Source organism: Mobula hypostoma, chromosome 1 (assembly GCF_963921235.1).
Source record: "Mobula hypostoma chromosome 1, sMobHyp1.1, whole genome shotgun sequence".
NCBI lineage: Eukaryota > Metazoa > Chordata > Chondrichthyes > Myliobatiformes > Myliobatidae > Mobula > Mobula hypostoma.
In genome coordinates, this window is record NC_086097.1 from 184,338,777 (window position 1) to 184,627,134 (window position 288,358).

Below are 288,358 nucleotides of genomic sequence, written 5' to 3' on the forward strand. Positions count from 1 at the left end.
TCAATCATGCCTCAACCTCGCTCCAACCATTTCTCCTCGAACATACCTCAACCTCACTCCAACTTTGCATTGCACCCACGTGCCTTGACCCTCGATTCAGCCTTGCTTTCGGTCGCCTCTTAATTCTTTGTGGTGATCGTTTGCCATGATTTTACACAGAAAAAGTGTTATTAATAAAGTATTGACTTGTATTTCTTGCTTTATGTTGTTGCCCATCTTCAGTAGCACTATCTTAAATGGGGCTGAATCCTGTATAAAGATTTCTAGCACTGCTTACATGTGCAATGTTCATGACAGAGCAATGGATGTCATGGTGATATCAAGTAATTCTGTGAGTGTATATACCGTGGATGATGGCATATGAATGCATTGTATTATATTTTTGTATAATTTATGAGTAACATATCTTTTGAATAAATAATCTGATCTCATGTCAAATTCATGTCATGAATTTGATCCAATGTTATGAAATTCCAGAAATAGTTGAAAAATTGGTTTTCATATCCTGTAGACATACACTTTCTTTAGTTAAATATTTATTGATGCTGCAAAGGTGGATGGTATTTTGAGAGGCAAAAAAATCCTGCCCTGAACTTCAGTTTTACTGTGACTAATATCTCATTAATAAAGGATTATTTTTGCCTTTTTCGCAAAAAATTACAGGGCTTCTGGCATAAGAAAATTAGTGTTAAGAAAAGCATTGCATTATTAGCAGGAGTTGATCAGCAAGAAGGTAATTAATGAGGTTCAGATATTGAGTAACTTGCTCCCTGTTGGGAAAGTTCCCACATTGATCATATGGCTTATAGCCTGAAGAGTGGTTTCTTTGTTTCTCTGTGATTCATTGTGGGTGCTATTGCCCCTTTGTGTTTCATTCTGTTGGTTAGAAAGGTCTAAGAAGGTCAAATCTGCTATAATCTTGCTCTGCTCTCTGGAGGATTTTAAAGTGAGTTTGAGAACAGAGAAGTGATGTATTTATAGAATACTTGCAATCTAAAGTTTGTGCCCTTTGATGTGGTAAAGTATAGATAATATACAAATTAGTCAGGAACTAGTGGAGTATGTTTTAATTTTGATTGAAAACATTCAAATAAACATCACTAATTTTTGTAGGATTAGAGCATAGTGATTTATTTGGTCATTTTTGTAACCTTCAGTTTAAGCTTATGTTTTGCATCATAATTTGCCAAGAACAAGTGGTTAATGGCATAGCAAGGACAGGTGATATTAAGGCTATAGTTAAGTCAAGCTGATAATTTGCTCTTTCTCCTGTTTGCACCACGATTACCTGTCATTCCTTTTTTTTCTTCTTTTATTTGTCTCGTTTTGTTTGCTGGACATGTCCCTGTAGGGCAGACTTCATAACATTTGTAACATACAGCACAGACAAAGGAGGTTACCTGCCCCCTTAATGACTACATTATTTCACGCTTTCAGAGAAATTCCCTTTGTTCCACCAGCTTCCTCTCACACCTTCACTGTCAAATCAGAGCTGCATACTGATTAACTTCATGCTCCGGCACTCCCGCATTCTTCCAGCAAGCGCTGTGTGTTCACCAATATGGAAATAATACAATATGAGGTCAGAGGTTTGACCTCAGGCTTTTGGAGCGCTCAAGGTACCTTAAAAAAGTTGTGCTACTGAGTCTAATTTTCAATTGTACACTTTAAACTTGTAAATGATTGGACTGAGGCTAAACAAGGCATTTGTCAAACAGTACTTGGAGAATTGTGAACAGTTTTGCGATCCCTATCTAAGAAAGGGTTTGCTGGCATTGGAAAGGGGGCAGAGGAGGTTCACAGGAATAATCCCAGATATTAGATGGTTGATGTATGAGGAGTGTTCCGTGGCTCTGGCCTGTATTTACTGGAGTTTAGAAGAAAGAGGGAAGTCCCATTGAAACAAATCGAATACTGAAAGGTCTGGATAGAGTGGATGTGGAGAAGCTGTTTTCTATAGTGGGGAGTCTAGGGCCAGAGGACACAACCTCAGAATAAGGGAAGTTTCTTTAGAGTTGAGAAGAAGTTTCCTTAGCCAGAGGGTGCTGAATCTATAGGACTCATTGGCGTAGCTAAAGACCATAAGACCATAAGATGTAGGAGCAGAGTTAGGCCATTCAGCCCATCAAGTCTGTTCTGCCATTCCATCATTGGCTGATCCTGGATCCCACTCAAATCCATACACCTGCCATCTTACCATATCCTTTGATGCCCTCACCGATCAGGAAACAATCAACTTTTGCCTTAAATATACATACGGACTTGACCTCCATCAGAGTCTGGCAGGGCATTCCACAGATTTACTATTCCTTGGCTAAAAAAATTCCATCTTACCTCAGTTCCAAAGGGTCAACCCTCAATTCTGAGCCTGTGCCCTCTAGTTCTGGATAATCTCACCATATGAAACATCCTCTCCACATCCGCCCTATCTAGTGTTTTCAAGATTCAGGAGGTTTCAATGAGATACCCAATATTCTTCTAAATTCCAGTGAGTACAGGCCCAAAGCTGCCAAAGGCTCCTCACATGTTAACCCCTTCGTTCCCGGAATCATCCTCATCGACCTACTCAGGACTCTCGCCAACAACAACACATCCTTTATGAGATATGAGGTCCAAAACCGTTGACAATACTCCAGGTGCGGCCTAATTAGTGTCTTATAAAGGCTCAACATTATCTCCTTGCTTTTATACTCTATTCCCCTTGAAATAAATGCCAACATTGTATTTGCCTTCTTTACCACAGACTCAACCTGTAAATTAACCTTCTGGGTATCTTGAACGAGGACTCCTAAGACCCTCTGTACCTCTGATGTTTGAATCTTCTCCCCATTTAGATAACGGTCCACACTATTGCTCCTTTTACCAAAATGCATCATCATACATTTCCCAACACTGTATTCCACCTGCCACCTTTTTGCCCATTCTTCCAATTTGTCTAAGTCCTGCTGCAATCGCATTACTTCCTCAGCACTACCTACCCCTCCACCTATCTATGTATTATCCACAAACTTTGTCACAAAGCCATCAATTCCATTATCCAAATCATTTACAAACAACGTGAAAAGTAGAAGTCCTAATACTGACCCCTGAGGAACACCACTATTCACCAGCAGCCAACCAGAAAAGGGCCCTTTTATTCCCACTCTCTGCCTTCTGCCTGTCAGCCATTCCACTATCCATGCCAGTATCTTTCCTGTAATGGCATAGGATTTTATCAGCTAAGTAGCCTCATACATGGCAGCTTAGCTGTGGAGGCCAAGTCATTGGGTATATTTAAAGTGGAGGTTGATAGGTTTTTGATTAGTAAGGGTGTCAAAAGTTAAGGGGAGAAGGCAGGAGAATAAGGTTGAAAGGGAAAGTAAATCAGCCATGATGGAATGATGGAATGGCAGAGCAGACGATGGACAGAATGGCCTAGTTCTACTCCTATGTCATATGGTCATAAAACAGGTGGAAATGGTCTGCTTCCTGGTTTTATTGCCTCTGGAGGGGGTTGTGGGGTTGTGGGGGGAAAACATGACAACACCTTAGTCTCTGGATGTTTTAAAGTGCCCTGAACATTTGGAAGCAAGCATAGACATGAAGGCTCATTTCCAGTCAATATTTCCTAGTTTATGAAGCAAACTTAAATGTCTCTCATTTAGGGACTTTGAGGAACCTATTAAGGCTGCTTTAAATAATTAATAAAATATAAATAATTTTAAATACTTTAGAAAATAAAGATAATTACAAGAAGAATATGTTTAAAATGTTAAAAGAAAATAATTTTAAAATAATGAACAGCCTATCTTTTTCTATCTACTTTTCAGAGCAGAATTCATTTTTGAAGTGAATAGGAATTCTATTCCAAGAAAAGATTTGGCTGGAGAGAGTCAATGTGGTAAATTCCTCAGTAATAATGCTGATCAGAATCTGACATTAAATTTCATGTGGAGTCTACTGATGAAGCTGAAGGATAGCTACAGTAATATCTCTGACTCAGCATATGAATTTTCATATGCCCAGGGGTATAATATGCTGTAGAGAGTGTTTGACTCAGCCCAATACACTGAGAATATCCCTCCACACAAGGAGTACTGCCTCAAAAGAAGGCAATGTCCGTTATCAAAGTTCCTCACCATTTGGGCCATGTACCTTCTCACAACTACTAGTGGGCATGAGGTACAGAAACATGAAGTCTCACACCATCAGGTTCAAGAAGCATTCCTCCTATGTGTGGCAATATTTCATCTGTGAATCCGTCTGGGTTGACTATTATATCTGGTGCTTCCAGCCTGGCCTCCTCTACATTGGTTGGACACGCACAGATTGGTGGACTGATTTGCTGAGCACCTTCGCTCTGTCCGCCGCAGAAAGGAGGGTCTCCTGGTGGCTACCCATTTCCCATTCCCATATCTTTGTGTGACAATGGCTGCATCTGCTGTGTCAATGATGCCAAACTGGAGGTTGGAGAAGTACCCATCATATTCTGTCTGCCAACGCACATCAAAGTTGCTGGTGAACGCAGCAGACCAGGCAGCATCTCTAGGAAGAGGTACAGTCGACGTTTCGGGCTGAGACCCTTCGTCAGGACTAACTGAAGGAAGAGCTAGTAAGAGATTTGAAAGTGGGAGCGGGAGGGGGAGATCTGAAATGATAGGAGAAGACAGGAGGGGGAGGGATGGAGCCAAGAGTTGGACAGGTGATTGGCAAAAGGGATATGAGAGGATCATGGGACAGGAGGCCCAGGGAGAAAGAAAAGGGGGAGGGGGGAAGCCCAGAGGATGGGCAAGGGGTATAGTGAGAGGGACAGAGGGAGAAAAAGGAGAGAGAGAGAAAGAATGTGTGTATATAAATAAATAATGGATGGGGTATGAGGGGGAGGTGGAGCATCAGCAGAAGTTAGAGAAGTCAATGTTCATGCCATCAGGTTGGAGGCTACCCAGACGGAATATAAGGTGTTGTTCCTCCAACCTGAGTGTGGCTTCATCTTTACAGTAGAGGAGGCCGTGGATAGACATATCAGAATGGGAATGGGATGTGGAATTAAAATTTGTGGCCATTGGGAGATTCTGCTTTCTCTGGCGGACAGAGCGTAGGTGTTCAGCGAAATGATGTCCCAGTTTGCATCGGGTCTCACCAATATATAGAAGTCTGCACCGGGAGCACCGGATGCAGTATATCACCTCAGCGGACTCACAGGTGAAGTGTCGCCTCACCTGGAAGAACTGTCTGGGTCCCTGAATGGTTGTGAGGGAGGAAGTTTAAGGACATGTGTAGCACTTGTTCCGCTTAGAAGGATAAGTGCCAGGAGGGAGATTGGTGGGGAGGGATGTGGGGGGAACGAATGGACAAGGGAGTCGCGTAGGGAGTGATTCCAGTGGAAAACGGGGGGGGGGGGGGAGGGAAAGATGTGCTTAGTGGTGGATCCCATTGGAGGTGGCGGAAGTTACGGAGATTTATATGTTGGACCCAGAGGCTGGTGGGGTGGTAGGTGAGGATAAGGGGAACCCTATTCCTAGTGGGTGACGGGAGAATGGAGTGAGAGCAGATGTGCGTGAAATGGGGGAGATGCGTTTGAGAGCAGAGTTGCTGGTGGAGGAAGGGAAGCCCCTTTCTTTAAAAAAGGAGGACATCTCCCTCGTCCTAGAATGAAAAGCCTCATCCTGAGAGCAGATGCGGCGGAGATGGAGGAATTGCGAGATGGAGATGGCATTGTTGACAGGGTGAGAAGAGGATTAGTCCAGATAGCTGTGAAAGTCAGTAGGCTTATAGTAGACATCAGTAGATAAGCTGTCTCCAGAGACAGAGACAGAAAGATCTAGAAAGGGGAGGGAGGTGTCAGAATTAGACCAGGTAAACTTGAGGGCAGGGTGAAAGTTGGAGGCAAAGTTAGTGAAGTGAACGATCTCAGCATGCGTGCAGGAAGCAGCACCAATGCAGTCATCGATGTAGCGAAGGAAAAGTGAGGGACAGATACCAGAATAGGTTAGGAACATAGATTGTTCCACAAAGCCAACAAAAAGGCAGGCATAGTTGGGACCCATACAGGTGCCCATGGTCACACCTTTGGTTTGGAGGAAGTGGGAGGAGCCAAAGGAGAAATTATTAAGAGTAAGGACTAATTCCGCTAGACAGAGCAGAGTGGTGGTAGAGGGGAACTGATTAGGTCTGGAATCCAAAAAGAAGTGGAGAGCTTTGGGACCTTCCTGATGGGGGATGGAAGTATATAGGGACTGGACATCCATGGTGAAAATAAAGCAGTGAGGGCCAGGGAACTTAAAATCATCGAAAAGTTTCAGAGCGTGAGAAGTGTCACGAACATGGGTAGGAAGGGATTAAACAAGGGGGGATAAAACAGTGTCGAGGTATGCAGAAATGAGTTCGGTGGGGCAGGAGCAATCTGAGACAATGGGTCTTTTCAGTGGGGCAGGAGCAAGTATTCTGTCTGGACAGCCTCAAAACTGATGGCACGTACACCAATTGTTCTAAATTCTGGCAATTTCTACGTATTCCATTCCTCATTCTGGTTACCCTCTCACCCCCTCTCTTTCCCTCACCTACCCATCTTCTACCTCCAGTTCCCCTTCTCCTTCCCTCTCTTAATGGTCCACTATCCTCTCTTATTCCATTCCTTCTTCTTCAGCCTTGTTCCTCTTCCACCTATCCACCCCCAGCTTTGTACTTTTCCAACCTTCCATCTCCCCACCATCTTCCATCCTTAGTCTCCCCATTACTTGCCAGCTTGTATTCTTCCCCCTTCTCCCACCAGCGTATTCTGGCTTCTGTCCCTTTCTTTTCCAATCTTGATGGCTTGGCTCAAAATGCCGACCAATTATTCCCCTCCATAGATGCTGCTTTATATGTATTCCTCCAGTATTTTGTGTTTGTTGCTCAAGAACAGCTACTTTCCTTCAACCATTCACTTTTTGAACTAATCAGCATAATCTTAATCACTACCTCCATATTGTAACACCATATGACCATTTTGATCATTTGGCTCGCCAATGGATTTTTTTTTGTTTTGATTGTGTTCTTAAAGTGCATATAATTTTTATCTTTCTGTTTTTTTTTCTTATGGATGCTGTCTATCTGATGTTATGTGCCTGTGCTGCTGCAGCAAATAAGATTATTATTGCAGCTATGCACCTGCAGAAGCCCAGGTCTCCATTCTTTGAAGAAACTGACCGGTGTTGTTGTGTGAATAAGGTCACTGGAGAAAAGTTTTAGCAGTTATGACGCAGCTTTTCTATTCACCAAAGCAAGATACAGCAAGCATCAACACACACAAAATGCTGGGGTAACTCAGCAGGCCAAGAAAAAGAGTACAGTTGACGTTTTGGGGCAAGGCCCTTCATTTGTGTGTGTTGCTTAGACCTCCAGCATCTGCAGATTTTCTTGTCCTTCTACAGCAGGCATCATATGGAGACGTTTCGGTGGAGAGGTTTGGCTGGTCCAACAAGGGGCTTGATAGTTTATGTGCTAAACATCGAAGGAAAATTCCGTATTTACAATGTATCTACAATGCTTTCCTTGAGACTGCACACAAACTTCACAACTCCCAATTCGCAACCACTCCACAGACATCTAAATGAATTTTAATCAGTGGTGTCTGGTCTGTCATTCAAGGCTTTTAGGAAACGTGTTTTCTGAGTTGCATTTTAAATTAAATCTACGCTTTATATTCCGATTTGAAGATTGGTGGCTGAAGTCATTTGCTAAATGTAAGTGTGCTAACCCAAAAACTGACCTAACACCAGCTCTTTCCTTTGGAACATTTGATCACAATGTAAATCACAAAATGGGCATTTCAATCTCTGGGGGCCAGTTGAACTTATTTAACCTGATCTCACATCAGCATGGACCTCTGAGAGATTCAGTTAACTTTCTTGATGCCATTCAAAACTGGCTCTGAACTAAAATTGTTTTGTACTCAAGGAGCAATTCCTTTTTAGCAAAACTCCTTAAAATCTGACTGTGTTTTAAGTTTTGAGAGACTCCTGGATGGCTACATGGAGCTTAGAAAAATAGAGGGCTATGGGTAAAGCCTAGGTAGTTCTAAGGTAGGGCCATGTTCGGCACAGATTCTGTGTTTCGTCAGAAATTATAAATAACACAAATTAGATATAGAATTTTCATAGGACCAAGAAAAGTAACTAATGTTATAGAAACATAGAAACATTGAAAACTTACAGCACAATACAGGCCCTTCGGCCCACAAATCTGTGCCGAACATGACCCTACCTTAGAACTACCTGGGCTTTACCCATAGCCCTCTATTTTTCTAAGCTCCATGTAGCCATCCAGGAGTCTCTCAAAAGACTCTATCGTTTCCACCTCCACCATTCTACACACTCACCACTCTGCGTAAAAAACTTACCCCTGACATCTCCTCTGCACCTACTTCCAAGCACCTTAAAACTATGCCCTCTCGAGCTAGACATTTCAGCTCTGGGGAAAAGCCTCTGACTATCCACACAATCAATGCCTCTCATTATCTTATGCACCTCTGTCAGGTCACCTCTCATCCTCCGTTGTTATGGAAGAGGAAAAAAATGAGGAAGTGTATATAGGTTCAAAATTGAAAAAAAGTGAAAAAAAATAGACACTACAAGAACAAAACTGAAGAAAAATGGAACAAGAAATAAAAAGGTACCAGAAAAATGAAAGGGAAATAAAATAAACCAAATTTGTTTTCTGCCCTTCAGGAGCACAAGATATATCAACTGTACTAATTTAATCACTCCAAACTCTGAGACATTGGAGTCTGCAACGCATGTGAACAATGCTATGGTAAATCTGGTAATAAAACTTTTAACATGAGATAGCTGGTAAAAATATGGCAACATTATGCAATGGAGTATCTACTCAATGTACTTACACATGCTATGTTTTTAAGGATGTTCAACTCCCTCGCAAGTTGTTCACTTGCCATTCTAAATAACTATCCTGTCTACCTAGATACATGTTTAAATGCACACTGAAAATTACAAATCTCTAATATGTTTGTTCCTAAAAATATGGTGCCATATGTTCAATTTCATTGGAAAATAAATATTTGAAAATGAGGAATTTATGGCATGGCCAGTGAAGTTCACAAAATTCATTCCAGATTATCCATGTATATAACACTGTAATATATGGAGTACTCCAGGAATTCGCAATGGCATCTACTAATGTGTAAAATGAATAGTTGAACACCATTTCTTCAGCTGGAAAGTGGAAACAAGGTATTTTCGTTGACAACATGTAATAGGTCATTGTGGCACATGTGAGGCTTGCTACGTTGTCACCCTGATTGTTGTAGGTCTGGAGGATTTCAAAGAGACAGAAAAATGCAAGAGTAATGAAGGGAATTGAAAATGAGCACACTAATTTTAGAATCAAATAATTGCTTAACTGGGATCCTATTTATGCCAATGAATACAAAGAAACTGAATGATACGATCTATGACAAATGTGGGAAGGTTTCAGTGTCTTCATTTATAAAAAGTAGAAGATCTTAAAATGACACATTGGTTTATGCATGACATCCATAGAGATCATTTAATTTCAACAGTGGATTGAGATAGTATGAGGGAAGGCAGTACCAGAATTCAGAATGAAGTATTACAGTTACAGAGAGAGTGTAGAGCAGGCAAATAATCAGGTGTAAGGACATAACAAGGATGATTGTGAGGTCAAGAGCATATCTACATACTAGAAGATGGTACAATACTCTTATAACAATGGGATAGAAGTTGTCCTTGAGGCTGATGGTATCCTGACTGGTTGTATCATGGTCTGCATAGAAATGCAGACAACAGTGGACTCTGCCCAGTATATCCCTTCCACCATCAATAGCATCTACAGGCGATGCTACCTCAAGAAGGCAACATCATCATGAAAGATCTCCATCTTTTTGCACCTACCACTAGCAGGAGATCCAGAAGCCCAAAGTTCCACACCGCAAGTTCAAGAATAGCTATTTCTTTTCAACCATGTGGTTCTTGAACCAACCGTTAATACCCTAAACCCTACTACAATATAGCAACACTGACTTACTGAACTCTTTGCACTAAAATGGACTTCAGTGGCTTTTAATTTTTTGGTTTTAATTGTCTTTTTTCTTGTAAAAGTTGTTTATGATATATGTGTAATTTATTTTTCACTTGTGAATGCTACCTATGTAATTTTATGTGCCTCTGATGCTGCTGCAGGTAAGTTTTCATTGCATCTGTACCTGTGCATATGGCAATATGCTCAACGTTGACTTTGATTTTTCTGTCCGATGAGAGGAAGGAGAAGAAAGAATGCCTGTGGTGGGCATTCTTCGATTATGTTGACTGCTTTACCAAGCCAGCAAAAATAGGGTCCATGGAGAGGAGGATCATTTTCATGATGTGCTGAGCTGTGCCTACGACTCTCTGCAACGTAGAGATAAAATGGACTGTCATAGTCTTTTCACCAGAGATGAGGAGTCCACAACTAAAGGGCACAGATGCAAGATAAGAGGGGAGAGATCTGAAAAAAAGACCTGAGAGGTAACTTCTTTACATAGAGGGTAAAGTCTTAGTCATCCATTTATGCATGGAACAAGTCATTGCATTTCAAGGTGTTGTTATCATGAGACAGTTGGGTGATAACGAATATGATAGCACTACATTTGTGAAAGTGTTAATAGCTGATTCTTTAGTCATGGCAGAATAGACAAGAATTAAACCGTGCTGGTGCTGTCCCTCCCAAATGAATGAAGGAAGAGAGATATCATTCTATCAAAGACTGCAAGCAGATTGGGAAGTATTAGGTTACCTTAGTTGCACTTAAAGCTATCTAATACTGTGGAAGAGTAGAAATCTAATTATTGTGATTTAGATTTTTTTCAAATGTTGGAATGGAGTTAATGATCTAAGTAATGAAGTACTATTTCCTCTAATTTGAGAATTGTGGTGAAGGTAAATGATTTAAAATGATTGCAGTGAGATATGGAAAACTTTCTGATGGGAAAAATTATTTGAGCTTGTGATGTTTTCGCTGGTAAACATTAAACAGAAAACTTTAAGTATGAAGTTGAACAGTAGAAAGAAATGTAGCTTGTTTTGTGCATTGCATAGACAGAGTAGGTAGAAAGGTCTGCTCAGCCTTCTGGCGGACATCTAATTCTAATTTTGTTTCAAAGTTGATCGTGTTTTGTAATAAGTCTTGTAATATGTTTAGTACCAGGAACTAAGCAAACAAATATTGGTTTGGCCTTCCCTGGAGCTTCTTTTGCCTGACTGGTTATCTCAATAGTCTTATGGAAAGAAGCAGTTGAATGAAATGTTTAACAGTGAGTCATGTCTTATTTTAACTAGATTAAGGCTGTCTGCATTCATTATATTTTTTCTCTTCAAAGTTCACTGTGGAATTTATGGTTCATTCTACATAGTTGGGAAAGATTACCATAGCCGAAGAGGCTTTAAAATATTTCATTCCTTTCTCAAGTGCCTATGTGCCTTTCTTTGATAATCTGTTTGCTGTTACAGATTTTGATGTTGTACTTTTGGTATGGCATCTGTCTTGAATTAGAACAGGAGCCATTTTATCCATCTACAGTTTGTCAAGTTAAAATGTTTTCTTCTGATTGCTGAAGTCGTTCCAACTCTGAAGTATAAGACAGAGCACAGAACTTGTCACGAACTGGTACGAGGATTTAAGTACATTCTTGCAATATGATTCACTGTCTGGCTCCAGCCTGACCATACGTCTTCCTGCTGCTCATTTTAACCTTACAGAAGATTGCCTCGCTTGATGATTTCTGCAAAATTGGCCAAGGAGAAGCAAATCTGAAAAATTCATCCTTTCATCTGTGTTTTGCTCTCTTTAGTTATTTCACTTTAACCAAAGAAATAATCAGAGATACTTGGAAAATAGGAGAGTCAAATACTGATGAATAATGATTGATTTTAGAAAGATTAAGGTAATTTAAAATGTATTTTACACATGGGATTCAGTGTGATTTTAAAAGTTGCACTTGGGACAGTAAAGAATTTTGAGAAGTTATATTAGCATTTCCATAGCTTTCAATTCCCTGATCTTTCAAAACTGCATCTACTTCTTTCTAAATGGCTCCAGTACTCTATCCTCCCAAACGTTCCATGGTTGAGAGTTCCAGTAGTTCATCACTCTCTGTTAGAAGAAATAGTTATGCACTTCAGCTCTAAAATGAGCTCTCCTTACCTCATCTTGTAATTAAGTCATTTTGCTTGAGACTCTGTACACCTTAGCATCTACTTTGTCATGTCCCCTTAGGGTTATTATATCTTTCAAAAAGATTGATCCCATTCTCCACCGCTGGAATATCAAACATTGCTCTATCATTAACACAGTGGCTGTACTGATGCCAAGATGGCAGGGGCTTATTCAGGATATTTGCTGACAACAATCAATGCTTGAAATAACATTTCACCAGAGAAACAGATTTCAGCAATAGGGGTTTGACAAATTTTATTGAATTTTTTGATGAGGTTACTAAGAAAGTTGACGAGGGTAAAGCGGTGGATGTTGTCTATATGGACTTCAGTAAGGCCTTTGACAATGTTCCACACGGAAGGTTAGTTAGGAAGGTTCAATCGTTAGGTATTAATATCGAAGTAGTAAAATGGATTCAGCAGTGGCTGGATGGGAGACGCCAGAGAGTAGTGGTGGATAACTGTGTGTCAGATTGGAGGACGGTGTGTAGTGGTGTGCCTCAGGGATCTGTACTGGGTCCAATGTTGTTTGTCATATATATTAATGATCTGGATGATGGGGTGGTAAATTGGATTAGTAAGTATGCAGATGATACTAAGATAGGTGGAGTTGTGGATAATGAAGTAGGTTTTCAAAGCTTGCAGAGAGATTTAGGCCAGTTAGAAGAGTGGGCTGAAAGATGGCAGATGGAGTTTAATGCTGAAAAATGTGAGGTGCTACATTTTGGTAGGGCTAATCAAAATTGGACATACATGGTAAATAGTAGAGCACTGAAGAATGCTGTAGAACAGAGCGATCTAGGAATAATGGTGCATAGTTCCCTGAAGGTGGAATCTCATGTGGATAGGATGGTGAAGAAAGCTTTTGGTATGCTGGCCTTTATAAATCACAGCATTGAGTATAGGAGTTGGGATGTGATGTTGAAATTGTATAAGCATTGGTAAGGCCAAATTTGAAGTTTTGTGTACAGTTCTGGTCACCGAATTATAGGAAAGATGTCAATAAAATTGAGAGAGTACAGAGGAGGTTTACTAAAATGTTGCCTGGGTTTCACCTCCTAAGTTACAGAGAAAGGTTGAACAAGTTAGGTCTTTATTCTTTGGAGCGTAGAAGGTTGAGGGGGACTTGATAGAGGCGTGTTTAAAATTATGAGGGAGATAGATAGAGTTGATGTGGATAGGCTTTTTCCATTGAGAGTGGGGTAGATTCAAACAAGAGGACTTGAGTTGAGAGTTAAAGGGCAAAAGTTTAGGGTTAACGTGAGGGGGAACTTCTTTACTCAGAGAGTGGTGGCTGTGTGGAACGAGCTTCCAGCAGAAGTGGTTGAGGATTGTTCGATGTTGTCACTTAAAGTTAAATTGGATAGTTATATGGACAGGAAAGGAATGGAGGGTTATGGGCTGAGTGCAGGTCGGTGGGACTAGGTGAGAGTAAGAGTTCAGCACAGACTAGAAGGGCTGAGATGGCCGGTTTCCGTGCTGTAATTGTTATATGGTTCGATGGTTATGGGTTTGACGTACAGGTACATGCTTCTTTGGTACATAGGTCCACAATAGACAATACACCAGTTACATGCTATTTTACTTGTCTAGAAGTAGTTGTAAGTCTAGAATCTTATGTTATTGAGGAATCTGTGAGCTGAGAGAATTGTATTGATCAAATATCAGAATCAGAATCAGGTTTATTATCACTGGCATGTGATGTGAAATTTGTTAACTTAGCAGCAGCAGTTCAATGCAATACATAATCTAGCACAGAGAGAAAGAAAATAATAATAAATAAAATAAAATATAATAATAAATAAACAAGTAAATGTATCTATATTGAATAGATTTAAAAGAATGTGCAAAAACAGAAATACTGTATATTAAAAAAAGTGAAGGAGTGTCCAAAGTTTGAATGTTCAATTAGGAATCGGATGGCAGAAGGGAAGAAGCTGTTCCTGAATCGCTGAGTGTGCCTTCAGGCTTCTGTACCTCTTACCTACAGTGAGAAAAGGGCATGCCCTGGGTGCTGGTGGTCTGTAATAATGGACGCTGCCTTTCTGAGACACCACTCCCTAAAGATGTCCTGGGTACTTTGTAGGTTAGTGCCCAAGATGGAGCTGACTAGATTTATAACCTTCTGCAGCTTCTTTCGGTCCTGTGCAGTAGCCCTTCCATACCAGACAGTGATGCAGCCTGTCAGAATGCTCTCCACTGTACAACTACAGAAGTTTTTCAGTGTATCTGTTGACATGCCATTGAAAATTAACGTTAGTATTTTAATAATTATGCAAAATCTCCATGCAGTACAGAGACTGTTCTGAAATACTTGGGCAGCAACAATGAAAATAATGTGGAAAGGAATAGGTTTTGAAAGACAGCAGATAATCTCACTAATGAAGGTTAACAAGTGAATTTTGAAATGAAGCCAGAAGGTTCTGAAAATACAAGCAACATGCACAAAATGCTGGAGGAACTCAGCAGGCCAGACAGCATCTATGGAAAAAAGTGCAGTCGACGTTTCGGGCCGACAGAATCATCTGCAGATTTACCCTTGTTGGTTCTGGAGATACCTAGTCTGTCGGGCAGCATCTGTGGGGAGAGGTAGAATTTTGACATTTTTCTTATCACATGGTGAGGGCTTGAAAAGGAATCCAAGAAGCAGGGAGGTTCTATTTAGCGAAATGTGTCACATATGGATTAAAGTGTCATTGGAGGTCATTAGGTAAATAACGTGAAATGAACAGGAACTGAAAGCAGTCAGAGATTCTCCAGAACAGTGTAGTTACACGATCTTGGATGTTTTTAAACCACGTATTGCTCTTGAATTCACAGCTAGCATTCACATTGCCTTTGAACATGCAATGATTGTGTCAAGTTATATTCAGTGCAGTAAATTACAGTCAATGAGGGGGAAAGAGGAACATACTCCTTCAGAGTGATATGAAGTCTTCAGTTACTAAGACGGTTATGTGGTTAAGGCATAGCCAAGTGGTTAAGAAGTTCATCTAGTGATTTGAAGGTTGCTAGTTCGAGCCTTGGCTGAGACAGCGTGTGTATCCTTGAGCAAGGCACTTAACCACACATTGCTCTGCGAAAACACCGGTGCCAAGCTGTATGGGTCCTAATGCTCTTCCCTTGGACAATGTCGGTGGCGTGGAGAGGGGAGACTTGCAGCATGGGCAGCTGCTGGTCTTCCATACAACCTTGCCCAGGCCTGCTCCCTGGAAACCTTCCAAGGCTCAAATCCATGGTCTCATGAGGCTAACGGATGCCTATTATTATTAAAATTTACTAAGATAATGAAGGACAATAGTGGTACTCCCTAGCTCTGAACAGACACGTTTTCTACATTACTTATGATATCAAAGCAATTCTTCCATCCAAGACCCCAACAAAATAAGAAGCAGAGTAAAAATAGGACATTTGACATCATAGGGCATTTGCTCTGACATTTCTGAAAATCACAGCTGATCTTCCACGTCAATGCCAGTTTTCTGCACTATTCCCATATCCCTTAGTTCCCATAATATTTATAAATCCATAATTTTTGTTTTAAATAAACTCAGTGACTGAGCCTCTTCAACCCTCAGAGTTACTGAATCCTCCTTGTGAAGAAACTTCTCATCCCAGTTGAAATGGCCTGTTCCTAATTCTGAGGTACATGAGATTGCAGATGCTATATGACCCACAGAGTTCCTCCTTACTTAAAGTGTGACTACTCATTCTAGGTTCCTCAGCAAGGAGAAACATACTCTCCAGCCAGTCAATTCACTTTATAAGTTTCAATGAGATCTCCTCCCATTCTTCTAAGGTAGAAAGTGCAGAGTCTCTGCTCAGTCTCTGTTCACATAGCAAACATTGCAATCCCTGCAACCAGTCTTTTGGAAATTTGCTGTGCTCCCTCTCAGGCAGGTGCACCTTCACTTGGCGAGGAAACCAACACTGTAAATAATACTCCAGGTCTAGTTTCACCAAGGGAGAAAATTCACCTTACTGCATATCCTTGGGAATTAAAAATCAAGAGAGTTGGATTAAAGGGCTTGAGTTAAGGGGAGCTAGGTGTGTTTTCTCTGGAGTGTGTGTGGTTAACAAGTCACATTTTAGAGGTATATAAAATTATGAGAGGGTGATGAGCCAGTGTCCGTTTTCCATGAGAACTCATAAATTAAAAACAAAAGAGCAGCTAGGGAGAGGGTAGGACCACTCAAGAACAAAGGAGGGAATTTATGTCTGGAGCCAGAGGAAGTGGGCAAGATACTAATTGAATATGTTGCATTGGTATTCACCAAGATAAAATACATGGAGGATAGCAAAGTCAAAGAGGGGAATACTGATATTGTACAACATTTTGATATCAAGAAGGAGTAAGTGTTGGGTCTTTTGAAAAATATGAAGGTGGGCCTTATGGTCCCTAACCCATGTTACCAATGGAGGTGAAAAAGGAGATTGCTAGGGCCTACACAGAGATTTTTCAATCATCTTTAGGCATAAGGGGAGGTCACAGAGGACTGGAGAATAGCTACTGTTGTTCCTTTGTTTCCAAAGAGCAATCGGAACAACTAGGAATTAATAGACTCATGAGCCATACTTAAATGGTAGGGAAATCATTGGAGAATATTCTTCGGATATGATTTACACACATCAAAAGCATAGACTTATGAAGGATGGACAGCATAGCTTTCTGAAGGGAAAGTTATGTCTTACAAAGTGGACTGATTTTTGAGAAGGTGATTTTTGATAAGGGTGGTCAAAATCAGAATCAGAATTAGAATTAGTTTTAATATCATTGGCGTAAGTCATAAAATCTGTTGTTTTATAGCAGCAATACGTTGAAATACATAATAATAAAAAATCTATAAATTACAATAAGAAATATATTTTTAAATTAAATAGTGCAAAAAGAGAGCAAAAATAAAAGAAAAAGGATATTGTTGTGAAAGCTCATTGTCCATTCAGAAATCTGATGGTGGAGGGGAAGAAGCTATTGAGTGTCTGTCTTCAGGCTCTTAATGGTAGCAACGAGTAGAGAGTATGACCTGGGTGATAGGGGTATTTTATGATGGATGCTGCCTTTCTGAGGCATCAACTTTTGAGGATGTCCTTGATGCTGGGGAGGGTAGTGCTCATGATAGAGCTGGCTGAGTTTGCAACTTTCTGCAGCTTTTTCCAGTCTTGTGCAGTCACCCGTCCATGGCAACCAGTTAGAATGTTCTCCACGGTACATCTGTAGAAGCTTGGGAAGTCTTTGGTATCATACCAAGTCCCCTCAAACTCATAATGAAATGTAGCCGCCTCTGTGCTTTCGTAGGTGATGTAGCCAACAGAGGACCTGCAAACTCTGCTAAGGCAGGTGGTACTCAGCAGTTTTGCTGTTTGAATGTTTGTGAGACGATGTTCTCTTACACCATACATCTGTGTGCTCTGAACGAATGCCTTTGAAGTTCTCATTGCCATTGTATATACTGTACCTCTTCTCCATTTTGAACAAATATAGGCTAGTGATTCAAATGAGTAGGTGCTGATTTTATGCTTTCTCAGGGAATATCTTTGAAACTTTTCCATTATTCTGGTAATCTCTTACTGCATAAGAGGTTGGAATGGATTACAGCTGTTTCAGGAACAACGTGATCACTGTGGCCTGCCATCTGTAGCCAACTATGTAATTATGGCATTAGTGCTGAGGATGTTTACTTAGGATAGGATGCCAATGATGGTTTGTTTATCCTGCCAGTGAATTTGGAGTATTTTGCAGAAATAGCATTGGTGGTATTGCTCTAGTGCTTTGTCGTCGTCGTTGTCTCATTATTGTGCAGCTCTCCACATCATTTCAAAGTGTCATGGACATGTGACCAGAAATCAACCAAACAGAATTAAGGATTTAAATTGAGACACACCAGACTGCAGATACTGGAATCGGAAGCAGCAAAAAGTCTGCTGGAGGAACTCAATGGGTTGAGCACCATTCATGGAAGGAAATGATTTGACAATGTTGTGGGCCAAAATACTGCATAGAAGACAGTTTAAAACTCAGTGTTTACTGACCTCTATTTAGGCTTTTTGCAATTGTTTTATTATGTTATGCGTTTTTTTCTTTTTCGATATGTAGTATATGAAGCAAATTAATTTTCTATTAATCTTAAATATTAATTTAGTAAGAGTCAAAGTTACAGCTGATATAATTTGGTTACCAAATTGAAATAAAGCAGGCATTTGCAGAACACAACACTAAAATGTGAAATCATGCTATTGAAACAGAATAAAATTATAATAACTGTCACTTTATACTAGATCTGTCTTCTCATTATATGAAATGCAGTGATAAAATATAGTTTCTTGATTATGTGGCATTTCAATTTTTAATAACAATCAATATGTCAAATTTGACTGATCTGTACTATTCTAATTCATGTATCCATTAATTGCAACATTGTGAAGACATGTTTGGAAAAAAGAATCATTTTCTTTCATTAATAATTATCTTAAGCTGAAATGTTTTAAGTGCATTAAGGAAATAGTATAGAATTAAGATTTTTTCAAATGTGTAGTTACTTGCATCTTAATATTTTAATATTAATTAGAACAAATGGATCTGGGAATTAATATCCATAATTCCTTAAAAGAGGCATCACAGGTAAATCGAGTTGTAAGGAGAGTTTTGGAACTTTTGACTTCAAAAATCAAAATATTGAGTACAGGAGTTGGTATGTTATGCTGAAGCTGGAGGCCAAATTTAGAGTATTGTTTGCAGTTCTGGTTATCTACTTAGAAGACAGTACTACTAAGATTGAAAGAGAAAAATTACAAGGATATTGCTGGGACTTGTGAACCAGAGCTATAGGGAAGGGTTGAATAGGTTAGTATTTTATTCCCTGGAGTGTAGGAGAATGAAGGAGATTCGATAGTGGTATACAAATTATGAGGAGTACAGATAAAGCATAAATGCAAGCAGGCTTTTTCCGCAGAGGTTAGATGAGTTAGAACTAGAGTTCATAGGTTAAGATGAAAGATGAAACGCTTAAGGGGAAACTGAGGGGAAACTTCTGCACTCAAAGGAGGGTCCAAATGTGGAATGAGCTGACAGCGGAAGTGGTGGGTGTGGGTTTGACTGCAACATTTAAGAGAGGTTTGGATAAGTACATAATTAGGAGAGGTATTGAGGTCTATGGTCCAGGTCTGGGTCAATGGGACTAGGCAGAATAACAGTTTTTGTGCAGTAGTGCTCTATGACTCTCTAATATATACTAAATCTGAAAACAAATGTATGAAAATGTTCATGCCTGGAAAATAGATTATGGTATGATGCTGTCTGTGATACACATTCAGCTTTGTTTCCCCAGATGATTTAAAACCATGTTGTTTTTCAGAGACCTTTATGTACTTGGTCTTTATAGTTTCAACAGAAAGTTATATTTTAAGTTCTCCAAGATTTGAGAACACTGGACCATGCATGCCATTTGAACTGGTTTGAAATATTTGAAATTGAGGAACATTTTCAATCTCTTCAACGGAATAAAAATGTTTTCCTCTTCTGTGTTCTGCCTGCCATTCTAATTTGAAAGCAGTCTGTGTACAATCTGCAGGACAGACAAAATGAGAGATGAGTGGGAAATCATCATGAGACCTTTGTAAGAGCCCCAGTTCATTTTAAGTCTTGGGCCTCACCCAAAGAGTGCTGAACCAAATTCCTATTGCTCAAAGCTTGCAGATACAGTTGTGTCCTTAACTGTGGTATTCTGGAGTTAGAGCTTCTAAATAAGGCTGTTTACAAACAGATGATATGTTGAGAATTAATGAAGTGTAAGAATTCCTTTTGATTTACTTGAATCTTCACAGGAAGTTTATTTTCCAAGTGTACATTGTTTCTTTATGAGCTCCTCTGTTATCTCCTGTCTGGAGCTGTTGTTGGCTTTAATCCTCTAGGCACTTCTTGATTTCTCTTTTTAAATCTGTTTTACATTATTGGGGCTTGAATTCAGCATTGTAATTTTGTTTTTTCTGTGCATGTCTGAATTCTACCAAGTTAAAGTGGCAAGATAAGGGTCCCTATAAAGAAATTAGCATCACTATTGGTTTGCAAAGTTCAAAAAACTTTGCGACAAAGTTTGAAGTAAATTTATTATTAAAATATATATGTCACCTTATACAACCCTGAGATTCATTTTCTTGCAGGCATACTCAATAAATTCATAAAAGAATAATAACCTTAATAAAATAAATGAAAGACTACACCATACTGGGTGTTCAACCAATGTGCAAAAGACAACAAACTGTGCAAATACAAAAAGAAAGAAATATTAATAATAAATGAACAAGTAACAAGTATCAAGAACATGAAATGAAGAGTCCTTGAAAATGTGTCCATAGGTTGTGGGAAGTGAAGTTGAGTGATGGGATAAGTGAAGTTGAATGAAGTTATCCTCTCTGGTTCAAGAGCCTGATGATTGAGGGGTAATAACTGTTCATGAACCCAGTGTGTGAGTCTTGACGCTCTTGTACCTGTTTTCTGATGGCAGCAGTAAGAAGCGAGCATGGCCTGGGTGGTGGGGGGTCCCTGATGATGGATGCTGCTTTCCTGCAACAACATTCCATGTAGAGGTGCTCAGTGGTGGTGGGGGGGGGGGGAGCCCTTACCCGTGATGGACTGGGCCGTATCCACTACCTTTTGTAGGATTTTCCATTCTAGAACATTGGTGCTTCCATACTAGGCTGTGATGCAAACAGTCAATATACTCTCCACCACCCATCTATATAAGTTAGTCTAAATTATAGATGTTATGCTGAAACTTTGCAAAACCCTAAGGAAATAGAGACATTGTTGTGCTTTCTTCATAAGTACACTTATGTGTTGGGCTCGAGACAGGTCCTCTGAAATGATAACATCTAGGAATTTAAAGTTTCTGACCCTCTCCATCTCAATTGCACAAGGAGTTATTTGGGCCAAGGTCTTGATGCTTACTGATTAGGTTTGAGGGGATGATAGTATTGGATGCAAACTGCAGTTGATAAAGAGCATCCTGATTTATGCAGCTTTCCTCTCCAGATGTTCTATGTCGAGTGAAGAGCCAATGAAACGCCCTTCCCTGCATTATTTAAATAGCCTTGCTGCCCCATTCACAATGCCAGAAGTAAAATTAGGGTAATACCTTCAATTACTACCATTAACACTCAACCTTCATTGTCATTTATTCAGTTTTGTGAATCTAGGCAATCCAGGCATCAAAGGCAAGGTACAAACAAGAGAAAACCTGCAGGTGCTGGAAATCTGAGCAACACACACAAATTGCTGGAGAAACTCAGCAGGCCAGGCAGCATCCTAGCCTCCAACCTAAATGTGTCCTTTTCCCGATAGTGGAGGAGGCCATGGATGGACATATCAAAATGGGAATGGGAAGTGGGATTAAAATGGGTAGCCACTGGAAGATCCTGCTTGTTCTGGCGGACAGATTGTAGATGCTTGTCGGGTCTCACTGGTATATAAGAGGCCACACTCAGAGCACTGAACACAGCAGTTGATCCCAACAGACTCACAGGTGAAGTGTTGCCTCACCTGGAATGACTGTTTGGGGCCCTGAATGGTAGTGAAGGAGGAGGTGTCGGAGCAGGTGTAGCATTTGTTCCATTTGGAAGGACAAGTGCCAGGAGGGAGATCAGAGGGGAGGGTCGAATGGACAAGAGAGCACATGCCATAGTTTCCCATCTCTGAATTCATTTATTTTTCAACTCGTGGACCATAACTGTGGTGAAATCTGAAACTGAAAGTTTCTGGAGGATCCCATACTGAGCACAAGTATGAAAATACCACTTTCAGCAACTGCTTCCATCAATCTGCAGAGGACTGACAGTAGGTATTTGAGGAAGTAACTGGATTTGGATTTGAACATTTTTGGACATTCATGGGCGACTTTCCACTTTATTGTGTTAATGCCAATGCTGTAGGTATACTTACACTGCAATCAATGCTTGAGAATGAGTCTTCAGCACCAGGTGAAGATGTTATCAGACTCATAACTCAGTCAGTATCTCATCCATTTAGCTCTGGCTGTATATCCTGGTATGAAATGAACTGACTGAAGGTTATCTTTCTTGACAGTGGGATCAAAGAAGGTAGTTTACTGAAGCGACAAACTGACTTTGTCTTACGTGCATGTCCTAAACTTTACAGATAGTGGTGGCTTTTCTGTAATCACATCATTGAAAGTATAGTTTGGGTAAGAACCAATCGTTGGAATAAAAATGGAAGGAAAAAAGTTTGTTTTGTTTTAGAAACTAATTAGCTGTCTTTACACACTTGACTAAAAATTTCGTCTGCCAGATTTGCATTTTAAGCATTTGGACAGGTCTGAATTTGATTTTCCATCTACTTAAAGTATAGTTAGTAAAATTTCATGCAGTGTGGTCCAAATTTCTTATTTATATTTCTGAAGGAGAAATCTTACTGCTAAATATTGAAAGTCATGAAAATGTCCTTGGGGATTCAGCTTAAGTGCAACTTAAAAACAGGAAATTATAGGTTTTCATCACACTTCCGGCAAAGTTATGATGGAAAACAGAATCAAAGCCATCCAAATTCCAAGCCAAGTATAATTTACTTCATCACTGTATGTGCCACAGCCACATTCTGTCTGCCATCTGTTGGCAATCTGGAATCGAGGAAGCCAGTTTGAATGGTGCCAAGTGTTGTCTGTAGTGTTAAAACAGAGATGACCTATCTTTATGGCTTGTTTTTATTTATGCTTCGTCTGGAGTTACAGTCACACTGCCATTTTTATGTTGCTATGCAGCAATGCAAAAGTAATATTTCAGTTTCTAAATAAGTACATTAAAGAGGATGGGCAAACTCATTGTCAGCCAAGCATTTCAACTGTTTGACAGTTTTGGACTCAGTTCAGGTCCCCTGATTCAGATATTCAGTGGTGTATTGGACACATGTCCAAACGTGCAGCAAAATATATTGAAACTTTAATCTATATCTTCCATCTGTGCAACAGCCATTTCAAGAAATTACAACAAAGGAACCAAGTTTGCTAATCCCAGATGAGTTTCTTAGTGAACAATAATGTCGTCAATAGGACAGTACATCACGTTACTAGCCCTTTGGCCCACGATGTTATGCCAATCTTTTAACATACTCCAAAGGCAATCTAATCCTTCCGTCCATTTTTCTTCTAATCCATGTACCTATCAAAGAGTCTCCTAAGAGTCCCTAACGTATCTGCCTTTATCACTACCCCTGGAAGCACATCCCACACATCCGCCACTCTCTGTGAAATACTTACCTCTGACATTCCCCTATACTTTTTTAAGACCACAACACATAGGAACAGAATTAGACTATTCAGCCCATCGAGTCTGCTCTGCCATTCCATCACGGCTGATCCCGGATCCCACTCAACCCCATACACCTGCCTTCTCGTCATATTCTTTGATGCCCTGACCAATCAGGAAACAATTAACTTCCACCTTAAATATAAGCAGGGGCTTGGCCTCCACCACAGTCTGTGGCAGAGCATTCCACACATTTACTACTCTCTGGCTAGAAAAATTCATCCTTACCTCTGTTCTAAAGGGTCACCACTCAATTTTGAGGCTGTGCCCTCTAGTCCTGGATACCCCCACCACAGGAAACATCCTCTCCACATCCACCCTGTTAAATCCTTTCAAATATTTGGTAAGTTTCAATGAAACTTACAGTAAATTCCAGTGTTCTCTAGAACATTCTCCCAGTCCCACTCTCCTGACTGGATGACACACATTCCTAAGCACCCCTGATCTTTAACGATAACCCAAACACTGCCAGCAGAACACACTGCTTCTACAGAAAGGCCATTACATGAAATACCTTACATTAGTAGTAAACACTTTACCAGGGCTCTCTCCCATCAAAAGTAGACAAGTCCTCTAAACCAGTAGTCCCTAAACTCCAGGCCGTGGACCGATACTGGGCCATGAAGCTTGCAGTGGTGCAGCGGTAGCCGGGAAACACCCAGCACATCTTTAAGAAAAAAGCCGAAATAAACAAGCTAATTAATTAGGTGCTGCCCGGTACTTAAATGTCGGCCCAGATCAGAGGTGACACCTAATTTCGGCTTTTTTCTTAAAGATGTGCTGGGTGCATTCTGGCTACCACTGCACCCCTGCATGCTTCGCGGATCGGTATCGGTCCGCAGCCTGGAGGTTGGGGACCACTGCCTTAGACTTCGAAATTGATCAACCCTCCCATTAATAGCACAGCTTACAAAGGAATCTTGTGATGTCAGGACCTCCAATCCATTTGTAAATGGTAGGGATATGTCTCACTCGGGGGTATAGGTGGAACACTCTGTTCCCCTGGTGTGATATAGGCCTGCCTCTCTGGGGGTTTCCTGACTCTTTGAGACCTCCTTATCCCATCATCTATTTCTTCAGTCTCAAACACTTCTTGGAATCTTTCTTGTCTACTTGGAGAGGCCTCTCCCAGTCTGATTCTCATGCCTTCTGTCAACTTATGGCTCCCTGTCACTTTGGAGCCTAGTTTGCCTACATTGTCCAACTGCAAGTCTGCCTGTCCACTGCTAGTCCTTCCTGTTACATTCACCTCAGCATGGGCTGGTTGAGGAACCTCCTCGTCAATTACTGGGGAGTTTGCATAGGGTAACATATACCACACCTCTATTTCCTCATCCTGTCATCCATACAACATTCAGAGGTGAAGTCCCCTGAAGGTTTCTCAACTGCTTCTCCTTCTGTTCTCCCCCATTGCTGTAGAGTCCTCTTACTAGGTGTAGGGTCCATGTTGAGCTCTATATCAGCACGTTCCCCTTGTCCCAGAGGTAGAATGTGGTTCTGACTGAGAATCTTGACACATCCATTCCCATCTTTTGGTTTCACCTGGAAAACTGGTACGTTCGGCATCTGACTCTCCACTATGTAAGGCATAGCCACCTAGAGGTCAGCCAACCTGTGCTTCATTGGTAGCCCCAAATTCCTTATGAAAACTCTGCCTCCAGGCATCAGTGCGGCGAAATTCTGTGTACAGTTGTAGCAGAGGACCAGATGACCAATATGCTGACTCCATTTGCTGATCTCCAGGGTTCCAAGCATGTCTAGCAAGATCTGGTTGAACCTCTCGGGCTGGGGATTACCCTGAGGGTGATAAGATGTTATCCTTGACTTCTCGCCTCCAAGCATGCTGGGTAACTCATGTGTGAGCCTACTCTCAAAATCCTGTCTCTGATCACTATGTATCATCTGAGGAGGCCATAATGAACAAAATACCTTTCCATAATACTTCGGCCATGGTGGATGTCTTCTGATCCTTTGCAGGGAAAGCTTGCTGGAATCAGACTCTATGGAAAGGAAATCCATACACACGAGATCAATTGGCCCCTCACTCTGCAAATGGGATAACGGAGCGGCTCTTACAGGCAGTGTCTTCCTCCGAATACATTGAATGCACAACTTACAGTACACTTCAACCTCAGGCTTCATTTGGGCCCAGTAGAACCAATCTCTGACCAATCCATAGATCCTGTCAAACCCCAAATGACCTGAATCACCATAAATTGACCTCAACACAATCCTTCGATACTTCTCTGGCAGAACCAACTTGGAACGGAGGCCTTTCTGGAGGAGACGTGACCTGGTATAGAACCTGGTCCCTCAACTCCAGTTTGTTCCATTCTCTCAGAAGTAGAGGTATGGCAGTGTGTTTCAGCTCTTCAGCTTGGGCCATATCCCCTTTCACAACAGCTGACCAAACGGTACCTATTCAAGGGTCACCTCGCTGAGTGGTGGTCACCTTCCCCGGACTCAATTGCTTTGTATTCAGAGCAGTCTGGTTGCAGTAAGTTTGTGGAATGGCACAGCCAGAAGCTCCCAAATGATCCAGCGCTCCATCCTGCCCAGGCCTTTCCCATGACAGAAAATTGGCACATTGCTTTAACTTCAGGGACAGAAATGCTCTCCCACTCTCTATCTATTTCCAGCCCTTCATGTGCGCATCAGGACAATGCATCAGCATCAATGTTCCTGCTCCCCAGCCTGTACTTCAGGCTGAAATCATAGGCAGACAGCATCGGCACCAAAGATGGCCTGTAGCAACTAATTTCACTGAGGTCAGGATATAAATCAATGGATTGGTGTCCATCCGCCTCTTGAACTTGGCACCACAGTTCCATCTCAGTGCCAGAAACTCCAATCTGTGAGTGGGGTAGTTTCACTTGGAGGGTGGCAGACTCCGGCTGACAAAAGCAACAGGTCTCAACCCTGTGTCCTAATCCTGATGCAGAATGCCCCCTAAGCCCTCTCAGCTGGCGTCTGTATGCAATAGATATGGCAACTGGAGGTTTGCAAAACCAACATAGGTGCTTTCGTCAGCAGCTCCATCAGCAACTGAAAAACCTCTTCACATTTCGCACCCCATCTTACTTCAAAAGGCTGTGAAGGGCCAAGATAATCTTTACCATCTTCTCCTTTTGTCCTCTTCCTGTTCTTCCCCAAGGGAGAGTAGCTGTACAAAAGCTAGTTCAAAGGGAGACTCACCTTGGAGCAGTCCTTCATGAACCCCCAATAGTACCCACAGAATTCAAGGAACGAGTGTAGAGCACTCGCATTCCTGGGCCTTGGCCATGTGGTCACCGCCTTTATCTTTGACAGATCAGTAGCAATTCTGTTCTGCGAGACTATGTGCCCTGCATAATTGATAGATGTCTTGCAGAACTGGCACTTGTCCAGTGTCAGTTTTAACCCTTCAACTTTCAGGTGGCCTTTAACACCTTCAATAGCCTCACCTCGCGCTCTTCCAGGGTGGACTCAAACACTATGAAATCGCCCAGGTACACCAGCACCTCAAGCAAGTTCATGTCCCAAGAGTTTTCTCCATAACACGCTGGAAAGTAGCCAGGGCTCCTAACATGCCCTGGAGCATCCTTTCAATCTCAAAGAATCCAAGAGGACATATGAATGCTGTCTTCTCCTTGTCAACTTCACTCATGGGTATCTGATAATAGCGACTCCTTAGGTCCAGCACACTGAACCACTTCGCTCCACTCAGGCTGGCCAGTGCGTCCTCGATCCTCAGAACAGTATATTGGTTGGGGACTGGGCAACAGTTCAGGGTCCGATAGTCAACACACATTTGTACCTTCTCATTCCTCTTCCTCACTATCACTATGAGTGATGCATTGGGACTCCTGGACTCAGTGATGATCCCAGCTTCCTTCAGCTTCTGCAGATGCTGCCAAATGTCCTCCACCTCGACGGCTGCCCGTTGCTGAGACCTTTCTCTGAAAGGGGAGTCCTCCATCACTCAGATGGTATGGCAAGCACTCTTGGAACAACCACATCAAACTCATCAGTAGAAAAGACATCTTCGAACTTCAACATTTTCTCTGTCAATCTCCTTTTCCAACCTTCAGGTATTGGACAGTTGCCAAAGTTGAATAACTTGGCTGTCAACTTTCCATTTCCAGGAGTTGATCTCTCTCTTCCTTTTCTCACAGGAACTAGACATTACAGTCACCAGAAAAAAATGTGCCATTGGCGTTCTCCGCCCGAGAGTGACCTCCCCTTCCGAGGTGTTCCTGACAATTACTGTCATCCTGTTTACCTGTACAACTGACAGTTCTGCATTTCAGGCCTCACCAATACCCTGGCAGGTAAGTATGACTCCTCTTTGTTGTCTTTCGAAGCATCCACCAGGAGGATCTCGGCATCAAACATTCTGGGAAATTTGAGGTTTCCCGCCACTCTAGCTACCTCCCCAGGTCGTAACGTGATGTGTTTAGATGTGGTGTATCACATTGTTTCTCATTTATGCTCATCATCCAGCCAAGGATGGGCATGCACTTCCTCAAAAGCACCTCTGAACACAGGGTGAATGGATAAGGTTTTTTGAAAGCTCTCTCCAACTTTCTCCTTGCAGGCTCCCACTATTCTCCTCACAATAGGAGTATTTGTTCCCACAAGAATTCAAGCTTCACCATTCTCAACTGGGTCTAGTCAAACTAACACTAATGTATCAAGGACTTCAGCTACTCCCACATCTGCATCTGAAAACTCCAGCTTCAATGACAAGTAACCATCATACCGGTAGTTATCAGTACTAAGGCCCCAGAGCTCTAGGGCACTGAGTGGCATCAATGGTAAATGTGTTAAATACAAGTTGTAGAAAGATCTGTACAGCAGAGTAACCTGAGAACCTGTGTCAAGTATGGCTTGAGTATAAATACCCTTGATTCATAGGGATACACTGGAGCTTGGTCCCACTCAGCCTCAGGAATAGGATGGGTCTTTCTGGGGTTTTCTGACTTCCCTTGCTGTTCACTTTTCGAAGGTTTTCTTGACCTTCACACTCCCCCTTGAAATGTCCCTCCTCACCACAATTGAAACAGACAATGCCAGTCGCTCCCCTTTTCAAGGGACCCTATTCAGTCGCAGCCCTCTGCCGAGTACGTCTCACCAGTGGGTTCAGCTCCTAATCGGCTTTGTTCTGCTTGAAAGCAGCATCAGCTGATATCAACCGAGATACCTTGGCTCTTCAAATCTTTCACGAAATCTTGTAAAACCCCCTCCTGTGAGATATCTGGGGTCAGCGACAAAGGGTTCCTCCAAGGACTGTGCCCTGCTGACAGAGGCCTCCCGGTCTTCCATTGTGTCAGCCTCCTCTCGTACTTCTCTGATCAACTCAAAAAACGAGGGGGGGGTGCAATTCCTACAAAACATTTGGAAGCTTAAAGCAATCATGTCACCTAACTGTGTGCCCTTTGTCACTTGGTCCATCCTTAACTGATTCACTTCAGTCGTTTGGGTGGGCCCTCTATTCCTCAAGCCATGCAGCTGTCTCTCTAGCCGAAAAATGTAGGCAGAAGGTTTTTTCCCCCTTCTCCTGGAACATGTTCCTGAACCTTGTCATAAGCTCCATTGGGCTTCCCATTGCACCAAAAACACTTTCTAGTTCTTGCATGCATCCTGCGGAAGAAGCAAAGATGTTCTCTGCCTTTAAGGACTTCACAACTTCAGCAGCCAAACCTTTCAGACTTTACCAGTTGCTGACTTTTCACATCATTAGAACACTGCCACTCATCCAGCATCTGAGAGGTCTTCTCCACCCAAGTCTCATGTTCCTCCTCCCCCTTGGGGGGGTGGGCTTCACTCCCTAGAACATCCTCAGCCTACAATAACTTTGACCCTCAGCCGGTGCACTTTGCCATTATCCACCAGGGACATAAGGGCCAATACCAACTCAGAATTTTCACCCCTCGCTGGAAGACTCATTAGACCTTCCACATCAAACCACTCCTTCCCCTTGCTCCGAAGAAACAAGGGCAACGTGTCTTAAAAGACTCTGCCCTCAGGTACAGGAAAACCCGACTTCCAACTCGGCACTCTTGCCTACGCTCCCCTCTTCTTTGAAAGTATGGACAGCCCATGGCCCTGCCTCTCCTGGGACCCCAGTGGTACCAGGCAGATCCATTCCCATTGCATCAGCCCTAGTCTGAACTAACACCATATTTTTCCTAGCCATGTGATCAAATGTCGCTCCATGATCGTAACTTTTCCTAATGCTTTAACAGTGCTTAAAACCCTCACAATAATTCATCTGGGCTGCTGATATCCACCCTGCTCAGAACATGAGCATTAGCTATGGGTAATCTCTTTGAATTGCACCAACGCTTAACCCCTGCTGCATCCATAACCATGTATCTTAATCACTTTCCCAGACAATAGTTTAACACAGGATTAATCACAAACCCACTTGATCAATTCTTAGGGCAATTACACAGAGTTTAATCCTGGGCCATAACCCCCATAATGGATAGCCCCCTTTTACTGGATGCCTTTGGAAATGCAGCTTGTTAGCCCCTTATTAACAGCCACTGAACCCTGCTGTGAGAAAACTATCTTTCTCAGGTTCCCTACATTCCCTACGTTGGTCCCACCAAAACCATGAGGTTGGAATGCTTTGCCCACCCAAACCCCGGTTTGTGGAAATGCTGCATGATTTACTGCCCCAGGCAATCGCCCGTTGTCAAGAAACAACAGATTGTACACTGCATACAATTATAAAGAAGTATATTTAAGAATGTTAACTTAAGCAAACTGTTATTAAAGGTAGGAAAGAACAGAACAAAAACGGCCCATTATATTTAAATAATTGCATGTGCATGGTGGAGCTCAAATCTTCTCAAATCGAAATCTTTGTTTTTGGTGTACACTCTGCATCAACTCCTGTTCACTGCTTCCTGGGTAAAGTTCCCCTCTTGGTCTTGACTGGATTGCGCATTCCCGCCGGATCAAATTCTATAGTCAGTTCTCTCGAGCTCCTTCTCTCTCCATCTCCCACTGAACAAAGACCTTGACCCACCTCATTGTTGGTCACAAATACTGCTCCCACAGCATTCTCTAGAACCTTCTCCCAGTTCCACTCTCCTCATTGGATGACACACATTACTAAGCATCCCTTCCTTACCTTTAACAGTAACCCCAAAACTGCCAGCAGAACACACTGCTTCTACAGAAAGACTATTGCATGAAATATCCTACAACATTAGCAGCAAACCCTCGACCAGGGTGTTACATTAGTGAGCACCTTCCAAACCCATGACTTCTACTAGATAGAAGGAACAAAGAAGGTTGAGGGGTATCAAATAACTTATATAAAATTATGAGAGGTCCAAACATGGATTGGAATGTGGAACATGCATGTCATTTAGTTGGATTGGATGGGAATTGATTTTTTTTTCAACAAATTTTGGTGTTCCGGAATTTTCTAACAGAAAAGGTGGTAGAGTCAGAAACACTCATCATATTCAGAAAGTACCTGAATGAATAAATCAATTGCCATAACCTGCAATGTTATGAAACAAGAGCTAAAAGATAGACTAACCTGGAGTCCATTTCTCCCTGGCATGAAAACTATTCGGTTTTTTTCAATATTATTTACTCTAAATGTTTCTCCACTACTAAGAACTCCATTGAGAGCCATATGGAAATAAACAAAAGGTGAGGCATTTGGCCTTCTGATAGAGGAATTAGGCTGGAGCTCTATTCTTCCCAGTGTGACGTTAAGCACAATTCATGCATGGTGGGTCAGCAGAACGGTCAGGAGAATTGAACATTGGCAATCAGGTCATATCTTTGAATAGAAACAGTTTAGTTGGCTATTTACCATGGGAATAATCAAGGACTTGAAATATCAGTTTGAAGTGAAGCTCAGTATTGTTCACTATCCTCCAATCACCACTGCAATCATTAAATGACCTGGCCTGGAGCTTCAGCTGGGATTTAGTATTCAGAATGCCACTATCTATAGCCTCATGTGAGGTGAAATTGTAGAATTAGATGGAATTTGGAATGGACAGAGAATCATTTGAAATAGAGGGACAAAGTGATGTGGTTATCTCACATGGAAAGATTGTGCAAAGTCTGCCAAATGTCATTGGAGAGATTCACATGAAAAGGATGCCAGCTGCAAAGAACTGTTTACTAATTGGACAAGATAAATCAATATACAGATATCTAAAGAAAGAATTACCATCATAAGCTGGTTGGGGCTTTTTGGATCCCACACGAATTGGGTAACAGTGTGTAGGAGGGTCTGTCAGCGCTGGGGGGGGGGGGTTCTGAATCTGAAAGTGGGAACTATCTTGTCAAATGTTACTGCAGGCCTCAGAACTTCCAGCTGGCTGCCATCTGGGGATGGAATCCAGACTCATAGACAAGAGTTACCCAGGACAAGTAAAACGGTGCTGGCTTTACTACGACATTATGGAAGTATTTATGATTATGAGGAGCACAGATATAGCGACAGTAATTGTCTTTTCCTCAGGGTATGTGTATCCAAAATAAGGGGGCATAGGTTTAGTGTGCAAGGGGTAAGATTTAAAAGGGTCATGGGGGCAACATTTTCATGCTGTGGGTGGTGAGTATATGGACAAGATGCCAGAAGGGGTTGAAAAATGTATAAACTATTTAAATAGGTATATGGAAGGGAAGAGCCTGGATGGATTTTGGCTGAATGCAAGGAATTAGGACTAGGAAGGTAGGCCCCTCTCCTACTCTGTTTCACTACGCCTCCATCACTCATCAGCAAGTCGATTACAAGACTCGATGATGTATTTTGTTATAAGTTTAACCTATGAAGAGTCTTGGGGCATTTTACTCTGTTAACTGCCTTGCATAAATGGAAATTGCTCTTTTTTCTTTTTATATGCTTTCTCACACTTAGTTTTTGACCTAAAACTTTAACTGTTTTCCCAGGTGCCACCTGAACTGCTAGGCATTTCCACCATTTTTATTTTTCAATTTGATGTGATAATTAGAATCAGAATCAGGTTTAATATCATCAGCATATGTTGTGACATTTATTGCTTTGCAGCAGCAGTGTATTGCAATGCATAAAAATTTAAAAAAAGCTATAAATTGCAATAATATATTTTAAAAAGTAAATTAGATAAGTAGTGCAAAAAGAGAACAAGAAAAAAAATACTGAGGTAGTGTACATGGGTTCATTGTACTTTCAGAAATCTGATACCGGAGGGCAAGAAGTTGTTCTAAATGCTGGGTGTGTGTCTTCAGGCTCCTATACCTCCACCTTGATGAGAAGAGGCTACGTCCTGGGTGACAGAGGTTTTGATGCTGCCTTTTGAAGAAGTCCACGATATGGGGGGGGGGGAGGGGGGCAGCTGGCTGAGTCGTAACTTCTGTAGAAATTTGCCTAGTCCTGGGTGACATACCAATTTTCCTCAAATTCCTAATGAAGTATAGCTGCTGTTGGGCCCAAGATAGATCTTCAGAGATGTTGACACCCAGGAATTAAATCTGCTCAGCCCTTCCATTGCTGATTCCTCGATAAGGACTGGTGTGTGTTCCCTTGACTTCCTCTTCTTGATCCTCAATCTATTCCTTAGTCTTACTGACATTGAGTGCAATGTTATTATTGCAACACCACTCAACTAACTGATCTATCTCACTCCTGTATGTGTTGTGTCATTGGCAAATTAATAGATGGAAATTAAGCCATACCTAGCCACACAGTCATGTGTGTAGGGAGAGTAGAGCAGTGGGCTATGCACATATTCTTAAGGTGCACCAGCGTTGATTGTCATATTTCCAATGTGCACTGATCGTGGTCACCCAATGAGGAAGTGAAGGATAAAGTTATGGGGGAGGTGGAGAGAACAAGGTTTTGGAGCTTGTTGATTCCCACTGAGGGTATGATGGTGTTGAATGCTGAGCTGTAATCAACCAACGGCAGACTGACACAGGTATTGCTATTGTCCAGGTGATCCAAGGCCAAGTGGAGAGCTGGTGAGATAGTATCCGCTGTAGACATATTCTGGCAATAGGCAAATTGCAGCAGGTCCAGATTCTTGTTCAGGCTGAAGTTGATTCTGGCCATGACCAACCTCTCAAGTAGTTCATCACAGTAGATCTGAGTGCAACTGAGTGAAAGTTATTGAAGTAGCTCACCTTGCTCATCTTGGATACTGGTATGATTATCATCTTTTGACACAGATGGGAGCCTCCAACTGTAGAACTGAGAGGTTGAAGATATTCTTGAAAACTTCCCACCAGTTCATTAGCACAAGTTTTCAGTTCCCTAACAGATACACCATCAAGGCTGAATAAGGGTTCACCCTTTTTGATGTCGGCCTCTGAGACAGAGATCACAGGTCACCAAGTGCAGCAGGGATTCTTACAGGGTGTAGTTTTATTTTCCCTTTGAAAACGTGCATAAGGTGCATTGAGCTCATCTGGGAGTGAAGCACTATTGTCATTCATGATGTTAAGTTTTGCCTTGTAGGAAGTAATGACCTGCAGACCCCGCCAGAGCAGACGTGCATCCAGTTCTCTCTCTAACTTCACTTGGATTGTTTTTTCACTCTTCAAATAGCCTTCAGTAAGTTGTACCTGAAGATATTGTATAGTTCTGGATCACCGGTCTTGGATGCCACAGATCTAGCCCTCAGCAGACTACAAATCTCTTGGTTTATCCACAGCTTTTGGTTTGGGTATGTCCGGTATGTTCTCAAAAGCACGGACTCATTCACACAGATCATAATGAAGTTGGTGACAACTGTGGCATATTCATTCAGGCCCGAAGATGAATCCTGGAATATTGTCTAGTCCACCGACTCAAAACAGTCCTGTAAGTATTCCTCCACCTCCCCTGGCCATACCTTCTTTGTCTTCACCTCTGATGCTGTAGTCTTTAGTTTCTGCCCGTAGGCTGGGAGTAGAAGAACAGTCATGTGATCAGAGTTTTGGGCTGGAATGGCAAATGTTCTTGATGAACAATTACATCAAGAACGGTATAATAGTGGTCAAGTGTGTAGGCTTCTCTGGTTTCACATGTGATACGTTGGTGGTAGTTGTTCAGAGACTTTTTCAAGCTGGCCTGGTTGAAATTCCCTGCAATGAATGGGAAGGCATCAGGGTGCACTGTTTCGTGACTGCTAATCATCCTGTTCAGCTCCTCCGGTGCCTCCCTGATATTGGCCAGAGGTGGAATATACACAGCTACTAGGATGACTTTGGAAATCTCCCTTAGCATATAACATAGACAACACGACTGCGCGGTGTTCCAGATCAAGTGAAGAGGATTGCGACAGAACTGCCACATCTGTGCACCATGATGAGCTAACCATGAAGCATACTCCAGCTCCTCTACTCACCTGCCTGAAGTTGCAGATGTGAGCCATATTTGTGTGAGGCAAAGGAAATAGCAGTCCCTGGTGTCCCTCTGGTATAGCAAAATTGCTCTGAGGTCTTCAGATTTATTTTCCAGAGACTGTACATTTGCCAGTAGGATAGTAGGAAGTGGGGTCTAAAGTTTCTGTGTTTCAATCATACCTACAGACCATCTTTCCTCACCTCTTTTTCTTAAAGGCGAATTGAACTTGTGACCTGAGTCTACCTTCCAGGATCACCAATTTTGAGGCTGGATAGATTTTTATTTCTCTTTAAACAATGTTGCTTAGTGAAATGCCCATGGTTGTAACTGTGAATTTCCGCTAAAGAAGTCCTAAATGGCAATATTTGATGATTCCCATCGAAGCTGCATGAAAAGAGTTGCCACTTACTCACACCATTTTGGTGTAACTAATGTTTTTATATATTGGGCTTGTCCCCTTTATTGACTTCAAAGTAACTGCAATCTGTGCCAATTTTATTGTAATATTGAGCAAATAAGGAGAAAGTTAAAATTAGAGGTGCATGTATAAAAGCACAGAGTTATCACTTACTTTGCTGTCAAAGGCCAATGGCCCACGGGTTCCAATCAGTGAACACTTCTCCTTATTCACTGCAATCCCTTACCTCTCACAACCTTCCTCAAGAGACATGCAGCAACCATCTGCTCTAGTTGCTGGTTACGTAGTAAGCAAGTGCCAGCTTTTCACAATGATGAGATGTTGTTCCTGAGCTTGGCATTTATTTTCTGACCCAGTTAGTTTGGGAGGGTGGCAATGGGAAAAGGCTGTTGTTGGTGAGCTTGAAAAATTTAAATTATAGATCTTCTGGTGCAGTCTGGAAGACCCATAGGCAATAGCAAAGTTTGGCATTTCTGATTTGTCTTAGGAATGGCTCCTGGGGAACTAGTTGTGAAGCAGTTTATTCATTCAGCTGCAAACTTACTTGCATTGCCAAAGCAAAATGGGTTCCAGGACTATACCGTAGGGACTGGCTGTGAAACTAAACTGTAGCAGTCCAGATCAACAGGCCACCCAGCTGCTTATATATTACAGAATCACTGGGTTTCTACAATATGTGGCTTGTTAAAAGCTAATCTCAAAATATCAAACATTGATATATGCCTATAAAAAGTTGTCTACCAAAACATTCTTATCAAGTAAGTTACTATGTTGCTACATATTTTGTTTCTAATTCTGTCATAATTAAATAAGATTACTTTTGCTGTGTTGGAGTGCAAAGGACAAGGAAAGTATTAGCTGGCTAATAGCCAGTTAACTTTCAGTGTGGGCAACCTCTCAAAAAATGTGTTACTTGTCAACAGTTATGTCAAATATTTCAGGGAGAAGAGTATTTCCTTTTTGAGATGTTAATGGATTAATTATGAATTAAAATTTTTAAAAATCACTATATCTATCTAGCTTGCTTTCTAAATCCTCATAGATCCACTATAAAATGCCACAATGGAGAAGTAAAAAGAAGAGCATCTACATGGTGGAAATATGTATCTAATGACATTCATATCTTTACCAAGCATTCTATATGTACCACATGACATGCCTTAAGTTACTGGTAAATTCAATACAAAATATGAATTCCTGTAGGAAATCTATCTATTTCACGGTTCAGTGAATCAGTGCCAGGTGCTCCTATTCATTCCCTTAGGCATTTATTTTGCAGCTTTACTACTTGTTTAGTAAAATATTGGGGAGCTGTTAAATTCCCTTCCCTTCCCTCAAACTAGATAAGCTTGGGAAAAGTCGAAGAATTAGTGCAAAAACTGAAACAAATCCATTTCAGTTTTGAAAGGATATTTGAGGGGCAGGCAACTGATGCAAGTTTCGAAAGAGAAATTGTTCATTGATCTTTTAAGGATGTTGTTTGCTTTAACTTGAGCCAAATATCTCCATCATCACATTTCTTTGTGATCCACGCACTTTGTCTCCACCATGACAGCCGTACTTCCTCTTAAGATCACCTTCTCCATATACAAACGTACATGAGAAAGTCTGCAGATGCTGGAAATCTGAAGCAACACACACAAACAGCTGGAGGAACTTAGCAGGTTAGTCAACATCTTTGGAAATGAATAGATAGGAGACATTTTGGGCTGAGACTCTTCATCAGAATTGAGATGGAAGGGGAAGATGCCAGAATAAAAAGATGGAGGGAGGAGAAGAAGGCTAGCTGGAAGGTGATAGGTGAAGCGAGGTGGTTGGGAAAGGTCAAAGGCTGGAGAAGAAGGAATCTGATAGGAGAGGAGAGTGGACCACAGGAGAAAAGGAGGGAGGAGGGGAGTCAGGAGGAAGTAATAGGCAGGTGAGAAGAAGTAAAAGGTCAGAGTGGAGAATAAAGGAAGGTGGTGGGGTGGGTGGAGGGGGAAGAATTTGTTTACCAGAAGAGGAGATCAATATTCATGCCATCAGATTGGAGGGTACCCAGACGGAATATAAGGTGTTGCTCCTAAAACCCTAAGGGTAGTTTCATCTTCGCACAAAACAAGGCCATGAACTGACATGTTCAGAACGGGAATGGGAATGGGAATGTTTGGCCAACGGGAAGTCCTGCATATGGCAGATGGAGTGGAGGTGCTCGACGAAGCGATTCTCCAATTTTAGACGGGTCTCACCAATGTAGAGGGGGGCGCATCGGGAGTACCTGACATAATAGGTGACCCCAGCAGATTTACGGGTGACGTGTTGCCTCACCTGGAAGGACTGTTTGGGGCCCTGAATGGAGGTGAGGGAAGAGGTGTATGGGCAGGTATAGCACTGAGGCTATATGATCTCCAAGTTCAGGCTGGCTAACACCAAATGTAGATAAGCCAGTTAAAACAAGCTCAGTTGCTATAAACATAGAATATAGAATAGTACAGCACGGGAACAGGCCCTTCAGCCCTCAATGTAATGCTGAATCAATTAAATTAGTAATCTAAACCAATCTCGCCTGCCTACACAATATCCATATCCTTCCATTTTCTTCACATGCGTGTGCCCATGTAAACATCCTTTAGAAGTCTCTAATGTTTCTGCCTCTACCAGCACCCCAGGCAGTGCGCTCCAAGCACGCTCCACTCACTGTGTAAAAAACTTGCTCCTTACATCTCCTTTGAAATGATCCCCTCACCCCTTAAATGCATGCTGTCTGGTAGTAGACATTTCAACCCTTTGAAAAAGGTATACTTTCTTGATATTTCAAGAAAAGCCTACTCCCCTCTCCCTACATTTGTAAATTTTGGTGCTTTGGTTTCTATAGAATTTATTCCTCTTTCAATTATTCCATTTGAGGTAGTGAATTATATTTCACTTTTATGTAAACTCACCAGTACATGGTAAAAAAAGGCTGGTAAACAAAATATTGGTCTATATAAATGATAATATCAGAGTCATTACCAGCACCTGTTATCCAGAAAAAAATGACAGCAGTATAATTCTGATTTCCTGCCTCCTCCCACACTGACCTCTCGGTACTTAGTCGCCTACAGAATTTTAATAAACCTTGTTAAATGTCTGAAGAATAGCACCCCATCTTTCAATTAATATTGTCACCATTTTCATATCATAACCATTGCTCATTTTTTTTGGATAAAGCAATAGCTGCTGCAACCTCTATTGTAACTTTATCCATCTACGGATGTGGGTTAATACTCAGCTGGGAAACTAACCTTTGATGATTGACAGAGAAATGTGATAGTACTGAAAGCTTCAGGGCTTCTTTTACAAATCTCTGAGGTGTGTAATTTAGCTTAAGTTCTGTGCTTTGTATTATTATTTTCTCTTCAAGTGCTTATTTTGACTGTTTGATTGTTTTGATTATTTAATGTTTAATGTAATTTCCTGTACAGAAGTGTAAAGGAGAATGAAATAATTGTTACTCTGGATCAGATGCAGCACAAAAAAAACATAATAAATATAAATACTTAAGATAGTTTATTTACATAGATTGATTGTATGTCCATAAAGTAATGCTAGGCACAGGAATATCTATACATAAGGTGGCAGACAGGAAATGATAAAGTCGTGGCGGTGGAGGGTGTCGAGGGGTTGGTTAGTGCATGGAGATGTGGTCTGCCTTATTACCTGAGGAAAGTGCTGTAATTGTATTTGATTCTGGTGGTCCTGATGTGGATGCAATGTAGCCTCCTCCCTGATGGGAGTAGGACTAGCAGTCCATGAGCAGGGCATGTGGGATTCTTCATGATATTACTGGCCCTTTTCTGGCACCTTTCTGTGCATATGTCCTTAATGGAGGGTAGGTTAGTGCTATTGATGTGTTGGGCGTTTTCGACTACCTGTTGTAGAGTCTTTCTGTCTGCCGCAGTGCAGTTTCAGTACAGTAGCCATGTTAGGATGCTCTATGCCGTGCATCTGTAAAATGATGTGAGTGTAGATGTGTATCGTTCAGCCCTCTTCAGCTTCCTCACAAAGCAGATGCATTAGTGAGCTTTTCTGATTGTGTGGAATGTGTTCTGAGACCATGAGAGGTTGTGTGAGATGTGCACTCCCAGAAGCTTGAAACTGCTCACTGTTTCTACTGCTGTGCCACTGATGTAACGAGGACTGAGTGGTGAGAGTTCTCCTGAAATCAATAACCATCTCCTTTGCCTTGTTGACATAACGGAGGGGTTATTTGCATGGCACCAAGCCTCGAGCTCTTCCACCTCCTCTCTGCAGGCCGTCTTATCATTGTTGGTAATGAACCCCACCACTGTCGTGCGATCAGCGAAATTGACAATGTGATTACTCAAGTATTTAGCTGTGCAGGCGTGTGTGAGCAGAGTGTACAGCTATATGCTCAGCACACAGCCTGGGAACACTCGTGCTGAGGATGTTGGGGAGGGAGGAGCGGTTGTGTATCCTGACTATCTGGGGGTCTGTTGGTTAGTAAATCCAACACCCAGTTACACAGTGGTGTATTTAGACTGAGGAACAGGGGTTTGTTCACCAAGGTCTGTGGGATAATAGTGCTGAATGCTGAACTAAAATCCTGAATCATCATTCTGACATAAATGTTCCCGTTATTAGTAGGCCTTGTTCACTTTATGCATATTTTCCATGACCATTTTTCCCATGAAACAGAATCATACGATATGTATAATAGGTTCTTAATTCATTGCTGCCCTTGTATGCTAGATGGTGTTGTCCACCCAGAGTACCTTAAGGTAAATTAATACGAATTATGTTGACATCAGAAGATACAAGTGTCTGTAATGTGAATTCAAGGCACACCAATTCACAGTTATAAGGGTATATTCTAATAATCAATACACAATGTCAAGAGGAAACTTCGCTTCTGGAGTAATTTTGATGCTATGGTGATTTGCAAAAGTTTAGTTAAGTGTATTAAAATTCTGCATTTAGGAAAATTCCAAATAATTAATTTTCCCTGGTATTATTTGTTATTATTTATGGATAAAGTTGTCTATGTCTTCTCTGGAAGATGTGTGGTGCATTGAATGTATATTAAGTGACACATTAAAAATCTCAAAATAAACCAGCTTGCCAAAATTTGCTACCAATTGACTTCCTCCAGTGTATAAACTTTGAAAAGGAAACACCTGTGTAAATTCATGCACTGTTACTCAGGGGATTTGTTTTCCTTCTCACATTCTGTAAATGTTTTCAGGATAGATGGAAAACCTGGTATAAACCTATTAATATGGATAATCACTTAAAAGAGTTTAAATATCTGCCTTTCTTTTGGTTTTAAAATATTTTTGAAAATAAAGCAGTCAAAAGTGCTTTAATTTTACAAATTTAACTTTTATGTGATTTAGCTTCAATAGAATCTACTATTTTGTAGTGTTTTTCCAAAATGGTTCACAATATCAAACCATGCACTTGCTAAATGTCAGACACTTTTCCAGATGACAATAATTAACACCTCAGGCTTTGAATGTTGGATTTGGTCTTGATGTATCCTGAATGGTAACTTTACTTCCTATAGGAAAATACCTTCCTTCCATTCTTTACAGAAATTCTTTGTAGGGTCTCCCTCAGGACTAAGGACGAACCCTTTCCTCTCCAGGTTGCACTGGTTCTGAGGTGATCAATGACGTCAATATGGGAAAAGCAGACTGTTCCATGGAAAATGCTACCAGGATGGACAGGAGTGTGGTTTATGAGTTGCTTCAATTCCTCTGATATGCTTATACCATGTTTCCATTTTCTCCCAATGCACAGACATAGAATACAGAAAAGTACAGCAAGGCTACAGGGCCACAATGTCATGGTCAATACTATGTTGAATTCTCTGTCTTCACTTATTAGATTAGATTAGATTATAAGGACACGCAGTCCTCTTTTATTGTCATTTAGTAATGCATGCATTAAGAAATGATACAATGTTCCTCCAGTATGATATCATAGAAACACAAGACAAACCAAGGCTAAAACTAACAAAAACCACATAATTATAACATATAGTTACAACAGTGCAAAGCAATACCGTAATTTGATAAAGAACAAACCACGGGCATGGTAAAAAAAAGTCTCAAAGTCTCTCAGAGTCCCAACATCTCATGCAGATGGTAGAAGGGAGAAACCCTCCCTGCCATGAACCTCCAGCGCTGCAAACTTGCCGATGCAGCACCCCGGAAGCACCCGACCACAGACGACTCTTGAGTCCATCCGAAAGCTTCGAGCCTCCGACCAGCCATCCGACATCGAGCATCCAGCACCATCTTTGCCGAGCGCTTCGACCTGGGCCCCGGCAACAGGCAACAGGCAAAGCCGAGGATTTGGGGCCTTCCCCTCAGAGATTCTCGATCCCACAGCAGCAGCGGCAGCGAAGCAGGCATTTCAGAAGTTTCTCCAGATGTTCCTCTGTGCTTCTCATGTCTGTCTCCATCAAATCAGGATTGTGCACAGCCCCTACTTACAAATACGATATCATTTCGGAGCGGCCACGCGCCCTGCGTTGCACCGCCATCTTCTCCTCCCCTCCAGAGTCCTCTTCAGTATCTTCTTGCACAATATGGTGAACATCTACTGAATGCAGTGGGGTAGCCTCCAGAGAAATGGTAGATGGGGATAAATCTGGACAAGGGTGAGGTGCCACACTTTGGGAGATTCAACATAAAGGGAAAGTGCATTTATTGGTAGGATCCTTAACAGTATTAATGAACAGCGGGATGCTGGGGTTGAGTACATAGTTCCCTAAGAAGGGCTGCTCAGGCTGACGTGGCAGAATGTTTGCCTTCATTAGGTGTGGCACAGAGTTCAAGAGCCAGGGAGTTATGTTACAGCTTTATAAAACTCTGGTTAGGCCACACTTAGACCACTGTACTTGGTTCCAGTTATCTCATTACAGGAAAGGTGTGATGGATTTGGAGAGGGTGCAGAGCAGGGTTTACCACAGGACAATATGCTGTGAGGAGAGGTTGGACAACTGCGGCTGTTTCCTCTGGAGTGGCAGAGGCTGAGGGAAGATTTGATAGAACTTTATTATAAATTGATGCAATGCCCAGATAGAACAGATAGCCAGTATACTTCACCAGGACATTCACTACTGAAGGACATGTAATAAAGGTGAGAAGGAAAAAGTGCAAAGGAAATGCATGAGGCAGGTTTTTTACACAGAGAATAATGAGAGCTGGAATGTGCTGGCTAGGGTTGTGGTTAAATATATATGCATACATATATATATATGATATATTCAATTAAATAAATAGTACAAAAAATGAAAAAATAATAGTGAGGTAGTGTTCATGGGTTCATTATCCATTCAGAAATCTGATGGTGGAGGGTAAGAAGCTGTTCCTAAAATGCCGAGTCTGTGTCTTCAGGCTCCTGTACTTCCTCCTTGATGGTAGCAATGAGAAGAAAGTATGTCCTGGGTGATTATGGTCCTTAATGATGACTAATGCTGCCTTTTCGAGGCATCACTTTTTGAAGATGTCCTCATTGCTGTTAGTGTCCATCATGGAGCTGTCTTACAACTGAATGTGCCAAAAAGAGAGGAATATGGTCAATGTGAGGAAAGAAGGACTAAATTAATTGGTTTAATTACTTCAGGACAATATCAAGGGCTGAAGGACTTGTCCTTTGCTCCATGTTCCACTGGGAGCAACTTCAAGTGTAAGATTTGCAGAAGTCAGCTGGGATGTTGCACTTCTTCAAAGAATTCTTTGAATCCTTTCTTCTATCCTCCTGGCAATCTCTTCCTGTGACAACTAGTAATAGACTATCTAGTTTGGGAGTCTTATGTCAGTTATCAACTAACATGGCCTGCCCAGTCGAACCAACAGGGATTAATTAGGGACTCAGTGCTGGGGATATTGGCCTGGGAGATGACATGATACTGGTTTATGTATCTGTTCTTTGAAGTAAATGGAGAGAATGCTGGAAACACTCTTAAATAAGATTGCTACAAAGAGAAAGAGTTAATTTTTCAGGTCTAAGATGTTTCATCAGAACCAGGAAAGTGGGAAAGGAAGTTAAAAACGCCATCCCCTTCTCGCAATTCCTCCGTCTCTGCCGCATCTGCTCTCAGGATGAGGCTTTTCATTTTAGGACGAGGGAGATGTCTTCCTTTTTTAAAGAAAGGGGCTTCCCTTCCTCCACTATCAACTCTACTCTTAAACGCATCTCCCCCATTTCACGTACATCTGCTCTCACTCCATCCTCCCACCACCCCACTAGGAATAGGGTTCCCCTGGTCCTCACCTACCACCCCACCAGCCTCCGGGTCCAACATATTATTCTCCGTAACTTCCGCCACCTCCAACGGGATCCCACCACTAAGCACATCTTTCCCTCCCCCCCCCCTGCATTTCGCAGGGATCGCTCCCTACACAACTCCCTTGTCCATTCGTCCCCCCCATCCCTCCCCACTGATCTCCCTCCTGGCACTTATCCGTGTAAGCGGAACAAGTGCTACACATGCCCTTACACTTCCTCCCTTACCACCATTCAGGGCCCCAAACAGTCCTTCCAGGTGAGGCATCACTTCACCTGTGAGTCGACTGGGGTGATATACTGCGTCCGGTGCTCCCGATGTGGCCTTTTATATATTGGTGAGATCCGACGCAGACTGGGAGACCGCTTTGCTGAACATCTACGCTCTGTCCGCCAGAGAAAGCAGGATCTCCCAGTGGCCACACATTTTAATTCCACATCCCATTCCCATTCTGACATGTCTATCCACGGCCTCCTCTACTGTAAAGATGAAGCCACACTCAGGTTGGAGGAACAACACCTTATATTCCGTCTGGGTAGCCTCCAACCTGATGGCATGAACATCGACTTCTCTAACTTCCGCTAAGGCCCCACCTCCCCCTCGTACCCCATCTGTTTCTCATTTTTATGCACACATTCTTTCTCTCACTCTCCTTTTTCTCCGTCTGTCCCTCTGAATATACCTCTTGCCCATCCTCTGGGTCACCCCCCCACCTCCTTGTCTTTCTTCCCGGACCTCCTGTCCCATGATCCTCTCGTATCCCCTTTTGCCTATCACCTGTCCAGCTCTCGGCTCTATCCCTCCCCCTCCTGTCTTCTCCTATCATTTTGCATATCCCCCTCCCCCTCCAGCTTTCAAATCCCTTACTCACTCTTCCTTCAGTTAGTCCTGACGAAGGGTCTCGGCCTGAAACGTCGACTGCGCCTCTTCCTATAGATGCTGCTTGGCCTGCTGCGTTCACCAGCAACTTTGATGTATAAAGGAAGTTAATTGTAAGTTTCAGAGAGGGTTGGTAGAGGGATGAATGGGACAGAGGGAATATATCTGGTAGGGTGGGACCAGGATCACCATCGTGATCCTGCTGCATACAGAGTTGAGGTGAATGCACATTTCTTCACACTGGCGTCATGTACATATATTGTAATGTCGCTGTTAGGATGGTTGTTCTGTTTGATATTCAGTATATTAGTAATCTGGACTTGGCAACATAGAACATGAAGTCAAGGTCTGAAGATGATGTAAGATTTGTACACAGTAAAGAGATTAACCGGCTTGAGGAGTATACTCTGGTGAAATAGGCAAGCAGATGGAGATGAAATTTAATGCCGAAAAGTATAAAATGATCCAGTTTGTCAGGAAGAATAATGAGGGAAAGTATAAACTAAAGGATACAATTTTAAAGAATGTGCAGATTGAGGGAACTGTAGGTGATACATGAAGACAGTGGGTATCGATAGCAGTTTAAAAGATGAACACATGAATGTGATGGAAAAGGAGGTATATGGACAGTGTATGGGCAGAAGGAATTAGTTTAGCTGAGCATTTGATTACTAACTTAATTAGTTTGGTGCAGGTTTGTTAGCCATAGGGGCTATTCTTGTGATGTACCACTCTGTGTTCTATGTTCTAAAGCAGTGGGTATAGATAACAGTTAAAAGATGGGCAGCATTTTGTAACGGAGCAGAGAAACAAATGCACTGGAACATTACCCTCTCTCATCTGTATACCTATCCAAACTTCTCAAATGTAACAACTGAACTGACATCCATCACTTCTGCTGGCAGCTCGTTCCACACTCACACCATCCTTTTAATTAAGTAGTTCCCCCTCACATTCTACTTAAATATTTTTTACCTTTCACCCTAAACGTATGATCTCTAGTTGTAGTCTCATCTGACTTGAGGGAAAAAGTCTATGTGCATTCCCTTCATAGTTTTGTACACCCCTATAAGATCTCCCCTCATCCTCCTGCTCTCCAAGCTATAAAGTCTTAACCTACTCAACCTGTAACTCAGATCCTCAAGTCCCAGCAATACTTGTGTTATTTTTCTTTGCATTCTTTCAAGCGTAGTGATATATTTCCTGTAGGTAGGCGACTAGAAGTGCACACAATATCTAAATTTGGCCTCACCAAAGTCTTTTGCAACTTCAACATAACACCCCAACTTCTGTATTCAATGCCCTAATTTATGAGCCAAACAGCTCTCCTTATAAGTCTATCTAGCTGTGATCTCCCTTTCAAGGAATTGTGATCTGTATTCCCAGGTCCCTTTGTGCTGCCGTGCACCCAAGTGACCTACCATTCACTGTATATGTCTTCCTCTAGTTTATCCTTCCAAAGTGCAACAGCTTACATTCATCTGCATTAAATGTTTTCACAACTTTCCTTTACAAACCTTTGGCAGTTAATAATACTTACTTCACTAAGGAGACTTACTGTCTTTCTGGAAACAACAGATTTGCATGTTAAATTAAAATAATTTAAGATTTTGAGACAGAACCTGCAAGAATGCAATTGCTGACTATTATGGTTCCCGTAACTGCCACACTCACCTGAAATTTTGTGTTTTGCTTTCAGGGATCAAGAGTCAAATGTCTGGATTTCTTTTGTGCTCTCAGAGCCCGATATATTTATTTTGTTTTCTGATTCTTAAGGGGCTGCATTAACTGAAGAGTCCATGGATGTGTGATCATTCTAAACTGTGATCATGCTGCCTGTGCCCTAACATGAACTTATTACCATCATTTTTGATAATGGGCATTGGTTTCTAGTTATAGCTTGATTACAAAATCCCAACTTTTGTTAAAATTCTGCCATCACTTTCAATCACTTCAAATTGTTGACTTCTTTCACCCTTCAAAACTATCTATAACCATCCAAATCTGACTATTGTCTATCACAACAACAGTTCTACAGAGGATGCAATCTCACTGGCTCTCCACTCAGCTTTGGATCACCTGGACAATAGCATAATCTATGCCAGGCTGCTGTTTATTGATCAGGCTGCATTCAACACAATCATACCCTCAGTACTAATCATCGAGCTCCAAAACCTAGGCCTTTGTACCTCCCTTTCCAATTGGTTCCTTGACTTCCTCATCGGAAGACCACAATCAGGACTGATTGGAGATACTATCTCCTCACTAACTGGATGCGTGCTTAGCCCACTGCTCTACTCTCTGCACCCATGACTATGTGACTAGGCACAGCTCAGATGCTATTTGTAAATTTGCCGATGACACAATTATTCTTGGCAGAAGTTCAGATGGTGATAAGGAGGCGTACAGGAGTGAGATAGATCAGCGGCTTGAGTGGTGTCACAACAATAACTTTACACTCAACATTAGTAAGACCAAGGAATTAATTGTGGATTTCAGGAAAGGGAAGTTGAGGGTACACACACCAATCCTCATTGAGGGATCAGCAGTGGAAAGGATGAGCAGTTTCAGGATCCTGGGTGTCAACATCTCTGAAGATCTATCTCGGGCCGAACATGCTGATGTGATTACAAAGAAGGCATCACAGAGGCTGTATTTCATTAGGAGTTTGAGGGGATTTGGTACGAGACTCTAGCAAATTTCTACAGATATACCATGGACAGTATTCTAACTGGTTGCATCAGCATCTGGTAATCTAGTATGGAGAGACCACTGAACATGATTAGTAAAAGCTGCAGAAAATCGTAAACTCAGCCAGCTCCTTCATGAGCACTAGCCTCCTTAGCAATGAGGACAACTTCAAAAGGAGATGCCTCGAGAGGTCGGCATCCATCATGAAGGACCCCCATCACCCAGCACACGTCCTCTTCTCGTTGTGACCATCAAAGAGGAGCTACACGAGCCTAAAGACACACACTCAACATTTTAGGAACGACTTCTTCCCCTCCGTCATCAGGTTTCTGAATTAACAGTGAACCCATGAACTCTACATCATTACTTATTTTGCTCTTTTTGTCACCACTTATTTAATTTAATTTATATATATATTTCTTATAATAATTTATAGTTTTTTTATTATGTATTGCAATGTACTGCTTCTGTAAGTAAAAACAAATTTCACAATTTATGCCAGTGATATTAAACCTGATTCTGATCTGATTCCAATCATCTCTGACTTTTGTTTGTTAGCAATTCACTGCCACATCTTTTGCTGCCTATACTGTTCAGCTGCCTAAAAATAGTCGTTAAATCTCCCATTGCCTCCCAACAACGGGCCTTGGAAACTGTTCATGTGGCTGTATTAAATTTTGTTTAAAAATCATGTCGTGATATTAAATATTTTGTATATCTTTCTTGCTGTCATTGGTTGAAGTACGATCTCAAGATTTCCAATGACTACCATGGCACTTAAATGTCTTGTTTATCTCTGAACACTTGCATCCTTGCAAGACAGTTTTATCACTGTTGTTTAGTTTTAGTCAGATATTTTATTAATTTCAAATAGATAATTTTGCATTGATCTTCTTAATACTGAGACATTGTTCTAATTTCTGGCATGCTGTATAATGAAACAATTACACATAAACATCTGTTTTCATTTAATTCTTTCCTATTTATAATATTGCACAGCTTTCTGGTAAAGTAATCAGAGATGTCTGTCAAAGTGAACAGTGCTATGGTATGTTTGGAGCTATTTTTTGTGTAGATCTGGATTTCATAACCATAAATTTATCTTTTTTTTATATACTGAGAGCACATTGTACTCTTCAAAGTTAATTTGTTCTCATTCCTGTCAAGTTCAATTCTGTTGACTGCAAATTCACACTTTATGCAACTTAAAAATAAAAACAGATTTTTAAGCTATCTATTTTTTTTAACCTGAGAGCCATTTGGAGAGATTTCACCAAATAAAATGTCTGCCCTGTAGAAATAATTCATTTGCATTTTTATTTTTTGACCTGAGAGCATTTTAAAGATATTTGACTAAATAAAATGTTTCCCCTGTAGAAATGATTCATTTCCATTTTGTCAATACTTTTGTGAAGCACAGGAATTCCTATAATTCCAGATTCTTGAACTAAATGGAAAAGAAAAGAGGAGTGTAATTTGGACTTTGTGCTTTGCTGTTGCTCAGACGAATTTTACTCTCAGTTTTCATTTCTCCTCTTCTGTCGTCATCTGATTAGTACCTGTTTAGAAAAATAAATACTGTACAAGTCGAAGTTTTGGTAACAGTAGATTTTAGAATTTCTTCCTTTCTGTTAACAATGTAACCTTTAATGGTAAGTGATTAGAAATGCTTTTTAATTCACAGTAAGTCTCCAGCTGACAGAAGATTAATTGGGTGGGGTGTTTTACATGTTGATCAAAGATTTGCTGTATCAGATAGAACAGTATGAATGTAGGTTCAGCAGATTGGTATGGAATAACTTGCTGGCAGGATGGCAATATCTGTTTCTATAAAATTTCCATGTCACTTATACATATTTATTAGGATACGGTTAACCAGGGTTTAACTGAATAGAATAACAAATAAATGGTGTAACCAAACATGCCCTGGTTAATGAACTTTGATATTGGTACTGATATTGGATTATTATTGTACTGAGAAGTATTGGAAAGCTTGTCCTACATCTTGCTCATGCAAATTATATCATTACATAGTGCATTAAGGTAGAACAAGGCTAAACAATAACCATCAGAATCAGGTTTAATACTGCTGGCATATGTTGTGAAATTTCTTGTTTTGCATCAGCAGTACATTGCAATACATAAAATTTAAAAAAAACTATAAATTACAATAAGAAGTATGTATAAAATATATTAAATAATAGTGCAACATGAGAACAAAAAAAATAGTCAGGTAGTGCACATGGGTTCATTGTCCATTCAGAAATCCGATGGTGGAGGGGAAAAGGCTGCTCCTGAAATATTGAGTGTGTGTCTTCAGGATCCTGTGCCTCCTCCTTGATGGGAGCAATGAGAAGAGGTCAGATGAGAATGTGTAAAAGCTAGAGAAAGTCACTGCAGGTAATCAATAAAGTGCAAAATCATTACAAGGTAGATTGTGAGATCAAGGTCCATTTTATCATATTACGGAACCATTTAATAGTTTTATTAATGCAGTGTTGAAGCTGTCCTTGAGTCTGGTGGTACGTGCTTTCAGGTTTTTTTTATCTTCTGCTTGATGGAAGAGGCTAGGAGAGAGAATGTTCAGGGCAGGTGGGGTCTTTGATTATGCTGGCTGCTTTACTGAGGCAGTGAGACGTGTAGACAGAGTCCATAGAGGGGAGGCTGTTTTCTGAGGTGTGCTGAGCTGTGTCCACAGCTCCCTGCAGTTTCTCTCAGTCATGTGCAGATCACTTGCCATACCATGTGTAAACCATCCAGATAGGATGTCTTTTATAATTCATCAATAAAAATTGGTAACGATTGATGGGAACGTACCAAATTTCAAAGTTTAAAGTGCATGTAATAGTCTAGTATGTGTACTGTACACAGCCTTGAGATTTATCTTCTTGCAGGCAGCCACAAAACAAAGAAACACAATAGAACCCATTAAAAACACCACACAACAAAGACAGTCAAAACACCCGATGTGTGATAAAAAGAACAAATCATCTGAGCAATAAAAAAGTAAACAAATATCACAGAACATTAACTGCAGAGTCTCCGAAAATGAGTCCACAGCCATGAAGGCATTTCAGTGCTGAGGCAAGTGCTGATAGTTGCAGGCCACAGCTGCAAAGTCAGTTCAGTGCTGAAGCAATTAATCCTTGTGGTATAGTGAGCTAAACACTGGCTTATCCTTCACCAGTTGCAGAAATAATTTAAAAAATGTACATAAAAGCACATGGAACATGAACTGCAGAGTGTCCTGAAGTTTGTTTATCCTCCTAGGGAAGTAAAGGCAAGTGAACCTGGTTAGCTGTGGCCTCTACATGATTGGATCAGGCCAGGTTTGGGACTCAGTTTTGCACTGGTACTCCTTCTCAGTACTCCACATCCTTCCTACAATGCAGCAACAAGAAATACAGGTTTCCCCCGCCATCCGAAGGTAGAGCGTTCCTATGAAACAGTTCGTAAGCCGAAATGTCGTAAAGCGAAGAAGCAATTACCATTTATTTATATGGGAAAATTTTGTGAGCGTTCGCAGACCCAAAAATAACCTACCAAATCATGCCAAATAACACATAAAACCTAAAATAACAGTGACATATAGTAAAGGCAGGAATGATATGATAAATACACAGCCTATATAAAGTAGAAATACTTCTCTACAACGATTGCCTGCACAGATCTCCGTAGCGAAAATCTCACGCAAGCGCTGTTGGCATAAACGCGCTGTCCAGTAACCTTTGAACTATGAAGCTGCCAAATCTACCAAATAACACGTAAAAATACACGGCCTATATAAAGTAGAATTAATGTATGTACAGTGTAGTATCACTTACCGGAATTGGGAAAACAGCGCCGAGCACACTGATGATGGTGTGTTAGACTGAGTCATCGCAGGCTGGGTGGTGCAGTGGCCCCCACCCTCAGGGCCGTTGACCCGATACATTGCCGTGAAGAACACAGTGGTAGCTGGGAGGCACACAGCACATCGTTAAGAAAAAAGCCGAAATAACCATGCTAATTAATTAGGTGCTGCCCGGCACGTAAATGTCGGCGCAGATCAAAGGCAATTGCCGATTGCATCACCTCTGATCTGGGCCGACATTACATGCTAGGTGGCACCTAATTAATTAGCATGTTTATTTCAGCTTTTTTCTTAAAGATGTGCTGTGTGCCTCCCGGCTACCGCTGCGTTCTTCGCGAATTGGTACAGTATCTGTCCGGGGCCCGGGTGTTGGGGAGGTAGGACATGGGGGTGTCATCTCATCGTCGATCAGGGCAGGCAGCTCATCTTCTGCTATGACTGCCTGCCTCGATGTCGAAGGTCGAGGTTCGTTGTCTGCTGTGGCTGATGTGGAAGGCTTGCTTGACTGCTGAGCCTCGCGCATTTTTCTATCATACAGTTGTTTGTAAGCACTCAAATCATCCTGCAAATATCCCCTAAACCTACGTACCCTTTCAAAATTAAAGTCGTACTTTATCATTACAGCGAAAATCTCACGCAGTTGCTTCACTTTCTGCATTCAGTTGCATTCGGTTTCGATTGTTATCCTTTCCTCTTCCAATTGCATCAGCTCTTCATCTATCAGTTCTTGGTCATGGGATGCCAAAACCTCTTCAACATCATCTTCGTCAGTTTCCACAAGCCAACCTCACTTTGTCCTTGCTTCGTTCACCACGATTGAAACGCTTAATTATGTCTAGTTTTACACTAAGTGTAACACCCTTACTCTTTCAGGCTTTTCCGACACCTTAGAACTCATCTTGCTAACAGCTGCTCAATGCAACGTGTTAAAGCAATGCCGTTCCGAATCCGGGGGAGAGCGGCTGCTCAGGCCACGCACTGCCTTTCATCGCGCACTGATTTTTTATCATGCGCTGCCTTTCTTTGTAACAGTGAAAACACCTTCTGAAAGCGAAAACAGGGTACTAATGTAGGTCTTTCGTAACAGTGAGGTTTCGTAAAGTGAACGTTCGAAAAGCGGGGGACATCTGTATACCAAATACTCCAAATGTGGCCTAAGTAAAGTTTTATACAGCTGCAACATGACTTCCTGACTTTTATACTTAATGCTCCAACTTTATTTACCTTCTTCACCTCCTTATCCAATTATGTTGCTTCTTTCAGGAAGCTATAGACTTGCACACCAAGATTCCTCTGTACATTAAAACGATCCTGCTATTTATTGTATTTGTCACTCCGCTAGTTTCTGAGCTGTCTGCAAACTTATCAGCGCATTGACATTTTAATTCATATCATTCATATACACTCAGTGGCCACTTTATTAGGTACAGTGGTACAGTCTTCTGCTGTAGTCCTTCCACTTCGAAGATTGAAGTGCTGTGCATTCATGTTTGCTCTTCAGCACACAGGTGTTGTAACTCATGACTATTTGAGTTACTGTTGTCTTCTTGCCAGCTTGAATTAGTCTGGCCATTCCCCTCTGACTTTTCTCACTAACGAGGCATTTTTGCTCACTAGACTGCCACTGACTAGATGATTTTTGCTTTTCAAATGGTAATGTCCTGGTTCATATTTTACTGTTATGCTGTGTGCATTTCATTGAATAGTTCTGTAAGAGCAGTCTGTTCTGCTGACAGCCTGTTTGGGTTATTGCTAAGGATGAGGAATGTGTGTCATCCAATCAGGATGGTAGAATTAGGGGAAGGTTTTCTTGATGAGCAACACGGAACACTGAGGTTGGTCTTGGGGTCTTTTTTTGATTTGGCAGAAGGTGAAGAGAGATGCTGGGGAGTACCGATCGACCTGGTGGGAGACCCATTTGCTCAAGATGGATTGCGAGCGAATGTTTGGAAGCTGGTGTTAGCCTTCATGCAGACCGAGGGCTCAGTGCGTAAGTGACAGAGAAGTTCAAGATGAGCTCCAATTTGTGTACATTTGACACAAGTGGGCCGTTGTCTTTTTGTTTTCTTTACTAACCCTTCAGTTAAGATACATAAACCTAATTCCTTTAATTGTATGCAGTGTACCATTTGTTGTTTTGTGGCACTGATTTGTAACAGGTAACAAATTAAACAGCATCCACACAAACCAGGGTTTGGGATGGGAGAGCTGTCCAGTCTCACAAGTTTGATGAGACTAAAGAGTGTTTTCTCTAGACTTACATAGACAAAGAAACCAAGAGGTTTCATACCATTCTCTGTAATTTTCATGGACCGTTGTGCATGAAAACTACAGGAGATCAGCAGTTTCTGAGATACTCAAACCACCTCACCTGGCACCAACAATCTGTCAAAGTAACTTGGATCATATTTCTTCCCATTCTGATATTTGGTCTGAGCAACAACTGAACCTTTTGATTAGATATTTGCTTTAACAAGCAGGTGTAGAGGCATACCTAATAAAGTGGCCACTGATTGTATATCACAGCACTGATCCCCCTCAAAACAACACTGGTTACAGGTGTCGAGTCAGATTAACAGCCCTTCTTTATTACCTTCTATTTTCTGTGGCCAAACCAATCGGGAATCCAGTCTTATGTCCATGGAGCCCATCTCTTTAACCTTCTAGACAAGTTTATCATGAGGAACTGGCTGAATGTTCCACAAAAGACAATATAAATGACAGTTGCTGGCCCATCCTTATCAATTATTTTCACCTCCTCTTCAAAAAACTCAATCAAATTCTTTAGGTAGGACCTCCCTTATACAAAATCATGCTATCTAGCCCTAATGTCTACGCTTTTCAAAATGTGAGTAAGTCCTGATCTTTGGATAAGAATTTCTGAAATGGAATAGTAAATTAACTTAAATTTCATTTAGTGTGACAGATAAACTAACTTTGTAATATTTCTGATGTGCTTTGTTGCTGTTTATTCCACTGCTTTGATTTATACCATTCAATTTTGATTTATATCTAACACAATTTGTATCTAATGTAATCACCCTGAATATAAAAATGCCATTTGAATTTTAGGCATTTTTTATTTTCTGGTTAATGTAGTATTTTCAGTGCTGACAGAGCAGATTTATAAATGCCACCATATGGCTTTGAAAACTAGTTGCACTGATGATACCCCACACATGTTGGAGATGGTATGTAGTGTTGGCACTTTCCCTCAAGTGAAGCAAGCACAGCTTTGCATACTTGGGCAGATGGTACGAGATGTGATGCCAGAATAGCAGTGAATTAAAGGTTATACCCACCAAGTTTGAAGATCTGCCAGTTTGGTTGGTATGGAAGCTTCTACCCACCTGCTTATCAGCCTTAGGACAGCTTGCATTTCTTTTTTTTTAGGTTGAGCTGAATGCTGTAGGGAATAATCATCATCTGTTAGTCAGTTTCTGATTTCAGTCTCATCAAAGATATGTTCCAGAGAAATACAGTATGGTAAAATACAGGGAAATATAATTCAAGGCTGTTTCATATGTAATTATAATTAACTATATGTCTTTTTTATTTACAGAAATAAAACACAGAACTGTGAACGTATTTAGATTCTAGAGTAGCTACTAGATTGTTGAATAAAATTTGTGAGACAAAGATCAGTTTGGGAAAATCACAGTGGAAAGATTGCAAGATTGCACAATTAGCACTATGCGGGGCTTTTGCCTTGTTACAGTTGAGTAGAAAATGTAAAAGTTTATTGGATAAATTCACATTTATTTTCTGCTTCTGCTCACAGTGAACATCAAAATTTGGATGTATGTTCATTGTACTTCAATAAATCCTATGTTCAATTCTTTTCATAAATTCTCCCAAATGTAGAGAAATGAGTATGAAAAGGAACAGCAAAGCACATGTGAATTACAATCAACAGTATTCTGAAAGAATATACCTTTGATTTGTTGTACACATAGAGTACTAGAAAACAATCTTAAGGAGTGAAGATAATGGATGCCATTAGTGCCACCAGTTGGTTTGTGTCCGGGAGCCTTTTGACAGCAGAACTATACTGTAGACATGATGAAAAGCAGCCCTGTTTATGATTTGAGTCCAGCTGCCTTATTGATGGATAGAATCCCTAACATATGGTCCAGGTGGCTTCTAGAGTTGACGCTCTGTAGTAATTTCTATTTGCACATCTTAAACCATTTATTGGATTGGAACAGAATTTTCTGACTAAGTGCGGTTTTAGACTTCACTGGCATGATTCTGCTACAAATCTAAGCTTTCCATTTCAGTTGCCTAACTTTTCCCCCTCATTTCCTTCTGTAAAATAAATTGCTTTAACAGATTGTAACTATCATTTTTTTTCATGTGGTGCACATATCTTTTTAGAATTCAATAGGTTTTGTGGAAAAACTATCTAAATATTTTAAATTTAACTAGAAGGCATTGTTCTAGCCCATAGCTGATTGGAATTGAGATATCTGCTGCCAACATACTGATGGATGATTTATGTCTGGTTGCCTTAATCATGAATTTGACCTTCAGTATTTACTCTGGATGTTCTGTGAAGTGGAACGAAGTTTTCTAATTTCTCTTTCCCCCACATACCCATAATGCTTGTGCTGCCTCAAAGTACATTTTCCAATGCTAATGTAATTCCTCTAACTTAAAATCAGATCTGAAATTCTGAATTGTAGACTCTATTTATTAGTTTATATTTATAATTTGATTTACCTCCAAAAGGATTGTCAACTTAATGCAGAAGTACTTAAGTTCTTACTGTGCATAACATTGTTTTATTGCTTCAGTTTGCTGTTTAAAATTGAATCCCAGTTAAGTTCATATGCACATGCAGTCTCGAGAGTGTCTGTAATGCATTAAAGAGCTTCTTGCATTATGCAGACTGCTCACGATTTTATATTCATATCAACTGGGTGCAGTAAAAGATTTAAAAACAAAATTAGATTCTAATGTAGTTTTGTACGTCTAATAACAAGTTTTTTTATTAGTAAAATGGTTTGTTTGATTCAAGAATAATCAGAGAGATTCTTAGTTGGGTTGTAGCTTTGACATGGAGGATATACAGATATCACAAACATACCATTGATCATATCTTCATTATCATTAGCAATAAATTGAGATAGCAATTCAGAATAGTCATTTAATAATTAATGTAACTCACTCACATGCTGAAAAATTAGGCGCTAGACATTTGCAAGTTAGCGCATAATAATACTAACAAAGCACTTTTCGAAAATTGCCATCCCGACAGATCTTATTCTTGTTGGTACTGAAGTATTAACGAGGGTGTGCCTTGATTGTTAACATCCTCTCAACAGTCCCATGTAACTTCAGACGAGGTTTACATGTTTGTAGTTCAATTAATCTGCATAGCTGTTTTTAAAAAAGTGATGTGCTGCAGGCAATATGCATAAAACAATTATAACTATTGGGAAGCAATAATGATAACAACATTGTGTAATTATTAAACACAAAATAATCTGCAGATGCTGGGGTCAAAGCAACACTCACAACACGCTGGAGGAACTCAGCAGGTCGGGCAGCATCCGTGGAAACGATGAGTCAACATTTCAGGCCGGAACCCTTCATCAGGACTATAGAGGGAAGGAGCAGAGGCCCTATAAAGAAGGTTGGGGGAGGGTGGGATGGAGAAGGCTGGTAGGTTCCAGGTGAAAAACCAGTAAGGGGAAAGATAAAGGGGTGGGGGCAGGGAAGCAGGGAGGTGATAGGCAGGAAAGGTGAAGAAGGAATAGGGGAAAACACAATGGGTAGTAGAAGGAGGCGGAATCATGAGGGAGGTGATAGGCAGCTGGAGGAGGGGGCAGAGTGACATAGGGATAGAGGAAGGGAGCGGGAGGGAATTACCGGAAGTTGGAGAATTCTATGTTCATACCAAGGGGCTGGAGACTACCTAGATGGTATATGAGGTGTTGCTCCTCCAACCTGAGTTTAGCCTCATCATGGCAGTAGAGGAGGCCATGTATGGACATATATGAATGGGAATGAGAAGCAGAGTTGAAGTGGGTGGCTACCGGGAGATCCTGTCTGTTGTGGCAGATGGAGCAGAGGTGCTTGACGAAGCGGTCCCCCAATCTGCGTTGGGTTTCACTGATGTAGAGGAGGCCACACCGGGAACACCGGATGCAATAGATGACCCCAACAGACTCACAAGTGAAGTGTTGCCTCACTTGGAAGGACTGTTTGGGGCCCTGAATGGTGGCAAGAGAGGAGGTGTAGGGACAGGTGTAGCACTTGCGTTTACAGGGATAAGTGCCAGATGGGAGATCCGTGGGGAGGGACACATGGATCAGGGAGTCACGGAGGGACCGATCCCTGCGGAAAGCAGAGAGGGGTGGAGAGGGAAAGATGTGCTTAGTGGTGGGGTCCTGTTGAAGGTGGCAGAAGTTGCGGAGGATGGTGGGGTGGTAGCGTGAGGACAAGGGGAACTCTGTCCCTGTTGTGGTGGCGGGAAGATGGGGTGAGGGCCGAAGTGCGGGAAATGGAGGAGATGCGGGTCAGGGAATCACTGATGACAGCAGAAGGGAAACCACTATCCTTAAAGAAAGAGGACAATTGATACTCACCGCATCTACTCCGAGGATGAGGTTTTCCATTCCAGGACATCTCAAATGTCCTCTTTCTTTAAGGATCCTGGTTTCCCTTCTGCTGTCATCAATGATGCCCTCACCCGCATCTCCTCCATTTGCCGCTCTTCGGTCCTCACCCCATCCTCCCGCCACCACAACAGGGACAGAGTTCCCCTTGTCCTCACCTACCACCCCACCAGACTCCGGATCCAGCACATTATCCTCTGCAACTTCCATCACCTTCAGCTGGACCCCACCACTAAGCACATCTTTCGCCCTCCACCCCTCTCGGCTTTCGGCAGGGATCGGTCCCTCCGTGACTTCCTGATCCACATGTGCCTCCTCATGGATCTCCCAACTGGCACTTATCCCTGTAAGTGCAAGTGCTACATCTGTCCCTACACCTCCTCTCTTGCCACCATTCAGGGCCCCAAACAGTCCTTCCAAGTGAGGCAATACTTCACTTGTGAGTCTGTTGGGGTCATCTATTGCATCCGGTGTTCCCGGTGCAGCCTCCTCTACATCGGTGAAACCCGACGCAGATTGGGGGACTGCTTCGTCGAGCACCTCCACTCCGTCCGCCACAACAGACAGGATCTCCCAGTAGCCACCCACTTCAACTCTGCTTCCCACTCCCATTCAGATATGTCCATACGTGGTCTCCTCTACTGCCATGATGAGGCTAAACTCAGGTTGGAGGAACTACACCTCATATACCGTCTAGGTAGTCTCCAGCCCCTTGGTATGAACATAGAATTCTCCAACTTCCGGTAATTCCCTCCCCCTCCCTTCCTCTATCCCTATGTCACTCTGCCCCCTCCCCCAGCTGCCTATCACCTCCCTCATGGTTCCGCCTCCTTCTACTACCCATTGTGTTCTCCCCTATTCTTTCTTCACCTTTCCTGCCTATCCACTCCCTGCCACCCCTCCCCCATCCCTTTATCTTTCCCCTTACTGGTTTTTCACCTGGAACCTACCAGCCTTCTCCTTCCCACTCTCCCCCAACCTTCTTTATAGGGCCTCTGCCCCTTCCCCCTGCAGTCCTGACGAAGGGTTCTGGCCCAAAACGTTGACTCATCGTTTCCACGGATGCTGCCCGAGCTGCTGAGTTCCTCCAGCGTGTTGTGAGTGTTGTATAATTATTAATAATTGCGAAACCTATTTGTTGGCATCTTGCTGAATTTGAAGAGAACTATGAAACAAGAGGTAGAAAAGAACCTTTGAAAATTTTCAAGGAGAGGCTTAGAAATACTTAAGCCTGAGTTGGCCTAATCAATAAGTCTATGCCTGCCAGCTCCAAGGTGAGCTGTTGTATTCTGATGCTCCCAAGAAGATAAATTCTAGTCTGAGGTGAACCCTCTGTAAGTATCGGATGTAATGAGGGATAGTGTTGGGGATTCATGTCTCCCACATTATGCCAGCAAGAACTGGCAGTGGATCAGAAACCCGTTCATATGAATGAAGATTTCCTGCCATGTAGAAAGAATGGAAAAATGTGGTGAGGTAATTTTGGTTATTTTTCATTTATTTTCAATATTTCTTAGTGCTTCAAAGTATGTATTAATTTTTATTTAAATTTTAAAAATTATTTAAACCCTCCAAGTTTCACCTATCAGCTCTTTGCTTCATCCCTCCCCCTCCAAGGTTCACTATCGCCTGGTGTTTCTCCCTCCCCTCACCCCACCTTTCAAATCTACTCCTCAGATTTTTTTCCAGTCCTGCCGAAGGGTTTCGGTACGAAACGTCGACTGTACTTTTTTCCATAGATATTGCCTGGCCTGCTAAGTTCCTCCAGCATTTTATGTGTGTTGCTCTATTTATATATCTCTGAAATTATTCAAATCCTGGAAAAGTTTTGAGAGCTAGTAAGGATTTGCTACTTGTAGTTCAATAGAGAATAGGTGCAGGAGTCGGCCATTCAGCCCTTCAAGCCAGCACCGCCATTCACTGTGATCATGGCTGATCATCCACGTTCAGTACCCTTTTCCTGCCTTCTCCCCATATCCCTTGACTCCACTGTCTTTAAGAGCTCTATCTATCTCTTTCTTGAAAGAATCCAGAGAATTGGCCTCCACTGCCTTCTGAGGCAGAGCATTCCACAGAATTTTTCCTCTTCACATACCTAAAGGAGCTTTTACTAATCCTCCTTTATATTCTTGGTTAGCTTACCTTCGTACCTCACCTTTTCCCCCCGTATTGCCTTTTTAGTTATCTCCTGTTGTTCCTTAAAAGTCTCGCAATCCTCTGGCTTCTCGCTCATCCTTGCTATGTTATACTTCCTCTCTTTTATTTTTATACTGTCCTTGACTTCCCTTGTCATCCATGGTCGCCCCTTACTCCCCTTAGAATCTTTCTTCCTCTTTGGAATGAACTGATCCTGCACCTTTTGTATTATTCCCAGAAATACCTGCCACTGTTGTTCCACTGTCATCCCTGCTAGGGTATCTTTCCATTTAACTTTGGCCAGCTCCTCCCTCATGAGTCCATAGTCCCCTTTGTTCAACTGTAATACTGACACTTCCGATCTTCCCTTCTCCCTCTCAAATTGTAGATTAAAACTTATCATATTTTGGTCACTACCTCCTAATGGCTCCTTTACCTCAAGTTCCCTTATCAAATCTGGCTCATCACACAACACTAAAACCAGAATTGCCTTCTCCCTGGTAGGCTCTACTACAAGCTGCTCTAAGAATCCATCTCTGAGGCATTCCACAAACTCCCTTTCTTGGGGTCCAGTACCAACTTGATTTTCGCAGTCTACCTGCATGTTGAAATCCCCCATAACAACCGTAGAATTACCTTTGTGACATGCCAATTTTAACTCTTGATTTAGCTTGCACGCTATATCCAGGCTACTGTTTGGGGGCCTGTAGATAATTCCCATCTGGGTCTTTTTGCCCTTAAAGTTTCTCAGTTCTATCCATACTGACTCTACATCTCCTGATTCTATGTCCCCCCTCGCAAGTGACTGAATTTCATTCCTCACCAACAGAGCCATCCCACCTGCTCTGACAACCTGTCTGTTCTTTTGATAGGATGTATACCGCTAAATATTCATTTTCCAGTCCTGGTCTTCTTGCAGCCATGTCTCTGTTATTCCCACAACATCATACTTGCCATTTTCCAACTGAGCCTCAAGCTCATCCACTTTATTTCTTATACTCCGTGCATTCACATATAATACTTTTAATCCTTTTAAAGTAATACTTTTACTCCCCTCACCTTTCACATCGATTCCTATTGCACTTGGCCATACTCTCCGATCCCTTCCTGAGCTTTCTGCCCCTTTAATTCTGTTGTCTTTCTTAACTTTTCTTAATCTCTCTTTCCCTTTAACTTCATTCTTATATTTCCAGTTCGTCCCCTTCCCCCTCCACTACTTAGTTTAAACACTCCCGTGTAGCAGTGGTAAACTTGCCTGCCAGAACGCTGGTCCCCCGTCTGTTAATGTGCAACCCGTCCCTTCTGTACAATTCACCCTTACCCCAAAACAGATCCCAGTGTTTCCGGCTGTTAGAGGATGTGAGATCTTTCTAGGAACACAGTCTCAATGGAATCCCACAACTTTCCATGTCTGTTCCTGCTGTACAAGGACCTCAGCTTGTTTGCCTCTCCCCTACTGAACCAAGTAAGTGTTGGGAAAGGCAAAGGCATGCATTGCGAGTATGGACCCTGAATTGAATCCAGCTTGATTTCACTCTTTACAGCAAAGGATGAGGAAAATTCACTTTACTTTTGGTTGTGCAGTTGATATTACATAAGTAGTGATTTTGGTAGTGAGTAGTGGGCCTTTACAGCCACAACAGATGCTGTTCTAACACAGACAGACCTAGACCTCTTCTAACCACAGCTAGACCTTCCAGGCGCAGATCCATGGTCACGCAAGATTAACGGATGCCACCAATTACCAATTAGTAATTTTGAACATATTATATCGGAATATTTTGAGGGAATTTCATGGTACAAAGTTCTAAAATATTCTGCTATGTATGCAGATCAGAGAAGTGCATTTGACAAAGTGTGTAGCATGTTTACTAGTTTAACTCCATGAATATTTACTGGACAGGTAATTCATAATAGTCATAAGCCAATGACTAATATGTATAGCGGATTCTCCTGAAATGGTCTTAAAGCTGAGATTCACTGCCTCTCACCAAGACACAGACCAAAAGGTGAAAACATCTATTTATTGCGGCAGTCAATCTTTCACTGAACTGCAAGCATACTATAGCATATCGCAAATTATAACCATGCAATAGGCTCAAGGGAGTAGCAATACATCAATCTTAAAGTAGTAATTTTCTTAGCATGTAGCATGGAACAAATATATGCTACCCTACTTCCCCTTTAAAAGAAAGTGAATATTGCATCTGAACATGTAAATATTTTACACTCCAAGTTTATTTACACCGAAGTATATAGTAAAGTTATATGTTCAGTTACATTCAAACATTTACATTTTTAAATCTAGTTGTGTTCAAGAACTAAAATACACAAAAGAAATCTTAAACATATTTCAGGTCCCTTGTTCTTCTGAGACCTTGTTACATCTTTCATACTTTTCATCTCTGCTTGACTCCCTGTGCCACATCATTTAACTATCTGATAGGCATTTTCCTAAATGTTCTTGTCTGTTTGAACAGTCATGTAATATCTTTACCTTCTGCTGCATTCACTGCACTCTACCTGTCTCATGCACTTCTCCTCTGCACCCTCTATATTCCACAATTTACTCATCTTTTCTGATCCTTTTCTTCCTCCATAAATTCTCCGGCCATCCATAGTGTCATACAGCATCTCTACTCTCTTTCTCTTTGATATCTTCCTCTTTTGATCTCTACCTTTGTCTATGGACCGTGAAACCAAGTTTGCTGCACCATGGCAAATGAACATGAAGTAACAAACAACGTTCAGCAAAATCTTTTACCTAAATATCACATTACTGCACGGATCCAAATCCCTCATTCTCTTAATTTGAAAATGAAAGGATTAGTTGCCATCTCAAATGTAACTGATAATAGAGCCCCCACCTCCATCTTTGATAATGAATTTCAAAGATTCACCACACTTTGAATGAAATATGTTCTCACGTCAATCCTGAAAGGCCAATTCCTTATTTTGCGACTTTGATCCTTGGTTCTAGTCACTCCACTCAGGGGAAAAATCCTTTCCTCTTATTGCCTGTCAGAATGAAATCATATTTTTCTCTTCTAAATAAAAAAAACAGTGAAGTTACTCTGCTTAATCTTTGTCTGATACCTGTAATAAACTGCAATCTATCTGATGAAGCATGATGGCCTTAGTCCAAAACAAATACATTCTTTCTTTGAGATCTATAGGGTGAGAGGACAGTGCTTGACAACAAAAGCTGCGTGTTGATATGCAAAGTGTCCCAAAAATAGCATTCAATTGACACTCATTGTATTATACAGCAAATTGAAAACAAATTGTTACCTGTAGTGTTCATTTGATGAGACCTATGAAAACAGATTTTAAAGCTATGGTGTTGCACAGTAGTCTAATTTAAAGGTAAAATTTTGCCCCTAGTGCAATAGAGTTAATAGAATATAACCCAGAGAAGCAGGATACAATACAACCGATGAATGAATATGAAAAATACTGTATTAGTATCTGGGTATCAACAAGCAAAGAAGATCATAGTGTGATACAGGGAAAACTTTCAACATTTACTTCAAAGCATAAGAAAATCTGCCAAACAGAGCTCAATAGTAAAAATATAACAAAGGCAATAAATACTTTCACTGTACCCATATTAATGCATTCTTTTAGCACAATATCTTAGTCCAAAACCGATGTGTAAAAATTACAAAGAAAAATAAGATATGAAATGACAAGTTTTAGAAAACACTTTGTATACTTGAACACACTTTGATTAACACTACCTTGGACAGAAGGAAGAAGGGGAACAACAGACATAAAAAAAATTACAAACTCAGATAAATCTTCTAAGGATATATTTTCATCAAGGAGAGCAGGATTCAGCACCCCACGTGAGCATGTGTAATTCTGATAAGAAGGACACACCACTAAATGTAAATGAAAGCACAATACAGAAAAATGAAGAAATTATCACTATAGAAGAAAAGTTATCCGATGGAAGATCATGGCCTTTCATTGAAAGCAACTCTACTTTCTGTGCAGACTAGATGTCCACAAGGAAGCATTGAACTCCTGGCTCAGAGTTAGAGACCACTGCCTAGAAACAGAGTGATTCCTTGTGGCAATACAAGACCAGGTGTTTAACATAAAAATTTATCGACAATACATAATAAAACACCAAAAAATCCAAGGCGATAAATACAGATCCTGCAAGTTATCCATCTGGGTGTTCTGCACAAAGACTCCCAAGTCCCTTGCATCTCAGATTTCTGGATTTTCTCCCCATTTGGAAAATAATCTGCACATTTATTTCTACTATCAAAGTGCATGAGCATGCATTTTCCAACATTGTATTTCATTTGTCACTTTTTTGTCTATCCTCCTAATCTGTCTAAGTCCCTCTGCAGCCTATCTGTTTCCTCAACACTACTGGCCCTTTCACCCATCTTCATATCATCTGCAAACTTGGAAACAAAACCATCTATTCCATCATCTAAATCAATTATATACAGCATAAAAAGAAGTGGTCCCAACACCTACCCCTGCGGAAAACCACTAGTCACTGGCATCCAACCAAAAAAGGATCCTTTTATTCCCACTCACTGCCTCCTACCAATCAGCCAATGCTCTAACCATGTTAGGAACTTTCCTGTAATACCAAGGGCTCTTAACTTAGTAAGCAGCCTCAAGAGGAGCACCTTGTCAAAGGCCATAAGGAAGTTCAAATATACAACATCCACTGCATCCCCTTTATCTATCCTACTTGTAATATCCTCAAAATTTTCCCACATGTTTTTAAGGTAATATTTTCCCTTAAAGAAACCATGTTGACTTTGTCCTGTCTTGTCCTGTGTCACCAAGTACTCTGTAACCGCATTGTTAACGATTGACTCCAACATCTTTCTAACCACTGAGGTCAGGCTAACAGCTTTATAATTTCCTTTATGATGACTCCCTCCTTTCTTAAAGAGTGGAGTGACATTTTCAATTTTCCAGTCCTCAATGTTTCAGTCCAGTTTTCCATGCCAGAATCCAATGATATTAGAAAGATCATTGTTAATGCCTCCACACTCTCTAATGCTACCACTGTCAGAACTGTTCATCTGGTCCGGGAAATTTAAATACTCTTAGGTATTTCAGCTTTTTGAGCACCTTTCTCCTTGCAATAGTAACTGCATTTACTTGTCTTCCTTCACACACTACAATATCTGGCGCCCTGCTTCCCCAGTGAAAACTGATATAAAATAGTCATTTAGCTCATCTTCCATCTCCTTGTTAATATTCCTCTGGCCACATTTGCTAGTGGTCCTATATCTACTATCATCTCTCTTATTTTTTACATACTTGTAAAAGCTTTTACTATTCACTTTGATATTGTTTGCTAGCTTGCTTTCATATTTCATCTTTTCCTTTCTAATGATTCTTTTAGTTGATTTCTGTTTTTAAAAGCTTCCCAGTCCTCTATCTTCCTGCTAAATTTTGCTTTGTTGTACGCTCTCTCTTTAGTTTTTACGTTAGCTTTGACTTCTCTTGTCAGCCACATTGTACTATTTTACCATTTGAGTATTTCATCTTTTTTGGAATACATCTGTCTTGTACTTGCCTCTTTTTTTCCCAAATACTCAAGCCATTGCTGCTCTGCTGTCATCCCCACCAGCAGCTCCTTCCATTTCACTTTGGCCAACTCCTCTCTCATACCACTGTATTTTCCCTTACTCCATTGAAATACTGCTACATCAGACTTTACTTTCTCCCTATCTAATTACAAGTTGAACTCAATCATATTGTGATCACTGGTTCCTAAGAGTTCTTTTACTTTAAGTTCCCTAATTGCCTCCGATTCACTACATAACACCCAATCCAGTATAATTGATCCCTTAGTAGGTTGAACGACAAACTGCTCTAAAAAGCCAATTCATAGGCATTCAACAAATTCACTCTTTTGCAATCCATTACCGACCCGATTTTGCCAATTGACCTGCATGTTAAACTCTCCAATGACTAGCATAACATTGTCCTTTTGACACGCCTTTTCTATTTCCTGTTATAATCTGTGGTCCACATCCCAGCTACTGTTTGGAAGCCTGTATATAACTGCCATCAGGGTCCTTTTCCCCTTGCAGTTTCTTAACTCAACCCACAAGGATTCAAATGTCTTCCAATCCTATGTCACATCTTTCTAACGATTTGATGCCATTCTTTACCAGCAAAGCCACAAAGCTGTTGGCATTTTAGAGTTCATTTGATAAAAATTCACCCTCTGTAAATGATAATTCCTTTACTTGATACTTGTAACTAGATGACTTAGAGGGCAGGTGTGAATGATATCATCAATCTAAGGGATTTTATAAAACATTGTAGTTCCATGACATTCTTGGATAGCACTTTGATGGAGAAATTAATGTGTGATTTAAATGCCACGAGGATACAGGTTACAGTTGCAAAAGTTTACTTTTAAGAAGTCAACAAAAATTAGATTTCCAGTAGAAATTGAACTGAAGAATACAAAGGTGTTTTGGTGGCTTAAGGTGTGAGTTTAATGACCAAGCTAAAGAGAGAACAAAAAGCAGTATCATCAATGAGTTCAACATTAATATATATTTAATCATCCAGGTGTTAAGGTATTTTCAGTGGAGTTCATGGTGTAACGCTCTGGTTCTGTTGGCTGTGTAGGTCTGTGGAAGACAATCTCCGGCCCTGCCAAACGTGTGAGATTGAGATGCGAGCCCACCCCGAAACCTCCCGTTTGTGTGGGTGTCGCGTGATTCGTTACCCTGTTACAAATCAGTACCATGAAATAACGGACAATTCACCACATACAATTAAACGATTTAGCTTTATAATTCTTAATTTGATCGCAGGGTTAGTAAAGAAAAAGCAAAAAAGAAAAAAGAGCCCATTTTAATGAAACAGTCTAATGTGAACAAGTTGGAGCTCACGGTTTCCCCTTCGCTGATCTTCTTTCGATCTCCCCGGCCTTTGTTGGATCATGGCCCCACACCGGCGTCTTCTCTCTTCATCCCCCGCTGAATGAAAGACCCAGATCACCCTGGTGTCAGACACACAGCATGAAAACACCCTCTCGTCATTGGACGACTCACATTCCAAAGCACCTGTTATCTCTAACCATAACCCAAACAGTGCTTCTACAGAAAGACCATTACATTAGCAGTGAAACCTTTCCCAGGGTGTTACAATGGCAAAATGTAAGTCCTGTGATAGCAGAAGGTAGCAGACCCAATGTCAGGGAAAAACACACATCTTCTCTTGGCCTATTTAAATAAATCCTCTGTTGCAACTGTATATGTATCTGCCACTGGTTGCTGTAGCACAGAATTGTAGGCCACTATTTGTTTGGAGGCAAAGAAATAGGTTGATTTTATATACTAGAAAGATGTTTGACTACCACCAAAATTAACAATAATGTGAAGGAATGCTTGTTGAATAGCATCTACACAACAGATGGTGACTTGGCAAAAGACTACAGTGAATTCACAACTTGTGTTAAAGTGAATGCTTAGGAAGTTGTAAAGTGTGTGATACTGCAGCAGACTAAATATCCACAGGTATAATTTCCGACAAGTGCTCCTCATGAGAAGTATAGCCTCATTAAAATGGTGGCCACTAGGAAATCTTCCCTGTTGTCGATGGAGCTCCTGGCTTCACTTATCACCTTCTTCCCCTCCCCCAACCTCCTTAATCTGGCTTCTTCCCCTTTCTTTCCCAGACCTGATGAAGGATCAGGGCCCGAAACTTTGACTCTTTATTCCACTCTATAGTTGCTGCCTGATCTGCTGAGTTCCCCAGCATTTCTCTCCAAATTATGAGGGGCATAGTTAGGGTGAATGCATGCAGTTTTTTCTCCACAGAGTTGGGAATCATGAGCTAGAAGAGAAAGGGTTAAGGTGAGAGGTTTAGTAGAAACCTGAGGGGCAACTGTTTCACCCAGAGAGTGGTATATTTGTGGAATAACTTGCCATAGGAAGTGGTGCAACATTTCAAAAGTACATGGAAATCCACGGGTCAGAAAGGAGTAGTGGAATATGGGCCAAACACAGACAAATGGGAATATTTTAGGTGGGAATAGTGGCTATCATGAGCCAGATGGGTTGAAGGGCCTGTTTCCATGCTGTATGACACTGTGACTATTATTCAGCAAAGTTTTGTTCATGTTTGTGTATATGTAAAAAGGAATAAATAGCTAGCATAAAAATAAATTGGGCTACTTTCCTTTTGGTTTGGATAATCTCAGCAGAAATGCAACTCCACAATTTAGTCAAAGATCTTTTTTTTTAACATTCCATCAGGCAGGAACACATAAAAGTTCTTTAACAGGCATCTGATAGCTCTCTTGCCCAATGCAATCAATGGTAAGTTAACAGAGCATCTATCACATTGCACACAATGAAAATGCAAGAATGAGATTGTGTGGCATCCAAGGAGAGCTGGTAAACTGGATACAGATTGGACTGAATGGTAGGAAAAGAGGGTAGTGTTTGAAGGATCTTTCTCCGAGTGCAGGTCTGTGATTCATGGTTGCTCCAGGGGTTGATGCTAGGCCTATTGTTATTTACCATTTATACTTCAATTTGGATGAGAATATAGAAGGAACAGTAAGTTAGGACTTTTACATTAAATGTACGGCCCTGGAACAATCATAGAAGAGAGGGACCTTGGACTACTGGTGCACAGTTTCAATAAAATAGAATCACAAGCAGATAGGACACTGAAGAAGGCTTTTGACATGTGCCCTTCATCAGTCAGGACATTGAGTTATCAGATTGTGAGGTTGTTTTTCAATTGTTCAAGACATTGGTGAGGAAACACTTGGAGTTCTGAGTTCATTGTTTTGGCTACCATGATCTAATTAATCTGGAAAGAATAAAAAAATTACAAGGATATTGCAGGACTTGAAGGCCTGAATAAAAGGAAAGAGTTAGACAGGCAGGGCTTTAGTCTTCAGAGCATAGGAGACTGAAGAGCGATTATTCATAGAGATATATAAAGTTATGAATGGGTTAGATACGGTGAGCAGACTTTTTTCTAGGGCTGGGAAATCAGAAGCTAGAGGGCATAGTTCTAAGGTTAGAGGTGAAAGGTTTAATAAGAACCTGAGGGGTAACATTCTTACACAAGGTGATAGATATATGGAACTAATGGCCAGCGGAAGTAATTGAGGTAGATATATTAGATACCTTTAAGAAGCATGGTGACAAGAGCAATGTGAGCCAACTTCTGGGAAATGGGATGCTTGAATGTGCATGGATAAGGATGGGCTGAAGGGCCTTTTCCCTGCTCTGCAACTTCATAGCTATGACTCTGTTACTTAACTGGCTTTGTTTATCCTCATATCTGCACTCCTTCCAACCCTTTAATGGGGCTTTGATCCAAACTAGGTCTAAACTGGCTCAAGATTAGAGAGACGATCTCCCAGGGGAAGTTCAACAAGGTCGGGTCTAATGCTGGTCCCAATATTGGGAAGAGGTGACAGAATCTTTCCACATTTAACAACACATGTGCAGATGTCCCAGGCTAGCTTCCACTGAACTGAGGAAATAACACTTGAATCCTCGGAAAGAATGATCCGAGCCACTGTATTTGGTGGCTAGGTCTCCAACATCACTGCACATGGAATAAAAGGACATCACTAACACACACAAAATGCTGGAAGAACTTAGCAGGCCAGCAGCATCTAGGGAAAAGGGTAAACAGTCGATGTTTTGGGCTGAGCTCTTTCATCAGGTCCCTTCATTATTACTAACAGAAAGATAGTGTAGCAGAATCTGGACAAATCAGTGCAGGGTGAGGGAGATGGAAGGAAGTCCGGTTGTTTAAACACTTGGAAAGAGGAAGACAAAATGATATGCCTGAGTCACAGTTTACAACAGGTACAATGAAGTCACCTGACTTTTAGAGCCAACGAACCTCCCAGAAGTTCACATGTTCAATTAGGAACCTTCGTACCACAAGCAAAAATTTAAACACAAAATCCCTGCAAACATTGGCTGTGTCATTTCTGGAGGTTGATAGAACATTGCAGTCAAGTTGTTTTCAGCAAACTTTTTCATGAAGCTTACATTTTGGATAAATTGTCATTGTGATAGCAAAATGGTGAAAATCTTAGAATTCAACAATGGGCTTATTAGATTTTTTCGAAAGATATTTTCCTCACAGGAAGCAATATGTTCAACAGGTCACATTCAGCATTTTGACTTAAAGGTAATAATAAACAAACTAACAACAACACTTTAGAGGATGAATATATATTCAATTCTTGCATAATTAGTTATTTGTTCAACTTTTCCCTTGGTATTTCTCAGTTGATTCTAATAACATTGTAATTAATCAATGTATTAAAGTAAGTACTGTCCTTTCACACTTGCCTTTGTATTATTTTTCTTTTTATGACAACTGGAAATAATCAAGTATTATCAGGTTAATTGCAGAATTAAGTTCCTTCACACAAAAATAGATAATTTTTACACAGGTGTCATGCCACCCTTCTGAATGCTTTCTTAAATTAACTGCCACAGATTTAAAACAAGTCAGGCCAAAATTATCTCATGAAAATTTCTTACCTAAAGTAGATTAAAAAGGATGTGTCGGCCTGTTGTGAATTTAAACACTAGTGTTGGAAATGACAGACCATTAAAGTTTACTAAATGCAGTATCTTAGCTCCTGCAAATTTGATCTTAATAGCTTAGCTTTATTATTCAGCTATTTCCCATATTCATTAGCACTATTTTCATATTTCTGTCTTTCAGCTCATGTCCTTCTTTATTTTCTGTTTGTTATATTGATTCAATTTTTCAATGTAATAATAACTTTCATCCACTGTACCCAAGCAAGACTACAGAGTCTCATAAAAGGTTACACATGGTCATCATGGAAATCGGGAACTTGCCAGTACCACAAGCAGCTGCCTGCAGAAATGTGATAAACAGAGACACCAAAGCACTAACCAGATAAGGGAGAAAATTTATTTCAATTCCTTTGAATGTATACCCTGTGGTGAAGGAGTAAAGTTGTGATTATCATTCTTAGTAGTCTTCCATTCTGTATTTTTAGAAGGTATTTCAGTCCTTGCTGTCATAAGCATGACACTTCCATTGAAGCATTTTAGTTTTTCAGAAAACTATAAATTGCTCATAAAATGATATTTCATGCAATAAAAATGAATAAAGGCAAAAAATTCAATTTAAGGCAGTGAAAAAAAATTCCAGTCTTTATTTGCAGATATTTGAGAATTCATTGGGAGTTGAATGTCTCAGTGGAGTTGTGATTAATTTTAACAGTTTGGGAGAATGGAATATGAGGCCTGCGGCAAAGCTTGTGCAGCCTGCTTAAGAGTTACTTCCTGGAATCCCTTTTTATTTATCTAGAGATACAGTATGGTGAGGCCCTTCCAGATCAACAAGCTCATGTTGGACTACTACTCCCTACTCTTTTCTACCCCTACTATAGATTGCTGCTCTGTAACCACCCTTTGATTCCCCTGCAAGATGCAGTAAGTTAGGGAACCATGTGGTCCAGCCGATAACTACATCTGTGGAAAGTCCACCCAGATGCAACTCCTGACAGACCAGGTCAAGGAACTGCAGGTGGAATTGAAGATGGCACTCTGGGACGATAAGGGCTTCATGGGTGACACTTTTACTGAGATGGTCACACCCAAGGTACAGGCTTCAGATAGAGAGGTAAGGGGAGGAGACAGTCAGAGCAGAGTTCAGCTGTGGCATTCCTCTCAGTAATAAGCATGCCCCTTTGCATACTGCTGAGGGCTGTGGGGGATTATCTTTCAGGGCACAGCAGCAGCAAACAGGCAGTAGCACAGGGGCCTTCACTAAGGCTCAGCAAGGAAGGATAAAGTCAAGTAGAGCAATAGTGATATTAGGTGGGGGGGTGGGGGCTGGAGATTCGGTGGCCATGATTTGTGTTGCTCCCAATGAGCTAGGGATGAGGACGTCTCAGTGTGGCTGCAGAACATTCTCAAGGGTGAAGTTGAGCAGCCAGAGGTCACGCTGTATTGACAACAATGACATTGGTAGAAAGGGGAAAGAGGCTCTGTGCGGTGAGTACAGGGAACTAGGAAAGTGGCTGAAAAGTAGGACCGGCGCATGGCACCGCGGATAATCTCTGGACTACTCCTGGTGCCATGAACTGGTCAAAGCAGGAAAAACAATACAGAACAGATGGGTGAGTGGCTAGATCATTGGAACCTCTTCCAGGCAGCAAGAGACTTTAACTAGAGGTTGCACTTTAATTAGAGGGGAATCAATATCTCAGCCCACAAGTTTGCTAGTGCTGCTCGGGAGGGTTTAAACTAACTTGGTGGGGGATAGGAACTGGAGTATCAGGTCAAAAAATGGAGGCGCTGAGAGGACGATAGATACCGTGAACAATAAGACCAGGCAGGAGCGAAGTAAAAGACACATTGACAGGGGGAGGTTGAAGTTGTATATTTTAGTGCGAGGTATATTACGAGGAAAGGTGATGAGCTTAGAGCACAGATCAGTACATGGTACATTGCAGCTGTGGCCATAACAGAGACTTGGTTGAGAAAGGGACAAGAATGCACGCTTAATGTTTCAGGGATTCAATGTTTTAGTAAAAGTGCTCTTCTCCACACCCGCTCTACAGTCTCTACATCCTTTCAATAACACAGCAACCAGAGTGGAACGTAATACTGCAAGAGCAGTCTGACTAAACTTTTCAACAGATGCAGCCTGACTTCCTCATACTTAACATTCCCACCAATGAAGGCAAGTATATAACATGCCTTATTTAGCCACCTTATCCAATTGTGTAGCCATATTGATGAACTATGGACTTGGACCACAAGATCCCTCTGAGCCTCAATGCTATTTATTAGACAATAAGATATAGGAACAGAATTAGACCATTTGGCTCTTCGAATCTGTTCTGCCATTTCATCATGGCTGATCCATTTCCCTTTCAACCCCAATCTCCTGCCTTCTCCCCATATGCTTTCATGTCCTGACTAATCAAGAATCTACCAACCTCTACCTCAGATATACTCAATGACCTGGCCTCCACAACCACTTGTGGCAATGAATTCCACAGATTTACCACTCTCTGGTTAAAGAAATCCTTCCACTTCCTCATTCTAAATTGACATCCCTCTATTCTGATGCTGTGTCCTCTAGTCTTAGACTTCTCCACCACAGGAAACACCCTCTCCACATCCACTCTATTGAGGTCATTCAACAATCAATAGGTTTCAATGAGATCCCCCTCAGTCTCTTGAATTCCAATGAGTAGAGACCAGAGCTATCAAACATTCTTTATAAGTTAAGCCTTTTAAATCTGGAATAATTTTTGTGAAACTTCTGTGAACTCTGTCCAATGTTACTACCTCCTTTCTTAGATAAGGGCCCAAAACTGCTCACAATACTCCAAGTGAGGCCTCACCAGTGCCTTATAAAGACTCAACATTACGTGCTTGCTTTGATATTCTAGTCCTCTTGAAATAAATGCTAATATTGCATTTGTCCTCCTTACCACTGACTCAATCTCTCAATCTTTAGGGAATCTTACACAAGGAACCGCAAGGAAGTCCCTTTGTACCTCAGATATTTGAATTTTCTCACCATTTAGAAAACAGCCCATGCTCTTATTTCTTCTATCAAAGTGCATGACCATACAGTTCCTGACACTGTATTCCATCTGCCACTTCTGCATAGTTTCTCCTTTCAGTTGGCTTCCTCCTCAGACTTGCCAATATTGAATTTCATCTGCTACTTTTCTGCCTATATCTGTACTATAACACACTGCATTCTTTGATAATCCTTTACACTCTCCACCACTCTATCAATCTTGGTGACATCTGCAAATTTGCACATGCAGCCATCTACATTTTCATCCAAATCATTGATATGTATCACAAGAAACAGAAGTCCTAGCTCTGATCCTTGTGGAACAGCACTGGTCACTGAACTCCAGCTTTCCACCCCTATTCCCTGTCTTCTATGGGAAAATCAGTTCTGAGTGCAAACTTGCAACTAATCCTGGAATCCTTGTATCTTGATCTTCTGAATCAACCTAGCATAAAGGACTCTATCAAATGCCTTACTGAAGTCCAGGTATGCATCCTTTCTAATCCTAACTAAATTTAGTCTTCTCCAGTCCAAAGTTCCAAAATTCACTTGTCTTTACTTTGTACTGGAATGTGCTGATCCTGAACTCTGATCATCTGGTCTCTAAGCAATTCCTACATGTCTGCCGTAGATTTGTCTGACAGCAGCTACTCTCAATCATTGGCCCTTATCTCATGTCATATCCTGTCATAATTTGCCCTCACCCATTTGTTGTGGTCACTATTCCCAAAATGTTCAACTACTATCAGGAATGTCACCTGGCCTGGCTGCTTTCCCAAAATCTGATCCAGTATGTTCTCTCCTCTATTTGGACTTTCCACATACTGTTTCAAGAACCTTTGTTAGGTGCGTTGAAGAAGTACCACACATCAAGGCATTTTGTATTAAGGCTTTTTGTACATTAAGTCTCTGCCCCCATAAATCTTGAAGCTCCAAAGATCACAACGTTCATAGAGAAGTTCATACCATCAGGTTGGAGGCTATCCAGATGGAATATAATTTGTTGCTCCTCCAACCTGAGTGTGGCCTCATTGCAGCAGTAGAGGAGGATATGGACTGACATGTCAGAATGGGAATGGGAAGTAGAATTGAAATGGGAAGCTACTTGAAGATGTCGCTTTTTCTGGGGGTTGGAGCATGGGGCTCAGTGAAGCAGTCTCCCAATCCACGTTGGGTCTCACTGATATACTGGAGGCCACATTAGGAGCACCAGATACAGTAGATGACCACAACAGACTCACAGCTGAAGTGTCGTCTCAGCTGGAAGGACTGTTTGGGGCACTGGATGTTGGTGAGAGACACTTTCCGCTTACCCCACACCTGCCCCAACACCTCCTCCCTCACACAAAAACACAACAAAATAGAAGCAGGAGTGGACAAAGTCACAGTTCAACGTTGATTACATTCCTACCCAAACTGGTCAGATTGTGCTCGGTCTCATAAAGAGTAAACTTGGAGAAAATAACCTCTGAGAAACTCATTCAATGGGAGTTCAGTGATGAGGAAACTGACCCTCTCCTTAGCCTGCTGAGACTTTATGCCCAAGAGAACCTTCCTTCTTTCTGGTGGGCTCCCTTGTACTTGGGCAGCTTCTGCTTCAGTACAGAAGACAAAACAAATGGCCTTCTTAAATATACATTCAAAAATTTGATTATGCATAAGATTTTGCAAGAGGAAATTGTCAATGGGCAAAACTCTTCTATATACAGGAGAGAATTTGTATGTATGCATGAGCATGTGTTCAGATGCACATATGCACAGACATATTTGTGTGTGTGTGTATGTGTGTGTGTGTGTGTGTGTGTGTATGTGTGTGTGTGTGTGTGTGTTTGTTTGTCTTGGTGTGTGCATTCAAGTACAGTATTCATAATGATGAAGAGGTCAGTATAATATAGTTATGTTAAATAGTTATGTTACGTTATATAGTTAAGTTTCTTGACTTTGCTCCATTACAGATAGGTTCTTCCCTTAGCATGTATCTCATTAACTGCTCCTTACCTTGTATTTCTGTGAACTTTAGTGATCTCTTCATGCTGTCCACAGCCAATGTGTCTTTTGCCGTGTATGTTGCTGTTGTCTGGCTGCTATGGGTAACATGTCTTTCAGGGCAATCACTCTTTTCTCTTTGCTGCACGGCAAATGCCACAGGCTGCAATAAGTGGGGAGTTCTCCGCTGGGGATCATGTAAATCCCATTTTAACACATCTGAGTGGAAACACCTTCAGACACTTACTTATACCTGATTTTGGGATCTTTTTGAGAGGGCCTCGTTTCCTTCTAGCTTCACTTTCAAAAATCTTCTGATGGACACAAAAGTGGAATAGAGGGCAGGGGATAGCATTAGGATGATTCCATATCTGGATGATCTACAGGAGAGAGAGGAGCCAAAGTAATGAAACTCAACAGAGATTACAGAACTAGTGCTGGACACCAAAGGATACTTCCTCTTTTATTTTCTGAGGGAGAACAGATATGAAGAGAAACTAGAATGAAAAAATAATCTAAATGAAGGCAATAGGCCTTAGAGTCATAGAACACAACAACACAGAAACAGACCTCTTGCCCCATCTAGTCAGTACTTAACTATTATTCTGCCTGCACATGAGCCGTGGCCCTTAATCTCCATACCCCTCCCCCCACCCATATCCTTATCCAAACTTCTCTTAAGTGTTACAATCAAAGCTGCATCTACCTGTTCCGTTGGCAGCTCTTTCTACGCTCACACCACTCTCCAAGTGAAGAAGATCCCCCTCTGGTTCCCCTTAGATATTTCACCTTTCACTCTTAACCCATGACCTCAAGTTCTAGTCTCACCCAGCCTCAGTGGAAAAAGTCTGCTTGCATATACCCCTCATAATTTTATATACCCCTGTAAAATCTCCCCTCATTCTCCTGTGCTCCAAGGAATAATCTCCTAACCTATTCACCTTCCCTTATAGCTCAGGTCCTCAAATCCCACCACCATCTTTGTGAATTGCATTTGTACTCTTTCAATGTTATTGGTATCTTTTCTTGCAAAAGGCTATTGGGAGATGAGTGGTGTACCACAGGCATCAGTGCTGGGTTCCCTGTTGTTTGTCATCTATATGGTTGAGAGTTTGGATGGCATAGTTAGTAAGTTTGCAGATGATACCAACATTACTGGTGTTGTGCATACTTGTCAAATTGAATCCAAAATTGGCTTGAATAGAGGAGACACGGGGAAATAGTGGAGAGTTGCTTTCATGATTTGAAGCTTGTGGACAGTGGTGTACCAAAGGGACCTGGGCTGTAATATGCACTATTTGTTGTATTCAGTAATAATATGGATACAACATTTGGTATGGTAGCATAACGGCTAATGTGATGCTTTACACAACCAGCAATTTTGGTTTATTTCCCACTGATAACTGTAAGGTGTTTTACGCTCTCCTCATGACTGCGTGGGTTTCCTCAGGAAGGCCCAGTTTCCTCCCATGTTCCCAATACATAGATTTAGTAGTAAGTTGAGGGCATGCTGTGTTGGTGCTGGAAGCATGGTGACATTTACAGACTGTTCAGCACACCCTCAGCATAATGACTGTTTTGTTCACTGATGCAAACGATGCATTTCACTGTATTCTTCGATGATCGAAAAACAAAAGTTAATCTTTTGTCTTTGTGAATACTTAGAGATATAATCAGGTATTTGAGCTAGACATAGCTCAAACACCACTTATAAATTTGCCAATGAAATCACTATTGTTAGTAGAATCTCAGATGGTGACAAGGAGAGATAGAAGAATGAAATAGATCATATGGCTGAGTGGTGCAACACAACCTTGAGCTCAAAGTCAGCAAGTCCAACGAATTGATTGTGAACTTCACGAAGGGGAAGTCGGGAGAACACACACTAATCCTCATTGAGGGGTCAGCAGCGGAAAGGGAGAGCGGCTTCAAGTTTCTGGGCACCAATATCTCAGAGGATCTAGTCTGGGCACAACACATTGATGCAATCATGAAGAAGGCTTGCCAGTGTTTCTGCTTCATTAGCAGTTTGACATTTGCCAATTTGATCAGATTCTGACTGGTTGCATCAGCTTCTGGTATGGAAGCTCCAATGCACAGGATCGCAAGAAGCCGCAGAGGATTGTAGACTCAGCCAGCTTCACCATGGGCACCAACGTTCCTGCCATTGAGGACCTCTTCGAGAGGAGGAGACATCTATTATTAAGGACCCTCACTATCCACAGCCTAACCTCTTCATGTTACTACCATCAGGGAGGAGGTACAGGTTTTAGGAATAGCTTCTTCCCCTCAGCAATCAGATTTCAAAACAGTCTATGAACCCATGTACACTTCCTTGTTATTCCTCTTTTTGCACTATTTACTTATTTTGTAGCTTTTGGTAAAATATGAATTACTCTGTTCAGCTGCCACAAGCAGCAGAATTCTATATCACGTGTTAATGATAATAAACCTGATTCTGATTCTCTGTAATCTGTACTTCTACCAAATGACATGACATGAAAGTTAGCCATGTAGTTGGCATGGAGGATAGTTGTTGGTCACAAGGTGATGGTGATTTATTAGTAAAATGGCCAGAGCAATTAGATTAGATTAGATTATGAGGACACGCAGTCCTCTTTTATTGTCATTTAGTAATGCATGCATTAAGAAATGATACAATGTTTTTTCCAGAATGATATCACAGAAACACATGACAAACCGACTGAAAAACTGACAAAGACCACATAATTATAACATATAGTTACAACAGTGCAAAGCAATACCGTAATTGGATAAGAACAGACCATGGGCACGGTAAAAAAATCTCAAAGTCTCTCAAAAGTCCCATCATCTCATGCAGATGGTGAACCTCCAGTGCCGCAAACTTGCCGATGCAGCATCCTGGAAACATCCAACCACAGTCCGACTCTGAGTCCGTCCGAAAACTCCGAGCCTCTGACCAGCTCTCTGACACCGAGCACCCAGCACCGAGCACCATCTCTGCCGAGCCCTTCGACCCCGGTCCCGGCAACAGGCAATAAGCAAAGCTGAGGATCTGGGGCCTTTCCCTTTGGAGATTCTCGATCGCATAGTAGCAGCGGCAGCGAAGCGGGCATTTCAGAAGTTACTCCAGGTGTTCCTCTGTGCTTCTCACAGCTGTGTCCATCAAATCAGGATTGTGCACGGCCCCCTAGTTAACACATAAGATATCATTCGGAACGGCCGCACGTGCTGTGTCGTGCAACCATTTTCTCCTCCCTCTAATTGTAGATTGATTTTAACCCTGATAAATGTGGAGGGATAGGATTAGTAAGGGCTGTACATATATATGTAGGGTCCCAAGGAGCACTGAAGAACAGAGGGACCTTGGGGTACAGGTCCAAGAAATGGTGGCAAACAGTCCAATTACTTGAGATAGGCCTTTTCATGGATACTGTATACGAAGGAATTCATGGTGTACTTCCTGAACATTCCTAGCTAAAGGTCTTTCCAACATGAACATTAGCAAATCAGGTAGGTCACATGTCATCATCCGTAACAAAGCTTTTGGATAATGGAGAACATTCTTCTGTCTCTCAGAAATTCTTTCAATTGTCAGAGTTAAATTACTCTTTTGCTGTTTTCCCAGGCATTATTGAGAAGGGCCTCCAGGAGTTTACTTCCTCATGAATCTGTTAAGTACATATGTCAGTGGGCTTATATTCATGTTGTTTTGTTTGGTTCGGGTGAACACTTCATTTGTTTTTCAATGCAGCAGATGTAGCCTGACTACTGAGAGGAAATGAACTGATATATCACCTAGGACAATTTAACTTTGCTATAATTCAGGTGTTAGTGTGGTCCTTGTCTGCCTTGATTGCGCTTTCGGAAGTTAACAATTATTGGTAGCACATGAATTCCAGGTGATTCACATGAGAACCCCATGATGAAGTTCCATTAAGCTAGGATAATGTTATGCTTTATGCATTTTCCCGTGAACGTAACTTGAAATATATCGATCCTCATGTATTTCCATCTATGCCACCCATTTGCTTTTTAAAATTATTAGCAAAAAGCAGCATTTTATTATTATAATTTATGCAGTCTGGAGATGTCAAGGCAAAAAAAATAGGTAAACTGCAAAGGATTAGTGATTGTATATAGAGCTCCCAAAGGATCATTATATCACAGGAATTTTAATATTATAAAGGATCATTCTAATCAAAAAGGAAAGATTTGAAAATATTCAGATCAGCACAGTTGAAAATTCTCATGAAAGCAGTATGAATTTTAAAAAAATAAACATTATGATCACTGTCTAATAATAAATAAGGCACAAATTATGAATTCACCCTGTTATAAACAGCAAAGGTAGCCATAATACTTAACAAGTTTCTTCTTAATTGAAATTAGGTTTCCAATTGAAATTGTATGCATGGATTAATCGTAGCATAGCGGTGAGAACTAAACCCTATCCTTGTACCTTTAAAATAAAATCAGCTGTCACTAATTTTAGTTATCACCCTTGATTAAAGGAACTAAATGAAAGCTGGGATAGTAGCAGGTCTGGGACAGACGATCCATGTGAAACACTCTGTTAACTTTATTGATTTGTGACTTACATGTAATAAAAACATTGACGTAATACAAATGTTGCTATTCATGCTTCAGAAGAAAATATTTATAAATCAAATAAGCACATTCTGTCATTATTTGTGAACTACTCCATTTATATTAATGAGGAAATAACATAAAACTGTTAGAAGAGGACTCTCACCCATTGAACCAATCTGATTAAACTCTATCGTAATCCCTCCAAACCCCTTTTCGACCTATTGTATGTTGCGACTGTGGCATATCCTCCTCTGATTGGGCTGCTTTCAGAAGATGGCCTGCAACTGTGGCATAGTGTTGTCAATCTACTTACATTAAACCATGTTTTGTTCAAGTACTTCCCTCTGCTAGTCAACAAAAAAACTATAGCAATTTTTTTTTGTATTGTGTCAGGGGATGAAAAATCTCAATATTAAGTCAAAGGAATTTTTGTGAATGAAAAGTTAGTATCTTATATTTTGAGATAAATCTGAATGGGTTTAATTAGATCATTTTAGTTAAAGATACCTCAAATCTTAACCACTACCTTAAAAAACTTGTATCCTCCATTCAGAACGAAAAAGTACACTACCTGGTATCTAACCTAGGTCCTAGGGGAGTTAGAAACCAGATTAGCGTTTAGGGACAGGGATGTGGAGGAGTTAGAAGTCAGGCTGAAGTTGAGGTCTCCGCGCCAAGGCCAGTGCTGTGGACATGGAACAAAGGACATCCAGAGCTTAGGCCTGCAATCCATGCTTGAAGGCCAGCGATGTAAACAGGTGGCAAAATACTTCCGTGGATATTGGGCTGTCCCAGGTCTGTGGGTCCTGAGATTGAGTGTCTGTGTGGGGATGAGGCATGAGAGCCTAGAATTCAGGGTCCTGTCATTGGTTACTCTGGGGGTCAATATGAAGTCTAAGGATTGATTGGAAGTCTGGAAGCCACTGGTTCATGAAACTGCCATTGGAGAGGCAGCTGGTTCGAGTCACTTTCCTCGGAGGGGTTACTGGTTCAAGTTGCTGCCCTCAGAGGGGCTGCCGGGCACCGATGCTCTTCGAGACGTTATCGAAATTTTAAGATTTATGGATTGGATGGTAATTCATATTAGCCACTTCCAGTTCTATGTTTTATTGTGTCCTCACCCATTGTTTCTTGTTGCCGATTTGAGGGCTGGGTCTTTGGGTGATCTGTTAGTTCTTGTGCAAGGGAGGGGTTGGTGGTGTTTGGGGTTTGCAAAGTTTTGTTTCTTGTTCTTTTCGTGCACGGGGTTTGATGTCTTTATTTCAAATGGTTTTCTGTATTTTACGGCTATCTGGAGAAGAGACAAATTTCAGAGTTGTATTCTACATACAGTGATAACAAAATGAACCTCAGAACCTTTGAAGTCTGATTTGTGAAGCCCGGAGTCTGTAGGCCTGACCTGTGGCTGGAGAACTACCCCTGTGTGTGGGTGGGAGGGAGGAAAGGGGTCTGAACACCACCTCTTTAACAGCAGTATCTCCACTTCCCGATGATTTTGAAGCAAGAGAGGCTCCCCCCAACACCACCCCCTCACCCCACCATTCTAACTAACTGTTACGAGAGCACCAGTGTGCGTCCTGACCAGCTGCATCAGCATCCGGACCATCTGGTACAGGAGTTGCAAGGTACCTGACCACAGGACCCTACAAAGGATTGCAGGACTGCTGAGAGGACCTCCGGGGTCTCTGTTTCACCCATCTGAGATATTAGGCTGGAGCGGTGCGTACGCAGAGCCTTTAGCATTCTTGAGGACCCCTCCCATGCAGAAGAGGTACCATAACAGTGGAACAAAAACAGTTAGGACTAGAACAGCTTCCGCCCCTAGGTAGTGAGACCACTGAACTCCTTGCCACAACCCAAACCTTGTCACATATATGGCATCAGTAGTGTCATATTGTTTACTTTTTAACGTGTCATAAATGCTCCTGATTCTAAGTGTCAATCTTCTGGAATATATTTCATTACTTGTCAATTTACCTGTGGTTATATTACATTATGTGTTGTGTGAATTGTACGTACAGTGTTGTGAACCTTGGTCCGGAGGTCTGCTGCTTCGTTTGGTGGTATGCATGTATACGGTTAAATAATAATAAACTTGTTTTGCAGTTGTGTTCTGTTTTATTGTGCTCTGTGTTGTACTGCTAAGCAGGGTGGGAACACTATTTTGGCACCAGAATGTGAGGTGGGGCATGAGTCTGCCCACAGCACACCCTCAGGTCGTGTTGGTTGTTATGTTTCAGGGCACATGTGATCAATGAATTTGAACTTGAATCTGAATCTGAATCTGAGATCCAGATTTATACAATTTAAACTCATCTGCATAGCCAGGTACAGCAGCAATTCTGGAAGTGTTGGAACAAAACACTTCCTTCATTAAATTCTGCGCACTTCTTCATCTTAGGAACCCCAACTAACCATTCTTATATGAAGCTAATTGACTCTAACTTGAAAACTGTGATCTTTCAGCTTGTCAAGACCTGACAAACATCTTATCCAAAGTCAAAATAGTACTTTTGCCTTTGAGTCATAATCAGTAATTGCTACCTGCACCTAACAGATGTATTAGGTACCATGATGTTATAGTTCAAGACGTTTTGAAATCTATGCACCAGAATCCCCAGAACTTTTTTTTGCCCAACTACTTTCATACATTTTCTTGAAGGTGTATATTTGTTGACAATTCACCCCTGCCAACCTAACACTCCTACTTTTCCCTAAGTTAAAATATTTACCCTGATGTGCAAAGAACAACAAGGAGCTAAGCAGAACATACAATTACTGTGGAGATAATAGACTACTAACGCTAGCATCCTCACTTATGCATTTATTTGATGTTGCTCTCAGGAAGTCCAACTCCTCCACAGAGTATACTTTTTCACTCCTTACCAATAGGTCTGCCACTGAAAGATGTGGACTTAAGATTTTTCTCCAGGAGGTCCCCTCTGAAGATACTATAAAAAGTTAGGGCTGGTACATTCAAGAGTGAGTGAACATCAGTAGTGTTGTAATTAATAATTATAGCCAAATGACCTCTCTGGCCCTGACAAATTATTTAGGAGTCCTTAACAGTAACTTAATATAGGTTTTTAAAAAAATGTTGTGTCTCTCTCTTTTGCATTTTTATCTTAATCTCATCTATATTTATGAATCTCTTTTTGCTTCTGCATGCAATTTGGATTTAATTAATGCATCCTCCTTTAGGCTCTGCGTCTTTCAGAGAGATTTCTTCAATTTGATTGGTTGATAAGCCTACATATTTTTATATCAGTTCACAGACGTTGCAGGCTCCTTTAGAAATACTGCACTGAGCACTTTGCACCTTGAAATTTCTGATGGTATTTAGCAACAAATTTAACACTTTTTTTCCACAACTTATCACCTGGAGCATTTAATCTGACTGAATCTCTAGGCCACCATATTTTATTGTGCTCAGTAAATAGCTTCATTTAACACAGGAGATTCTGCAGATGTTGGAAATGTAGTCACTTGAGTGTAGTTTATTATAATATTGGTTTATTATTAATGAATCAAGTAAACAGAAGGTACAGAAGGCGGAGCAAGGGTGCAGTGCCCAGTGGTAGTGTAGGCGGAGTAGAAAATGAAATTGGATATCTTTGCAAGAAGTTAGAAAGTTGAAGAAATCCAAGGACATAGAAAGCAAGTGAAAGATAGAAAATCTGATATTACAATTGGTGGTTGTCTCTCGAGGTCCGAGGAAGAGTAAACATTGTGCAGTCACCTGTGGATACACATGTGGCTTCGGAGGCCGAAGGCCGAAGCACACATGCGGTTGCAGGTTAGACATGGAATGGCGGTTGTTAGAACAGGTGCATACACAGTTTTGTAGCGTCGGTTTCGTGCTGCTGCAAGGTGCTGATTTCAGTCATCCTCAAAATCAGATGCAGCTTTTCTGGTCAGGGCGCACCACACAGCCCTATCGTCTGCAGACTCCTCAAGTTGTCGAGGCTGGAGGTCTGACCATTTGATGTACGATTTCAGATTGTCTTTGAATCTTTTTTTGGGGCGGCCCTGATTGCGACTGCCATGTGAAGCTCACTGTAGAGCAGCTGCCTGGGGATTCTTGTTTCACCCATGCAGATTACATGGCCCATCCAGCGTAGCTGGGACAGGAGGATCCTTGCCTCAATGCTTGTGCTGTTGGCTCTGTCAAGGACTTCCTGGTTGGTGATTCGGTCCTGCCATCGAATCCTCATGATCGACCGCAGAGAGCGCATGTGAAACTGCTCCGGCTGTTTGATGTGCCTGTGGTACAGGGTCCAGGTTTCGCAGCCATACAGGAGAGAGGTGAATGTCCTTGTGCTCCAGAACTTTGACACGGAGTTTCCCTGAGTGCCTGGCTGGCTTTCTGGATCCTTGCTATGATTTCTTTGTCTAGGGATCTGTCACTGGAGATGCTGCTTCCTAGATACTTTAAGCTCTCCACAGTCTTCAGGACAGTGCTGTCGATGGTGATGCATGGCCGAGGAGAGTGACTGTTTGGTGCAGGTTGTAGGAGAACTTCTGTCTTGAGGCTGCGGAGAACTTGTCGGCAATCGTCTGCAGGTGGTTCTCCTGGTGGGCCATGAGGGCACAGTTATCAGCAAACAGGGCTTCAGTGATGAGCCTCCTCAGCGTTTTGGTCTTTGCAGCAAAGCGTCTCAGATCAAACATCGATCCGTCTAGGTGATATCTTTTGTAAATACCCAGATCTATGTCCTTAACAGCATGCTTCAGCACTTGGGTGAAGAAGGGGTTGAAGAGCACTGGTGCTAGAACACACCCTTGCTTCACGCCATTGGAGATGTTGAAAGTTTCAGATGGGGAACCATCTGAGAACACTCCCATCATGCCATCGTGGAGCAGGTGGATGAGTGTCGTGAATTTCTGTGGGCAGCCAAGCTTTCTAAGGATGATCCACAGCACGTTTCTGTTGACTGTGACAAACACCTTCGTCAGATCAATGAAGACAGAGTATAATGTCATGTTCTGTTCCTGTATCTGCCTCACTGTGAAGATCATGTCGACAGTGCTGCATTTGGGATGAAAGCCGCATTGCGACTCAGGAAGGTTCTCTTCTGACACTGTTGGAATCAGTCTGTTGAGGATGATGTGGGCGAGGATTTTTTCTGGCAATGGAAAGTAGCGAGATGCCTCTGCAATTACCATTGGAGGTCATAGAAGACAAGAATGAATGGGACAGCACGAAAAGGGCCAATCTTTCAGTTTGATATTTATGCAGGTTTTAATTGGAGAGGCTGATTGTGTTGTTGAGATTTTATTTACATGGCTAGTAGCTTGAAAGTACTAAACTAATGCTCCAAGGCAGCTAGTTGATTAGGTAGGTATCCAATTGTCCCTTACACATATACCCTAGCACTGAATATGGAGAAAATATTTTTTCCTATGGCAGAATTTAAACAAAGATTCACTTTAAAATATCAAGTCACTTCTTAAACCTGAAAAAAGGTAATGTTTATTTTTCTTAGAGGTTCATTGGTCTCTCTTTCTCAAAGTGCTGTGGAAGCAGGGCCATTGAATATTTTTACGACAGTGTAATTGTGAGGAGATGAAAGGTGAGTTGGGGTAAAATGAAATGTGGAGTCGATATGACAATCAAATCGGCCCTGACCTATCAAACGGCAGAGCAGCTTCGAGCAGTTGAGTTGATTACACTTGACTGTAAATTTTACGTTCATGTGATTCAGAAAAAGGCATTCTCTAAGTTCACTTAATTTTAAACAATACAAGAATTTTTACAAGAAACTTTGGTCATTTTAATGAGTAGCCTTCATTCAAGGACTATGGGTTGGTCTTCAATTCTGTTTAAGTAGTTAACGTGTTCACAGGCTATGTTCAAACACCTTCTTTGAAAATTGTAATTAGGGTCTAATTTAATTATATGTAAGGGAATAGAAGTTTACATCCAAATACATCTGGTCAAAAATCTGGAGTGATATGAAGTGACTCAGAAATGGTCATTATCAATTTTCACTCCAGAAAAATTGATTTTAAATTGTATAATACTGAAGAAACAGTGATATGCAACTGAATTTATATGCAGTGGTGCCTTATCACTTTCGTTGGGTATAATAAAAGCATTTTACAGCCAATTAATTATTTTTTAGTTGGAAACTAATGGGTTAGCCAGTCATTTCACAGTCTATGTGACTTTACTGAATATTCCTACAGCTACATTCACACTGGAAAATGAACAGCCAATTTATGCACAATGAAGTCTCACAGACATTAAATAAGTAGCCACTGAAAGGTCGAGTTGAGGAAAATTGTTTGCTATGACGTTAAAGGAACCTCTGTTTAAATACTTTAATGCCATAGGAATGTTTATATACACCACTGAAGGTAGATAGGGCCACAGTGTAACATCTCATCTGGATGATGGCCCTTATAACAACAGAGCACTCTCAGAGTAATGTAATGAGGTGTTATCCTGGGTTACATGTTTCAGATGCCTGAACCTGCAGCCTTGTTACTTGTGTACAAAAACCCTGAGCCAATTAATTGATCATTAGTGGCCTCATATAAACTACCATACAGTATTAACTGTGGTTCAGTTCTTTTTTCACTATCCCATCTCTCCAATTATGACTGAATGTTTCTAAAAAACCATTGCATGTATTTAAAATAAAATGTAGACCTTGTCCGAACTTAACCACAAGCGCAGTGTTTAGATTCATAGAAATTAGATCATTATTCCATTTTAGGATATAACAAATTATTTTTCTTCTACCAAGAAAAAATATGCTTTATTTTCTAACAATGTTGTAGGAATGAATAACAGAATAGTATTGTTTCTTCTAATAGTGAATGTTATTGCACATCAGTAATTGGCTGTTTGCAGCTGCTCTGGAAATCACACACTAGGTCATTGATTGCATAAAAATGCATGACTGCAGTTTTACACTGAGGCAGAACTGAGATCATTTTGATGATGCTAATTGTTCGTGTGCATATTTTGTCAAAGAATTGCATTTATTTGAGAAGTAAATGCATATTTCAATTCCAATATTAATGAATACCAAGATTAAAATTGAACAAACAAGTTGATAACTGTATTGATTATATAAACATGGATCGATTTTGAAGGTTCTTGTTTGGTATTCTTTATATGGTGATCGCCTTCAAACTTGCATGGGTAACCTTGATGCTTTATTAATTCAGGGGCAAATGGCAACCTCTTGTTAAACAGCATCAAAGAGAAATCACTGTTTTCAACAAGATCAGAATCCAATCCAGATTTATACTTGAAGAGAGCTCTATGGCTAAGGGCCTTAGTGCTTGCTTGTAGGAAGAAGAATGAAGATGTAGAGTATTTTCTAAATCGATAGAGATTTCAGAAATTGGAGGTGCAATTTCAGGCTTCCCTTAAGTTTGAGTCGGTAGTAAAGAAGGCAGATGTAATGTTAGCATCCATTTTGAGAGCACTGGAACATAAAAACATGATGCACTGTTGAGGCTTTATAACTTGTTGGTCAGGTTGCATTTGGAATATCGTGAGCAATTTTGGGTCCCATATCAAGAGAATGGCGGAGCAGGTTTCTTATGGAATGGAAGAGCAGGCTCGATGGGGCAGATGGCCTACTCCTGCTCCTATTTCTTATGTATCTTCTAAGGGAAGATGTGTTGGCCCTGGAGAGTGTTCAGATAAGGTTCACAACCATGATGCCTGCAATGAAATGCTGAGTATGAGGAATATTTGATCTGTCTGAGCCTGCATTAAATGAAGCTGAAAAAAATAAGGGAAGAATCTCATTGAAAACTTTTGGATATTGAATGGCCTACGGAGAATGTTTCCATTACTGGGAAGACTAGACTGTGAGGGCAGAGCCTCAAAATAAAAGGATGTCACTTTTGAAATGAAATGAAATGAGGAGGAATTTCATCAGCCAGTGAGTGATGAGTATGTGGGTTGTGGGGGCCAAGTCATTGGGTATGTTGAAGGTGGAGAATGATGTATTATCGATTGGTCAGATGGTTAAGGGGTATGGGGAGGAATCGGAATAGGGTTGAAAAGCTGTCAGCCATGCTTGAATGACAGAGCAGCCTCAGTGAGTCAAAGGCCCTATACCGAAATAAACTGGATTACCTGCACTTGAGGTTTGATGAACATGCGAGATCTGTGACTGGCTACATAAAGAAGTGTATTGAAGACTCAACACTGTTAAATGCATCAATGTGAGTGCAAATCTGAAGCCATGGTTGACAACAGAGGTCCAGACATGGAAGAAAGATTGGGATGCTGCCTTGAGATCAGCAAACACAGTCCTTTCTCATGCTATCAGAAAGACGAAACAGGATTATTCACAGAGAACATACAGCCATTTCTGTGACACCAGAGACTTGATGCGCCTGTGGTAGTGCATTCAGACCATAATAGACCACACGTCCACCCTATGCATCAATGATAGTGATGCCTCTCTTACTGATAGGCTGAATGTCTGATGCACAGAATGATGCACTGGTGAGTGAGGCCCCCATTCTCCTCAAGGAGCAGGCACTCTGTTTGACTGCAGCTGATGTGAGGAAGACCCTCGCTAGGGTTAACCCATGTCAAGCTGCAGGGCCTGATAGCACACCTGGTTGACTGCTGAGGGATTGTGAAACCCATTTAACAGACGTTTAGCAGACATTTTCAGCATCGCTCTGGAACAGTCCACTGTCAGCATAGGTTTCGAGGCAGTCACCTTGAGGGTGATAGTAATCTACCTCAATGACTGTCATCCAGTGGCACTGACTTCAACAATAATGAAGTTCTTTGAGTGGCTGGTTATGGATCACATTAAATCCCATCTTACTGCTACATTGGACCTTTTTCCATTTGCTTATCACTCAAATTGTTCCACTGATGATGCCATAGCTTCTACACTCCACTAAGTCCTGTCCCAGCTGAAAAATGGTGCCTCGCATGCCAGGATGCTGTATATTGGCTTCAGCTCTGCTTTAATATGATCATCTCTCAGAAGCTGGTGGGGAAACAGCCTTTGATGGGTCTCAGCTCCTCTCTCTGCAACTGGATCATCTTGAAGAAAGGCCCCAGTCAGTCACTGTTGGCAAAAACATCTCCAGCTCTATCACGCTGAGCAGTGGCACCCCCTAGGCCTATTGTTCAGCCCGCCGCTGACACACGACTACACTGCTAGAGCCAGTTGAACCGAATCATCAAGCTCGCTGATGACAAAATAGTGGGTGGCCTCATCTACAGCGATGACGAGATGGTGTACAGAGATGAGGTAGGGCGATTGGCAGAATGGTGTAAGCATAACAACTTGAGTCTCAACATGGACAAGACTAAAGAGATGACAGTGGACCTTAGGAAGGTACAGGCTGACCACTCCTCACTGCAATGGCTCCTCCATGGAGAGAGTTAGGAACACCAGGTTTCTGGGAGTGCACATAGTCGATGGACACACATGGTCCCAAGCATAGCAGCATCTCCACTTTTCCTGGAGATTGAGGCAAGCAAATCCACCCCTTGCCCAACCCCAAACTAATGAATATATACAGAATCACTATATATAGTGTCCTGGCCAACTGAACCACAATTTGGTTCAGGAATAGCAAGCATCTAACTACAAATACCTAAAAAGGATCGTGGGGACTACTGAGAGGACCACCAGGGTCTTTCTTCCACCCATCAGAGATACTTACCAGGAGCGCTGCCTGCACAGGGCACGTAGCATTGTCACTGATTTTTCCCATCTGTCCAATTTCTATGAACCCCTACCATCAGGCAGGAGGTACTTATCATAGCATTCGGACAAGAACTGTTAGGATGGGAAACAGCTTTTACCCACAGGCCATAAGACTACTGAGCTCCCTGCCATCTCCCAGGTCTCATCACCCATGAAGCACTAGTAGTGTTATAGGTGTTTTTTGTTTACTTTTTAAGTTACTTCTTAAATGCCCCTCATTATTTGTTAATTTATTTGTGGTAATATTACTTTATATGTTTGTGTGTGATTTATATGTACTGTGTTGTGCATATTGGTCCAGAGGAATGTTAAGTCATTTGGTGGTATTCATACTTTATCAAAGTTGCTGGTGAACGCAGCAGGCCAGGCTGCATCTCTAGGAAGAGGTACAGTTGACGTTTCAGGCCGCCGAGACCCTTCGTCAGGACTAACTGAAGGAAGAGTGAGTAAGAGATTTGAAAGTGGGAGGGGGAGGGGGAGATCCAAAATGATAGGAGAAGACAGGAGGGGGAGGGATGGAGCCAAGAGATGGACAACAGGTGATTGGCAAAAAGGATATGAGAGGATCATGGGACAGGAGGCCCAGGGAGAAGGAAAAGCGGTGGGGGGGGGGGAACCAGAGGATGGGCAAGGGGTATAGTCAGAGGGACAGAGGGAGAAAAAGGAGAGTGAGAGAAAGAATGTGTGTATAAAAATACATAACGGATGGGGTACAAGGAGGAGGTGGGGCATTAGCAGAAGTTAAAGAAGTCAATGTTCATGCCATCAGGTTGGAGGCTACCCAGACGGAATATAAGGTGTTGTTCCTCCAACCTGAGTGTGGCTTCATCTTTACAGTAGAGGAGGCCGTGGATAGACATGTCAGAATGGGAATGGGATGTGGAATTAAAATGTGTGGCCACTGGGAGATCCTGTTTTCTCTGGCGGACAGAGCGTAGGTGTTCAGCAAAATGGTCTCCCAGTCTGCATTGGGTCTCACCAGATATATAGAAGGCCACATCGGGAGCAACGGACGCAGTATATCTCCCTAGCCAACTCACAGGTGAAGTGTTGCCTCACCTGGAAGGACCGTCCGGGGCCCTGAATGGTGGCAAGGGAGGAAGTGTAAGGGCATGTGTAGCACTTGTTCCGCTTACAAGGATAAGTGCCAGGAGGCTTATCTAAGCCTACTGACTCTCACAGCTATCTGGACTATTCCTCTTCTCACCGTCTCCTGCAAAAACGCCATCCCCTTCTCGCAATTCTTCCGTCTCCGCCGCATCTGCTCTCAGGATGAGGCTTTTCATTCCAGGAAGAGGGAGATGTCCTCCTTTTTTAAAGAAAGGGGCTTCCCTTCCTCCACCATCAACTCTGCTGTCAAACGCATCTCCCCCATTTCACGCACATCTGCTCTCACTCCATCCTCCCGCCACCCCACTAGGAATAGGGTTCCCCTGGTCCTCACCTACCACTCCACCAGCCTCCGGGTCCTACATATTATTCTCCGTAACTTCCGCCAACTCCAATGAGATCCCACCACTAAACACATCTTTCCCTCCCGCCCCCACTCTGCTTTCCGCAGGGATTGCTTCCTACGCGATTCCCTTGTCCATACATCCCCCCCATCCCTCCCCACTGATCTCCCTCCTGGCACTTATCCTTGTGAGGGGAACAAGTGCTACACATGCCCTTACACTTCCTCCCTTGCCACCATTCAGGGCCACAGACAGTCCTTCCAGGTGAGGCGATACTTCGCCTGTGAGTCGGCTGGGGTGATATACTGCGTTCGGTTCTCCTGGTGTGGCCTTCTATATATTGGCGAGTCCCTACGCAGACCGGAGACCGTTTTGCTGAACACCTATGCTCTGTCTGCCAGAGAAAGCAGGATCTCCCAGTGGCCACACATTTTAATTCCACATCCCATTCCCATTCAGACATGTCTATCCACGGCCTCCTCTACTGTAAGGATGAGGCCATACTCAGGTTGGAGGAACAACACCTTATATTCTGTCTGGGTAGCCTCCAACCTGATGGCATGAACATTGACTTCTCTAACTTCCGCTAATGCCCCACCTCCTCCTCGTACCCCATCCGTTATGTATTTTTATACATACATTCTTTCTCTCACTCTCCTTTTTCTCCCTCTGTCCCTCTGACTATACCCCTTGCCCATCCTCTGCTCCTCCCCCCCTTTTCTTTCTCCCTGGACCTCCTGTCCCATGATCCTCTCATATCCCCTTTTGCCAATCACCTGTCCAGCTCTTGGCTCCTCCCTCCCCCTCTTGTCTTCTATCATTTTGGATCTCCCCCTCCCCCTTCCACTTTCAAATCTCTTACTAACTCTTCCTTCAGTTAGTCCTGACGAAGGATCTCAGCCTGAAACATCGACTGCACCTCTTCCTAGAGATGCAGCCTGGCCTGCTGCGTTCACCAGCAACTTTGATAAAGTGTGTTGCTTGAATTTCCAGCATCTGCAGAATTCCTCTTGTTTGGTGGTATTCATATGTATGTTTGAATGGCAGTAAACTGAACCTGAACTTGATATATTATTACCTAATGCTGGAGGGTGAGATTAGAGTCAGTTGTTCTTTTTCAACCAGAAAGGACACAATGCATCATACATTTTCTATACCAGATGTATAAGGGGATAGGTAAATGTTACTTTGGAATTTGGAATCTCTTGATGTAAGTACAAAGATCATTTCTGGTAAGAATAGATTGAAGTCTATGCATTTATATTCATACAGAAAGTCATTACAGCAGAAGCTGCTTAAACTGTAAATAGTTAATGAGGCAATGAACAATAAATATTTTCCAGTACAATTGCATAAGCATTTGAAATAGCAATAATATAAATGATGGTGACAATGAAGGCTAATGGTTTTGAAAGTTTCAATGTGCCAGTACTAAAGCAGTTTCAAATCCAATGGGCTGTCAGTTTAAACATTTATAAGAGCGTAAGAACATATAATACAGGAGCTGAATTAGCCATTTGCCCATTGAATCTGCTCCATCATGGCTGACCCATTTTTGCTCTCAACCCCAATCTCCTGCCTTCTCCCTGTATGCGTTCATGCCCTGACTAATCAAGAATCTATCAACCTCTACCTTAAATTTTCCCAATGACTTGGCCTCCATAACTGCCTGTGGAAACAAATTCCACAGGTTCACCACTCTCTGGCTAAAGAAATTCCTCCTCATCTCCATTCTAAAAGGACGCTTCTCTATTTTGAGGTTGCGTCCTCTTGTCTTAGACTTCCCCACTATAGGAAACATCCTCTCCAGATCCTCTCTATTGAGGGCTTTCAATGACATCCCCCCTCATTCTTCTGAATTCCACTGAATACAGGTCCAGCATCATCAAATGCACCTCATATGACAAGCCTTTCATTCCTGGAATCACTTTTGTGAAACTTCATTTAGCCCTCTCCAATATCAGTATATCCTTTCTTAGATAAAAGGCCCAAAGCTACTCACAATACTTCAAGTGAGGCATTACCAGTGCTTTATAAAGTCTCAGTGTTTCATACTTGCTTTTATGTTCTAGTCTTCTTGAAATGAATGCTAACATTGCACTTGCATTCCTCACTATCATCTCAACTTGCATATCAACCTTTAGAGAATCCTGCACGAGGACTCCTAGGACCCTTTGCACCTCAGATTTTTGTATTTTATCTCCATTTTGAAAATAGTCTACCCTTTCATTCCTCTACCAAAGTGCATGACTGTACACTTTCCGACATTGTATTCCATCTGCCACTTCTTTGCCCATTCTCTTAATCTGTCCAGGTCCTTCTGTTGCCTCTCTACTTCCTCAAAACTGCCTGCCCCTCCACCTATCTTCGAATCACCTACAAAATTGGCCACAAAGCCATCAATTCAGTTATCCAAGTCATCAACATATAACATAAAAAGAATCAGTCCCAACACAGACCCCTGAGGAATACCACTAGTCTCTGGCAGCCAACCAGAAAAGGCTCCTTTTATTCCCACTGTTTGCCTTCTGCCAGTCAGCCAATGCTCTATCCATGCTAGTATCTTTCTTGTAATACCATGGACTCTTAACTTGTTAAGCAGCCTTATGTGCTGCATCTTATCAAAGACCTTCTGAAAATCCAAGTACACAACATCCACCAATTCTTCTTTGTCTATCTGCTTGCTATTTCTTCAAATAATTCCAACAGGCTTAACAAGCAAGATTTTCCCTTAAGGAAACCATGCAGACTAGCCTATTTTATCATGTGGCTTCAAGTGCCTCAAAACAACATTGTTAACAATCGACTCCAATATGTTTCCAAACAATGAGGTCGATCTAACTAGCCTATAGTTTCCTTTCTTCTGCCTCTCTCCTTCTTGAAGAGTGGAGTGACATTTGCAATTTTCCATTCTTCTAAAACCATGCCAGAATCTAGTGATTTTTGAAAGATCACTACTAATGCCTCCACAATCTCTTCAGCCACCTTTTTCAGAACCCTGGGGTGTATACCATTTGGTCCAGGTGTCTTATCTACCTTCATACCTTTCAGTTTCCCAAGAACCTTCTTCACAGTAATGGCAACATCACACACTTCTGCCTCTGACATACTTAAACCTCCGACATATAGCTAGTGTCTTCCACAAGTGAGTACGGCTGCAAAGTACTTATTCAGTTATTCAGTTCAACTGCCAGTTCCTTGCCCGCCATTACTACCTCTATAGCTCCATTCCCAGCAGCCCAATATCTACTCCCGTCTCTCTTTTACACTTCAAGTATCTGTAGAAACTTTTGGTATCCTCTTTAATATTAAACTGGACAACAAAGATTTTGTTTCCTGAATACCTTTAGGAGTACCTTATGAATTTTGGGCTACTGATCATGAAAGTCACCATGAAATTTCCCTATCATGCACCATTTTTTAATAAACTTATATTTATTATTTCAATTCATAATTCAAGTCAATTAAAATGTTGCCTACAATGTAAGCTGGAAAGTTTCCTATCTTGTCCATTTAGGTGGCGCGGCTGCTGCATGGCAGGACAAGTTTTAGTAATAATTATTGGGTTCAGGACTGTAAGGATGGAATTTGCTATCACCAGGCACGAAAATTTCTATGAAGAATTTTGATACTTGAGACAGATGCCTCCCAGAATAACTGATGCCAAGATTAAGGAAAGCATTTTTGTTGGTCCACAAATCAAGCAGGTCATCAATGACAGGCAATTTGAAGAACTTCTAGTGGGACTGGAGAATATCACATGGAAAGCATTCAAGGAAGTTGTTGAAATTTTTCTCAGCATCTACAGAGCCCCAAACTACATGCAGCTGGTTGAAAACATGCATCAAGCATATAAAACCATGAAATGCAACATGTCACTAAAGATTCATTTTCTGCATTCCCATTTAGACTTTTTCCCTGCAAATTTTGGTGCTGTTAGTGACGAGCATGGTGAAAGATTTCACCAGACATTGTGGTCATGGAGAAAAGATACCAGGGCAACTGGAATCCATCAATGCTGGCGAATTATTGTTGGATACTTAAGTGAAAAGCCTCAGTCATTGAGTACAAATGAAAATCATTAACAAAATATTTTTAACAGTTGAACTATTGCAAAGCATCAGCACCATTATGCAATTAAACACATTATATTCAATAAAATTTAATTTGTTTCTCCAAATTCCTACATGATACAAGTAGTCTGAAATTATATTTGTGTTCATCTTCAAGGAATCTATCATAAACAAAAAAAATTCCGTGGAAACAACACTTTTGAAAAAAATTGTTGTCCAGTGTTTGGCTAGCTTACTTTCATATTCCATATTTTCTTTAATTTACGTTGTTTCCAGAAAAAAATATTGCAGCAGCTTTAGTAAGTAGCATAAATAAAACCTTTATCTTTTGAGTTAATTGATAATAGACACTCACCAAGACGATGCGAAAGTCTCTAGATGGTTGCCATACATAAATTCTCCGGATGGCTCTTGACGTGAGTTGGCAACAGCACATGACGAACGTCGAGCTCTATAACAACTTACCGATGCTCACCGCTAAAATCGAGGCGAGAAGACTGCAACTAGCGGGGCACTGTCTATGCCACCCTGAGCTACCTGCCAGCCTAATCATCATATGGGAACCCAAGCACGGGAGGATGAACCCGAGGCACCCTCCCAAGACTATGGTCAACACGCTCCTAGAAGACAGTTGCGCGGCTAATGTAGATGAATTGAACATACTGATGAGGGAGAGGGAGAAGTGGAGAGTCCGTCATCTTGCCCGACGCCGGCCCCCTAGGCCTGAGTAACGTAGTGGTAGTAATTGATAAAATGTTAGCCACTAGGTCACGATAAAGACAGGATAATGGGTTTGAGAGGGAAAATAAATCAGCCATGGATGAATGGTGGAACAGATTTGATGGTCTAATAGCCTAATTCTGCCCTATGTCTTAGTGGCTTATTGTCTTGTCTTATTTCAAATTATCAACCAAGCTCAAAATTCTCATGCAAACCATTTTCTATTTTATATTACACTTGCAGAACATTTAAAATATTGAAAGAAAGTGGGCTTCATGGGAGTGAAGGGTTGGATTGATCTTGGAGTTGGATAACACATTGGCCAAACATCATGGGTGAAAGGGCCTGTATTACATTGTAATCTTCTGAGCTCTATGTTCCATAGTCAAGTTGTGAAATTGTTTAAAACTTCTAAAACTGAAAACTTTAAAGTGACTGGAGTAAATCCTTAACACTGACAAAAGAAAACTGTGCTTTTGTGCTTGTAAGTAAAATATTGTGTCGAATTACAATGAGAATACAATAATCTGCCAGTTAAATTAAAAGAAAGCAGAGATAAAAGCTGAATGAGTGCATCTCATCTTTTGACTGAAGCCTTCACAATTCTGATGCTAGCAAAAAAAAAACATTCTATAACTTGGGTTGTGATACAATAGCATCGCAACAGCACAGAGAAATTACAGATACGTTATCTTTGTAAGTCTGTTGCAGAGTCCTGTGCTCCTCTGTGTCTTCATTGTTACACACAAAAGTGTGCAGCATATTCTATTACAAAGGTCAGATGAATGTTCTGCATTATTTCTTACATGATAGGATGATGGCATTTTGATTCCAGGGCAAGTGAAGTAAATTTAATGATCTTGACAAAAATTCACGATCCATCACCTCAGTTCTTTTGTTTATAAGAAAATCTATATTGGTAAATTAAATAACTTCCATTTATTCTACTTCCTGAACTAAAGAAAATTGCTTCATTCTGCACTTGAATCCACTGCAAGCACAGAAAAGAATGATGTGGTCTTTATTTAGTAGGTTAAAAGAGTAAAAAAAAGTTTCTGTCTATTACTGGAAAATTGTTATTAGCATAATTCTCATACTTAAAATCTGGTTTAAAATGCTTTTCTAAACACCTGTGCTGTTCAAAGTCCTATGGGGTCCAATTTTCCATATGTAGACCTGTGATGTGCACATTCGCTATATTTATAGATTAGCATTCCTGGTCATCATTCCATTCAACCTCGGCAATACATGATTCATAGACTGTCAATATGTTGTATACAGCTTTAAATAAATGTGATTTAACACAAGATAAACTGGGTAAAATCATGCTGATATAATTCATATCTGTTTAACACGGGAACATCTTTCTGATGTTATGATGACTGGTGAATCGTCAGAAGATTACTGAAAATCTTAGAATACCAAATAAATTATCTTTATTCTTAAGGATTAGATGAATCTCTTGAGATTAATGAAAAATTTTGCTCTCGGTATCAACACAAATTAGCGGATAAATGTAGTCAAAAGTTTTCTTGATAGATAGGGCCAATTTCAAAAAACAGACCGTAACAGGTTATAAATATTTTCCTACAGTGGGTTATCTTTCCTCTTGCTTCTGGGAATATAAGTAGAATGTTTCTTTCCCATTGCTTACTTCTTTCCTGCCAGGCTTGTGTAAGAAAATTAGAGAGCACTACAGCATGGAAACAGGTCCTTCAACCCATAAAGTTCATCCCAACCTGGTGTTCTGCCTATTCCCATCTCTCTGCACCTAGATGACAGCCCTCCATACCTCTCTCATTATCTATCTATCGATCAAACTTTTTTTAAGTGTTACAATTGAACTCACATCTACCACTTCCACTGGTAGCTCATTCTGCATTTGCACTACCATCTAAATGAAGAAGTTCCCTCTCAGATTCTTCTTAAATATTCCATTTTTGACTCTAAACCATTGACCTCTAGTTCTAGTCTCACCCATTTTCGGTGGAAAAAGCCTGCTTGCATTTACCCTATCTAAACTGATAATTCTAATTGCCTCTATTAAGTCTTCCTCCATTCTCTTACCCTCCAGCGAACAAAGTTCTAACCTATTCAACCTTTCCTTGTATCTCAGGTCCTGAAGTTCTGGCAAGATCCTTGTAAATTTTCTCTGCACTCTTTCAAGCTTATTGATATCTTTCCAGTTGATAGGTGAGTAGAACTGCACACAAATTCTGAATTCGGCCTCACCAACACCATTATACAACTTCAGCATCCCAACATCCCAATTCCTGTACTCAGTGCCCTAAGGTGCGAAGGCCAATGAGTCAAATTCTCCCTTTATATCCTTATCTACCTGTAATTCCACTTTCAAGAAATTATGGATCCATATTGCCAAGTTTCTTTGTTCACACACCTCAGTGCTCTATCATTCACTGTTTAGTCCTACCCTGGTTTGTCCACCCAAAGTGCATCACCTCTCACTTGTCTGCATTAAACTCCATCTGCTATTTTTCAGCTCATTTTCCCAGCTGGTCCTGATTACTTTTCAAGTTTTAATAGCCTTCCTAGTTGTCCAATACACTCCCAAACTTGTTGTCACCTGCAAATTTGCTGATCCTGTATGAACTATATCATTAATATAGCCAGACCCAGCACTAATCCTTGTGATTCACCATTAATCACAGGCCTTAGTCAGAGAGACAACCAACTACTAACTCTCCCTGCTAAGCTAATGTTGAATCCAATTGATTAGATTGAATGCCAAGTGACTTAACCTTCTTGACCAGCCTCTCATGTGGGACTTGTTTACATGGACTTCAGCAAGGCCTTTGGCAAACAATGTACACCACCTTTCCTTCCTTAAATTTCCTAGTAACCTCTTCAAAAAGTTCGGTTAGATATGACCTACAATGCACAAAGGCATGTTGACGATCTCTAATCAAGCCCTGTCTATCCAAATTCTTACATATCCTGACCCTCAGAATCCCTTCCAATAATTTATCATGACTGATGTCAGGTTCACCGGCCTATAATTTCCAAGCTTATTCTTAGAACCTTTCTTAAATAATGGAACAATATGAGTATCCTCCAGTCCTCCAGTCCTCCAGCACTTCACCCATGGCTAAGGAGGTGTTAAATATCTCTGCCAGGGTCCCTGTGATCTCTGCACTAGCTTCCCAGAAGGTCTGAGGGAACACTCTATCAGATCTTGGGGATTTATCCACCATAATTCACCTCATGACTGAAAGCACCTCCTTTTCCATAATTTGGTTACACTCCATGACCTGATTACTCTTTTGCCTCAGTTCTATAGACTCTATGTCTGCCTCCTGAGGAAATACAAATGCAAAAAATTCTTTTGCGAATTGATAATATACCACAGCTGGAATAGGTTGAATTCATAGGATGCAATTTGTCAAGACTTTGGCTGCATCTTCTAATGTTGAAACCTCTTTCATCTAAAGAGTTTAGGATAACACAAGATTCAGAACTTTTCATTTTCACTCCATGCCACACACAATTATAATTTGGACATGTGTTATCATGGTCACTATGGGATAAAGATTTGGAATTTGCTGCCTAATAGCACAATGGATGCATTTTTACCACTGGAAATGCAGCTGCTTCATGTGAAAACCCACCATTAACTTATCAATGACAGTTTTCTGGAGGACAGTGCAAGCTCATCTAATCAACAACAGAATCCTGCCTGATGATCTTGAACTTGCTTGTCATTGGGCCAAGGATTCACTCTATCATGTCCAAATGATGCTGGTATACAATGGATAATGTTATTAAATCATGCATAGGAATTTTTCACTCATCAAAATAAAATTTGGGGCTTGGAAAATGATGACTCCCATGCACGATTCCAACAGTGACATACCCAAATATTGTATGATTAGCAACGTCCAGGAATTCAGACAGTTCAAAAGAGTGAGATAAAATGGACAGAAGAAGGCCAGTTCAAAGCACGAATTACCTATACATACTCTTTTAGAAAACAAACCTGATAAGGCAGACTATCTTCATGAGATTGCTTTTCAGATTATGAATGTGAGAATATGTCAATGATTTTCCCTTATGGGACAAGTGATAATCTTTTAACCTAATGTGAAACCATTATGCTTCTTGCATATGCCACTGTACTCGAGCATTCTCTGCCCTGAGCTCCAAAGGGATGCAAACTGATACATCTTTGTAATTCAGTGCAAGAGACGGGATGGACATGATCCCCTAGAATGTGGTAATCAGCATGGAAGAGCAGTGAAAGTTAACCTTAAAGGAATCCTGTTTCTGGTTAAATGCTTGAAACAAGGTTTTGTCATATCCAGCACACGGTTTCATCCGATAAAGTGTACTGCTGGCATCCGTTAGTCTCGCGAGACCATGGATCTGTGCCTGGAAAGTCTTGCCTCAGTCTGCATTAGAGCAGCGTCTGCTGTGGCTGTAGAGTCCCACACGGGAGTGACAGTCTCGGCTGCAGCGACTGCACTTGAAGGCGCTGTCCTCCAGTGTTGTCTTGGTGCTGTTTTTCCGACGAGTACGCTTTTTCAGCAGCAAGCCTCAGCTTCTCTTCTCCTCTTTTTAGACCTCTGCGTAGTTCCAGCCTTCAGTGAGAGCGATCGCTTGCGATGTCCTCCCACCTCTCGACGCTCATTTTCAGTGACTTCATGTCTCTCTTGCAAACGTCTTTGAAACGAAGATGGGGCCGCGCCTTGTGCTCTCTTGCCGGAGGCCAGTTCCCCGTACAGCTGGTCTTTCGGGATCCTCCCGTCTGACATGCAGTGTACGTGGCCCAGCCAGCGGAGACGGCGTTGTTGGAGCAGAGTGAAGGGGCTGGGTATCTAGGCACGGGCCAGGACCTCATTGTTGGTGACTCGGTCAGTCCACGTGATGTCCAGGATGCGTCTCAGGCTGCAAAGGTGGAAGGCGTTGAGACGCCGCTCTTGTCTGTAGTAGAGGCTCCAGGTCTCACTGCCGTAAGGCAGTGTGCTGAGGACGCATACCCTGTAGACTGCAACTTTGGCGTGCGTCACCAGCTTTCTGTTCTCCCAGACTCTCTTTGTCAGCCTGGCGAATGTTGAACCTGCTCGTTCGATCTGTCTATTGATTTTGGGGTTTAGGGAGAGGCTGTGCATGATGGTGGAGCCAAGGTATGTAAACTCGTGAACTACCTCCAGCTCGTAGTTGTTGATGGTAATGGCAGGGGGTGCTCAATGCCTTGGCCCAACACGATAAAGTGTAAAGTCTCATAATAACACTCTTGAAACAGGCACTAACACCTACTGAGTTATGTAACTGGTTGCACAAAGGACTGCTACAGTTTCTGTATCACCCATTTCATGATAAATGCTGATAACTGCTGAGCCAAGCGCAGCCTAATGCTTCCATCAATGTAGCCCTTAGAAGGCGATGGCAACAATACAACAGCAAAGTCTGTCTGTCTGTATCTTGTTTTATGATGGTTGGCATCCAGCTTAATGGTGCATTACCGCCACTCTCTGCTCCAGAATGTGCACTAGACATACATTCTAAATCCCTTCACCCAATCGCGGACACGCACACACACACACACACACACACACACACACACAGAGACACACACATATATATACAAACCTACACTTCACCCTCCCATCTTTGACCATCCTAGTATCCTATTCCTGTTTATTCGTCATATTCTATAAAAAACCCCTGTACCCCTTAAAAACGCTAAAAATACTCGGACTTGTGCTCTCTCACCCATGCCCAACAACCCTTTTAATGTGAATTCCTGCATCCCCAGCTCCGTTAATTTATTTCTCATCATCTCTCTCTGTATCCCATACTTCCTGCAACTCAGAACTACATGATCTACTGACTCCTTCCTGACATTCCTCACACAATCCTGTCTGGTGTTTCCCTATCATTTTCAATGTTTTGTTTAATGCACAGTGCCCCAGCCTTAACCTAGTCCACACAATTTCCTTTCTTCTGTTTCCATTATCTACCCTAGTAACTGCAACACTCTTTTGTATTTGATATAAATGCCTCCCTTTCCCCTCCCTGTCCCATCTTTCTTGCCACATTCGGTTGACTTTTTCCCAGATTACACACTTAACCTCTGCTTTACTGATACTAATGTGCATTTCCAGATTTTCTTTCTTTAACGCCCTCTTTGCCAACTCATCCACCCTCTCATTCCCCTTCACCCCTACATGTGCTGGAACCCATAGAAATTTTACCTGACCTCCCTGATTTGCAATTCTTGTAAATAACTGAAGGACTTCATAAAGTACATCTTGCCGACTGTTTGTGTGAAAAGACCTTAAACTTGCTAGAACTGAGGATGAATCTGAACATATCAATGCTTTGGCTTGTCTGGCTTTCTGCACCCATTGCAACGCAACCAACACTGCCAGCATCTCCACTGTAAACACCCCTAACTTATTAGATGTTCTTCTGCTGATTCTAATTTCTTTTGCTGGTATTACCACCCCAAACCCTGTCACTCCTGTTTCAGGTTCCTTCACACTATCCGTATAAATGTGAGTATAATCACTATACTTTTCCATCACATGACAGTTAAATGCATTTACCAAATCTGTTTTATATCTTTCTTTCCTTTTTACCTCTAACAAATGCCAGTCTATGTCAGGCCATACAAGCTTCCATGGAGCTGCAACCGGATAAACTACTGAAGGACTTATCCTCAGATCAAATACTTCACATTCTTTTGTAATATCATTCCCTACCCGACTAAAGGTATCCCTCTGAAACCTCCCATTTTCCCAGCACTCCTGCAACACTCCTTTAGTAGGGTGAGAATCATTGTGCCCCTGCAAGTTAGCCCAGTAGTTTGCCATCAGTTGCATCCTTCTTAGTTCCAAAGGCATTATTCCCATTTCTACCTGTAGGGCTGACACTGGTGACGTTTTAAAAGCCCCACTGCACACTCTCAAGGACTGAGCCTGAATCACATCCAGTTTCCTTGTAAGAGACCTAGCTGCTGATCCATATACTATATTTCCATAATCCAATACAGATCTTACTAAAGCCACATACATTCTCTTCAATGCTGAACAACTTGCTCCCAATTCCCTACCAGTCAAACATCTCATCACATGTATTACTTTTTTACATTTCTCCTCAACTTTCCTGATATGGTCTGCCCATGTTAATCGTGAATCAAATATAACTCCTAGAAATTTAAATGATGCAACCCTTTCTAATTCAACCCCATACATTCTTAACTTCTTCCCTACCTCAACCCTTTTCCTGGTAAAAAATACAGTTTGAGTTTTATCTACTGAAAATCTACATCCCCAATCATAACCCCACTCCACCACTTCATCAATCGCTTCTTGTAGTTTCCTAATTATATGGTCCATGTTCCTGCCTCTTTTCCACAAGGCCCCATCATCCGCAAACAATGACCTACCTATATCCACTGGTACCTTTGTGAAGACATCATTGATCATAATGATGAAAAGTAACGGGCTAATCACACTACCTTGAGGTGTGCCATTTTCCACTATGTACTGTTTTGATAATTCTGATTCAATCCGAACTTGAATTTTTCTACCAAACAAAAAATCTTTAATCCAATTAAAATCTCTCCCACCAACCCCCATCTTGTGCAGTTTAATTAATAATTCTTCCTTCCACATCATATCATAGGCTATTTCAATGTCAAAGAACACTGCCACTACTGACTCTTTATTTGCCTGGGCCTTCCTTATTTCAGTCTCTAACATAATCACTGAGTCCATGGAATTCCTTCCCTTTCTAAAACCACTCTGATAACTTGCCAGCATACCCCTTTTCTCAAGCTCATATGATAACCTTTCTGTTATCATCCTTTCCATTATCTTACATATACTTGATGTTAATGCAATTGGTCTGTAGCTAGTGGGTTTTGACAGATCCTTGCCAGCCTTCCTTATTGGAATTACTACTGCTTCTTTCCATGCACTTGGTAATCTTCCCTCCTCCCACACTCTGTTATAAAAATGCAGCAACTTCAAGAGTGCTCCTTCTCCTAGATTTTTTAACATCACAGAGCATATCAGATCTTTCCCTGGGGAGGTTGGTCTCGATCTCTTTATTGCTCTCACCATTTCTGCTAATGTAAATGGATCATCAATTATATCATCTGTTCCTTCCCTCCTGCTTAACACACCTGGGTGTTGGCTCATTATTCTTTCCCTTCTTCTTCTCCCTTCTTCAGACAAATTTTCTGAACTGTGTATCAGTACAAATGACTTGGCCATGACCTCAGCCTTATCCCTGCTGGAGATTGCAGTTTCCTCCTCAGATATCATTACTGGATATTCCCATTCCCTTCTATCTCCTCCCATCCTCTTAATCATTCCCCATATCTCTCCCACAGGTGTTGTTCTTCCTACCTTGTCGCAAAAACTCCTCCAACTTGCCCTTTTAGCTTGACGTATAGTTCTTCTCACCACTGCCTGTGCTTTCTTATATTGAACCAAATGCTGCATATTACGGGTTCTTTTAACTAGCCTGATGCTCTATTTCTGTTTTTTACAGCCTGACAACATTCCTCTGTCCACCATGGTACCAGTTTTCTATTCATCCTATTTTTACTCCTAGGTATAGATCCTTCTGCTGCCATGATAATTGCTGAAGTCACCTGACTGTTTAATTCATCTACATTTCCAGAAATATCAATCTTTGTCAACCCTTCTTCACTCAATTTCTGGAACTTACCTCAATCAGCTTTTTCAAACACCCACTTTGTGGTTCCGCCACCTGGTCTTACTTCAACTCTTTCACCCACTGAACACAAAACTGGGTAGTGATCACTGCCTACTGTTGAAGCAGTCCAAACTCCCCAGTTACTAATGCCAGCCAAGGTATTAGACACTAACGTAATATCTAACACTGACTCAGTTCCTGTTGTTATATCTATCCTTGTGCCGCTACCATCATTCATACACACCAAATCCCTTTCTTCCATCAAATCTTCAATTACCTTTCCATTTGGATCTGTAATCTGATCCCCCCATATTGTGCTATGAGCATTGAAATCTGCATACCACACTACTTTATGTCTGTTTTGTCCTTGTATCTTTAATAGGCTGTTCAAATCCAACCTTTTACATGGATTGTAGTAGTTAATTATAACCACTCCCTCCCCTCTCTCCCACACTTCCACCATTATGTATTCCTGATCATCTCCTTTTTCCAGTACCCTATATGGTATACCTTGCTTGATTAACATAGCACAACCCCCTCCTCCCCCTAGATTTCTATCTTTCCTTATCATTGTATACCCATATACCACAAAGTCTAAAGTTGGTTTCAACCAAATTTCCTGAATACACACTACATCCGGTTTTACAACCATTTCTTTAATAAAGTGCTTGAATTCCTGGCTATTGGCCAGTAAGCTCCTTGCATTCCATTGTAAAAGAATCGCCATAATTAGTGTTAACCAACACATGACACTTCCTGGCTTGACTGATTACTGAGGTTCTCCTTCACTTCCTCCCATGTCAGTCCTACTAACCCTAAATGGTTTACTGCTGCTTTACCACCAGATGAATGTTGTCACTGTTTGACTTTACCTCAGCCATACTATTAATCACTCCTGCAATGAATGTTACTAGAGCCTTTTTGTCTACATAAATCCTGTCATTTGTTCTTTGTTGCATCTCTCCTATCCCTATTGCTCCCTGTTCATTAGGAGCATTATTCTGTTCTCTTGACATTCTTACAGTTCAGATGATCTTGAGGATTCCACAAAGAAAGTGGTCTTCAGTTCCCAACCAACAGGCAATCTCACGAACAGCTGAGAGGTGAGAAGAGTACTGAAGACCTAGAGGTAGCAAACAGCCAAAAATGCATGGATTCTTTGAGGACATACTGTCTACTGTCTGCAGCTTTGTTTATGTCACTGTTCATAATGACGGAGCATCTAGAGACATCCTTCATTGAGACAGTATACACATGATATACACTTTTTAAAGGCCCACCCACATTCAGCGCCACTTTGCTCCATCCCAGCTGAAAGATATTTGAGGTATTTCTGACCAGCAATAGACTAACTTGTAACAGTATCAAAATGGCAGTGTTTTATGGCATTGTTGATTAATAGAGTAACATTGGATATACTGTTATTATTTTCCTTTTTGGATGTGCAAGAACAGTTCTGCATCTTCCAGTGCGGGATGTAGATGATGTCTTTGTTACTAATCATCTGAGGCAAATGGGAACAGATTTTGCCTGTAGTTATATTCTTTAGGAATTTGTAGTCCTGTGCACTGCAGCCTACCTTGTCACAATTGTGGGACAAAACACCTTGAATAGACATTCTGAGGCTTGGTAGCTATTTTAACATTCTTTATTCAGGCCTTGGGCCCTTGAGTCTCCATGTGAGTTGGCTATGAAGAAGATAATATCACCGTTACAGTTCCTCTGGGTTTATTTCTTAGCTGAACCTCAGAATTATGTCTTGAGTGAAATTATTTTACTTATTTCAGCTTTATCTCCACACAGGTGTTTATGCTTCATACCCTTTTGAAAATCAGATCCTTTATGTCAAACTGTTCTGCTTGAAATCTCTCATTTGTCATCCTGATCTTGCAACACCAATGTGTAACCTATTAAGTGTACCTTTCCTGATACAGAAAAGCTTGTAAGCCATAGTAATGATGGATGCATGTTAAATACCAACTTTGCTAGCAAAGCATAGAAAGAAAATTGCCTGAGGGTTTTGTATTCGAATTAAGAAGCTCTGATTAGTATGTTTTAATGAGGTATTCTTCTGGGTCACAGGGAAATAGCACAACAATCCAAGATGAAGTCACCATGGATTGTTATTGGAGCAGTGAAAAAGATTGCTGTTTTTTACGCACTCAGCAAAATCAGCTTTCTTCTGAGGTGCTCAAGACAGAAACATTCAATTTCTAGGTGCTAGCATTTTACCACAGAGTTCAAAATTGATCACAGAGCAAATTATAATGAACTAGATAAGCAGCATAGCAAGTATGCTATTTTTTACCGACATGTGTTATTCAGACAGAACCGGCTGGATGCTTGTCATTGTGTAGGCAGCAGGTGGGTTTAGACTGAACATCAGTGATACCTTCTTCTCTCTCTATATGTATGCTTACTTTCATAAAATAAAAGGTATTTTTCGTGCTTTAAGTACTGTACTGCTGCATAGTTGCACCTCAAGTTATTGTATTTACTTGTACTCAAACAATATAATATTTTTTACCTAAATAAGTTTCCCAAAGATCAGCTTGTTTACCACTATCAGTGTGATTTGGACATGTTTCCTATATTTTGTTCATGAGCAACATTATAAAATATTTTGTAAATCATTGATTTAATTTGTAATGTCCTGGTTAAAATGTTTACTGCTAACGCTGTAGGGTATTTCATTCAGTAGCTTTCTGTAAACACAGTGTATCCTACTCATGGAATGTTTTGGTTTCGGCTGAAGATAAGGGGCTGTGATGTTCAATTTAGGAACGTTGTGTTAGTCAATCAAGGTGGGACAATTGGGTGAAGATACTAGAGAGAGCTGGATAGAGAGATTTGTGGTCTGTTTGGAGGGAGCTGCTGAGAGGACAGGAGGGGAGTTGGCTGAGAATGCAGTGGGAAGGAATGTTCCCGTTGCACAAAGTGTGTTCTGCAGATGAATGGCTCCAATGAAGAAGGGGCAGTACCCCTTTGGGAGAGCACCTGTTTGTTCAAGGTGGATTTCGAGTGAAGTTCGCAGTGTGGCGTGTGCTTTCATGCAGACTGTAAGTCCAGCGTGTGAGTAAAAAGGACAACTTCAAGACGAGATCCAACTTAATGTGCACATTTGGACTCGCTTGACTGAAATAGGCTGTTCCCCCCCCCCCCGGCTAACTTTCCCATAAAGCTAAAATTGTAAATATTCTTTCTTTATAATTTTACGTGGTGTATGATTTGTTACTTCTTGCTGACCAACAATTGTGTGTGGGCAGTATTTACACAGCATTCGCTCAGTTCAAGGTTTCTTTAATCAGAACATCATGACGTTCCTGTTTGGCTGAACCCCAAATCGTACTGACCCTAGAAATATATTGTTTCTCACCGCTGAGTCCCATGGCTGTTAGCAGAGCCAGCTAACAAGCCAAATTTGCTTAGGATCCTGGTGAAGGGATCATGTTTGTAATAAAAGTGTTCTGCCTTGAGTAGTTTGATTATTAATAGGAAATTATGTCTGCATCATAATGGTGCTGGTGAACCATGGCAACGTTCTGGGAGCTGTGGACAATACATCGAAATATCCTTTTAAATATACCTCTTTTGAATTACTCTCACTGCAATCTGCAGTATGCAACTTCCCTCTAAGGAATATACTTGATGTACAGATTTCATGATCTTATGAAGGACTCAGCGGACCAGGCATATATGGAACCTTCAAACAGACGAAGGTTCATTGGCATGGCTGGAACTAAGGAAGGAGTACGGTCTCTTCTTCCAGAGAAATAATGTCCCCTCTACCCAACATTTTGTTCGGAAATGTGCAGTTCCTGGAAAGCAAAAATGAGGACCTGAGGAAAAGATTGCTATATCAGAGAGAAATGAGGGACTGTTGCAATCTATATCTGCGGAAGTCTTGGATGTCTCCCGGCATTCCAGATACAATGGTTCAACCAGAAGGCTTCTTGATTTTCCATAAGGACCGAACTTCTGATTTGGAAAAAGCAAAATGTGGAGGTGTGTGGTTCCGATAAACTCTTGATGGTGCTCCAATATGGCAATTTTGTTGAACTCAAGTTCCCTTGACCTTGAACACCTAACAGTCAAATGCCAACTGTTCTGTTTACAATGTTATCAATGATTGCATCCTCCAAAGCTTTACTTTCTTTGTAAAGTTCAAGGTGATTGCCAATACCTTGAAGTTATTCACAGTTCCTAATTTGTTGAAGTAGTGAAATTGATTCATTTTCATTCCTGGTCATTTCTGACAGTGAGCAAAACAGTTTTGAGTTATCTTACTGTTTATTTCTTGCCAACTATCAGTGACAAAAATCACTGATCTTTGAATACAAAGACACACAACTGACACTATTTAAAACTGTTCACTCTAAGCATGGTGTAACGTCTAACAGTCACACAAATGTGCATGAAGACTGACGCTAGTTACAGTCTCTTTGTCAACAATCCCCTGCACCAATTAAGTAGCATCATGTCCCAAATAAACAACGGAAATCTCAGCAACTTTCTTGATTGGCTTTTGTTCTTTAAAAGTTGTCCCAAATAAACAGTGCTCCGATTAACCAATGGCCCAATTAACCAGAATCCACTGTACTTATCTAGATGGATATTAGATGTTGCTATTGTGGTTGTCTCAGTTACTACTTCTGGCAGCATATTCTAAATAAACACTTCCTTTTGCATGAAGAAGCTACCCTGACTTACTAACTGCTGGCGTTTAGGGTGGCAATGAAGGTCCTCTATCTTTTGTGGTGTTCAGAGCTTCCTTTATCTTCTCAGTAGCTTCTTCTCAGTTTTTATTATTGGCAGCCATTCAAGTTCCAGGGGGAGACTCAGGAGTACCATAACAATCAGCTGTAGAAGGATTCTTCATTGCTGTTTCCCTAACAGTTTTGTTTTAACAGTCAGGGTCGTTAACCCTGAGCTGAACCACCAAACCTGGAGGACTGGTAGACCACTTTTAGTCTGGCCTCTACCCTTTGACCTATTTGGCATGATTTGACCTTGACAAGAGCCAAAGCATAAAGCCCTGACTGCAGGTAACATAGTTGTCTGGGTCATTGAGGCAAGCAAGCCTTCAAACCATGACAAAGTTGTGGGTCTCTTGGAAGAAGCTGCCCTTGATGACCCTTTTAAGTTTCTTGCCTCTGATTTTAAAGCTGTGCCCTCTTGCTTATAGCACTTCCTCCCAAGGAAAAAGTCAATGTGCTTTCACCCTGTCTATATCCCTCATGATGTTATAAACCTATATACGGTCGTCCCTCAATTTCCTGCATTCTAGGGAATAAAACCCTAGTCAGCACAATCTCTCCTTCTAACCCAAGCTCCTAAATCCAGGCAACATTATTTTTTCACAACCTATTACAGCCATTGGCATGGCCAGCATTCACCGCTCATTCCTAATTATTTGTGAACTGAATGACTCATTATGTCTTTCATACTGCAATTAAGATTTAGCACATGGCTATACCCTGGTTTTAATTTCCATATTGTTCAAAGCAGATAAAGTGGTTACCCTCCTTCCTCAAAGGTAATCAAAGAGGTCACATGGCTACAGATTTTGTTACTAGATATCTATTTCAGAATTATGTAATTAACCATGCATCACATGATGGGATTTGAATATTTATTTCTGGATTGTTAGTCTTAGGGCCATGTTTAATATCATCAGTTCCCTACTGTAGCCAGAATGTAAAAGCAAAAGGAAAGTTGAAGGTGGATATGGGTTAATTATTTAATAATAATTTCTCTGTTAGAACATAAATGGTCAGCTCTATAATTTTGTTCATCTTGAGAGTAACAGAGGATAACAGAGGAATTGCCTTTTTCAGATCTGATTTTCTGATGAGTGTAACTACTTCTTGTAAACGTATGAAAGTCAAGTTCCTACACCAAATGTGGATTCTATTGTAATGTTCTGGCACAAAAAGATAGATTATTGCTACATAACCACCATGTGGAGAATGGAAGCCAATTATAGCTCCTGAAATTTGGAATAATTTCTATGGGGCTATAATGCAGGAGAGTAACATTGCCAGCAAGTTAGCACTTAATAAGACCATAAAATATAGGAGCAGAATTAGGCCATTTGGCCCATTGTGTCTGCTCCTCCATTACATCATAGCTGATCCATTTTCCCTCACAGCCATGAAATCCTGCCCTTCCCCCTCGTAATGGTAACTTTAAACAATTCTGCCCCTGATGAAATCAAACTTCCTGCATACCGCTAGTGTTTTCACAGTGAAGACTGATGCAAAGTACTTATTCAGTTTATCCGCCATTTCATTGTTCCCCATTGCTACCTCTTCAGCATCATTTCCAGCAGTCCAATATCTACTCTCACCCCTCTTTTACACTTCATGTATCTGAAAAAACTTTTGGTATCCTCTTTAATATTATTGTTTAGCTTACCTTAGTGTTCCATCTTTTTCTTCTTAATGACTTTTTCGTTGCCTTCTGTTGGTTTTTCAAAACTTCACAATCCTCTAATTTCCCACTAATTTTTGGTCTATTTTATCTCCCCTCTTTATCTTTTATGTTGGCTTTGACTTCTCTTGTTAGCCATGGTTATGTCATTTTTCCTTTAGAATACTTGTTCTTCTTTGAGATATAGATATCCTATGTCTTCCGAATTGCTCCCAGACATTCCAGCGATTATTGATCTGTTGTCATCCCTGCCAGTGTTCTTTTCCTTTCAACTTTGGCCAGCTCCTCTCTCATCCCTCTGTAATTTCCTTTATTTCACTGTAGTACTGATACATCTGATGTTAGCTTCTCCTTCTCAAATTGCATGGTGAATTCTATCATATTATGATCACTTGGCCGTAAGGGTTCCTTTACCTTAAGTTCTCTAATCAATTCTGGTTCACTGCACTACATCCAATCCAGAATAGCTGATACCCTAGCGGGATCAACAATGAGATGCTCTAAAAAGCCATCTTGTGGGCATTCTAGAAATTCCTGTTCTTGGGATCCAGCTCTAACCTGATTTTCTCAATCTACCTGTACATTCAAATCCCCATGACTATTATAACATACATTTTGGCATGCATTTTCTATCTCCCATTGAATAACTAGCCATATTATTGATTATATTTGTATAGGTTTTACTTTGTTTTAATACCTTTTCTCCATTGCATTAGGATTGACAGATCACCATGAGGTAACGCAGGAGGGTAATTCTGATTATGTCCTGATGAATTCTACTTCCAGCTGCTTGACCTAATTAACACACAAGGTACTAGGATCTAGGTAGCAGGAAATTAACAATCTGTTTCGTATCCTGCCTGATTTTCATTTTGTTTTATGCTATGGATGATGTCCATTTTTATTTTTCTTTGCCTTTCATGCCAAGAGCTCCACTCTTCACTTGCTTTGGTTTCTCTCATCCAGCTCTGCCTCTTAATTAGTAAGAGTGTCAAAGGTTACAGGAAGAAGGCAAGAGAAGGGGGTTGACAGGGGTAATTAATCATCCATGTTCCAATGGCGTCACAAACTCAGTGGGCTAAATGGTCTAATTCTGCTTCTATGCCTCATAGTCTTCTTATTTTCTCACACTGCCATACCACCATGCTCCACTTGTAGTTAAGCCACGGCCTACTGGAGGGACAGGAGGAAAGCTATGGAGACAAGGACATACCACCCTCTGCTTCTGCCCTCACAGTCATTACTTTGAATACAGACACCAGCTGACTTAGATATAGGATGTGGCAGGATCTGATTCACCAGCCTTGAGTACAGTATAATCAAGACAGGTGCCACATTAGTGGAGGATGATGTCACACGTGAACTTCCAGCTGCTTGACCTAATTAAAACACTTCTGCTCTTCCTCCTAGTTATCATCAGTAAAAAGAGAAAATCTAAGTAAGTTATTCATGTCAGTGATTTCTTTGCCCGACGCTGGCCCCCTAGGTCTGAGTCGACGTAGTTGTAGTGGTAGATTTCTTTAGGCATAAGCTATTTGGTCACCATACTAGAATATCAAACTTCACCAGTCCAGTCCCTGAAACTAAATTGTATGATTTTCATAATCCCATTAATTACAACCGATGAAAGGTAGTATTTTTTAATGTTTGCAATGTTAACAGGATTGCACATTGGAGTAAGAGATTCAAAATGGCATGGCTGTCTTCATTATCTGCTGATCTACTTAAATGCCAATACATTTTAGTTGTACACATTAACCCAATGCAACAGAAATGTACCATTTTGGAATCACAATAGACTTTGTAGTCTGCCAAAGTCAACATTTCCCAACTAATTTTCCTCGTATTCTTCTGCATGGTAGTTTCAGTGATCTAGTACTATATTTTTTTAAACTTTAAGCCCAGCTCATATGGGTGAAATAGCAAGCAAAAGGCCTGAGTATGGCAGACTTGTATAGCTCCAACCTTTTTGCTACTAAAGGTGAGCCAAAACTGAACGTCGTCCATAGTTTGAATATCTTGCTTACAGACCCACTACAAGGAAGGTTGCTGTATGTTATATTGATGCTCCACGTATTTTGGATATACATAACCTGAAAGTACTTGACATTAGTATAACAAAAATGAAAACTGTTTCAATTATATCCACTTGGTGATTGCAAAGCTGACTGAAAATAATGGCAATTTAAAAATATTTCTTGAAGGTGCGTTTGCTGGCTGGGATTTGTAAAGGACTGGCAAAGAAGGCATTACAATTAAACAAACAATGAGCTGATCAGTTGAGCATCTTGCCTTAATGCCTAATGGAAAATATGGATTCAAAGAACACTTAAGTTTATTGAAAAAATATGCTCCAGCATTTCATCAAAATGTGCGACACAAAGCACAATACTGTCTGGAGACAAATTAGGACTTGCCAATAACTACCTCATACAGAGCACAAATGTTCGCAGGATTTGCCAGCAATATCCTGTTGATAAAATGCAGTTCCACGCCAATCTTCTACTCTTAGGGTTTGATAAGAAAGCTATGTTCACATATCCCTGTAATCTCAGAGTGATTGCTATCAAAACTCGATCGCAAATAGCAATGACTGAAAAGGCGACCGGCTGACAGTGACACAAGGAAAGACATAAGCATAAGTAAATTAGCAAAATATTCCTATTGAGCTTTGGAACTCAGAAGTGGCAAAATAGATCAATATAATATATTTAGTCCCAATCCAATTGTCCTGTTTTCACAAAAGCATATATAGTAATATTTTAGTTAGTTCATTTACGCTTGGCAAATTTGCTTCTTTGTAGTATATTCGAGACAATCTGAATTTAACACATAAATTAAATTGCTAATATTCCAAATCCTATTGATTAAATAAATGAATTAAATTAATTGAGCGTTCACTTCATTGACCTTCAAAATGCATCAATAATACTGTCATGGTAATCTTGAGATTATGCAGTAATTTGGTACTTTCTATCAGCTGGTGAATTCACAGGGTGGGGTTGAGAATGGAAGTATCCAGTTCTCAAAAATGCAATGAGGGAATACATTTGCAGCCTCCTTTAGGTACTGGCAGGTTGAGCGGAAAAAAAAAATGACATGTGGTATTTGGAATTGTAGATGGAAATATGAAACCCTTCACTAAAAATCTAGAGGAAAATGCATCTGCACTCTCAAGCAACTTGGGACATCATGTGTCAGTAAATTAGAAAAGAATAGCAAGCCGGTTATTAAAATGTACTAGATCAGTAAAATAACAGAATACAATCTGCAAATTTAATTAGACAATGGAATTTTAAGTTTTTAGTGAGCAAATGCTTCGAATTTTATGTGATGAATAGCCTTGTTTTGACCAACCTTCTGCAAATTTTTGTCTTTCCCATAACTGCAACTCTTCTGCAGATTTTTTCATGCCAGTGAATCTCTGCCTCCTCACCTAGTCTTCACACCCAAGCCCAGTAGCCATCTGCAGGGTGAGTTGAGGCCAGGACTAGGAATTGTTGCTAATTGTCCTAGCTTTTGCATGGGGTAGTGAGGCCAAATGCAAAGACAAAAATAGCCAGGCTGTTTCAGATCATCTAACTTAACACAAGCAAGATTACATCCCATGATTCTCGTGCCTTTGAATTGCTAACTAAACAGAAAGTTGGACATTTGTAGTTTTAGAGCTTTCTAAAATGGTGTACATTTAATAGTATACAACACACTTAACTCAGGTGCTGTTCAATGCATAGACTTTTGTCCGAAGCACAAATGATCCCGCACACTGGTGAGGAAAATAAATAAAGACAATTGATTCAATATGTGGCCACTATAGTTAATTAGTTTTGTTATCAACTGTTTAATTTTACTTATAACATTAGAACTGATGTGCAACATCTTGAAAATGTCAACAACATATACTATGTTCATGGCTCAAACTGTTTTTAATGCTATTGATACACTAATAAATATTTCCAGAGAAATGTAACATTTGTCATTTCATTTTATTGAGGTACAGAGCTGTATAGTCCCTTCTGCTCCTTGCGCTACGTCACCCAGCAATCCCCTGATTTAATACCAGCCTAATTACAGGATAATTTACGATGAGTAATTAACCTACCAACAGGAATGTCTTTAGACTGTGGGAGGAAACTGGAGCATGTGGAGGAAACTGATGGGGTCCTTACAGGCAGCAACAGGAATTGAACCCTGGGTCGCCTGTCCTGTGAAGTGTTGTGCGAACCACTACGTTACTGTGCCGCTCCAAATTGGAGAATCTGTACACTTAATTTTTGATTAAGGTATATAAAGAAAAGACAAATATCTACATGATCATTAGAAAGAGGTGATATAAGATCGGAATGTGCAGAATCTTTATGGGTTGAGCAAAGAAATTGCAGGGGTAAAAGGACCCTGATGGCAGTTATTTATAGGTTTCCAAACAGCTGCAGTGTTGTGGACTACAAATTACAACAGGGAATAGAAAATGCTTGTCAGAAGGGCAGTGTTATGATAATTGTAGGGGATTTTAACATGCGAGTGGATTGGGAAAATCAGGTCGGCACTGGATCTCAAGAAAGAGAATTTGTAGAACGTGTGCGAGATGGCTTTTTAGAACAGCTTGTTGTTGAGCCCACTAGGGGATCGGCTGCACTGGATTGGGTATTGTGTAATGAACCGGAGGTGATTAGAGAGATTGAGGTGAAGGAACCCTTAGGAGCCAGTGATCATAACATAATTGAGTTCACTGTGAAATTTGAAAATGAGAAGCCGAAATCTGATGTGTTGGTATTTCAGTGGAGTAAAGGAAATTACAGTGGCATGAGAGAGGAACTGGCCAAAATTGACTGGAAAGGGACACTGGCGGGAAAGACGGCAGAGCAGCAGTGGCTGGAGTTTATGTGAGAAGTGAGGAAGGTGCAAGACAGGTATATTCCAAAAAAGAAGAAATTTTCGAATGGAAAAAGGATGCAACCGTGGTTGACAAGAGAAGTCAAAGTCAAAGTTAAAGCAAAGGAGATGGCACACAAGGAAGCAAAAATTAGTGGAAAGACAGAGGATTGGGAAGTTTTTAAAACCTTACAAAAGGAAACTAAGAAGGTCATTAAGAGGGAAAAGATGAACTATGAAAGGAAGCTAGCAAATAATATCAAAGAGGATACTGAAAGCTTTTTCAAGTGTATAAAGGGTAAAAGACAGGTAAGAGTAGATATAGGACTGATAGAAAATGATGCTGGAGAAATTGTAATGGGAGATAAGGAGATGGCAGAGGAAATGAATGAGTATTTTGCATCAGTCTTCACTGAGGAAGACATCAGCAGTATACCGGACACTCAAGGGTGGCAGGGAAGAGAAGTGTGTGCAGTGACAATTACGACAGAGAAAGTACTCAGGAAGCTGAATAGTCTAAAGGTAGATAAATCTCCTGGACCAGATGGAATGCACCCACGTGTTCTGAAGGAAGTAGCTGTGGAGATCGGGGAGGCATTAGCGATGATCTTTCAAAAGTCAATAGATTCTGGCGTGGTTCCGGAAGACTGGAAGATTGCAAATGTCACTCCGCTATTTAAGAAGGGGGCAAGGAAGCAAAAAGGAAATTATAGACCTGTTAGCTTGACATCGGTAGTTAGGAAGTTGTTGGAGTCGATTGTCAAGGATGAGGTTACAGAGTACCTGGAGGCATATGACAAGATAGGCAGAACTCAGCATGGATTCCTTAAAGGAAAATCCTGCCTGACAAACCCATTACAATTTTTTGAGGAAATTACCAGTGGGCTAGACAAGGGAGATGCAGTGGATGTTGTATATTTGGATTTTCAGAAGGCCTTTGACAAGGTGCCGCACATGAGGCTACTTAACAAGATAAGAGCCCATGGAATTACAGGAAAGTTACATACGTGGATAGAGTGTTGGCTGATTGGCAGGAAACAGAGAGTGGGAATAAAGGGATCTTATTCTGGTTGGCTGCTGGTTACCAGTGGTCTTCCACAGGGGTCCGTGTTGGGGCTGCTTCTTTTTACATTGTACATCAACGATTTGGATTATGGAATAGATGGCTTTGTGGCTAAGTTTGCTGACGATACGAAGATAGATGGAAGGGCCGGTAGTGCTGAGGAAACAGAGAGTCTGTAGAGAGACTTGGATAGATTGGAAGAATGGGCAAAGAAGTGGCAAATGAAATACAATGCTGGAAAGTGTATGGTTATGCACTTTGGCAGAAGAAATAAACAGGCAGACTATTATTTAAATGGAGAAAGAATTCAAAGTTCTGGGATGCAATGGGACTTGGGAGTCCTCGTACAGGATACCCTTAAGGTTAACCTCCAGGTTGAGTTGGTAGTAAAGAAGGTGAATGCAATGTTGGCATTCATTTCTAGAGGAATAGAGTATAGGAGCAGGGATATGATGTTGAGGCTCTATAAGGCGCTGGTGAGATCTCACTTCAAGTGCTGTGGGCAGTTTTGGTCTCCTTATTTAAGAAAGGATGTGCTGACGTTGGAGAGGGTACAGAGAAGATTCACTAGAATGAATCCGGGAATGAGAGGGTTAACATACGAGGAACGTTTGTTCACTCTTGGACTGTATTCCTTGGAGTTTAGAAGAATGAGGGGAGACCTCATAGAAACATTTCGAATGTTGAAAGGCATGGACAGAGTGGATGTGGCAAAGTTGTTTCCCAAATGGGGGAGTCTAGTACGAGAGGGCATGACTTAAGGATTGAAGGGCGCCCATTCAGAACAGAAATGCAAAGAAATTTTTTTAGTCAGAGAGTGGTGAATCTGTGGAATTTGTTTCCACGGGCAGCAGTGGAGGTCAAGTCATTGGGTGTATTTAAGGCAGAGATTGATAGGTATCTGAGTAGCCAGGGTATCAAAGGTTATGATGAGAAGGCGGGGGAGTGGGACTAAATGGGAGAATGGATCAGCTCCTGATAAAATGGCGGCGCAGACTCGATGGGCCGAATGGCCGACTTCTGCTCCTTTGTCTTATGGTCTTTTCTTATGATAACTGAAAGGATATTAATGAAATAATTCCAAACATGATTATATGCTTAGTGAGTGGTGTCACCTGAACAACTAGAAGTGAAAAATAACCAATTCTTGCTAAACATCAAGATCTCTGGAGAGGTTGTAGCCCTGCTCGTCCCTATCATCTATATATGGGGAGAGCATGAACTGCCAGGGATCTCACAGATGCTGTAAACATAAACATGAATATCAAGACAGATTTAATTTTGTAAACTACAGAGTTTCTCCATTGTTGGTTATAGGGAAAGTTATCACCAAGATTCCTCTGAACAACTTTCTTCTTGTAACCACAGAGTAACTTCCTGAAATGCACTGTGGATTCCATCCACTTAGAGTTATCATGGACATGGCTCCATCATGTAACAACTCTATGGGAAGGCAAGAAGCAGCATCATTTACTTAGCACTGACTTTTTTTGACTTCAGTAAAGCCTCAACAAGCTTCCCAGCTGGAATGGAGCTAATCTGTAAAACAAATGGGAAAGTGTCAAAAATAAGGGGGATCAAGAGTGGATTCCTGAGAATTACCAGGGGGTAACTGTGAGAGTGTGGAACAGGAAACCATTGCAATTGGTTCTCAGGCTGTGGCTGGATAGCTACATCTGGAACCTGGTAAGTGCACTCCAACTAACTGAGTGTAATGATAGTGAAGAGTGACTGTAGAAGGACGGTGTTGCTAAGAGAAGGGAATAAACAAGAAGCAATGGATAACTTTTATTGTAGTCACAAAAGTTTGTCACTACTGACTTCAGACAATAGACAATAGACAATAGGTGCAGGAGTAGGCCCTTTGGCCCTTCGAGCCAGCACCACCTTTCACTGTGATCATGGCTGATCATCCACTATCAGTATCCAGTTCCTGCCTTATCCCCATAACCTTTAGTAAGAACCCTATTGATATTCTGGCTTGAACAGACATTTGTTTACAGTGATTCTCCAAAATGATCTAGAAAAGATGTCCATGAATTTTGGAGCTCATAATCTACCCTGCTTCACTGATGTCATTTAGGAAACCATTCACCATCCTTACTCAGTAAGGCCTTGCACAAATCCATAAATGATCTCTTCAATAGACTGGCAGTATATTCATTGTTCAAGGAAAAACCTAAGTGCTGCCTTGTCAACATTACTAGCACATGAATAACTAAAATTATAAACAGTATTTGAGAAGGAATAATGTGTACAGGAACTTTGAGGAGGAATGAGAGGAGAGCAATAGTTCCCCATATTTATATTTTCTCATATTTTCCTATTACAGAGATTCTGAGCTTTCCCATCTGTCCCGTTACCCCAGTTATTTCCTGGTGACCTATTTTATCTCACAGCCCAGCGACTCCTACTTCCCACTCCAAACCCCACCCTATAGCACCACCAATCCTCTTACTGCCCACCTACCAACCACCATGTCTTTGCAATATGGGAAAGAGCCCATACAATCACAGGTAAGGATTTCCACCACCTAGGACATGCTCTCTTCTCACTGATGCCCTCAGGAAAATGGTACAGGAGCCTCAGGACCCACACCACCAGGTTCAGGCACAGTTATTACCCCTCAGCCATCAGGCTCTTGAACCAAAGGGGATCATTTCACTCAACTTCACTCACCCCATCATTGAACTGTTCCCACAACCCTTTAAGTCAAGTCACTTTCAAAGATTCCTCATTTCATGTTCTCGATATTTATTGCTTATTTATTTCTTTATTATTATTATTATTTTTTACTTGCACAGTTTGTTGTCTTTTGCACACTTGCTGTCCATCCTGTTGGATGCAGTCTCTCATTGATTTTATTATGTTACTTGCATTTTCTGAGTATGCCCACAAAAAATGAATCTCGGTGTTGTATATGGTGTCATAGACATACTGTGATAATAATAAATTTACTTTGCACTTTGTAAGTACAGACTAGTAGACCGATGTTTCTGATGCTGAGATCGGTGGATGTCATGGGATTCAGCCCAGTGAGATGACCCAGAAATGAAAGTTTATTATTTCTTATCCTGAAACAAATTATTTGTTGAATACATTCTATCCTCACCAGTCCACTGCATTCCTTCCCTCCAACACTGCCATCTTCATCCTTACACACCAGCAGAACCCATTCATTCCCAACCCCAATGCTCAAAGTCAGCTTCATATGGCCCATTTCCAGGATTACAACAGACAATAGGAGTTTATGTGCTGGTGGGCATCCATGATGTTCCAAAAGATGTCCACCAGTCCCCTGCTAATTTAATACATTTGACCTTGAGCACTCTTGACTGAGTCAGTATGAAAGATCAGGCTTGATTGTGCCTAACTGCTGGGATTATAAATTAATTGCTACATCATATCACTGAAGAATTTTGAGGACCTTATTTTTCCTTAATTACTGAAAGTTGAATCAGTTAACGTGAAATTTCATGGCACAATCAGTTGAGGCATTTCACTTTGAACTGCCTGTCATTCATTCACTCTCTTATTTTCATGTAGTCTCCACATGTAGAGTTGATATTAATGATATCATTTGTACTCTGAAATATATGTAATACATTTACAGATAACAAAGAACATATTCATTTAAGTAAGTGCTTTAGTACATGAAATACAAATATAAAAGCTTTAGAACAGACAAAATTAGACTTGTTTTTTATATAAATTAATAAAATACTGAGAAAATCCTTGAACTGTGTAATTTTAAGATATATTATTTTGAGGAAGTAATTAGCTGATAACATTTATCTGATCCAAAATGCAACTACAATATGTTCAAAACAGAGTAGTCATCACCAACTCCGTGTTATAAAGTCCTTATATAATTATTTGCCTGAACTCACTAATTAAAGGTTTACAGGTCACTATTGTCTGTTCAGCTTCTACAATTTGCAAATTATTTTTCAAGTATTTTGTAGCCACATTTTTTCTTATATAGTTCAGCACACAACAAGATTATTACTCTTAGAAGGAAGCTTTGGAGTTGGGCAAAGCTATTAGCATAGATGAGTCACTTGCTGCAACAGATCAGGACTCCATCTGTCAAAGTGTTAGAGCACTGCCAATCATACCACAATTAAAGCAACATGCATACTTCTTAACTATGTATTTTCGATCAAAAAAATGTTATCAAGGGATTACTGCTAGGCTAGCTTGACCTTCCTAGATAGGTAGGGAGAATCTTATTGCTTGTTCAGCTACCACCTTTATGGTGCTTGCTATAATTAGCTGACACTGGTGCAGGAACCTTCTTATTTGGGGCACTTACTTGGGTCTTCCCTGCCTCTCATAATTTTATATACTCCTATCAGATTGTCCCCTCAGCTTCTGATTCTTATGGAAGACAGTCATAGTTTATCTTCCCGCTCCCCTTAGCTAATACTGCCCAATCCAGGCAACATCCTCATGAAACTGTTCTGCACCTTCCCAAAGCCTCCACAACTTTCCTGTAATATGTGACCAAAAATACACACAATGCTCCAAATATGGCCGAAATAAAGAATTTGTCAGTTTCAATATGGACTTCTCAACTTTTATGCTCAGTCCCCTGGGTGATGAAGCTGACAATGCCAAACTCCTTCTATACCATTCGATCTATTTGTGTTGCCACTTCCAGGGAGATGTGGATTTGGATGCCAAGATCCCTCAGTACATCAATGTTCCTAAGGGACCTGCCATTTACTGTATGCTTCTGTATTGCATTGAAGCTTCAAATTCACCATCCCACACTTTTTCCAGATTAAACACTATTTGCCACATCTCCTATCTTATTTCCAACTGATGTATATCCTGTGGTACTCTTAGATAATCTTCATCATTATCCATAATTTCAACACTTGAACTCATCTGCAAACTTACAAATCAGACCACCTACATTTTTATTACGATCATTTGTGTGTATCACAAACAATGGAGAACCCAGCTCAGGATCATGTTAGACATGACTGGGTACAGACGTCCAATCAGAAAAGCACCCTTCCTTCACCATTCTTTGTCTTGTATGTCTCAGCCTATCTTGTATCCAACTCAACAACTCAGCACAGATCCCATGTAATCCTCTGGGCCAGTTTGTCATAAGGAACCTTGTTAAGAGCTTTGCTAAAGTCCATGTAGACAACATTCACTATCTTCTGCTTGTTGGCCATTTTCCTCAAAGCATTCAGTAGGACCTCCCCAAACAAAGCCATGCTGACTTTCCCTAATAAATCCCTATATGTACAAATGTAACCATATCCCGTCTCTAAGAAACTCCTTTAATAGTATCCCCACCATTGATGTAAGTCTCACTGAGAGGTATTTGGGAGCTTTGAGAGCGAGCAAATTTTGATGGCGTGAATACAGAGCACAGAGCAGTACATCACAGTATAGGCCCTTCAGCCCGTGATGTTGTGCCAGTTCTCCAACCAACTCTAAGATCACTTCCCTCCCGCATAGCCCTCCTTTTTACGTCCATCTATGTGACTATCTAAGCGTCTCTTAATTGTCCCTAATGTATCTGCCTCTACCATCACCCCAGCAGTGCGACCCACACACCCTCCATTCTCTGTGTAAAAAGAACTACCACTGACATTCACCCCCATAATCTCTTAAGGCAATTGCCTTAAATTTATGCCCCTTTATTTTAGTCATTTCTGCCCTGGGAAAAAAATTTCCTGGCTGTCCATCCAATCTATGCCTCATCATTTTGTCAACCTCTATCAAGTTATCTCTCATCCTCCTTCACTCCAAAGAGAAAAGCTCTCACTTGCTCAACCAGTCCTCATAAGACATGCTCTTGATTCCAGGCAGCATTCTGGTAAATCTCTTCTGCACCCTCTCTAAAGCTTCCTATAATAAGACAAACAGAAATGAACACAATATTCCAAGTGTGATCTAGCCATTGTTTTATAGAGATGCAACATTGCCTCACAGCTATGGAACTCAATACCCTAAGTAATGAAGACCAGCATGCCATATGCCTTCTTAACCACACTATCCACTTGCATGGCAACATTGAGGGATCTATGAACATTGACGTAAAGATCGCTCTGTCCCTCCTCACTGCTAAGAATCCTGCCATTCACCCTGTACTCTGCCTTTAAGTTGGACCATCCACTATGTCAGTTTTCTGGCTTGAACTCTATCTGCCACTTCTTAGCCCAGCTCTGCATCCTATCAATGTCACATTGTAACCTACGACAACCTTCTACTCTATCAACAATGCCACCAACCTGCATGTAATTACTTAATATCTATTGTTAAAAACTGTTTTTTATTCAATAGTTTACATATTATTTGCAGACTAAATACTAGAATAATATTAATTTGTTGGTGCTCAAATGAATATGATTTCATTTGGCATTTGGTAAAGAAACATTGACTATAAGCTGCAGATGTTTCACATCACATTGGCTCTCTATTGCCAGATATTTTAAGTATGTTTCCTTTATTAGTCTACTTGGAAAGAAACAAAAAGCAAATTTATTGAAATATTAGACCGTTTAAATGTGCCGATGTATATTTTGCACAATATGAAACAAATTTCTAATGCTGTCAACTAAACTCTTCAATATCAATTAATAATAATTGAGATATCTTCAAAGGTAAAACTTTATAACATTTCAGAAAAGAACCACTATTGTGCAGGGTTTGTACTGAATTTTCCCTTCAATTATGTATTTGTTGACCTGGTACATGCTATTCCATTAATCCATCTCAGCTGGTTCAAATTAGTTCCTGGTCCAAGTATACCCAATGGTTTGACTTTCCAAAGCAAATCAGCTCAAATGGATTTTAATACAGTTAAATGTAATGTGAGGATTTTGGAAAGTCAAACCAGTGTAGGATGTATACCACAAATGGGAGGACAGGAGGGCATGAGGTACAGTAACAGAGGGACCTAGGAGTACAAGTGCACACTTTGTTGAATGCAGCATTCCAGGTAGACAGGGTGGTGAAAAATGGAGGGTTATGGGCAAGTAGGAGGAAAATATTAGTTTGATTGTGGTGTATCTTTATCCAGGTTGGCACAATATCATTGGCTGAAGGGTTCATACCGTGTTGTACTGTTCTAAATTTTAAAAAAAGTATTGGGAAAAATATTTGATCAAGAGTGTAGGGTCAAGTCAGTAGAAGCTATTTGTGATTGGTGGGTGAAAAAGAAAGGTCTGTCAGGTGCAGGTGGAAAGATTAGTTGCATAAAGTGTATCTGATGACAGTTTGCTTTTGGAGGATGCCGTGCATCCAGTTAAAGGGAAGAAGGGTGAAGGATGCAATACATGAAACAGCAAGGGGTTATGTAGCAGTCTGTAAACTCTCAGAGTAAATGCTTATGCAAAAACAATAAGAAAGGGATGAAAATAGAAAAGTAGCTTCAAATGGTTACAAGCAACCTTGCATAGTTTGTTCAATAATCTTTTCTGGCTTGAGGAATTTTTCCCAGATTTTTCTACCATAAAAGTAACATTTTATTTTCAAAGTACAGTACTTCAGGATTAGGCTATGAATAAGGCAGTGTTTTTTTTTTAATTTCAGAAACCAATAGGAGAAGCAGAATTCTTATCACAAAATACTGGTCTTTGGTACATAATTTGTGAATCATATCTATCTCGCATGCAGTGTTTTGATTCATGTCCCTGTCATTGTGATGCCAGGAATCTGTGAGAGCTATATTTATTTGTTTTACTGCATAATGGCTAAGTTTGCTTTGATTTTACCTAAGAAGTCATCTGCCGTTGTTGGTGCCACATTTTCGTTGGTCAACTAGTAGCATGATTTATAATGCATCCTTAACACTCAACTTGTGGAGTAAAACAGCTGTAAATCTTGTTTTTGTTGTAAAGGGTTAAAGCCTTTCCTGTTGAAAAGTGCATGGGCCTCATTGCTGGTTTACATTTACTAAATTGCTCTGGAGAGTGTGATGTATTCCTTTCTTTTCTGGCATTCCAATAGAAAGACTACTAGTATGTTATGACCTGGTTTGATTTACATTTGGAAATGAAAAGTGCTATAATTTGTGTAATACATTTGTTGTGAATGCCAAAAATTGCTTCGTGGTTTCATTGGTATCCATCTGGTTTTATTTTTATTGTGTTCAAGTCACATGAAATGTTGCTTGGCTGTTTTCATTTTTATTAGTCAGTATTGATTTATGACTTTCAAAGTAAAAATAATTGGTCTGCATATGACTTACTTTACAGCTCTTTGTACGAGAGGAATGCTAGTGGCTGGAAAAGGAGGCTTACCAGCTGAAGTCTCATACAGTACACATTATGTGACAAAAAGCAGCCCTCTATTTCTGCTTCACTGTGTATTTATTTAACCGGCGCCCCCTTGACTGTTAGCGATGTTGCAGATCTTTGTGCTGAATACTTGTGTGCCCTATATTAGAGTAGTCATGAATACACTCTAAAAGCTGTGAAAAATAACTACCTTTAGTGTTCAAGATCCTTTTTTTATTTTACTCATGAAAATTTAAGGAACCATTAATTAAACTTTCTATCTGTGACAGTTTAATGTTGAATTTAGTAAATATCCTGCAAGAAGTCTCTGACTACAACTTAAGACGACAGTACTTGAAAAGGTTTGCTAAATTCTGTGCAGTTTTTTTTAATACTACTGGTGCTGAGATATGTTGGAATGCTGGCTGATATGTGGATGAACATTGGTGGTGCAAATCACATCCAATGACACTCTAAACTAGAGTGGTCAATTAGCTGATCAAGTTGTACATAATTGGGATTTCCAAGGAGTGGAGAAACCCAATTTAGAGAGCACCTTACATCAAAGTTGCTGGTGAACGCAGCAGGCCAGGCAGCATCTCTAGGAAGAGGTACAGTCGACGTTTCAGGCCGAGACCCTTCCTCAGGACTCCAGTGTCCTGACGAAGGGTCTCGGCCTGAAACGTCGACTGTACCTCTTCCTAGAAATGCTGCCTGGCCTGCTGCGTTCACCAGCAACTTTGTTGTGTGTTACTTGAATTTCCTGCATCTGCAGAATTCCTGTTGTTAGAGAGCACCTTACTCTGTTACCATTTGCTACCGTGAGCATCTTGTAAACAATCTTCATCATTGGCAGCTTGTGAAGCATGGGGCAGAGGATGAAGCATGCAACATTTTCTGTCACATGGTGCAGGGCAGCCCTTGATATAGGCAGACACTGGAATCTGGGGGACGCAGATGAAACCATTCCACCAGTGGTTCTATGACTGTGCCTGTACCAGTGCTCTGCAGCACAAACAGTAGCCCAGATCGAGGTGAGGATCCAACCCTTCATGAACTGTGACAAGGAAAAAAGTGGCAGAAGGACTTCAATGAGCTCCCAAGTTCTGAGAAACTGATCATAAGGATTTTCCTCTCATAGTCAAACAGAAACTCTAAGTTCAGTAAGTCACAATCTTTGAGATTTACTGAAGGACCCTGGGATCACTTGTAAGCCTAGAGAAGCACACAAGAGTTCCCCGAACCCTCAGGACTTTCACAATCCTGACTTCTAGGCTATAGTTTAGAAACAAACTGTTATATCAAGGAAAACATTGATAAGAGAAGTTAGCACAATCTGACTGGGTGTAATAGCCTGAATGTTTTCCAAATGTTATTTCTGTATTTAAACTGCTTAATGTGTTACAAACTGAATAAGAAGTGGTACTGATTTGCATACTTGGGAATTAATTAAAATAAAGGGATAAAGGGAACAACAACAACAATATTTGTATAGCACCGTAACAACATAAAAATGTCCCAAAATGCTCCACAGGATCATTGTCAATAAGGAAAACAATGAAGGAGGTATTAGTGCACTGGTTAGGTGGGTAAAAACAGGGAAAATAGATACATTTTGTGTGAAGGGTGAGGAAATGTATTTTAGGAGGGCAGACAAGGGAAGGGAATGTATATTGAATTTAAAGAGGGATTTTGCGGTGTAAATCCACTGAGAGGCGAATCGGGTGGATAAAAGGGCAACATTGATTTTATTGGTAAAATTCTAGAAAACACATGTTCAACCAAAGCTAAAATACTTGATCAGGTTTAGTCAGCAAACTACAGGAATGACGTGGTAATGCAAAATATGCAGCAAAGGAGTTAATCCAGAGACTTAATGGCACAGTCGCAGAGTAGTTAGTGCAATCACTTTACAGAGACAGTGATTACCTATCAAGGTTCGATTCCCACCACTATCTGCATGGAATTCATACATCCTCTGTGTGATTGTGTAGGTTTCCTCCAGGTGCTCTGGTTTCCTCCTTGGCTATGTAAGTCTAGGGAATGCACACTTTGGTCCCGCCAAACCTGTGGGATTGAGAGGGCTCTCCCACCCAAACTCCAGTTTGGTGGATGCTGTGCCATTTGCTACCCTGTTGCAACTCAGTGCCAAGAAACAACAGACAGCACATTGCATACGATTAAAGGAATTATATTTATGAATCTTTCTTAACTAAAGGGTTAGTAAAGAAAAGAAAGAAAAAAACAAAAAGGGCCCATTATAATTAAACAGTCAAATATGCACAAGTTGGAGCTCATCTTGAACTTCACTGTCACTACACGCGCTGGGCCCTCGGTCAACGTGAAAACACACATCACCTTCTGAACGTCGCTCGCAACCCATCTCAAATAAATGGGTCTCCCACCAGGCTGTATCCTAGGACCGGTTCTCCCCAGTGTCTTCTCTCTTCATCTTCCACCACACAAAAGGACCCAGCTCACACTGGTGTCAGACACACAGCACAAGAACACACTCCCCTTATTGGATGCCTCACATTCTAAAGCACCCATAATCTCTAACTATAACCCAAACACTGCTTCTACAGAAAGACCATAACGTAACAGTGAAACCTTTCCTAGGGTGTTACACTCTCCCCCCACCAAAATTAGTCACATCCTTATGACATTGAGATAATTTGTCACCCCTTCATACAAAGCACAAAGTCCAACCCAGGTATAAATGGCAGTGACATAGCTCACCACACTCTGTTCCCTGGGTGCGATATAGGCCAGTCTGTCTCGGGGTGTCCTGCCTCTTTGGAACCCCCTTACCCCCATAATATACTCCTTCAGCTTCAGACTCTCCAGGGCTCTTTCCTGTCTACCTGAGGAGGCCCCTCCCTCATCCAGTACTCATGCTTACCAACATCTCATGTCCCCCCGCAACTTGGCTGAGCTCAGCTTCATGCCAAGTGACTTTAGAGTCCAGCCTCCCATCATTTTCTAACTGCAAACCTGCCTGTCCACTTCTAGTTCCCTCCATTCAAACTGCCTCAGTGTGAAAAGTATTGGGAACCTTTTCATCAATTATTAGGGAGTTTGCGAAGGGCAGCATATACCACACCCCTATTTTCTCATACTCCCGAGTCCGTATCATATTCAGGGCTGGGATCTGGTCTAATCATTCCCGCTGCTGGTTCTTTGGTTCCACCACGTTGCCACAGTATCCTCTTACTTGATGTAAGGTCCAGAACAGTCTCTGGGTCAACACGTACCTCTTGCCCCAGTGGTAGCAGGTGGTTCTGATGGGGAATATTGTCAGGTCCATTCCCATCCTCTGGTTTCACCCAGAGAAATGGTACATTTGGCATCTGACTCTCTACTACATAGGGCATAGCTGCCCAGCAGTCTGCCAATTTATGCTTCCCAGATAGCCCTAGATTCTTGATGAGGACTCAGTCTCCAGGCATTAGTTGGGAGAACCTAATCTTTTTGATCATACCTCCTCTTATTTCCTTGATTCTGCTTGGTAGCCGAGACCTCCGCTAGTTCAGAAACCTTTTGCAGTTCCCTTCTCGTATCAGGAACATTCTTCAGATAAGTCTGCTGTTGTATATCTTCCTCGCTCGTCCCAAAACATGTTCCACTGTAAATTTCAATGTTTTGATGTACATGTGACAAAATAAAGCTCATCTTTAGTTGCAACAAATCAGGAGGCAGCCTGCAAGAGTCGCCATGCCCCTGGCATCAATATACCATGCGCACAACTTGCTGACACTAAAGCTAACCGTACATCTTTGGAATGTAGGAGGAAAGGAGAAGATGGCGGCGCGCCTGCGCGTGCGCAGCCCTCTGGTGAAAAATGATACTGTATCTGTTAAATAGGGGCCATGGACAATTCTGATTTGATGGAGAATGGACGTGAAAGCACAGAGGAACATCTGGAGAAATTTCTGAAACGCTCGGTCGCTGCTGTCGTTACTGCGTGGTCGGGAATCTTTTGGAGGGTAGGCCTCAAAATCCCCAGCCTTGCCTGCTTTTGGCGGACGAGAAGGAGGTCGAATCGTTCGGACAGAGATGGCGCTCAGTACTCGGTGACGGAGAGCTGATCAGAGCTCGAAGTTTTCGGATGACTCAGAGTCGGATTGTGGTCAGCATGGCAGGGAGAGTTTTTCTTCCTTCTCCGTCTGCGTGAGATGTGGGACATTTGAGAAACTTTGAACTTTACTGTGCTCATGGACTTCTTCATCAAGTTATGGTATTGTTGAACTGTTGTAACTACATGTTATAATTATGTGGTTTTGTCAGTTTCTTTCAGTCTTGGTCTGTCCCGTGTTTTGTGATATCACACGGGAGGAAATATTGTATCATTTCTTAATGCATGCATTACTAAATGACAATAAAAGAGGACTACGTGCCTTCATAATCTAAACCAGAGCACCTGGAGGAAACCTACACAACCATGCAGAGAATATATGAATTCTATACAGATAGTGATGGGAATTGAACCCTGATGGTAATCATTGATTCTGTAAAGCGATTGCACTAACCACTATGTTACCATGCCATTAGGTCTCCAGATTGATCATCTTTGCTGCACATTGCTTTGCATTACTTTACATCGTGACTTTTGGCAGTGCTAGAATATGAAGAGGTACTATATAACTGGATTTGATATGCAGTAAGACTGTTCTTCATATCTTATTTTGTGTTCTCCTGAACTCCCTGACCATTCATCATGTTGTTACTCAAATTGTTTCCTTATCCTTTCGTTGTCTAACTTTGATCCTGCTTCCTTTGCCTCAGACAATTTCTCCATCCTTTACAAAAATTGCCCTTCATTTCTATCATCAAAAAGCTCACCCCCATCTCTAACCATCCTTTTCTCTTTAGCATTCTTGCATAATATTGACTTTCCAATTTCAAAGCATTAGCAAACTAGTTTGAATTTATTTTGCCCTTCTCACAGTGGCAAGACTATTCAAAGGGAACTGAACCATCAACATCCTCACAAGTGGAATCTGGGCATGATAGTCCTTAAGGACATCCTTAACTTCCATTGTTCTCCTTTCACAAATATTATTTTTATTAATACAGATGAAATTTTGAAAATAATTTCAGAACAATTTAATGGAATTCACTACTTTTCATTAAGTCACTTCAAGTTATACAGATCCCAGTAAAATGGTAAGTTATCTCTCAACTAGATTTTTCTGCCATTTCACTATAGTATGACCTTTTTCAATAAGCCCGAGAATAACAGAAATTATAAATAAAACAAATGATTGAAAACTGATGTTTGGGAAATGTTTTATTATCGAGTGGAAAGTATTAATAACACATCATTTCATGTAATTGAAACTTTGTAATTACGGAAACACCAAATGTCATAGCTTTAAAGGATTTGTTTTGGAGTTAGCAGTCAAATTTCAGCTTAGGATAAATTCAGGTTGTTACAAAATATTCTACAAGTAGAGCAGTTTTTGCTAGTCATGTTTTACAGCTATTGCTCGTCAAGTTTTACTGTTTTTATGTTCTGTGAGATAGACTGATACAAAAGAAGAACGTGCACAGATTGTGCAGATTCCATTTTTCCAATGAAATTTTGGTCACAGCACAAACGTAGCTGGAGTGGAGCCTAAATTCCTCCATCACAGATGTTCAAACAGAAGGGTTTTCATGCCATTCCATAATGCAACACCATACGGGACTCAGCGTGTTCACCACAACAACCAATAACTAATACAAGTGATTAGAGAATCACTGCATCACTTTCTTCTACTGTTGCATTTGTGGGATTTGAATCCTACGGATCAAGACACACTTCTGATGTGCAATTAGCAGGTGAGATTTGAGACTGGAACAAGTAACACATTTCAAGAAAAAGTGTCATGTGGAGAAAATAAAACATTTAACTTGAAATATGAATGGGATATGTTTAGTAATTTCTAAAGAGATGTTATAAAAAAGTCTTAGAATCTTCAAAATCTAAAATTTTTAACAATTTAATTGAAATATTGTTGGAACCATACTTAGCAACTATTGAACAATTTCATTCTGTTGAAGTGCTGCTCCTTTAACTCATTCTAAAGTTAAGTACTGTAGGTACATTTTAACTTATAATTGAAAAAGAAACATCTGACATTAAAATCTTCCATTAAAACTCATCAATGCAATGATTATTATTATAGAATCAGAGCGTAACACAGCGCAGAAATAAGCCCTTCAGCCCATTGTGTCCACACCAACCACCAGATAGTCATCCCATTTAGAAGCACTTTGTCCATAGCTTGTCAATTCAAGAGCTTATCCAGATATTTCTTAAATGTTGCAAGAGTTGCTGTCTCCTTGTAGGTTCAGTTTCTGTGTGGGGTAACAATTTACTTGCATCATGAACAATACAACAGCAAGTAATATCAAATTGTTCCCATAATATTTATATAGGTAATTTAGGTTTAAAGTAGAGATTATGATTAACAAGATTGCAGATGGTAGAGCTACCATGGTCGATAAAGAAGAGCCTGTGGATGTCAATGGACTGGTTAAGTGAGGATCAAAATCATAGGTGGAATTCAATATCAAGATAAAGTATTTGAGAAGTAAACATCATAAGCATAATACAGGGTAGGATAATTAGAAATGTGGCAGACAAACACACACACATCACGCAAACAATAGAAGCAAACGACAGTATTTCAAACCAGATTGAGTCCATAGATCTTAGATTTTAGTACCACAAGTAGATCAATTGCCATTGAAGTCCTATGGGAAATTCAATTTTACTGGCTGAGGCTTAAAGTATAGAACACAAAGGCCATGCTGGAACTGCAAAAAGGAAATCAGTTAAGCCACAACTGGCATAAGTATAAGGATGATAGAGAAGTTGATGGATTTTTTTTTTCCACATAGAGTTCTGGAACTTGCTGCCAGAAAGGATATGGAGGCAAAAACCTTCAACCGACCTAAAATGCCTAAACATTTGTAATGTGCAAGGTTGTGGACTGAAAGCAAAGAAGTGGAACCAAAAAGCAATGTTCGGCCAGCATGGACACAATAGACTGAATGTCTCTTTCTTTACTGTAAATTTTCACCAATTTGTGAAAATTCCAACCATCATCTGGTTTGATGGAGACAGATGTGAGAAACACGGAGGAACATCTGGAGAAACTTCTGAAATGGCTGTTTTGCCGCCGCTGCTACTGTGCGATCCAGAATCTCCGGAGGGGAAGGCCTCGAATCCTCTGCTTTGCCTGTTGCTTGGCGGCCGGGGCCTGGGTCGAAGCGCTCGGCAGAGATGGTGTTCAGTGCTGGGTGTCGGAGGGTTGGTCAGAGGCTCGAAGTTTTCGGACAGACTCAGAGTCGGCTGTGGTTGGGTGCTTCCGGGGTGCTGCATTGAAAAGTTTGCAGCGCTGGAGGTTCATGGCAGGGAGAGTTTTTCTTCCTTCTACCATCTGCGTGAGATGATGAGGCTATCAGGACTTTGAGACTTTTTTTTACCGTGGGCATGGTCTGCTCTTTATCATGTTATGGTATCGCTTTGCACTGTTGTAACTATATGTTATAATTATGTGTTTTTTGTTAGTTTTAGTCTTGGTTTGTCCTGTGTTTCTGTGATATCATACTGGAGGAACATTGTATCATTTCTTAATGCATGCATTACTAAATGACAATAAATGAGGACTGAGTGCCCTCATAATCTAAACTAATCTATAGTACAGGATCAAGACACCTGGCTAAAGTAACACATCTGGAAGGAGAGGTGGGGAAGAAGAGCTCCACAGCAATCTTTCAAAATTTATCAACTCAAGAAAATTAGAGTTGAAGTTGAAGCCTTGTTCAGTTTCATAAAGGGAATAATCAAAGAAGGTGGTCAAAACACAATCAGGGGTGAATCTGGAAATAAAGGGATAGGAGCAAGAAGAACAAAAGAACCATCTGTATCCAAAATTTGTGCCTCTCTCTTGCTGTCTGAGATGTTTGTGTTTTGGCATTGACTTCCTTGGTTATCTGCTCCCCACTGCCATTTCATCATGTTGCCAGGGGCTTGCTTTTCATCGTCTCCTCCAATTCCTTCAGCAAATTACCGAAATATTTGGGGTTCTGATTCTCTCCTGTTTTTCATTCCTTTCTCCTTTACTAGATTCCATTTGCCTCATAAGTTCTCTCAGCACCTGCTCAGCAATTTTCCTGAAATAGCTTCAGGGTGGCTTGGGGCTATTCTATCTACCTTCATGTAGAGTTTGCATGTAATAACTTTGGGCCCCCTGCTGTCAATCAATTGGCACAACTAGAGCATGATTAAATAATGCAAAGAGCAACATGAAATGGCATTTTACTTTGTTGCATTGAAGAGATATGAGTCAATTGCAAATTGTGATCTCCAGGCCCGATTTTTAAAATATATCCATTTTCTTCTTCTTTAAGTTAGATTGTGGAAAAGGTGTTTCATTTTAAGATGCCTACATTCTGATAGTTTCCTTTCTATATTTCATTATTTATCTCTTTTTTGGGTATCTGGCTGATGGAGTCCAATCTGACAGAGTGAAAAGCCCTCTGGCTAGTGGCATATGTTTACCTCAAAGTCCAAAGTAATTTTATTATTAAAGTGCATATATGTGCATATATTTAAAGTTCAATGTACATGTGTTGAAATTTGCTGATGACATCACTATTGTTGTCCAAATCAAAAGTGGTGATGAATTAGGATATAGGAGGGAGATTGAAAATCTAACTGAGTGTTGCCACAACAACAGCCTCTCACTCAATGTCAGCAAGACCAAGGAGCTGATTATTGACTTCAGGAGGAGGAAACAGGAAGTCCATGAGTTAGTTGTCATCAGAGATCAGAGGTGGAGAGGGTCAGCATCTTTAAATTCCTTATTATTCTTGTTTCTCTTGTATTTGCACAGGTTGCTGTCTTTTGGATATTGATGGTGTGTCTTTCCTGTTGGGGGCGGTCTGTCATTGACCCTATCGTGTTTCCTGTAAGTGCTCACAAGAAAATGAATCTGGAGAGATGCTTATAGTGACATATATGTACTTAGATAATAAATTTACTTTGAACTTGGAACTTTGATCTTTATCACCAAATACAACCTAAGACTAATTTTCTTGTGGGTATTCATAGTAAATACAAGAAACACAATAGAATCAATGGAAGACCACACTCAACAGGATGGACAAACAATCAATGTGCAAAAGACAACAAACTGTGCAAGTAAAAAAAAAGAAAGAAAAAACAAATAATATCAAGAAAATGAGATGAAGAGTCCTTGAAAGTGAGTCCATAGGTTGTGGGGAACAGTTCAGAGATGGGATGAGTGAAGTTGAGAAAAGTTATCCCTTCTGTCAAAAGCCTGATGACTGAGGGGTAATAAATGTTCTTGAACCAGGTGGTGTGGGACCGGAGGCTCCTGAACCTCCTTCCTGATGGCAGCATTGAGAAGAGAACATGGCCTGTAGTAGCAATATATCATTGGTTTACCTATAAAGACTGCATTATATAGAATTTGATGGGAAGGGAGGAGGCCAACCTGCTATTAGATTTCTTATAAATCTAAAGACCCTCAAGTCATAATGCTGGAAGGTGTGAAACCCCGTGCATTTTGCAAACTTGGATTTAGTAAAAATCTCTGGCTATTATGTGTCAGTTTTCCCCTTACAATTTGTTGTCCATGAATAAACTCTTCTCAGGCTTCCAGCCAGCTACAGGTATTGAATTTAACCGATGTTTCGATGACAAACTCTGCCACCTTCATTGGGGTGATGCCTAGGCGTGTCTACTCCAGTGGTATATATACCCCTGTCATCTATCCACCTGTACCTGGCCAATATACTCCGCACTGCATTCACATTTACATTAGTAAATTTGCCGATGACACAAAGCTGGGTGGTAGTGTGAAATGCGAGGAGGATGTTATGAGAATGCAGTGTGACTTGGACAGCCTGGGTGAGTGGGCAGATGCATGGCAGATGCAGTTTAATGTGAGTAAATGTGAGGTTATCCACTTTGGTGGTAAGAACGGGAAGGCAGATAATTATCTAAATGGAGTCAAGTTAGGAAAAGGGGAAGCACAACGAGATCTAGGTGTTCCTGTACATCAGTCACTGAAAGCAAGCATGCAAGTACAGCAGGCAGTGAAGAAAGCTAATGGCATGCTGGCCTTCATAGCAAGGGGAACTGAGTATAAGAGCAAAGAGGTCCTTCTGCAGCTGTACAGGGCCCTGGTGAGACCACACCTGGAGTACTGTGTGCAGTTTTGATCTCCAAATTTGAGGAAGAACATTCTTGCTATTGAGGGAGTGCAGCGTAGTTTCACAAAGTTAATTCCCGGGATGGCGGGACTGTCATATGTCGAAAGATTGGAGCGACTGGGCTTGTATACTCTGGAATTTAGAAGGCTGAGTGGGATCTTATTGAAACATATAAGATTATTAAGGGATTGGACACGCTGGAGGCAGGAAGCATGTTCCTGCTGACAGGTCAGTCCAGAACCAGAGGCCACAGTTTAAGAATTAGGGGTAGGCCATTTAGAACGGAGTTGAGGAAAAACTTTTTTACCCAGAGAGTGGTGGATATATGGAATGCTCTGGCCCAGAAGGCTGTGGAGGCAAAGTCTCTGGATGCTTTCAAAAAAGAGATGGATAGAGCTCTTAAAGATAGCGGAATCAAAGGTTATGGGGATAAGGCAGGAACTGGATACTGATAGTGGATGATCAGCCATGATCACAGTGAATGGAGGTGCTGGCTCAAAGGGCCGAATGGCCTACTCCTGCACCTATTGTCTATTGTCTATTGTCACAGGGATTCCTGTAACGCCAGCCATCCTGAGTCCCAGGTCATTTTGATCTGCATAAGTTGTGATTTGAGCTTCCTTATGGGTTTGTGGATAGCATTAATCCAGTATTTCTATAGGATCCCTGTAAATGCAGAACAGCATATATTGGCCAGACAGGATGCACATTGTATATCGACCAGATGGGATGTACAGTGGAAACCCGCATCAGTGAGCACAGGAGATGTATCAGTTTGAACTACCCAGTGAAATCGGCAGTAGCAGAACATTGCAATCGCAATAGCCATAGGATTGACTTAGATGGCACAGAACTACTGTGTCATGCCAATGGCTTATGGGATCACCTGGTGAAGGAAGCCATTGAAATAATACTAGAGAAACAGAATTTTAACACAAATGAAGGTCTTGCTCCAAGTAAGAACTGGAATTCAATTGTAAACAAGGTTGGAGAGTGGAAACCTGCTTGGATGAGGACTAACCAGATCAGGAAGGATGGATGACAGGGGTATAAACACCTCCAGACTAGAGGTGCCCAGACATCGTTCCTGGTGAAGGTGGCAGAGTTTGTTGTTGAAATGTCAGTTAAAATCAATACCTGTACTCACTGGAAGCTCAAGAAGAGATTATTCGTCATATACACTGGGAAAGCACTAGATCCTCTTTCAATTTGTAGACCAGGTTAGATATCCAAACCGTTCTATTAATGGCTGCAGTTTGCAATCTAGTGCTTGACTTGCATGCCACTGGCTCCTTCAAAGGAAAGTGAAAACTTTCTACAGCATCATCTGAGATTCCATCTGTGCTTCCGTTCACCTGGTTAGTGAAACTGCTTTCTGGAAAGCTGGTAACTGTGTTCATTTTGAAAGCTTCCTAAACCGCAGTATGACTGGGAAATTCAGCTCTATAATGTTGTTAGTTTGAACAAGATTTGAAGTGCAGTGATGACAAGCATCAGAAGGGGACTCATTTACCAGTTCCATGTGGCTTTACCCTCACTCTAATTTTCTGAACAGAAAGGCCTACTGGAACTCAATAGTTATCACCAGCAACATCGCTGACGTCAAATAGTGGACACAGTCAGAGTGGTGATCTTAAGCTTTTAGATCTTCGAGGCTTAGGGGAGAGAGGTTTCACTCAGAGAAAGCAAAGGAAAGTAAAGCTCTTTATTTTCATTCTCTTTGTATCTGCTCAGCTAGGACAGTAGGGATGACAGGCAGGATAGTGAAATGTTCCTCTTGAAGGACGTGGGAGGAAGATCTCAATTATCCCTGACCAATACAACTGTGAGAAGTACATCCAGCTGCAAACTAACAAACTACATTAAGGAGTTGGATCTGGAACTGGATGAACTCTGGATCATTCAGGAGGCTGAAGGGCTGATAGATTGAACATATAGAGAGGTAATTACACCCAAGGTGCAGAACACAGGAGACTGGGTGACAGTCAGGAAGGAGAAAGGGGTTAAGGAGCCAGTGCAGAGTACTCCTGTGACCATCCCTCTCAACAACAGGTATACCACTTTGGATACTGTCAGTGGGGAATGACATAACAGAGAAAAGTCACTGTGGTCTGGTCTCTGGCAATGAGTCTGTCTCTGTGATTCAGACAAGAAGTGTGAAGAAAAGACATGCTGTGGTGATAGTGGAGAGGTTAGCTAGGGGAAAGGACAGGAGGTTCTGTGGGCAAGAACGAGATTTCCAGATGGTATGTTGCCTCCTGGGTGCCAGTGTCCAGGATATCATGGATTGAGTCCTCAGCATTCTTAAGAGAGAGGGTGAACAGCCAGAAGCCGTGGTCCATCTAGGTACCAATGACATGGGTAGGATAAGCGATGAGGTTCTAAATAAGGAGTACAGGGAGTTAGGTGCAAAGTTAAAGGGCAGGACCTTCAAGGTTGTGATCTCAGGACTGCTACTCATGCCAAGTGCTAGTGAGGCCAGAGATAGGAAGATTAACAGTTTAATACACATCTATGGAGTCGGTGTAGGAAGGAGGGCATATGATTTTTGGATCATTGGGCTTCGTTCAAGGGACTGTTTGCATCTGAACTGGAGGGGGTCTAATATCCTAGTGGGAAGTTTTGTTAATGCTGCACAATGGGGTTTAAACTAGAATTGCAGGGGGATGGGAACCAGAGTACCAGAACAGTTAGTGGAGAGGTTGTGGAGGCAGATGTGAGACTTCAGACAAAACTAGGAATCAAAAAGTTGAACATGGCGTGACAAAATTGAGAAGGGTGAATACAGGACTGAAGGTATTGTACCTGAATGTGTGTGCTGTACAGAATAAAGTAGATAAACTTGCAGCACAGTTGCAGATTGGCAGGTTTGATGTTGTAGGCATCATAGACTCATGGCTGAAAGATTATAGCCAGGAGCTTAGTGTCCAAAGATGCACACTGTATCGAAAGGATAGGCAGGAAGACAGAGGAAGCAGCATTGATAAAAAATGAAATCAAATCATTAGAAATTGGTGATATAGCGTCAGAAGATGTTGAATCATTGTGGGTAGAGCTAAGGAACTGCAAAGGTAAAACGATCCTGATGGGAATTCTATAGAGGCCCTCAAACAGTAGTAAGGGTGCTGCCTACAAATTAGAACAGGAGATAGAACATGCATGCCATAAGGGCAATGTTACAATAGTCATGGGGGACTTCAATGTGCAGGTAGATTGGAAAAATCAGGTTGGAGCTGGATTGGAGGAGGGGGAATTTCTAGAGTGTCGACGAGATGGCTTTTTAGAGCAGCTCATGGTTGAGCCCACTGGAGGATCAGCTATTCTGGATTGGGTATTGTGCAAAGAAACAAAGTTGATTAGAGAGCTTAAAGTAAAAGAACCCTTAGGGGAAAGTGATCATAAAGTGAAGGAAAAACTAAAGTCAGATGTATCAGTACTACAGTGGAGTGAAGGGAATTACAGAAGCATGAGAGAGGAGTAGGACAGAATTGATTGGAAAAGAACACTAGCAGGGATGGCATCAGAGCAGAAATGGCTGGAACCTCTGGATGCAATTTGGAAGGCACAGTATATATCCACCCAATGAAGAACAAGTATTCTAAAGGAAAGATGACACAACAGTGGCTAACAAAAGAAGTCAAAGCCAACATAAAAGCCAGGAGAGGATATATCAATGGAGCAGTCATCGACAGAGTAATCTGAGGCAGAGTGGTAAGGCTCTGGCTCATTCGGGTTTTGGCGAGGTAAGTGGGTGAGTGGACTTTGTTTTTTTTCTTTCCTTTTTTTTTAAGAGGAATAAAGTGCATGTCTGTCCAGTCAGTACTTTGCTCTGGGTGTCAGATATGGGAATCCTGGGAATCTTCCAATCTCCCAGATGGCCACATCTGCTACAGGTGCACCAAGACGCAGCTCCTGAGAGACCATGTTAGGGATCTGGAGCTGCAGCTTGATGATCTACAGCTTATTAGGGAGAGTGAGCAGGAGATAGATAGGAGCTACAAGGAGTTAGTCACTCCAAGGCTGCAGGAGTTAGATAAGTGGGTGACTATCATGGAAGGGATGGGAAGATAGTAGAGAGCACCCCTGTGGCAATCTCCCTCAGTAATTATTATTTCATTTTGGATGCTGTTGAGGGTGGGGGTGTCCTGACAGAAGATGACCACAGCAATCGGGTCTCTGCCACTGAGCCTGGATCCATGATACAGAAGGGAGAGAAGAAGATGAGGAATGCAGTAGTCATAGGGGATTCCATAGTAGGAGGAACAGACAGGAGGTTCTGTCAGCCTGATAGAGATACCCGCATGGTGTGTTGTCTCCCAAGCGCTAGGATACGGGATGTATCTGATCGGGTGCAAAGTATTCTGAAGGGAGAAGGTGAATAGCCAGAAGTCTTGGTACACATTGGAACCAATGACATAGGTAGAAAAAGGGAGGAGGTCCTGGAGAAAGAATTCAGGGAGTTGGGTAGGAAACTTAAAAGCAGGACCTCCAGGGTAGTAATCTTGGGATCACTGCCTGTGCCACGTGCTAACAAGTTCAAGAATAGCATGATCAGACATACTAATGTGTGGCTGAGAGAATGGAGAAGGTTTCATTGGAGGTACACAAAAATGATTCCAGGATTGAATGACTTGTCATATGAAGAGCAGCTGATGGCTCTGGGCCTGTATTCACTGGAATTCAGAATCATGAGGGGTGACCTCATTGAAACCTAGCGAATGGTGAATGGTCTTGATAGAGTGGATGTGGGGAGGATGTTTCCTATGGTGGGAGAGTCTAAGACCAGATGGCACAGCCTCAGAATAAAGGTGTGTGCTTTTAGAATGGAGATGAGAAGGAATTTCTTTAGCTAGGTGGTGAGGAATTCTTTGCCACAGGCACCTGTGGAAGCCAAGTCTTCAAGTATGTCTAAGGCAGAGGTTAATAAATTCTTGATTGGTCAGGGCTTTAGGGATATGGGGAAAAAGCAGGAGATTGGGGCTGAGAAGAAAGTTGGATCAGCCATGATGAAATAGCAGAACAGACTTGATGGGCCAAATAGCCTAATTCTGCTACTACATCTTATGGTCTTAAATGGATGCGAAGTTTGCACACCAATTTTGTTTAAACATAGTCTATTTTGCCACAACTATTCCGGAAAGGCAGTCATATGCTGTGATGGCTTATGGATGACAACATTTATTTTCCAGGTCCATGGATTCAATTAAATTTATTGCTTCACTGAACAATTGTGCATTGAGGTACATTAATCAGTTGCAATAATTGTTCAAATAATTATAGGAGTTTGAAATGAAAGGAAAGGTTACCACATTGATCAACCAGAGGAGTTACTACCGTAGGCATCTTAGAACACTCCACATATGATTATGTCTTTTTCAGATCCTCTATTCCTAAAACACTGGATGTGGAGTCCCAGCAACACCTCTGGAGCTTGTCTCCCTCGTCCTCATTTTATGAGACATGACAATTCTTCATATAATTATCCTCTACAATTAAATATGCTTCAATACAGCCAGCTAACAAAATAAAAATCATCTTACTTTGAATGTCTCCAGCTGAACTTTCTTTGAATAGTCCAAAGTTTCAGACTGCTGGCACCCTTTACTGTGAAGAAGTGTTCCTGATTAGAAAAGCCTGCTAATATCGCCTTATTCTGGAATTCAGCTCCAAAGCAACAGATCCTATTTATCCAAGCAAATCCTTTAATCATCTTAAACCACCTCAATTACATTATCTCTCAATAATCCACATATTTTAAACCTTTTTACAGCAGTGACATCTGATGAATTTGTACTGCACATTCTCTAAGAGAAGGACCTACTTGCTTTTACACATTGATTTTAGTGACATGAAAATAATTATTGATGGGAAACTGTCACGCACACACACATGAAAATGCTGAATAGACTCAGCAGAACAGGCAGTGTCTGTGAAAAGACAAACAATTAACACTCTCAGCACTTAAATCATCTGTAAGAACTTCAGCTTCCATTCTGCCAAGTGTTTCTGGCATTTTCTGCTTTTATTTTGCACAAGTACTTGATGGATGTGCTCTCCAAAATAAGGTAGGGAAGGGAATCAGTCAATTGGTAACACTGGTCTACATAGACATCAGTAGCACTGTTCAAATTCATGGGTGGGAAATGCAAAGTCTGGACAAAACTGCTATGTCTTTTTTTTGTGTTGCTTCGAATCTTTGCCAGATCCAACAGGAGGAAATAGGCAGAAGAGGGATGTTGATCCCATGTAGTGGGGGTGCTCAATTCAAAGCTTCTCTCTACATGGCCATTTCTGTTCAGACTAATTGGTGGTCCCTGCACTGATGAGCATCTGTGGCAGGCTGAACCAGCCTCAGGGCCAAAATTCACTGCAGCAAAAGAGAGACCATTTTTTTAGGTGCCTAGTCTGATTTGTCCTCTGTTCCCTTCACCTCAGGTTGTTTACCTCAAGGTGCTGGGACTTTGGTCTGGAGGAGCATGCGGAAAGAACCGTCTGTAGCAAATAGCCTGGATGAAATGCAAGTGGGAATGCAGCAGCAGTGCTCTCTTGGTGGCAGGAATTGCAATTCGGGATGCAGAATCTTCACCTTGCACTCAGGCAGTTGTCTGTGCAATCTTCCGTCTGGTAACATAAAACGTGCTGTGTCCATAGGGATTTGATGTGCAGGTCTCCAGATAAAGTGAAAGAATATTTACTCAAAATACCCCACATCCTGATGGCTGCATCAAAGTGTGTGTTACGTCAGTGAACACAAACATCAAGCTTTACTAGATGCTGAAGTTCTATCAGTCTCTGGTGTTACGAAGGTTGTGCTTTGTCATATTACACCTGAGTAATCCATTTAGCTGGACCATGTCATACCACTTCATCCTGGCAAGAAAGTTTCCACAGAACAAAGCACTTTGAAAACAAGCCATTCAGGAGAGAGTCTGCTTGGAATGTTCTCCTGGGAAGAAGGAACTGGTGAATCTTGTAAGATGCTTTACCAAACCGAAAGTCAAACTTCTGTGGAAGAATGCCTCATGTTGAAAGCTTGCAAACAAGCACCTGACAGGAAGATCATCAGTTTGGTGAAAGACTCATTTTGGCTTGATCAAAACCCATTACTTTTCCAGTGCAAGGAGTCATCCACAAATTAAACATCCATGAGTCTGTGCTGAAATGAGCCACTATAAGGTGGAAGAAGATCACAGTCTAAGATCCTCCCACTCATGTACACTAAGTAGCTCTTGTCTCAATCATTCTATTGATAGAATATTTCGGAATTAAACATTATTGATACATTAACATATTACAGTAAGTGTAAGGATAAGCTTGATAAATTGAGTGATGATTGTAACATACTAATTGTATAACTGGAATTTTTGGACAGAAAAGAGCTTGTAGTAAAAATATTACATAGGACATAGAACAGTACAGCACAGGAATAGGCCCTTCAGCTAACTGAACTAAAATCTTCTGCCTACACAATGTCCATATCTTTGCATTTTTCTCAGATCACTATTCCTTGCATTTCTGGTTAGATGCTAACTGCATTTCATTGGCTTTGTATCTGTACTTGGCACAATGACAATAAAGTTGAAACTAATCTGATCTATCTAAATGTCTCTTAGAAGTCTCTAATATTTCTTCCCCTACCACCACCCTAGGCAGCTCGTTCCAGACGCTTACCACTCCCTGTGTAAAAAAATAACTTGTCCCTCACATCTCCTTTGAAATTACCTGAAATGTCATGCCGTCTGATGTTAGATATTTAAACCCTGGGAGAAAAAGCTACTATCTGTCTACTCTATCTATGCATCTGATAATCTTATACACCTCTCACAACTATCTCTCAACTTCTGCTGCTACAGAGAAAACAAACGAAGTTAGTCCAACCTCTCATGGCCTCTAATCCAGGCAGCATCCTGATAAACTTCTTCTGCACCCTTCTCAAAGTTTTGGCATCCTTCCTATAACGGGGCAACCAGAACTGCATGCAATACTCCAGATGGGGCCTAACTAGTTTTATAAAGCTGCAATATAACTTCCTGACTTTTGAACTCAGTGCTTTGTCTAATAAATGCAAGCATGCCACATGTCCTCCCAACGACCCTATCAACCTGTGTGGCCATGTTCAGGGAACTAAACCTTGGACCCCAAGATTTCCTCTGCTAATTTTTCATTGTTAAGGATCTTGCCCTTAACAGTGTACAGTTTCTTTATATTTGACCTACCAAGGTGCAACACTTTACATTTGGCCGGGATAAGCTCCATCTGCCATTTCTCTGCCCATATCTGCAACTGATCTATATTCTGTTTTATTCTTTGCCAGTCTTCTACGCTATCCACAATGCTAGCAACGTTCATAACATCTGCAAATGTACTGGCCCACTCATCTATATTTTCATCCATGTCATTTACATACATCACAAACAACAGAAGTCCCAGTACAGATCCCCGCAGAACACCATTAATCACAGCTAGAATAGGTCCCTACCACCTATCCTCTGTCTTCTCTGAGACAGTTCTAAATCCAAATTGCTGATTCTCCATGGATCCCATCCAACATAATCTTCTGGATCAGCTTCCCGTGAGGGGACTTGTCAAACACCTTACTAAAATCCACGTAGACAACATCTATAGCTCTATTTTTTATCAATCATTCTCATCATTCAATCAAATTGGTAAGACTCAACCTCTCCTGCACAAAGCCATGCTGGCTCTCCCTAACCAGGCCATGGATTTCCAAATCCCCACGAATCTTATCCTGAAGAATTCTTTCCTCTCTGTGAGACTCACCAGTATATAGTTTCTAGGATTATCACTGGTCCCTTCCTTGAATAATGGAACAACATTAGCTATTCGCCAGTCCTCCGGGACCTCACTAGTAGCTAGGAAGGATACAAAGATACTGGTCAAGACCCTAGCAATCTCTTCTCTTGCTTCTCTTAATAAGCTGGGCTATTAACTATCATGTAGTGGAGATTTATCCACCTCAGTGCTCTTTAAGAGATCCAGCACTATCTCCTTCTTTACCTCAAAATGCCCCACAGTATCAATATGCTCAGCATATCAATATCTCCCTATCCTCCACATCATTCTCCTTGGTAAATATTGATACTAAGTTCTCAGTCTTCTCCACATTCTCCACATGCAAGCAATCATCCCCACTTTATCCTTGTGTGGTCCAGCCCTCTCCCTAGTTATCCTCTTGCTCTTGTATAGAATGTCTTGGGATTCTCTTTAACCCTACTTGCCAGTGACTTTTCATGACCTGTCCTTGCTTTCCTAATTCCCTTCTTGAGCTCTTTCCTGGCTGCTTTGTATCCTCAAGGACACTGTTTAAGTCTAGCTTCCTAAGCTTTACACACCTTACCTTTTTCTTCCTGACTATATTCATCACCTGTCTCAACATCCAAAGTTCTTTTCTTGTATTTTGCCATCCTTGTCCTTCCTTCTTTCTAGAACATACCTGTCCTGTACTCTGTGCATGAGGAAGACCATGGGGGAAGTGAAGGTGTGTGGAGTTTTGACGTATGTGGATGACCGCCTAGAGCTTGGATTCGCCTGGGGGGACTATGAGGCGAGGCGAGTGGCTGAGCCCGGGCGACTGAAGCGAAGTGTCAAATGTGGAGGAGTTTTTGGCCGGAGGAGTTTGGTGCAATGTGAGGAAAATGACCCGACATACCAGTTGAACTTCCTGGTGTTGGGACAGACGGTGGTGGACCAGGGGATGGAAACCCAGGTCGTCAATCTGAATGAGACACAGGGAAGAGAGGGGATTTGCACCGCACTGCGGTCATGTACTGATGAATTAATCCAGCGAGAAGAAACAATGACCCACCTTCGAAGGGATCAGCAGAAACTCAAGACGTCGATTCAGAACAGATTGGAAGACTTGCAAGTTGGGGAAGATCAAGGAAGTGTTCTGACTAAGGTCAACAGAAAACTGAGAGCCCAGGAGGGGAGTTTGACTACACTCCCGAGGAGGTAAAGAAATGGAGGACAGATATCGGAAAAGGGAGGCGGACGCTTGAAAGGAACCTGAAGATGACTATCACGAGTTTAAATGAAGTGGGAAAACTGAACGCTGACCTGGAGGACGTCCTCAGGAAGAAACAACCAGAGGCTGAACATCCTTTAACTGCTGCTTTTCAGGTCAGGGTGGGAGAAGCTGGTGGGGTAACTGCGTCCCAGATTGAGATGGCCAGGAACCCTGAGTCAGAGCTGCTGAGGCTGTGGCGAGAGTTGAATGAATCCCCGAAGAAGCTGACGTCTCGACTGCAGCAGGATGAAGGGGTAGCCCCGGCTAAATGCTTCAGTTTGGAAAAACTTAAACAGCAGCTACCGATCGAGGGAATGAGGAAGGATACGGATTCGAAGGATGATGTGCTGTACCTGTGGTACATGCTGCCTTTCGCTAACTTCCCTGTGATTGAGGAAGAGACCTTTGGCCCTTCTCCCACTCAGTCAGGTGTAGTGGGGAGAGCTAGCTGTGGGTAGTCTGAGTTACGGCAGGATCGGGAAGGAGGAGAGGCGGGGCCCCGGACACAGGACAGGGGGCCCCGAGCTGTAGTGGTGGCCTGAGTGAGAGAGGAGTTGACAAGCAGGCCCGAGGTATCCCTAGTAGTCTCTGAGCCTTTTGGGTTTAGGTGAGGGCGTACAGAGGTCTCGGAGAGTTAAGAAGCTTCCAGATAGGTTGGCCTATGTAGCGCCTGTGGGACAGGAGTAAGGTCCACTGTTTGGGGAGCACTGTCACTGTGTGTGTTGTGTGTCTGCATTGGTTTATCTATATATTGATTTAAGAAACCCGCCTGGACGCACCTAACAAATTCTCTCTCATCTAAGCCTCTTGCATTGAGAAGATCTCAGCTTATATTAGGGAAGCTGAAATTCCCCATGATAACAACCTTTCCTTTACACCTTTACAACTTTCATTCTTCTGCCTGCATATCTGTTCCTCAATGTCTCCATGGCTATTGGGGAGGTTTGTGGTACTATCCCATCAGAGTGTTTGCATCCTTCCTATTTTTGAGTTCTACAGATTATAGACTCAGTGGGTGTGCCTGCCATTATGAAGGTGCGATATTGTCCCTGACAATATGGAGGGCAGAGCTTAGGGAAGATGGTGCCTAACAGCGACTCCTTTACTTGTTTCTTCGGAAACAGCTTTATTTCTATCTTTGATATCTCTTTTTTTTATCCTTTTCAGGGTTCTTTTGAAGACTCTGACATGGAATTGTACACCGAGTTCAGTTCTTTGTGGAAATGGGACCTGCTCTCAGGGCCTCACGGCTGGCCACTTTTCGACATGCCAAGGAAGACTAGTGTGCTTTCAGGGTACCAGATTTCCGTGGCTCTGAAGGCCGGCGGATTCAAGGTTGATGCCGCCTGATGTGTCGTGGGAGTACATGGAAAATAGAAAGCAGCGAGCTGGCTGCTGGCTGTGTGCCCAGAGACCCTAGTTCTTTGGGCACCTAGTTTGGAAAAAACGACGCAACAGACTTTTAACACCATAAATCGGCGAGTTGTTTTGTTATATCTCCCCTCTCACTGTGAAACAGGGAGACCTCTTTTTCCCATGTTGGGGAGAGAGAGAGTCCGTGGTATGTCGAATACCGGGTGAACAAGTAGGCTTTGGGGTACTGCAAGTCTGTGTCTTTATTGATGCTTTGCTGCACACTTGAGTTACCACTGAGGGGTGCAGATGCTTTTTTGTTGGTGGGGGACAAGGGAGTCATGTAGGTAAGCAGAAAGGGGGGGAGGGAAAGATGTGCTTGGTGGTGGGATCCCGTTGGAGGTGGCGGAAGTTACGGAGAATTATATGTTGGACTCGGAGGCTGGTAGGGTGGTAGGTTAGGACAAGGGGAACCCTATTCGTAGTGGGGTGGTGGGAGGATGGGGTGAGAGCAGATGTGCGTGAAATAGAAGAGATGTGTTTGAGAGCAGAGTTGATGGTGGAGGAAGGGAAGCCTCTTTCTTTTGAAAAAGGAAGACATCTCCTTCATCCTGGAATGAAAAGCTTCATCCTGAGAGCAGATGCGGTGGAGACGGAGGAATTGCCACCTCCAAGTCGCTCCCTACGCAACTTCCTTGTCCATTCGTTCCCCCCATCCCGCCCCACTGATCTCTCTCGTAGCACTTATCCTTGTAAGCGGAACAAGGGCTACACATGCCCTTACACTTCCTCCCTCATCACCATTCAGGGCCCCAGACAGTCCTTCCAGGTGAGGCAACACTTCGCCTGTGAGTCGGCTGGTTTGATATACTGCGTCCGGTGCTCCCGATGTGGCCTTCTATATGTTGGCGAGACCCGATACAGGCTGGGAGACCATTTCGCTGAACATCTACGCTCTGTCCGCCAGAGAAAACAAGATCTCCCAGTGGCCACACATTTTAATTCCACGTCCCATTCCCATTCTGATATGTCTATCCACGGCCTCCTCTACTGTCAAGATGAAGCCACACTCAAAGTGGAGGAACCACACCTTATATCCCGTCTGGGTAGCCTCCAACCTGATGGCATGAACATTGACTTCTCTAACTTCCGTTAATGCCCCTCCTCCCCTTCACACCCCATCCCTTATTTATTTATTTTATATATTTTTTATTTTTCCCCTTTTTTTTCCTCTCTCTCCTTTTCTCCCTCTGTCCCTCTCACTATAACTCTTTGCCTGCTCTCCACCCTCTGGGCTCCCCTCCCCCCTTCTCTTTCTCCCCAGGCTTCCCATCCCATGATCCTCTTCCTGTTCTAGCTCTTGGATCCACCCCTCCCCTCCTGTCTTCTCCTATCATTTCAGATCTCCTCCTCCCCCTCCCACTTTCAAACCTCTGTTACTATCTCTTCTTTTAGTTAGTCCTGATTGTACTTCTTCCTATAGATGCTGCCTGGCCTCCTGCGTTCACCAGCATTTTTTGTGTATGTTGCTTGAATTTCCAGCATCTGCAGATTTCCTCGTCCCTGCTTTTCCATTCCATTTGGTCTTCAACAATGGGATGAGTTCTGGTTATCTTGTAAATTGAAATATAGTAATTTAATCAAGCCTATGCAAAAATATGGATTTACTTAAATACCGGAACAGTCATTCCAAACTCATGTCATCCTTAAAGTCAGATGCTTGATACTCATCTTTTGTTAATTGATCTGTTATTTAGAGTTGATTTCAAGCATCGATTTTACATATTTTATCACTTATCAGACATCAACTGTTAGACTGAGCTTTTTTCAATTTATTGGAACTGCACTCCATAAGACCATAAGACATAGGAGCAGAATTAGGCCATTCAGCCCATTGAGTCTGCTCCACCATTCCACATGGCTGATTCCAGATCCCAGTCAACTCCATATACCTGCCTTCTTGTCATATCCTTCAATGCCCTGACTGATTGGGAAACTGTGAACTTCTGCCTTAAATATACCTATGGACTTGGCCTCCACTGCAGTCTATGGCAGAGCATTCCACAGATTCACTACTCTCTGACTAAAAAAGCTGCTCTAAAAAGCCATCTTATAGGCATTCAACAAATTCCCTCTCTTATGATCCAACACCAACCTGATTTTCCCAATCGCCTTACATATTGAAGTCCCCCATTACAATTGTGATATTACACTTATTACATGCCCTTTCCAGCTCCCTTTGCAGTCTCAGCCCCATATCTTGGCTACTATTGGAGGCCTATATGTGATTCCCATAATGGTTTTTCTACCCTTGCAGTTTCTTATCTCCACCCACAAAGACTCAACATTCTCTGACCCTATGTCACCTCTTTCTAAAAATGTAATTCTATCTCTTACCAACGGAGCCACAACCGCCGCCTATGCCTTACTGCCTGTTCTTTCAATAAATAGTATATCCTTTGATGTTAAGCTCCCAACTATGGCCTTCTTTCAGCTATGACTCAATGCTGACCAATCTCTAATTGTGCTACGAATTTGTCCTGCTTACTCTGAATGCTATGTGCATTTAAATACAACGCCTTCAATCCTGCATTCTTCACACTTTTGAATTTTGCCTCTTTGGTACAATTTAACTCTTTGCCTGTCGGCATTTGTACTCAATCATTGGTTTGTCCTTACTTATAGTCATGTTACATCTATCATCTACTTGTAAACCTGCTGGTTCTTCCTCAGCTCTATCATACTGGTTCCCATCCCCCTGCTACATTACTCCCAACTGCTCTGGTAAACCTGCCCGCAAGCTATTCATATGAATAAGTCTATCCATATCGACACCACTTGAGCATTCGATATTTAATTTATGGCAATGAGGACAAACAGCTTCTTAACCTATTTCTATCTAGAATGCAGGTACGATAATGGTTAGTTATTTTATTGATTTCTGTATGCTATCCATGGTTCTATACAATTCCAGTTGATTTGATTCTTTTTTTAATTTTTTTGTGATGGTGGTCTGAAAGACTGCCTTTATTTGTTGCTGTTCTTTATCAGTGTTAATGGTCCACTGACATTGAGAAGAAACAGAGAGAGAAATGGAGACTTCAGGATTCATTGTGCTTACATTTTGTAGTCTCTCTGACTGACTTAGAATCTAGTATTTTCAGTACTATGTGATCTTTGCTTTTTGGTACTCTGGGAAGATTGCCAAAAATCATCCACTGATAAATACAATAGTCTTTTCAACAATTGTTTATTGCTGATTTCTTTCAAAGCTTAAAAAAATGGACAATGTACAACTGAGTAAATGCATCTACAATGGTGAATATTTGAAGACATGGAAGCTCGGTATTCTTGAAAACATTCACAGCAGTAATGCAGAACCACTTTGCAAACAGACACATTTAAAAATCATTTTACTTCTTCAATAATCTTTGATCTAAAACTGTTCTGAAAGAAAACCATTTCTTTGAAATTCTAATGTTAATATATTATATATTTTCTTTACTGGAAACAATATAGCATGACGATATTCCAAAGCAATATATTATTTTGAGAGAATATTCAGTAAATAGTTGGGTGCATTTTTTGTTCAAGGTAATTTTAATAAAAGTCTACTCCATGCTGTTGTGATGTCACTGCAGTTTAGATCCTCCTGGCACAGCAGCAATAATTATACCATCTGGTGTCTTCTCAGGACCTGGAATGACAGCTGAAACAGTGCCAAATATCAGTGTTAGTAGTCAATGATTTTAGAAATAAAGTGCTTTACCTTTGTAAAGCTTCTTGTTTCCAAGCTTTATAAATGCACAATTAACCAAAGGATCTGGTAGTTGTTTAGCTCACATAAATGTCACAGATTAGAATTCTTGGTACATTCTTAACCTCCCTCTCATGTACTGTGCTTCTATAGTGAGTGAGTTTTATCAAGTATTTGCCGAACCCCTGCTGGATCTCACCTGCTCTGGGAGTAATTAATGCAAGTTTTAACTCCTTTATACCTGAGCATGTGAATGGAATGCTTTCTGTCACCCATCTGTGGAGTACAGTTTTGAATATGCTTAGAAATAAACTCCACTTCTTGCCTTCTGTATAGAATGCAAGGAAGATTTACAAAAATACTGTTTTGAAAGGAATGTTTTGAGGACATGACAGTTTAAATCTCAGACATGATTCGACTATATGCTTCTTTTTAAATCTCTGGTTCTATGTCCCTTCCTAATGCCGTCGTTATTATTAATTTCAACAACTACCACATTCCCAGTTAAAACTATGATCAGTTTGATATTAATTACAGTATGAGGTCTTTTTACTTTCTATAATATTCTCAAAATTAAATAATAATATTGTTATTTTTCTGGTCAATGAAAGAATCTCTCCCTCCTCTTCCAGCAACACAAACCCAAGCCTCAATTTTCTTTTACAACTTATCTTAAGTATTGTCTGAGTGCATCTTCCCACTTCCTTTATATCCTTCCTCTAAATCTAAAGGAATCATTTCTTATGGCCAAAATTATAAAATTACTTCACAGATTGCAATGAAATTTGCTCTTTATTTTTAACGCTCTGTGCCTGCGCTTTACAAACTCAAGTATTCAGCGCAGATTTTGCAAACTGTTCTTCCTACTTGTGCTGTCCGCTTCTTGTTTTTGTGCAGTTTCATCCATCATCCATTCAAAATCCATCTTTCCACGTGCCTTTCTTCTATGATAAAAAAGCACTTACCATGTCACCTAAGTAGTGTGTTTTTTACTTAGTTAGCCTCTGGAGGAATTTTGTTAGTCCAGAGCAACATCTTCCACAAATACTGATATTATTCTCTTAACTTTTAAAACTACACATATATACCACAGCGTTAAACATTGGGAACATCACTTATCATATCTCACAGTTCAACAGCACCATATTTGCTTTCTGACATCCACTCATCCCTCTATCTATATAAGTATATTTTCCTTGAGTAAGTATACTGACATCTGCACCAAATATTATTAAAAACATTTGTTTTAGGAATCCAATTTAAGTGGCTCTAATTAATTTCTACACATTAATCACATTCACCAAGCTTCGGAATATTAAGCTTTTTGTGTAATCTCATTGACATTTTATCAGCAGATCTGAGATGGACAGATTTTTTTTGTGCAATGGCCATTATGCATCATATACTAAAAGGTCACCACCTTGGTATTTCCTTTCATTTTATCTCATTCAATGTCAGATGAATAAACCTTAGCTTCAGAATTTGTGGATGATCAGAATGAAGGTATAACGTGATGCATCTTTTATGATACCTGCAGGAAAATGATTTACTATACCTACAGCAATACCTCTGGGTCACTGTATGGGAGGCTATTCAGGCAGTGGGATAGCAGGAGACAGCTTTGTGCTCCAAAATTCCAGACACTGATCAAAAGAATGTAGTTTCCCAAAGTGCAATGCAGTGCTGATACCTGCTTCTATAGAGAAGCTCCAAGTAATACTGTCGAAGCAAGTGCAAAAAGAGGATTGACCATCAACTGCAAGAAGACTGAATGTATGGTTGTCACAAACAATAAACTTAAACTGAAAGTGGGCAGCGAAACAATTAAACAAACATGGAAGTTCGATTACTTAAGGTTCACGATAACATCTCGTCCTGGCTATCCTTTGAGGTCAAGGATGATAGTCTTCGTTCTGTTGGTCTATTTATGGGCTCTCAAGTGGCTTATGAATCTAATCTTGGCTTTGAAAGTTATTCTGCATTCAGGACAGGTAGTTCCAGATGGCAGATCGGGCTTTGGTTGTTGCTGCCTCGCTTTTCATTTTCTTCTTTTTTTTTCTAATTCTGCACATCTGTTAGCTTCGAAAGTTGCTGTACCTTCTCGGATGATGGCTTGCCAGAGTTTCCTCTCCTTGGCATTGGTTTCCCAACTGTTGATGTCGATGTTACATTTCTTCATGTTGGCTTTTAAAACATCTTTGAATCTTTTCTGTTGTCCGCCTCTTTTACGCTTGCCTTCTTTAAGCTGGGAGTAGAAGATTGGTTTCGGCAGATGTTCGTCTTTCATCCGAGCAAGATGACCACTCCATCTTAGTTGGTTTTTGATGAAGTAGACTTCAATGCTTGTTGTTTTTGCTTCATTTAGCACACTGACGTTGGTTCTTCTATCTGACGGTAGGGCTGATGTTGAAATTAGATTATGAGAACACTCAGTCCTCTTTTATTGTCATTTAGAAATGCATACATGTATTGAGAAATGATACAATGTTTCTCTGGAGTGATGTCACTGAAAGCAGCACAAACCAAAGACTAACACTGACAGAACCACATAATTATAACATATAATTACAGCAGTGCAAAGCAATACCATAATTTGATGAAGAACAAACCATGGGCATGGTAAAAATAAAGTCTCAAAAGTCCCCGAGTCGATCAACTCCCGAGTCCCCGATAGCAGGCGGCAAAAGGGAGAAACTCCCCGCCATAAACCTCCAGGCACCGTCAACTTGCCGATGCCTTGGAAGCAGCCGACACTCAGTCCATTCGTCTGAAAACTTCGAGCCTCCGACCAGCCCCTCCGATACAGCCTCCCGAGCGCCATCCTCTGCCGAGCGCCTTCAACCTCACCCCAACCGCTGAAACAAGCAAAGACGAGAATTTCTGGGCCTTCTGCTTCGGAGATTCCGGTTACCACACAGTAGCAGCGGCAGTGAAGCAGGCATTTCAGAAGTTTTCCAGATGTTCCTCCGTGCTCTCACGTCTGTCTCCATCAAATCAGAATTGTGCACGGTCCCCTACTTGACAGATAACAGACATCACCACCGAAGTGGCAGCGCGCACTGCCGTCGCACCGCCATCTTCTCCTCCTCTAAATTAGAAGAAGGATTGGGATTGCTAAATGCACAATTGAGCGTTTGAGCAAGATACTAAAGAATAATAGATTTTCTATGGGTATGAAACTCAGAGCGTTACAGTGCTATGTTCATTCCACACTAATTTATGGAAGCAAATGCTGGACAATATCAAAGCAAAATGAGGAATGTTGGACGATATCAAAGCTGCAGAAATGTGTTTATTGAGAAGAATAATGAAAATATCGCGGAAGGACAGAGTAACAAATGAGGAAGGGTTGCAAAAAACCAGAATAAGAAGAAAGCTGATATCATCAATCAGGAAACGGCAGCTGAAATTTCTGGGCCTGGATTGAGGAAAGAGAAGCTGAAATATCTTGCAGTGATGGGAAAAACTGACGGAAGAAAAAGTCGTGGTCAACAGCGCACAATATTCATGCATTACATCAAGGGGATGGGAAGCAAAAATTTTGAAGAACGTATTAGAACTTCTCAAATTAAAGACATGGAAGACTATGATCGCCCACGTTATACAACAAGGTATATAATGATGATGATGGTGTCCATGTTGGAGTTGTCTGTGTACATATGGCACTTCATGACACTATGAAGTTAGCTTTCTTCTGCACAAGAAAATCAGGCATTGGAAGGATTTTGATTTTCTTTATCTATCTGGAACGTACATATTGTGAATGTGAAATTCCATTGAATTGTTGCATTGTTCAATTATTGTCCCACTTCATGTAAATTTTGACCCACTAGTTCTTGGAAATAAGTTAAACAGTAACTTTTTGTAAATATGTTTATAATGCTTGCCGTCTTATAAACATATTGATCCAGGAACAAATTCTAAATATACAGTATTCCAAAACAATCCTTTTAGTAACTTCACTTTAAAATTTAAGATCTGTTTTTTAATATACCTGAGGTGTTTTAAAACTTCAGAGGAAGTCATTCCAAATGAAGTGTCTCTATCATAAATGCTGATAGTTCATTTTACTCCATAGATGCTGCCTGGCCTGTTGAGTTCCTCCAGTAATTTGTTTTTTGCTCCAGTTTCCAGCAGTTTAGTCTCTTGTGTGCCTGTCTTAAAGATTTCCTTTTCTACTTCATTTCCATTAGATGGCCTGTAATTAATGCCAAAACAGTGCAACATAAATGCATGAGATTCTGCAGATGCTGAAAATCTGGAACACATAAAAAATGCTGGAGGACCTCAGTGGGTCAGGCAACATCTATGGAGAGGAACAAACAACTGATGCTTTGGGCTGAGACCCTTCAATCAGGACTAGAAAGGAAGGGGGAAGAAGCCAGATTAGAAAGCTGGGGAAGGGGAAGAAGTATGAGCTGATAGCTGATAGGTGAAAGCAGGTGAGGGGGAAGATGAGTGGGTGGGGGGAGGGATGAAATAATCCACCTACCCTTTGCTGCTTTTTACTTCTCAACCTGCTCCACTGCCTAACCATCTTCCCCATCACCTGATCTCACCTATCTCCTTGAAATAAAATAAGAATTTAAAAATATCTTAGCCATAGAACTGCCAATCATCAAAATACCTATCTGGATTTCAAATGTTCTTCCGGGGAAGAAATGTACCATGCCTACCCAATCTGGCCTGTCTATGACTCCGGGTCCACCAATGTACTTAACTTCTGATTACCACCTCAGTTCATGGAATTAGGAATGAACACTGACATTGGCCCCAATGTCCACATCCTGTGAATGAATAAAGTACAAGAGATTTTACTATCTATGCATTGCAGATTGTATATTATTCATGGCAGTATGCGTAACATTGTTCTCATGAGAGTACTTATGATAGAATTCTTTACTAATGCTGTCACACTCAAGTTTTATTCAACTTTAATTGAAAATTTTATTACCAAAACTATTGCTTTTAGACTTGCCTAAAACTGAGTTAACATTATATCTACTAGATCTTATTGTAAGTTAACAGACCTTAATTTCATTAATATAAGAGTGGGTGGCTGATGGTTGGCATAAATTTGATGGGCTGAAGGGAATGCTCTGTGTTACACCCCCTATGAATCTTTGACTCTAAATTATTTCACTAGTTGCTGAATATATCATATTTATTTTACTGAAAATAATATCTCAATTAAATTTCAAACAAATAATAAAATCCTATGTGATGATCTTGAAGACCAAATAAATAAAACAAAATGTGGATTTGGTGCTTATTTTAAAATTAAATGTTAAATAAGTGGAGATTTCAAAGGTGCAGAACAACAAATAGTACTCTAGCTGTAGATTGTTACAGTTCTGGCATGATCTTCTTGCTTTTATGTTGTGTTTTGGCCAATCAAACACGAGTCACATTTGCCTTCTTAACCATATAATTCATCTGTTCTGTTAACTTGCATCAAAACTTAGGGCTTTGGGGTTTTGATTGACTTTTACTTGTCAGGACTTTTTTTTGTTTTTCTGATTTCCTTTTTAAATTTCTGTCTGCATCTATATTCCTCTGGTGTCTGGTTTGTTCACTTTTTGGTATTTATCCTCAAATCCCCTTGTTTGCCTTCCTTTAGTCTGTATGTTCTTCAACATCCATGAAGCTACACATTTGGGAATTCTCCTATTTTAATTGGAAGATTATATTGGACCACCACTGCAAAACTTGTCTCCATTGTTCCTTTCCATTGCTTTGTATCCTGTCTGTTATTTCGTTTCTCTTGATTTGTTTGCTGTTCCCAGATCATTACCTCATTTTTCTTCCGATTGAGTACACTTACCACATTTGTGGCCATTTAACCAGTCCATTGAAATCTTCCTGCTGCTGAAAACCCTTTACCTTATCATTAAACAAATGACTTTTTCCATCCTTAGCAAATTTCTGAATTATTGCCCATTCATTTAAGTTCAATACTCTCATACCTATCACAACAAGTAAAGGAAACTACTGCACACAGCCCTCCAGTCACTAAAATCCTGTTGACTGTTGTCCCTTGCTTTTTTCTACTGCGCAAATTTTAATGCAGTCTCCTACATTAGAAGAAAGAAGGCAGGAGAATGGGGCTGAGAAGAAAAATGGACCAGCCATGATAAATGGCAGAGCTGACTTGACGGGCCAAATGCCTAATTCTGCTTTTATATCTTATGGTTAATGGCCTTATGGTCTAATGCTTTCTGTTCAATCCAGTGGGCTATTACTAGCCACATCTATCTGCTATGCAGATGCTGCTACTATGCAGAACATTATCAAAAGCCTTAAAATAATTCATGCTTTATCCTCATTGATACTTGTTATTACATCTTCAAAATATATAATCAAGTCAGTCAGACTTTTCCTTCCCTGAAATAAATCCATGCAGACTGTTCTTGATTAAATTGTTTATCTCTCTAAATCCTACTTCATGCTTTCCTCAGAATTATTACCAGTAATTTACCCACAACAGGTTTTAGGCCAACTGCCAACTAGCTGGTTTATCTATTTCTCCTTTCTTAAAAAAGAGAATGGCTTCACATTAGCTAACTTCCATTCCTCTGGCACCATGTCTGTGCTCCAATATAGAGCCTTTGTTGCTTCCCCATTTGTTTCCTTTAAAAAACTGATATCGTTTTACTTGAACCTCATAATGAATCTACTTTATAGATGCTAATATTTACTTTCTTTGCTATTTTCAATGCTTCACACACTTCCTCCTTAACCTCAAAGTCTCTATTATTCCAATTCTTTATTGACAACTAAAGTCAGAAGCATCAATACTACAGTGGAGTAAAGGGCATTACAGAGGCAGGAAGGAGGAGTTGGCCAAAATTGATTGGAAAGGAACACTAGCGGGGTGACAGCGGAGCAGCAAAGACTGGAATTTCTGGGAGCAATTCAGAGGGCGCAGGAAGAAGTATTCTAAAGGTAGGGTGACACAACCATGGCTGACAAGAAGAGTCAAAGCTAATGTAAAAGCTAAAGAGATGGCATATAATCGAGTGAAAATTTGTGGAAAATTAGAATATTGGGAAGCTTTTAAAAACCAATAGAAGGCAACAAAAAAAGCCATAAGGAAGGATAAAATAGAATATGAAGTAAGCTAACCAATAACATTAAAGAGTATACCAAAAGTTTCTTCAATACATAAAGTGTAAAAGAGTTAAGTCCAAGAGTGTCAGCGGGCAGAAGTGTGTCAAGTTGCCATTACTAGGAAGAAAGTTCTTGGGAAGCAGGAAGGTCTGAAGGTGGATAAGTCACTTGGACCAGAATGTATACTCTTCAGTGTTCTGAAAGAGGTAGCGGAAGAGATTGTGGGGCAATAGTAATGGTCTTTCAAGAATCAATTGATTCTGGCATGGTTTTGGAGGACTGAAAAATTGCAAATGTCACTCCACTCTTCAAGAAGGGAGAGAGGCAGAGAAGGGAAATTATAAGCCATTTGGTCTAGTGTCAGTGGTTAGGAAGATGTTGAAATCTATTGTTAAGGATCTTTCTCTCTCTCTCTCTTTCTCTCTCTCTCTCTCTTTCTCTCTCCTCTCTCTCTCCCTCTCTCTCTTTCCTCTCTCTCTCCACTCTCTCCTCTCTCTCCTTTCTCTCCTCTCTCTCATCCCTCTCTCTCCTCTCTCTCTTTCTCCCTCTCTCTCTTTCTTTTTATTTTCCTTTTGATTGTGAGGGAGAGTTTGCTATTGATTATTGAGTCAGAGAACTTGGAATAAGAGCGACTCAGCAGACTGTAACATCGTAATCAGCAAGTTATTTTGCTTTGTTGCTCTCCCCTGTCACCACGGAAAAGGAGCAACACCTCTCTGTCCCTTGTTAAGGCGAGAAAGATTCTGTTGGGTGAACAATTAGGTTTTATTCAATTGCAGATTATGGTCTCTCTTTGGGTGTTTTGCTGGTGCTTACTTGGTGGGTGGTGGGTGCTGATTCTTCCTCCTGAAATAAGTGAGGAAGTAGTGAGGGTAGATGCTTTGCTGCTGCTTGTCTGTGGGGAGGGGAGAAAGGGGGCTTTGGGTTCTAACATTTTACTGTCATTCATTCTTTCCCCCACTACAGGAAACATCCTCTCCACATCCACTATATAGAGGCCTTTCAACATTAAATGGAACTACTGAACTATTAAATCATTTAGCCACTTTGTCCTGCTTTCTCCTCCAAATTATAGTCCTTTTTTGTTTGTAAATACAACAAAGGAAAAAAATTCCTTTTGATTTTGTTAAACATTTTGTTCATTGTTATACATGCACTATTATCTGCATCCAATCAAGAATGTAAGCAAATGAACATGGCCTTCATCAGTGCTGTTTTGTACGTTAGCTTACAGGAGGTGTGCTTCAGCAGAGCAAGACAGGTGAAGTGTTCCCTAGTGAGGGTACCAGATGTAGTCATAGCTCAGAACTGATTAAGTTCATTACATGTACCAGTGGACAGACTTGAGTACTTCAGTCCACTGGGAAGTGAACAGTCAGCCACAAAGTTGCACAATGATTTGTTTTCATAGATATAATTTTGAATTTTAATACATTACAGCATGTAACACTGGTAAGTGGGCCTGAAAATTTCAATTTTATAACTTGCTTGGGGCACGTTTCTTTGCACCTTTGGCAAGCAAACAATGTCCTACGAATCCATTTTCCATAGTGTAGTAATGTCAGTGTTCAAAGCGCCAGCTTAATTAACTCTTCTTATTTTCTTGCTGTAAATGATTCTCTGTGACTTGTTGCAGTTTTTTAATAGTCTTTCCCGATAAGATAATAAACTACAAACGTGTATATATTTACTGTATTTTCTAGAATAGCCACAGCTGCTTCAGTTAAAGCTAACTAAAATTAATGATAAAAGAGTGCAAATGATGTATCTATATTTTTCCAAAAATCTTTCCTCAGCTTTACAATAGATCATGAAGACTCTTGTGGAAATTCACCCCTTTATTCATTCTGGCTAAAGTTCAAATACTAGATACAGCAGTGGATAAAACCCATCATAATTTCCCCATCTGTTTTTATTCTTACTGTGATGGTTGTAAAGGATGATAGCTTTGATTATACTGATAGATTGCAGAAAATGGATTAAATTAATGAAGCTGTTATCAGAAGAAATAAAACAGAGGAATATAACCACTAACCTAATCATGAAATTTGCAATTATTTTATCACTGAGAAATTAGGTTTTAACATACGTAAACTTAGTCAAGGCACCCTATAGCCTCTCCCTAACAGGCTTTCTTTCAGAAGTGCAATGGAATTTCATGTGTAAGTTATGCATTTTGAGGTAAGTTGACCAGAAATGTTGCTACATTTATTGACTAGAGAAAAGTACTGCATGATTAGTTAACAAAGAACATACAATCATGTTTGAAATCCTTGAATTATTAACAGGAAGGTCTGAGGTCATGCACTTCCAAAATACACAAAATTGAAGGTTTAAAATAAATACATGAAACTACATAAACTGTTCCATCTTATACTGCTAAAAGTCATCTAAGGATAAAGCACAGGCAAGTCCTGAAACCAGGTTTGAAATCATGAAGGAAAACTATTTGTCATTCAGAGCACACTGTGCTGGAGAAAGATGTTATTTTCATTTAAAAAGGTGAAGCAATTTGGGCTCAGGTGGGTCAAGTTAATTGGCTCAAATCAATATCTAGCACCTATGTTGTCTTCCAGCTCAAGGCTATCTGAAGATTAGATACTGGTTATGAATTACAAGGACAAATGAATGAACACTGAACTGAACAAGACCAGGTTTCACAGGAGAAAATGTACATTATGAGGGTCTTTCCCAACTGTGCCAATAGACGGCTGAAATTTTTCTTTCAGTATTCACACCTTGCTTGACAAACTGCAAGTGTAGAAAGAGAAACAATGTGGAAAATAGCCTTTGGCTTACTGAATGTCCACCGACCATCAACCAGCCAGTTTTACACAAATCCCACCCTGACCCATGCTATCCCCACATAGCCCATCAACCAGCCAGTTTTACACAAATCCCACGCTGACCCATGGTATCCCCACATAGCCCATCAACCTTCCCCAGATTCTATGCTCACCTACTCGCTAGGGGTAAGTTATATGGTCAATTAACTTATCAACCTGCATATTTTGAGATGAAGGAGAAAACTGATACGTCCAGAGGAAATACGTACGGTTGTGGAAAGAACATGCAAAGTGTACGTAGACAGAGTCACAGCTCAGGATCTAATCCAGGTCACTGGACCTGCAAGGCAGCAGTTCTCCCAGCTCTACTACTATACCAGCTGAGTATTTGTCATCACACAATTGAATTGTGACACTTTGAACAGATGACTAGGATACCCATGATTATAAATTTTTTTTTTAAATTGCAGATGTTAGAAATCTAAAACAAAAACTGAAAATGCTATAAGTACTCAGCAAATCAGTTTGAATCTATGGGAAGAACAGAGCTAGCACTTCAGGTGCGAGGCTATGAGAACAAAGCTCTGCTGAAAGGTCGTCAATCAGAAATATTAGCTTGCTTTTTCTTCGTATGATGTTGTGATGAATTATATTACTAGATCTCCACTTGTGCTCCATTTAATTCCTGGACTTTGCTCCTTTTGCTTTTTACTCTTACCCCCAAAAAAAATCTGAATCTTGAAATCACTGCTGAGCAAGTGGACCCCCTTTTAGGGACAGTTATTTTTAGTATTTGCTGACTTCATTCCAATCTGTCTAATTTAATCTTCAGACAAGAATGCATTGTTCTGGATTTTCTCACCCAAGTACATCCTGTTTTAAGATATGGATTAAATAATCCCTCTATCTCTCTTATTCAAGGGAATAAAAGCTATTGTTGTATAATCAATTTGCAGGACCCTTCTATTCTTTAAGGATAGAGTAACATTTGAACAAGCTAATGTTTTATTTTACTTTTTAAATTTAGATATGCAACACAATAACAGACCCTTTTGGCCTAGAGCCCATGCTGTCCAGTTACACCCTTGTGGCCAATGAACCTACTAAAGAGTATGTCTTTGGAATATGGGAGGAAACTGGAGAGCCTGGCGAATATCCACATGGGTCTGGGGTAGAACGTACAAACTCTCTATAGATAGCAGCAGAATTAAAACCGTGTTGGTGTTGCTGTAATAATTTTACAGTAGCTGCCTCACTACCATGCGGTATCAAGCACTCTTCCTTGACCGGGAATTGAACTGGAGCCAAGATAGTGAAAGTCTCAAATCCTAACCAATAGACCACCAGGGAACCTAACTAATATGATACAGCAATGTTAAATTAAAATTTTATTCCATCCACCTTTATCTAGATTACTCGGCTGATGAGAAAGGCTTCAAGCATAATATTGATTGTGGGCTCTTGATTATCCTTGAATTTAATCACTGCACTGCTGGTGCCTGTGCCTTCATCTGGTAAGCCATTAAGCTCTGAAAGTTCCTTCTTAAACCTTTCTGACTCTTTACTTCTCTTCTTACCTTTAAGATTATCCATAAATCTGTCTCTAATTAATCCAATCAATATTGACTCACAGCTCTTTCTGTTTTTTTTCTTAGACACAACTTTTAGAACATAGAACATTACGACAGAGTACAGGCCCTTTGGCCTGCTATGTTGTGCTGACCTTTTAACCTTTTGACCTTTTGATCATGTACACTAATTTCCCTTTATGTGACTTTCCTGTGGAGCATTTTGATAAATCTTTTACTCTGGAGATACCAAAAGCTGCCACCGTTTCTGAATAGTAATTCATTATCTTTTTCCAGGTTTACCTGTTCATGGGAAGAACTTAAAATTTTAACGAGTAGTCACTGTGACCCCGCTTACACAATTAAGTTTGGACTTTAGAAGTTAAGGACAGCACTGGTGTGAACTTGGTATCCTTAGCATTATCTCCAACACTCATCTCTAACCTTGGCTCACTTCAAAACCTCAAATATATCCTGAATAAAAAACAAGAGAAAATCTGCAGATGCTGGAAATCTGAGCAACACAAACAAAATGCTGGAGGAACTCAGCAGGCCAGGCAGCATCTATAGAAAAGAATGCAGTTTACATTTTGGGTCTCATCTATGGTCTCTTTTCCAAAGATGCTGCCTGGCCTGCCGAGCTTCTCCAGTATTTTGTGTATATCCTGGATATTTGTGTGTAGCATCAAAGGACATTTACATGGTGATTTAACAAGCTTCCCACTTGACATATTAAAAAACAAGTAGAATTAGGTTTTCATGATCTTGCAATGGTTTAACTTGGATGACAGACCTACTGTAAAAAAAAAGCTATCTCCATGTTTGTCCTCTGGTATTCAATGGATAGCAAAATGGAAATGTATAATTTATTCATAATTGTTGACAACAATTGTGAAGTTATTCCATTTTTGCTCTAAAATTTTGTTTGGTTTGTTTTTAAAAATTTGAACAATCTTTGATTCTGGAGTCAAGTCGCGTGGGTGGTGCATTTACAAAAACAGTCGATGTGATAGATTTTATTTTGTCGGAGCTTTATGTAATATCTTTGAGCGTGTGGATAGCCAGAGGCTTTTTCCCAGGGCTGAAATAGCTATCACGAGGGGGCAAAGTTTTAAGGTGCTTGGAAGTAGGTACAAGGGGGATGTCAGACGTAAGATTTTCACCCAGAGAGTGGTGGATGTGTGGAATGCACTGCCAGTGAAGGTGATAGCGGCGGATGCAAAAGGGCATTTTAAGAGACTTGTAGATAGGTACATGGAGCTTAGAAAAATAGAGGGCTGTGCGGTTAGAAGATTCTAGTCAGTTTCTAGAATAGGTTACATGGTCGGCACAACATTGTGGGCCGAAGGGCCTGTAATGTACTGTAGATTTCTATTTTCTATTAAGTGACAATTTTTGAAGTATGGCTTACAAAATTCCAATCAATATATATATAGCCCCAGGTCTGTGATTTCAATAAAATTGGAATGGTGCTGGAGCTGGAGCAGGAGCAATCAGGCATGTACGTGCATTGCGTGAGATAGGTGGTCGCCTCAGACTACAGACAAAGAAAACAAGGAGCTTGATTTGCAGCACACTTTGCTAGTAACTGTAAGGAAGCAGTACTGAAGAAACACATGAAAGGCTGATGACATACTGGGGTTGTTCGTTGTTCTCCGGTGAGGGGAGCAGACCCAGAGCCATGCAGAAAGAATCATTTTGAGTCAATGTTCCCATCGGATATCTGCAAACATTGGGGGCTGACGTATCCTTTTCAATCACAAGAACACAAGATAACAAAGGATGATAAAGGCAATTTGTAATATATTTGTTCACCCGTCTGGAAATGTCCTGAAGCCTGCACAATGCATCAATTGGTTCTGCGATTATTTGAGATTCATCTCCACAGTTTCCTTGTCTGGCAATCTATTCTAGATATTTCTTATTCCGAGAAAGATGAAGTATTCCCTGATTTCGATACTAACTGTGAAGCTTACTATTTAAACAAATACAGTCACTTTGCCTCCCATCCAGCTTTTAAATATTGTAAAATCTCATTTCAGATACCTCACTGCAAGTCTGTGAACTCTTGAAATAAATTTGATTGCTCTTGAAAACATATATAACATTAAACAATTGATTCCTGCTTATTAATTACAAAGCAGGCTGCATGCTGTTTCTCACTGCTCATTAGAAAGATTTCAGCATCCTGATAATGATAACAGTGCAGTTCTTTCACTAACCGGTAAGCAGAATGTCATATCATGACAGGTGAGATCTGCTTAGTACTTGCTAAAAGCTGGTGTCTTGAAAGCCAGCTGCCAATTGCCAGTGGCTGGACCAGGCCTTGGCAATTAATCTACAAGTGAATTTTAGTTGGGAAACAGTGAAGAATGAGAAAACATATTCAGCATGGACATAGTGGGCCAAAACAGCTGGTTTCTGCAATGTATGATGCTATAAGCCTCTCTGACTCTATAACCTAAGGGGGAATAAAACAGCTCAATAGTTTTTTGAAAGAGAATTAAAGGCGTATGTGGAAAAGATCAATGAATGCACATAAAAGCCATTTCATTCCAACTGGTGGTTTTAGGTAGAACACAGAACAGCACAGCACAGGAACAAAACCTTTGGACCACAATGTAGTGACGAACCAAATATTATTCATAAAAGCCACTTGAACTAGTCCCTACTGCCTACACAATGTCCATATCCCTCCATTTTTCTCACATTCATGTGCCTATCTAAATGTCTCTTAGAAGTCCCCAAAGTATCTGCCTCTACCTCCACCCCAGACCATGAATTCCAGACACCCATGACTCTCTGAGTAACAAAACTTGACTCTCACATCTCCTTCAATATTAGCCCCTCTCACCTTAAATGTATGTCCTCTGGTATTAGGCATGTCAATCCTTGGAAAATGGGCTGTCTGTCTGCTCCTTCTATGCCTCACATAATCTTATTGTCATGGCCCGGTCCGTGAAGTCTGCGTTCCGGTTCACTGTCCAGTCCGTGGACTCCGGACTCCAGGTCTTCCGGCTGTCCCTTGTTTTAGTTGGGGTTAATCATAGGCACCTGATGCTCGTTTTGGGGCTGGGAATATAACTGGCCCTGGGTCTAAGTGTGGTGGCTGGTTTGTCTTGTCAGTATCTTGTCCTTGCCTCTGTGGGGTATGTCAGGCTGGCTTTGCTGTTACCCTGAGGCTGGGCTGTTCCCTTCCCCTTCCTTCTGGAGCCTGTGTCAAGTTCTACTGCTGGAGCAAGACTGGACCCTTGCTGTGTCTAGGTAAGGAACTGTCTATTGTTGTTTTGAACTGTCTCTATGTCCATGCCTTTGCTAGGTAGGTCTGACTGTTTGCTGCTACCTAGTGTTGGGAACTGTCTTGTTGTGTTCAGCAGTCTGGGTAGAGCCCTGACCCCAAGGAGGGGTCCCTGCACTGTGTTCTGTGTATGAGTCATGGCCCTAAGTCCTGTTCCCAAGGAGGTGTCCTGGCTCTGTGTTCCATGTCCCTGTGTTCCTGTCTCTCAAGTCCAAGGCTCTGTGTTCCTGTCCTTTCTCCCAAGGCCATGTCATGTCTTTGCCTAGTTCTGGAGTCTGAGTCTGAGTCCTTATTAGAGTGTTATAAAACTACAACATAACGTTGTGAATTTTGAACTGCATGCCTAGACTAAAAAAGGCAAGCATGACATGTGCCTTGGCCACCATATCAAACTCCATAGCCACTTTCAGGTAGCTATGAGCTTGGAACCCAAGCTCTCTTCTCATCAATAGTGTTAAGGGTCTTGCCCATAGCAGCGTATTGTCCCTTTGCGCTTGACCTACCAAGGTGCAACACTTCACATTTGTCTGGTTTAAACTCCATCTGCCATTCCTCTGCTCGGATCTGCAACTGGTCTATATTTTGTTGTAATCTTTTCCAGTCTTCTATGTTATCCACGATGCCATCAATCTTTGTATTACCTGAAAACTTATAAACTTGTATATTAAAATTTTCATCCAGATCATTTATAAACATTGCAAACAGCAGAGCTCTCATTACAGGACCTTGTGGAACACCATTAATCACAGGCCTCCAGCTAGAATAAGTCCTTGCAACCATAACCCTGCTTTCTATGGACAAGCCATTTCTGAAGTCAAATGACCAATTTGCTGTGCTTTGTAAATCCATTACCTAATCGAGGAAAGAAAACAGGAGTCTGGGATATGTGTACTTGTTCTCGTTTAACTTTAGCAAGGTGCGCACATATGGAAGTAGGCAGTTCAAATGGTTTTCCATAGACTAGATGGACCGAATGGCCCATTTCTGCACTGTATTTTCCTATGGCTCTATGACACGATGGCATAATGATATATGCCAATCAGGTACCTCATGCATATAACACATAGTGAATTATGTAAACAACAAAGAATGCTTAATTGAACAATACTTTTACAATGTTACTTAATATTGCAAGAGTTGACTCTGGGACTGCAGGAAGTAGTTCTAATAGCTCTGGATACCTTTCTTCTCTAATAATTGACTCTGCTCTCCTCAACTGATCAATGTGTCATCTCCAGATGACATAATTTGCAATCTCCACAGTGTAGAACAGTCCAACTCTGTCTTTAATCTTCCAAGTACCCACTTTTGATCACCTCTGTAGTCTGTCACCAGGACCATTTGTCCAAGAATGAAGCATCAAACTTCTTGTTTGAGGAGCCTTCAACGTGTCTCAACTGTTTGTCCTGTGTACTCCTTCTGAGGTTGGGTTTGAGAAGATCCCAGCGTGATTGCTAGGAATGACCCAGAAACAGCATAGCTAGTGAGTTGTTGGTTGCGCAGTGTTCTGCATTGAGAGATGCTAAGAGAAGATCGTCAGGCTTCTGAGTCAGTGTTAGTGAAGTGTGTTCTGATGACACCACAGTGCATTCTTTAGATTCTAGACAAAACTTTACACCAAGCGACTTGTAGCTGGGTGGTATAGTGCAGATATAATGTCTTATTCCATTTATCTTCAGGAATGAATTGAACGGTTTCACAACAAACTGTGGTCTATTGTCATTGTTTGGAACACCAGCACTTGTGAAGAGGCTTCTCAACTCATTAACAACGTGAGGCTGTAGTGGAGGCTATTCAGAACACTTCTGGCCACTTTGCAGCTGCATCCACCACTAACAAGACATTTCTGCCCATGAATGGTCTGGCAAAATCCACATGAATCCACTGCAAGGGCAGTGCAGGCCACTCACGAAGATGGAGAGATGCTGCTCCTGACATCTTCTGGATATGCTGGCATTCAAAGAGAACATAGCAAGCTGTTCGATCTGCTGAACCACCAGTTATTTCCTTTTCTAAAGGTGAACCAGACATTCCATAAGCATTTCTATTATTAGTTGTCCTGTTGAACTCGACTTTATAATTGTGTCCAAGAAACTGAGCCCATCTTTGCATTCATACAGCTGCTGTCAGTGGAACACCCTTCTGTGGATTGAAAATGGACACTAATGATTGATCAGTAAGAAGGTTAAACTATCTCTCATGCGAGTACTGGTTGAAACATTTTACACCCCAAACCAGACTCAAGGCATCTGTCAATCTGTGCTTAATTTTTTTTCTGCAGCGGTAAGGGAACATAACGTAAAGGTTATGGGGTGTTCACTTCCATCACTTAGAATATGTGATATGACTGCATCTATACCATAAAGCAAGGCTACACAGGCAAGCTTCACTGGATGATGTGAATCACAATGTGTGAGTACAATGTCTGATGTCACCACTTCCTTTACCTTCTGGAAAGCCACCTCACACTGCTCTGTCCATTGCCATTTCTTCCCGATCTGTAGTAATAATTTCAAGCGATGGAGCACATTAGTCAAGTTTGGCAGGAACCTCTTATAGTAATTAACAAATCCTAAAAGGAACTGCAAATGTAACACATCCTTTGGCCTTGGAACATCCACCACTGCATGAAGTTTCTTAGCACACTTGTGTAAATCTTTTGTGTCAATGCTGTGACCACAACAGGTGATGCTTGGTTTAAAGAGTTGACACTTATTGCATTGGTCTCCAAACCCATATTGTCTAACCGTTTTAACACTGTCTTGAGATTTTGGAGATGTTCCTTGTTATCCTCACCAGTAATAATGATATCCAGGTAACACTGAGTGCCTGGGCAGCCTCGTAGCACCTGGTCCATATCATCCCACCAGAATGCAGGAGCAGACGCTACTCCAAAAATAAGCCTATTACAGTGATAAGCCCTTTGTGAGTGTTTATGGTAGAAACACTTTGAACTCTTCTTCCAGCTCTATCTGCAGGTAGGCTCAGCTGTCCATTTTGCTGAAGTGCTTCTTTCCAGAATGGTTTGCAAAGGTATCCTCTATCCTGGGCAGAGGGTACTGATCCATTTTCAATACTGAGTTGATGCTGACCTTTAAATCACCGCAGATCCTGACAGATCCATTCCTCTTGGCTACTGGGACAACTGGTGTTACCCATGGGCTCCACACAACCTTGTAAAGACTTCCTTCAGCCTGCATGTGATCTAGCTCACTGCCTACTTTATCACAGATGGTAACAGGAACCAGATGAGCTTTGTAAAACCTGGGTGTGTCAATTTAACTTAAATATATCAAGGGTAAAATAGTGTTGAGTTTTCCAGTGCCATCTTTGAACCGCACTGTGGCATCATCTAGTAACTTTCTTAATTCACTTTCAACTGACTCTGTTGCACTGGACGTGGCATGCCAATGGTCGATGGATCTTCAATCAAGTTGTAGTTGTCTCAGCCACTAACATCCCCACAATGTCGGCCTCCTGTTTTTATCTCCTGTATGCTCAATGTGGATTGTTGGCTGTTGTATTTCACTGTTACAGATGTCATTCCCATAGGAGTTATCTTTTCTCCAGTATAAATTCAGCAGGCTGAATTTCAGTATCTTTGAAGTGCCATTCAAACTCCTTTTGTGGAATAACTATAACAGCTAAGCCAGTGTCCAATTCTATTTTAATTAATTTGCCATTTACTTCTGGTGTAAGCTATATAGCTTGTCTGTTTTTAGTTTTCACATTATAAATCTCAAGGCTACTCAGTCTTGTCTCACTCTCATCCTTGTATTTTTCATCAAAAACATGCAAATTAGAGTTTTTGAAACTCAGCTTGTCTTTTTTTTCTTCCCTTTGTAGCATTTTGACATACTCTTTGTATTTTTCCTACTTTGTTGCATTTTCTGCAATTTTCTCCTTTGAACTTGCGGTGATGTGTACATGAGCCCCTACCACAACAGTAAAACTCTTTTTCAGCCATGCATGTGATGCACTATCAATTACTCAAAGACTGGAAGTAGAGTAAATACTGAAAGGTGTTTATTAGTAAAATGTGATCTCGATCATGCTGAGTATCTGCCCTGGACTGAGAGGAGGAGTAGTGGCACAATTGCCTTTATTCAGGGGTCTGTGGGAGGAGGCACAGGAACCGTCAGCAGAGGGGCGTGTCCAGACAGGTAACCCAGTTACAACATATATAATATATGGTTTACCACAGCACACTTCTCTTTGGGCATTGCAGTTTTGTTCGCGCTCACTTTCATTCCTGCCTGTGACTCAATTGTGTTTCTGGCTGCTCTTGATGCAATAATTTCAACTGCTCTTTTAAATGTGAGTTGTCCTTCAGTTGGGAGCTATTTTTGATTGATTTCCTGTAGGTTTCCAGAAACTGAATGATCTCTCTGTACCACATTAGGCCCGTGATGGAACTGACAATGCTCAGATGTGAGATGCTCTAAAAAGCCATGTTGCTGCCACTCTAGAAAATCCCCTCCAGTAATCCAGCACCAACCTGACTTTCCTAATCTACCTGCATATTGAAGTCCCTCATAACTATCGGAATATTGCCCTTCTAGCATGCATTTTGTATCTCCCATTGTAATTTGTAGGACATGTCCTTACTACTGTTTGAGGGTCTATAGACACCTCCCATCAGTGTCTTTTTACCCTTTCATTTCCTTAGCTCTATCCACAATGATCTGACATCTTCAGACCCTATGTCACCTCTTGCTAATGATTTTATTTCATTTTTTACCAATGCCACCCCCCTCTGCCTTCCTGTCAGTCCTTTCGATACAATGTGTATCCTTAAACATTAAGCTCCCAGCTGTGATAATCTTTCAGCCATGATTTAGTGATGCCTACAACATACCTCACAACCTGTAACTGTGCTGTAAGTTCATCTACCTTATTCTGTATTCTGTGCACATTCAAATACAACACTTTCAGTCCTGTATTCACCCTTTTTGATTTTGTACACCTTTTACATTGCAACTTATCCTGTTGACTGCAATTTTGCCCTTTCAACAGCCTCTCCTCACTACACATTGCCTCTGTTTGTAAACCAGCTGCCTCATCTCCAGCACTATCATTCACCTAAGCTATGATAACTTTTGCTTTGAAAATATGCAGCTTAGAACACTAGTAGTGCTATGCTCAACATTTTGATTCCTAACTTTTTCTGAGGTCCTATCAATATCTGCCTTCCACTAACTGCACTGATGCTGCTCTAGTTCCAATCCCCCTGCAACTCTAGTTTAAACTCCACCATTCAACATTAACAAACTTTCCCACTCAGATATTAATCTCGCTCTAGTTCAGGTGCACGCTGTCCCTTCTGTACAGGTCCCACCTTCCCTGGAAGAGAGCCCAATGATCCCAAATTCTTATGCCCGCCCTCCCTCCTACACCAATTCCTTAGCTGCATGTTAACTGTAGAATCTTTCTTGTTCTGGCCTCAAGCATGTGGCAAGGGTAGCAATGCTGATATCACAACCCTGGAGGCCTGCCTTTAACTTGGCACCTAACTCCCTATACAGAACCTTGTCACTCGACCCTACGTGGACCATCTATTCTGGCTGTTCATCCTCCCATTTAAGAATGCTGAGGACTCGATCCAAGATATCCCACAGCCTGGCACCCATGAGGCAACATACCATCCGGGAGACTCATTCTCACCGACAGAGCCTCCTGTCCGTTCCCCTAACTAACAAAGCTCCTATCACCACAGCGTGCCTCTTCTTCCCCTTCCGGTCTGAGGCAGACTCTGGAAGAGACCTGACCACTGACTTTCTTCTGTTAAGTCAATCACTCAGTATCCAGAGCAATGTACCTGTTGCTTGAGGGGAATGGCCACAGGGATACTCTGCACTGACTCCTTAACCCCCTTCCCCTTCCTGACTGTCACTCAGTTTCCTGTGTCCGCACCTTGGGGGTAATTACCTCTATATATCCTATTCCTATCTGTCATCCCCTCAGCCTCCTGAATGATCTGGAGTTCATACACTTTCAGCTCCAACACATCTGTTAGAAGCTGCTGCTGGCTGCACTTCTCACACTTGTAGTCATCAGGGACACTGGTGGTCTGTCTGTCCTCCCACATCCCACAAGAGGAGCATTTCACTATCCTGCCTGACACCTCTACTGTCCTAGCTGAGCAGATAGAAAGAAGAGAAAGAAAAAAAAGGTTATTTTTTTCCTTTGCTTTCTCTGACTGAAACCTCTCTTCACTGAGGCCTCGAAGAGCTAAGGACTCAAGATCACCACTCTAACTATGTCCACTCAGATGATGGCAGCTGTGCTTACCCCTGCTTTCCTTTAATTTGCTCTTGCTAATCAATCCCAAAAGCTGATTGGTTGCTGGTCAAAGCTCTTTTTCACTGTAGCGATCCCCGCTGTCTTTTATCCTCGAGCAGAGGAACTGATTGAAGTCCCCTCCTCTCCAAACTTCCGATGTCCAGAATGGTCGCTGATCAAAGCTCATATTAGGATCAAATCAGCATTAAATCCAACTGTCATTGTGCATTCTAGGGAAATGAAGTTAAGTACCAGAAAGAGGAGTCCCATTAAAACATCAGCAAAGAGATATTTTATGACAGCACATGCATGATGGAAAACATAGGCAGTTTCAGCTTCTTTCTTATGTTCTCTACATATTTCCAATGGATGTTAATTATGTATGTACATGATCTCTTGTATGCTGCCTTACATGGATGAGCATAAAGTCTAAGCAGGTGAATAGTTCAACATAGCTGTGCAAATTTGGTTCAAGATTGCTGAGCCTCTGGTGATCTTTGCATCATCAGTGGGGATGGGAGAAGTTCCGGAGGATTGGAGGGTTGCAGATGTTGTTCCATTATTCAAGAAAGGGAGTAGAGATAGCCCAGGAAATTATAGACCAGTGAGTCTTTCTTCAGTGGTTGGTAAGTTGATGGAGAAGATCCTGAGAGGCAGGATTTATGAACATTTGGAGAGGCAGAAAATGATTAAGAATACTCAGCATGGCTTTATGAAAGGCAGGTCATGCCTTACGACTTATGAGCCTGATTGATTTTTTTGAGGATGTGACTAAATGTGTGTACCTCAATGCAAGAAGCATCAGAAACAAAAGTGATGAACTGAGAGCTTGGATACATACATGGAATTATGATGTATTTGCCATTACAGAGACTTGGCTGGCACCAGGGCAGTAATGGATTCTCAATTCCTGGATTTCAGTGCTTTAAAAGGAATAGAGAGGGCGGAAAAAGGGGAGGAGGGGTGACATTACTGGTCTGGGATACTATTACAGCTACAGAAAGGGTGGGTAATGTAGCAAGATCCTCTTTTGAGTCAGTATGGGTGGAAGTCAGGAACAGGAAGGGAGCAGTTACTCTATTAGGGGTATTCTATAGGCCCCCTGGTAGCAGCAGAGATACAGAGGAGCAGATTGGGAGGCAGATTTTGGAAAGGTGCAAAACTAACAGGGTTGTTATCATGGGTGACTTTAACTTCCCTAATATTGATTGGCACCTGATTAGTTCCAACGGTTTAGATGGGGCAGAGTTAGTTAAGTGTGGCCAGGATGGATTCCTGTCAGTATGTGGACAGGCCGACCAGGGGGAATGCCATACTAGATCTAGTACTAGGTAATGAACCTGGTCAGGTCACAGATCACTCAGTGGGTGAGCATCTGGGGGACAGTGACCACCGCTCCCTGGCCTTCAGCATTATCATGGAAAAGGATAGAATCAGAGGACAGGAAAATTTTTAATTGGGGAAAGGCAAATTATGAGGCTATAAGGCTAGAACTTGTGGGTGTGAATTGGGATGATGTTTTTGCAGGGAAATGTACTATGGACATGTGGTCGATGTTTAGAGATCTCTTGCGGGATGTTAGGGATAAATTTGTCCTGGTGAGGAGTATAAAGAATGGTAGGGTGAAGGAACCATGGGTGACAAGTGAGGTGGAAAATCTAGTCAGGTGGAAGAAGGCAGCATACTTGAGGTTTAGGAAGCAAGGATCAGTTGGGTCTATTGAGGAATATAGGGAAGCAAGAAAGGAGCTTAAGAAGGGGGCATGAGAAGGCCTTGGTGACTAGGGTAAAGGAAAACCCCAAGGCATTCTTCAATTATGTGAAGGAAAAAAAGGATGACAGGAGTGAAGGTAGAACCGATTGGAGATAAAGGTGGGAAGATGTGCCTGGAGGCTGTGGAAGTGAGCAAGGTCTTCAATGAATACTTCTTTGGTATTCACCAATGAGAGGGAACTTGATAGTGAGGACAATGAGTGAGGTTGATGTCCTGGAGTATGTTGATATTAAGGGAGAGGAGGTGTTGGAGTTGTTAAAATACATTAGGATGGATAAGTCCCCGGGGCCTGATGGAATATTCCCCAGGCTGCACCATGAGGCGAGAGAAGAGATTGCTGAGCCTCTGGCTAGGATCTTTGTCATTGTCCACAGGAATGGTACCAGAGGATTGGAGGGAGGCGAATGTTGTCCCCTTGTTCAAAAAAGGTAGTAGGGATAGTTGGGGTAATTATAGACCAGTGAGCCTTGTGTCTGTGGTGGGAAAGCTGTTGGAAAAGATTTAGAGATAGGATCTATAGGCATTTAGAGAATCATGGTCTGATCAGTGACAGTCAGCATGGCTTTGTGAAGGGCAGATCGTGTCTAACAAGCCTGATAGAGTTCTTTGAGGAGGTGACCAGGGATATAGATGAGGGTAGTGCAGTGGATGTGATCTATATGGATTTTAGTAAGGCATTTGACAAGGTTCCACACGGTAGGCTTATTCAGAAAGTTAGAAGGCATGGGATCCAGGGAAGTTTGGCCAGGTGGATTCAGAATTGGCTGCCTGTGGAAGACATTCAGATTGGAGGATTGTGACTAGTGGTGTCCCACAAGGATCTGTTCTGGGACCTCTACTTTTCGTGATTTTTATTAACGACCTGGATGTCGGGGTAGAAGGGTGGGTTGGCAAGTTTGCAGATGACACAAAAGTTGATGTTGTAGCTGGTGTAGAGGATTGTCAAAGATTGCAGAGAGACATTGATAGGATGCAGAAGTGGGCTGAGAAGTGGCAGATGGAGTTCAACCCGCAGAAGTGTGAGGTGGTACACTTTGGAAGGACAAACTCCAAGGCAGAGTACAAAGTAAATGGCAGGATACTTGGTCATGTGGAGGAGCAGAGGGATCTCAGGGTACATGTCTAGAGATCCCTGAAAAGCTTTCATAAGTTGAGGGATAGAGTTTAAGAGTCACGATGTAATGATGCAGTTCTATAAAACTCTGGTTAGGCCACACTTGGAGTATTGTGTCCAGTTCTGGTCACCTCACTATAGGAAGGATGTGGAAGCATTGGAAAGGGTACAGAGGAGATCTACCAGGATGCTGCCTGGTTTTAGAAAGTATGGATTATGATCAGAGATTAAGGGAGCTAGGGCTTCACTCTTTGGAGAGAAGGAGGATGAGAGAAGACATGATAGAGGTGTACAAGATAATAGGAATAGATAAAGTGGATAGCCAGTGCCTCTTCACCCAGGTCACCACTGCTCAATACAAGAGGACATGGCTTTAAGGTAAGGGGTGGGAAGTTCAAGGGGGATATTAGAGGAAGGTTTTTTACTCAGTGGTTGGTGTGTGGAATGCACTGCCCGAGTCAGTGGTGGAGGCAGATACACTAGCGAAGTTTAAGAGACTACTAGACAGGTATATGGAGGAAATTAAGGTGGGGGTTTATATGGGAGGCAGGGCTTGAGGGTCAGCACCACATTGTGGGCCGAAGGGCCTGTACTGTGCTGTACTATTCTATGTTCTACATATTAAAGGTAGAGCAGTGGATGTAGTGTATATGAATTTCAGCAAGGCACTTGACAAGGTTGATTGAGAATGTAATGAGGCATGGGATCCAAGGGGACATTGCTTTGTGGATCCAGAACTGGCTTGCCCACAGAAGGCAAAGAATGGTTGTAGAGGGGTCATGTTCTGCATGGAGGTCGGTCACCAGTGGTGTCCCTCAGGGATCTGTTCTGGGACTCCTACTCTTCATGATTATTATCAATGACCTGGATGAGGAAGTGGAGGGATGGGTTAGTAAATTTGTTGGGACACAAAGGTTGGAGGTGTTGTGGATAGTGTGGAGGGCTGTCAGACGTTACAGTGGGACATTGATAGGATGCAAAACTGGGCTGAGAAGTGGCAGATGAAGTTCAACCCAGATAAGTGTGAGGTGGTTCATTCTGGTAGGTCAATACGATGGCAGAATATAACATTAATGGTAAGACTTCTGGCAGTGTGGAGGATCAGAGGAATCTTGGGGTCCATGTCCATAGGACACACAAAGCGGCTGCGTAGGTTGACTCTGTGGTTAAGAAAGCATACGGTGTATTGGCCTTCATCAATCATGGGATTGAGTTTAGGAGCCGAGAGGTAATGTTGCAGCAATATAGGACTCCGGTCAGACCCCACTTGGAGTACTGTGCTCAGTTCTGGTTGTCTCACTATAGGAAGGATGTGGAAACCATAGAAAGGGTGCAGAGGAGATTTACAAGGACGTTGCCTTTACTGGAGAGCATGCCTTATGAGAATAGGTTAAGTGAATTCAACCTTTTTTGGGGTGACGGAGGATGAGAGGTGACCTGATATAGGTGTATAAGATGATGAGAGGCATTGATCATGTGAATAGTCAGAAGCTTTTTCCCAGGACTGAAATGGCTAGCATGAGAGGGCACAGTTTTAAGGTGCTTGGAAGTAGGTACAGAGGAGATGTCAGGGGTAAGTTTTTTTTTTACTCTGAGTGGTAAGTGTGTGGAATGGGTTGCCAGCGATGGTGGTGGAGGCGGATATGATAGGGTCTTTTAGGAGACTCCTGGACAGGTAAATGGAGCTTAGAAAAATAGAGGGCTATCGGTAACCCTAGGTAATTTCTAAGGTAAGGACATGTTCAGCACTGCTTTGTGGGCTGAAGGGCCTGTATTGTGCTGTAGGTTTCCTGTTTCTAAAGCACCCACACATAGAACATAAATAGAATGGGTATTTACAACAACAATTTTTGATACCACAGCACCAAATGTAATTTCTTAATCATTTTACTCTGCATATATTTATATCCATAATTAAAAATGTAAAGATCTATCCTTTGTTGCCAGAGGAGGTGGTGCATGCAGATACAATTACAACATTTAAAAAAACATTTGAACAGATGATTTGGTTACAAAGACATAGGGGGATATGGCCCTTATACAGGTAAATAGCATTAGTGTAGAAAGACATCTCAACTGGCATGGAACGGACCAAATTCTTTACTTCATATTTCCAACATTTTATGATCTCTACGGTAACAGGACTTGGCTTTTTACAATAAATATGGACAAAATTTAATGATCCTTCCTGCCAATGATGGAGCTTGAATTTTGAAAATTATTTCTCACAGAAATACAACTTTGTAGTCTCTGATTAAGCATATTAAACCACAAGCAGTACATTTCTAATTTGCTAAATAAGCTGCCCGCCTCATGTACGATCCAGTCATTGTTGTTGTATGTCAGAATTTTCCTTCTAATTATTTGTGAATTATAAAGAAACATTTGTGGCACTTTCAGTGAGCACAGAGCTGGAAGTATAAGTTATTCTGTTAGGCAATTTACATAATGTATTTCAGCTGGGGAGACTGACTAATTTCCTATTCAACTCAGAACTGCTGCTGGTTGTGCTTTGAAAATAAGGTGGTTTATTCATTTTTCAGCATTAGTAACTTTCATTATCCAAGATCATTGACTTCGCAGCCCAGAGTATATTTTGAAATTAACTGCTCAGAAGGAAAATTTAGGGGCTGGTTGGTGATGAGACTTAATGCTAAATCTACACGAGGCAATAAACATTTACTTTGTAATCTTCAGAAACCCAAGATTTGAAGAAGCTACAAATTTAACCTACCTCTGTGAAAACTTACTTTCATGTTGAAAGTTGGAAAACATCTGCTGATAGATGCCCACATTGGTTGTGAGCTTTAGGATCTTCACTATTGCTGTTGAAACCTTTTGGAGCAATGTGAGAGATGGAAGATTTTGTTAAGAGATGGAAAATCCTCGATGATACTTTTCATTCTGAATTAGTCCTCTTTCAATCATTTCATGTTTGCTGTTTCTAGTTACAGCTCCTGGTGAAATGGTTGTTATCCAGTTCCAGTTCTTCACCACATCTACAAACGTTTGTACACTGGGAACTGCTTCTTCAACTTCTACACCTGTAAACATTAACTCTTTCACGTAATACTATGTTAGCAATTTAGTTGACTTCAAAAATGTATGCCTCTATGGCCCTTATTCCTCCTTTCTCACTGTTATAACAACCATCATAATTGCTCAATCTAATTCTGTTGATGCTGTCAGTCTTTATTAGATTATCTCACACTGCACCTCTTCAAAACTGTCTATTTTGAACTGTATTCTTTTTGTGGGCTTCAACTGCCTTTACAATTTCACTTCCTGTCATATAATCAAACATAACATGTCTATCAAGCTTGAATCATGACACATATTTGCAAGTCTGTATCACCTATTACATAATAAAATATGCCAAGTGAAAGGAATATGCAGGAAAATTCTCAATCAAAAAATTGGTACTTGTGTTCAATAAGACAAGAGAACAGATAAAGACATAATGAGGACCAAGTTCCAAGGGGATGAGAACATAACAAATAGCAGCAGGGCTAAGCCATCTGGCCTGTCAAGCCTGCTTCACCATTCAATAAGATCATAGCTGATCTGACCGTGGACTCATTTCCACCTACTTGCTTTTTCCCCATAACCCTTAATTCCCCTACTATACAAAAATCTATCCAACCTTGTCTTAAATATACTTACTGAGGTAGCCTCCACTGCTTCATTGGGCAGAGAATTCGACAGATCCACCACCCTTTGGGAAAAACAATTCCTCCTTATCTCCACCCTAAATTTACTCCCCTGAATCTTGAGGCTATGTCCCCGAGTTCTAGTCTCACTTACCAGTGGAAACAACTTTCCTGCCTCTGTCTTGTCTATCCCTTCCATAATTTTATCTTTCTATAAGATCTCCTCTCATCCTTCTGAATTCCAGCAAGTACAGTCCCAGGCACCTCAATCTCTTCTCATTGTCTAACCCCATCATCTCTGGAATCAACTTGGTGAACCTCCTGGGTAAAGGCTCCAAAGCCAGTATATCCTTCCTCCAGTAAGGAGACCACATCTTAGAGGATGAAGCAGAAATGAGGAGACAATAAGTATGAGGGAGTTTAGGGCTTCATTTAGGGCTAAAATAAACTTAAGGCATAGTCATGAATTGTGCAGGGATTCAAATCAGCAAAGTACAGGAAGTGACTGTTTTCTGGTCTTAATTTTATATTTACATATTTATAAGGGGTTTGGGCAAAAAGGATTAAGGTTTATTGACATGACAAGAATGAGGAAAGAGAGGCAAGAGAAGGGATAGGATCTATAACTAGGAGAATGGTTAAATAGGATTGATAAGGACTCAGAAACAAGAATTCCATGTGCTTGTTCATGGAAACGAGGATGAAAAAGGCCAGGGATGTTGATTTGTCACAGCAAGGAGAAGCTTGAATGTGTTTGAATTCCATGATAATGCTCCAATAATCGTCATTTTGACTTTATTTTCCTATTGATGAAAAGGGAATATTAGTTATTTAAAAATAAAACTTTTATTTGATGTTTTAATAATGTCCAGTTATTTCCTTAATTTTGATTAAAAATATATCACCTTTAGCAATTTCTTAAGTATCTGAATGATAAAGGTACTTAAGGACTGATAAAGCAGCACAACATAGAGAAAGAAACAAAGATTCCCTTGCAGCTTTACCTTCCGTCAATGCATGTCAGAGCTCTCCAAGAGCAGGGGCTCCATGTCACACCGTTTGTGACCTGTTCACCTGAGACTTTGCTGTCAAATTCCATAAAGTGGAGGGCCATTGCGATCAGCCCTTCACATAGTCTAAATGAAACAGGTGATTCCAGGTACTGAAGCAGGCCACATGTAGCAAGCTCTGACAGCTGAGGTTAGTTGTACATATATTATTGAGAACATCTAAGAAGTTTTTATTTCAACTAAATATTTTCTACCATTTCTTGTTAGAATTTATTTCTGTAGTGCAATTAGTATCAGAATTGTTATCATACCATTGATACTTTATTGTGACAATGTCACATTTCATTCCTTGTAATATAACAGTAATATCATAAATGACCATTACATCTCTTATAACTAGGTAGAAAAATAACATTTATTAACCATTTTTATTCTTGTATTTCTCAGCAGATTGTGGAATAAAATCTAAGACCTTATGAGTTTCCAGATATACAATTCCTTTACTAGTTCATGCTGGCACTGAGCTTCTGTGAACAAGATTCCATGAAATAATGTGTTTTCTTAAACATTCCAGATGGATAACCTTGCTTACAATTAATCATACAACTAATCATATTGGTTACATTGTCCATGCTCCTTGGCAAGACTAGTTTCACAACCAATCATCAATTTTCAGTCTATGGCCATGATTTAACACATTCTGTACCACAGCTAAAGCTTCCAAGTCAGCTAAATTGTGCAGGTTGAAATTTACATGACCTCATAATTTGTACAGCTATATTGCTGATCAGCTGGCTAATTCCATTATTAATTAATGACAAGGTTCTGACATGATAAAACTCTCCTCACAAAGCCACAGCACTACTGGATATATTTCAGAGATCACAACTTATTCTGCAAAGTTCCAGAAAACATAGAAGCAACTTGCTCATTATTAACCTAAAAGACAATCACCCTATTCTAAATACTATACATTCTTGTTGATCATCTTTGTACTATCTCTGAGACAAACTAATTCTTGCAGTATTCCAACAGAAAATCTTTAAAATAAAGATCCACTGTCTATTTGCCTTTCTGATTACTTGCTATATTTGCATGTTAATTTTCTGTTTCATGGTTGCTCACTAAACCAACATTGGTTGATAAGCTTGTAGATAGTTAAAGCTTATCACTGATCATTGAGACATTCTGCTAGCTATAGCTAGCCAAGCTGAAAATGACCCACTTATTCCTAATCTTTGTTTTCTGTTTGTTTACCAATTCTCTATTTAACCTAATATGTTAAGCTTAATATCATGAGCCATTATCTTCTGCAAAACCTTTCATATGCACCTTATCATTGGTTCCCCTTTATCCGCCGTGTTGTTACATTCTCAAAGAAATTCAATACATTTGTTGAACATGTTTTCCCTTTTCAAAAACAATGTTCACCTTGTCTGTACGTACTTTCTGATGCGATTGAGGCATGCAAGACTCCCTACCCCCATTCTACAAGTTTTTAGAGTGTGTCCTGTCTGGCTGCATCATTGTGTGGTACAGAAGATGCAAGGCATTGGACTGCAAGACCCTACAATTCAAATTTCAAAATAAATTTATTATCAAAGTTTACTTAGAATTTACAGAGGATAGTAAAACTTCAAGAGGATTACTGAGGTTGTATACGAAGGGCCCCAAAGCACTGTAGAGGATCTATACCACACATCCAACAATTTCTTTGACCCACTACCATCAGGAAGGAGGTACAGGAGCATCAGGACAAGAAGAGCTTCTCTCAGGCTGTGAAACTCATGAATACTCTATCCCACCAAAGTCTCCTCACTAGCATAGTGAGCTGTTCGTTGTTTACTGTTTACCTGTGCTGTGTACTTCACATGCATTTGAATTATATTTTATTATCTTATTTGTGATAGTATTTGCTTTTTGTGCAGGGTGTGAAGATATATCTATTGTGACTGCACCATGGTCCGGAGGAACATTGTTTCATTTGGTAGTATACAGTATAGGTACAGTCAGATGACAATGAACTTGAACTTCAACTGTTCATGTCTATTTTTCACCTAGAGTCCTTATTTAATGATGGAGTCCAGCATTTTCTTGATTATGTTAGACAATCTGGCCCACAATTTCTTGATTTTGCTTTCCTTCCTTGAATAATGAATATTTATTTATAATTTTCATTTGAGAGTTTCACTGGAATTTTAGAAAGTCATGAGCATACGAACAACCATCTCTTCTACCACCTCATCTAGAACCCCAGATGATAAGCAATCAGACCCACACCATTTTCAGATGTTATTCAAATTAATTAAACTAGTAATTTCTCTGTCTCTATCTTCATAATGGAAAATACTAAAATGTAAAACAAATAGTATAGAGAAGTTACTCTTACACCTCTCTGCCATTTTCTTATCCCATGATTAATTTCCATGTCTCAGATCCTGGAGGACTATTGTTCTGTTTTGTTATGCACTTTCTGCTTACACACTTGTAGAAGACCTTATAAGCTCTCATATTGTGTTCTCTCCCTTTATCAATTTTTCTCCTTTATTGATTTCTAAAATTCTCCCACTACACTTGTCATAGGTAAAGCAGAACTTGAGAAGGGGTTAAAGGGCCTAACTAGATGCAAACATTAATCTGTCATGATATCCATGGAGACATTATTTTTCTTATGGAATTTTTATCCCTAAACAGGATGTGTTTTACAAATAAGAGAAAATCTGCAAATGCTGGAAATCCGAGCAACACACACAAAATGCTGGAGGAACTCAGGAGGCCAGGCAACATCTATGGGAAAAAAAAGTACAGTCAGCACTTCAGGCCGAAACCCTTATTGAAAGTTTCTTTCAATGTCTACCAATTAACCACAATTTTCATCTTTAATCAGATTTCCAAATCCATTTTAGCTGATTATCTCCCAATGCCCATGTGATTGGCTTCATTTAAATTTATGATTCTAATTTCAATATTAAATAAATTACTTTAAAAACTGAATATTAAATTGGATCACACTATGATGATTCTATCCCAAAGAATCCTCTGGTTAAACAATTAATTAAACGATCCCATCTCAATGAAATTACCGGATCTAAAATACTCGCAGTGGGTTTACAGTGTTCTAAGAAATTGCCTGAATTTCATGGCCTTCCATTGATGCTGACCCATTATTAGGGCTCTCCTTGAGAATAACACGAGATTCACTCATTGTTTCTGAAGGAAATGTTCACATCTATAACTATGACAAGGAATCCACATAATTAGACACATGGGGCAGTGTGTTTTCTTGCTTTATGATATCTGCATGATTTAAAATTTCCTTTCCATTTTAAGTATTAATCTAAGTGACTCCTCAACAGGGATATGTAACATTTTATTGGAAAGAGAACATGTAATGGTGTGAGCATCATCAATTCAAAGTAAATTTATTATCAAAGTACATTTGTCTCCTTTGTTATTTCATATGGCCTGGGAGGGGCAGACACAAGTCTGTCCATTTGGGAGACAGGGTTGGATAGATCTTCATTTGGCATCTTTCACAGCCATTCCAACATGGGTGGCCCTGAGCTGGTATTGCTTGATGGAGTCCTTGAAGCACACAAGCCTCCACACGATATCAATGTATTGATCCAGGTTGTGGAGGGATATAAGACTACAGTGGCATGCAAAAAGTTTGGGCACCCTGGTCAAAATTTTTGTTACTGTGAATAGCTAAGCAAGTAAAAGATGACCTGATTTTCAAAAGGCATAAAGTTAAAGGTGACACATTTCTTTAATATTTTAAGCAAGATTACTTTTTTATTTCCATCTTTTACAGTTTCAAAAGAACAGAAAAGGAAAAGGGCCTGAAGCAAAGGTTTGGGCACCCTGCATGGTCAGTACTAAGTAACACTCCCTTTGGCAAATATCACAGCTTGTAAACACTTTCTGTAGCCAGCTAAGAGTCTTTTGTCACGAACCCCGTGACGGGTTGAAAAGGACCAGCAGAAATAGAATACACCTGGAGTCTGGTTTACTATAAATTAAGACTATATTTATTACTACTATGAATTAATATCATTAAACTGAATAATACAATACAGGTTATAAAGTATTTTATATACACACACATATTCCGTAAATGTGTGTGTATACAAAAATAGTTGTCCAGTTGCGTCGAGTTGAATTGACAGAGAGAGAGTTAATTGAGTTGATGTTCAAGTTGGCAGCTTTAGTTGTTCTTGCTTCCGAAGTCTTCAGAGTCACTTGGTGTGACTCCCACACAGACACAGATGGACAGAGTCCCTTCTAGGGAATGGTCTACTAACTCACGGCACGGGTTCACCAACAGCCGACCCCGACAGGCAAGCTCTTACCCACACTGGTAATCACGGGTCGAAATTAATCAGTCCATCGCCTCCACCCTTGTGGTGGTCTTAAACTCCACCAGTGGTTTCTCGGGTAGCTTCCGCAGTTCTCTCGTGTCGTGTCTCCTCTGCCGTTATCAGACTGAAGGATCAACTTTTAAGAATCCATCCAAAATTTCAGTGTCCATTAACTCAACAGCTCTGAGCTGTTACCATGGTGACTTCCCAGCTCGTGTCTCAGCTTGTGCTGTATTCTCTCTCTTTTAATTGCCTCCTTGTTCATTAGACTGCTGAACTTTCTAGCAGTTTCTCACCTGCGTGACACTTTCAATTCTTGTTTGGGGGATTTTTCGCCCATTCTTCCTTGCAAAAGACTTTTAGTTCTGTAAGATTCTTGGGCCGTCTTGCATGTACTGCTCTTTTGAGGTCTATCCACAGGTTTTTGATGATGTTTAGGTCAGGGGACTGAGGGCCATGGCAAAACCTTCAGCTTGCTCCTCTTGAGGTAGTCCATTGTGGATTTTGAGGTGTGTTGATCATTATCCTGTTGTAGAAGCCATCCTCTTTTCATCTTCAGCTTTTTTACAGACGGTGTGATGTTTGCTTCCAGAATTTGCTGGTATTTAATTGAATTCATTCTTCTCTACCAGTGAAATGTTCCCCATGCCACTGGCTGCAACACAGGCCTAAAGCATGGTCGATCCACTCCAGTGCTTAACAGCTGGAGAGGTGTTCTTTCCATAACATTCTGCACCCCTTTTTCTCCAAAATTACCTTTGCTCATTGCGGCCAAGAAATTCTATTTTAACTTCTTCATTCCACAGGACTTGTTTCCAAAATGCGTCAGGCTTGTTTAGATGTTTCTATGCAAACTTTTGAACTTCTGAGGCTGCATTTTGTGGTGAGGACCCAGGAAAGGTTTTCTTCTGATGACTTTTCCATGAAGGTCATATTTGTGTAGATGTTGCTGCACAGTAGAACAGTGCACCACCACTCCAGAATCTGCTAAATCCTCCTGAATGTCTTTTGCAGTCAAACAGGGGGTTTGCTTTGCCTTTCTAGCAATCCTATGAGCAGTTCTCCTGCGAAGTTTTCTTGATCTTCCAGACCTCAACTTGACCTCCACCGTTCCTGTTAACTGCCATTTCTTAATTACATTATAAACTGAGGAAATGGCTACCTGAAAATGCTTTGCTATCTTATAGCCTTCTCATGCTTTGTGGGCATCATTTATTTTAATTTTCAGAGTGCTAGGCAGCTGCTTAGAGGAGCCCATGGCTGCTGATTGTTGGGACAAGGTTTGAGGAGTCAGGGTATTTATAAAGCTTTGAAATTTCCATCACCTGTCCTTTCCTAACAATGACTGTGAACAAGCCATAGCCCTAACAAGCTAATTAAGGTCTGAGACCTTGGTAAAAGTTATCTGAGAGCTCAAATCTCTTGGGGTGCCCAAACTTTTGCATGGTGCTCCTTTCCTTTTTTTCCACTCTAAAATTGTACAAAACAAAAATCATACATTAATCTTAAAATGTTGAAAAATGTTTCATCTTTAATTTTATGACTTTTGGAGATCATTTCATCTTCTACTCAACTATTCACAGTAACATAAATTTTGAACAAGGATGCCCAAACTTTTGCATGCCACTGTATATATGATCAGAAATCCATAAGATATAGGAGCAGAAATGGGCCATTTGGCCCATCATGTCTGCTATGCTATTTCATCATGGCTGATCCAATTTTCCCCTCAGCGCCAATCTCCCGCCTCCACCCCATATCTCTTCATGGCCTGACCAGTCAATACACAATCAACCTCTACCTTAAATATATATAAAGACTTGGCCTCCACAACTGTCTGTGGGAAAAGAATTCCACAGATTCACCACTCCCTACCTAAAGAAATTCCTCCTCACCTCCACTAAAAGGATGCCCCTATATTGCTGTTGTCTTCTGCTCTTAGAATCTCCCATCATTCTCTCTACCTCCACTCTATCAAGGTCTTTCACCATTCATTAGTTTTTAATGAGGTCATCCCTCATTCTTCTGAATTCAAGTGAGTACATGCCCAGAGCCATAAAACACTCCTCATATGATTAGCATTCAATACTGGAATTACTGTCATGAACCGCCTTTGAACCCTCTCTAGCACATCCTGTCAAAGATAAGGAGACCAAACCTGCTCACAATATTCCAAGTGAGGCCTCACCAGTACTTTATAAGGTCTCAACATTGCATTTTTACTTTTATCTTCTCGTCCTCTTGAAATGAATGATAACATTACATTTCCTCAACCTGCAAATTAACCTTCAGGGAATCCTGCACAAGGACTAAAAAGTCACTTTTCACCTCAGTTTCTTGTATTACCTCTCCACTTAGAAAATAGTCAACCCTTTCATTTCTTCCACCAAAGTGCATGACCATACACTTTCTGACGTTGTATTCCATCTGCCATTTCTTTGTCCATTCTCCTAATCTGTCCAGGTCCTTCTGCAGCCTCCCTACTGCCACAAATCTACCTGCCCCACCATCTATCTTCATATTGTCTGCAAGCTTGGCAACAAACATCCAAATCGTTGACATATAATATAAAAAAGAATCAGTCCCAACACAGACCCCTGTGAAACACCACTGGTCACCAGCAACTGACCAGAAAGGGCTCCCTTCATTCCCATTCTTTGCCTCCTGCCAATCCACCTGGGCTCATAGCTTGCTGAGCAACTTCATGTGTTGCACCTTGTCAAATGTCATCAGAAAATCCAAGTACACAACATCAACAGATTCTCCTTTGAGTTGAATTGAATTGACTTTATTTCTTACTTCCTTCACATACATGAGGAATAAAAATCTTTGTTACATCTCCATCTGAATGTGCAATATATTTTAATTTGTAATAAGTATTATATACAACAGGACAGTCAATATAGCATAGAAATACAATTGTACAAGTGTGAATTAATCAGTCTGATGGCCTAGTGGAAGAAGTTGTTCCAAAACCTGTTGGTCCTGACCTTAATGCTGTGGTACTGTTTCCTGGATGGTAGCAGCTGGTATAGTTTGTGGTTGGGTGACTCGTGTCCCCAATGATCCTTTAGGCCCTGTTTACACACCTGTCTCTGTAAATGTCCTGAATAGTGGGAAGTTCACATCTACAGATGCACTGGCCTGTCTGAGTCACTCTCTGCAGAGTCCTGCGACTGAGTGAATTACAGTTCCCATACCAGGTAGTGCTACAGCCAGTCAGGATGCTCTCAAATGTGCCCCTGTGGAAAGTCCTTAGGATTTGGGGACTCATGCCAAACTTATTAACTGAATGAGGTGAAAGAGGCACTATTGTGCTGCTTCCACCATACAGCCAGTGTGTACAGACCACGTGAGATCCTCAGTGATGTGTATGCTGGGGAATTTAAAGCTGTTCACCCTCTCAACCTCAGATCAATTGATGTCAATAGGGCCTGTCTCCATTCCTCCTGTAGTCCACAACCAGCTCCTTTGTTTTTGCGACATTGAGAGAGAGGTTGTTTTCTTGACACCACTTTGTCAGGGTGATGAATTCTTTTCTGTAGGCTGCCTCTTTATTATTTAAGATAAGGCCAATGACTCTAGTATCATCAGCAAACTCAGTTAGCAGATTGGAGCTGTGGGTGGTGACAGTCATGGGTATGCAGAGAGTAAAGGAGGAGGCTTAGGATACAGCCCTGAGGGGATCCTGTGTTGCGGATCAGAGGGGCAGAGGTGAGGGAGCCGACTCTTACCACCTCTCAGCGATCTGACAGGGAAGTCCAGAATCCAGCTGCACAAGGCAGGGTGAAGGCCGAGGTCTCTGAGCTTCTTGTCAAGCCTGGACGGAATTATGATGATGAATGCTGAACTGTAGTCCAAGAAAAACATTCTCACATAAGCATCCTTCTCCAGGTGTGAACGGCTGGTGTGTAGAGCTGTGGCTATTGTCATCTGTCGATCAATTGTGTCTGTAGGCAAATTGTAGGCAGTCCAGTGTGGGTGGTAACATGCTGCAGATGTAATCCTTGACCAGCCTCTCAAAGCACTTACTACTATCCTACTTCTTATTCTTCAAAGAATTCCAACAGATTTGTTTAGCAAGATTTTTCCCTTGGAAAAAAGCATGCTGACTACGGCACCTCCAAGTACCTTGAGACCTGATCCTTAATAATTGACCCCAACATCTTCCTAACCACTGAGGTTAGAATAACTGGCTTATAGTTTCTTTCTCCTGCTTCTCTCCCTTCTTGAAGAGTGGAGTGACATTTCCAACTTCCAGTCTTCCAAAACATTCCAAATCTAGTGATTCGTGAAAGAACATTACCAATGCCTCCACAATGTCTTCAGCAACCGCTTTCAGAACTTTGGGGTGTAGACCATCTGGTCCAGGTGATTTATCTACCTTCAGACCTTTCAGTTTCCCAAGAACCTTCTGTCTAGTTATAGTAACTTCACACACTTCATGCTCACAGACAGCTGGAACTTCCACCATACAGCTATTGTATTCCACAGTGAAGACTGATAGAAAGTATATATTCAGTTCTGCCATTTCATTGACCCCATTACTACCTCTCCAGCATCTTTTCCAGCATTCTGATATCCACTCTCACCTCTCCTTTACACTTTATGTATCTGAAGAAACTATTGGTATCCTCTTTAATATTATTGTCTAACTTACTTTTGTATTCCTTCATTACCTTATCAATGACTTTTTTAATTGCCTTCTGCTGGTTTTGAAAAGTTTTCCAATCCTTTAACTTCCTAATAATTTTTGCAATATTGTGTGCATTTTCTTTGGCTTTTATGTTGGCTTTGACTGCTCTTGATAGCTATGGTTGTGTGATCTTTCCTTTAAGTATATTTCCTCTTTGGGATCTACATATATCCTGTGCTTTCTGAATTGCTTCCAGAAAATGCAGCCATTGCTGCTCTGCCATCAGCCCTGCCAGTGTTCTTTTCCAATCAATTCTGGCGAACTCCTCTCTGTAACTCCCTTTATTTCACTGGTGCCTCAAGTAGCAACTCATGTGGCAGCAGAACTCTCAATGGATATGAATAAGTATTCTTGTTTCAGCCTGATACAGCTAAAAACACATCTACTTCCAAGTCAGTACAGTTAACAAAGATGTCTTACTGCAATTAAGTGAAGTATCACTGCTTAAAATGAATGCAAACAATGTCAATTGTGGACGTACTCCTCGCAGGCTCCCATGCAGGAAATGTGGCTGCAGGTCAGGGATATAAGTGTGTTTAAGGAAACTGTTTTAAACTCCTAATACCATCCATCTTGCTGGCAAGTGTGCAGGCACTGGTGAATAAAATCAATGATCTCAGAGCTAGGGTGCTGAATCAGAGGGACATTAGGACCACATGTGTACTTTGTTTCATGGAATCTTGGTTAACCCCTTCTGTACTGGATGCAGCGATTCAAATCGACCGGTTTACAATACATTGCCTGGATAGATCTATAGGGTCACTTTAAAGTACAGATGGAAGAGTATATCTCATGATCAGCTCCTCTTGGTGCACAAATATATCAGCGCTGTCCCAATTCTGCTCACCAGGCCTGGAATATCTAGCAGTTAAGTGGTGTCCTTTTTACCTACCATGGAAGATTTCTGGGATCATTTTGGTATGGTATACATTCTACCTCAGGACAATGTCAATCAGACTTTAGATGATCTGAGCAATGGGATCATTTGACAAGGTACCCCATACAAGGCTTATTAAAAAAAGTAAGGAGGCATAAGATCCAAAGGGACATTGCTTTGTGGATCCAGAACTGGCTTGCCCACAGAAGGCAAAGAGTAGTTGTAGACAGGTCATATTCTGCATGGAGGTCGGGCACCAGTGGAGTGCCTCAGGGATCTGTTCTGGGACCCTTACTCCGTGATTTTTATATATGACCTGGATGAGGAAGTGGAGGGATGGGTTAGTAAGTTTGCTGATGACACAAAGGTTGGAGGTGTTGTAGATAGTGTGGAGGGCTGTCAGAGGTTACAGTGGGACATTGATAGGATGCAAAACTGGGCTGAGAAGTGGCAGATGGAGTTCAACCCTGATATGCTGTTCAAATATGATGGCAGTATATAGTATTAATGGTAGGATTCTTGGCAATGTGGAGAATCAGAGGGATCTTGCGATCCAAGTCCAAAAGACACTCAAAGCTGCTGGGCAGGTTGACTCTATGGTTAAGAAGGCCTTCATCAACCGTGGGTTTGAGTTTAGGAGCTGAGAGGTAACGTTGCAGCTATATAGGACCCTGGACAGACCCCAGTTCGAGTACTGTGCTCAGTTTTAGTCATCTCACTACCGGAAGGATGTGGAAACCATAGAAAGGGTGCAGAGGAGATTTTCAACGATGTTGCCTGGATTGGGGAGCATGCCTTATGAGAATCAGTTGAGTGAAAACGGCCTTTTCTCCTTGGAGCGACGGAGGATGAGAGGTGACCTGATAGAGGTGTAAACATGGTGAGAGGCATTGATTGTGTGGATAGTCAGAGGTTTTTTTTTCCCAGGACTGAGATGGCTAGCATGAGAGGGCACAGTTTTAAGGTGCTTGGAAGTGGGTACAGAGAAGATGTCCGGGGTAAGTTTTTTTTTCCACAGAGAGTGGTGAGTGCATGGAATAGGCTGCCGGTGATGGTGGTGGAGGTGGATACAATAGGGTCTTTTAATAGACTCCTGGACACGTACATGGAGCTTCCAAATATAGAGGACTATGGGTAACCCTAGGTAATTTCTAAGGTAAGGACATGTTTGGCACAGCTTTGTGGGCCGAAGGGTCTGTATTGTGCTGTAGGTTTTTTTTATGTGTCTAACATACACGAAACAGCACACCCTAACACACTCGCCATTATTTTAAGGGATTTTAACCAGGTCAGTCTAAAAAAAATTCACTAAACAATTACTATCAACAGATCACTTGCAATCCAGAGGAGACAACACACTGGACCACTGTTACAACACCATCAATAATGCCTACTGTGCTATTCCATGCCCTCACTTTGGGAAGTCTGATCACCTGACTGTACCTCTACTCCGAGTATAGGCAGAGACTGAAAACCGCAGGACCAGTAGTGTGGACTGAGAAGGTTTGTACAAAGGAAGCACAAGAGCACTTACAGGACTGCTTTGATTCGGTGGTCTGGACCATATTCAGAGATTCATCTTTGAACCTGGATGAATATGCTGCAGTTGTTAGCGATTTTATTAAAACCTGTGTGGTTGAGTGTGTACCTATAAGGACTTGTTGTACATTCCCAAACCGAAATCCATAGATGAACTAGGAGGTATATCATCTGTTGCAGGTTAGATCTGTGGCATTCAAGTCTGGCGACCCACGTCTGCACCAAATAACTGGTATGACTTGCGGAAGGCTATTTCAAGGGCGAAGAGATAATTTCGAACAGCATATAATGTATGACAACTCTGACAGGGTTTGCAAGACATTACTTCCTACAGAACAAAATCCAATAGCATGAATGGTCATGATGCTTCACGACCAGATGAACTCAATGCCTTCTATGACCACTTTGAAAGAGAGAACTCAACTACAACTCTGAAAATCCCTGCTGCACCTGATGACTTTGTGATCTCTGTCTCAAAGGCCAACATAAGGCTGTCTTTAAAGACGGTGAACCCTCGCAAGGCAGAAGGCCCCAATGGAGTACCTGGTAAGGCTCTGAAAACTTATGCCAACCATCTGGCAGGCATTTTCCAGGACATTTTGAAACTCTCACTGCTACGGGTGGAAGTTCCCACTTGCTTCAAAAAGGCAACAATTATACCAGTGCCTAAGAAGAAGAATAATGTGAGCTGCCTTAATGTAGCACCCAGTAGTACTCACATCTACAGTGATGAAATACTTTGAGAGGTTGGTCATGACTAGGCTGAATTCCTGCCTCAGAAAGGACCTAGACCCATTGCAATTTGCCTGTTGCATCAACAGGTCAATGGCAGACACAATCTCAATGACTCTTCATGTGGCCTTGGACCACCTGGACAACACAAACACCTATGTCAGGATGCTCTTTATCAACTATAACTCAGTACTTAACACCATCATTCCCACAATCCTGATTGATAAGTTACAGAACCTGGGCCTCTGTACCTCCCTCTGCAATTGGAACCTCGATTTCCTAACTGGAAGACCACAATCTGTGTGGATTGGTGATAATATCTCCTCCTCACCAATGATCAACACTGGTGTACCTCAGGAGTGTGTGCTTAGCGCACTGCTCTACTCTCTCTATACTCATGACTGTGTGGCTAGGCATAACTCAAATACCATCTATAAATTTGCTGATGATACAACCATTATTGGTAGAATCCCAGATGGAGACAAGAGGGTGTACAGGAGTGAGACATACTGACTAGTGGAGTGCTGTCGCAGCAACAACCTGGCACTCAATGTCAGTAAGATGAAAGAGCTGATTGTGGACTTCAGGAAAGGTAAGATAAAGAAACACATACCAATCTTCATAGAGGGCTCAGAAGTGGAGAGAGTGAGCAGCTTCAAGTTCCTGGGTATCACAAACAGCTGCAGGGATGTGGACTACAAATTACAACTGGAAATAGAAAAGGCTTGTCAGAAGGGCAGTGTTATGATAATTGTGGGGGATTTTAACATGCGAGTGGATTCGGAAAATCAGGTTGGCACTGGATCTCAAGAGAGAGAATTTGTAGAACGTCTGCGAGATGGCTTTTTAGAACAGCTTGTTGTTGAGCCCACTAGGGGATCGGCTGTACTGGATTGGGTATTGTGTAATGAACCGGAGGTGATTGGAGAGATTGAGGTGAAGGAACCCTTAGGAGCTGGTGATCATAACATGATTGAGTTCACTGTGAAATTTGAAAAAGAGAAGCCGAAATCTGATGTGTCGGTGTTTCAGTGGAGTAAAGGAAATTACAGTGGCATGAGAGAGGAACTGGCCAAAGTTGACTGGAAAGAGACACTGGCGGGAAAGACAGCACAGCAGCAGTGGCTGGAGTTTATGCGAGAAATGAGGAAGGTGCAAGACAGGTATATTCCAAAAACGAAGAAATTTTCGAATGGGAAAAGGATGCAACCGTGGCTGACAAGAGAAGTCAAAGCCAAAGTTAAAGCAAAGGAGATGGCACACAAGGAAGCAAAAATTAGTGGGAAGACAGAGGATTGGGAAGTTTTAAAACCTTACAAAAGGAAACTAAGAAGGTCATTAAGAGGGAAAAGATTAACTATGAAAGGAAGCTAGCAAATAATATCAAGGAGGATACTAAAAGCTTTTTCAAGGATATAAAGAGTAAAAGACAGGTGAGAGTAGATATAGGACTGATAGAAAATGATGCTGGAGAAATTGTAATGGGAGATAAGGAGATGGCAGAGGAACTGAACGAGTATTTTGCATCAGTCTTCACTGAGGAAGACAGCAGTATACCAGACACTCAAGGGTGGCAGGAAAGAGAAATGTGTGCAGTCACAATTACGACAGAGAAAGTACTCAGGAAGCTGAATAGTCTAAAGGCAGATAAATCTCCCGGACAAGATGGAATGTACCCTCATGTTCTGAAGGAAGTAGCTATGGAGATTGCGGAGGCATTAGCGATGATCTTTCAAAAGTCAATAGATTCTGGCATGGTTCCGGAGGACGGGAAGTTTGCAAATGTCACTCCGCTATTTAAGAAGGGGGCAAGGAAGCAAAAAGGAAATTATAGACCTGTTAGCTTGACATCGGTGGTTGGGAAGTTGTTGGAGTCGATTGTCAAGGATGAGGTTACAGAGTACCTGGAGGCATATGACAAGATAGCAGAACTCAGCATGGATTCCTTAAAGGAAAATCCTGCCTGACAAACCTATTACAATTTTTTGAGGAAATTACAAGTGGGCTAGACAAGGGAGATGCAGTGGATGTTGTATATTTGGATTTTCAGAAGGCCTTTGACAAGGTGCCGCACATGAGGCTACTTAACAAGATAAGAGCCCATGGAATTACAGGAAAGTTACATGCGTGGATAGTGTTGTCTGATTGGCAGGAAACAGTGGGAATAAAGGGATCCTATTCTGGTTAGCTGCCGGTTACCAGTGGTGTTCCACAGGGGTCCGTGTTGGGGCCACTTCTTTTTACCTTGTACATCAACAATTTGGATTATGGAATAGATGGCTTTGTGGCTAAGTTTGCTGACGATACAAAGATAGGTGGAGGGGCCGATAGTGCTGAGGAAACAGGGTCAGCAGAGAGACTTGGATAGATTGGAAGAATGGGCAGAGAAGTGGCAGATGATATACAATGTTGGAAAGTGTATGGTTATGCACTTTGGCAGAAAAAAAACAGGAAGACTATTATTTAAATGAGGAGAGAATTCAAAGTTCTGAGATGCAATGGGACTTGGGAGTCCTCGTACAGGATACCCTTAAGTTTCACCTCTAGGTTGAGTCCGTGGTGAAGAAAGCAAATACAATGTTGGCATTCATTTCTGGAGGAATAGAGTATAGGGGCAGGGATGTGATGGAGACTCTATAAGGCACTGTTGAGACCTCACTTAGAGTACTGTGGGCAGTTTTGGTCTCCTCATTTAAGAAAGGATGTGCTGACATTGGAGAAGGTACAGAGAAGATTCAGTAGAATGATTCTGGGAATGAGAGGGTTATCATATGAGGAATGTTTGTCCACTCTTGGACTGTATTCCTTGGAGTTTAGAAGAATGAGGGGAGACCTCATAGAAACATTTCAAATGTTGAAAGGCATGGACAGAGTGGATGTGGCAAAGTTGTTTCCCATGATGGGGGTCTAGTACGAGAGGGCATGACTTAAGGATTGAAGGGCGCCCATTCAGAACAGAAATGCAAAGAAATTTTTTTAACCAGAGGGTGGTGAATCTATGGAATTTGTTGACATGGGCGGCAATGAAGGCCAAGTCATTGGGTGTATTTAAGGCAGAGATTGATAGGTATCTGAGTAGCCAGGGCATCAAAGGTTATGGTGAGAAGGCGGGGGAGTGGGACTAAATGGGAGAATGGATCAGCTCATGGTAAAATGGCGGAGCAGACTCGATGGGCCGAATGGCCGATTTCTGCTCCTTTGTCTTATGGTCTTATGGACTTAACCTGGTCCCAACATATTCATGCAGCTATAAAGAAGATAAGACAGTGACTATGCTTTGTTTGGAGTTCGAAAAGATTTGCTATGTCAACAAAGACACTCAAAAACTGCTATAGGTGTACCGTAGAGAACATTCTGACAGTCTACATCACTGTCTGGTATGGGAGGGCTACTGCACAGGACCAAAAGAAGCTGCAGAGGGTCATAAATTTACTTGGCTCCATCTTGGGTACTAGCCTACAAAGTACCCAGGACATCTTCAAGGAGCGGTGTCTCAGAGACATAGGAACATAGAAACAGAAAATAGGTGCAGGAGTAGGCCATTCGGCCCTTCGAGCCTGCACCGCCATAAGGTATGATCATGGCTGATCATCCAACTCAGAACCCTGTACCTGCCTTCCCTCCATATCCCCTGATCCCTGTAGCCACAAGGGCCATATCTAACTCCCTCTTAAATATAACCAATGAACTGGCCTCAACTGTTTCCTGTGGCAGAGAATTCCACAGATTCACCACTCTCTGTGTGAAGAAGTTTTTCCTCTGTCCTAAAAGGCTTCCCCTTTATCCTCAGACTGTGACCCCTCATTCCGGACTTCCCCAACATCGGGAACAATCTTCCTGCATCTAGCCTGTCTAATCCCTTTAGGATTTTATACATTTCAATCAGATCCCCCGTCAATCTTCTAAATTCCAATGAGTATAAGCCTAGTCGATCCAGTCTTTCATCATAATGAAGTCCTGCCATCCCAGGAATCAATCTGGTGAACCTTCTTTGTACTCCCTCTATGGCAAGAATGTCTTTCCTCAGATTAGGGGACCAAAACTGCACACAATACTCCAGGTGTGGTCTCACCAAGGCCTTGTACAACTGCAGTAGTACCTCCCTGCTCCTGTACTCGAATCCTCTTGTTATGAATGCCAGTATACCATTCGCCTTTTTCACCGCCTGCTGTACCTGCATGCCCACTTTCAATGACTGGTGTATAATGACACGCAGGTCTCGATGCACCTCCCCTTTTCCTAATTGGCCACCATTCAGATAATAATCTGTTTTCCTATTTTTGCCACCAAAGTGGATAAATTCACATTTATCCACATTAAATTGCATCTGCCATGAATTTGCCCACTCACCCAACCTATCCAAGTCACCCTGCATCCTCTTAGCATCATCCTCACAGCTAACACTGCCGCCCAGCTTCGTGTCATCCGCAAACTTGGAGATGCTGCATTTAATTCTCTCATCCAAGTCATTAATATATATTGTAAACAACTGGGGTCCCAGCACTGAGCCTTGCATTACCCCACTCGTCACTGCCTGCCTTTCTGAAAAGGTCCCATTTATTCCCACTCTTTGCTTCCCGTCTGCCAACCAATTCTCTATCCATGTCAATAGCATACCCCCAATACTGTGTGCTTTAAGTTTGCACACTAATCTCCTGATTGGGAACTTGTCAAAAGCCATTTGAAAATCCAAATATACCACATCCACTGGTTCTCCCCTATCCACTCTACTAGTTACATCCTCAAAAAGTTCTGAGATTCGTCAGACATGACATTCCTTTCACAAATCCATGCTGACTTTGTCCGATGATTTCACCGCTTTCCAAATGTGCTGTTATCATATCTTTGATAACTGACTCTAGCAGTTTCCCCACCACCGATGTTAGGCTATCCAGTCTATAATTCCCTGGTTTCTCTCTCCCTCCTTTTTTAAAAAGCGGGGTTACATTAGCCACCCTCCAATCCTCAGGAAGTAGTCTAGAATCTAAAGAGTTTTGAAGAATTATCCCTAATGCATCTATTATTTCTTGGGCTACTTCCTTAAGCACTCTGGGATGCAAACCATCTGGCCCTGGGGATTTATCTGCCTTTAATCCCTTCAATTTACCTAACACCACTTCCCTACTAACACGTATTTCCCTCAGTTCCTCTATCTCACTGGACCCTCTGTCCCCTACTATTTCCAGAAGATTATTTATGTCCTCCTTAGTGAAGACAGAACCAAAGTAGTTATTCAATTGGTCTGTCATGTCCTTGTTCCCCGTAATCAATTCACCTATTTGTCTGTAAGGGACCTATATTTGTCTTAACCAATCTTTTTCTTTTCACATCTGTAAAAGCTTTTACAGTCAGTTTTTATGTTCCCTGCCAGTTTTTGCTCATAATCTTTTTTCCCTTTCCTAATTAAGCCCTTTGTCCTCCTCTGCTGGACTCTAAATTTCTCCCAGTCCTCAGGTGAGCCGCTTTTTCTGGCTAATTTGTATGTTTCTTCTTTGGAATTGATACTATCCCTAATTTCCCTTGTCAGCCACGGGTGCACTACCTTCCCTGATTTATTCTTTTGCCAAACTAGGATAAACAATTGTTGTAGTTCATCCATGCGATTTTTAAATGCTTGCCATTGCATATCCACCGTCAACCCTTTAAGTATCATTTGCCAGTCTATCTTCACGTCTCATACCTTCAAAGTTACCCTTCTTTAAGTTCAGAACCTTTGTTTCTGAATTAACTATGTCACTCTCCATCTTAATGAAGAAGTCCACTATATTATGGTCACTCTTACCCAAGGGGCCTCTCACGACAAGATTGCTAATTAACCCTTCCTCATTGCTCAATACCCAGTCTAGAATGGCCTGCTCTCTAGTTGGTTCCTCGACATGTTGGTTCAAAAAAACCATCCTGCATGCATTCCAAGAAATTCTCTTCCTCATCACCTTTACCAATTTGGTTCACCCAATCTATATGTAGATTGAAGTCACCCATTATAACTGCTGTTCCTCTATTGCACACATTTCTAATTTCCTGTTTAATGCCATCCCCAACCTCACTACTACTGTTAGGTAGCCTGTACACAACTCCCACCAGCGTCTTCTGCCCCTTAGTGTTATGCAGCTCTACCCATATCGATTCCACATCCTCCCAGCTAATGTCCTTCCTTTCTATTGTGTTAATCTCCTCCCTAACCAGCAATGCTACCCCACCTCCTTTTCTTTCATGTCTATCCCTCCTGAATATTGAATATCCCTGAATGTTGAGCTCCCATCCTTGGTCACCCTGGAGCCATGTCTCTGTGATCCCAACTATATTATATTCATTAATAACAATCTGCACTTTTAATTCATCCACCTTGTTACGAATGCTCCTTCAATTGACACACAAAGCCTTCAGGCTCGCTTTTACAACACTCCTAGCCCTTATACGATTATATTGAAAAGTGGCCCTTTTTGGTTTTTGCCCTGGATTTGCTGGCCTGCCACTTTTACTTTTCACCTTACTACTTTTTGCTTCTACCCTCATTTTACACCCCTCTGCCTCTCTGCACTTGTTCCCATCCCCCTGTTGTGAACTAATCTCCTCTCTCCTCATCTCTTTAATTTGATTCCCACCCCCCAACCATTCTAGTTTGAAGTCACCACAGGAGCCCTCGCTAATCTTCCTGCCAGGATATTGGTCCCCCTAGGATTCAAGTGTAACCCGTCCTTTTTGTACAGGTCACGCCTGCGCCAAAAGAGGTCCCAATGATCCAAAAACTTGAATCCCTGCCTCCTGCTCCAATCCCTTAGCCACGCATTTATCCTCCACCTCATTGCATTCCTACTCTCACCGTTGCGTAGCACAGGCAGTAATCCCAAAATTACTACCTTTGCAGTCCTTTTTCTCAACCCCCTTCCTAACTCCCTATATTCTCCTTTCAGGACCTCTTCCCTTTTCCTACCTATGTCATTGGTACCTATATGTACCACGACCTCTGGCTCCTCACCCTCCAACTTCAGGATATCTTGGACGCGATCTGAAATATCCCGGACCCTGGCACCAGGGAGGCAAACTACCTTCCAGGTCTCTGGACTGCGTCCACAGAATCGCCTATCTGACCCCCTTACTATCGAGTCCCCTATCACAACTGCCCTCCTCTTCCTTGCCCTACCCTTCTGAGCTACAGGGCCGGACTCTGTGCCAGAGGCACGGCCACTGTCGCTTCCCCCAGGTAAGCTGTCCCCGCCAACAGTACTCAAACAGGAGTACCTATTGTCAAGGGGCACAGCCACCGGGGTACTCTCTATTACCTGACACTTCCTCTTCCCCCTCCTAACCGTGACCCACTTTTCTGCCTCCCGTGGCCCCGGCGTGACCACCTGCCTGTAACTCCTCTCTATCAACTCCTCACTCTCCCTGACCAGACGAAGGTCGTCGAGCTGCAGCTCCAGTTCCCTAAAGCGGCCCCTTAGGAGCTGCATCTCGATGCACTTGGCGCAGATGTGGACATCCGGGAGACTGGGAGACTCCACGACTTCCCACATCCGGCACTGAGTACAACAAACTGCCCTCACATTCATACTGCACCTCTCCTCAAATAACAACAAAAAATGAATACCAAACCTTCCTCGCCTCGCCCGTTTCCACATAAGCCCGCTGAGCCGAAGCCCTTAAGCCTTCACTCTGCTCCCGGCTCATTCCAGAACTCACAAACTACGCTGCCCGCTGTATAAGGCTCTGTTCCTTTTAATTCTTCTGCGCTTTACTGCCCGACGTCATACGCCTGCGTAGTCCCGTGTCTCTGAACGCTGATGGGGGAGAAAAACCAAAAAATTCAAAAATGGCTTCCTGCACACTCCTGCTCTGATTCTCAGACTTCCATCTCCGAATTAAACACGAAGCAGGATATCGGTCCTTTTAAATCTTCTGCGCTTCACTGCCCGATGTCACACGCCTGCGCAGTCCCGCCTCTCTGAACGCCGATAGAAGGCAGCGTCCATTATTAAGGACCTCCGGCACCCAGGCCATGCCCTTTTCTCACTGTTACCATCAGGAACAGCTTCTTCCCCTCTGCCATCCAATTCCTAAATGGACACTGAACCTATGAACACTACCTTATCTTTATTAACATAGCTCTGGTTTTGCATGGTTTTTAATCTATTCAATATACATATACTGTAATTGATTTACTTGTTTACTATTTTAGTTTTTTTCTTCTATATTACGTGTTGCATTGAACTGCAGCTGCTAAGTTAACAATTTTCACAACACATGCCGGTGATAATAAACGTGATTCTGATTCCAATGTAATACTGATATATCTGACTTTAGCTTTGATTTCTCAAATTTCAGAGTGAATTCGAACAGATTATGATCACTTTCCCCTAAGGGTTAGTTTACCATGAGTCTGGTTCATTGGGGGACCAATATCCTGGCAGGGAGATTGGCGAGGGCTTCTGAGGTGACTTTAAACTAGAATGGTTGGGGGGTGGGAATCAAATTAAAGAGGCTAGGCGAGAGGAGGTTAGTTCACGACTGGGGGATGGGAACCAGTGCAGAGAGACAGAGGGGTGTAAAGTGAGGGTAGAAGCAAAAAGTAGTAAGGAGAAAAGTAAAAGTGGCAGGCCGACAAATCCAGGGCAAGCATCAAAAAGGGCCACTTTTCAACATAATTGTATAAGGGCTAAGAGAGTTGTAAAAGAGCGCCTGAAGGCTTTGTGTGTCAATGCCAGGAGCATTCGTAACAAGGTGGATGAATTGAAAGTGCAGATTGTTATTAAAGATTATGATATAGTTGGGATCACAGAGACATGGCTCCAGGGTGACCAAGGATGGGAGCTCAACATTCAGGGATATTCAATATTCAGGAGGGATAGACATGAAAGAAAAGGAGGTGGGGTGGCGTTGCTGGTTAAAGAGGAGATTAACGCAATAGAAAGGAAGGACATAAGCTGGGAAGATGTGGAATCGATATGGGTAGAGCTGCATAACACTAAGGGGCAGAAAACGCTGGTGGGAGTTGTGTACAGGCCACCTAACAGTAGTAGTGAGGTCGGGGATGGTATTAAACAGGAAATTAGAAATGTGTGCAATAAAGGAACAGCAGTTATAATGGATGACTTCAATCTACATGTAGGTTGGGTGAACCAAATTGGTAAAGGTGCTGAGGAAGAGGATTTCTTGGAATGTATACGGGATGGTTTTTTGAACCAACATGTCGAGGAACCAACTAGAGAGCAGGCTATTCTGGACTGGGTTTTGAGCAATGAGGAAGGGTTAATTAGCAATCTTGTCGTGAGAGGCCCCTTGGGTAAGAGTGACCATAATATGGTGGAATTCTTCATTAAGATGGAGAGTAACATAGTTAATTCAGAAACAAAGGTTCTGAACTTAGAGGCGTAACTTTGAAGGTATGAGACGTGAATTAGCTAAGATAGACTGGCAAATGACACTTAAAGGATTGACGGTGGATATGCAATGGCAAGCATTTAAAGATTGCATGGATGAACTACAACAATTGTTCATCCCAGTTTGGCAAAAGAATAAATCAAGGAAGGTAGTGCACCCATGGCTGACAAGAGAAATTAGGGATAGTATCAATTTCGAAGAAGAAGCATACAAATTAGCCAGAAAAAGTGGCTCACCTGAGGACTGGGAGAAATTCAGAGTTCAGCAGAGGAGGACAAAGGGCTTCATTAGGAAGGGGAGAAAAGATTATGAGAGAAAACTGGCAGGGAACATAAAAACTGACTGTAAAAGCTTTTATAGATATGTAAAAAGGAAAAGACTGGTAAAGACAAATGTAGGTCCCCTGCAGACAAACAGGTGAATTGATTATGGGGAGCAAGGACATGGCAGACCAATTGAATAATTACTTTGGTTCAGTCTTCACTAAGGAGGACATAAATAATCTTCCAGAAATAGTAGGGGACAGAGGGTCCAGTGAGATGGAGGAACTGAGCAAAATACATGTTAGTAGGGAAGTGGTGTTAGGTAAATTGGAGGGATTAAAGGCAGATAAATCCCTAGGGCCAGATGGTCTGCATCCCAGAGTGCTTAAGGAAGTAGCCCAAGAAATAGTGGATGCATTAGTGATAATTTTTCAAAACTCTTTAGATTCTGGACTACTTCCTGAGGATTGGAGGGTGGCTAACGTAACCCCACTTTTTTAAAAAAGGAGGGAGAGAGAAACCGGGGAATTATAGACCGGTTAGCCTAACGTCGGTGGTGGGGAAACTGCTGGAGTCAGTTATCAAAGATGTGATAACAGCACATTTGGAAAGCGGTGAAATGATCAGACAAAGTCAGCATGGATTTGTGAAAGGAAAATCATGTCTGACGAATCTCATAGAATTTTTTGAGGATGTAACTAGTAGAGTGGATAGGGGAGAACCAGTGGATGTGGTATATTTGGATTTTCAAAAGGCTTTTGACAAGGTCCCACACAGGAGATTAGTGTGCAAACTTAAAGCACACGGTATTGGGGGTAAGGTATTGATGTGGATAGAAAATTGGTTAGCAAACAGGAAGCAACGAGTGGGAATAAACGGGATCTTTTCAGAATGGCAGGCAGTGACTAGTGGGGTACCGCAAGTCTCAGTGCTGGGACCCCAGTTGTTTACAATATATATTAATGACTTGGATGAGGGAATTAAATGCAGCATCTCCAAGTTTGCGGATGACATGAAGCTGGGCGGCAGTGTTAGCTGTGAGGAGGATGCTAAGAGGGTGCAGGGTGACTTGGATAGGTTAGGTGAGTGGGCAAATTCATGGCAGATGCAATTTAATGTGGATAAATGTGAAGTTATCCACTTTAGTGGCAAAAATAGGAAAACAGATTATTATCTGAATGGTGGCCGATTAGGAAAAGGGGAGGTGTAATGCGACCTGGGTGTCATTATACACCAGTCATTGAAAGTGGGCATGCAGGTACAGCAGGCAGTGAAAAAGGCGAATGGTATGCTGGCATTTATAGCAAGAGGATTCGAGTACAGGAGCAGGGAGGTACTACTGCAGTTGTACAAGGCCTTGGTGAGACCACACCTGGAGTATTGTGTGCAGTTTTGGTCCCCTAATCTGAGGAAAGACATCCTTGCCATAGAGGGAGTACAAGGAAGGTTCACCAGATTGATTCCTGGGATGGCAGGACTTTCATATGAAGAAAGACTGAATGAACTAGGCTTGTACTCGTTGGAATTTAGAAGATTGAGGGGGGATCTGATTGAAACATATAAAATCCTAAAGGGATTGGACAGGCTAGATGCAGGAAGATTGTTCCGGATGTCGGGGAAGTCCAGAACGAGGGGTCACAGTTTGAGGATAAAGGCAAAGCCTTTTAGGACTGAGATTAGGAAAAACTTCTTCACACAGAGAGTGGTGAATCTGTGGAATTCTCTGCCACAGGAAACAGTTGAGGCCAGTTCATTGGCTATATTGAAGAGGGAGTTAGATATGGCCCTTGTGGCTAGGGGGATCAGAGAGTATTGGGGGAAGGCTGGTGCAGGGATCTGAGTTGGATGATAAGCCATGATCATAATAAATGGTGGTGCAGGCTCGAAGGGCCGAATGGCCTACTCCTGCACCTATTTTCTATGTTTTCTATTGCACGACACCTAATCCAGAATAGCTGATCCTCGAGTGGGCCCAACTATGAGCTGCTCTAATATGCCATCTCGTAGGCACTCTACAAATTTCCCCTCCTGTAATCCAGCACCAACCTGATTTTCTCAATCTACCTGCATACTGAAGTCCCCCATGACTATTGTATCTTTTAGCATGCATTCTCTGTCTCCCATTTTAAGTTGCAGGCAACATCTTTACTACTGTTTGGGGGTCTGTAAACAACTCCCATCAGGGTCTTTTTACCTTTACAGTTCCTTAGCTCAATTCACAATGATTTAACATCTTCTGACCCTATGTCATCCCTTTCTAATGATTTGATTTCATTTCTTACCAACAGAGCAACACATCACCTCTGCCTTCCTACTTATTCTTTCAATACAATGTGTATCTTTGGACATTGAGCTCCCAGTTATAATCTTTCAGCCATGATTCAGCGATGCCGACAACATCATATCTGTCATTTTGCAACTGTGCTGCAAGTTCACCCACTTTATTCCATACACTGCTCACATTCAGATACAACACCTCAGTTCTGTATCACCCTTTTCGATTTTGTTGCACCATGCTCTGCCTTTTGATTTCTAGCTTTGTCTGAGGTCTTACCAACATTTGTCTCCACAACCTCTCCACTACCTGTTCTGGCATTCTGGTTCCCATCCCCCTGCAACTCTAGTTTAAACCTTCCTGCTAGGATATTAGTCCCCTTCCAGTTTACGTGCAAATCGTCCCTTCTGTGCAGGTTCCATGTTCCCTGGAAGAGGCCCCCATGAACCAAAAGTCTTATCTTACCTCCTAAACCAACTCCTTCGCTCTGTATTAAACTCTATAATCTTCCTAGTCGTAGCCTAGCTAGCATGTGGTAAGGGTAGCATTCCTGAGATCACAACCCTGGAGGTCCTGCCCTTTAACTTAGCACCTAACTCTCTGAACTCCCTATGCAGAACCTAGTCCCTCATCCTATCCATGTCATTGGTACCTACATGGAGCACAACTCCTGGATGATCATCCTTCCAATTAAGAATGCCGAGGACCTGATCTGAGATACCACAGACCATTGTATCCTGGAGGCAACATAGAATCTTGTTTTCGCCCACAGAACCTCCTGTCCATTTCCCTAACTAAGAAATCTATCACCACAACTTGCCTCTTCTTCCCCTTTCTCTTCTGAGTCACAAGCCAGACTCAGTGCCAGAAACCCGACCACTGTGACTTTCCTCTGTTAGGTCACACCCCCGACAGTATCCAAAGTGATATACCTGTTGATGAGGGGGATGGCCACAGGGGTACTCTGTACTGGCTCGTTATCCCCTTTTCCTTTCCTGATTGTCACCTAGTTTCCTGTGTCCTGCACCTTGGGTGTAACTACCTTTCTATATGACCTATTTATCACCTCTTCTGCCTCCCGAATGATCTGGAGTTCATCTAATTCCAGCTCCAACTTCTTTATGCCTTTTGTTAGAAGCTTGAGGTTTTCTTTCCTGTGTGTTCTCTGAGCGAAGCTTCTCTTTGCTGAAGAATCGAAGAGCTGAAGCCTTAAGATCACCACTCTGTCTATTCAGATGATTACTGCTGCAGCAATGGTCGCTGTGCTCGCCCCCACATTAGTGTAATTTGCTCTTACTAATCAATCCCAAATGCCAATTAGCCATTGGTCAAAGCTGTATAATGCTGCCACAAACCGCTCCTGCCTTTTATCCTCAGACAGTGGACCACAGCTTGCTTTCCAAACTTCCGATGTCCTGATTGGCCGCTGGTCAAAGCTCTATACTACCTTGAGATTCTTTTTTTTGCTGGCATTTACAGTAAATATAAAGAAACATAATAGAATCAATGAAAAAATTTACACAACAATAATGGACTAATGGCTAATGTGCAAAAGATGACAAACTGTGCAAATAGAAGAATTTAAAAAAAACAAAATAATAATAATAATCAATAAACATCAAGAATAGATGTTGAAGAGTCCTTGAAAGTAAGTCCATAGGTTGTGGGAGTAGTTCAGTGATGGGGTGCCTGAAGTTGGGTTAATCCCTCTGTTTCAAGAGCCTGATAGTTGAGGGGTAATAGCTGTTCCTGAAACTGATGGTGTAGATCCTGATGCTCTTTCATGATAGCAGCACTGAGAAGAGAGCAGGACTGGATGATGGGGGTCCTTCATAGTGGATCCTGCTTTCCTTCAACAGTACACCTTGTAGATGAGCTCGTGGTGGTGGACAGGGCTTTACCCATAATGGACTTGGGCCGTATATATTACTTCCTGTAAGCTTTGCCATTCAAGAGCATTAGTGTTTCAGTATGAAGCTGTGATGCAACTAGTCAGTATAATTCCCATCATGCATCTATAGAAATTTGTCAAAGTTTTAGATAATATGCCAAATTTTTGCAAACTTCTAAAAGTTGAGGCACTGCCATGCCTTCTTTGTAATAATGTTACCAATCCAAACTGACTGGGATCTTCAAGTGACGAAATCAATAACAATCAACAATATTCTTGCATTCTTGGATTGGAAGGACAAATGGAAAGTGGCAGTGTGTGTCTAATAGTCTAATTTTAATCACAGTACTTCTTTACAAGGATCTTTTATGAATCCACTTGATTTAGCTGAATGATTTATAAATGTACTCTGAACTTTGAAGGTTGAGAAGCCCTAATGAACACATCTGTTTATGATGCCTCATTAAATAGATGATCAGGAGAATCACTAAGGAAATAAATGGCTCTGATAACATATCCAAGGGGAGCCTTTATTCTTTTGCCAATATTCTCCTCTTCTAGCACCAAACACCAGTTTTACCCTTCCTTTCCTGTCCAACTGCTTCTTCACCAGGAACACTGATGGTCACAGGACGGACTGGCATCTGTTGAGACACGTTGTACACACAGCAGTGAATGAAGACAGCAAAGTCAACGAAAGTTGCAGGGTAACACATATGGAGCTATAAAAATCCGAGGAACATCTCAAAGACCTCAGCAGCAGTTCCACCTGCTATTCCATAGGAACATGTGAAATAAAACTCAATTGCAATCATGGGGATCATAAGCAGACATCAAAGAAGAAAGAGTACCTTGGAGATTGAACCCACTTGGAGAGAAGCAGGTAAAACTGACAAATAGCAAAAGTTGTTCAATGATCGTACAAGCTCCTTCGATAAAAGGCATTTTTTCATCAAACGTTTTCCTCGAAGTCAACTCCAAATTTTAAGTTTGGAGAATCAGATTCCTGTGATTCATGCATACTCTGCTTTTGTAGATAAAGCAGCTGCTGCTTTGAGGAGGCAGCTAATGTGAAAGGTTACATACCTGATTTGTGTGGAGTTTGGACATTTTCCAAACTCCACACCAAATGCACACATGTTCCCTGTGGTTTCCTCCAGTTACTCCTGTTTACTCCTACAAGGCATTTGATAGATATGTTTAAAGTAACAAAATAAACAAAACACCATCTGAAAATTTAAAAAAGACATACTGTAGATGCTGGAAGTCTGAAATAAAAACAGGAAATGCTCAACCTGTAGAGTAGCATCAATGGAAAGTGCCATAATTAACATTGTAGCTTGAATGCCCTGTCGGAGCTGTAATGTTAGTGATTCCATGAATTTCCCATTGCTCCTTATGGGTGTTTTGCTTCAGTGAATTCCATGCCATGTTTCTGCTATTGCAACGCTTAAAGTCCTTTATCGGCTCTAAAGTGACTTGTATCATGAAGTAACAACAGCATGAAATAAATGTGAGTCTACAAGTGAGTTTGTATTAGTGTAATCAGAACCTTGATGGTCAGTGAAATTCAATTTAAAAGGACATAAGTAATGTCTGATATCAATACTCACTACTACAATGACCACCCACTTAGGAAATTTAAACTTTAATGAGTATATCCTCTGTGTACATCTGATTACACCTCTGTCTAACCTAGATGTAGACAATTTAGAGACATGCCATAAAGCACATTATATGCACTAGAAGGTGTTTCTGAATTTAGACCATAAGACATGAGAGCAGAATTAGGCCGTCTGGCCCATCGAATCTGTTCCACCATTCAATCATGGATGATTCTTTTTCTTCTCCTCCTCAATCCCAGTTCCCGGTCTTCTTCCCGTAACCTTTGATGCCATGTTTAATCAAGAACCTATCAATCTCTGCCTTAAATATACCCAATGACCCGGCCTCCACAACTGCTCATGACAACAAATTCCACAGATTCACCACCCTCTAGCTAAAGAAATTTCTCCGCATCTGTTTCGAAAGTGCACCCCTCTATCCTGATGGTGTGCCCTCTTGTCCTAGACTCCCCCACCATGGGAAACATCCTTTCCACATCTACTCTCTCTAGGAGCTTCAACATTCGAAAGGTTTCAATGAGATCCCCCACCCACCCCCCATCCTTCTAAATTCCAGCGAGTACAGACCAAGAGCCGTCAAATGTTCCTCATATGATATAACCATATAACAACTACAGCACAGAAACAGGCCATCTCAGCCCTTCTAGTCCATGCCGAATGCTTACTCTGATGTAGTCCCACCGACCTGCACTCAGCCCATAACCCTCCATTCCTTTCCTGTCCATATAGCTATCCAATTTAACTTTAAATGACAACATCAAACCTGCCTTAACCACTTCTGCTGGAAGCTCATTCCACACAGCTACCACTCTGAGTAAAGAAGTTCCCCCTCATGTTACCTCTAAACTTTTGCCCTTTAACTCTCAACTCAAGTCCTCTTGTCTGAATCTCCCCCACTCTCAATGGAAAAAGCCTATATACATCAACTCTATCCATCCCCCTCATAATTTTAAATACCTCTATCAAGTCCCCTCTCAACCTTCTGTGCTCCAAAGAATAAAGACCCAACTTGTTCAACCAATGATAACCCTTTCATTCCTGGAATCATCCCTGTGAACTTCCTCTGTACCCTCTCCAATTCCAGCACATCTTTTCTAAGATGAGGTAAGATGAGGGGCCCAGAACTGTTCACAATACTCAAGGTCAGGCCTCACCAGTGTCTTATAAAGCCTTAGCATCACATCCTTCTCTTGCATTCTGGACCTCTTGAAATGAATGCTAACATGGCATTTGCCTTCCTCACCACCAACTCAACCTGCAAATTAACCTTTAGGGTGTTCTGCACAAGGACTCCCAAGTCCCTTTGCAGCTCAGATTTTTGGATTTTCTCCTATTTAGAAAATAGTCTGCACATTTCGTTCTACGACCCATGCATTTTCCAACATTGTATTTCATTTGCCACTTTCTTGCCCATTCTTCTAATCCGTCTAGGTCCTTCTGCATCCTACCTATTTCCTCAACACTACCTGTCCCTCCACTAATCTTCATATCATCTGCAAATTTGGCAACAACGCCATCTATTCCATCATCTAAATCATTTATATACAGCATAAAAAGAAGTGGTCCCAACACCGACCCCTGTGGAACACCACTAGTCACAGGAAGCCAACCAGAAAAGGATCCTTTTATTCCCACTCACTGCCTGCTACCAATCAGCCAATACCCTAAAAATATTAGTAACCTTCCCATAGTATCATGGGCTTTTAACTTGGTAAGCAGCCTCATGTGTGACATCTTGTCAAAGGCCTTCTGAAAGTCCAAATATACAACATCCACAGCATCCTCTTTATCTATCCTACTTGTAATATACTCAAAGAATTCCAACAAGTTCATCAGGCAGGATTTTCCCTGAAAGAAACGATGCTGACTTGTACTATTTTGTCTTATGTCACCAAGTACTCCATCACCTTACCCTTAACAATTGACTCTAACATCTTCCCAACCACTGAGATCAGGCTAACTGATCTACAATTTCCTTTCTGCTGCCTTCCTGCTTTTTTAAAGAGTGGCGTGACATTTGCTATTTTCCAGTCCTCTGGCACCATGTCAGAGTCCAATGATTTTTGAAAGATCATTCCTAAGGCCACCACAATCTCTAATGTTACCTCTATCAGAACCCTAGGGTGCAGTTCATCTGGTCTGGGTGAATTATGTACCTTTAGGTATTTCAGCTTTTTGAGCACCTTCGCTCTTGTAATAGTAACTGCATCCAATTCTCTTCCATCACACTACAACATCAGGCACACTTAGTGTCTTTCATAGTGAATACTGATACAAAATACTCATTTAGTTTATCAGCCATCTACTTGTCCCCTATTATTATTTCTCCTGCCTCATTTTCTAACAATCTTATATGCATTCTCATTTCTCTTTTATTTTTTACATACTTGTAAAAGCTTTTACTATCCATTTTGATACTGTTTGCTAGCTTGCTTTCATATTTCATCTTTTCCTTTCTAATTATTTTTAGTTGCTTTCTGTTTTTAAAAGCTTCCCAGTCCTTCTATCTTCCTGCTAAATTTTGCTTTGTTGCATGCCCTCTTTTGTTTTTACATTTGCTTTGACTTCTCTTGTCAGCCACGTTGTACTATTTTACCATTTGAGTACTTCATCATTTTTGGAATATATCTGTCTTGCACTTTCCTTATTTTTCCCAGACACTCAAGCCATTGTTGCTCTGCTGACATCCACGCCAGCAGCTCCTTCCATTTCACTTTGGCCAACTCCTCTCTCATACCACTGTAATTTCCCTTACTCCATTGAAATACTGCTACATCAGACTTTACTTTCTCCCTATCTAATTACAAGTTGAACTCAATCATATTGTGATCACTGGTTCCTAAGAGTTCTTTTACCATAAATTCCTTAGTCGCCTCCAGTTCATTACATAACACCCAATCCAGTATAGCTGATCTCCTAGTAGGCTCAATGACAAACTGCTCTAAAAAGCCATCTCTTAGGCATTCAACAAACTCACTCTCTTGAGATACAATACCAACCTAATTTTCCCAATCAACCTGCATGTTATAGTCTCCCTTGACTACCACAACATTGCCTTTTTGATACGCCTTTTCTATTTCCTGTTATGATCTGTGGTACCTCCCAGCCACTGTTGGGAGGCCTGTATATACAGCCATCAAAGTCCCTTCACCTTTGCAGTTTGTTAACTCAACCCACAAGGATTCAACATCTTCCGATCCTATGTCATATCTTTCTACAGATTTGATGTCGTTCTTTACCACCCCTCCGCCTACCTTCCTATCCCTCCAATATAATGTGTAACCTTGGACATTCAGCTCCCAACTACAACCATCCTTCAGCCACAATTCAATGATGGCTACAACATCGTACCTGACAATCTATAATAGTGTAGCAAGATCATCCACCTTATTTCTTATACCACGCACATTAAATTTAGGCTTCTTGAGAAGAAATATGTTTATCATGAACTCGGATGTGTAATTTAAATGTACATTCAAGTAAAGCTAAGCATTTTTTAAAATCAAGTGAAATACATCTTAATTGAACACTTTGTTTTTCCTTTATCTGTCACAGATATAATATCAGATGTGGGGCTACCTTATGTCAAAACTATCGGTGAATACGTGATATATGCCATATCACACAATAGAAGGGTAAAACCATTAGCATGATTCATCTGGATATGTATATAAAACAATAACTCATGCTTTAAAAGGTTTTCCAGTTGTACAATGATAAACTTCAGTATTTTGGTCCACAAACTTGAACTTTTTGTATCAAGGCAACTTTGTTAAAGAATGTATCAGATTTAAGTGTTATGAAAATAGCATTAAATGGAACTTATGGGACTTCTCTGGAATTGGAGAACTCAGAATAAAAATGACAGAAATAGAAAACAGATTTTTCTAAGTACTTTGTTATTTCCTCCTGATTGGCAAATAAATAATTGCAAAATCCTAACACAAGCATGTCGTCAAAGAAGAGGGAGTGGGTTACCTAGTGAACTCATGTTTCCAGGAAGAAGGGCAGCGGCTACCAGTTAAAAATAGGAAGGACTGATTTATTCGATTTGTAGTCACAAAATGTCTTGGGCTTATTGATGGAGACTGCACTGGAATCGTACTTCACCACACCACAAAAAGTGGTTTACAACACCACAAAAGGCATACTTGCAATGTGAAATACTAGCTCATGTGCCAATGGTGGAACAGAATGTTTACAGTAATAAAACAAGGAACGTGGCAATGAGTTCCTAGACTATTATGTTACTTAGTATTCTCTGTGGTGACGTTTTCATCCCGTCACTATCGCTTCCATTGACACCCAAGATATTGGTATATCATCTTCACTAATAATTAATGTTCTAAAATAAGCAGCCAGAAGTCATGGTAAATATCAGTACCAATGACAAAGGTAAGAAAAAGGAGGAGGTTCTGAAGAGAATATAGGGAGAAGATGAAAAAGCAGTACCTCCAGGGTAGTAATCTCTGGATTGCTGCCTGTGACATGTGCCAGTGAGGGTAAGAATCGGCTGATTTGGCAAACTAATGCTTGGCTGAGGATTTGTGCAAGGGGCATAGTTTCAGATTTCTGGATCATTGTGATCTCTTCTGGGGAAGTTTTGGCCTGTACTAAATAGACAGGTTACACCTGACCTTGAGGGTGACCCATATATCCGCAGGTTTGTTGGAGGGAGTTTAAACTAATTTTGCAGAGGGATGGGAACCACAGTGATAGGGCTAAGGATGGGGCAGTTGGTATACAAGTAGGTGCAGTTTGTAGTGAGACTGAGGAAGGTCAGGCAGATGATGGAACAAAATTACAGTCAGGATAAACTGAAGTGTAACATGAGAGCAATATTGGGAAACAAAGGATGAATACAGGACTGGAAGTGAAGGGATAAGATAGATTATCTTGTAGTGCAGTTAGCGAGTGGCAGGAATGGGCCATGGCGAAAAGAAAATCTTAGCTGGGAGCTCAATATCCAGGGATACACATAGTATTGAAAAGATGGGCTGGTGAACAGATGGGGTGGGGTGGCTCTGTTGGTAAAAAAATGTAATCAAATCCTTAGGAAGAGGTGACACGGGATTGGAAGATGCAGAATCCTTGTGGGTAGAGTTAAGAATCTGCAAGGATAAAAAGATCCTGATGGGAGTTAAATAGAAACCTCTAAACAATAGCCAAGATATGGCGTACAAATTACAATGGGAGACGGAAGAGTCACGACAAATGGGCAATGTTACAAAAATTTCAAACTTCAGGTAAATTGGGGAAATTAGGTTGGTGCTGGATCCCAACAGAGGGAATTTGTAGGATGCCTACTAGATGACTTTTTGGAGAAGCTTGTGGTTGAGTCCTCCTGGCAAAAGTGTATTCTGGATTAAATGTTGTGTAATAAACCACATTAGGGAGCTTAAAGTGAAAGTTGATTGGTTCCTGATTAAAGTACAAAAGTTCAAAGTTCAAAGTAATTGTAATTATCAAAGTGCATATATGTCACCACATACAACCCTGAGATTCATTTTCCTGTGGGCATACTCAGCATATCTATAGAATAGAAAGTATAACAGAATCAATGAAAGATCAACTAGAGTGCAGAAGACAACAAACTGCAAATGCAGATATAAATAAATGGCAAAAAATAATGAGAATATGAAAGAAAAATATAAAGAGTCCTTAACATGAGATCATTGGTTGTGGGAACATCTCAATGGATAGGAAATAGAATGTAATTATCCCCTTTGTTCAAAGCCTGATGGTTGTGGGATAATAACTGTTCTTGATTCTGGAGGTGCAAGTATCTTGTACCTTCTACCTGATGGCAGCAGCGAGAAAACAGCTTGGCTTGGGAGGTGGGGATCTTTGATGATGGATGCTTGCCTTCCTATCTCAGTGTTTCATGTAATGTGCTCAATGGTTGGGAGGGCTTTACCTGTGATGTACTGGACCATATCCACTACCTTTTGTAGGATTTTCCATTCAAAGCCATTGGTGTTTTCATACCAGTCTGTGATGCAACCTGTCAATACACTCTCCATCGCACAGCTATAGAAACTTGTCAAAGTTTTAGATGTCGTGCCAAATCTCTGCAAACTCCTAAGGAAGCAGAGGCATTGCCTCCGTCACAATTGCATTTACATGCTGTGTTTAGGAAAGGTCCTCTGGAATAGAAACACACAAGAATTTAAAGCTGCTGACCCTCTCTACCGCTGATCCTCCAGTGTGAACTGCCTTGTGGACCTTTAGTTTCCCTCTCCTGAAGTCTGTAATCAGTTCCATGATCTTGCTGACATTGAATGAGAGGCTGTTGTTATAACATCACTCAGTTAGGATGTCAAAGGGTACAGGGAAAAGGAAGGAGAATAGGGTTGAGAGGGAAAATAAATCAGCTATGATGGAATGGCAGAGCAGATTCAATGGGCCGAATGGCCTAATTCTGCTCCTATGTCTTGTGGTATTAGGGTCATATGATTAAACAGATTGAATAAACCATCATTTGCAGTTTGGATTTCATATAAATACTGACAACCAAGTATTGTTATAATGTGTTAAATATCTCCCATAATCTTATCCTAATACAGTAACTGAATATCATTTCATTTAGCATAAGTATTGATTTATTATTAGGTATAAAATTACAGCTTCATTTTCATCTTCCATTATGTATGATCTTATGAAGTTTAAATGGATTTGAAATGTATTAAATATAATAGTATTTTGTAAATTATGCAACATTTGTTTTGTAATCTAATTGGTACTAAGCAGCATAAATTTAGAAAATCACAACTTGGGAGAAACTAAACATTTATCTGAGAAATTTAAAAAGTAATATTTTTGGTCAGAACAAAGTTATGAAGAAAATAATTTACCAGGCTGCAAAGTTTTCTTTGTAATCATTTTCATCAGAACCCATAATTTTCAACAACACTGTTATATGTCCTTTAGCATTCCCTGAACTAATAAGGAATATTCTAGTTCTTCGTATTATGTCACAGAATTCAAGTCAAGTGAAGTTTATTGTTACTTAACTATATAAAGTGCATATAAAAAGTATTTACTCCCCCATGGAAGTTTTCATGTTCTATTGTTTTACAACATTGTTTCACAGTGGATTTAATTTGTCTTTTTTTATATATTGATCAACAAAAAAAGACTCCTTTGTGTCAAAGTGAAAACAAATTTCTAAAAATTGGTCTAAATTAATTACAATTATTAAAGATAAAATAATTGATTTTATAATTACTCACCCTCTTCAAGTCAGTATTTAGTAGATGCACCTTTGGTAGCAATTACAGCCTTGTTTGTGTGGATAGGCCTCTATCAGCTTTGCACATTCTGGACACTGCAATTTTCCCCCATTCTTCTTTACAAAACTGCTCAAACTCTGTCAGATTAAATGGGGATTATGAGTGAACACCCCTTTTCAAGTCCAGCCACAAATTCTGAATTTGATTGAGGTCTGGACTCTGACTTGGCCACTCCAGGAGATCAACTTGGTTTTTAAGCCATTCCTGTGTAGTTTTGGCTTTGTGCTTGGGCTCATTGTCTTGATGGAAAACAAATCTTTTCCTAAACTGCAATTGTCTTGCAGACTGCATCAGGATTTCCTCCGGGATTTTGTTGCATTTTGCTGCATTTATTTTACCCTCTACCTTCACAAGCCTTCCAGGGCCTGCTGCAGTGAAGCATCCCCACAGCATGATGCAGCCACTACCATGCTTCATGGTAGGGATTTAGTGATTTTGATGATGCGCAGTGTTTGGCTTACATCAACCATAGCGTTTAGTCTGATGGCCAAAAAGTTAAATTGTTGTTTCATCAGACCAGAGAACCTTCTTTTAGCTGACTTCAGCATTTCCCACATGCCTTCTGGCAAATTCTAGCAGAGGGTTCATGGGAGTTTTTTTCAAAAATGGCTATCTCTTTGCTACTCTCCCATAAAGCTGCGACTAGTGAAACACCCAGGCAACAGCTGTTGTATATGCAATCTCTCCCATCTCAGCCCCTGAGGCTTTTCATTCCTCCAGAATTGTCATAGGTGCCTTGGTAGCCTCCCTCTCTAGTCCCCTTCTTGCATGGCCACTCAGTTTTTGAGGATGGCCTGCTCTAGGCTAATTTACAGCTGTGCCATATTCTTTCCATTTCTTGATGATTGACTTAACTGTACTCCAAGGGATATTCAATGACTTGGAAATGTTCTTGTATCCATCTCCTGACTTGTGCTTTTCAATAACCTTTTCAGAGTTGCTTGGAGTGTTCTTTTGTCTTCATGGTGTAGTTTTTGCCAGGATATTGACTCACCAGCTGATGGACCTTCCAGATACAGGTGTATTTTTGGTACAGTTAATTGAAACACCTTGACTGCACACAGGTCTCTGAAAACAGATCTCCATTTAACTAATAATGTGACTTCTAAAACCAATTGGCTGCACCAGTGATGATTTGGTGTGTCATATTAAAGGGCGGGGGGAATACTTAGGCAATCAATTATTTTGTGTTTTATATTTGTAATTAATTTAGATCACGTAGAGATCTGTTTTCATTTTGACAGGAAAGACACTTTTTCTGTTGATTAGTAGCAAAAAAGCTAAATTAAATCCACTGTGATTCAATGTTGTAAAACATTAAAACACGAGAACTTACAAAGGGAGTGAAAACCTTTTATAGGCACTGTATATAATATATATAGAAATGAGACAACGCTTCTTCAAACCAGAGTGTAAAGCACATAATACATAATAACCTATGAAGGTAAGGATAAAATCCATAGGTGAATCATACATAAATAACAAACTAAAATGGATTAATATTAAATATCATAAGGTCTGGAACAGATTAACAGTGACACTTCAAATACAATGCGGCTGGGAGTTCAGAAGCCTAATGGCCTGTTTCTCATCCTGACCATTCCTATTTTTCCGCATCGTAGTCTCCTGCCTGATGGTAGAAAGTCAAAGAGGATGCTAGTTTGATGGGTGGAATCCTTAATAACACTAAGGGCCCTTGTAAGCTTTTGTGCTGGTGAATCTTCTCCATGAACTTGATATTCAAGAGCTAAATTAAATTTTCTTAAGTTCAGTGCCTATACTGTTGTCGATAAATGAGTGTATCCTTTCACAAATCAGCAACATTTCTGACATCAGGAATGTCAGTGTCGTCCAAGTCACGTGCAGTTTTAAAGTGAACAAATAAGAATATTTATCTGTTGCCTGTCACCACAGTACTTGTTACTTTCAAAGCTGGTTTGTGCTATGAATAATATAATACATAAAGTGACAAAAGGTTTGCAAAGTAATAGTTAAAAACAATATTGAGTTAATTAAAAATGCATAATATTGGCATTTGGTTTGTGTTTTTTTTTAATGAAAATCTTCAGACTATTTCATGTGAGTAACTCTAGAAACACTGAGTATTTGGAAAAACAGCTTAATCAGAAAAAATCTTTGAGTTCAATCTGTATTTTGAAAACTGCAATGAATTCTTTTGAAACTTTTGTTTTGTTTTGTGGTTTGTTGTAATCGTTTTCAAATCCCTTTATCATTTCTCAAATGTCATTTTTATTAAGTGACAGGATAATTTTACCAGTACCCTTCTGTATAACAACAATCCAGAACTCCCGGAATAATATTTACAAGTAATTTCCAAACATCACTAAATATAGGAATGTAAAGTATCTATCCTCATTTCAAATTGGAGATCAAAAACTTGCAGATGCTGTAAATTCTTCCTACTTCTGAAGGAGATTTGACCTGAAACATTATCTCTGCTTCTCTTTCCACTTGTTTTACCAGCGCTGCTGCATATTTCCAGAATATTCTGCTTTAAATTCAAATTAAAGTTACCTCTTATGAATAGTAGATGAACTGGTAACTCTGCAGAAACTGTTTGGCCAGCTGTCATTACTCATGCAGTACCCTTTAAACTGGTAAAACATCGACTGCTAGTATTTATACAGTGCCTTTAGTGACTCAGTCATGATGAGAATGATTGAGGTGGAGAGAATAAATTCCACCCAGTGAAATCTAAGAGTTTGAACTTCACCAGCTCAGATTGCTTTAGGTGCTGACTCATTACGCATGTTCAAAGCTGAAACGTGGTGCAGAAATATAGATTCTACAGAAAAATGCAGTAAGGGCCAAAAGATGGGGAGGCACAGTAGGGTAGCAGTTAGCGTTAATTATCACAGTACCAGCGAGCCAGGTTCAATTCCTGCTACTATCTGTAAGGAGTTTGTACATTCTCCCCTGTGAGCGTGTGAGTTTCCTCCAGGTGCTTCAGTTTCCTCCCACATTCCAAAGATGTCATTGCTTATCTGTGTGTAATTGGACCTGTTACTGTGCTATATATCTGAATGAAATTAATCTCTGATGTTCTTCCTGAATCAGATCACCCTGACGTTAATGAATGGTGGAGCACGGTCAGAAGTCTTAAATTGATTTATGGGCTTTTTCTTATGACCTTTAATGTAGTGATAAGCCTCAAGAAACATCACAAGAACAGAAATTGCTGGAAATATCCAGCAGATCAGCCAGCTATAGAAGGCTAACCTACTCAGTGTTTACAGCATTTTCTGCGTTTGCTTCAGATTTCCAGCATCCACAGGACCTTACCTCACTTCAGAGAAGTATTGCCAGACACGGTTTATTCTTATGGATAATATGAGATGTTAGAGCAGGATACAGGGATGGCACAGTAGTGTAGCAATTAGTGCAACACTTATCAGTGCCAGCGGTTGATCATCAGGATTCAATTCCCACTTCTGTCTGTAAGGAGTTTGTACCTTCTCCCTATGACTAGATGAGTTTCCTCCAGTTACTACAGTATCCTCCCCCAGTCCATTGACATATGGGTTTGGGTTAGTAAGTTGTGGGCATGCTCTGTTAGCTCCAGAAGTATGGTGAGACTTGCGAGCTGCCTCCAGTACACCCATGGACTGTGTTGCTCATTGACTCAAATGATGCATTTAACTCTATATTGTGGTGTAGATGTGACAAAGTTCATCTAATCTTATCTAATCTAATCAAAATCTTGGTCAAAGTTATACTTTATGAAACATCTCAAGTGAGACATGAATCTTATCTAATCTAATCAAAATCTTGGTCAAAGTTATACTTTATGAACCATCTCAAATGAGACATGAAGGCAAAACAGGAAATTTTAGAATGTAGGGATTTAACAGCTGAAAACTAAGAGCAAGATTAAAATCAGGTGCATTTGGAACTGGAATTAGAGCAATACAAAGATCTTAAAAGCTTGTAGGGCTTGATGAAATTAGAGATAGTTAGGCATGGGGCTATGGAACAGTTTTAAAATCAGGATCACTTGATTAAATTTCAACTAAGTTTCTGGATTGAACAGAAACAACAGAGTTTTGATTGAAAATTATATGTTGATTCTACAAGAACATGGAATAACAAGAGAAAGGGTCCTTAAGAGTCCTCAGTGGGAAGTTAGAGGATTGGGAACCTTTTAAAGTCTAACAGAAGGCAACTAAAAAAGTCATTAAGAAGGTAAAGATGGAATACAAATGTAAGCTAGACAATAGTATTAAAGAAAATACCAACATTTTCTTCAGACACAAAGTGTTAAAGAGAGGCGAGAGTTAGACCACTGGAAAATGATGCTGAAGAGGGGAAAATGAAATGGTGGATGAACTGAATAAGTATTTTGCATCAGTCTTCACTGTGGAAGACACTAACAGTATGGTAGAAGTTCCAGGTGTCCGTGGGCATGAAGTGTCAGAAGTTACCATAACGAGACGGAAGGTTCTTGGAAAACTAAAAGGTCTGAAGGTAGATGAGTCACCTGGACCAGATTTTGTACACCCTGGAGTTCTGAAAGAAGTGGCTGAAAAGATTGTGGAGGCATTAGTAATGTTCTTTCACGAGTCACTAAATTTGGAATGGTTTCGGAAGACTAGAAAATTGCAAGTGTCACTCCACTCTTGAAGAAGGGAGAAAAGCAGGAGAAAGGAAACTATAGGCCAATTATTCTGATCTCAGTGGTTGGGAAGATGTTGGGGTCAATTATTAAGGATGAGGTTTCAGAGTACTTGGATGCACGTGATAAAAAGGCCGTAGTCAGCAAGATTTCTTCAAAGGAAACTCTTGCCTGACAAATCTGTTAGAATTCTTTGAAGAAATAACAAGCAGGATAGACAAAAGGAGAATCAATTAATGTTGTGTACTTGGATTTTCTGAAGACGTTTGACAAGGTGCCACACATGAGGCTGCTCAACAAGCTAAGAGCCCGATGTTTTACAGGAAAGATTTTAGCATGGATAACACTGTGGCAGATTGGCAAGAGGCAAAGAGTGGGAGTAAAGGGAATCTTTTCTGACTGGCTGCTGGTGACTAACGGTGTTCCATAGGGGTCTGTATTGGGACCAACTTGTTTTTATGTTATATGTCAATGATTTGGATGACGGAATTGATGGCTTTGATGCAAAGTTTGCAGGTGATATTAAGATAGGTAGAGGGGCAGGTAGTTTTGAGGAAGTAGAGAGCTGACAAAAGGACTTAGATTAGGAGGATGGGGAAAGAATGGCAGATGGAATAGAGTTTTGGGAAGTGTATGGTCATGCACTTTGGTAGAAATGAAGGGGCTGACTATTTTCTAAATGGAGAGAAAATATATAAAAACTGAGGTTCAAAGGGAGTCCTTGTGCAGGATTCTCTAAAGGTTAATTTGTAGGTTGAGTCTGTGGTGAGGAAGGCAAATGCAATGTTAGCATTCATAGCAAAAGGACTGGAATGTAAAAGTCAGGATGTAATGCTGAAATTTTATAAAGCACTGGTGAGTTCTCACTTGGAGTATTGTGAGCAGCTTTGGGCCCCTCTTCTTTGAAAGAATGTGCTGAAACTGGAGAGAGTTCAAAGATGGTTCATCAAAATGATTCCAGGATTGAATACTCTCTCCATTAGACATCAATAAGAAGGGGTAAAGAAGAAGGAATTTGATAGGACAGGAGAGGAGGCCATGGAAAAAGAGAAGAGACACCAGAAGGAGCTGGTGGGACGGTGTGGAGAAGAGAAGGGGTGAGAGGAGAATCAGAATGAGGAATATAAAAAGTGATGCAGGAGAAGAAAATAGTTGTTCTGCAATCAGGTTGGAGGCTACCCAGATGAAATATGGGTGTTGCTACTCCTACCTGAGTGTGGTGTCATTGTGGCAGTAGACCATCATCTTGGAATGGGAATGCAAAATCAAAGTAAAATGAGTAGCCCCGGGAAAATCTCACCTTTTCTGGCAGATGGAGACAAGGTGCTCGATGAAGCAGTGCCCCAATATAGAGGAAGCCAAGAGTACTGGATTCAGTAGACGACACTGACAGACTTGCAAGTGAATTGTCACCTCACCTGGGAGGATTATTTGGGCCCTAAGTGCAAATAAGAGAAAATCTGAAGATGCTGGAAATCCAAGCAACATGCACAAAATGCTGGAGGATCTCAACAGGCCAGGCAGCATCTATGGAAAAAAGTTCAGTCGATGTGTCGGGCCAAGACACTTCAGCAGGACTGGAGAAGAAAGATGAGGAGTAGATGGGGGGAGGGGAGAGAGAAACACAAGGTGATAGGTGAAACCAAGAGAGGGATGGATGAAGTCAGGAGTTGGCAAGCTGAATGGTGGAAGAGCTATAGAGCTGAAGAATGGGAAATCTAATAGGAGAGGATAGAGACCATGGAAGAAAGGAAGTGGGGGAGGAGCACCAGAAGGAGGTGATGGGCAGGCAAAGAGATAAGGTCAGAGAGGGAAAAGGGGATGGGGAATGGTGAAGGAGGGTGAGGGCATTACCGGAAGTTCGAGAAATTGATGTTCATGCTATTGGGTTGGAGGCTACTCAGACAGAATATAAAGAACATAAGGTGTTCTTCCTCCAAGTTGAGTGTGGCCTCATCTCGACAGTAGAGGCCATGGATTGACATATCGGAATGGGAAGTGGAATTAAAATGGATGGCCACTGGGAGATTCTGCTTCTTCTGGCAACAGAGCATAAGTGCTCGGCGAAGCAGTCTCTCAATCTATGTCAGGTCTCACCGATATATAGGAGGCCACAGCAGGAGCACTGAACACAGTATATGACCCCAACAGACTTTCAAGTGAAGTGTTGCCTCACCTGGAAGGATTATTTGGGGCCCTGAATTGTAGTGAGGCAGGAGGTCTATAGGCACGTGTAACACTTGTTTCGCTTGCAAGGATAAGCGCCAGGAGGGAGATCAGTGGGGAGGGACAAATGGACAAGGGCGTCGCCTGGGGAATGATCCCTGCAGGAAGCAGAAAGTTGGGGGGGGGGGAGATGTGCTTGGTGGTGGGATCCCATTGGAGATGGCAGAAGTTTTGGAGAATTACGTGCTAGACATGGAGGCTGTTGGAGTGGCGGGAGGATGGGGTAAGAGCAGGCGTGTGTGAAATGAAAGAGATATGGTTGAAGGTAGCATTAATAGTGGAGGAAGGGGAGCACCTTTCTTAAATGGTTGTGAGGGAGCAGGTGTAGCCCCTGTTCTGCTTGTTGGGATAAGTGCCAGGAGGGAGGTCAGTGGGGAAAGATGAGTGGACAAGAGAGTCAAATAGAAATTGATCCATACAGAAAGCAATGAGTAGGGGAAGGGAATGATGTGCTTAGTGGGAGGATCCAGTTGTAAATTGCAGGGAATGGTGCGCTAGATATGGAGGCTAAAAGGATGGTAGGTATGGACAAGGGGAACCCAATCACTTTTAAGGTACTAGGTGGAGAGCGTGAACGCAGCTGTGCTGGAAATGCGTAAAGCGGAATGGTGGTGGAAGGAAAACGTTCAGATGTTCCGGAATGGGAAACCTCTTCCTGAGAACAGATGTGGTGGAGACTGAGGAACTAAGAAATGGGAATAACACTTTTACAAGTGACAAAGTGGGAAGAAGTATAGTCAAGTCAGCTGTGAGAGTCAGTTGCTTTATAAAAATTATTAGTAGCTATTTTGTCTCCAGAAATGGAAACAGAGAAATGAAGAAAGGGAAAATTGGTGTCAGAGATGGACGCAGTAAATCTGAGAGCAGAGTAGAAGTTGGAGGCGAAAGGACTTCAAGGCTGCTTTTGGCATTAAAACAGGAATTATTAACATGTCCTGTAATCAGTGTAGCCCAATAAAAAATTTATGAATGCAACCAAAAAATGTTGAAAAAATAATCACGGTGAGAAGAGAAATAAATATATTACCTTTAGGTAACAGGGTTGATCTCTACTTTTGGACTGTGAAGGGAATTGATAATGAAGCTTTGGGTAAAATGATGCTGGCTGTAGTACAGGCATCCAACAGCCCCTGTATGTCCATGATGAGCTGTGTGACAAGTGTCAGTATGTCTGCCATGCGGCTCTGTGATTGGGCTCTGAACAAACTGGGACTCCCTTGATCATGGCAATAATTTTACAGAGAATTCATGCAATGTGAGGAGGACATGAGATGTATGTTCAACAGATTCTAAAGTTCTATTAAATTCTTGTAATACAATGATGTGGCCATTTCAAAACTTAAGTGCCATTAGCCGGCAGTGCAAAATACAATCTGAGACAGTGGTCGGATCATTATAATACTTATCTATGTGAGCTAATCTGTCACATTAATAATTTATATCAGACTTCTCAATGTGCTGATAATAGCCCAACTTTCATTAACTATTTATGATACATTGAGTATTCCTCTGCTCTTATACTTTGATCATGGCTCTTTTTAAAGTACCTGCGGAAGGGACAAGGATTCACTACTGCTACCAAACTAAGAGGAGGTGGAGGGATGGTTTAATATAGAGGAATGCATTGTTTTTGATGTGGATCACTAGAGGAAGTAGTTGAGTATTAATTGCAGGGAAAAAATATTGGTAAACTGCTCAGGTGAACTAATTTCTACATTTCCCACCAGTGCATTGTGACTGACAAGCAATTATCATTGAATTATAGTCAGGGTTATTGCAGCAAGTTTGTAGATGGTGCATAACTTCGAAAGGAAAACTTGGTGACAACTCAAAACATTTCTGACAACAGCTTTGATGAAGCATGCTTTAGTTTAACTGCACAATCAAATTTTAGTTACTTTTTGATGGTATAAATACTAGAATTTATTGGATATCAAGTTTCTTTTCAGATATCAGGGGAACAACCCCTATCCACTAACATTCCCTTATTTAAAATGCTTGGAATTGTGAATTGTGGGTTTGTGTGTTTGTTTCCAGTTATTTTTAGCTTTCATCAGTGAGAGAGAGTTTTATTTAAGTAATACAAAATATCTATCATCACACCCTCTAATTCTACACAACTTTAATTTGTTGTGTTGAACATTGAACTCTGCTATAAAGGACTTACCAAATCAAGCTGCTGATATGCCGTATGCTTCCAGTAAGTTACCTCTCTACTCATACCCAAGCCTTGAAGTTATCACCTTACACAATGTGATGATCACCCTGCCTAGAGTGTTCCCTGAAACCTTTAGCTTCTGAATTACCTACCTGCTTCAAGCAAGCTTCAATTATATTGGTGCCCAAGGAGAACATGGTGACCTGCCTCAACGACTATTGTCCAGTAGCACTTAAATCAACAGTGATGAAATGTTTTGAGAGGTTGGTAATGAATCTGTTAATCTATTTCAGGGGTTCCCTTCCTTTTTTATGTCATGGACCAAAACCAACCTCTTATCCTCCTTCACTCCAAAGAGAAAAGTCCCAGCTTGCTCAACCTATGATAACCTCTCTGGTCCAGGCAGCATCCTGGAAAACCTCCTCTGCACCCTCTCAGAAGCTCCAACATCATTCCAGATCTGAACAAGATATTCAAAGAATTTTTGTACCGTACTGTTTCGAATTGCACTCAGAATTTGAAACATAGTCCTACAAAGCTTCTATGAAAATATAATATTATAGACATGTTTTTTTTACATCCAAATTCATTCTTCCTATGTGGTGAAGGTATTTCACAGAAAAGTTGACAAATAAAATTTGAGACTTACATGATAAATGACCAATTTTTATGAGGCACAGTAAGAAGGAAAGAGTAATTGTGAGGTGGAGGAATTTAGGGGAAGGATTCTATAGCCTATAGTAGTGATAGGTCTCCTTTACGAATAAAATAGCTTTATTATACTAACATTTTCAGTCACTTTACAGAAGCATTGCCAAACGAAACAGCAATAATCCACATAAGATACAGAAGCAGATGGAAGAAGTTATAAAGAAGTAGAAAAGTTTAGAAGGGGAATTCTCGAGTTTGGAGTCTTGATAATTAAAAATATGTCTACAATTAAAATCAGATTTGTGTAAAAGACAAATAGATGGAGCATAGTGATTAAAATAGTGTCACATTATACTACTCTGAGATTCATTTTCTTGTAGGCATTCACTGTAGAACAAAGAAATACAATAGAATTAGCGAAAAACTATGCACAAAGACAGAGATACAACCAATGTGCAAAGGAAGACAAAAACCTGTGTGAATACAAAATAGATAAATAAATAATATTGAAAACATAAGTTGTGGAGTCCTTGAAAGTGAGACCATAGGTTGTGGAATCAGTTCAGTGTTGAAGTGAGTGAGATTATTGAAGATGTTTCAGGAGCCTTATGGTTAAAGGTAATAACTGATCCTGAACCTGATGGTGTACATGCCAAGGCTTCTGTATCTCCTTCCTGATGACAGCGGCAAGAAGAGAGCATGGCTTGGATGGTGGGGTTGGGGGAGTACTTGATGATGGATCCTCATTTTTTAAGGCAGCTCTCTTAGTAAATGTCCTCAAAGGTGGATAGTGTTTTGCCTGTGATGGACTGGGCTGTATCCACCACTTCATGCAGGCTTTTTGGTTCTTGGGCGCTAAAGTTTCCATCCCAAGCTGTGATGCAGCCAATCAGGTTACTCTCCGCTGTGCATCTATAGAAGTTTGCTAAAATAATAGAAGACATGCCAAATCTGCACAAACTTCAAAGAAAGTGGGGCAGTGTCGTGCCTTCTTTCCTTCAAGTCTGCAGAGATTTTATTTTGCTGTATTTTGGTTTGTGTGTTTTCATGTCCTTAGCTTCATCTGCATTATGGTAGTCAATTATAACTATATAGCTCCATCAACAGAGCCCAAGCTCATTTAAAAACAGAAATGAGTCATAGAATTGCTTAGAACAGAGAACTTTGTCTTTTCAAATCTAGGGAATAACCATTTCATTTTATCCTTCATTGTCTTCTATTATGTGTCCTCCTTTTGCTGTGAGCATTTTATAGGACACAAAACTTTCTATAAGCCCAAATAGACATTAACACATTATATTGTCATTGTTTAGATGGACATTTTGAACCAGACAATGATGTAGTACTGAAGGATGTTATATAGCTCACCATATAACTGGCTGTACAAAGTATAAGCTATTTAATTCCCATATCCCGAATTTTCCTTGCAGCAGTCTGAGCTTCCACTGAGAAGTGGGAAGTTTGCTGATAAGGCTGCAGTTGAAGCTGAGATATTTCCACTACTTTGGAAAGACTATTCTGGAAAGACTGAGCAGTTCCCATGAAAAGACATGTGTATGTCTCCAGCTGGAGCACCCACACCTCATTGACACTTAGTGCAGGCCAGACAATGCAGAAGGCATTTTGTTATGAATGTAAATCAGTCTCTATGTTACCTCATCAAACAACTCATAGAAATCAAAACTTGTATTCAGTTTCAACTTACATTGAGCTATTATATGTGCTGTATCCTGCACGCCCTCCCCCACCCCCCGCCTAGATCCCCATGACCACTGAAAATATCCCCAGTGCTCCACAGTAAATAAAGTGCCAGCATTTAAATGGGTGTCTGCATCTAGTGCACCTTAGAAATATGCCCTAAGTAAAACTGCTTCCTAATTCCATATTGGTGGAATTTCTGACTGGTCCCTCAAACGTCATCTACTGTGGTAAATAGTTTTGCCTGCCTGAATTATCTGATCAACCAGTTTGTACATCAAGTAATCTCACAATTCCTGATCCGTAACGATCTGGAAACTACCTCTCTACCAGTGTCTTTAGAATGACCTCAAAAGCATTCATCACATAGGATTAAAATGGTTTTCACTCTGCCTTAATAAGAACTTTGGTTGTGCTTTGTAGCACTATCAGACTCAATAATTACCACGGTACTAACACCAGCAAACATACCACCTTCCTTTTCTTCTGCATGATCATTCTTGTACTCTGTTCTATGTCATCCCTGGGCTTTAAGAACATAGTCTGCATTCAGAAATGCTTCCATAGATGAATGAGGCTGCTTGTACTTCGTGAGCTTGCTGATAGATCTACTGTATGCACTTACTGCTGTCCTTACAGTTCTAATAAATAACGCTGTTCTCTCTATTTTCCTTGTTTTAGTTCACTGTCATTGGCTATTGGAAAATAAGTTGCACGATCTACTGTATAACTTCAAAGTCCTGACTATATCCACTTGACAAAAGCTATTAATCTCCAATTACTTTCAGTACCACCAATGTAGGTTAAAGTTCAAAGTAAATTTTATAATTAGAGTACATATATGTCACCATATACAACCCTGAGGTTCATTTTCCTGCAGCCATACTCAGCAAAACTATAGAACAGTAACTATAACAGGATTCAACGAAAGAGCAAGAGCAGAGAAGACAACAAACTGCAAGTGCAAATATAAACAAATAGTAATAAATAATAAGAGCACGAAATAACAAGACAAAGAGTCCTTAAAGTGATATCATTTGTTGTGGGACCGTCTCAATAAACAAGTGTTGTTATCTTCTTTTGTTCAAGAGCCTGAAGGTTGAGGGGTAGTAACTGTTCTTGAACCTGGTAATGTGAGTCCTGAGGCACTTCTACCTTCTACCTGATGGCAGCTGCGAGAAAAGAGAATGGCCTGGGTGGTGAGGATCTTTGACGATGGTGCTGCTTTAACGTAGATGACAGGGTTTCATTTATTTCATATACGTTTCCTTCTTACCAATGTTTGTTAACCAGATCTACACTAGACAAGGCAAATATATATAAGAGTGCCAAAGTAGAGTAGTGGTTAGTGTGACACTATTACTGCTCAGGATGTCAGAGTTCAGAGTTCAAAGTTCAATTCCAGCGCCATAGATAAGGAATTTGAATGTTCTCTTAGTGACCACATTGGTTTCCTCTGAATGCTCCACTTACATCACACAGTCCAGTTTTATGGTTGGCAGTGATGTCTGTGGTGTGGACTTCCCCATTAGTGACTTCAATTATGTCCAGCCACCAGCTTTGATGATTTTCTGGCATACTTATAAAAATTGTGTTTTGTGCAAAAACCTGCATTGACTTCATTACACCCAATGAAATTCATAACTATAAGAACTACTCTGCAATGTACCAAGTTGTGAAGATTATGTAGGAGAGATTTACAAAAAGGGCAATTTGTAAGAGCGGGTCATCACTAACACCACTGCTCTGTCAGATATCCATATTTAACTGTGAATGTCCTTTACTTTTCAGAATAATGCTGGTGAACACCAACAATTTCACCGCCATTAAAATCAAAAAATCTGGGTCATTGCCTTTGAGTCAAACCCCAAAATATTGTCATTTGGAGTCTGGAATTGCAGTTGCTTAATGTACGAAAAAGGCATTTTTTTTCATTTTATTGCTCTCATATCATAAAAGTAATATACACCAACATCAATGTTAATATTAAGAAGTATTTAAAAATGCATGTTTCTGATATTGGTTTCGTATCACATCTCAACAACACTGTTGAATCTCAAAAGAATCCAGAATTCTATCTACCCTTTGTATTTATCAACCAAAAGTAGTTTTATTACATGACATTTTAATCATAAAACTGTTTGCTTCAGATTTTGAAACTTCATATATGGCATTTTGCTGCAAAATTGTATCTGAGAAAACTTTATTAATTTCATATATCAAGTTCAGAGTAGCCATCTGTTCATTCTGTGCTAGCTTCTGCCTCCATCTGTCCTGCTTCCTTTCCTTCTCTGATGGCAAGGGCTCAGATGATGGGGAAGTTTAGCTCTGACTTTTTATTTGTCACTCATCATAAGCCAGATGCACATATTTAATAAACAGCCTGCTGCAACTGGTGTTGTTGAATTTCAATCTCTATGGCTCTTTATCCTGTAAATAGACCAGGATTCCAGATTGTATGTTGCATAGAGTGAGCTCTACTTTACCAGCTCTAATTTGACTGCCACTGCAATCTCATAAATATGGATTAGTCAGTACATGCCCTTAGAAGCTGAACTGTACAGACGGACCTTGAATTCCAGGTGGCAATCATAATACAAATTATAAATGCTATGCACAATATGCTCTGCTTGTGTATAAGAAAGAACGGTAAAAAATGTATAGTTTTAAAAGGAATTTGCAATTTAGGTGTATAATATATCATAGCCAGAAGTAACAATCTAATTAGAATTTTCACATTTCTGACTTCTTTGTGGTTAGCATCAAGACCTGTCTATTTTCTTATCTTACTGCCAAATATTTCATTTGTGTTACATGTTTAAAACGTACATTTAGACACAAATTTATATTTGATGTCATCCAGACTGCTTGTAATCTACTCCAATTAACTGAGGGAAAGATAATCCCATTAGCCCATTCCACATCCCAATGCAATGACTGGGTTTAGCCATGATCCTCCCTTGGTTAAATATTCCGTCCACAGGTTGTTTGTACACAAAGAATCCCAGTTGGGCAGACTATGGAGAGCAGCCAGAACCAGCAAAATTATACACCAGCTTTGAAGATAAGAAGGAATTTGTTTAAAGAACATGAATGCATTAAGATTTACGGCATTTCAGAAGAGGCAATTAGATTGGAGCAATAAAATGCTGGCTTCCAAAACAACACCCACTGTTCTTAAATGAATATATTTTTAAAATGCCATCTTGTAAAATTGAAGCAAGGAAAACATATTTGTCTTTCTTTAAGTCAGGAGCTACAGTACGTGGCATACTTCCTTTTGAAGATACTTCCCAGAAAACTGACTTATTTTTGATTCCAGTTCCGAATCATGTCTGCAAATTGCTTTTGCATGATTGGCATTATTGAGAAAACTAAATGGTGAAGCATACATCATGACAGGAGTGTGTAGAATAGTTTCCAGTGGCAATGTCTGTCATAACTAACAGGAGTGTTGTGAATCCTAAATATGAAGAATCCTTGGATCCAGTACCACAAAGAACCCAGCCCAGTGCGATTTTTTTTCAGTGGATCTTTGTTGATTATTAGACTTGTTAGTAATTGACTTGGAGGGACGTTAGTCAGATAAAAATATGTTGAAGATATTTTTGTAGTAGGTGCAATATATCTGATTTATGACAGTACTATTCTAGTGCTGGGGAGATCTCCATCCCTCAGAAGAATAGATGATTTGGTAACCAAAAGGTTCAAAGGTTCATTTTATTATCAAAGTATGTATGTAGAATACATCCCTGAGATTTGTCTTCTCCAGATAGCCATAAAATAGAGAAAACCATAGAGTAGTTGAAAGAACATCAGCAATTGGGAAAACCAATTTCCCCCGGGATCAATAAAGTATGACTACTACTGCTACGACTACTACTAATTCCATCCCCCAACACACACAAAAAGAAAATAAACAAAAACTTGTAAACCCCAAACCCCCAACCCTCCCTCACACAAAAACTAACAGATCACCCACATGGAGACACAACAACAAGAATATCAAATCCCAAACCCCCAGCACCGCCAATCAGCAACAAGAAAGAATGGGCAAGAGCATGAAAAAGGTAGAACTGAAAGAGGCCAGTTTGTACTACAGTTAGTTTGAACTACAGTCCAATACATAAAACTCAGAAGTTTGATAACATCTTTGAGAGCATTGGGACCCAGCGGCCCCTCCGAGGGCAGCGACTCAATCCAGTGGCCCCTCCAAGGGCAATCATTCAAACCCAGCAGCCCCTCCGAGGGCAGTCATTTAAACCCAGCAGCCCCTCCGAGGGCAGTCATTCAAACCCAGCAGCCCCTCCGAGGGCAGTCATTTAAACCCAGCAGCCCCTCCGAGGGCAGTCATTCGAACCCAGCAGCCCCTCCGAGGGCAGTCATTCAAACCCAGCAGCCCCTCCGAGGGCAGTCATTTAAACCCAGCAGCCCCTCCGAGGGCAGTCATTCAAACCCAGCAGCCCCTCCGAGGGCAGTCATTTTAACCCAGCAGCCCCTCCGAGGGCAGTCATTTAAACCCAGTAGCCCCTCCGAGGGCAGTCATTCAAACCCAGCAGCCCCTCCGAGGGGAGTCATTTAAACCCAGCAGCCCCTCCAAGGGCAGTCATTCAAACCCAGCAGCCCCTCCGAGGGCAGTCATTTTAACCCAGCAGCCCCTCCGAGGGCAGTCATTTTAACCCAGCAGCCCCTCCGAGGGCAGTCATTCAAACCCAGCAGCCCCTCCAAGGGCAGTCATTCAAACCCAGCAGCCCCTCCGAGGGCAGTCATTTAAACCCAGCAGCCCCTCCGAGGGCAGTCATTTTAAACTAGCGGCCCCTCCGAGGGCAGTCATTTAAACCCAGCAGCCCCTCCGAGGGCAGTCATTCAAACCCAGCAGCCCCTCCGAGGGCAGTCATTTTAAATCAGCAGCCCCTCCGAGGGCAGTCATTTTAACCCAGCAGCCCCTCCGAGGGCAGTCATTTTAACCCAGCAGCCCCTCCGAGGGCAGTCATTCAAACCCAGCAGCCCCTCCGAGGGCAGTCATGTAAAACCAGCAGCCCCTCCGAGGGCAGTCATTCAAACCCAGCAGCCCCTCCGAGGGCAGTCATTTAAACCCAGCAGCCCCTCCGAGGGCAGTCTTTCGAACCCAGCAGCCCCTCCGAGGGCAGTCATTCAAACCCTGTGGCCTCTCTAAGAACCGTTCACTCTCCTCCGCACTTGACTTGACATCTCAAACTTCCTCGTTGCTTTAATCGGTGAGAAACGCAGATGATGATGGCACCTCGTCTCATCTCTGAGCTTCTCTTCTTGGTAGCTTGTTCTACTCAATCACCAGAATGACTGGAGATAGAAAGATCAAAGATCAAACTACGCCGGCAAAAGTTACAGAGAAGGACCGGGGCTGAGTCTTTATAGGAGTTTAACTTATCAGAGAATTCAGAAAGAAGTAGTTATATGTCTGCTTTTTTCGGAAGTAATATAGGTTTCCCCCATCATCTGAAGGTAGAGCGTTCCTATGAAACAGTTCGTAAGCCAGAATGTTGTAAAGCTGTATATGGGAAAAGTTTGTGATACCGATCCGTGAAGCATGCAGCATCTTTAAGAAAAAAGCCGAAATAAACAAGCTAATTAATTAGGTGTGCTGCCTTTTTTTCGTAACAGTGAAACCACCTTCCGTTAGCGAAAACAGGGAACTAATGTAGGTCTTTCGTAACAGTGAGGTTTCGTAAAGTGAACGTTCGAAAAGCGGGGGACCCCTGTAGCTAGAAATATTGGGGATGGGGAAGTGAGCAAGTTTTACATGCTTGAAAATCTGTGCAAGTAGCAATCTGCATGGTGATGGAGGATCATTGGAAGATTGAAGGCCTGAAATTTCTTCCAATTTCCTTGAACCTTGGAATGATATAGCCATAGGTATTGCTCCTACTGGAGCAATGAGACACTGAGCAACATCTGTTTATGTAGCAATGGACGCCCAAAGATCGTGGTGCATGCTAGTCGTGACTGCAAGTGCTGAAATGGAACTGTTCTCAATTTGCGTACTGGAAAAGATACAACAAAAGCAGAACCCTCTCAGCTTTTCTTTCAGCTTTGTGCTCTATCAAAACCATATCTTTAGCCATACTGTACTCTCTAAATGCCTTGATTGTTTATACAGATTTTCAGGCAGAGCTGTCAATGCTCCAATTATCATATTGTGCCTCTGTCAGCAGTTTGCCTCTTCGAAGTTCATTTTGGATTCCTTGATCCTCAGGATGTTGGTGTTTGGCTTACTCTTATTCTGTCTTAGTTGCAAGTCTTTACCTAGTTATTATGGTGCATAAGAAGGCTATTCATTGGGTCCAGCTGACTACTAACAAAGCACACCCACTTGTCCCACTACCCCATCTCCTTAATTCTCTTTGACACTGCAGCTGCTGAGTTTGAGATTGGGGCAGTTATGAGTAATGCCAGATTTAAAATGCAGACAGGGTCTGTTGGGACTTCCTGCTGAGTTTGAGATTGATTGAGTTACTAGGCATTGGCAAGGGCCAAAGAAAAAGCTAGGCTTAAGCAGAGTGGCCATTGTTGAAATGGGCACAGTTAGAGTGAGGAACTGAGACTTTAGCTCAAGAGGCTTCAGTGAGAAGAGTCAGAGGCTAAGGATCTGGAGGCCATTTTCGATCACCTCTGCAGTGAGTGTTGAGAAGGAAAATAAATCAACCACTATTGAATGGATGGAGCAGGTTTGTTGGGCCATATGGCTTAATTCTGTTCTTATGTCTTATATTCTAAAAATTAAAAGAAAAACAGGAATGATTGAAGCTCTACATCAGTTAACATCCATGGAGGATGTTCAATATATGTTCATTCATATTTTCCTTTGACTGCTCTGTAGAGACAAATTACAGCAATGTAACACTCTGGAGACGTTGTTTCAAAAATGAAGTAAAATTTTAAAGAAATTTCAACAGTTAAGATGTGATTTTAATATTTTTCATGGCTCAATCAATGTACATGGTAATTTATAGAAACAATTACTTTTTTTGACAATGAGTATCTCTCAGAAAGAAAATTCAATTGACATTTAACAATATTACCATTGTTCAATTCTCCGGAACTGGCATCCTGGTATTTGTAATGGACTGGCAGTTTAGCTTGACATGCTTGAGAAATGCTGGGTATATGAGGGTAGAGCCTGAATTTTCTTCAATAAGTGACTTACCTTTTGATTCCCCAAATCTTTTCTGGGTTAGGTTTAGTAAGTTGTGGGCATGCTACTTCGGTGCCAGAAGCAGGGCAACACTTACACGCTGCCCCCAGAACATCCTCAAATTGTTTAGAGGCATTGACACAAGCAACACTTTTCACTGTATGTTTCAATGCTTCAATGAACATGTGACAAATAAAGTTAATCTTATAAAGTTCACCTGCAGCTGTTTGATCCAGTGTAGGTCACGTGCAAAATCCATGCTCCCATTTCCTGACAGTAGCACCAGGAGAGTGAATTGCTTTGGGACTTGAGTTCTGCTCCTATCCTTTACCATCTCCTTTACTGGTGCACCAGTTTAATTGTGTGTTTGCAACGGGAAGACACACTGCAACAGTTTATCAAGACACATTTGACAAGACTTGGCCATTTTGCAAGTTCTACCACCTACAAAAATAAAGGCATAAAATGCAAGTGAGCTCCCTGAGCTTCCATGCATAAGCAAGCAGATTGTTGTCTAATTTTAGTAAGCACTTGCTAATACTCTACTTTCCTGATGGCATTTAGCAAAGGGTATTTTGAAAATAATATCCATTGCATAATATGCAAATATTATACTGTAAACTAACATATCTAAACTGCCATGCATTCTGCTGAAGTAAATGATGATCATTTTGTCTTAGCAAACTATTCTACTGGAGCCAAGATCTTCAAGTTGTGGGTGTTTGTTATCCAGACTGGTCAGGAAATAGTCTTCTTCTGCCATTGTTGTTCAGCTGTAACTTTTGGCAGGAGAGCTCTTAAAGAAAAATCTCATTTGAAGAACTTAATTTTAGGATATTAAGTATTAACTGCCAAAACAGTAGCAAGAATGAGTAAATTTCAATACAATTAAGATCTTGGATTGTAAATGTATAAAGTATCCAAGAGTTCCAGTTTGACATGGCTTTTAACTATGTCAAAATGTACATAAATTATGACTTCCTAGTTCCAGATATTGTCACATTACTTTCAGTGAGTCTGTGTGGAGACTATATTGGATTTTTATCACTACTAAAATTACAAAACTATAATATAATTATATGCAGATACACATTACACATGCCTTGAGTCAAATGTACTAATATCAGGGGCAGCAAGATAAAACCTGAGGAATGGGCATAGCCAAACACACTCATTTCTCAATTGCTAGGAAATTTCAGACTATTCTAGAGGTGTTTAGCATTGTGGCTTTATGGAGATTTACTTAACTATTTCAGTCGGTAAGTATATAAAGACCAAGCATTCGAAGGATACGCCACAATGAACGACGTACTTATAAGGTCTCCTTGCATGGTGATGTAAAGTTTGCAAGTAAATTGCCAAGATCAGAGAACAACTCGACTCAACAATCAACCACCCGAGTTTCACATTTTCCAAATTATTCCCACTGCGTCCTTTGGTCCAAGACTCTCCCTCTAATGGAAACATCCTTTCCATGTCCACTCTATCTAGACTTTTCAATGTTCAATAGGTATCTATGAGATCCCCCTTCATTCTTCTAAACTCTAACAAGTACAGGCCCAAGGCCATCAATCACCACTCATATGTTAACCCTTTCATTCCTGGGATCATTTTTGTATACCTCCTCTGGATCCACTCCAGTACCAGTTCATAGATATGGGGCCCAAAACTGCTCACAATACTCCTAATGTGGTCTGACTAATGCCTTATAAAGCCTCAGTATTACATTCTTTCTTTGATATTCTAGTGCTCTCAAATTAAATGCTAGCATTGGCCTGTTTCACTCCCAACGCAACCTGCAAGTTAAGCTTTAGAAATCCTGCACTAGAACGTCCAAGTCCCTTTGTATCTCCATTTTTGGAATTCAATCTTGTTTAGAAATAGTCTACACCTTTATTCCTTCTGTCAAAGTACATGACCATACATTTCTCTACACTGTATTCTATTTGCCTTTTCTCTGTCCATTCTCCTAATCTTCCAAATCCTTCTGCAGATGCCCTGCTTGCTCAATGCTGCCTGCTCTTCCACCTAACTTTATATCATCCACAAACTTGACAACAAAACCATCTATTCCATCATCCAGATCATTAAGATTCAAGATTCAAGATTGGTTAATGTCATTTCCAGTACTCAAGTGCAAAGAAAAACAAAATAATTGTTACTCTGGATCCAATGCAGCACCAAAATAAACGTAATAGGAGAAAGAACATAATAAATTTAAAAATGTATGGCACATCAATAGCATTACAGCACAGTACATGCCCTTTGGCGCATAATGTTCTGTAATTCTTCTAACCTCTTTCAAGATTGTTTAATGTCATTTCCAGTACACAAGTTTAAAGCAAAACAAAATAATTTTTTCTTTCGATTGGTCGCTTTAACCAGTGACAATCTGGGAGATCAGAAGCTTGAGAGGAGGGAATTTCACTCTGGTTCGCTGACCAAGTATAAAAGGCAGCAACTCGCGGCAGTTTTTTGGAGCACTGGCCAGCAACCAATCGGCATTTTGGATTAATTAGAAAGAACAAATTAACGAAGACTGGTGCAAGTGGAGTAGCCTTTGTTGGAGTGGACAGAGTTAGAGTGGAGCTTCTATGGGTTTAGCTCTTCAAGGCTTCAGAAAAAAAGAAAGGCTTCCATCAGAAAAGGCAAAAAAGTAAAGCTGTAGGTAGAGTACTCTCCACTTTACATTTGATCAGATATAACAGTAGAGTTGACTGGCATGATAGTGAAATGCTCCTCTTGAGGGATGTGGGAAGGCAGAGAGGCCTCCAGTGTCCCTGACGACCACAACTGTGAGACGTGCATCCATCTGCAGATTCTAACAATATGCATTGAGGAGATGGAGGGGAGAGATAGGAGCTGAAGGGGAGATAGAGAGGTAGTTACAGCCAAGATGCAGGACGCAGGAAACTGGGTGACAGTCAGGACAGTCTAGACGTGATGGAGCAGAAGGGATTAAAGGAGGAGGGATGGCATTACTCATCAGGGAAAGTGTCATGGCAGTGCTCCATCAGAACAGACTGGAGAACTTGACTAGTGAGGCATCATGGGTGGCACTGTGGAATAAGAAAGGTATGACCACGTTAATGGGGCTATATTACAGACCACCCAACAGTCCTAGGGATTTAGATGAACAAATTTGTAGAGAGATGCAGACTGTTGCAAGAAACATATGGTTGTGATAGTTGGTGGTTTTAACTTTCCACAAATTGACTGGGAATCCCATACTGTAAAAGCACTTGATGGGATAGAGTTTGTCAAATGTGTTCAGGAAAGTTTCCTTCATCAGTACATCAAAGTCCCAACAAGAGAACCTGCGATATTGGATCTGCCATTAGGGAATGAGACATGGCAGGTAACAGAAGTTTGTGTAAGGGAACACTTTGCATCTACTGACTACAGTGTCGTTAGTTTCAAAGTAAGTATACAAAATGATAGGTCTGGTCCGCAAGCTGAGTTTCTAAATTGGAGAAAAGCCATTTTTGATGTATCAGAGATGATTTGTGAAGTGTGGATTGGGACAGACTGTTTTCCTACAAAGGTGTACTTGTTAAATGGAAGGCCTTCAAAACCAAACTTTTGCGAGTACAAAATCTGTATGTCGGAATAAAGTGTAAAGATATTGAGCCTTCCAGAAGAAATGGGAAAGGTATCAAGTGTAGGGAATCTTGGATTTCAAGAGATATTGAGGTTCTCGTTAAGAGAATAAAGGAGGTGCATAGCACGTATAGGCAAGTAGGAACAAATGAGGTGCACATGGACTGTAAGAAATGCAAGAGAACACTGAAGGAAGTAATCTCATGTCCCTTCTGGCTCTCCTAATTTCATTCTTAAGATCCTTCCTGACTACCATATAAGTCTCAATCGCCCTGTCTGCCACTTGCTTCCTAAACCTTAAATATGCTTCCTTCTTCCTCTTGACTTAAGTTATGTTTCAACTTTTCTTGTCAACCATAGTTCCTTTACCCTACCACCCTTTCCCTGCCTCAATGGGACAAACATCTCCAGAACCCCATACAAGTGGTCCCTAAACAACCTTCATATTTCCCTCGTATATTTCCCTCAGTACATCTGTTCCCAATTTATCTCCTAATGACATCTTAATAGACTCTCCGCAATTAAATACTTTCCCATACTGTCTACTCCTATCCCTCTCCATGACTATGTTAAAGGTCAGGGACTTATGATCACTGTATCCAAAATGCTTTCTGAAAAGTTTTGGAGCTTTTTGATCAGAACTGTAGAAATGATTGTGTTAAATGCTGAGCTGTAGTCAATAAACAGCATTGCGACATAGGTATTTGTATTGTCCAGGTGATCCAAGGCTGCATGAAGAACCAATGAGATTGCACCAATGTAGACCTATCGTAGTGATAGGTAAATTGCAGTGGGTCCAGGCTGAGACAGGAGTTAATTCTAGCCATAACCAACCTCTCAAAGCACTTCTTCACTGTAGATGTAAGTGCTACTGGAAGATAGTCATTAAGGCAGCTCACCATGTTCTTCTTTGGTACTGGTATAATTGTTGCCCTTTTGAAGCAGGTGGCAACTTCAGACTGTAGCAAGGAGAGCTTGAGGATATTTTTGAACACTCGCCAGTTGGTTGGCACAGGTTTTCAGGGCCCTACCAGGTACTCCATCAGGGATGGAGAACTTGCAAGGTTTCACCCTCTTAAAAGACAGCCTGACGCCAGCCTCTGAGACAGAGATCACATAGCCGTCGAGTGCCGCAAGGATCCGCACAGCTGAAGTTCTATTCTCCCTTTCAAAGTGCGCATAAAAGGCATTGAGCTTGTCACTGCACTTACAGTGTTAGGTTTCACCTTGTAGGAATTAATGGCCTGTAAACCCTGCCAGAGTTGACATGTATCCGATGTCCACAAGTCATACCTGGTTTTCTTGTGTGGACTTGGGATGCCAGACATGAATGCCAGAGATCCAGCCCTCAGCAGACTATGAACCTCCCGGTTCATCCACTGCTATTGTTTCAGGTACGTACAGTACGTTCTCAGCACACACTCATCCACACAGGTTTTAATGAAATCAGTGGCAACTGTGGAATACTCATTCAGACTCGAAGCTGAATCCCTGAATACTGTGCAGTCCACCAATTCAATGCAGTCTTGTAAGCACTTCTGCGGCTCTCTTGTCCGTACCTTCTTAACTCCACAACTTTGTTATTTCCCATCACCACCTTATATACAGCCTAGCATCACTTTATGGACATACAATCAAACTATGCATATAAGCTATCATATGTATTTATATTTATTGTGTGTTACTTATTATTGTTATTATTAAGTTCTCTATCATGTGTGTTTATTTTTGTGTTGCATCAGATCCGGAGTAACAACTATTTCATTCTTCATAACTTGTGTACAGGAATGACATTAAACAATCTTGAATCTTGAATCTTAATTTCAGATTTTGCCAGGACCACACACCTCCAGAACGCAAGCAGTTTCTGGCTAGTTGAGACTGACTGCCCTTAAAATCAAGGTACCCCTTGACAAGGATCTCTGGAGTAAATGAGTATCAGGTGGATGACACAAAGAAAGATGACTGTGGTTGTTAGAGGTTTATTATCCCAGCTCCAAAATATCACAGTCGGAGTTCTTCACGACATCGTCCCAGTGCTGACCACCTTCAGCTTCCTCTGCCCATCTGGATGTTCGTTGATGATTACACAATGTTCCATTCCATTTGAAACTTCTCGTCTTATCGTTCAATGGTATGATCGTAGCAAAATACTCTACCAATAATACATACCAAAGTACAGTGATAAACTTCTCATGCATACCATTCATACAAATCAGATCATTATGCAGCACACCGAGGTGGAACAAGGTAAAGCAATAACAATGCAGAATAAAGCGTAACAGCTACAAAGAAAATGCAGTGCAGTGCAAGATCATGAGGTAGATTAAGAGTCAAGAGTCCAGCAATTCACACAGGGAATTTATATTTGCGTCAGCAGCCTGCAAGTGTCGTCATGCTTCTGGTGTCATAGCATGCCCACAGCTCACTAACCCTAACCCATTAGTCTTAGGAATCTAGAGTACCCAGAGGAAACCCCCACGGTCACAGAGAAAATGTATAAAACTCCTTACAGACAGACATATTACCCCAGTCTTATAGCCAGTGCTGTAAAGCATTGTACAGCAGTGCTGTAATAACTCTTTTTCTCGAAAAAGAAGATCTCTTGACTGAAAGCAATGACTGAATTCAGTAAAGTTATATTAGTGATCTCACTGTTGGGCATTCACTCAAAATCTGGATAATTAACAGGAAACAGGATTGTCCTTATCTACAGGAGTATATCAGTAAGAGTTTACAAATTCAAGATTCCCACTAAGAGATAAAATTTTTCATTTTGTCTATGTTCCTGACTTAAAATCAGGTTGAATTTGGATGAAACTCTTAAACCACTACTTTTACAGATAAGAAAATAGTTTTATCTATGAACCCAAGAACAAGTGCTGGAAACACCCAGGCAACATCAGTGGAAAGAAAAACAATTAGTTCAGCTCTTTGCCATTTTCTTTGAGACAAAAACAGACCTGCTTTTATTTCAGATTTTAGTCATTAAAGGTTTTTTGATTTTTCCTTTGTCAACAAATGCTTTGTGTAGGGCTGCTTTTTCATGTTTTCCTTTGCCTTGTGGGACAAACAAATCATAGTTGAGAAGAAAGGGATTTACAAGGATGTTGCCTGGATTGGCGAGCATGCCTTATGAGAATAGGTTGAGTGAACTCGGCCTTTTCTCCTTGGAGCGGCAGAGGATGAGAGGTGACCCCATAGAGGTGTATAAGATAATGAGAGGCATTGATCGTGTGGATAGTCAGAAGTTTTTTCCCCAGGGCTGAAGTGGCTAACACGAGAGGGCACAGTTTTAAGGTACTTGGAAGTAGGTACAGAGGAGATGTCAGGGGTAAGTTTTTTACGTAGAGAGTGGTGAGTGTGTGGAATGGGCTGCCGGCAACAGTGGTGGAGGCGGATACAATAGGGTCTTTTAAGAGACTCCTGAATAGGTACATGGAGCTTAGAAAAATAGAGGGCTATTTCTAAAGTAAGTACATGTTCGGCCCAGCTTTGTGGGCTGAAGGGCCTGTTTTGTGCTGTAGGTTTTCTATGTTTCTATGTTTTTTCTATGTACTAGGGGAAAGTCTTATCACTGGGGTTTAGAAACTGCATGTGCTTTCAGACTTTTGTATCTTTTGCCCAATGGAAGAGCACCATTTAAAAATGCAAGCAATTTCTAATCAAGAATACGCCAAAAACTTATGTTCTAATTTAGATAATTAAAAAAATGAAACATAATTCTTAATTAGTTGAATAACTTTCTTTAAATAGTGTACATTTTAAATGTACTATTTAAAAAATCTCTGCAACACATTGCAAACACTAATGACTTCTGTGGGCTATAAATTGTGCCAAGGGTTATATCACTGGAAATTGAAATTCCAATTTGTACTACAGACCAATGAATTCATAGTTTCATTTGGGAGCAGTAGGAGGTGCCAAGTGAAAGCTACATATTGCACTTTTGGGAGAATAATTCTGTCTTAAATAGCTTGCAGATTCCAATTTTGATATGGGGCTTATGGAAACTTCGGATCCGAGCAACTGCCCCTATAGCTTGGTTGTTAATATTGCACTTTGTAGGAAACATGGTGGAGATTACAAAAACTACAGCAATTATTTCCAGATCTGACACAGAGTAACCATTTTCAGATTTCAACATTCTTAAAATAGTTGCACTTTTTTATCCAACAGCTACAAAAAAAAACACTTTAAATGTACTCTAAAGGCTTTTATTGTGAAGTGTTATTTGTAATTGTTTGTGAAGCTTAGAAATGTTTAGGTGTATTATCTATTTCAGTTTTAATGGTATTTGAGCCTGTAAATCTTCCCAGTTATCAGCTGGATCAAAACTATACAATGATAGTGGATTACTGTCCCCTGAGGCCCACAGTGAGCTGTCTGTTTCCTTTGTGTTGGACTTTACTTCTTTGTGAAGTTGGATTATTTTCTTGTATTTTGTTGCCTGAAGGACTTTTGCAGCAGGATAGACACTCTGCAGAGCCTTGCCTGCCTGTTTTGGATACCAGATGATTATAGTCCAACAGGTGCACCCAGATCACTCCCTAAACTTTACATCTGTTGAGCACAGAAACAACATGTTAACTGCTCCAGCAGGCCAGCTGCAACTTTTACTGTTACCAGTTCTGCAATGGATCAGGTGGCAGGAGAAAAGACCGATAACCTTTGACAATGTACTGATGCATGAAAAGGCTAGACTTTCAAAGTATGCTTTGATCATTAAATTTTGTGGCGAAAATAGAGACAGAGTTTAAGGTGACCATCTCTGACAGGAAGTGATAGACAGTTTTCTTTACGAAACTAGAGTTTAAGCTGGTGACAGATGACATTTTGATCGGGTGTTGTATAAATCATGATAGTTAATGAAAATCAACCAACAAAACTTGAAGCCATAATAAAACAAATTGAAGGTTACATTTTGATAATAAATAATCAATTCAATTTTCATCTTTAAATTCTTATTCAAAGTATGGTTAAATATATGTTTAGTATTTTTTTTGCATGATGAAATTTACAGGACAAATTATTGTTGAAGATTCCTGATTGCTCTTATTTTCTTGTGGAAAACACAACAAAAAAGACCATTATTATCTTTAGTTCAGCATCAAACACAGTCTTAATGCTGTCATAAATTATTGTCAAATGGTACATTGCCATTTTAAATTCCTATTTTTTGCTAAGTAGTTCTTTGTAATTGCATAACATTGCCCATTTGAGAATTTCTGTGGTAATGTTGTATGAACTAAATATTATATGAATAAAAAAGGTTAATGACTTTTTTTTTACTCAAATAGCAGAAAGGAATAGCACAAGAATGATTCTAAAGCTTCATTAAAATAAACAATTGAGCGAAAGATATCAATTGAATGAGAACAAACAGCAGGGTCAGTGTTGAGTATTCTTGGACCTACTTGATGGTAAATTTTAAAAATAGCAGACCATGTTCTTTAGTGACCACCAGTTTGTCCTTTAAGGCTGACTAACTTCATAGTGAGAGTCCAGAGAGTCTAGAAATTGGGTGGAGGGGCATCAAATCAGTTGTAAGCATTTTGCTCAACTAAATTTGGTCTCTTGTATCTATTCCACATTCATCATACAACTTCCAACTTTCTAATTGAGAGCACTAGTGTATTACAGCAGTGTTTCTTTGTATATTTGTTCCACGTTCTTTCTTACTTTGCCTTCGGACATAGTTAACCTGGTCAATAAAATCTAATGGATTCAGTAAAGGTTTGTGCCAACAGTCTGGATAGAACAATGGCAAGCAATTTGAAGAATGATTTAAAATCTGACTAGGTTAAGGATATCCACCCCTTATTGTGCTAATTTAAAAATATAATTGTTACTTTTAGAATTGAGTATTTATTGAGTTATAGAAGTTTAAAATCAAGATTTCAAGCTGTTTTATTTAATTCTGCTGAGTCCCTGTAGTTAGTCTCTCAAGTTTTCAAAAGATAAAATTTTAATAAATAATATTGCCTTGGTAAAGTTTTGATTGTGTTGCACTATAATATAAATATTTCAATAATATGGCTGAGATGATTAATTTGTGGCATTCAGTCATAATGTAATAGAAGTTACTCTCAATTAACAAACCAGTGAAGAATAGAAAATGGGAATTTAAAAAATAATAAATTATTACTTATTTTGTAGTGTATTGATTTCATATTTTGGCAACTGTAAATAACTGTAACTTAATTATGTACATTCTTATAACATGGAAACAATGTGTAGGTCTAACAATTGATGTTCCTAAAATAACATTGCCTGGAAATTCATCCCCAGCCAGTGGCAATAAACATACATAATTTTAACAGCACATATTCCCAGGGCTGAAATGGTTGCCACAAGAGGACACAGGTTTAAGATGCTGGGGAGTAGGTACAGAGGAGATGTCAGGGGTAAGTTTTTTACTCAGAGAGTGGTGAGTGCATGGAATGGGCTGCCGGCAACAGTGATGGAGGTGGATATGATAGGGTCTTTTAAGAGACTTTTGAATAGGTACATGGAGCTTAGAAAAATAGAGGACTATAGGTAAGCCCAGTAATTTCTAAGGTAGGGACATGTTCGGCACAATTTTGTGGGCCAAGGGGCCTGTATTGTGCTATGTTTCTATGTTTCTATATTCTGAAATTCATTCTATTTACTTCAATGGTCATTATATAGTAACTTTATTTTTCACCCATACTGATCAAGGATGATTAGGTAGCTTTCACCTCCCTGTGCGTTAAGCTCATTAATGTAATAAATTAATTAATCACAACAAGTGAGTCTTATGATGACAAGTGACGAAATTTCAACACTAGGTTTTGAAATTCCGCATGAAGTCAAAAGCAAATATGCTCATTTACATGCAGAAGTTTTGGGTCTGCAGTTTGTGAATTGGACTGTAGTTTATATTATGATATGCTTTGGTCACTCCTTTATCTGCTATTATTTTTGGGTGACTTTGAATTGGGACAACCAGCAGATTATGAACACTGAGCTGAACTATACATGGACTCTTCAATTCTTTGTTTTATATTCTGTTTTTTTTTGTTTGTTCTTTCTCGCTGTCGTCTGCATGACTTGTTGTTTTATTTTGGCATGTGGGGTGGGAGTTGATGTTCGAGTTCCATTTGCGTGGTTTGTTTTCCTGCACATGGGGGTGGAGGTTGAAGGACCTTTGGCCCCTTGTGTCCATGCCAACCATGGTGTCCACCCATCCAGTTCCAATTTCCTACTTTTGGCCAATATCCCTATCCAAGTGCCTCTAAAATGATACTATTACATGTGCCTCAATCACTTCTACAGCAGCTCATTCCATGTGCTCTCCACCAACTGCATTAAAAGTTTTCCCTCAAATCGCATTTTAATTGTTTCCCCTCTCACCTGCATCTTTTCTATAACAGGGTACAAAACTGCGCACAGTACTCCAACCGGGGCCTGAGCAATGAACTATACAACTGCACCAAAATGTCCCATCTTCAATTCTCAATGTCCTGTCTGATGAAGGCCTGTGTACTGAATGTGCTGTTCATCATCTAATCTACCTGCTGCTTTCAACATGCTTGGCACTTGTCCTCCCAAGTCCCTCTGTTTCTCTCCACTCCCTGGCACCCTACCATTCACAGTAAAAGTCTATGCTTATACTTATCTGTATTGAAATCCACTTGTCACCCCTCAGCCTCCTTCCCTAACTGATCAAGATCCCTCTGTAATCTGCAATAACCATCTTCACGATCAGCAACACCTCCCAATTGTGTCATACACAAAGTTACTCATCAAACCTTGTGCATTTGAATCCAAGGATCACAACACCAACCCCCGCAGCACAGAATAGTGATAGCCTCAATTCTGAGAAAGAACCGTCAACCACCACCCTCTGCTTCCTACCTCTGAGCCAATTTTGAATCCACTGAACTAACTCTCCGTGGATCTCATGGGGCCTAAACTTCCAGACCAGCTGACCACATGGAGCCTTGCAAAAGGCCTTGCTGGAATACAAATAAACAATATCCACTGCCCCCCCTAAATTAAACAATATAATTCATGCTTCAGGGTTAAAATAGTAACAGATTGATTGCATTTGATTTAAGTATAATTCCTATTTTTTTGTTAAATTAAAAAAAATTACGATAGGTTCTGCTGTGTTCTTTTTATTAATTCCAAAAAATGTATTTTAAAGCATTTATGGACTGATAGAGTCATGGAACACTACAGCTCATAAACAGACCATATAGCCCACCTAGTCTGTGGCAAACTATTAATCGGCCTAGTTCCATCTGTTACTGTGTTCGGGTATGGTCCAAGTGTGGAGTAAGAGACACTGAAGCAGGTCGATAGTTCACAGACTTTAATACGAGCAGTGTTAAAGGGAAAATAAACAATAAACGCTAGGCCAAACAGGGCCGTTAACTAAAAACTCTCAAAAGGAAAACAAAACCTACACTGCGGCTGAAAAGAACATCTAAACATGAAACAAATACCGCTAGTCTTCAGAGTCAGTTGATTTGAAAGTCCAATATCTCAGGGAAGGCCGAATGCAAAACAGTAGTGAAGTATTTCTATTCTGTCCAAGTCTCGACAAGCACTACGATGACAAGTATGGAGTTAAATACTATCATAATTAAATAATAATTAGTTGACATGTGCAACTTCACAAGTGCAATTGGCGTATCTACTGTGCTGCGGAATCCGTGGTTGTGACACCATCAACCTGTAGCCAGACCATAGCCCTCTATGCCCCTCCCATCCATGTACCCAACCAACTTTCTCTTAAATGTTGAAATCAAATAGGCGTTCACCACATCCACTAGCGGCATGTTCTGCACTCTCACTACCATCTGAATGAAGAAGTTAACCCTTAGGTTTCCCTTAAACATTTTACCTTTCATCCTTAACCCATGATCATTAGTTGTAGTTTCAACCAACCTCAGTGGAAAACGCTCACGGTATTATTCTATCTATACACCTCATAATTCCATGTACTTCTATGAAATCTCCCCTCATTCTTCTATGCTGTAGGGAATGAAGTCCTAAATTATTCAACCGTTCTCTGCAACTCAGGTCCTCAAGTCCTGGCAACATCCTTGTAAATTTTCTCTGCATCCTTACAATCTTCTTTACGTCTTTCCTGTAGGCAGGTGACCAAAACTGCACACAAAACTCGAGATAAGTCCTCACCAACCACCAATATCTTATACAACTTTAACATAACATCCCAACTCCTGTACTCAGTACTTTTACACACACATATATAGATACATATATATACATACATACACACACACACACACACACACACACACACACATGTATATATTTAGTACATTATTATCCAGATTATTCATATAGATTAAAAAGAACAATGGAACCAGCAACAATCCCTGTGGCACATCACTACTCACTGGCCTCCATTCAGAGAAGCAACCTTCTACAACCCCACTTGACTTCTCTTTCAAAGTCAATGTCTTATCCAATTTACTACCTCCTCTTGAATGTGAAGTGAGTGAACCTTCTTGATAAACTTTCCATGCACAACCTTGTCAAACACCTTGCTAAAGTCCGTGTAGACAACTTAGTAATAGATATTCACTGTCCTAGGCAGGAGATGTCATGTGTGCTAAGCTTGCTTTCTAATCAAGAGCAGCTGCCATTTGAAAGATCAAAAACAGAAGTAAACTTTTAGCTAAAAGTTTGTTCACTTCTGGTTTTAAATGGAATTCGGCCTTCAGTTCTTAAAGTATAAATGAAATACAATAATCAGCTTAAAGCTAAGAAAACACTTTCTATAGAAACAACTTTGAAAACAGCTCTACTTATAGAGGATGATCTGTCTGTGACTGTCACTACATTTGCTTCATTGCTGTTCAACAGGTCCATATGAGACAATGTGTTGTTTATTTTTTCAAAGAGACAAGCTGGCTCTTAAGTTACTTAGCTCAAGGAAGCTTTCAGAAGTGATAGATAATATTATTTAACATATCTATAACTGATATGTTTATTGTTGGAAGGATTTATGTACTCAGAAGTTAGCTTTACAGTATTAATTGTGAACTGTGTCTATGTCTCCAAATTAGACCAATTGGGTTAAAAGGATATATGAGGAAATATCATATGCATGTGAAGTCACCCAAGTGGAAGAAAAAGTATGTAAATGTAGAGAGTAGTTCTGGCTTATTTTAAGAATGTGTGGATTTAAGTGTGTATCACTGAAAATAAATTAACTGTTTTAAACTGTTTTGTTAGCTGGAAGTATCTTCTTGATAGTGAGGAGGATCCAATATTTAAATAGTAGATACTGGCAACTAAACTCACCATGTAGAATGAACAGGGAAGTGAAGACTTGGTAGTTACTGTATAATCTCCTTTTAATAAGAGTACTTGTGACTACTTATATCCAAAAGGGCTTAGGTCTTCATATGACTTTAAAGCTTTGTGATTAGCATCACAACATTCAAGGACATGCATCAACTTTCCTCGAATAACTTATATGATTGATTAGACACGACCTACCACATACAAAGCCATATTGTCTATTTCTAATCAGTTCCTATCTATCCAAATACGTAGATACCTGGACCCTTAGGATACCTTCCGAAAACTTACCCACTATTGAATTCAGGTTTACCAGCCTATAATTTCCTAGCTTATTCATAGGGAATTTCTTAAATAACAGAACAACCATAGCTATCCTCCAATCCTCCAGCACCTCACCCATAGCTAAGGATGTTTTAAATCTCTGCAAGGGTCACTGCAATTTCTGCACTAGCCTCACACAGTGCCTGAAGGAACACCTTGTTAAAACCCTGTGGATTCATCCTGCCTGGATGACCACTTTGATCTTCCTGAGGACCACTTTTGTCCCTTGCTCTCATTTTGATGTTAATATATCTGTAGAATCCCTTGAGATTCTCCTTCAGCTTTTCTGCTAGAGCAACCTCAAGCTCCCTTTTATACCTCCTGATTTCATTGTTAAGTGTTCTCTTAGCATTTCTTACACTCCTCACATACCTTATTTGCTCCTTCTTGCCTATACCTGCTGTGCACCTCCCTCTTTTTCTTAGCCAGGACAAAATATCTCCTGAAAACTAAGGTTCCATAAACCTATTTGTCTTTTATTCTGACAGGGAGATGACACCATTGGGGCACCATGGTAGCCTAGTAATTAGATGATGCAATTACAGCTCAGGGCTTCAGAGTTCAGAGTTAATTTCCAGCATCCTCTGAAAGAAAGTTTATATGTTCTTCCCATGTGCGCATTTGTTTCTCCAGGTGCTTCAGTTTCCTCCCGCAGACCAAAGATGCACCACTGAGTAGGTTGTTGCAAATTGCCCTGTGAGAAGGTTACTTGCCAGATCCTCTCTGATGCCATAAAAGTTGGCCTTTCTCCAATTTTGAATATTAACCCAAGGACCAGACATTTCCTTCTTCATAATTATCTAGAAACTAATGGTATTATGATCATTAGATACAGAGTGTTTCTCTACACAAACTTCTGTCACCTGCTCTGTCACATTCCCTACAGGAGATCTAGTTGGGACATCTATGTACTGATTAAGGAAACTTGGGTGAACATATTTGACAAACTCTATCCCATCCAGCCCCTTTGCAGAATGGAAGTCCCAGTCAATATGTGGAATGTTAAAATCACCACTTACGACAACCTTATTTTTCTTTTTGCGATCTCTCTACAAATTTGCTCCTCTAAATCCCATAGATGGTAAGGTGATCTATAATATAATCCTATTAATAAGGGTCATCCCTTGTTATTCCTCAGTTCCACCCATATTAGAAAAGATTAGATTAGATTCAACTTTATTGTCATTATGCCGAGTACAGTCAATGAAATGCAGTTAGCATCTGACCAGAAATGCAAAGAATAGTGTTATTTACAAAATAACTGTGAATAAAAAGTAAGTGCTACAGCACACAAACATAAAAGTACTGAGACAGTACAATATGGATGCAATACTGCTTAGCGCTGTGATGTGAGGTTCAGCAGTGTCACAGCCTCAGGGAAGAAGCTCTTCCTGTGCCTGCTGGTGTGGGAGCGGAGGCTCCTGTAGTGCCTACTGGATGGGAGGAGAGTAAAAAGTCCATGGTTAAGGTGAGATGCATCCTTGATAATGCTTTTCACCCTGCCCAGGCAGCGTTTATGATAGATGTTCTCAATGGTGGGCAATTGGGTGCCGTAAATCCACTGGGCAGTTTTTACCACATGCTAGAGTGCTTTGCAGTCCGATATGGGACAATTGCCATACCACACACCATAGCTTCAGTAGATGAGCTCTCCATGATGTCGGGCTTTGGCAAGGTAAGCGGGTAGGTGGACTTCATATTTTTTTCATTTACATTTTTTTTGGGAGGAATAGAGTCCATGTCAGAAGGGTTAGTACTTTGCTCTGGGTGCCAGATGTGGGAATCCTGGGAATCTTCCAGTCTCCCAGAAGGCCACATCTGCACCAGGTGCACTGAGATGCAGCTTCTGAGAGACTGTGTTAGGGATCTGGAGCTGCAGCTTGATGACCTACAGCTTATTAGGGAAAGTGAGCAGGAGATACATAGGAGCCATAGGGAGTTAGTCACTATGGTGCAGGAGTTAGACAAGTGGGTGACTGTCAAGGGATGGAAAGAGCTTAGATAGTAGAGAGCACCCCTGTGGCCATCCCCCTCAGTAATCGTTATTTCATTTTGGATGCTGTTGAGGGGAGTGACCTGACGGAAGACGAACATGGCGATCAGGTCTCTGGCACTGAGCCTGGTGCAGAAAGGGGAGAAGAAGATGAGGAATGTGGTAGTCATAAGGTATTCTATAGTGAGGAAAACAGGCAAGAGGATCTGTCAGCCTGACAGAGATACCCACATGGCGTGTTCCCTCCCAGGTGCCAGGGTACGGGATGTCTTCCATCAGGTGCAGAGTACTCTGAAGGGAGAGGGTGAATAGCCAGAAGGCTTGGTAGACATTGGTATCAATGACATAGGTAGAAAAACAGAGGAGGTTCTGAAGAGAGAATTCAGGGAGTTGGGTAGGAAGCTGAAAAGCCTCCAGGGCAGTAATCTCAGGATTGCTGCCTGTGCCACGTGCTAACGAGCATAAGAATAGCATAATCAGGCATATTAATGCTTGGCTGAGAGACTGGTGTAGGGGGCAGGGCTTTGTGTTCTTGAACCAATGGGGCCTCTTCTAGGGGAGGTACGTAATGTACAAAACAGACGGGTTACTCCTGAACCCAGAGGGGTCCAATATCTTAGCAGGCAGGTTTAATAGAGCTGTTTGAGAGGGTTTAAACTAATTTGGCAGGGGGCTGGGAACCAGAGTGATAAGTCTGAGGAAGGGGAAGACAGAAATAAATCAAAGATAGTGTGCAACAGAGATTATAGAAAGGACAGGCAGGAGATGAGGCATAATCACAGCCAGTGGGATGATTTACAGGGCAATAGAGGCATGATGCAGTTAAAATAGAAGGCAACAAATACTGGACTGAAAATGTTATATTTGAATGCATGCAGCATAAGAAATAAAATGGATGATCTTGAAGTTCAGCTACAGATTGGCAAATATGACATTGTTGCCGTCTCTGAAACTTGGCTAAATGATGGCTGCCATTGGGAGCTGAACATGCAAGGATATATGGTGTATCGGAAAGATAGGTTAGTAGGCAGAGGGGGTGGTGAGGCCCTGCGTATAAGAAATAATACTAAATCATTAGAAAGGGATGACATAAGATCGGAAGGTGTAGAGTCTCTGTGTGTTGAGTTAAGAAATGGCAAGAGTAAAAGGACCATAATGGCAGTTGTATACAGGCCTCCAAACAGCAGCTGGGATGTGGATTACAAATTACTGCAGGAGATAGAAAAGGCCTGTCAGAAGGGCAATGATATGATAATTGTTGGAGATTTTAACATGAAAGTGGATTGGGAAAACCAGGCCAATACTGGACCTCAAGAGAGAGAATTTGTAGAATGTCTAAGGGATGGCTTTTTAGAACAGCTTGTTGTTGAGCCCACAAGGGGATCGGTTGTGCTGGATTAGATGTTGTGCAATGATCCGGAGGTGACAAGAAAGCTTAAGGTTAAGGAATGCTTAGGGAACAGTGATCACAATATGATCAAGTTCACTTTGAAATTTGAGAGGGAAAAAATAAAATCCAATGTGTCAGTATTTTAGTGGAATAAAGGAAAATACAATGGTATGAGAAGGGAACTGGGCAAGGTTGACTGGAAAGAGACACTAGCAGGAAGGACAGCAGAGCAGCAATGGCTGGAGTTCCTGCAAAAAATGAGGGAAGTGCAACATAGAAATATTCCAAATAAGAAGAAATTATCGAATGGAAGGAGGGCACTACCGTGGCTGTCAAGTGAAGTCAGAGCCAAAGTAAAAGCAAAAGAGAGGGCATATAAGGAAGCTAAAGCCAATGGGAAGATAGAGGATTGGGAAGTTTATAGAAACTTGCAGAAGGAAACTAAGACGGTCATTAGGAAGGAAAAGATGAATTATGAAAGGTAGCTGGCGACTAATATCAAAGAAGATAAAAAAAGCTTTTTTAAGTATATAAAGGGTAAAAGAGAGTTGAGGGTAGATATAGGACCAATAGAAAATGACGCTGGAGATATTGTAATGAGAGACACAGAGATGGCAGGGGAATTGAATGCTTATTTTGCATCAGTCTTCACAGTGGAAGACATTTGCAGTTAACTGAACATTCAAGAGTATCAGGGAAGTGAAGTTTGTGCAGTGAAAGTTACGACTGAGAAGGTGTTTAGGAAGCTTAATGGTCTGAGGGTGGGTAAATCTCTTGGACCTGATGGAATGCACCCTTGCGTTCTGAAGGAAGTAACTGGAGAGATAGCGGAGGCATTAATAATGATCTTTCAAGAATCGATAGATTCTGGCATTGTACCAGATGGCTGAAAATTTGCAAATGTTACTCCGCTATTTAAGAAGGGTAGGAGGCAGCAAAAAGGAAACTATAGACCTGATAGCCTGACATCAGTGGTTGGGAAGTTGTTGAAATTGATTGTTAGGGGTGAGTTTACAGAATACCTGGAGGTACATGACAGAATAGACCAAATCCAGCATGGGTTCCTGAAAGGAAAATCCTTCCAAACTAACCTACTGCAATTTTTTGAGGAAATTACAAGCAGGGTAGACAAAGGAGATGCAGTAGCTGTGGTGTACTTGGATTTTCTGAAGGCCTTTGACAAGGTGCCACACACCAAATGCTTAGCAAGATAAGTTCCCATGGAATTACAGGGGCCGTTACTAGCATGGGTGGAATATTAATGACTTAGATGAGGGAATTAAATGCAGCATCTCCAAGTTTGCAGATGACACGAAGCTGGGCGGCAGTGTTAGCTATGAGGAGGATGCTAAGAGGATGCAGGGTGACTTGGATAGGTTAGGTGAGTGGGCAAATTCATGGCAGATGCAATTTAATGTGGATAAATGAGGTTATGCACTTTGGTGGCAAAAATAGGAAAACAGATTATTATCTGAATGGTGGCCGAATAGGAAAAGGGGAGGTGCAACGAGACCTGGGTGTCATTATACACCAGTCATTGAAAGTGGGCATGCAGGTACAGCAGGCGGTGAAAAAGGCGAATGGTATGCTAGCATTCATAGCAAGAGGATTCGAGTACAGGAGTAGGGAGGTACTACTGCAGTTGTACAAGGCCTTGGTGAGACTACACCTGGAGTATTGTGTGCAGTTTTGGTCCCCTAATCTGAGGAAAGACATCCTTGCCATAGAGGGAGTACAAAGAAGGTTCACCAGATTGATTCCTGGGATGGCAGGACTTTCATATGATGAAAGACTGGATCAACTAGACTTATACTCATTGGAATTTAGAAGATTGAGGGGGAATCTTATTGAAACGTATAAAATCCTAAAGGGATTGGACAGGCTAGATGCAGGAAGATTGTTCCCAATGTTGGGGAAGTCCAGATCGAGGGGTCACAGTTTGAGGATAAAGGGGAAGCCTTTTAGGACCGAGATTAGGAAAAACTTCTTCACACAGAGAGTGGTGAATCTGTGGAATTCTCTGCCACAGGAAACAGTTGAGGCCAGTTCATTGGCTATATTTAAGAGGGAGTTAGATATGGCCCTTGTGGCTACGGGGGTCAGTGGGTATGGAGGGAAGGCTGGGGCGGGGTTCTGAGTTGGATGATCAGCCATGATCATAATAAATGGCGGTGCAGGCTCGAAGGGCCGAATGACCTACTCCTGCACCTATTTTCTATGTTTCTATCTTTCTGTTAGTTGATCAGCAGAAAACAGAGTGGAAATAAGGGATCCTATTCTGTCTGGCTGCCAGTTACTAGTGGAGTTCCACAGGGGTCGGTGTTAGGACCACTGCTTTTTATGATGTATATCAATGATTTGGACTACGGGATTAATGGATTTGTGGGTAAATTTGTCAATGATACAAAGATAGATGGAGGAGAGGGTAGTGTTGAGGAAATAGAGAGTCTGCAGAGAGACTTAGATAGTTTAGGGAAATGGGCGAAGAAGTGGCAAATGAAATACATTGTTGGAAAGTGTATGGTCATGCACTTTGGTGGAAGAAATAAACAGGCAGACTATTATTTAGATGGAGAGAAAATTCAAAGTGCAGAGATACAAAGGGACTTGGGAGTCCTTGTGCAGGATACCCTAAAGGTTAACCTCCAGGCTGAGTCACTGGTGAAGAAGGCGAATGCAATGTTGGCATTCATTTCTAGAGGTATAGAATATAAGAGCAGGGATGTGCTGTTGACGCTCTTTCAGGCACTAATAAGACCACATTTGGAGTATTGTGTGCAGTTTTGGGCTTCTTATTTTCGAAAGGATATATTGGCATTGGAGAAGGTTCAGAGAAGATTCACGAGAATGATTCTAGGAATGAAAGGGTTACCATATGAGGAGCGTCTGGCAGCTCTTGGGCCGTATTCCCTGGAGTTCAGGGGAATGAGGGGGGATCTCATAGAAACATTTTGAATGTTAAAAGGTCTGAACAGATTAGTTATTTCCCATGGTATGGGAGTCCAGGACAAGAGGGCACAACTTCAGGATTAAAGGATGTCCATTTAGAACAGAGATGCAAAGAAATTATTTTAGTTAGAGGGTGGTAAATCTGTGGAATTTGTTGCCACGAGCAGCTGTGGAAGCCAAGTCATTGGATGCACTTAAGGCAGAATGGATAGGTTGTTGATTAGCCAGGGCATCAGAGGGTATGGGGTGAAAGCAGGGGAGTGGGGGATGACTGAAAGAATTGGATCAGACCATGATTGAATGGCAGAGCAGACTCAATGGGCCGAATGGCCTACTTCTGCTCCTATATCTTCTGGTCTTATGTCCTGTATGAATATTGCCATGTCATTTTCCGTGACTGGTAATGCCACCCCTCTCCCTTTAATACCTTTAGCTCTATCACGTCTAAAGCAGCAGAGCCCTGAACATTGAGCTGCCATTCCTGCTGCTCATGCAACCAACTCTCACTAATAGCTACAGTCATAATTCCAGCTGCTGATCCAAGCCCTTAACTCATCTGCCTTTCCTACAATATTTCTTGCTTTGAAATATATACAACTCAGAACATTAGTCCCACCATGCTCAATCTTTCAGTTCCTGTCTTTGCATGTTGGCATAATAACATCTTTCCCCACAACCACTTCACTATCTGCTCTGGCACTCTGGTTCCAATGCCCCTGCAACTCCAGTTTAAACCCCCAAGTGCAGCATGAGCAAACGTTCCAGCTACGATATTAGTCCCCCTCTAGTTTAAGTGCAAATCTTCTTCTGTAAAGGTCCCACCTTCCCTGGAAGAGAACCCAGTGATCCAAAAATCTGAAGCCCTTCTTAGCTATTTGTTAAGCTTCCTATTTTTGGCCTCACTAACAAGTGGTATGATTAGAAATTCTGAGATCACAACCCTTTTAATATAATGCCTAGCTCCCTGAACCCACTTTGAAGGACCTCATAACCCTTCCTACTCATATCATTGGAAACGACATGGACCACGACCTCTGGATGCTCACCTTCCCACTTAGGAATGCTGTGGACACAGGATATCCCTGAACCTAGCACGCAGGAGGCAAAATACCATCTTGGAATCTCGTTCTTGTCTACAGAACCTCCTGCCTTTTCCCCTAACCAATGAATCCCCTATCACTGCAGCTCATCTCCTCTCCACGCTTCCTTTCTGAGCCACAGAGCCAGACGCTGACAACTTTGGCTTTCCTTTGTTAGGTCATCCCTCCCAATAGTATCCAAAGCAGTATGCCTGTTTTTGAGAGGAATAGCCACAGGGGTATTCTGCACAGGTTGTCTTTCCCCTTCCTGATGGTCACCTCATTACCTGTGTCCTGCAATATGGGTGTAACTACCTCCCTGTATGCCCCGTCAATCAACCTCTCAGACCCCCTCGAGTGATCCAGCGTTCATTCAGATCCAGCTCCAACTCCTAGCACGGTCTGCTGGAAGCTGTAGCTTGATGACTTCTTGCATATATATCCATCAAGGACATTGGAGGTCATCTTGCCTTCCCACGGCCCACAGGTAGAGCATTCCATTATCCTGCTTGGCACCCCTACTGTTCTAACTGTGCAATAAGAAAGGAAGAAAAAAATCTACCTCCAGCCTTCACTTCTCCTTGCTGAAGCCTCTATGAGCCAGTGTCTGAATTCCCCACTCTAACACTGGCCCACTCACCATTAGCCCCTCCCATAATGACCTAATTCTGTTTAAACATATCTTCTTTTTATTGAGCTTTGCCTAGTCCCTAGTTATGCAGAATCCAATGCTTTCTCAGGAAGTGTGGTACAAAGAATATCCCAATTGCCCCTGCTTGCTTCTTTTGAAATTTATCTCCTGCTATGCAATCCAACATCTCCTCTGGAACTGTGACAATCATAAAATGTTCTGACTAACCTGCTCAGTTCTTTTGAAATCTCTCTTCTGCTATGCAATTCAATGTCTCCTTAGGAATTGTGCTGCACAGGAAAAACACCAAGGACTTAAAAGCGTAATTCAAGTGCTATCAATTTCTGTGGTTTGTTCATCTGTAATACCGTATTTGAAATGTCAATAGATGAAATATGCTACCTCATTTTTCACTTCCTACTGAACTATCAAAATATTCCATATAGATTTTCAATCATAAATGTGCTATCCTTGTCACTTATATGAACCCTTTGTCGGGAAAAAAGAACTGACTAAATCAAGCAACACACACAAAATGCTGGTGGAACGCAGCAGGCCAGGCAGCATCCATAGGAAGAAGCACAATCGACGTTTCAGGCTGAGACTCTTCATCAGGACTAACTGAAAGAAAAGATAGTAAGAGATTTGAAAGTGGGAGGGGGAGGGGGAGATCCACAATGATAGGAGAAGACAGGAGGGGGAGGGATGGAGATAAGAGATGAAAAGTTGATTGGAAAAAGGGATACAAAGCTGAAGAAGGAAGAGGATCATGGGACAGGAGGCCTAGGGAGAAAGAAAGGGGGAGGGGAATGTCAGAGGAAAATGGAGAGCAGGCAAGCAGTAATTGTGAGAGGGACAGAGAGAGAAAAGAGAGAGAGAGAAATAAAGGGAGAAATAAAAAAAATATATAATAAATAAATAAATACATACATAAAGGATGGGGTGAGAACGGGAGGAGGGGCATTAATGGAAGTTAGAGAAGTCAGTGTTCATGCCATCAGGTTGGAGGCTACCCAGACGGAATACAAGGTGTTACTCCTCCAACCTGAGTGTGACTTATACTTTATACTTTATTGTCGCCAAACAATTGATACCAGAATGTACAATCATCACAGTGATATTTGATTCGAACTATATTCGATAGTCATTCAGGCATGCCACCTTGCTCTTCTTCGGCACTGGGATTATCGTTGCCTTCTTAAAACACAAGGGATCTTAGACTGATGCAAGGAGGAGTTGAAGATGTCAGCAAACACTCCAGCTCGCTCGCTTGCACAGGCCTGGAGAACCCATCCCGGGACGCCATCTGGGCCTGTCGCCTTTCTTGGATTTATCTTCAGGAACGCCCTTCTAACGTCCTCCTCGGTGACGATGAATCTCGATGCCACCAGGTCCGGTTCATCCGGAGGGAGCGGGATGCTCCTCTTCTGTTCGAATCTTGCGTAGAATACGTTAAGTTCGTCAGGAAGAGAAGTGTCACAGTTATTGATATTCCCAGCCTTTTCCTTGTGCCTAGTGATCTCACTTAGACCCTGCCATAGTCTACTGGCATCCCTCTGGTTAGCCTGGGCTTCCAACTTGGCTCGATATTGCCTCTTGGCGCCCTTAATGGCTTTCCAGAGTTCACGCCTGGATTCCGTGTAGCGACTGGTATCCCCGGACCAATAAGCCGCAGCTTTCGCCTTTAAAAGGGACTTGACCTCATAATTCATCCAAGGTTTTCAGTTATGGAATACCCGGATTGTCTTGCGAGACACACAGTCCTCCGTGCATTTCCAAATGAAGTCTGTGACAGCTGAGTCATACTCATCGAGGTTAGCTGCCGAGTCCTTGAAGACTAACCAGTCCACCGATTCAAACAGTCACGGAGGACCTCATCCGTTTCCTCCGTCCAACGCGACTACTTTTGACACCGTGACCTCCCGCTTCAGTTTCTGTTTGTAAGCCGGGAGGAGGAGAACGGCCTGATAGTCCCAATTTTCCAAAGTGAGGTCGTGGGACGGAACGGTAGGCATCCTTGACTGCTCTGTAGCAGTGGTCAAGTATATTCGGGCCTCTAGTGGGGCAGGAGACATTTTGGTATAACTTTGGCAGCGCCTTTCTGAGGTTGGCCTGGTTAAAGTCCCCGGCTGTAATGAGCAAAGCCTCCAGATACCTGGTCTCAAGTTCACTGATGTTGGCATACAGTATGTTCAGAGCACACTCCACGTCCGCCTGGAGGGGAACGTAGACCGCTGTCAGAATGACTGAGGTGAATTCCCGTGACAGATAGTAGGGACGACACTTCACCGACGGGTGTTCCAGGTCCAGGCTGCAGGAACTTGTCAGTGCCACTGTGTCCGAGCACCACTCAGTGTTGATCAGTAGAAAGACACAACCTCCCCTTGTCTTGCCTGAAGACGCCATGTTGTCCATCCGATGGATCGAAAATCCCTCCGGTCGGATGGCACAATCGGGGGTGGCAGGGCAGAGCCAGGTCTTGGTGAAACAGAATACACAGCAGTTCTGCATCTCCCTGCAGTAGGTGAGTTTCCCTTTAAGATCATCCACCTTGTTCTCTATGGCTTGCGCATTAGCTTGTAGGATGGTGGGCATAGGGACCCCGAAGCCTCTGCTTCAATCTGACCAGCAGCCCAGCTCTTTTCCCACGCTTCCTTGGTAAATAGTGCATCCTTCCAGGTTTCCATCGATGCAGTGTGTTGTCAGCTCTTTGAGGTTGGTGGACGCGTCCCGCGGGGATCGATCGGCGGGTCGCATCGTCGGGCACTCCGGGTCAGGCCGAGTGATGGGGGAGGCTCCACTGCCACTTCCAGCTGTCGGGGACCCGGGCTGTCGATTAGGTCGGGCCCCAAAGCCGACACTTAATCCCAAATGGCCGGGCTCCTGGCTAAAACAAATCCTTAAGCCGAGTCATGGTTGCAGAAGCCTCTGCTCCAGCAGAGCCTCGGGCTCGATTTCTGAGGTCGGCGGCGGAGGCCACACTTCCGGCAGCTGTGGATGGCCACCAATGGGGCTTTACGGTGGTCGCTCCTGGGAAATGTCTGGGGCACCTTGAGGTCTCCGCCGTCACTTCTGTGTGGTCATCTGCTCTGGAGAGGTGCTGGTCAGAATGGGCCATGTCTCCAAGCACTCCGGCACGGTAGCAGACCACAGGTCTCTGGGAACGTCGTGGGCCTCGGACCAGGCCTCGCTGGTCGGGTCCAGGTGCGGTCCAAAGTTTAAGGAGCAGTTCTGGCGCGGTGGTCTCCAGCTGGGTCAGTGGCTTCGCCGAGGGTGTTGTTGACCTTGATCTTGATAATTGGAGGTTTAGAAGGGTTTCTTGGGTATAGGATAGTGGAGAGGGCAGTTTGCTCGGGAGAGCACGCGCAAAGTCGCCAGTTATCGGCGCCATCTTTATCACCTTGTGACTTCACCTTGACAGTAGAGGAGGCCCTGGATAGACATATCAGAATGGGAATGGGATGTGGAATTAAAATGTGTGGCCACTGGGAGATCCTGCTTTCTCTGGCGGACAGAGAGTAGGTGTTCCAGTCTGCATCGGGTCTCACCAATATATAGAAGGCAGCACTGGGAGCACCGGACGCAGTATATTACCCCAGCTGACTCACAGGTGAAGTGTCGCCTCACCTGGAAGGACTGTCTGGGGCCCTGAATGGTGGTAAGGGAGGAAGTGTAAGGGCATGTGTAGCACTTGTTCCACTTGCAAGGATAAGTGCCAGGGGGGAGATCGGTGGGAAGGGATGAGGGGGACGAATGGCCAAGGGAGTCGTTTAGGGAGCAATCCCTGTGGAAAGCAGAAAGGGGAGAGGAGGGAAAGATGTGCTTGGTGCTGTGATCCCATTGGATATGGCGGAAGTTACAGGGAATTATACGTTGGACCCAGAGGCTGGTAGTGTGGTTGGTGAGGACAAGGAGAACCCTATCCCTAGTGGGGTGGTGGGAGGATGGGGTGAGAGCAAATGTTTGTGAAATGGGGGAGATGCGTTTGAGAGTAGAGTTTATGGTAGAGGAAAGGAAGCCCCTTTCTTTAAAAAAGGAAGACATCTCCTTCGTCCTGGAATGAAAGGCCTCATCCTGCGAGCAGATGTGGTGAAGACGGAGGCATTGTGAGATGGGGATGGCATTTTTGCAGGAGACAGGGTGAGAAGAGGAATAGTCCAGGTAGCTGTGAGAGTCCGTAGGCTTATAGTAGACATCAGTAGATAAGCTGTCTCCAGAGACAGAGACAGAAAGAACAAGAAAGGGGAGGGAGGTGTCGGAAATGGACCAGGTAAACTTGAGGGCAGGGTGAAAGTTGGAGGCAAAGTTAATGAAGTCATAATGAAGAAAATATTTATTTATTTTTTTAAAATTTAGAGGTAATAGGACTATCTGGCTCAATGAGCCCATGCTGTTCATTTAGATCCATGTGACAAATCAGCCTATGAGCTCATTCATCTTGGGAATGTGGAAAGAAACCTACACGGTCACGGTGTGTTGGTATCGGGTTTGCTGACCGGAAAGTTTTGTACTCACACGAAGGCCTTAAGCCCTATCCAATACAGGTAGCTATGGATACCCTCACTAAAGGGTGGCTATACTGTAATCCAAATCTTCAAAGAATAGTTCCCATCCCTGTTTATCCTTCATGGTGAGCTTAACTGCCAATACCCACTATTTGAGCAGTGAGTCACCCTTCAACCAAGGAGCAGATACTTCCAGCTAACAAAGTAGTTTAAACACAGTTCATTTATTTTCAGTGATACACATTTAAATCCAAACAACATTCTTAAAACACACTTAAAACTTGGAGAGAATTTCTATCTTTTAAAAGACATCTAAATTACAAACAATTTCTAAACACAAAGGATTTCCAAAGCACAGGCAGTGTTGAGGAAGTGGGCTGTCTGCAGAAGGACTTTGGGGAAGGGTGAAAAAGCGGCAGATAGAATATAATGTAGGGAAGTACGTGGTCAGGCACTTTGATAAAAGGAATAAAGGCATGGACTAGTTTGTAAGTGGGCAGAAAAGTCAACAATCAGAGGTGCAGAGGGAGTTAGGAATACCTGTGCAGGTTTCCTTAAAGGTTAACTTGCAAGTTGAGGCTGTAGTAAGGAAGGCAAATGCAATGTTAGAATTCATTTGGAGAGGACTAAAACACAAAGGCAAGGATGTAATGCTTTATAAGGCATTGGTCAGACCGTACTTGGAATATTGTGAGCAATTTCAGGCCCTTTATCTAAGAAAGGGTGTGCTGGCCTTGGAGAGTGTCCAGAGGAAGTTCTTGAGGATGATCCCAGGAATGAAAGGGTTAACTTATAAGGACTCTCTGGAGTTTAGAAGAATGAGAGAGAATCTCGTTGAAACCTATCAAATATTCAAAATCTGGATAGAGTGGATGCAGAAAGGATGAGGCAGAATCTAGGACCAGAGGGCACAACTTCAAAATTGAGGAATGTCCATTTAGAATAGAGATTGGGGAAAAAGATTGCCAGATGCTGGTGAATCTGTGGAAATTGTTGACACAAACAGCTGCAGAAGGCAAGTCATTTGGTATATTTAAGGCGGAGATTGATTGGCTCTTGATTAATCAAAGCATCAGAGGTTATAGGGAGAAAGCAGGAGAATGGGGTTGAGAGGGGTAATAAACCAGCCTTAATGGAATGGCAGAGTAGACTCGTTGGGCCAAGTGGCCTAATTCTGCTCTGAGGTCCTTATGTTTTACACTACATCTTCTCTCTAACAATTACACTTTATTCTGCATCCTGTTACATTTTTTTTACCTGTACGCCAATGCCATAATTATTTGATCTGTATGAACAGTCTGCAAGATAAGCTTTTTCCAGTACCTTGGTGTATGTGACAATAATAAACCATTTCCAATTCCACATATTATAAAATGGGAAAAACATTGAGAAATCAAGTCTTACACCAGAGAAATGGGCCAACTAATCCCATTTTCTCACTTTAGGTGCACAGCTTTCTACACCTTAGCCTTTCAGATATCTGTCCAGCTGCCTGGTAAATGTTTTGTGTATCTCCCTAAACCAACTCCTCTGGCAGTGTTTTCCAGATATCATCCACACGGCATGAAAAACTTTCTGCTGTGATCTCCTTTAAATCTCTTTCCACTCAGCTTTAACCTATGCCCTTTTGTTATAGACACCTCCACCATGGGGAAAAATACTTTCTAGCTCATCTATCCCACTTTAACCTCTGTCATGTCATATCTTTATCTCTTTATATGGTTGCACAGAAACTTTTCTATCTACTCTAAATAAAAACACTAGATTTCACATTAACTGGACATCCAAAAGACAGTGACTTTTTTTTTGGTAGTAGCAGAGACGTGCTACTTATTTATTTGTTTGTTTGTTTATTTATTTATTGACATATAGCATGGAGTTAGCCCTTCCAGCCCTTCAAGCCATGCCACCCAGCAAACCTCAAATTTTAAATCACGGGTCACTTTACAATGATGAAATAACCTATCAACCGGTATGTCTTTCGACTGTGGGAGGAAACCGGAGCACCCAGAGGAAACCCATGTGGTCACAGCGAGAGCATACACACTCCTTACAGGCAGCGGCAGGAAATGAACCCAGGTCACTGGTACTGTAGAGCGATGTGCTGACCACTATGCTACCATGCTACCTCATTAGAATTAGTAATGGAATATGCTTAATGCAGTACATTGAGTTATGAAAGGTGTTGGGTCTGCTTGCCTTGTGTTGTTTTACCTGCAGAGTGAGACAGAAGGGGAGAAAATCAAAACGGCTGAGTCTCTCTCGCTCTCTCTCTCTCTCTCTCTCTTTCTCTCTCTCTCTCTCTCTCTCTCTCTCTCTCTCTCTCACTACAGAGGTCAAATCAGTGAGGTAAAGGTAAAATTGACCCCAGCTGAATATTGGAATGCATAACCAACCAGCAATAGTCTGTTATGATGATTAAAGCTTCAAGGCTGAAGAAAACAGCTGAGTAATAAAACACTTGGACAGGCACATTAAGTTGATGGATCAAAAGTCTTTGATTTTATTTGGAGTGTTTTGAACAGTGCTCAGCAGAAAATGAAATTGCAACTCTGAAAGTGGCAAATATATTCATCATATTTTGGGCCTGACAGCTTTCACATTTAAAACATAAGAAACAGTTTGCATTGTTGTTACCAGAAGGAAGGAAAAACTCTTCCTGACAATATTGTTGCATTGAACCATCTGGAAAGCTCACTGTAATTTTGGTGTGATCCTAGATAATGCCTTCTGAGATCAGTTTGCCTGGGGTCTCTGCGGGGAAGCTTATCACAAGCAGCTGTTGTCACAAGAGGATTTGACTCTTAAGTCGGCCTGTGATATTACACTACCTTTGGAACTTTGCTGTAAGGACATGAAGGAATTAGTGCACACTCTGACCCAACCTGAGGTACTGTTGAAAGAGACTATTCTGTCCCAGAGGCAACGCAGTTGCCAAAATGTGATGTGATCTTTCTCCATTTCGTCAGCAAACACAGGACCCTCAGAAGCATATTCCTAAAACAATTACCATATAATACAAACAAGCATGTGACTATTGCAGTGGAAATCTCCAGCTAATTCCCTATGGGATTTTTTAATTCAGGAAAGTTGCCAAAATGAGGGGAAAATAAATTACCTACAAGAGAACCAACTGCAAAACATACTGCTCATGTAAGGTACTTGACATACCAAAATGAACACTGAAACAGAGAAAGAACAATTTATGTTATTAACTGCCCGGATGATTCAGGGGAATGGTGATAGAATATACCTCCAGATGGACTTGGCTGGAAAATCAGTAAGCATGCGGCTGGATACCAGAGCACCAATATTATCTGTACCAGGGCAACAGAAAGGGATAAGGATTTAACTTCAGACGACATGGAATGAATTGAAAGGATGGGTGGGGACACAGGAGGGAAGGTATTATATTTGAATGAAAACACTATATGAAATAAGGTAAATATTGTACAGTTAGAAATTGGGAAGTATGACATTGTGGGCATCACAGGGTGATGGTTGAAAGAAGAACTGGGTGATTGACATCCAAGGATACACATCGTATCGATAGGACAGGCAGGTGGGCAGAAGGTATGGCATGTCTTCGTTAGGACCAAATTCTTAGAAAGAAATGATGTAGGATCAGAAGATGTAGAACTCATGTGAGTACAGTTGAGAAACTGCAAGGCTAAAGAGACCCCAGTGGGAATTATATATAGGCCTCTGAACAGTGGCCATGATGAGGGGTACAAGTTACAATGGGAGATGGTAAAAGGCAGGTGAAAAAGGGCAATGTTATGGTGGTCGTGGGGGATTTCAATATGTAGGTAGTTTGAGAAAATCAGGTCAGAGCTGAGACTGGAGCAAGAAAAGGAATTTGTAGAATGCCTGTGAGATGGCCTTATTGCACAATTTGTGGTTGAGCCTACTAGGTAAAAGGCAGTTCTGGATTGGGTGTTGTGTAATGAACCAGATCTGATTAGGGAGCTTAAGTTAAAGGAACTATTAGGAGACAGTGATCAAAATATGATAGAAATCACCCTGCAGTTTGAGAGGAAGAAGCTAAAATTGGATGTATCAGTATTACAGCTATGTGCCAGTGCTTCTATCTTCTTAGGATGTTAAGGAGGTTCAGTTTGTCACTAAACACTCTAACAAACTTCTGAAGATGTGCTATTGAAAGTGTCCTGACTGGCTGCATCATAACCTGGTACGGTAACTCAAATATGCAAGAATGTAATAAGCTGCAGAGAGTAGTGAATTCTGTCCAATACAACAGCATGGGCATATATACCTCCCCACTACTGGTACTATGTGCAGTAGTATTTAATGCCTCAAGAAGGCAACTCCGATCATCAAAGACCCTCACCATCAGGGCCATGCCATCTTTTTGTAGCTACCATTGGGAACACCATCCTACCATTAGCAGCATCATAACCACTTTGATCACTTTTCACCAAAAAGGAATTTGTTTTTTAAGTTCTCTTGTTTTCTTGTAAAAACTTTGTATATTCTATGTCTAATTTATGTTTTGCATGTGAATGCTGGTTACATGTATTGCAATGTGCCTGTGCTGCTGCTGCTACGATTAAGTTTTATTTGCCAGTGCGCATATGACAATAAACTCAACATTGACTTTGACTTTGAGAAACAGAGTTGCCATTGAAATAAATTTTAAGAAGTTGATAACATTTCATCTGAACTGTAAACCGGTTCTTCTGCAATGGGTCAATCATCATTTTCATCATGGGTTTCATTGGGCCTGAGGTCCAAATCACCAAGTTCTACTTGCTTGGTCTTACCCAAAAAAGGCCTTTATTGTACCAATACAGAGTGTGCAAAGGGGTCAGTTAAGTTGTGAGCTGGTGCGAGGCCAAGTGCAGAGATGCCCAATAGTCGGGAGGGATAGGATCCTGGACTGGAAGATTATAAGAATGCCAATTGGCAGGATTGATGGGGGTTGGGCTGTGTGCTGGTATGTCTGGGTCCTGCAACTGAAAGAAGGCAGTGTGCAGGGGACTGCTGAAATTGGCAACTCCGGATCTGTGCTCTGAGATCACTGGGTTGGGGATTGGTTTACGTAACGGTTGCCTCGCCAGAGGACAGGAGGGTCGGGGGTTGAAAATAACTAGACGTTGACGGGTGGCGAGGGTTGTGGGCTTGATGGGTGCATGGGCAGGAGTAAATGGTAAGGAGCAGGCAAAGGACCTGCTTGAGTCAGGTTTCAGTGCTGGGGAGCTACTCAATGAAACACCTTTAAAGAATGGAGAAAGGAAATGGAAAGGACAGACATGCACTTGAATAATATGAACTAAATTCATTTAGCAGCACTGGTTTCAACATTACTATTTCCTCACTGGCCACAGAAAATGGATCATCCATTGAAATACAACCTGCATTCAAAGAGTAGTTCATTAAATTTATGTTCTAGTGCGTAATTTAATTCTAAAAACAAAAGAAGTGAACTCTCGGAAACATCTAGGCATGGCTAATGTTTATTGCCCTTGAACTGAGGATATTTAAGAGTCAGTCACACTGGTGGGTCCAGAGTCACATGTATGTCTGATTGGGTCAGGATCACCGATTGTCTTCCCTCAGGGACAAGAGCGAATCAGATCGCTTTTAACCACAATCCAGCTCTTTGATGAGCATCAACACTAATGATTCAGTTCCTACCCCACCCAATTCTAAATAATTAACTGAATTTAAATTCCCCAGCTGCCATTAGAGGATTGGAATTTGGCCTCTGGATTACTTCTTCAGCAATTAAGTTGCTGCAGCTGTGTGTAAAACTTCCTCCAGTAAGAGCTCTACTTGCTTGTTTTATGTTAGGCAATAATGTCACACATGTGATACTTCCCATTACATCAGTCACTTTTTTAAATTCTCAGCTCACAGTTTGTATATTTTTTTGGTGGTCACTTTCTTTTAAATATATTTTCATTACAAGACTAGTTTTATAGAAAGGGGTGTTATATGACTGACTCTCCGGACAAGCAGTGTTGGCAATATAGTACTCCTTCAGAATCATAATTATTTGCCTCAGAATAGCAGTGCAACTTGAATAATTGACAACTATCTCCATCTTTTTTTCTTTTTTCTTTCCTTCTCTCTCCCTCTCTCTCCCTCTCATCTATTAATTGAATCTCTTTTGCTTAAATATAAAAGGATATCAAAATCTGCTCCTGATAATCTGCTACCTCAAGTAAATCTGCTTAATGTGTGAGAGAAATGTGTTTTTATTTTGCAAGCAGAGATCTCAGAAAATATAACAATTACCCCAGTGTTCCATTATCACATCTGGCACATGCCTACCCTTGCAGAGTGCGGTCAGAGTGAAACAATATGGAAGCAGGCCTTTTGTCTGCACTCAGTAGGAAGCACTAACACTATTCCTATTTTGATTTTTATTTTATTCTCTCCACATTCCTATCAGCTCCCCATCCCCAAGCTCTCCATGGAGTCACACACTAGGAGCAATTTACAGGTGCCATGATCTGCAGTCGTATTATGGGATGTGGAAGGAAACACATGCAGTTGCAGGGAGAATGCACAAACTCTAACTCAACATCAGAAGTCAAGGTTATACTCAGTTTGCTCTAACAGCAGCACCACAGTGCCACCCGTAAATCTATCAGGCTGTCTAGCCAGCTAAAAGTGTACAGGAATATATAGTTCTGATGCAGATGCAGAAGTGCATGGGACAAGGTAGTTTGAGGTATTTATGCAGGAGTGCATCAAGAGTGCACTAGGACCTAATGGGAATATAAAAGCATAACACTCGATGTAGCATTAACCTACCATAACAATCAGGATCACCCTCGGTGGCCAGCCATTTTGATTCCATTTCCCATTTGCACATTGACATGTTTGTCCATAGTCTCCTTGAGTGCCAAGCTGGGACTAGACAGAGATTACAGGAACAAAACCTCATATTCTGTCTCATATTTTTCCCCAATATGATGCCACCAGCAACACTTTCTCTAACTTCTGACAACCACGTCCCTCTTTTCAATGCTTCATTCATTTTCCTTTATCCCTCTGGCCTCATTACTCTTTCTCTTCCCCCTCACAACCTGCCAATGAACCTCACCTTCCTCCTTCTGATTCCCCACTCCTTCTCTTTATTCCATGGTCTACTGTCCTCTCCTATCAGATTCCATCCTTTTAAGCCTTTTGCCTCAACCCCTTATCACCTTTCAGCTTCTCACATCATTCTGACATCCCATTCCCCCACTCTACCCATCTTCCCCCTCTCATTACTCTTTTATTCTGGGTTCTGCCCTCTTTCATCCAGTCTTGATGAAGTCTTATTGGCCTGACTCTTCATTTCCCTCCACAGATGCTGCCTGTTGAGTTCTTCCAACATTTTGGGTGTTCTTCATATTTCCAGCATCTACAGTCTTGTATCCCTAGTGCAACATTTTCTGCAACTCAAATTATTTATTGTCAACTCCCATACTACTTTGCTGTTTGTGGACATTATTGTAATATGAAGCTCAGCATATGCAAGCAAACACTTGCAAAATTCTGTTCTCTGGATTTGAGAATTTTCCAGGAACATCCATTTCTTTCAACTTACAGAGGCAGAATCTGCCTTTACAATGTTAATGGTGGGTCCACCGCTAATTTCTTCAAGATGAAATTTTAATTAGAACACCACATTTTATTATATGTAAAGCATCCTTTAGAAAGAGTTCTACTTGGTTCCTCTTACCTTTGTCGATGAAGTCACACATCCCATTATGATAGTCAATATTTCTTGGTCATTTTGCTTGTTTTTTGTTTATTTTATGATTATTGGTTCATTTAAATGGTTTTGATCAGAATAAATACAAAATTGAAATTGAATACAGATTACAGCATATTCTTAATTTTATACAAAATTTTAAAAAGTTAAATTAAGGCAAAGGAATGCTGTGTGTTAATAACCCAAGCCTGTAGCATAGTTTCAAACTCTGATTACATTAATTCATTGCCTAACTACCTTTGTTCCCTCGGGGCCTCCTCAGTACTGAATACCTGACCTCATTCTGCCACTGATTGACCTATCTGCTCACTAATATGCCCTTGTGTGTGAAAAGCCAGTTTAGCTCTTCATGGGATCAATGAATACAGTGAAAAGGACTGAACTGCCCCAAAGTTACTTCCCCATCACACTTGTCAAGTAACACGCTGAAGAAAAGACTGCTAACAAATAACGATGTGTAAAAGGCTTCAATTTTATTTAAAATGAGCCAAAAGCTGTAAAAAAAATGCTAACCATTAAATTTTCTTTGGAATTGCAAGAATATAGCTATAGAATATAGTTATAGAATACATATTCTACATATCTACAAATTTCACAGTCTATTACAAAATAAAATTATCAAGATCTTCAAATAATGAAATATTGATAATGTTTTCATTTGTGGATCATGATGTTGTTAAATCCTTTAACGATTTCTGGAATATATGATGAACTTATATGTGAAATGGCACATTTATAAGATCTTTACATTTTCAAATCTGCTTTAAATTTGCATTGCAAATAAGAAGAAAATTGTTGGTCATTTTATAGAGATATAACTAACATTATATACTAATAATTACACAGCTAAGTACAGCAAGATTAGATGAGTTTATTTATCACAGTACAACTCTGCCATGGATGTTCTCAAGCTTGGTTGTGAAAAGAGGAGTGTTGGGCTTGGGGCTAGCAACCCTATCTTGTAAAAACCCAGATCGACAGAAACATCAACAGAAGTTCCAAGGTCCTCGTTCCTGTGAAAGGAAACATCTTCGCCAAGAAGTCGTATGAAGTCTTGTGAAAGCAGAAGCCACAGGGCCGATCGACCTTGGGCTCAGGACTGAGGACTCTGGTGAGCTGCTGTCTGTGGTCGGGGCTTAAGAAGATTTGTCACTGTACATTGAAACATCAAAACATATAGTGAAATGAATCATTTGCATCAAATCAAATCAACAAGGTTTGTGCTCGGGGACAGCCTGCAGGTGTTGCCATGTTTCCAGCTCACAATGTACTGACCCTAACCCATACATCTTTTAAACGTGGGAGGAAACTGGAGCACCCGGAGGAAACCTACACAATCACAGAGTGAATATACCTGTTCCTTACAGGCAGTGGTTGGAATTGAACCTGAATCGGTGATTGCTGGTACTGTTAAGTGATGTGCTAACTGCTACATGACCATGGTGCCCACAGGTAACTTGGCAAATCATCTAAATGCATTAGAATAAATTTTGGGGCTTTTCGGAGGTAATCTTCTGCCTCTAAACTGCTTCCTAAATGTTATATCCAGATATTTTGACAATTAGCCTGCCAATAACAAAACATTAAAGTAGTTCAATATCTTCCTATTATGATTGTGTCTAGATTAGATTTCAATGTTCTGTAAATACAATATTTCACAGAACACAATACATTATATTTTGTCAGGAATTGCCAACTATTACAGGAAAGATAATCTGCAGAAAAAAGCCAATGTGTGCAAACAAATTAAATAATCAGATTAGTTTGTCGTTAATAATAAACATCATGAAAATATGTTCGTAATGATAGAAAGCCAATGTAACAACCAAAATGACGTTATTTATGTTGTCAAAATGAAAATATGAAGAATCGATTTTTTTAGTTTTATATCCATATTGTGTACATTTGCAAATGCATGCTAAAGTGTTTTCTATTGAGTTATTGAGCTTCTGAAGCTATCTAGGTAACATTGTGTTGTTCAGTATTAATTAACATTTGTAGTACTTGAATATTCTGGCAAGACGAAACCAAGAAAGATTAATTGAACAATTAAGATATTGATCTTCTAGATTTTTCAGGGAGATTGGCACTGTTCGCTTTCAACTAGTGATAACTGGATTTATTCTCCAGAGAGGATTCCTGTGATTCTTGTGTTAACTCTGTGTGTACCTTTGGTTGAAACTGATTATATTAGACTCTTGGGAAAATGTCTCATATGTTGCCATGTGTACTTTTAATTATGAATAATTAAGCAGGACAAGTAAAGGCTAATTTTCTGATTGTGGTTAAAAGGTAATTATATCTTGTAATAACTTTGGTTGGAGGTAGGTGTGGGAAGATCTGATCAATTGATTACTACATGGTAAATTATATAGAAGCCAAAATTAAGAGCTATTATTTTCAATCTAAGGATGGGCTACCTCTAGATTTTCATGCTATTGTAAAGAATAAGGAGCCTAATAGTATGACTGAATTTGTTGTTTGATTAATTCAGTAAATCTACTTCTTCATATTAAGATGAAGGCAAATCAGTTAATGTACTGTCATTAGTAAAATGACAGGTGTTCAGTCAGTTGACACATTGACAGATATTGTTGAGGTTTAGATCTGTGGCTGCCCACCAGTTTGAAGAGGTCAGAGTAACGATAGGGAGGTGAGGTTAATATTAAATATTTTGAGAAATAAGTTAGCTTTTCCAAAGATCTGGAATATGATAATCCACAAGATCAATAAAATGGCCTTTATTTTACTAGATAATTTTGGATTGTGTGGCATCTTTTGGGAATCACTGTAATGAAATTTTACACCGATGCCTGTATGCTCTCAGAACAGAAATAGTAGTTGGAGTTCTTTAGAGAGTTACTGCAGCTGCATTTCAATCGTCACACACAACATTGCTTGTTGGAGGTCAGAATGATTGGCTTAATCTTGGGTTCTTCCTCCTTTCTTTAAAGAATATAATAGTGTTTCTATTGACACATTTGGTCTTTACCACAAATGAGTAGACAGATGAACTCTGTCAAGCCTCACTGAATGAGTAATTCTGAGGCTGGTTGCGAATTTAAACTTGATTAATGATTTGTGGATATTTCTTCTGGGTGTTCCATATTTGTGCTTAAATGACTTGTTCTTACTAATATCAAATTACTTGACTTGCCTTTAATGAATGCTGATGCCCTTTTCCATTGGAATGCTTTAAACCAGCATCTGGATCACAGCTTAGAAAAGAAATCTGTAGCTGGGCTAAAGATAGGATGAGGATTCCTTTGCTTATTTTGTAAAGCATTTTAAGAGATGGCGTAGTTGTAAACAGACGTTTCATCAGTTTCTTTACTATAAGGCAGGCTGATGAGCAACGCCACTGACCAGGAAAGTTAATATTCATCTTTGGTTGCATGTGTTATATGTACAATATAGTAACTGAAGTGTGTTGTGTTTGAAGCACGCAATTAAAATGAATTTCTAACCTTGTAGACTTTAGTTTCCTCTGTGATGTCTTTTGTATAATTGCCATGAATTAGTATCCATTTCAAGTTTTTCCAATGAATATCTTGCAGCACAGATGTTACCCAGCAGGCAGATTTTTAAAAATACTCAAATCCTGTCAAATATACTTAATACAAGATTAATGCATAAACCTGGCATATACCTATAAGAGTTTGGTAGTTCCTATTTATAGCAGTTTTGATGCAGATTGAAAGTGAGGAATCACAAACGTTAATTGTGCTATTAAAGTAAATTGCACATAGAATCAGGAAATGAAGGCTGAAAATAGCGCAATGTCATCAAATGATGGAGACTCATTCGCACAATAGTGAGGCACATGGTCAGTTAAGATGTGAACAAATACATTTTGCAAGTTTCTCTGAGAACATTACAAACAACTGCATGCTGAGATTACCTGTAGATGCAAATAAGCCAGTCGCTTTTATACCAATCCAGATGTGTTCATACTTTCTCTTCTTTGCTGTGTGCCAATCTAAATAAGACCAACTTTATGAAACAAGGTTTGATAAACAAGAGCCCACGGGATTATAGGAAAGATATTAGCATAGATGAAGATTGGCTGACTGGCAGGAGGCAAGAATGGGAATAAAGTGGGCCTTTTCTAGTTGTTGCTGGTGACGAGTGATGTGTTGCAGGGGTTGTTGTTGGGACAGCTTCTTTTCATTTTATATGTCAATGATTTGGATGATGGTATTGATGACTTTGTGACCCAGATTGCAGACAATATGAAGGCAGGTGGAGCGGCAGGTAGTGTTGAGGAAGCAGGGAGCCTCCAGAGCGATTTAGACATATTAGAAGAATGGGCAAAGAAGTGGCAGATGGAATACCATATAAGGAAGTGTACGGTTATGCACTTTGGTAGAAAGAATAAAGGCATCTGTTCAAAGTGGAGAACATTCAAAAACATGCAAAGGGACTTGGGAGTCCTCATGCAGGATTCCCTAAGTGTTAATTTGCAGGTTGAGTCAGTGGTGATAAAGAAAAATGCAAGGTTAGCATTCATTTCGAGAGGACTAGAATATAAAAGCAATGTAATGCTGAGTCTTTTTAAAGCATTGGTCAGACTACACTTGGAGTACTATGAGTAATTTTGGGCCCCTTCTCTCAATAAAGATGTACTGGTATTGCCAAAGGTCCAGAAGAAGAGTGATTCTGAAATTGAAAGAGTCAATGTATGAGGAGCATTTGATGACTCTGGGTGTTGTACTCAATGGATTTTAGCAGAATGAGGGGGATCTGATTAAAACCTATCAAATATTGAAAGGCCTAGATAGAGCAGATGTGGAGAGGACAGTGGGAGGGTTTCAGACCAGAGGCCACAGCCTCAAAATGGAGAGATGTCTCTTTAGAACTGATAAGAGCAGGAATTTCTTTAGGCGGACAGCGGTGAATCTGTCGAATACATTGTCACAAATAGCAGTGGAGACAAGTGGGGGTTGATATGCTCTTGATTAATAAAGGTTTCAAAGGTTACGGGGAGAAGGCAGGAGAATGGAATTGAGGGGGATAATAAATCAGCCGTGATAGAATGGTGGAGCAAACTTAATGGGCTGGATGGCCTAAATCTGCTTCTGTGTCTTCTGGTCCTATTTGTTTCTGAACAGTAACATCGGGACTCCTAATCCCATGTCATGGAATGCAGATAACTCCATAGAGAATGAGTAGCAGAAGTTGTTTGGCTTTTATAAAAATTGACGTACATCATAAGAGGAAGTAACTCGATGAATTTGTGTAATGTGTAGATTGGATAGGGGTAGTTGCCATTTTGACATTTCATTTTGCTAAGAACAAAACTGCCATAAAATGTGGAATGAGATTGATATTGGAACAGATTTAAGATACTGGTTCTATTTTCACAGAAAAAAAGGAAGTTCAAAAGGAAATAAAATATTTGGTAGCTTAAAGATTTCCACCAAGTCACATGTGAAACTACTCTGTATCTCATAAACCTGAGTTGTTAGAATATTATTACTCACTTCTCATGTACTAGCTGCAGTCATAATAATGATAGTACTAGAAGTAGTAGTACTTGTTGTAGTAGCCACAGTTTTAACTGTGGCTCTCTGTGGCAGTGCAACATTCATACAGGGTATGTCTACAAAGCCGAAGGTCGAAGTCTAGAGCTTGGCGAGTTTGGAGGTAGAAAGCCCGAGAGATTGCAGACCAAAGTTGATATGTCTGGAGGTAGAGGCCTGAAGGCTGAATCAGGCCAGGCCTGATGTCATGAATCTGAGGCCAAGGACTGGAGGCCCTAAAGTGCCCTGTCTTGCGGTTGGAGGACTGTCTGTTTGTGTGAGGGTGGGTGCTTGGGAAGGGGGCTTGTTTATCTGTTGACAAAAGGAAGTCTGCAGATGCTGGAAATCTAAAGCAGTACACACAAAATGCTGGAAGAATACAGCAGGTCAGGCGGCATCTATGGAAATTAATAAACAGTCAAAGGTTTCAGGCCGAGATCCTTCTTCAGAACTGTTGCCCTGAACTGACCAGTACTGCTAGGCAAACACGAGGAATTCTGCAGATGCTGGAAATTCAAGCAACACACATCAAAATTGCTGGTGAACGCAGCAGGCCAGGCTGCATCTCTAGGAAGAGGTACAGTCGACGTTTCAGGCTGAGACCCTTCGTCAGGACTAACTGAAGGAAGAGCTAGTAAGAGATTTGAAAGTGGGAGGGGGAGGGGGAGATCCAAAATGATAGGAGAAGACAGGAGGGGGAGGGATGGAGCCAAGAGCTGGACGGGTGATTGGCAAAAGGGATGTGAATGTGTGGCCACTGGGAGATCCACATATCAGAATGGGAATGGCCACACATTTTAATTACACATCCCATTCCCATTCTGATATGTCTATCCACGGTCTCCTCTACTGTAAAGATGAAGCCACACTCAGGTTGGAGGAACAACACCTTATATTCCGTCTGGGTAGCCGCCAACCTGATGGCATGAATATTGACTTCTCTAACTTCCACTAATGCCCCACCTCCCCCTCGTACCCCATCAGTTATTTATTTATATACACACATTCTTTCTCTCTCTCTCCTTTTTCTCCCTCTGTCCCTCTGACCATAACCCTTGCCCATCCTCTGGTCTTTCCCCCACCTCCCCCTTTTCCTTCTCCCTGGGCCTCCTGTCCCATGATCCTCTCGTATCCCCTTTGCCAATCACCTGTCCAGCTCTTGGCTCCATCCTCCCCCTCCTGTCTTCTCCTAGCATTTTGGATCTCCCCCTCCCCTCCCACTTTCAAATCCCTTACTCACTCTTCCTTCAGTTAGTCCTGATGAAGGGTCTCAGCCTGAAATGTCGACTGTACCTCTTCCTAGAGATGCTGCCTGGCCTGCTGCATTCACCAGTAACTTTGATGTGTGTTGCTAGTACTGCTAGGATTGTTTTTCTGTTGTCTTGTTTTGTTCTGTTGTTTCTGTTGCTACTTGTCTTGGACTACTGAACATTGTAGGGATGCTATATTGGGCAGCTACGTGTACCGACACTTGAAGGATGCCCTCAGGTCTTTCATTACTTCTATTATGGTTATTGGATTGATTGAGTACGCCGGCAGGAAAATTGATTTCAGGGTTGTAAATAACACATACGTATTTTGATAATATATTTTGCTTGAACTTTCAACTTTTAACTTTACACCACAGCAATCCTTAAGGAGGCCATGGCTTACACAAGTTGGTGATATCTGATCCATACCTAGGATTTCATTATCATCATCGCTCCTTTTTTTACAAACTTGATAAAGGCTCTTGAATACCTCCAGTATCTGTCAAAGTGGAAATATTTGATACGCAAAGATTCCAAGATTCAAAGTACATTTCTTATCAAAGTACGTAAGCAGTATACAACCCTGAGATTTGTCTTCCTACAGACAGCCGCCAAACAAAGAAAAACATGGAAACTGTTCATAGAATAAACATCAACACCCCCCACTCCTCCTCCACGTGCAAAGAATTAGCAATTTATATCAAGCAAATCATGGGATATTGTGCTCTGACAGGAGGGCTTCAGTTGAATTCAAAGTCTGTGGAGAGACAAACACAGTCTTCAGTGGAGGTTGATGACGTTTCATCAAATCTATTCCATGAAGTGTGACTTAACTGAAATATTAACACTGTTTCTGTCCACAACTGCTGCCTAACTTCAGAGGATTCTCAGCACTTAATAAAACATAGAAGAGCAGAGCACAGGAACATGCACTTCAGCCCACAGTGTCTGTGCTGAGCATGATGCCAAATTAAATTAATTATTTTCTGCCTGTTTGTGATCTGTGTCACTCCACTCCCTGCAATTCATGTGCTTATCTAAAATTCTCTTGAATAACATTTTCTGATTTTCTTCCTGATTTCCAGCATGTTCAATGGTAATTTCTTTTCATTAAATTATGAAACACATAACTGGTATCTTTTTCCCAGAGTCGAAATGTCAAATACTAGAGGACATGTGTTTAAGGTGAGTTGGTGACAGTGCAAAGGGGATATGTGCGAGGCAGGTTATTTTAAACAATGAGTGGTGGATGCATGGAATGTGATGGTAGGAATGGTGGTGGAAGAAGATATGATAAAGATACTTTGGATTAATGTAATTCAGAGAGGCATGTGAATATGTAAAGAATGGGGAGATATGAATCATGTGCAGGCAGATGGGATTAGTTTAATTAGGCATCATTAGCTTAATTCCAGCTTCGGAAGCTAGAATCAAACAGAGCTCTTGAGGATTATAAAGAAGCCAGTAAAGAACTCAAGAAGGGAATTAAAAAAGGCAGGAGGGACTATGAAAAGTCCTTGGCAAGCAGGATTAAAGAGAATCCCAAGGTATTCTACTCATATATCAGGAGCAAGAGGATAACAAGGGGTGAAACGCGATGGTGGAGAACCCAAGGGCAGATTAAGGTTTAGAATACACTCAGACTCAGAATAAACAAGACAACATTCTGGTGACCCAATCAGCTGAAGGAACAGGCCACAGTGATGAGGTTTCTCGTAGGTTGGCCAAACTCTCTTAAAGGGAGAGCTCCACGGGCATTCGGGTTCATTCCAGCAGCCCAAATCAGTGGCAGGAGCAGAGCACAGCAAGGCTTCACCCAGGCCGGTGACACTTGTTTAACAGTACAGAAGGGACAAGCAGGGCAGCCATTGTTGTGAGTAGGCCAGTGGAGTGTCAGGCTTTGTCTCAAGGGAGGCCTCGGCTCGAAAGAGGTGCTCTGAGTAAGTTTCTGTTCAGGTTCCCTTTTTTTCTCTTACTGTACCTAGTGTAGTAAATGGCCACTGTGTGTTCTTCATTCCGGATGTTGGAGTCCTGGGGGACCCAGAGCCTCCCAAGGAACTACATTTGCATGAAGTGCATCTGGCTGCAGTTCCTTGAAGACCGTGTTAGGGATCTGGAGCAGCAGTTGGAAGACCTTTGGCTTGTATGGGAGAGTGAGGAGATAATCGATCAGAGTTACAGGGAAGTAGTCACACCTAAGTTGCAGGAGGCAAGTAGCTGGGTGACTATCAGGGGAGATGGAAATGTGAAATAGCAGTTAGCACAGAGCACCCCTGTGGCCATTCCCCTCAATAATAAGAATGCCATTTTGGATACTGTTGTGGGGAATGACACGGAGACCATGCTCACTACTGGCACTGAGCATGGGTCTGTGGTGTAGAAGGGAAAGACAGAACAGAGGGGAGTGGTAGTGATAGGGGACTCAATAGACAGAGGAACAGATAGGAGATTCTGTGGACATGAATGAGACACCTGAATTGCCTCCCAGTTGCCAGGGTCAGGGAGGCCTCAGACTGCGCCCACAGCATTTTGAGGAGAAGAGAGAGCAGCCAGATATCTTGGTACATATTTTGTATCCATGACACAGGAAGGAAAAGCAACGAGGTCCTGAAAAGAGAATTTAGAGAGCTAGGCAGAAAGCTGAGAAGTGGGACCTCCAGGGTAGTGATTTCTGGATTGCTGCCTGTGAGACATGCCAGTGAGGGTAGAAATAGGGCAATTTGGCTGATTAATATGTGGCTGAGAAGCTGGTGCTGAGGGCAGAGCTTCAGATTCTTGATCATTGAGATCTCTTCTGGGGGAGGTATGATCTATAGAAAAGGGACCGGTTGCACCTGAATCTGAGGGGAACAAACATTCTCACGGGCAGGTTTGTTAGAGCTGTCCTGTGGTGACACAGGACGGTATATGACAAAGTCAGCATGGTTTCCTTAAGGGCAAATCTTGCCAGATGAACCCGTTGGAGTTCTTTGAGGAGATTGCAAGTAAGACAGATAAGGGGGACATTTTAGATGTACATACTTTCCATGAAGGAATGTGGCTGGTAGTAATTACAGTCTGAGTTTAAAGGGACAGTAGCAACTAACCATACTCTGGGGAACTGGAGCACTGAAATTTGGATGTCTACAGCTGTTCAGTCAGGACCATGACGGAAAAGAAGTATAAAGGTGGAAGCATTTGTTTGGATGCAATGAATGTGAGTGAGGTCCTTGATGCGTACTTTACATCAGTGTTTTCCGAGAAGGACATGGACAACAGAGACATCAGTGTTGAGAATACTATATGCGAGGGCATTTCCAAGAAAAGGAGAAGGTAGTGTTGCATCTCCTGAAGAGCATTAAAGTGGATAAGTTTCCAGGGCCGGATGGGATATATCCCAAGTAACTGCGAGAGGCAAGTGAAAAATTTGTTAGGGCTTTGACCAATATCTTCATGTCCTCCCTAATCACAGGTGTGTACCTAATTTTATTCCACTGTTCAAGCAGGGAACCAGGGATAATCCTGGAAACTAGAGACCAGTGAGTCTCATGTCATTGTAAGTTACTGGAGAGAATTCTCAGGTTTCGGACTTATGAGCATCCGGACAACCCTGGCCTAATTATGGGGAACCAGTATGGCTTTTTGAGGGGCAAGTCTGGAGATCCGTGATCTGTGGGGTGTTTCACAAGTACGTCTACTGGGACCTCTGTTGTTTGCGATATGTTTCAATGACCTGGATGAGAATGATGGGTGAGTTAGTAAGCTTATAGATGATACAAAAATTGGTGGTGTTGTGGCTAGCATGGATGACTGGCAAAGAATACAGTGAAATATAGATCATTTGCAGATATAGGTAGGGAAATGGAAGATGGAGGTCAACCTGGCCAAATGCACCATGTTACACCTTGGTAGATCAGCTGTAAAGGAACAAACAGAGGAATCTTGGGGTCCAAGTTCATTGTTCCCTGAAAGTGGTTACAGACGTTGATAGGATGGTGAAGAAGGCATGTGGTACGCTTGCCTTTATTAGTCAAAGCATTGAGTTCAAAGGTCAGGAAGTTACGGTATGTTGCAGCTTTTTAAAACTCGGCCACATCTGAAGTATTGCATACAGTTCTGGTCACTCTATTATAGGAAGGATGTCGAGGCTTTGGAGAGGGTGCAGAAGAGGTTTAGAACATATGTGCTATAATGAAGTTTGGACAAACTTGGGTTGTTTACTCTGGAGCAATGGAGGCAGGGGGGAGATCTGAGAAAGGTTTACAAGATTCAGCGGCTTCAATAGAGTAGGCAGACAGTATTTTTTTCCTAAGGTCGAAATGTCAAAAGGCATACATTTGTGGTGAGGGGGGTAATTTCAAAGGAGATATGAGGAGCAAGATTTTTACACAGAGAATGGTAAGGGCCTAGAATGGTCTGTCTGGGATGTGGTAGAGGCAGATGCATTAGGGATATTTAGATCTTTAGAAAGGCATATGAATTTGAGGAAAATAAAGGGAAATGTACATTGTATAGGAGAAGAGATTAGTTTAGTTAGCCATTTGATTACTAATTTAATTGGTTTCATCAACCATTGTGGGCCTGATGATTTGTTCCTGTGCTGTACTTTCCTGTGTTCTGTCTAATTAGTTTGGCACACCATTGCAGATTGAAGGACTTGCTCACGTGCAATATTGTTCTATAAGAACAGGTACAATATGAAGATTGAAGGATAACAAAACAAACTGCCAGTGAAATTGGCAGTCATACCTGCTAGTAGATAGGAATATTCATGAATACAAAATCCAATCTTGCACACAGCTTTTCAAGTAGCCTCAAGACAGTTCTTACAATGTGGAGAATATGGAAAAATTCAATTTAAAACTCGTGTAATCAACTTCAAACCAGTCTCTAGTGGTCTTATTTTTGGTTTCCACTGCAAATCAAGTGGATGATTCAATATCTGACTGCCAAAGTGGAAGCGAATTCAGACAATTGCCACCATGCCATTGGATATAATTATTCAAATAGTTTTGAGGATGCATCAACATTTCAGAATCCCATCCTCTTGTAGAATATTGAGACTGCTAAACTGTTAACTCCCACAATGTTTGTTCTAGGATATTGAATTAGTGATAAGGGAACAGGGCAGTTATGTTTCTAATTCTGGACAGTGTGTCCTTTGGAGACAATGCTATGGCTGGTCTTGTACTTCAAGATCAAATTCTTGGCAAGTTGCAACTACATTGCTACCAAGGTACATCGATGGCAACCAAAGGCAATGTTCAAGTTCTTGGATAAGATGCCATGTGCTATGTTTTGTAACTCCAGAAACTAATTGAAAGAAAGTCACGGGAGCTGGGAGACAAGTGATACTTGTCTGGGAGCTGGGAGATGGGAGACAAGTGTCTACTTACTTTTACTTCAGTGAGCCGCACAAATATGATATGGTGGCGTGATGACATAAAACATTCATGAACTGCGCTTCTTACATATAACCTGTAATGAAAACAACAAGAATGCTTAATAAAACAATATATTTGCAATGTTACTCAACTGTCCCATTCAGGCCTAAAAATTTAATCGCTGTGAAGGATTTCTTACTCTTGTGGGAAAGCATCGTTCTTCACAAGGGGGGAGGGTCACTCTGCTTGGCAGCTGAGACTTTTGCAATGAAACAATCTCAGGTTCTGGGATTTCCTCTGCGATGTTCTAGGAGTTGACTCTGAGACTGCAGGAAGTAGTTCTGACAGATCTGGACACTCTTCTTCTCTAATAATTGACTCTGTTCTCCTCCGTTGATCGATGTGTTGTCCCTAGATGACATGAGATGTGATCTCCACTGTGCATGAGAATGGTCCAGTTCTGTCCTTAATTTTTCCAAGCACCTACTTTTGATCACCTCTGTACTCCAGGACTACTTGTCCAGGAGTGAAACATCAAACCTCCTTGTTTGTGTCAATTTGTCTCAGCTGTTTGTCCTACATACCCCTTCTGAGATTGGGTTTGAGGAGACCCAAGCATTAGCACAAGGGGCGACCCGGGAACAGCAACATTCATGAGTTGTTGGTTGTAGAGTGTGCAGCAGTATGATATGCAGGGAGGAAATCAGCGAGCTTGTGTTTCAGTTTCACTGTAGTATGTTTTGCTGACTCTGCTCACAGTGTGTTCTTTAGACCCTGGAAAAACCTTTCCACTAAGCCATTTTTAGCCTATGGTGCAGATGTAACATGTCTGATTCCATTCATTTCCAGGAGTGACTGAACTTTTCTGGTATTTCCTCTTCCAGGGGTAAACAGGACAATTCATCAGCATTTCCATGATTAGGCACCCTCTTGAATTCGATCTTGTAATTGAGACCTCCAGGAAACAGAGCCCATCACTGTGTTTGTGCCGCTGCTGTTAGCGGAGCACCTTGTCTGTGGATTGAAAATGGACACCAGCGGTTGATGCTCAGTAATGAGAGTAAACTCTCTCCCATACAAGAGTTGGTTAAAACGCTTTATACTCCAAACCAGACTCAAGGCCTGTCTGTCAATGTGTGCATCATTTTTCTCTGCAGCGGTAAGGGAACATAATGCAAAGGCTATGGGGTGTTCATTTCCATCACTGATAGCATGTGACATGACTGAACTTATATTAGCTTCACTGGATGATTGAGATCATAATGTGTGAGTACAGGGTCTGATGTCACCATTTCCTTTGTACTTTGGAAAGCCACCTCACACTGCTTTATCCATTGCCATTTCTCCCCAATCTGTAGTAATGAGTTCAAGGGGTGGAGCACATTAGTCAGGAACCTGTTATGATAATTGACAAATCCTAAAAAGGACTGCAACTGTGACAAGTGCAGATAGTTGGTCCACTCTCACAAGTCTCTCACTGGCCTGAGTTTATCTTGCCTAATCTGCTTTCCTCTCCTGGCAGGTTTCCTTCATCATATAGGCTGGAGCCTAGTGGACCACCAGTAAGTCTATTTATACTGAATAAATCACTTGAGTGAAGAGAAAATCTGAGATTACAAATTCAGCTCAAACCACAGCACACACTTTTGACATAAAAGACTTAAATTCACAGTCAATGAATTACATGGGATTATACAGGATAACAGTTTGGAAACAGCTCATTTGACCCAGCCATGACTTTTATTGCCTCAGAGCATAGCACCAATCTGCTCTCTTTCCTCATCTAAATTTTGTAGTGTAATCATGCATTCTAATCCACCTTACTTGTTTGTCCAGCCTTTCCCTACGTACATCTATACCATCAATATCACTGTGGCAATGACTCCTACTTTTTGTTATTGGCTGAGTAACAAAGTTTCTTCTGAAAGCCTACTGACCTGAAGATTACCACCAGCATTTTTCTGTGTTTTTTTATATCTTATTTAACGATCAGTCCTCCAGCTTCTTCCCTCAAAGAAAAAATGACACAGCTTGATCATATTTTCCTTGTGCTTATACCCTTTAAATTCTGCCTTCAGCCTTCCCAGTCTCCAGGCTTCTTTAACACAGTTGCTGTATGCTGACTAGACCTGTCTGCAGTACTGTCAGTGGGATCCAGTCAAGGGTACTGTAGAATTAATGCACTTCTCCCCACTTTCTCCCCATGGACCAAACTCCAACACAATCATGAACAAAGCTGCTAATAATTGAAGTCAAAGTTGATGGAAAGCTGGGACCAAATGGGGAGGTGATCCCTACATGCCAGGTTTCCCAAAAATGATTAAGTCATAATTAAGTATAATTTTAGCTCACTTACCAACTTCTCAAATTGACAAGACTGGTGAGAAATCAGTGATGAACATAGATTATCACCAAGCACTTTCACCACAAAGCTTTGGTCTGCATGTGAATGTATGCAGTTTCACACCATCCAATTTACAAGTTGCTTTAAAAATATCCACTAATAACATGTGATTGAAGAAACTGACATGCAGCGACACTAATAAAACAAACATGTCATGTCACAGTCTTGATGGTTAATGCAGGCAAGGCATAACAGAGTTACAGTGCAAGGGAAAAATACACTTGATTATTTTAGAATATTTAAAATATATCTAAGGGGAGAATTTCATGTATTTCATATTTATAACAATTTATTTTGTTTGCTAGGTTTAAAAATTAGATTGTATAGATATTATTTTACTCATCATAAATTCACAAGGAAAAATAATGAATATAAATACTGAAATATATCACAATAGATGGATATTTAACTCATACTTCACGTGATGAATGTTTGCAAGAAAGATCTGTGTTTACAATTATTCCTGGTTTTAAGTGAATGGTCCAAGAACAGATCAGCAGCAAATGCACATCTGTTTAATATCAATTGCAAAGTACGCTGATTGCAAGCCAAGAGGAGCCATATTTCTGCTGGCAAGTCCAGTCCATCTGTGAGTGTTAGCAGCTGGCATCCAACTGTTAGTAAAAAGGCCCAACACAGTCATCGTCTTCTTTGTAATTGTAAAATCAACCCTGGGTTTAGGTAATTCTGATTCAATTGTATGTACCTTTCAGCCTGACTCTGGTTAATTAAAGAAAATACCAACAGAGCATTAATGGGGAGGTATAGCAACAGAGGTATTTGCTAAGTTTAATACTCTCCACATAACAAATGCAAATAATGATTCAAACTGGAGTTGAAGAAAGTTTTTTCCCACTTTATACTGAAAGAGGTTGGATCACTTGGGGTGCTGAGCCGGCTTGGAAAGGTCAAGAACTATTCCTTCGGCAGCTATTCACCAGTGGTGGGGCTGGGTCCTAGTGTGAGGTTTAGACAACTTAAGTGCTAACCCAGATAGACTGGGGGCTTCTTTCTTCACTAAGGCTGTGAGACTGCCCCCTGGCTGCAGTGTGGTGTGCCTGCAAACTTTGCAGTGATTTGCCCCACTAATATGATGGACTAAATACCAAGACTTTGGGCCTACTCTGGACTGCTCGGGGGATTTAGATGTATGGGAATACTGTGGTTGTTGCTTGCTTCTATTCTTTATATGATCTGTTTCGTTTTCTTTTCTCCTTCTTTCTCTGTGGGCACTGGCAGATTGGTATTATTTTATTAATCGGGTTCTTTTGGGTTCCTCGCTTTGCGACTTTCTGTAAGCAAACAAATCTCAAGACTGTATACCTTAAACAATCTTTGAAAATAAATGCACTTAGAAACACTTTGAAACTTGAAGCAATTCCTGTTGCCGTTTTATGTAGGGTAATGTGATAGGAAAATGGACATCAGTCTGTTTCAAATAGAAAGTTATTTGTAGTATGCTTATGATTGCAGACAGGGACATAAGAACATAAAGCATGATACCTGTATTCTCTCCTCTTTGTAACAGAAGCGGGGTGGGGTTAGCTAAGCAGCAGTCCTTAAAGTAATTCACAAGATTGATAAGGAAATAGTAATTTTATTTTGTGTACTGTAGAGCAACAAAGATATTCTCTTGACCAATAAATAAATTCAGGGTCATTATTACCCTGACCTGCATAACCCCTTCCTTTGGACTCAGACAGTCAGTAAAGTTAGCAGGGCAATTGATAGATATTTCTTCTGCTCAGAATTAGTGCACAGTGATACCTGTACAGTTGAATAACGCCACACATCAGCTTGCCAATGGCCTGTGAGTGTTATGGACTATCGAAGTCACTTGTTGTATGTAAGTATGGGATTTTTTAAAAATTAGGCTGTACTGTATGCATTGTAAATATCTGTTTTGTCTTTGACTGGAGTAACACCACAATCTCATTTTCTTGAATAATGACAGTAAAGTTCTATTCTACTCTATTCTATCTGTTCAGTACACAATCTGCAGCACATAAATAAATCCTGAGGCACAACAACAGACAATAGATGCAGGAGTAGGCCATTCAGCCCTTCGAGCCAGCACCACCATTCACTATGATCATGGCTGATCATCCACAATCAGTACCCTTTTCCTACCTTCTCCCCATATTCCTTCACTCCGCTATCTTTAAGAGCTCTATCTAACTCTTTTTTTGAAAGAATCCAGAGAATTGGCCTCCTCTGCCTTCTGAGGCAGAGCATTCCACAGAACCACAACCCTCTGTGTGAAAAAGTTTTTCCTCAACTCCGTTCTAAATTGTCTAACCCTTATTCTTAAACTGTGGCCTCGGGTTATGGACTCCCCCAATGATTGCTTTGGTTTCAGACAGACAAGGAAGACACAGGCATATTCTGTTCTGCACCCATGGTTAAAATCACACAGTGTCATAAATCGACAATATGTTAATTTGACATCCATTCCTCCTGTCCTCTTAAATGTAACCATACTATTCAAGAAGCAGTTTTTTTTTCTTAGAATTCTGGCCAACACTTTCCATTGAGCTCTAGAAAACATCTGGTTCTAATCTCATTGTTGATTGTGGGAACTTGTGTCCAGATTAGCCGCAGATATTTCCCGTAACACACCAGTAATTGCACGTAGGATGTCGAGAATTGCTTTAGGGTGAACTGAGACTGTGGAGAGGACTACATAGTTTATCTTCTTTTATTAAATTTTGATATGTTGTGCAGTGGGTTAGTAAATTTGATCCCTCTTGAATATTTCCATATTTTTAGTGAAGTTCACACCACCCTACTTTTAAAGTACACAATGTTTATTATTACCACCTGTCTGAACAGGATGTTTCATGTTCCCCTGCTATGTTTCTTAATTAAAATTACACTGACTGCAGTTTGTAGATGGATATATGTAAATTATCTCACAATATCATTCATAACAATTTCTGCCATTTCTAACAATTTCACGCTGATTCAATCACCTGTTGCCATCCTATAAAAACAAAAGGTTCATAGACAATGAGTTTCATCCGGAAATCAGTTTAAAGGTATTAATGTATGACTTTCACATTGCCAGGCCATTGCAGGAGCCTTCCTATAATTTATTTTTCTGACTTCTGCCATGTTTTTCAAAAATCTTTTTGCTAAGATGTATGTGCTGCCTTCTTTCTATTGTTGTGGTTCAATGTCACAACTGTTTTCCATTATGTATTCCCTTATACCTCTTCATGTACAAGAAGCAGTAAAACTACAATGTGTGATGGCATTGAGTTTCCTGACCGCAAAGTTCTAAATGCAAACACAGACCTTAAGCCCTATCAGATAGAATTATCACAAGTAATCTCCCTAAACGGAGGTTATACTATAACCACCCAATCCTCAAAGACTAGCTTATTTCTCTGTGTATTCCCTATGGAGAGTCTAGCTACCAATGCCCACTATTCGAGTGGTGGGTGCCTCTCCCTATCAAGAAGAAGTTACTTCCAGCAAACAAAGTAATAAAGTAAAGTTGTTCTTTACTTCATCCCTCCCACCCTGGTTTCACCTATCACCTTGTGTTTCTTTCTCTCCTCCCCCTACCTTCTAACTCTGACTCCTCACCTTTTATCTCCAGTCCTGATGAAGGGTCTTCTCCTGATAGGTCGACTGTTTACTCTTTTTAGAGATACCGCCTGGCCTTCTGGGTTCCTCCAGCATTTTGTGTGTGTTGCTTGGATTTCCAGAATCTGCAGATTTTTTTCTTGTTTGAGTTTAAAACACATTTCATTTACTTACAGAGATACACATCTAAATCCATACATTTAGAACTCATAGAAAATTTCTATCTTAAACATTTTCAAATTAAAAACACTTAGAAAACAAAAAAATTATCAAAACATAAAGGATTCAGGATTTCTTAAACTCAAAGGGTAAAGAATTTCCAAAACACAGGTACAATTCCTATAATCTTAAAAGACATACCACGATGCAGACAAACAAGTCGTCCATCGCAGAAACTGAAGCTGGAAGAATGGTTTCTTGTTGACTCCATGTTCCTTCCAGGATTCTTCTTGACGTTGTTTACCCCATTCCTATAAGTTTGAACTGCTGTCTACATTGGAACCCTTTTTCTCACACTTGGATGACTTCACAGGCATACAATATTTCCTCAGGCATCCTTTTAACACAAACAGTTTAAAAGCATTTTGGAGACATAGATCTTAGCTAGCTTCCATTAATGTTGTAAAGATAACTTTTTTGAGTACATAAACCCTTCAAACTATAAGCACATCAGTTATTGATGTGAACATAGAATATAGAAATTTACAGTACATTCCAGACCCTTTGGCCCACATGTAACCTACTCTAGAGATTGCCTAGAATTCCCCTAGCGCATAGCCCTCTACTTTTCCAAGCCCCATGTACCTATCCAAGAGTCTCTTAAAAGACCCTATTGTATCCGCTTCCACCACCACCGCCGGCAGTGTATTCCATGCACCTACCACTCTGTGTGAAAAACTTACCCTTGTCATCCCCTTGGTACTTATTTCCAAGCACCTTAAAACTATGGCCCCCCATGTTAGCCAATTCAACCCTGGGAAAAAGCCTCTGGCTATTCACACAATCAATGCCCCTCATCATCTTATACACCTCTATAAGGTCACCTCTCATCCTCCGTCACTCCAAGGAGAACAGGCCAAGTGCACTCAACCTACTCTCATAAGGTATGCTCTCCAATTCAGGGAACACCCTTGCAAGTCTCCTCTGCACCCTTTCTATACCATCCACATCCTTCCTGCAGTGAGGTGACCAGAACTGAACACAGTATTCCAAGTGGTGTCTGAACAAGGTCTTTTATAGCCGTGACATTATCTCACGGCTCTTGAACTCAATCCCACGGTTGATGAATGCCAACAAACCATACACTTTCATTTCTAATATCATGTGCTAAATTATATTATCCTTCTGCTTTGTAAGCTTCCTTAAACAAAGCAACTTAAGAGTCAGCTTGTCTGAAACAACCTATTGTCTCATACTGCATCTTGAGTATCAATAAAGTAGGTGTATTAATAAAAAGCTAGCATCTGCTTTTCACAGTGGGAGCACCTGCAAATATACAGAGTTTGTTTACAAAGTTGTTCTATTGACAATTCTTTTGTTCCTCCCTGTACCTTGTGGTGCAATGGGTGGCAACTTTGCTGCTTCTTTTGCATTTGTCTGCTTTTTGTGAGGCCAAGTAACTTGACACTCAAGACAGCTACTTTGCATGCAAGAAGCCGGCCGAATTCGAACCTAAGACCGCACTCCTCGAAGTCTGATGTGGATGCCACTACACCAGCAGCCGGTTCCATAGACAATACTTGGTTTAACTTCAACCTGTTTACTGCTTTCCATTTACATTTTATGAACTGAAGACTGACTCCCGTTTATGACCAAAAGGTAAACAGCTGTTAGTTAGATGTTTACTTACAACTATTTTTGGTCTTAAAGTGGCAGCTTGTGTTTATAAAGCAAGCTTGGCAGACATGAAATCTCCTGCACAGAACACGGCATATCCATCACACCACACCCCCCTTTGTTAAGTGAAGGTTTCTAACCCAACTTCTTCCTAGTGAGATCAATTTTGAAATCAAGATTCCTCTTGGAAACAGACTATTACTCCTCCACCCATTCCAGCTGGTTACCAGTGCTAGTAAAGGCTCTCTTCACTCCAGTGCTCAAAGAACTTACTGAAACCAATGTTGAGGTTTTAGGATGATGTTCTCTTTAGAATATCCACTTCCTCCAGCACACTTCCCAAACCTCAAAGAACTTCCAGCATTATAATTTTCCATAAACACATGACAATGATGCACCAAAGTCCATATTATAAGTCCATATTAGTCTATCTTCAAAATCTTCTTCCCCCAAAACCATTTTTACCATTTCCTTCATGCAAGTTCAAATCACTGTCTCTGTCACCGTGAGCTTATCAGATCAGCCGGCCATGTCTTTCAACAAGCTGAAGATAGTTCACCTCTTTCACAGAGGTGTTCATATTGTTTTCAATGTGGTGCACAACTTGGGTTTCTGGAAGACAAGTCTTATAAACAAGTTACTAATCATATACAGCTGACTTCTTTTGCCGAAGGATTAGTAAATTCACATTTTTATTATTGAAAATTATATCCATAATCTACATGACTTCACTATATAATAATACACTTAAAAATAAAACATTTACACTACAAAAGTAAGAAATAATACAGTTCTCCTGTTGAGAATTCTGTCTATACCTTTAATGCTAAACTCTCATTGAAAAAAAGTCGCATTGTAGGGGTTGGTTATTTTCCATTGGTATGCTGTAACAACATTTTAATTCCAACCATAAAGTCTGTTTACTTTTCTCCCCATTTTTGTAATCCTGAACTCTGTCTGTGATTGTTCAGGTCTTCCCCCTTTATTCTATTGAGGATTGGGCCTAAACTGAGAAGAATTGACACATCTTCCCAACTTTTATGTTTTCCCAGGAAAATTTAACTGAGTAATGCTACTCTGTCTATTCTGACAAACCATGGAATTTTATCAACCAAATACACTAGTTGTTCTGGTAACATTAAATATAGTACAAATAACAATATTAATAGGCTCAGAGGTCCTACCTGTTGCATTGTTGGAGTACCACATACATAATATATGCTTATGCCCAAGTAATCATCAAATAGCAACAGTAGAATGCTACATGATGAAGGAAATCAATCGCACCCTTAAAGGGGCTGACAGAAAAGCCAGGAAACACAGCAATGAAGAGGAACCTGTCACCACCA